Source organism: Pseudonaja textilis, chromosome Z (assembly GCF_049901715.1).
Source record: "Pseudonaja textilis isolate UNSWEBS1 chromosome Z, rPseTex1.2, whole genome shotgun sequence".
Lineage (NCBI taxonomy): Eukaryota > Metazoa > Chordata > Lepidosauria > Squamata > Elapidae > Pseudonaja > Pseudonaja textilis.
The window spans coordinates 36,335,624-36,597,453 of record NC_142008.1 but is presented as its reverse complement, the minus strand read 5'-3'; the positions used below and the strand labels follow the sequence as shown (position 1 = coordinate 36,597,453).

Sequence of the window (261,830 nt, the reverse complement as noted above, 5' to 3'; positions counted from 1 at the left end):
CCTGTGGCTTTCATGTGTTAGACTAGTGAGGAACTGTGTTCCAGCTTTTTTACTGCATTTTTGTGTTCATCCAGGCGAGTACTTATTCTTCTATTGTTCTGTCCAATGTATGTGGCAGGGCATGATGCACAGGGGACTTCATATATGCCTTGGTTTCCAGGTCAATTTTATCTTTGGGGTTTCTTAGGATGGCTGCTAATTTTCTGTCTGTTTTGAAGGCAGTCTTGATGTGATGCCTGTGTAGTATCTTACTGATTTTGTCTGTAGTACCTCTTATGTAGGGCAGGACAGCTGTTCCACAGGTCTGTTCATCTTCTAGGTCTCCATTATGTCTCAGTGTGTTTTTGTAGATCAAGCCAGTGATTTTCTTTTGTGGAAGCCGTTAGCTGTCAGTACTTTAGTCAGGGTGCATAGTTCAGTCTTTATGTGTGTCTTGTCTGTCAGGCGTTTGATTCTGGTGATTAGTGTTTTGGCCACGGAGTTTATCTGTGCTGGGTGGTGGTGGGATTGGGCATTGAGGTAGCAATTGGTGTGTGTTTTCTTCTGGCATATGGTGTGTCCCAGTGGGCCATCTGTTTTTTTGTAGATTAGTACATCTAGGAATGGTAGTTGTTTGTTTCCATTTCCATGGTGAACCTTGATTTTGGGGTGTGTGCTGTTTAGGTGTGTTAAGAAATTGTTTAATTAGGGCCAATAGAAATGAACTTCACACAAAAAGATTCCTCCTAGACCAAATCAACAAAGATCTCCTCACACTTCACCTCAGACTCAGCAACAAGATTCACCCCGCACTTTGTGACAAATCCAAACAACCCACTGTCTGGAGAGCCGAAACACAGACCACCCTCAAGACAGACACACACACCAACAAACTCAGAAAACTACAAAAACGCCAGAAACAAACTCCTCCCCCCTCACAGTCACACATAAAGCCGAAGCCGAAACCAATGTCTTTTCGAAAGGATTCAACTTTGTTGTCACTCCCAAACACATCCCCACAGAAACCATTATATGCGGAGTTGAAACCAGCCTGACCAAAATCAACCCTGATGATGCTAACAGAATCAGACTCAAAATCACCAACATCCTCTGCACCAGCAAACCACCCAAAACCAACTTATCCAAAGAAGAACAAACTGCACTACTTAACCTGAAAGAAGATACCAGCATAATAATCCTACCAGCAGACAAGGGCAATGCGACAGTGGTTATGAACACATCTGACTACCAAATCAAGTTAATCAACCTACTCCAAGACCCCGCAAACAAACCTCTAAATACAGACCCCACCACCTACCAAGAAAAAACCACCAGATTCAAAATAAAAGCCTCCCCCATCAGCGAAGAAATCTAGCAAAGAATCATACCCAGAGAGAAATCATCCAGATGCCCTAAGCTTTATGGTCTCCCCAAGATACACAAAGAAGGAACCCCACTTAGACCAATAGTCAGCTCCATAGGCTCACCTCTACAAAACCTAGCCAAATTTCTCACCAAACAACTACAGCCCTATGCAGAATCCATCAACTCACACATAAGAAACTCATTCCAGTTCATTGAGATCATAAAGAAGCAAAACTTACAGCCCAGCGACCCACTAGTGAGCTTCAATGTCATATCCCTCTTCACCCAAGTGCCTATAAAAGAAACCTTGACAGCCATCCGAAACAAATACAATCCCCCCAAGCACATCCTAGATCTGACCAACCATTGGCTATCCAATGCATACTTCACCTACAATGGACAAAAATACAAACAAATAGAAGGAGCACCCATGGGATCACCCCTCTCACCTGTCATCGCAAACCTCTATATGGAACACTTTGAAACACAAGCTCTAGAAAAATATGACCACAAACCCATACTCTGGCTCAGATACGTAGATGACACCTTCATAATCTGGCCACACAGGAAAGAAAAACTGAACAACTTCCTCACACACCTCAACAGCCTACACCCCAAAGTACAATTCACCATGGAAACAGAAGCTAACAATCAACTTCCCTTCCTAGATGTCTTAGTATACAAAAAATCCAATGGTTCCCTAGGACACACCATCTACCAGAAGAAAACACACACAAACCACTATCTACATGCATTCTCACACCACCACCCAGCAAAGATCAATTCCGTAGCCGAGACATTCATCTCCAGAACAAAATGCTTAGCCGACGAACAACACCTAAAAACCGAACTACACACTCTCACTAATGTACTAACTGCCAATGGATTCCAAAGAAAGAAGATTACCCACCTAATCCAAAAACAAACCCCAACCAAAATCCAAGACAGAGAACAAGAGAATGGCAAATCCCTCCTCTCATATATAAAAGGCACTACAGACAAAATCAGCATGATTCTTCAAAAACACAACTTTAAGACAGCATTCTGCACAAACAGAAAAATATCCACCATCCTAAGAAACCCTAAAGACAGAATCGAGTTAGAAAACCAGCTTAGAAAACCAAGGAGTATACAAAATCCCATGCACCTCCTGCCCACCACATACATTGGATGAGCTAACAGAAGAATAAGTGCATGCACTGAAGAACACAAGAACTCAATCAAAAAAGAAGAACAGACCTCTTTCCTGGTCCAACACCTCAAAGCCACAGAACATGAGATTGACTTTAAAAATACCAGAACTATCGCCCAAACTGAACACTTCAACAACAGAATAATCAGAGAAGCCATAGAGATAGAAAAACGCCCACACAGCATGAATAAATGAGATGATACCTCCCGCCTACCAGCCATTTGGAAACCCGCCCTCACTAACAAACGAGTACCTAACATGAAGAATGACACCAGACCCACACCCACAAGGGCCACACAAGATGCTACCACCACACCTCCACGTAGAAAGCAGACTCACACCCACACAGATGATGAGACACGACCACGGACCAGAAGCCGTACCACAGCTGCATCACTACCCACTTCAAACCCCTCCGACACATACATGAAGTGAATGGATGCCCACCATGAAGATGTGGCATGACCACAAATGTGAAGCCAAACAACAGGATCACAGCTCACCAGCTCAAATCCCCCGGCAACTAAAACTAACCTGAGCACAACCAAGCCCCCACCTGAACAGAACACACCCCCAGCCAATCAGAACACAGTCAACCCCCCAACCAATCAGAACACAGCCAAGCCCCCACCCAATCAAGTCACACACCCACTAGCAGTTAAAAGGAAGAAACAGCTGCAAGCTCACATTACTCTGAGAAGCACAAAGCTGAAGACACAAGCCTGAAAATGACAAGTGAGATTGAATTGAAATGTCACCAAGATACTTCCAATTTTACGCGGGAGAAAACCCGAATAACCAAAGATCCACATACAAATACCCGCGAAAACCTCGGAAAACACACAGACACACACACACACACGATTGGGACATCCTTGGCTCCCCAGATGTTGAAGAACATATAGAATTTATGAAGCCTCTGTGACCATGACACAAAAATGACATGCTGGGAATTATAATTTTATAATATTTGGTGCCAGAGGTTCCCACTCTGATAGAGCTGTTTGGGTCTTTAAATTAGTAATAGAATTCAAATCTTCCAACATTATTATGTGTAGTGAGATTTCATTTTCCATAACTAACCCATTGCTTAAGGGGAAAAATGTAGTTTAGGATTAAGACAGTTCCAATTCTCCTTTTGGAGCAACCATACATAAAACTGTTAATTCTTCTGTTGAAGGAAATGGCAACATTTCAATTCTTAGAATAGAATTAATTTTTTTTAAACATACATATATTTGGGCAAGTATAAAACAATAAATATTATAAATATGTATGTATTCTATAGTGTGAAAGGAGTCCTTGGACAAGGCTCTGCAGTCAAGTATAGTCGTTCTTCTTTTCCTTGACTGCCTTACCACAGTACAATACTTATTTAAACCCAACTCACACCATGACCTTGATTGACAGCCTTCATTGTCAGTCAGGTTTTCAGACTCATGTTTTAGAAATTCAGTCAAGAGATTCCTTTGCACCCTAAAATGTATTCCTTTAAGGCAATCTTTGTCAACTTGAAAACTTAACACAATTCTTGTATTTCAACTCCCAGCATTTTGCAACTAGGAATTGAAGTCCATAAGATATAAAAGTTGCTAAGATTGAGAAATGTTATATTAAGGCTTAAAAGCTATGGTTAAGGAGTAAAACTTTGATCAGTAAAAACAATAGAGAAAGAGAGAAACAATGAAGGAGGAAAAGAAAAAGTAGACAGGCTTGATAGATGGATTCTTATTCACTCTGAATGTATGGTTGTGGTTTTGCTAATGTTTTTTTTATTCTGGAGAAGAAATGCACCTTTTTATCATTCAAAGGGTTCCATATGGCTTTATTCTTTTCATTTCTGCAGAAAGCATCTTATTTGTAACTATCTGATACTTTTCTGTCTGGACTACAAAAAGGACACATGAAAACTCTCCATTATCAAGAAAACAAGTATTTTGATTTCATCAAAATTCAAGGAAAAAAAAATCAAAGTGCATTTATTTATTCAAAATGTTTATACACTGTGTGTGATGGACCACTTGTCTGAGATTATGCAACAGTAAACATTAAAAAAACATGTTAATATATGATATATAGTACATTATAAAACATTGCAATGCACCTTAAGCTGGAAGCAGAAAATAATATTGTACATTAAAATCAATTTTTAAATGCTAAAGCGACCCACAATTGTGTGTATATTTTAAATGCCACGAGATAGATCTCTTCTGATTTTTTTGATGAACTTCTTTTTGTCTGCATGGATCACGTGTATAATTATGTCTGACAAATGCAAGAATATCTCATTTCTTATACACCAACAAGGCAGGCAGGAGGCACTGGCTTATATATGGATTGCATGGCCTAAGTTAGAATATATACTGTTTGATTGAATCAGTGAAAGTTTGGAAAAATATTCCTATTTATTTGTAATTCTCATATTTTTCAGAATACAAAAGGGGAAGCTTTCATATATTCTACTGTTGGTTTTACCTGCCATGAGTACTTTACCCCTTTTTATAACAGAAACAGAAACATTAAACAAAGCCTTAGAATGGTTTTGCAATTTACTAAAAATGGTATTCAGAAAGATTTCAGTAACAGACCCCTTCATGCTAGTGGTCTTTTGTTCAAAGCCATTCAAAAGATTTAAAAACAAGAAGATACATTCTATGAAACCAAATATAATGGATAGGGTTTATTATGAGCACTTCAAGATATGTGTGGCAGCCGTGTGAAAAGTGGCAGGTTGACCATTTCATTAGAACTTACCATTTATGTCCACTTACAGAGCTTATCTGCATCCAGGTGCAGTCAAAACAAATGACTTCACTGGGAAGAAAATTAGGTTGGATTGCATAGACTGGACCATATCTGTCCATGTCAATTTTTTATGTAATAACACCCTGCATGTACATTGTTTTGGGAGGGAAATGGATGAAAACAAAAAACATAATTATTTACTTTAACCTCCCACTTCATGCTGATACTGGCTATCTAAAAGTGGCTAAAATACAGCTGTTTCACAAATGGGATCATAAAACACTCAACAATAAATGTTGCAAATACACTATACTGTGTATTTGGGAGTAGGGGAAGCAGAATCAGAGTTTTATAAAATATATTATCAGGAAGATGATATATTTCTTTATTTTGTTCTTCCAATTTTCAGTCTTTTTCAACCAATTTTAAATTGGGAAGGTTCTTGTGGAAGTTGATTTTATCTAAGTATCTATCTATCTATCATCTATCTACAGCATATCTATCTATCTCTATCTCTATCTGTCTACCTAACTACCTAACTACCCATCCATCATCATCTATCTATCTATCTATCTATCTATCTATCTATCTATCTATCTATCTATCATCTATTTCTATCATCTCTATTTATCTATTTACCTATCTATCTATTATTTATTATCTATATACTGATGTAATATTATATGTTATGTTATATGCTATGTTGTATGTAATAATAAAAATAAAAAATATTTTGTAAAGCAAAAAACGTGGTTATTAGTCACACATGCATAGTTACACCCTTTACATTCAGTATGGTTGCGGGGGCGGGAGGGTAGAGATTTTTAGCTCAGATTAAGTCAACAACTATGTTGTAACTTAATATTCTCCCATAATATAAATTGGAACAGAGATTAATAAAAAATTAAAAAGCTTAAGATCCAGGCAAGCAACCTAAGCAACCTATTCACTTATTGTTGTTGTAAGTCAGGAGTGTCAAACTTGATTTAATTGAGGGCCTCATCAGAGTTGTGTTTGACCTTGGGGAAACCTGCGGGGGGTGGCCAGGTAGGCAGGGCCAGCTCAACGTCACTCGTGTCGGGGGCATCTGTTATGACCCAAGCGCTCTGCCAGCGAAAATGGGCTTCTAAGCTTCATTTTCGGCTACAACAGCTTCTTGCAACCTGTGGTGACCCAAATGCTCTGCCAGGGAAAATAATCATCTGTGATGTATTCTTGCAACCCTCTGTCAATGAAAACAGAGTTTTCATTGGGTCATTCTAGGGTCATCCTGAAAACAGGATGGGGGTCACACATGGCTCTCCCGAATTCTGTTTTTGCTGGCAGAGGCACAGCAGGTCGGTCCTTTGCTGTTTTCAGGATGACCCTGCAGGCCAGATCTAAGCTCCTGCAAGCCAGATCTGGCTCCCAGGCCTTGAGTTTGTTGTTAAGTGCTTTGCAATTATATGCCAGTCTTCAAAGGAAAGCAGCATTTCTAATATTTGTGAATGAAAATAAATTGGGATGCAGTGAAACTATTTTAATGGCAAAATATCTTCCCATAATTCATGTCCTGTAAGGATCAAACAAGTATCTTAAATGTATTGTGTTTTCTGAGCAGTCTTCAAAGAAAATTCCCATCCCATGTGTTATCACAAAATGACAGGCTACCTAAATAAAGAAAAAGATGGATCCCCCCCCCCATGACTATTAACTGAATTAACTATTAACCTAACGGAATCATTGAGTGACAGAACCATTGTTCACACACTACATTTGTCTGTTAGCCTTAATGGTTGAATAAAACAGAATTGATTAGGTACCGTACACACATATACTGAGCCATAAACCATAGATTAGAATATGGTATAATTGTTGCGTGATTCCCATCAATGGAAATTTTTTAGATATTTGAACACCATGACATCACTTCAAATAGGAAGTCTGTCTTCCTAGATGCTGAGACTTTTGGATTGAGACTGGATTTGATCCAGAATGTCCTACTCCAAGAATTTAGGTGCATCAGAATTCTGTGGTGTCAGAACTTGCTAGAATTGGAAGCCTATACTGTTAGAAATGTCATTGAATATGTACTGAAAGGAGAAACTGAAATTGCAGCTGAGTACAACTACAATGGATGATTATAATACAGAGCCAACTATTTCTAGCAACAAAGGCCCTAAGCATATTAACTCATTCAGTGAGTTGCATTGTGTTTAATTCTTGCTTACACTTGCTGTCATGCACCGTAGTTAAAATTTACACTCTTTTATTGGACATGAGAAGATATTTTTATTTATATCCTCTTTTGTTAGCCATTTGGCTTCATAATAATTAATCAAGTCACCAAAGGAGTATCATAGTGGGGAGCGAAGAGGACTTATTTGCATTATTAAGATATTCTAACAGGGTATCTCAGTGTGTTAACAGCTCAGCTACAATATGGGACTCTTGTTTTATGACAAGTTACAATTTTCTTGTAATGTTAGCTGAAGTTCATCTCAATAATTATGCTAAATTAAGGAGTCTTGCATATATAGAAATAAACATTAAAATGCATTAAACTGAAGTAAAGAATGTAATTTAATCCCTCAGTGACTAAATGAAAGTCAGCCTTGCCAGTTAGTCCTCGTTTCACCCTGTAAGACTGGGATAAGCAACTGGAACCTGTTTGGACTATGACTCCCATAATTGTCCCTGTCCCAGGTTTTTGGACGCTAGAGGTCCAGAAATCCAGAAGGTACCTGGTTGACTCAAATTCAAACTTTGATTAGGACTGAGATTTTATTTCTGGGTTTTCTGATTTTGCTGAAGTACAGTTCTTAAGTATTTCAGCTGCATTATCAAATGTTAAGTAGTGCTGGGAGCACTACTATAGTTCCACACTCTGACCTTGATAAACAAGAAGTTTTCCTTACTGCATATGAATATATAAGCACCTACAAGAATGAGAAGTTCTTTCAATATTGTGAAAGTAGCACAACCTTATGGTTAGTGCTAACCAGGCCAGTCTTTCTTAAGAAATGAATGCACGGCAAGATGCAAAGTTATTATTTTCATAGGCAAAATCGCCTCTCCCATCAATGTCATGGCATTGTTTACTGCATATGGTTGCTTCTCTAGCATGGAATGCTATGTCTGTGCAGTTCAGCTAGCCATGTTTAGGCATTTTCAGGAATGGGAATGGGAGAAATAAGCAGATAATATTAACAAGAAATTAATTTAGAGACTTTATTCACAAAAACTAACCAACCTAATAGAATTGTTTTATTTTGCAAACTATGATAAATGTTATTTGCAATTAAATCCAGAGGCTAGTTGTGTTACATTCTGTATCAATTACATTAACATTTAGTTTACCATGCATGCATCTCAATCCCTAATGAGTTATAGTATTGCATTTTCCCCATTTTATTTTTATCTGATCCCATAGCTTCCAGCTCTTTTTCAATGGTGGTAAGAATATGTCTTATTGAAAATAACAGACTACATTTAGTCCATGAAAGCTTGCTCCATAATATGTGGCAATAAAGTAATGCAAGACTTTTATTTTTATATAGTAGTAAATTTCATTAAATAAAGCTAGAGTTATTTTGAGAAAATATACATAAGATTTCATATCAATATGCAAAATATTGTTTCTTGATTTCAATAAAACAAATCCATTCATTTCTTTTTGTTTAATTTTGTTGTGCAAAGCTATTCTCATTGCAATACTTTAGTTTGATAACACTTATTAGATAGACACAGATGATCTACTAAGAAGTTTCCAGAAGGTGGAATAGTTCCATATTCTCATGCCAAGGAGTAGTGTAAAGTAATCTAAAGTCATTACAAAGTGTGTGTTTGTGAAAGAAATACAGTTACAATTTGTGTGTGTATTTGCATGGATTTAAAAGTAGTCAGAATTTATGTTTTCGGAAACAACTTTGGGTGTTCATAAGGCTGCTTTGACTACATATGGGAAAGTAATACAGCTTTAGCTATACAGTATAGAATTAATGCGGATGTGGGGGGTGAGTATGGGTAGAGTACACTGTTGATTGTAACATTACTTTCCAAGTTCCTGCAGAGCAGGTTGCTATGGAATCATCTTCATCCAAGCATCCTTCCAAAATATAGGAGATGCCAGCCCATTTATTTGGCATTCTATTTAGCAGGCATCTGGTCTAAGTACTCAAATTCACAAAGCCAGACATGTTTCTCCCAACACTCATTTAAAACTGAACAGAAAGTGAGAAAAAGAAGATTTAATAGCAATAATATTACTGTTGTCTAAAATGGAAATCCTCTACTTTGACAATTTAATGTAGGAAAGGCAGATATGTGATTACACTTTCAAAATTAGCCAGATTGAATTTTCTACATCACTACCTTCTTCACATTTCTGTCTGCAAATCATCATTTATAATCATAATGTCAGGAACCTTAATTTAGAAGTAGCTTTCTCTAATTTGATCAGTGTTTTTAATACAGGAGTAGTCTTTCTTCCCTTGCCTAGTAATCTCTGAAAAATTTAGTATAGGAAGAAATTAGTTGTATTCATTTTTCTATTCACACTAAGTTCTGTTTAATTTTTATCATCTTTGTTTGGTTATGTTATCAACATTTCTATATTTTTTTTAAAAAAAATCAAGGTAGTAAATAGTATATTGGGAAATTAAAACATTGTAGATATTACAAAATTCATAAAATAAATCCAGTCAGTAAACTTTCCCTCAATCTCTACATTAACATGGGTAGAAGAACATAAGGAAAAGCATCTTGGAAAACGTTATCTAAGACTCCATGCATTGTTTGCAGAGCCATAATTTAAGATCAACCTGCATTAAGGCAGCCTGAAAATGTTGTGAAGGAATATAAACCTGGCCTTAGGAATGGAGAAGAGATAAGACACCTGTTAAGGGAAAACTTTCAGGAGACATTATATAAGGGTGAGAAAGAGGAAAATACAAGAAAGAAGATGAAAATAAAATCTGCCTTGATGGGGCAGAGAGAAACTTTAACAGGATTCAATAGTTTATTCTATCCTACAGCAATAAAGGAAATTCCTGGAATCCCTACTCTGGCCTTCTTGAATTTGCCTACCTAGAAAGACTAACAGATGCCTTATGATTCCTCCACTCCACAAATTCTTTGGTGCCTCATACCTGCCTCTTTCATCTGACAAGCTGTGAAGCATAGGTGAGAAGCCTGAGGTAACACAGTTGCAGATCTGCTGTGGAGGTCTGCTCTGGAGTTGACTTCTTCAATTGGTCCATGAGGTTGGCAGCTGGTGGCAATGGAGACATAATCTAACTCTAATTCATTTCCCTTAAATGGAAACCACCTTTCTTAAATGTCCAGCCTATCACATGCTTTTGAAAGTATAAGTGAAAGGAATAATGTATTGAATTTATAACATTCTTCTACCAGTGGCCACTGCTTCCACTTATAAGAAATGATTTTTAAAAAATACAATTTGTTAAGATTTCAACAGGAAAGAAAAGAAAGAAAGAAATGTTTGTGGCGTGTATGGAGTAATATGTATGGAGTAACTGCAGGATTCTGAAGGACAATTGGAGAATGTTTTTTACATGATGGATGAAATCAGACATGGCTGGAATTTTATCATCAATCACAGAATGTTGCATATGAAAGTTGTACTGAAAACAATGTAGTTGATATTTTCATCCTCAAGAAGTCCTTATTGTAGAGGCAAAAATATTTAGAGGGGTGATTTTGACTAGTTCCAGGATAGAATAGGAGCATGGTGAGATAGCTGTGTGGATGTGGCCTTACTTTAAAGCCATTATGTACAGATATATCAGTTAAAGAATTAATAATCCTCGATTTACAATAGTTCATTTATTGACCATTCAAAGTTACAACAGCACTGAAAAAATGATTCATGACCATTTTTCACACTTAAGTTCATTGCAGCATCTGTACAGTGACGTAATCAAAATTCAGGTGATTGGCAACTGATTCATATTTATGACAGTTGCAATAGTACAAGGTCATGTGACCTTTCTTTTGTGATCTTCTGACAAGCAAAGCCAATGGAGAAGTCAGATTCATTTAACAATCATATTACTAATTTAAAAACAACTATGGCAAGAAAGGTCATAAAAATCATTTAACAACATCTCACTTAGCAAAATAAATTTTGAGTTCAATTGTGATCATAAGCTGAGGATTACCTGTATCATATCATAGATATGCTTGAAGTTAATCTGACTAGAAAAGTAAAATTTTAAGTATGTAAAGCTACTAAATGATTTAGTAAACGCCCATTTTTCCCCAAATTATTCAGAGAGTGAATGAAATCATTACAGAATTGATTTCATTCACTCTCTGAATAATTTGGGGAAAAATGGGCGTAATGTTTTGATATCTTCCCCAGGAGTAAAACTTTTCAGTAATTTCAACATATTGGTTAACATTTGCAAATGTTTCCAATCAGTTGTGGTTATAAGTCAAGAATTACCTATAGATATGCTTGCTGGCTTTGCTTTCTGTGTTCTGTAGTAAGCACATTTTCTGACCAAGTATGGCTTCTATTTTGCCTCAGTGAAACAACTTATCAAACCATATTGAGTCTATGAAGCTTCTGCTATAAGTAAATTCCTGAATAGAGGGTGAATTTTTCAGGGAACTGGAATTTATTGCTGTGTCTGCCATAAACGTAAACCTGACAGAATACATGTTGTCCGTGTTACTTTTGTGATATTGCCAGGGTTTTACTGTAAGGATACTATGTACAGCATACACAAACTAGCATGTATTTAATGTGGTATTCAGCCTAGTAGTTACTGGATGTGTTATTGGACTTGTTGTTTTAATGTGTCTGCTGGTGAACCCTTTCAGACTCAACTGCAATCACCAGCATATAAATAATAAAATGTGTATAATAAAATCAACCAAACAATCATGCAACAAAAAAAAACCGCATTCAAAACCAAAATAAAAAACAATCTGACAATTACAATTATGTAATAAAAAATCATCAATGGTGAATAATCATTCCCCAAAGATCTTCTGGGAGTCTGTCAATGAGAGAGGCAGAAGGGGCCTTTGTCCCATCAACCTTACTTCATGCAATTGGTGCCCCACTAGTATCTTCTACAAATCTTTGGAAGATAATGTGAATTGGATGGTTTGGAGACAGGCCTTTTGAAGAAAAACACAGAGGAATACTAGAATTTTATGAATTGGTTCTTCCAGAAAGTGTAGAGAAAGCATGAACATCAAGGGTTTACTGAAACACAGTTCATCAAACACCATTGTGTGTGTGTCAATCAGGAATGGAATAGAATAGAACAGAACAGAACAGAACTTTATTGTCACTTTGAATGTACACTGCTCAGCATACATTACAATTAAGTTTCATTGCATATAGCTCCAAAGAGCCACCACCTCCAATATACACTTCATAACCATATGTTATAACATCTAGTATATATTTCATAACCATAACAGAGTAAATAAATATATAAAACAAAATTATGCATATACTCACATATATTATGTGCACTGAATAGAATCCAATCATATCTAGAGTTATAAATTCACACTCCGCCTGAGAACAAGTAAAAACTCAGCTTCCTCCCTTCCAGGAGGAATATGCAGCTTCAAGAATCTCTGGGACATCATTTTTGTCCCAGGACACCAAGCAGGTTCTTGGAAGTTGCATCTCTACTTTACAGGAAAGCAATGTTTTTAAATATGATGATCAGAAATCTTTTGTTCAGTAAGATTTATCATGCTACAGCTTTCTTTGTAAAGGAGCTATTGTTTCAATAAACACACATGTCATTCTCCTATTATTTATTTGTTTGATAATTAATTAGTTAAAAGTGTATGCTGCCCATCTTGTTGTCACACAACTCTGGGTGGCTCACAACATAACCTCTTATCCCTTAGGTAGTTTTATAATTCCCCTCATGCTCCAACTTGCCATTTGATTTTAATGTGACATAGTTATAAATATTCCTGAAAATAGTCTTGAGCAAAAGAAAAAAATTCAGACTTTATTTTTTTAATACAGCGCAGAACACTGGGTGTAAATCTAAAATGTTAATAGGCTTGGCATTGCAGTCCTATTACTGCTTTTATAGACTTATCAAAAACTAGCACTTGTTTTGTGCATTTAAAATCTGGCACATTTTCATTAGGTATATGCAGGTTAAGAATTTGTTCCAGTGAATAAAGTGCAGATTTCAATAGCACTTAGAAAATAATGTGCTAACAAATTTTAACCTGGCATGTATTTTTTGAATAATGATTCACTTTTGAAGGATTTAAATAATTAGCCACTTTTATAATTACAAAACCCAACAACTGTAGGATGAAAAATAATAACTGATTAGTACAGAATGAACTTCAGGAACAACTTATTATTATTACAGATAAAAAAACAAGACAATAGAGCAACTTTTGTCACTGGTATCTCCCAGTTAAAATCTTTCAGATGTCTATCTAGTTATCTACAGCCCATTAAGGACAATCTTTTCTTCTCAGAGGGCAGATGTTTAGAAACAGATGCCTAACATAAAATGCATATTTAGCAACAGCAACAGCAACTAAGGAGACAGGTATAATACATCCCATCACTTAATCCACAACATTATGGATTGAGAGATATGCTCACTTTCTATGATATGTGCTATCATTTGTCTGCAGCATCCTTGCACGAGAATAGACGATGTTTGACTTGCAGCCTAATTGCAGTTCTTTGCAAAGAAGCACAAAAATTATAAAAATGATGTATCACATTTAGAAAAACGAAACCAAAGTAATTGCTTTCTCCTAATAAATAACATAGTCTCACTGTGAAGCAACTGCACAAAATATCCTCAGAGAGCAGAAAAATGATTCTGTAATGTTTAATTTTTTTTATCCCATTTTAAAACAGCAATAAGTAATGAAAACAACTAGATTTAAATATGCTGAAAGTATAGGAACATTAAATAACTTCAGCTTTTTCATTAGTTAAGATAATATAAAAATTTACTTGTATTCCTTGTTTTTAAGATGGAACAAGACTTGATTTTCATCTTTAAATTATAGGCTATCTAGTAATTTCAAAAAATAAATTAAAGAAGGACAATAGCAGTTTTAAGTATATTAATTATTATATACTGGTATAGTATGCTGGAAGACCTAAATGAATACTTTAAGTACAGACTGTCATGGAGAAAATCTATTTATGTGGTTGTTAAGAGCTGACACTGATTTGATGGCAATACTCAATTGTCAGTCTTGGTATGTTGTGAGGGGGGGAAGCTGTGACAAACGTAATGTAATCTTTAGGATCTAAAATGTAACACAACTTGGGGACTGCCTGTAAATTCATTCTTACTTTTCAGTCTTTAGGAGCAATCCCATACCACTTAAACATGTGCCCTTTACAACTTAAGTTTACATTCTGATGTTAAAACAAGTCTAAAATTTTGTCTTGAAAGCAATCAGTTTTTTTTTCTTCATCAGTTAAAGGCCTTCATTCTAATAAGGTTAGTGAACAGTTAGTACCACCTACATTACATCAAGAGAAATTGTAATCAACAGGTAGTAATAGCAAAATAGGTTCTTCAGCCAAGACCATTAAAATGCAATGAAGGATTAGCTGTATTGAGAGAAATTTGACTGAAAGAAACAAAGAAAATGAAAGGAGAACTTAGTTAGATAAGGGAATTTCAGCAGGGCAGTTGGCTAAAATTTAGGATAATAATCCTCTCAAATAATAAGAAAAATTAACAAAGAAATCAAAAGAAAACCTTCCATAATACTGTGTAGGTGGATAAAATCTTGTATTACACAGGGACAGTCCGGCAGGGGTCAGAATACAATGAAATCTTTTAACTAAAGATTATTATTTTAAAAAGCAAACAAGTCTATGCAACCTGGACCTTAGAAATGTGACCATACATCCTTGAATTGGGATTTTATTAAGGAACAAGACAATAAAAGTTTATCAATGGGAAATGGCAATGAAGAAGAAAGTAGCAACCACAATACACAGTAAAAAATTAACATTCAATAGGAAAATATTCTTTAAAACAATTAATACTGTGTAGAAAATGGCAAATGAAAGTATAAAGAATATTCACAAGGCACTTAAAATGTAACAAACAATGAAAATGGCAATGAAGGAGAGAAAGCGCCTAAGCCACATTGAGGAATGAACATTTTGTGGTGTTAGTGATGGAATGACATCCAGTTCAGATTTGGGGAAAGAGAACAAGTCCAAAACATGGTCTATATGAGCAAGATTTTTTAGCCTTTGAGAAGAAGTGAAGGTCCTCTTATGTACCCTCTAGCTTTTGGAAGTTGGAATTCAACTGAAGAAGAGGGAATGAAAAGATAGATGGAGGATGGAGAATAAAGAGAAAGGACAAGGAAGGAAAGAAAATAAAGAAGTCCTAGTAATTCTGTGAAAAGACAGATAACATATCAATCAGGAACGGAAGAAAGAAGACACACCTGTTTATTCTTTTGTTGCCTTGTCCTGATTCTCAAAGATTGTTGGCATAGATTCCAAGATTTCACAGAAAGTGAGGAATGAAACTACAGCCATTATAACTGATTGCTAGTGTTTTTTACTGGGTCAGGCGAGCAGGGTCTGTAGTTTCCTGAATCCATGGCACTTCTGGAGCAGGATTATTTCAAATTGTTCTAGAAAGTGGGCATTGGGGTACTTAGTTGCTCAGATGAAGCTATCTGATCTTCCAGACTTGGAAACTTAAGTTGCTATTGGCCAAGTTATAATGTCCTTTGGAGGCTTACAAAAATAGATTCTTTGTAAGTGTTCTATTTCATGTCCCCTGTAGTAATTTTTGCATTAGCCTAAAATTGTAGGATTTGGTTTCAGGAGTAAGGCTCATCCTTTTTTTTTTCTTTTTTTAAAAATCAAGTTAGGGGTTTCATTACAAGTATTGAAGTATTACAAGTATTCCGAGTATTTCATTACAAGTACAGCAAGATATTTAAAGTACTTTTACACAAGGAATACTTACCGTTCTGCTAAATCATAAATATTAATAAGACCTAAGCTATAGGAAGAAAGAAAAGAGGAGCATTGTTGATAAATTATATTGATTTTAATTATAACTGGATAAAAGTCTGTAGTGATTCTTAGTCATTCAAGTCATGGTTGTTCCAAAGGTGCTTTTTTTTTGGAGGCAATTGGACTTTCTTGTTTTACCATTTGAAGACATTTCACTTCTCATCCATGAGAAGCAAAATGTCTTCAAAAGAAAAAAAACAAGAAAGTCCAGTTGCCTCAAAAAAGCACCTTTGGAAATATAACTGGATAGTTGGAATTTGCATAGATTAATCCAGTTTTTGTCACCATGAAAAAGATGTTGAGGCTCTAGAAAAAGTACAGAGAAGAGCAACCAAGATGATTAGGGGACTGGAGGCTAAAACATACAGTAGACAGTTGCAGGAACTGGGCTTGGCTAGTCTAGTAAAGAGAAGGACCAGGAGAGACATGATAGAGGTCTTCCAATATCTGAGGGGCTCAAGTGATTTTCCAAAGTACCTGAAGGCCAGACAAGGAATAATGGATGGAACCTGAACAAAGAGAGATATGTATGTAAGTATATATGTAATAAATGTATACATCTGTCCAACTCACACACAATGACTCCAAGTGGCATTAATATTAAAAAGTTAAAAGTCCACAGTTTTAAAAATACAGTGCTGCATGGTAGCAACAACACAAGCCATTTGATCTCCTCCGAATAGGGCTCCCAAGCTCACTGATAAAACATGTCTTCAAAGTGTCATGGAAAAGCAATTGGTAGTGGCATATTATTGCTGATACCTGCTGGACTATTGATAAAGCCAAAGACTACTAAAAATAAGTCACTATAGTGTTTGTGTCATTGATTATAGAAAGAGGGATACAATCAAGATCAAGGGAAGTACTAATACCACTCTATAAAGCCTTAGTAAGACCACATCTAGAGTACTGCATCCAGTTTTGGTCACCATGTTATAAAAAAGTTGTTGAAACTCTAGAAAAAGTACAAAGAAGAGCAACCAGGATGATTAGGGGACTGGAGGCTAAAACATACAATGAATGGTTGCAGGAACTAGGCTTGGCTAGTCTAATAAAGAGAAGGACCAGGGGAGACATGATAGCGGTCTTCCAATATTTGACGGGCTACCACAGAGAGAAAGGGGTCAAGCTATTTTCTAAAGCACCTGTAGGCCAGACAAGGAATAACGGATGGAAACTGAACAAGGAGAGATATAACCTGGAAATAAAGAGAAACTTTCTGACAATGAGAACAATTAACCAATGGAACAGCTTGCCCTCGGAAGTTGGGGGAGCGCCATCACTTGAGACTTTCAAGAAGAGATTGGACTGCCATTTGTCAGAAATGGTCTCCCACTAGGGTTGGACTAGATGGCCTACAAAGTCCCTTCCAACTCTAATTATTTGTTATCTGTTACCTTTAGCTGTGTCAGCCATATCAAGTTGTAGAATGTCCTTAAGAAAATAGGAATCCCAAGCATAACATTGCCTTCAAGTCGTGTGGGACAGGAAGCCGCAGATTGGATGCAACATGGTGACTGATTCCAGATTTGTAAAGATTGAGATGAAACAAATCTGTGTATGTTCTCTTTATTTATTCAACCTATATACTGAGAGAAGCTGGATTGAAAGATGATGACTAGTTTTAAAATTGGAAGAAGAAAAAGAAAAAAACATTGCTATGCTGATAATACTCTTCTGATATCATGCTAATGATACCGATGATGATAGCTGAAAATGCAACTAAATTGACAGCTCTAGTAATGAAAGTCAGTGAACAAATATGCTTAACGTTAAATATAAAGAAGTCCAAAAAATATCAAGAAGTACCGCAGCTAATTTTAGAACTGACAATGAAGTTGTATTGAAATTATATTTTCTTCTTTTTTAAAGCTGACTACCAGCAGTAAAGGAATCAGAAGTCAAGAAACACACACAGACTAGTGGTATGTAGAACAACAATGAAAGCCTTGGATAAATATATTCACATACTGTAATTTGTCTATATTTTTTAAAAAAATCAGAATTATCAAAGCAATTATTTTTTTCTGTAACACAATATGGAAATGAAAATTATTTTTTTTTAATAGCAGGACACAAAGAACATTGATATCTTTTTATCGTTGGTATTGGAGATTTTTGAGGATACCATGGACAGCAAAGAAAACAAATCGATTATTGAATGCATCAATCCAGAATTCTTATAATGGAACAAATAACTAAGCTGAAATATTGGGCATGTTATGGAATCAATCCATCAATTCATCAATTATCAGTCAATCAATCATCTGTAGAAAGTCGAGTTTGAGGACTTTAAAGGCTTTGTTGTAATACCAGGTACAAATGGAGCTCAAAAACTGAAAAACTATTTTATGAAAGCTTGCCTATTGTTCTTGTCAATTTAGTTACTCCATCACACAATACACAACATTCTTATTCTGACTCAGACCATTGACACATTTAGCTTCACCAGACCTAGGGTTGTGTTTTCCAAGCTTTCAGGAAATGACTTCCACTTTTGTCTGGAGAAACTTGTGACTGAACTTAGAATATTTTTCAAGCAAAACATAAATGCAACTTCATAGCTATAAGTGCCCCTGCCATTGCTATATATGCTCCCCTTAATGACTGCAAATAAAAGATTACTTTTATTTTTGTAACTGAAAGGTTCTCAATGTAACTCTGGCATGCTCCTCTGAAGACTATTCAGTATTTTCTGAAAGAATACAATTCTGTGTTCAGTTATAGAAAAATAAAATACAGGGAAGATGCTATGAAGGAAATCTCTAAACTGGGCTCCTTAATGCCTTTTTTCCTGCATAATTATCAATAAACAGTTGCTAAGGCAATGTTTCTGAAACTTGGCTGTTTGAAGATATGTGAACTTCAAGATCAGAATTCTGAACCGGGACAGTAAATTGTGGAATTTTGGGAGTCAAAGTTTATATTTATATTTATTTTTTATTTATTTATTTGTCAAGCGATTATATGATAACAGGTATAAGTATAAACATAGTTATGAATACATGAAATGGATACATATACGAGAAATAAAAAGAAACAATAAGACAGGGATGGTAGGACGTTGGTGCACTTATGCACGCCCCCTATATAGATAGATGGATAGATAGATTTAGAGATAGAGATAGAGATAGGGATAGGGATAGGGATAGGGATAGGGATAGGGATATGGATATGGATATGGATATGGATATGGATATGGATATGGATATAGATATAGATATAGATATAGATATATAGATATAGATATAGATATCTTCAAGCTGCCAAGCTTGAGAAAGATAGTGCTAAAGAAAATTTGGTCAATGGTTGCAGTGGTCCCTATAATTCAGGCAATAGTTCCATGCCAAAGCTTTCATAGTTGATTTTGAAAGCCTCAATAATTATAGTTCCATGCAAGAAAAAAATATATTTTGGGGAAGAGCAAAAAAGTCATGAAAACAAGCCATAAAACAGAAGAGTTCTACTAGCAATGCAAGATTAATACAACTTCTGTCATAGTGGTATCTGACATGACAGTTCATGATCATGGATATGGTCATCAAAATTGCTTTTATTCAGTATTTGTTAGGGTTTACTTATGCACACCTTCCATTCAGTAAAGTATGAATCATGGTTTTTTAAACAGGAGCTAGAAGAATGGACATGTCTGGATTAAATTAACTGTATATAGGACATTATACCATTGTGCAATCTTATACCTCAAACAAAACTGGTTACTATGATAAATAAATATTTATATGCCCAGAAATTAGAAGACGGCTAAGATACTATCTTATTTGACTATATGAAGAGATTTCAACCTGATTTCCCCATCTTTCTGAATAATAATGTAAGTATTCTGGACAGCAGATGGCACTGTTGTTTCATTATATATATATATAGACACAGAAACTAAGCATTGATAAACGTTCTCAAAAATTCCTTATTGAACAAATGCAGCATTAAACAAGGCAGGCTTATTTTTAATAATTCCTTTAATACTTGGAAAGTATTAAAATCTTGGCATGGCTTATAATTAGTATCACTGCAAATACTAAGAACTATAAGTTAGCATACATTGCCAATAATAACGCATAAAGGTAAAGGTAAAGGTTCCCCTCACACATATGTGCTGGTCGTTTCCGACTAAGAGCCAATGCTGTCCAAAGACATTTCTGTGGTCATGTGGCCGGTGTGACCAAACACCAAAGATTCATGGAATGCTGTCCCACCAAAGTGGTCCCTATTTTTCAATTTGTATTTTTACATGCTTTCAAACTGCTAAGTTGGCAAGAGGCTGGGACAAGTAAAGGGAGCTCATTCCATTAAGCGGTGCTAGGGATTCAAACTGCCAAACCTCTGACCTTTCTGATCAACAAGCTCAGCATCTTAGCCACTGAGCCACCGCGTCCCCTTACAAGAGTATAACGCATACAAGGACAAAATTGGGGAGACAGCAACAAAGAGCAAATAAAGCTGGATCCTGGATGTCAGATGTGCCTCCATACAAAACCCAAGAAAGAAATCCCACAACTCCATATTTGTAAAGAAAAGGTACTTTTACTGGGTTTGAGGTGATAGCAATGAAAGAAAAGCAAGATCTGAAATAATAGGCATGAAAAATATACATTGAAAGTTATCCCAAGTTCCCTCATCCAAGAGTCCAGACTGGACATCCAATCTGTAGTGCTTATAGTGTCATGTGGGGTGCATCTTCTGGTGGGTTTCCCCTCATCTGGTATGCTGAGATGGTTGACCTTGGCTGGGCAGAGATAAGTCCATGCAGTTGCATAGTAAGCAGGAAAACATCCCTCCTCCCTCTTGGTTCACACAGAAGACATCTCCACTCTCCAGCAAACTTCCCCTTCAATGGCACCCGACAGTAAGCAAGCAGCATGAGGCCTCATGAAAATGTCATGGAGGCTGACATTCAGTGAGGGGTGGTATTCTACTGCTTCTGTCTGGTTTTATAGAACCGCTTGTTAACTTTCTAAGCAGTTCGGAGAACAGGTAGTTAGAAGCAATCTCCTTTTGTTTTTTTCCACCCTTTTTACATTCTTTCCAGAACGCCTAGATTTCCTGTCTCTGGAGCTTCTGAGGCTTTCTTAAAGGGGAAGGGTTGTTTTAAGATTTTTACACTGCTTTTAGGAGGAAATACTTCCCTGGACAATCGGCACTTTGAAGAAATATTTGAATAATGAAGCAAAGCTTTTAGTGGCAGGAAACCAAGATGAGTGACATTCAGCAAGGCTTCTTGGCTAGCTAGAAAGATTGACATTCAAATGTGAGTTTACATACCCTTTCTGAGTTTTGGTCTAAAACTGGTTTTTGGTGGTTAATTCTGTGCTTGGTAACATTTAATCCTGTGTTTATTGGTGGGATAATTTTCCCTATTCAGCTTCAACAAGCAACAGCTACTGTTGTGATTTAATTATTTGTATTGTGTTTGAATTTTTTCCTGACTCATAGTTTCTTTATCTGGGGAGGGGTCTTCCTTACTGCTTTAGTGCTATCTGGCACTCTCCTTTTGGGATATATTTCCAAGAGGCAGGATTCAAGCTTGGCACTGATTTTTTTTACTGCCTTTCTGGGGGGCATGTGACCTTTCCTTAAATCTGGATGATTTCCTTAGGATATCTTGTGAGATGAGTGAGACCAAATGGTAATTTTAAATGGTGCAAATGGATCTAAGGATTGCTTTTCCTGGGTGTGCTTTTTCTGGAGAGCTTAAATGACCTCTTTGTTAAAGTGTTTCACTTTATGAGCAAGAGATGGCTGCTTGATAGTTATCACTGCATTTTAACTATTTTTGTTCCTCAAGGTGCTCTGGCACCCTGCCTGATTTGTAACTCTGGCATGCAGGTATTTTTAATCTAATGATTGGTATTTAGGGCAGCTTTTTGCAAGCAAAGAAGCTTTTTGTATTTTTGTACAGGTAATCCTTGACTTACAACAGTTCATTTAGTGACCATTAAAAGTTACAATGGCACTGAAAAAAGTGACCTATGAGCATTTTTCACACTTATGACTGTTGCAGCATCCCCGCTGTCATAAGAGGCCTGGCGAGGAGAAGCTCCCCTTGATATGAGTGATGTCAAGTTGGCCACACCCACCCAGTCACATGACCACCAAGCCACACCCACCCACTAAGTCATGGCCACAGAACTGGTTGTTAAAAAAACTGAATCTCACCCCTGCATTCGGCCCTCCTGCAGTAAAGAACAGGCAACATGGGAACAAAACAAAACATGTGATTATTCACAATAATACATTAAGGCTTACCAGGATATTTAGATCGAAACAGTTGTATATGTTTAGGGGCTCTGACATCATGCTCATTCACCCATTCAGACTGGGAGGGAGGAAAGTGTTTCCACTGAATTTTCCCCCTATGTTTCTTGGAATCTAAGGTCTCCTTGACCTCAAAAGGTGGCTCACCTTCAACAAAGAGAGGAACAGGAGGGGCAGGTTGTTCTGGTCGAAGAGAGGAGGTGTGTTCAGGTTTCAGCAAACCAACATGGAACACAGGATGGATCCTTCTAAGGTTTTTAGACAGTTCTAGCTGTACCGTGACAGGGTTCACAACCTGTACAATGGAGAAAAGATCTATACACTTAGGTCCCAATTTCTTTAACTTTTGTGTAGTCTGTAAGTATTTAGTGGACAAAAAAACTTTATCATCAACTTGGTAGTCTTTTGTCATAGCTCTTTTCTTGTCAGCCTGTTTCTTATGGCATCAATGAGCCTCGTCTAATGGTTTATGAGTGACAGGCCAGATAAGCTGAAACTTGTCAATCCATTCCACCAGTGAAGGGGTTTAGGGCTTCTCCTGAGGAAGCTCTGGAATGGGTAAAGACCTGATCAGAAACTACTTTGAATGGGGTAAACCCAGTACTACTATGGATGGAATTATTATAAGCGATTTCTACGAAAGGCAGTAATCAGCCCAGTTATCTTGCTGATAATTAACATAACACCTGGGATATTGTTCAAGTACTGAGTTAGTTAATTCACAAGCCACATTAATTTGAGGGCGATGGGTGGAGCTTAGGCTTTGGGAGGTGAATTGTAAACCACATCTGAAATTATGCGTTCAGGAACACCATGTAACCTATACAGATGTTGAATAAACAGTTTAGCCAACATTTTAGCAAAGGGAATTTTTGAACAGGGTACAAAATGCATCTGCTTGGAAAACAAGTCCGTAATCATCTAAATGACTGTATTCCCTCCACTATCAGGCAGTTCAACAATAAAATCCATGGATATTTGGCCTAGCAATGTTCTGGAGTAGTCCAGCCAGTTTGCCAGGAGGCCTCTATGCAGAAGCACATACAGGACAACCTGCAATGTAGCTTTCTATGTCCTTTTTCAAAGAAGGCCACCAAAACTGCTGTTTAACTAAGTATAATATTTTCAAAAACCCCAAATGTCCATCAGCTTTTGAATAATGGGCTTGTTGCAAAACAATACTTCTAAGACTGGCAGGGACATATAACTTTGCACCCATCCATACCAGGACCTCCCTCATAGTACACTTGTTTGATTGGGACAAAAACCAGTCATCTATTTTCAATGCCCCCTTTAGCTGTTCGGTAAAATCAATGGGAAGATTCATGTTCCCCCCACTTTTTTTGAGCTCAGGTGACTATTGGCGCCACCTGTTGCTTGGAGGGGAAAACTGGGTGGATCACTTCTGGTTGAGTGCTATTGTACTGGGATAATCTGGATAAAGTGTCAGCCATAAAGTTCTTTTCCCCAGGAAGGTATTACAATGAGAAATTAAAGCGATTAAAATGTTGCGCCCACTGAATTTGCTTGGGTGAGAATTTCCAGGGGGGAGTGGGTCTTTAAAGCCTCTAGGTTTTAGTGATCTGTCCACACCTCAAATGGGTGTTTCTCCCCTTCTAAGAAATGTCTCCAATTTAGTAAAGGCTATCGGACCACAAATCTTCCTTCTCTCACATTGCCCACCTCCATTCAGTTTCAGTTAGTTTCCGAGAGGTGTAAGCACAGGGTTGTAAAATTCCAGTAGGGTTGGCTGCAATGTCTGCGACATCACTGGCATCAGCCTGGACCACAAAAAGGGCATCCATGTCAGAATGTTTAAGAACTGGTTTGGCTGCAAACAACTGTTTCAATTTCTTGAAAGCTGCTTGGCATTCCATAGTCCACTCAATGGGTCAGCTAGGCTTTGGTTTAACTTCTCCTTTTGTCTTTAGGAAATTAGTGATGGGTAACACAATTTTTGTGAAGGGGGGGATAAATTGTTGGTAAAAATTAGCAAAACCTGGAAAACTTTGCAGCTGCTTTCTGATATGTGGGGGAGCCCATTACATGACTGCTCGAACCTTCTTCGGGTCCATCTCTATCCCCTCATACAATATGCAGTAACCCAAATAGTCCATTTGTTCCTAGTGAAATTCACACTTTGATCATTTGGCATATTTGGCATATTGAGCTTTTTCAGAATTGATCACAGCAACTTTATATGCTTCTCCATGGTTTCTTGGTATATAAGAATATTATTGAGGTAAACCAGGGCCCCTTTGTAAAGATGTTCATGCAGCACTTCATTTATCAATTGCATAAACACGGCAAGGGCCCCTTGTAATACAAACGGGAGCACTTTAAACTGGAAACAATCTAAAGGGCAATTGAATGTGATTTTCCATTCATCTCCTTTCTTAACTTGAACTCTCTAGTAAGCTTCTCTCAAATCCAGCTTACTAAAAATCTTTCCTTTGTCTAGATGAGCCAACGTATCCTTCATTAAGGGGAGTGGATAAACATTTTCTACACACACTGTGTTTAGGCCTTATAGTCAATGCAGAGACAAAAGGAGCCATCTTTTTTTTTTCATGAAACACCAGGGCTGCCACTTGCGGTCTAGCAGGTTCAATGAAACCCCGTTTTAGGTTTTTATCAATAAAAGTTCACAATTCCTCCAGTTCTCATGGGGTAATTGAGTACAGCTTCCGCTTAGGGACCCTACAAAGGATCTCTATGCTCCAGTCTGTGGGAATGATGGGGTGGGAGCACATCTGAAGCCCTCTCACTGAACGCCTCCCTGAAGTCCTAATATTCCCTTGAAATTTTCTCCTCCCCAGCTACATATTTGCTTGTCACTAATGCCATCTCCTTTGTGGTATTGGCTATTGCTGAGGGACTTCCTCCCCTCCTCTGCAGCTGGGTAGAACGGATGTGCAAAAATCCTTTCCTCCAATTCCAGGGCAATTCCATCCCGGGGGCCACAATAAAACAGAGTCTCTCAGTGGTCTCCATCCACATTTCTACAGGCACCATTACAAAGTGAGCCAATCCTCCCCCAGCTACCGATCTATCCAACTGACAAAATGCTATGGGCACTTTCAACATCCTTAATTTCAGCCATAGTTTGTCCACCACCATTGGGCTAATTACACACCTTGTATACCCATAGTCTAAAAGGGCTAACATCTTCCCTTGGGTGCCAGATGAAGGCACCCTTAATTCCACTGGGATAGTCATGGGGCCCACTTGTTGACAAACTATGTGGTCATTGTGGTAGTCAGTTTTGCTCTCCTGAGGTGTGTTGGAGTTCCCAACTCCCCCTGTTCTGGAGGAGTGAACTCAATTACTTCCACACCCTTCAGGGCCATTTCACTATGTTTGGCTGGAGACTTTTCGACCTTCTTCCCTCTGGTGGGTGCTGTTTTGAAACCAAGTTTGCACAGCAGTCAGTAGCTCGATGCCCCTCTTTCCCACATCAGAAACAAGCTGTGGACTTTGGGTTTCACAGCTTGCCCACTTTAAGTAGCTTTAGGGACCTCTCTCAGGGTAGAAGGTGGAGGCTAATTCCAATTGAGGCCACCAAGGTGTCAGTTTCTGGCCAGGTCAATCTCTACATCTGCTGCCAGCACATACCAGTACTGAAGATCTTGAGGAACCCCTCTAGAGATATAGATTTGGTAGACTTCCTCATTTAGCCCATCTTTGTAGGGCTCCATCAGAGCCTCTTGGGACCATCCATGCATGTGGCATGTCTGGGTTTATTCAGCTACTAACCTTTGCCCCTGATTATGGTTTTCATTCTGATCCTTGCCTTATGTTCAGCAAGGGGATCTTCAAAATGGTCTCAGAGGGCTGTAATAAACATGTTGTAATCCCTCAGCTAGGGGGCATCATCATTATGAAGGGAGACTATCCATTCAGCTGTAGTTCCTTCCAGGGCCCTGGTGACACACCTCTTGTCAACTAAAAAGTACTTCTTTGGTCTTTTTAGTTGTCACCTCACTTTGGCTGCTTCTGAGGCAAAGCCTTCCCCATATTCCTGCATCTATTCCAAATTTGGGCTAGGCAGAATCTCAAAGCGTTGGAATCTCCTCCATATTTTACTTCTGGGAGGGAACCTTTGGAATTTGATGCCTCTGGGGGGTTCCCCTCACACACACAGGGAGGCGTTGGACCACTGCAGCTGTTTGAATTCCTGCAACCAGCACTGTCCATGGCTGAGCTATTGTTATTGCTTTTGGATTCGCAGAGCTTTCTGTTTCCCCTGCTGCTTCTCCCGCCTCCCCCCCCCCCAGCTTCTCTTGCAGGCAAAGCATACCTTTTCCAAGCTCTCTGATTCTGCAGAGCCTCAGTAAAAAGATGCAAGGCTTGAATCAGCAGGGGTTTTTCTTTGCCTGCTTCCTGCTAAACTGCATCTCTATGCTGACATCTGGCAGCAGTTACTCTAGAAGGAACCTCCTCAGAATCTCCTATCATCCTATGTCTAATGACCACCTGGCTCAGACTGGCTTCTCCTCAATTTGCAACTCTGACAGCCATTCAGTTTCCTCCTGAGTCAATGCAGTGGCTCCCATGTCCTCTTGATTGTTGCCTTGGTGAGAAATTATTTGCGAAGCTCCCATGGTAGAAATTATACCTCCAGGTTAGCTGATAAAGCAGATCTTGCTTAATGTCAGATGTGCCTCTATTCAAAACCCCAAAAAGAAATCCCCCAACTCCATATTTATAATGAAAAGGTACTTTTACTGGGTTTGAAGTGATAGCAACGAAAGAAAAGCAAGATCTGAGGTAATAGGCGTGAAAAACACATCTTGAAAGTTATCTCAAGTTCCCTCCCACAAGAGTCCAGACTGCAGTGCTTATAGTGTCATGTGGGATACATCTTCGGGTGGGTTTCCTCTTATCTAGTGTGCCGAGATGGTTGACCTTGGCTGGGCAGAGATAAATCCGTGCAGTTGCGCAGTAAGCAGGAAAGCATTCTCCCCTCTTGGTTCATAGCACAGAAGACATAGCCACTCTCCAGCAAACTTTCCCTCCCAAATATCAAACTCCCCCGCCGTTTCTATGGCAGCTGACAGTAAGCAAGCAGCATGAGGCCTCATGAAAATGTCATGGAGGCTGACACTGGAAAGACAAAATGGGTCTGAGTTTGGGGTTCTTTGGCTCTGGGAGAATTACTGTATTGGGTCATGGATAGGGTTGCAAATGACCCAGGCTGACCCTGTGCATAATCTGGGGGTTCTCCTAGATTCATGACTCCTTCTCAAAGAGCAAGTGCAATTGTGGCCTGGAGAACCTTTGCACAACTTCAGATTGAATGACAGCTACACCCATTCCTGAACCGATGGGCTCATATCACAGTCATCTATGCCCTCAGCATCTCCTTCTTGGACAAAGGGCTGCCCTTAAAAAGCATTTGGAAGCATTGGTTAGTTGAGAATGCAGCAGCAAATGAAAATGATAAATTAATAAATGAAAAGAAATCAAGTTTTATAACATTTGATGGGTCTAACAGATATCAGAAGTAAAAAGAAGGTTTATTTGGTCAGGGTTAAAGTTTTTAACCTTGTAAAATGTTTTACTTATAGTGGACTTTTACTGACATCAGTGATGAAATTACAAATCTTTGTAGATTTGTTTAAGGTAAAAGAAGGGACACAAGGAGGAGAGATCTTTTGGTGTAAGAGAAAATGATGTTACTAAAATTTACACTTTTTGCCATGAAGGGGGAAGTAATTATATTTTGTTTCTTTTTTCTTACTGTATATTTCTTTTCTATTATTTTATTCTTTAATTTATATTAGCTTCTACTGTTGTATTTGTAATCTTTAATAAAATTACTATGAACAGAAAATAGTTATTTTCTAAAATGAGGTGTATCTTGAAAATACTAATTTAGTGTTCAGTTAAAAGAACTAGGTACAGTTTTAGGTTAAGTGCCATTTATACCCATTAAAAGAACTAGAATTTTAAAGGACTAATATAATCACAAAATAAGAGCAAAGGCCTGACAATCCATTATCCTATGAACTAGATTTTAGTGCTGTTTAAATTTCTTGGCACCATGTTTTGTCTTTCTTTAGTCATTGTTTTATTCCTGGGGCAGCCTGACAAATTTCTGGAGCCATTCTATTATCAACATTTTTTTCTGAGAAGATAAGCTCATTCCTGTCTGGAAAAACAATGATCAAATAAAAATGCTGTGCTTGAACTTTTAAAAAATATAAGCTCTCTTTCTCTCTGTGTATGAAAGAAAGAAAGAAAGAAAGAAAGAAAGAAAGAAAGAAAGAAAGAAAGAAAGAAAGAAAGAAAGAAAGAAAGAAAGAAAGAGATTTATTCCATCTTTATTTCTTTAACATCCAGTAACAAAGATAATCTGAACTGTACTGGCACCCAGTCCCCGAATGGGATTTTCTTAATACCATTCAAGGTCCTTTTTGTTAAAGTCCATCTAGCACTGATGCTCCTAAGTAACACAGTCTGTGTAGCCAACTATTGTTCTCTGAACCCATAAACATGCAATCAGAACACTCTGGAACTGCATCTTGGCTTAGACACTAAGCTGAATGAATCCAAAACCAAAGATGAGCCTGTAGAAAGTTTAAGCAATTCATGGTATTCCTGGAACATCTTTTGTGTGTCAGAACCAATGAAGCAGCAGATAGCATGTGCTGTCCAGACAGTATATAGTTAATTGTGAATTGGGATAGTTAATTGGGAATTGGGAGATGTCCCCTTAAGGGAATGCAGCATGGGAAATGTAGTTCATGTCATGTGGTCACATCTGTAATCCTGATTGGTCACTGAACTGACCCTTGGTTGAGTTGGGGAAGTTTCCTTTACTCTTGCTCGGACCCCAGCATCGTGCGGGTGTCTCACCCTTTGCTCCATCATTATGGGATGAAGATAACTGTATTTTTACACTATGAAGTCAACTATGCAAAGATTGGACATTAGATGGATCTCGACATAACCATGAATTATACTTCGAGGATGCCTTGTGACCCAATAAAGAAACTTTGAATGGAAGCCTTTATAGAGTTTGCCTGACTATCTTTATATTCAACCAGCAATTAAAAGACAGAACAGTAAAAATACAATTTTATCTGAATTCCTATGAAAAGTGAAAATACAGTTCCATCTGGTTTCCTGAGAGAGTAAAAATACAGTTAAATCAAAACTCCCACAGTGAAAGTATAGTGTATCTGAATACCCAAAGTGAAGATATGAGTTAATCAGATTGCATGTGAAAGAATGAAAAAGTCATTAATCTGATATCCTAGTAAAGTAAAGAGGAAGGATTTAAACCAGTGGTTCCCAAACTTTTTGGTGCTACAAACTCATCCTCGGTGCCCCCACCCAGGGGTGGGATTCAAATTTCTGTGGGCATGGCCTAATTTGAGGGCATGGCTTACTGGTCATGTGACTAGCTGGCATGGCTTGCTGGCTGGGCATGGCTTGCTGGTCACATGACCAGGTAGGTGTGATTTGGTGGTCATGTGACTGAGTGGGCGTGTCCAGATAACACAAACCAAATACAAGTGGTCCTCACTTAATGGCCAGTTGTTTAGCAAGTGTTTTAATTTATGACTGGCCTCCCCAGATCTACTTGATCTATTTTTGGAGTTTTCACAGCCATAAACACACATACACACACACACTCCTTTCTAACCCTGCTGGAGCAGGCCATTGGACTAGAATCAGCAAAACATCTCTGATTAGATTCTAGTAGTGAATAAAATCTAATCAGAGATGCTTTGCCGATTCTTGTTGATTTATTTTATTTCTTTATTTTATGTTGCTGAATTGCATTGACATGTATGTCCTTTCTTGTGCACAACACAGAAGCTTTTGTCATTCTTTGCAGCAAAAATTACTGACTTCTGGCTTTGCTCGACTTTTCACACGTGCAGCCACTGCTGCATTTTAGGTGCCAGCCCTGCAGGTCCACCCCATTGAGCCCGCTGCAGCAAAGGGATGCGCCCAAGCAAGTCCAAGCGAAGTGGTACACCAAGTCAATGGGGTGAGCCTGAGAGAGGGAAAGAGAGAGAGAGAGAGAGAGAAAGGGACAGACAAAGAAAGGGGGGGATGGAAGGAAGGGGCAGAAAGAAAAAGAAATAAGGAAGAAGGGAAGGAGGAGAAAGATAATCAGACATCTATTCTAGTCCAATCACCTGCTCCAGCAGGGTTAGAAGGGAGTGTGCATATGTGTGTTCTCCTTGTAATTTACCAGTACATTTTGGTTTTGCCTTCTTCAAAATTGGCATTGTAATACATTGGGAAAAGTAATTTTTTAGGGTGGAGATTTGGTCCTCCAGGTAGGTAGATAGGTAGGTAGGTAGATAGATATATTGGTAGATAGGTAGGTAGATAAATAGGTAGGTAGATAGGTAGATGTAAAGGAGCTAGGGATAGATAAAGATTTACAAAAATTGGACCAAATCTTGACAGGCAAGGACATAAAATTTATAACACGAACATATAATTATTTACTGGAGTTAGAACTAAAGGAGGAAATTATTAAGGGACCAGTGATTGCGTGGATGAGAAATGTGAGTCATAATATAAATTTGGATGAGTGGGAAAAGATTTGGACCAAGAACTGGAAGCTGACTTTGTCGACAGCATTCAAAGAAAATCAATATAAAATGTTTTGTAGATGGCACTTAGTGCCGGACAACTGGCAAAAATGTATCCAACCTTGAAACCAGAATGCTGGAATTGCAAACAAAGGAATGTTTTTCCATATGTGGTGGCAATGTATAGAGGTCAAAAAATACTGGAAGAAAATACAGAGATGGCTTTTTGAGATTACAAAATATAAATTGAATTTGGAACCCAAAACGTTTTTATTAGGTATGATCAAAGGAAATTTGAGTAAAGATAAAAGATACCTTATTGTACACATCTTAACTGCAGCAAGAATCACGTTAGCACAAAATTGGAAAAGTGATAAAATACCACCAGATGAAGTTTTGATTCAAAAAATAATGAACTGTGCTGGACTAGATAAATTCACTATGGAACTGAAAGACAAAGAAGATCGAGAATACTATGTGACATGGGAGAGGTGGTACGAATGGGTGAAGGATAAGGATAAAAATATTGTATAGTCACAAAATAAGAAACATGTATATACAATGACACAATAACTGTTAATGGAAATGAGATTTTTGTATTTTTTTTAAAGAATATTTTTTTTTAAAGAAGTAGGTAGGTAGGCAGGCAGGCAAGCAGGCAGGAAGACAGACAGACAAGACACACCTTTTGGATGGATGGATTGATGGATGGGTAAGTGGGTAGATAAATAGATATCCATGATAGATATTGATGAGATAGGTAGGTAGGTAGGTAGTAGGTTGGTAGGTAGGTAGGTAGATCTATATTTGTAGGTAGGTAGGCAGAAAGACAGGCAGACAGGCAAGTAGGTAGGTAGGCAGGAAGGCAGTCAGACAGACAGACAGATCTTTTGGATGGATGGATGGATGGATGGACGGACGGACGGACGGACAGACTGACTGACAGACAGACAGAATGTGACAGCAGCAGAACTTTGGGAAAGTAAAGCAAAGCCGCCACTATCGCATTCAAGGCACCGGCTCCAGAGTGGTGCAACAGTCAATCAGGTGAGCCTACAGTGCCGGCACCTCGAACACCCCCCCGCCACCTTTAGCGCCCCTCTGCTGGCCCCCTTGGGGGTGCTGCAGAGGCGGCAGGGGAGCACGTGAGGCGCCGGCACCACAAGCTCACCCCATTGACTTTTCACCAGAGCGGTGCAGGGGGCTCAATAGGATGAGCCTGCAGAGCTAGCGCATCGAATGCAGTGGCGGCACGTTGTGAAAGTAGGACAAAGCTGCCTGCCCTGGGCTTCCTCAACCCTGCCCTGCTACAGGAAGGAGGGAACAGCACCGCCCTCTACGATGTGAGTGCCCCGGGAGGAGGGCAGCTTGGGAGGCTGATCCCTGGTGAGAGGGACAGCCTGTGAACTTGCTGTCAGGCACGGCAACTACAAAGAGGGTCGGGCTTGGCTGAGTGGGATCCTGAATATTGGGCATGTGGTCAAAGCCCCTTCCTCTGCCTCCCCTAAGTGATCCACAGATGCCATTGACTGTTGCACCAGAGCGGTGCATCAGAGCTGCCACATTCAAGGTGCCGGCTCCGGAGCAGTGCAACAGTCAATGATGTGCCTTGATCGCCCCCCTGCCACCTCTTAGCACTCCCCTGATGGCCCCCTTGCCTCTTAGCACCACCCTAAAGCATCCCACCACCCCCAGGGGGCGGTACCACCCACTTTGGGAACCACTGATTTAAACCCTGCATTCACTCTCTATATCTCCCAGAGCCAGGAAGTTAAAAAGTCTGTTTGAATTTCTGGGAGGGGCCAGAATTCCCACCATTTGCAAGAGAGAAACAAGTAGCATCCTTGCTGGCTCTCTTTGTATTCTTTGGTTTCTCTCTGCTGCCTCAGTGACTGTTTTGCAAAAGAGACAGAATTGAGTGAAAGCTGTGCTATTTCTTGCCTTTGCATTCACCAGAATCAAAAGTTGATTTCCTTCTATTCAATGGGAGGAAAGAGAGTCATAAAGAGGCCCACTTCTACCAAAGTATATGACGGTGGTCACCAGGCGACAAAGTGGTAAATACTTTAGGATGAGCCATCTGCATAGAAATGGGCCATAAACCCACACTTTAAGAGGGAATCTACACACAGCCTGTCATTTTATCTTTGCTGACAAACTCCAGAGAAATGTTTCCCTTTTTACTGAAATTAGAGGCAACCTCAAGTCAAAGGAAACCAGCCTACATTTCTCAACAAAAAGAAATTGGTTACCCACTTGTAACGCAACCCAAGGGTCAAGTAATGAGTTTTATTGGCATCTTCTAAATCCAGCAACCATTTGCAGCGCACCCTAGTGGATAAAGGGGAATTGCATGGAAAAACTGCTAAATTCTCCAAAATTCACCCTTTGCCATTTAAAGCATGGCAGCGTCTTCAGCCATGACAGATGTTTCAGATGTACTAGAGGACTCAAACCCTCCACCTACCTTTGATGTAAATGTGGAGCTTGGTTCCCAAAACCCAGAATCAGATGCCCAAAATTCTGAAAAGGCAGCGGTATCTCAGAAAGCCTACGACCTCAGACAGCATAGGAAGCTTACAGAGACCATGGAGTCATACTTGAGGGAGGACTGGAACTGGTAGTATCGATGCTATACAGACTCATGGATGGAGCTGGTGAAGATCTGCAATACCTCCAACTTCATGTTGTCCCTCAAGAGCATCTGCTCATTGCAGAAGAAGGTAGATGAGCATCTCGCAAAGTGGAGAAACAGCGAAAGTAACCTCAAAACCATCCAGTCAAGGCTGGGTGACCCAAAGCTCGAAGACCACATATCAATGCTTGAGGAATTAAACAAGGAATGCGAGGATTATGTTCAAAGAGGCAAATACTCCCTCCAGGTGGCGCTCCATGATGCGCTACAGCTGGAAGAAGTGTCAAGGGAGAAGGCCACATCTGACATAACCCCTCGGTCATGTGTGGCCCCCTCCCACTATTCTAAGAAATCCTCCTCCCTCCATCCCAAGCCAGCTAGATCTCAAGAAGGTTCCAGCATCTCACAGCAATTCTCTGCTGCTAGCTCTTCTCATCCTTCCAGGGCATCCTCCCATCGCAGCGACACATCTAAGGCCTCTAAAGCAGCAAGCTGTGCTGAACAAGCTGTAGAAGCTCAAGTTGAAGCTGCAGTAGCAAAGGCAGATCTATGTGCCACGACAGAGGTGACGTGGCAGAAGGAGGCAGTAGCAGAAATGGCCAGACAACAGGCAGAAATGACCAAAGCTCAGGCCCAATTGGAGTTGCTCAAACAACAAAGGGAGATGGCAGCTAAGACAGCACGGGCTGCAGCATTGCAGAAGGCAGCCGATGACACCTCCCTCAACTTCAACCCTGGAGAGTTGGAAAGAGAAAGCCCTGATAAACGTGTCAAGGCCTATCCGGATGAGCAGTACTCGCTACGACATGAGCAGGTGGAACCAGCACAGTTCTCACCCACAGGCTTTAGATGACAGTCCAAAAATTGACATTGTAAGACCTAAAGCTCGAGATTCCATTCCCGAAAACAGAAAACCTACCCCAATGTCTCAAGACCTACAGGGCAAACAAATTAGCCACCAGTAACAGTGAAGATTTCTCAACAGGTAGGCATGCAAGCAGCCACATTTGGCACACTCAATCCACAAAAGGAAGAAGTGCACTTCACGATATCAATGTGCACCATACCACGAAGCACGGTGGGGAGGAGAGCGACTGGACTCTGTATAGTTCCCAGCTACCGCTACCGCTACCGCCTGTGTTAGAATGGGATGGGATACCAGGTGAACACAGCCAGATTGCAACACCAGAGGTAGCAAGCAACATACCTCACCTGAAGCACATGGCTCATCACTTTCCCACTCTAGATCCGGTAGCCGAGATTCTGCTCTTGTTGGGAGTAGACATACCTGACGCTTTTGTTCACAATGAAGCAGTCAAAGGCCTGAAAGCCTCCCCATTTGCCTTCAAGACAGCACTAGGACGGGGAATCACAGGGGTGGTCTGTGTCAAGCCCTTTTCCTGGCAAATGTCTTTGCAACATCCATTCCAACAGTTTTCCAACACCCTTTGGAACCATTGGAAGCAAGAGTACCTGTCCACCCTACAAGGCCTCCATAAGTGACCAGCAGACTTTCACCAAGAAGCTATACACCAGATTGATCACTGACCTAGTGTTGCTGCGGAGAAAGAATGAACTTGAAGACTGAACCTCAAGCTTTGCATGCTTTGCTTTGTTTGATGTTATATTACTGTTTACTGTTTATCTTAGTTGCTTACTTTAGTTGATAGTTAGTTGGTAGTGGAATTTATAATTCTAGGTGGGGAGTGTGCTGTCCAGACAGTATATAGTTAATTGTGAATTGGGATAGTTAATTGGGAATTGAGAGATATCCCCTTAAGGGAATGCATCATGGGAAATGTAGTTCATGTCATGTGGTCACATCAGTAATCCTGATTGGTCACTGAACTGATCTTTGGCTGGATTGAGGGCGTTTCCTTTACTCTTGTTCGGATCCCAGTATCGTGCGGGTGTCTCACCCTTTGCTCCATCATTATGGGATGAAGATAACTGTATTTTTACACTATGAAGTCAACTATGCAAAGATTGGACATTAGATGGATCTCGACATAACCATGAATTATACTTCGAGGATGCCTTGTGACCCAATAAAGAAATTTGGTATGGAAGCCTTTATAGAGTTTGCCTGACTGTCTTTATATTCAGCCAGCAATTAAAAGACAGAACCCAGCATTTTCTCACTTTAGGAAGTCTTCTGTCAACCATCTTATTTGTAGCCCTTTATCACCCATCTACCCACATAATATTTCTTATAACGACATGGGCAAACTTTGTTATTTTTGTTGGACTTGTTGTAAATAACACAGCCTTTTCTGTTTTGTGTAGATGTTTATAAGTTGCATACTGGTTTCAGGAAGCTTTGGCCTGAAATAGCTACTTCATAAAATAAGATTAAATTGCTTTTGATTTTGGGAGAGTTCAAGTAAATAGACATATGAGCTCTGATTCCAGAAATTGTTCCAGTCCTTTGGATTCATTTGGAATTTTTTCTGCAGAATTTCAGTGCCATCCAATGATTCTTTTCCTTTTTCTCTCTCCTTCAAGTATGTGCCAGTATGAATAGGATAATGAAAAGTCCCTACTGATAGATCCAGCCTTACATAGTAAGATTATGCAATTTCCAACTCAGAAGTAACATTGCATGAAATGGTTTTTATATCCTCAGTTGGTATACAGTTGATCTCCCTCTACCTCACTTTGATGATTGCTTGGTTCTTTTTGTTATCAGATTTGCAAAAGAAATTTTTAAAAAAGCTGTTGTTTGGGCTGCTTTTCAGATTTGTTTGTGAAAAATGTTCTGAACATAAAACCAAGCTTTATTTCTTGTAAAATTGAATAACATTCACATATAAAGAAAACAGAATGATCTGAAAGAAATGCTTAAATTAAGTAGGAGGATATAAAAGAGCAGAAGAGGACAGCTGCAAATTTAAATAATCAAAATAGAGAGAAAAACACACTATAAAAATATAAATATCTGCTTTTTAAAATGATTGAATTTTTATATTCATTTCCAGTTTACATAATTTGGCGGGATAATATTGACAATTCACTTAATAAGATAAGCACTACAAGGGATGAGAAGAGGGGCTAATTGTTTTCTAAATTAATTGAAAGTTAACACATTGCATCCATATATTTATTTATTACAAATCATTTCTTAAGGCATAGTTTACAAATAGATAAATAAATGATCAGTTTTAAATAAAGCATCCAAGAAAAACTTAATTCACTTGTTTATGCAGCATGAATTAAACAGTAATGACCACCCAACGAGGCATTTATCACTTTTATTTATAACATTCATGTCCAATTAGACAAAGTTTTTATAATCATTGCAAGCTTTTAAATTTACAAGATCTTTATTCAAATAAGATATTTAGAAAATAAAAGGAACAAAATGATAGGAGAGAATATATTCACGGAGAGACAGAAAGTTTCCAAGCAATACATTGTTATTAACAATAGATGGGCCTGGGTTGTTCAGGGGGCTTCTCAAATCTTGCTGGGAAGAAACAGCACTAAAGTGTTGGATCTCCATTTTTGGAAATAAAAAATATGGTTGTCAAGTTGTTTTACTACTTGTAGGATGCCCACATTTCTTGGCAAAGAGAAAAAGGAACCCAAGAATCTCCTAGTAATTATGTATTTTCTAAATGCTTTCCTAGGAAGATTTTGTTATACGGCCATCATCACCTTGATTTCATTCAATAACATTTCTGGGCTGTAGGATGCATTTAATCTAGTTTATTCTCAGAAAACATAAAGAATAAAACTTTAAGTCAATCCTCTAAGCTAACACTTTTATTTTTTATGTGACATTGCAAAAATTTCAATATATAGTCCTCGACTTACAACTTACAATAGTTCATTTAGTGAACATTCAAACTTACAATGGCACTATAAAAAATGACTTATAACCAGAGGTGGTATTCAGCCAGTTCTGACAGGTTCTGAAGAACCAGTAGTGGAAATTTTGAATAGTTTGGAGAACTGGTAAATACCACCTCTGGTTGGCCCCACCTTGGAGTCCCAGCTGATCGGCTGGGGCTTCTTTTGTTGCCATGCACAGGAGAACAGAGCTGGAAAGCAGGTTAGTGGAGCGGGAAAGGAATGGGGATTTTACAGTACCCTTCCCCTGCCACGCCCACCAAGCCACGCCCGCCAAGCCACACCAAGCCACGCCACGCCACACCTACCAAGCCACATCCACAGACCCAGTAGTAAATAAATTTGAATATAAGTGCTTTTCACACTGATCACCATTGCAGCAGCCCCATGGTCATGTGACCTACATTCAGATGCTTTGCAACTAAATCACATTTATCATGATTGCAGTGTCCCGGGATCATGTGATCACCTTTTGGGATCTTCTGACAAGCAAAGTCAATCCAGATTCACTTAACCATGTTACTAAACAAATGCAATGATTCACTTAACAATTGTGGCAAGAAAGGTCACAAAAAGGGGGAAAAAACTCACTTAGCAAATTTCTCACTTAGCAACATAAATTTTGGGTTCAATTGTAGTCATAAGTTGATGACTACCTGTACTTAATTCATCTGGAAGTCCACAAAAATTTATATTTGTAATATTCTGCAGCAACATCTGATTACATATATTGATTGCAATAGTTTGAATTCAATTTACGGAATACAAATTAAAGAACCCTTTTCCAATAGTGACATGATTGACTTTTGTCTCAACATACGTCCACACAAAAATCAACACAATGATGTGATCCCCAATTATACTTCAAAAAAGGCAACTATGATCTTATAGACAACGATCTCTCATCCCTTGATTGGCAATTTCTATTCACTGGATGCAATACTGTTGAAGACCATTATAACATATTTTTACTTGAAGTCAAAAGAGTCATCAAACTATATGTACCAATAAAAACTCCCCAAACCAGAAAAAACAGATTACCCATAACAATAAGGAAGCTTCAATCCAAAAAGAAATCACTTTGGTGGAAAAACAAATCTGGTCACGTTGCCAACTTCAAAAGCTGATACAAAAAATTATGCCACTAGATAAAGACAGAATGCACCAATTATCACATTAAACAAGAGGAAAACCTTCTACGCACCAATTCCATCTGCGCTTTCTACAATTTTGTAAACAACAAACTAAAAGACTCAAGGTCTATCCCATCCCTGAAAAGACCTAATGGTAAAGACTGCAACGATGACACCATTAAAGCCAACCTCTTTAATACATTCTTTGGCTCAGTATTTGTAAACAGTAATGGATCGTGCCCAGTATTTCCTAGCGAACCACAGACAACTACAATGATCTAATATATATCAATTTTACAGAAGACAATGTTGAAAAAGCACTACGCAATCTAAAACCATCTCTATCTATTGGACCGGATGGAATATGTGCCTACTTCTTAAAAAAGCTATCCACTGCCATAGCCAAACCGCTAAGCATAATCTTTGAAAAATCTTTCAGGACTAGCTCCTTGCCAAAACTATGGTCACAAGCCATGGTCATCCCCATCTTCAAAAAGGGAGACCCCAGCCTAGTTGAAAATGACAGACCAATCTCTTTATGCTGTGTCACCTGTAAAGTCACGGAATCAATTATTAACCAATCCATTATCCTCCACTTAGAGACCAACAACCTATTCTCTAATAAACCATTTGGTTTCCGAAAAAAACAATCCATGTCTTAATTTAAATAGGCTGACCATATAATTTTGTTAATCACCAATGCATTTATTTATTGATTACAGTCAAGGACTGTTTTATGATTAAATAAAATGTAAGATAGAAAGTGTTTTTCTATACAATCAAAGACATTTTCATTTTAATATTCCTGTGAATCTCTGGGAAATGAACTACCATGGTTTTAGGGAAAATAACATGAAAAGGCTGCTGTTTATAAACAACCAATAAAGAATAAGAAGAAACCTAAGAGCTACCATTAAAATAGTTTGTGATCCTACAAAGAAATAATAAAAAACAGAGAAAACAAGAGAAACATAGCGACTGTGTGGCTCCAGGACAATCTTAAGGATGCAACTATATCTTAGAGATTCAAGGATTACCTTGAACTGCAGAACAGGTCCCAGCCATTCTTTTCGGTTTACTAGCTGATTTTCAGGGCTAGGGGAAAGAAGGATTATAATGTGCAAAGCACCAAGTAATCCTTTTAAATTAGGTATGTCAGTATTCATTGAGAACTGTGGGAAAGTGGAGGCTTGACAAGTCTAGGAGAAATGTGGAAGGAAGTTGAGTTCTTAGCCATTACTAGAATGGGAACTCAGATTTAACAACTATTGAAAGCAAAAATGTAAAAACCTGAGTTTTAGTTTAATATTACTGATCTATTTTGAGAATGTAGCCAATAAAAACATTTGAATGTTGTATTTAGTCAATTAAGAGCACACTTATTCCATTTGTAAGGGCATGACGTGGAGATGATGCCCTTATTGTGTAATTATATTTCATGTCACTATAATAGTACAAGAAGGAGGAACCTGTAGAAATGATCAGAGTTTGATATGTTTTCAGAGGAGATAATAATATCTTCATGGAGACATTTATTCTGCTCAGAAAGCAGCAGTTCAAAAGTGCCTCAGCCCAATTATAGGGTGTATCATAAGCCTTAAGTAGAATTATGGTTATGAATTTCATAGCATGATTTAAATTCAAAGGGCTTATCTGAGTAATCATCAGAAATATTCTGATAGGGTGATGAGCAAAGTCAAAGGCTACTTCAAACTCAACAGTTATGAATGCACTGAATATGATGTATTTTGTGGCAGATGAAGAACAGAGTACCCAGATGCAAATTAAAATCTTTAGAAAACTGATAACACAAAGATGACTAGTCTTAAAGTGGACATTCTGAAGTAATCTAACTAAAGGGTATTTTTGTAAACAGGACAGGGAGAAGAAGAGAAAATCTATGGCTATAGAACAGTTGTGGATGGGAAACAGCTGGGAAGGTTAGAACCTAATTAATTCCAAAGGACCTTGTTCATGAAATTTTTTTAAAAAGAAGCATTTTAATCATGAAACATTATAAAAGGAAATACTGAGGGATGAGAGTCATATTATAAAAAACCATGAAACTGCATAAAATTATAAAGGTTAACTAAAAGAAAATAGAGGTGAAATGAGTAGACTGGGATAGCCTTGGGGATCATATGTAATTCTTAAAAGGATAGTAACAATTCTTGAGATAGATGCACTTTTGACCTTTAAGGAAGACCAGAAATTCACCCATGCCAAATTTACCGAGAGTGTAGAAATTTAATTTCTTAATTTCAGTAGCATTCATTTTCCTACATGACACAAATGGCAGAAGGCATTGCTTATATGTTAAAGATCTTCCTGTCAATATTCTGCTTCCTTCTGTAAGTAGGAACTATACAATTTGTGAATTATAGAATTTGTGAATTATGATCATTATGTGACAGATAGGTTTGTGTAGAGGTAATTTGTGGTTAAAATGGCAATTGGGACCAGAATTGATGTCACTAAGTGATGCAGGCATAAAATACACCATCACAGGTCCATATTGCTTATCAATGACAATCCCAAAATTCCTGATTGCTGTTATAACCCCAAGATGCACAATTCATTAAGTAGGAAGAGGGGGCTGTACCAGATAAGGCATGCAGGAGTGCCACTAGGGGTGAGGAGGTTGGAAAGTTCACATGTAGACCTGGTGAAGCCAAGAAGCTTCCTGGAAAGTCCAATTGCCTCTTGAAAAGGCACCTTTGGGATTTGGAAAGAATATTTTGTTTGAGCATTTAGATTCTTCTTAAGGCTCAAAAACTATGTCTTGCTTTTGTTTCCTTTAAGAATGGTTGTCCTTTACACACTTCACTGTTCCTAGGCCTTGAAAGCAGCTGACCCAGGCAATTCAGATAATATGTACCTTCCAAGGATTGTTTTTCATTAGATAAATGCATTCTGTAAAAACATGAGAGACCCTGTAATAGGAGGAGCAAAGTTCCTTTTATGGGACATGTGATGATGGGCTTGAGCGAATGGGTAAGAGGGTGGTGTTGAGAAGGTGGGACTGATTGCAATGTCTATGACGTGTGCTGGTAGAACGAAGTCTTTGCAGTTGCTCTTGGAGGAAGACTGAGAACTTGACTTCAGATAGCTGCCTGCCTTTTTTTCCTCTTAAAAAATTCATCCTGGTTGAGGACAAACTGGGTAAGTAAAAGAAACAGTATTAGTGAGCAAGCTAGCAACTTGAGGTCACCTGGAGGACTGACTTCCAGGATAGCCACACCCTGCCATTTACTCTAAAGAGTGTCTTTCTGGTAACTTGACCTAGAAGGTAGTAAAGGGAATTTATAGTCTTGAAGTAGTTTCCCAAATTAAGTCATTTCATCCTTGGTAAGTATTTGTGATTTCCCCCTCTTCTTCTTATGCCTAGTGACTCTCTCTCTCTCTGTGTGATATTCTTTATTGATAAAACCTGCCTATTGACCAAAGCTGTGTGTCTGCTGGTTTCAGCTGCCCTCAGGCCTCTGCTAGCCTTGTTAGTGATGACCAGAGAACCCTGAATAGCAAGGGGAACCAGTGAGATCCGCATGCAGGGCAGCAAAAGGTTGTAACGATTGAATCATAACTGGGCAGAATATAACTTTAAATTGTTAAGAGGACAGCCCAGAAAGAAGCTCATGGAGAACCAGTAATTAGAAAGTGTTCAGGTGAATCATAAGGCTGGTAAACTGGAGGCAGGTGTGTAATTAAGGTGCTTACAATTTTCCCTTTGAGGAAGGGTTTGCTGGCTGGGGTAAATTGTAAGGAATTTAATTTCATATAGCTGTTTTATGTCTTAATCAACTCAGCTCAGAACAACTGAATAAAAAAATATTCCAACACTTAACAACAATCCAGGTAAGTTCAATGAGGTTGAATATACAGAATTACTATACAGAAAGAATATATAGCCACTCGTCTGACTAAAAGCAATTCTGGGCAGTGCATAACGTCTTCTAATTATATGTTATAATAATTCTTAAATCTAGTTTGGTATTCGAGGTTGGTTCTCTTCACTGAATTTTAGAAATTTCTCTTTAATTATTAGCATCTCTTTCCAAGAAGTACCTGCATTTATATGGGTAATCCACAGCATCTCCTTGCCGCCCCGCCCCCAGCAAAGTAAAAACTTTGGTCCTTTCGGGGACTTGGTATAAGTTTAAACATTATTTTTAACGGCGTCCCTGTCAGATGCCCCGAAACAATCTGGTGTTGATCAAACTTTTAAAGGAAGACACATTATTTAAGACATAAGTCAATGATACCCTGGCTAGATCTAAACGGGACTTGTAGCCCTCGGGAGGTCTCGCTTTTGGGGGGAAGCGGACTTTTCACCAGCGCTCCTTCCCTTTCCACCGCCGTGGCTGAAGCCTCCTGGACGCTTCACGCGCCGGCAGTTTCCGCCTTGAGGACCATCACGTGTGCTCGCGCCCGGTGTAACGAGGCGCTCAACGCAGCCCCCTCGGCTGGATTCTAACACGGGCACCGCCCCCTTATCCACCGTCTTCATTTCAGGCTTGCCCGCTTGCCTTGCGCCCGGCGATAGGTAGGTCGATATTGAAGCTTTATTTGGGGGAAGGGATGCTGGAGGCGACGCGTCCAAGAATTGGTCTTTCTCCCGGTTCTTTTCCAAACTCCCTTAGCGAGAGTGGGAGGAGAACACCATAAGAGAGCGCGCTTTTCAATCGGCTGCAATTGGAGCGCCTAGCTCTCGCGAAGCTTCTATTAGCACCCACAGAAAAGTTTCAGTTTCTTCAAGAGCAGGTCACCCATCACCCCTTCTTGGGTCGTCTTCTGAAAAGAAATAGTATTTTAGAGAAAGTTTATTTAGGACCGCAAATTCGCGTCCATGGAATAAGCTATGTTTAATAACTCAGGAGGGAGACTTCTGTTAGGGAAGCAGTGGTTACATACTAGCTAGATCAATACAGCTGTAAAATTGGGGAAGGCAACCGGGTGCCTATCAAATACTTTCGTATTACAGATACTGTAACTGCAAGGCTGGCCAGATGAAGCTTTGGCTCCATTCTTTTAGCTTAAAGAAACAGTATCTTGATGATGCAAATCGTTACGCTCTTAGCCAGTCCTTAACCCAATCATTACTAATGGGAGGGGACAATTCTTTAGCTGTTTGAATTCTCCCAGGTATCCAACTAAATTCTCCCAGGTATCCAACTAAATCATTGAAACTTCTTCAAGCTAAAAATTAGCACATTGGTTGAGAAACTTTAGGGAACTATTCATGAAACATATCAAGAGGATATCAGGTTGCCTATTAGTGGCTTAATAATAAAGTTTATTGAATAGCTTCTGGCCTTATAAAGGAAATTCTGAGTATTTGAACAAAAAATATTAGTGAGATGTACCGCAAGTCTGGGCAATTCAGCTGTGCTTATTGAAGTCTTGTTTCTCTCTCTCCTCCTCCCCCACTTTTTTTTTGCCTGCTTAGGATCGAACTTTTCCTTCTTCTGAAAAGAAAACCGTGGGATTGCTTTTGGCTCTTGGCCCAACTGATGAAAAGGGTAATTTTATTCATTTCCCTAATTTACCTGGAAAGAAAATTGGGGTTCCTTTTGGGTTCTTGATAGCTGAATGCTTCTTAATCCAGTTTGCTAGGGAACAGTAGTATTGCCACCATCACCACTAAGATAGACCTTCATGGATCGATTGTATGCTACAAATGGGCATTTCACATGGCCTTGCAAGGATCTTCTACACAATGGAAGGCTAGACAGAGAAAGGTGGTGAATAGACCTTAGATCCCTGGTTGTGATGCAACCGGTCTCATGCCATGAATTATGACAGATGTCCAATCTAATAATTGAAAGACAGTGACTTGGAAAAGTGTGTCAAATGGATGAATTCTTATCTTAAACTGTAGTTTAGTCTAAAACACCCATGGGGAAAAGGGAAGGGGTTCAACTATTGGTTTAAAAGCGTGTAGTCAGTAAATTAGCCATTGCGCCCAAGCTGCTAAAACAGAATGGAAAAAAATAAAACTTTAGTAAGCAGATGGAAGAAAAGGTTGTTTGTAGCAAGAACTCTTTCTTTTATGGAGAACATAATGCACCATTATTATGTTCTCTATAAAAGTTAACTGTACACCTGATATATATTGAATAGTTTACATTTAAATAAAGACATTTGGCTGCACTGAAACACCTAAACATGATTCTTAAAATCAGAACAATTTAGGAAGGATGGACAGCAATATGTTTTGGAACTTCACTATTACCAGCACTATCCATTATATAGAAGTTGAAAATGTACTTCTCTGGAGAATGCACCTTCCTTTAATAATTACAATATGTAATGAGATGCAAGGACAAAACTAGTTCAGTATCACAACAGTTGCTAGCTCAACTATACAGTAAGGTAAGAATTAATAGGCTTGTTCTTGGAAGCCAATTACTCATTGCAGCTAGATTTCATAGCTCTTCATGTACATTTTCTGTTAAATTGTTAAAACCTATAAAGCTTCATGTTATCATGAATAGGGAAAAACTTCTAACTGTATTGGAAGAGGACTGAGAATAGTATAGAACAGAGGTGTCAAACTCAATATTGTCACAGTGGCATCACGTGATGTATCAGGATGTTTTTCCTCTTTGCTAAACCAGGCCTGGGCAGCGAGTGACACATCTGGCTGGGAGTTTGACAGCTCTGGTATAGAACAAACTTATATATTAGGGAAGAGCTCTTTTTCACTCATACAACACATGATTCAATTCCTGGTATTTTTAGTTAGGTAGAGAAAGTTGATCTGAAATTCCAGAGGGCTGTGGCCAATGTGAACAATATTAAGTTCAGAGGTCCATTACATTGATTCTGTTAAAGAGAATTTCTTCTATCTTCTTAATGGGATGCTTCTGTTCATGTATCCCACCAAACAGCATTTTTGCCACCGAGCATGCTGAATCCTGTGGGTTTATTTTCTTTAGGAATTATATATTTAATGCCATTTTTCTCTCTGAGATCTTCAAACTATCCTGATAATGTTCTTATGTTTTGGTAATTATGTCCATTGTTTTGGCTATGTACCAATTAGCCCTGGACAAAATGAAATTGCTGTGACAGCAGATATATAATGACCTGGATTGAAATGCCACTAAATTGTTCTTGAATCCAACCATGCTTGTAAAGTTGTCAGTTCTGTGCAACAAATACTATATTTCACTAAGATGTCTTACTTGTAGTGTTGTTCTTTAATTATCCTATAATAGGTACTATTTTGGAGGAAGAAATTATCCATTTTTTAGATTTGGGTTTATGTTAATAATGTATGTTGGTATTAAATGTAATAATATTTTATATGTTAGGTTACACTTGGCTCCCATTTGTCCTTTATATTTACTGCCCTATCTTTAGGTAATTAATAAACTATTTGTTGCTTATACCTGTACAAATCTGTTATTTTTTTTAATTTTGTTTACTATTAATCTACTGATTTGCAACCTGAATCAATCTGCCTAGCATCTTCTCTCCATTGGTTTATTAGTTTTTCTGGGTGTTACTTAAGGAATAGAACTGAGTAGAAAATTAAGATCATGGTAGTATTCATAACACAAAATGATTATTTTTCCAAGCTTGACTATTTTATATTTTTATGAATTGGACAGATGCTGGAATTTGTTGAAATATTTAATGTCCCAGATGATGATGATTTTCTTGGTTTGGAACTTGATATTCCCATGGAAACATTGTCATTGGATGACAGAAATGAGTATGATAATATGCCTGGAACATCAAGGATGGTAGGAGAACAATTTATACCAAATTATGCAGTTTTCATCCAGTGAATCTCATGGTCTAAATTGCAACTTGATTTTTTTATGATATAATTGTTTTCTAAAATACAGTAAAATCAAGTGAAAAATCTGAAGTAAAATTTTCTTCTTTTTATAGCTGCAGGTTCTATTTCTATTTCTCTATGGACTGTTCTTCCAATTAATATGCAGTTTATTGCTTGATCTAATACTTGTTACTAATAGTGTTTAATGTTGCTATATATGATTATGGACTTAAGGCTATTCTCTACATAACTGTGGTAATTTCTGCAGTGTAATTTTTGTTACAGTATTTCAGATAAATGAATGATTGAATTAATTGATTAGTTAGATATCATAGTAAGCTGGCTCTTGTTTGAATCTATATTTGAAAATATTTTACTATTATATTTTCTGCTGTCCAATGTAGATCTTGGCCATCTGTCTTTTGCTCTTTTTCTGTGTACCAAGTCAGCTTGAACAATACATCTGAAATTACTGATTACAAACTCGATAATTGTGAATCTGTTTAAGTAAAAATCAAGATATTTTTAAAAGATACCTTCTAATATGATTGGTGTAGCTAAGGTAAATAAAATATATATTTTCCATAATGGAAGTGCAACTGTATGTAACATAGGTTGTTTATTCATCCTTTTTTAGGCAATGGAATTGGAAGGAGACAATAACCCATCTTTAATTGAGGAAGAAGAAATGGAAACCGACTCATCTCATAAGAAAAGAAGGTTCAAAATTCAGGGGACATCACAGCTTCCTAAAAAGATAGCTACAAAAAATACAAATGGGAGAAACGCAGATCAAGATACTTCTTCTGAATCTGAGGCAGATGAGGCATCAGATGAAAACTCTAATGTACTTTTGAAAAGAGATCAGAATATAAAAGAAAATAAAGCTGTGGTAAGAACTAACTCAGCATTCTTAAATGGCATTAATAGTCAAGAAAACAAGAAGTGCAATTCTAATTGCCTCTTTTGCTTTATCAAACATTTTTGTATCAAACAAAGGCAAATTAATTGGATTTTAGTGAGGGATCCAAAGATGGATCACCTGTTATTGGATTAATAAGAACAAATTAACTTTTCAAGCCTTATGCATTATTGTAGTTCAAACTGTCACCATTTTGTTTGAGTTTGAATTCCATATTAACTATAGATTTGTTCTTGTGGTTGCACCGAAGAGGGAAAACTTGAGGTGCATTTTTTAAATACTACATCACATAGTAGCAATATAAATGCTGGAAGCTCAATATGACTAAAAAATATGCCCAAAGTTTTTCAGTGAAATTCTGTTTATACGTTACAAGTATTTTCCTTGAATTTCATATCTGCAGTAGATTTAGTGGGCACTCTGCCTTCATACTGCCTCTCCTCACTCATTGGGTGAACAAGGCCTGGAACCTTGTTTGTCCATGCTTATAATTGCATATAATCATATATTGCTACTTAATAAATTTTAAACCATTGTACTGTGTAAAAAACATAGTGTGCTTTGAATTTGCCACCTTACTCTTTGAAATGAAGGACAAAGCTTGCTAACATGGCATAAGTATATAAGAAATTGCTTCCATAACTTTTGAAATATGAATAAGTTTATTATTAACTTGAAACTTTTACTGTAATATTCTGAACAGTGAAACAAATATCAGTGTGATTTTAAACTATGTGATAACATTACTAAAACTATTCTAAAAATGTGAGGATTTATATTTTTAAAAATGCATCATGAAATAGTATATAGATAATATTGCCATTAAGAACAAATTTGATTTATGGAGAAAATAAATTCCATTTTCCCATTTCAGCTTGCACAGTTACTAGCTGACCTAGAGTCTTCCATACCTGAAATAAATATTCCTTCCTCAACTGTAAGTATAAATAATTTTCTTTTACAAAAATTTGTTTTGCATTGAGTATATATGACTATTTTTTGCAAGGGTACAATATTATTTGCTGTGGCTTTTAAAAAAAATATATTTTGTACTTGAACCGAGTATAAATACAAGAAAGTCATAAAATTATGGCTTTTTTTTCAGTCAGATGTGACTCAAAGGATTAGCTCCCTACTCTTGGCATTTGCAGAATTTTGCTTCTAGTATATTTATCAAAAGCTTTCAAAATTTACATTTAGGAATGTCATGCACAAATTTACATTTAGGAATGTCATGTTTAGGAAGTCATGCACAATATCAGACTAACTGAAGGAACCAAGATTAGTTTTCACAATTTTATGCACCTCTTTGACCAATTTAGTAACTATTTATCTAACACTATAGCCCTTAGCCAATGCTCTTTTGATGTAGATATACTGCAACCTGTGAACTGTAGACACAATATACATAAAGAAGTGTGTTGTAGAATGTAGTTGCCTAATAATAATACTTAACCTAAGTACAGAAAAACAAGGAAAATGGTAGGTCTATGTTTCATGTTCTTTCAGATACTTGCTCTCTTAGGACAAAGAATTCTGAAATTAATGTTGGCATGAATTTTTATTTCCAACCTTTCCACAAATTTTGTCCAAATATGTATCAGTTCTTATTACATACATTCCCAAATAGTGTAGGGATTAGCAGACCATAAAAGGCATTTTAAAAAAAAGAATTTGAAATGGATTAAACAAGGTGACCATGATGAGCTACTGCTTCAGACTACATGTTCATTAAGAAAATGTCTCTCTCCCATTCGTTTGTTTTAGAAACGAAAGAAAGCATCAAGGAAAAGAGCTTCAGGAGAACCAATACAGCATCGAACTAATCCAACTAGGATTGCTCGTCCCCCAGAAAACTTCGCTGTGGAAAAAAACCTACCTGTGCAATGGGATGATAATGAAACATATCACAGCTTAATAAAGAATGAGGTATGTGATATTTTGGATTTATTTTAACATAATTAGCATAAAAGTAACATAAAGTAACATTAACATAAAAGTATAATTAGCAAGTAGCAAGGATGGAACTTACCAAGCATGACCTAAACATTTAAGTAAATAGACTAGTGCAGGGGTTTCAAACTTGTGTTGTCACATGACCTATTGTGACTTTTCCCCCTATGCTAAGATGGGGGTGGGCGTGGCCAGCGCATGACGCAGTTGGCCCGTAGGCTGCGAGTTTGACATCCCTGGCCTAGAGTCTATCCTTGTCCTGGTAATAAATAGTAAGTCTTGTGGTTTATAATCGATCGATTGCTGGGCTTACACACTGTTCCAGTCACAATATTTTTATTTACTTTTTATTTATTTATTTTTGTCAATTGCTTACAAGATAATAGGTGTAAGTAAAAACAAAGTTATGAATACATGGATACATATAAGAAAAATAAAAAAAATAAAAGATACAATAGGACAGGGATGGTAGGCACATTGGTCCACTTATGCACGCCCCCTACAGACCTCTTAGGAAAGGGGTGAGGTCAATAGTAGACAGTCTAAAGTTAAAGTTTTTGGGGTTTGGGGAAGAAACCAGAGTCAGGTAGAGTATTCCAGACATTGACCACTCTGTTGCTGAAGTCGTATTTCCTGGATACATTCTTTGACTACAATAGAGTTTGGATTGAACTGCTAAGCTGGGTGGACCATTTGAAGGTTAAAGATAGTTCAAAATATATTGAGGAAGCCCTTTGTCTATTCTGACCCAGAAGCAATATCACTAAATTGACTCTGGAAATTTGAATATGCTATTTTCAATTTTTCAATTTTTAAAAAGTGCTAACCCTGTCAGGATTTAAATGGCTGAAGTAAACAGAATAAATTTTGGGATTTGGCAGGAGAACAATCTATAAAAACCATGTTGGCTCATGAGGGTTATTGTGAAAATAGGACGAGGAAAGAGTGTGAGATATGTTAGCTATCTTGAGGTACTTTTAAAAATAATAAAGGTGGGATATAAAATAAAAAATATTTTTTGCAATGTTTTCTCGTCCTTTGTGCTGCAATTATTGAGTGGTGGTATACAGTCAATTAGAGGGGGAGAATTACATTTTCAGAAAAATAAGTCAAGAAAACAGGGAGAAGTTACTCTTATAAAAATAATATATGTATAGTAAATTAATGAAATATAAACTTCATGATTCAAGAAACAATTTATAATTATATATTTTATTGTACTAGATAATTCTTTAAAATAGACTTACTGTCAAAGCAAGCATAAATATTACATATTAAAAATATAAATATTTTAGTGGATAATCTATTTAGATTGTAAGTCTACTTGAATACAGAGTTTAAAGTTGTATTTGATTTAGAGATGGTGAATTTGTCTTATAGCCCAAAAAAAGAAAAACATCACACACAGAACCTCCACCAGATGTAACAAATGAAGACTTAGAACATATTGCATTTACCCATAAAGGGAAGATCTACCATAGGATTTTGGTAAGTGGTTTTCTTTATAAATTTGCTCAGTTTGAATTGAATGCAATGTTTTATATCAAATCAGTTTTTTACCCTCTTTATGTACACAATATTCTTGAGGTATCTTTACACTTATATAATGATCCAGCTGCCACAGTGTTATTTATATTGGTGAAATCACTTTCACTTCCCATGAGCAGGATTAATCTTGCCTACTGTCATAGTGTACTGTGAAGTATTTAATATTTTAATTATAGTCTATAATTATACTGACAATTTCTAAAACACACACAGTAAAATAACTACCAATAAATTATTTATCTTCTCAAGGTATTAGAAGTGCCTGCCTCAAAAAAAAAAAGAAGCAAATACTTACCAGGAATTTAAGCAAAAAAAAATGGGGGGGATTACTTATAATGCTAATTTTTGCATGATAGCTAACCCTCCAAAATGAAATGAGCATCAGATTAAGTTTGGGCTGGTTTTAGTGTTGCTAACTTGTAAAATCTGAAATATTGCTACAGCTTTGTAGAACCAATACAGTAGCAGGCTTTTCAGCTTCCATTTTATAAATTGGTTTTCCACTCCAGTTGAATTTATTGGCTAATTCATCTTGCCTTATTTGAAACATGCATTTGTATTGGGAGTTGTGAAAAAAGCTTCTTAATATTCCAGCAACAAACATGTATAATTATCTGTGTTTTTGGATAATAGTAATTCGTCAAATTCTTTATCAGAATAATAGGAATACATTGATGAAAAGCACCATGTTTATCTTCATACTGTATGTATTTCTAAAAATAATAACATTTGTCCACTATCAGGGAACCACATGCCATCAATGTCGCCAAAAGACAATTGATAAAAAAACAATCTGCCATAATAAAGACTGTGTCGGAGTGCGGGGACAGTTCTGTGGACCATGTCTCCATAATCGCTATGGAGAAGATGTGAAAGTGGCACTTATGAATCCAGTAAGTCTCTAGTTGTTTGAATTGTGGGGTAATGAAATGGAAGATACAGTGAAGTAATTGGTGATCTGACTGTTTTATTTTTATTATGTACATGACTTCAGAAACATGCAACATTGTGTCTTTATGCAGGACTAACTATATCACTAACTTTGTGATTTCCACGTTTAGGTGATAGCATATTACTTATAAGGTGAACTAATAGTCTTCTCCCACTTTTAAGAATTGGTTCTGTCCACCTTGCCGTGGAGTGTGTAACTGCAGCTACTGTCACAAACGTGATGGTTTCTGTGCCACTGGAACACTGATCCACCTGGCAAAGCTTTATGGTTATACCAGTGTAAAGGAGTACCTTGAAAGGTAAACTTATGCCTAACCTTTTATAGGGTGGTTTGTACCAGAAGTATTTCAATATTGTCAGTTCTAAGAAATCACTGTATGTAACAGTCTAATTTGCTGTGTTTATTTTACTTTTATTTATTTAGATTTATATTCCATCCTTTCTTCAGGGTGGTATACCTACTGCTCCTCTCATTCCCCCCCATTGCAAACTATCTTTTGGGGTAGGTTGGACTCAGAGAGTGAGCTTGAGCTGATATAGATTTTTCATGAAGTCTGCAGTCATGCAGTTCTACAAGTAATAATTTTATCTATTTGATCTTATGATTACTTTATATGGTGGTTGGAATATTTATATTCCTTAGTCCATTCTGAGCTGAGATTAAAAACAACAACAACCCACCAGGCAGCCACATGAAATTACGTTCTTTATCTGGGAGCAATGATAGCAAGCTGTTAGGTGAGTGGTGGCAAAACCCAAGTTAATATATGTCACAGCTTCTCCTTTCCCATTCATCTAATTCCATCCTCACATCATCCCCTAAATGGAATTTCTTTTCTCCCATGCCAGAGTATCTTACGTTTTCTGAGAATACACTTGTCTAACAAGAATAATGTGCCTGGATAAGCTACTTTTAAAGTCCATGAACAGTGAAGAATAAGAAGTTCAATAAATGTTAAGAAAGTGAGAGTCTTAATAAAATGTTCCTTCTAAATATTCTAATCCTGCCTAATATTTTGTAAAAATTAAAAGACTTTTAATTTTGAAAAATAATTTTGTGAATGCATGTAATGTTTTTGCTTTTTTCTTATAAAGGTACTGTTTACATTGGAAGCTGGAACAATGCTATTGGTAGGATAATAGAGCTTATAATGCGATAGTTACATTCTCTTTCTTAAACTCTAAATGTTTTTTTCTTTTTTATTGCAGTATGCCAATGTAGCATGTTAACGGAAATGAGTGAAAATCCCCGAGACACCTGTGTGAATTCTGGTTTTGATGATTTATATATATACTATATTTACTTAAAAATTTCATTGATAATCATTATTTTTAAATAATTCAGAAATGTGGAATAACCACTTTTGATATATTAAATATTTCTAAGGAAAAACGCTGTTAATATTGGGAACAGCAATATTTTCCAACATATAATAAAATGATCTACTGTTTAAAAATATTTTTCTTTATAGACTTAGTTTAGAAATACAATTCTAAAATATATAGAAATATTAATACAATATTTAGTAATAGTAATAAAAATTAAGAAATAGTAAATTGACCTTGTAATTTAAGTGAGACTTTAAACTTCTGAAGACAAGCAGCCCAAATCACTGTTTATTCTATTTATATGCAGAAAAATGTTATAAAGGTCAAGATTGTTTAAAATTGGAAGGGCTTAATTCAGCCCAGTTTAATTTTTACCAACTGAAAACAAACTTTAGGCTCAGAAGTGGCCAGTATGGTCATAATATATATTTGTTGAAATTTATCATTCAATTCTGTTGGATTTAAAATTGGATGTATGGCGAAGACTTTCACAGGATAAATAGCAAGAAGAAAATTATATCGGTCTTTCCACATAAGGCCTGGTGTTGATTGTTTTCATATTCATTGTGCTCTCTTAGAAAATTAAGACGATAAGTGATGAATTTAGGCTAAAATTTAACTCGTTTATTTTCATTATTATTATTTTATTAATATTAAATGGAAGAAAACTGCACATTACTCAATAGGGTTATCTATTTTTTTAGGATAACCATAGGCTGCAAAAATACAGAAGGTCACTAGGTGGCAGCAGAGTTAAGAGTTCTATGTGTTTTTCCTACAAAATTATAGTTTTCTCTATTTTTGCAATCCAGTAAAAGTAGTTACCATAGTTAACATATTTTACTCTCTGGGTATAATTAAGATATTTTAAGTTTTGGCTTACGGATATATTATATATTTTATTTTTTGCTTTTGCTATGCAAAACAGAACATACAAGTGACCTTAAAATAACTTGCATTAGTCTTACAGCATACATACGAGTCCTGTCTGTGCCATTTATGGAAACTTGAAATGTTATTCCCTCAGGTGAAAGGGAATAACATTTCAACAGTTTTATCTACATATTACACATGTAACATGTATGATTCAGTGACTTGATCCTTTGCATGATCACTTGTACATATGCACTGTTTCTATGTGCATTAATGTAAATATAGCTGTTGCATTAAACAAATATTCAATAAAAGCATTATCTTCAAGATTGTCTATGGTCATTTCAAATAGAAATAGACATGATTTAATGTGTGAATACCTTGGTTGTAAGTAAGAAAAATGTGTGCCTGAAAGTATATTGCTAAACTTCTAAAAGCAAGGCTACACCTGCAAGCACCCACTTGGATGGCTTTTCTTTAGTTTTTAACTTAAAAGTCCATGTGTAGGTGGGCCCTCTAAGTTTAGTCTTATAAACCGGACATTGGTAAATGTGCTTGGTTTCTTGCCTCTCTATTGGAATTGCTCTGGCAAAGATGACTGGTAGCATTGGAGTCAGGTCCTTCAAACGCGCTTCAGCTACAACTCCTGCTTGGATGTCCCACCTTGCTCCTGCAACCAAGAAATACACCTTTTAACTTCTGCAGGGCAAACGTGTGCAGTGAACTAGGTAGAATATGAATCACAATTTGTGTGCTTCCTTGTATGCCTGAAATCCTATTGATATTAATTCTGTGTTCTTTTACGAATAATGGGGCTTGCTGTTGAAAAGATACATTTCAACATTTTAGCAGCACGCATAGAATACTCTGTTGTGGTTCATTTCATAGTATTATATAGTGAACATGTTTTTTTAAATGCAGGTAGTCTTTGACTAATAGCCATTTGTTTAACCATTCAAAATAAGGATGGGGCTGAAAAAAGTGACATTATGATCCTCACACTTATAACTTCCCTGCAAATCATATGATCAAAATTAAAGTGCTTGGCAAACCGACATGTAGTTACAGTTGTGGCCTTATCACGTTGTCACCATTTATAACCTTCCTGGGGGACTTCCAACAAGCAAAGTTAATGGGGGAAGCCAGATTTGCTTAACAGGTTTGTGATTCGCTTAATGACCACGATGAGTTGCTTAATATACAGCAAACAAGTTCATAAAGTACTGGGTTGGCTTAATTATTGCATCGCTTAAATTGGGAATTTCTCATACCTATTGTGATCATAAGTCCAGGACTGCTCGTAATCAGAAACTTACACTTTTCACTGATTCAATAAAATATATTCCTTTTTGATATGTCTGATATTGACCATTTTTTTACAGGTGGGTCCTCTAACTAGATCATAATACAGAATTTTAATAAACTTACCTTCCATGTAAAGTCCAAAAATATATGCACCTTCTCTTGGTGGATGACCATAATCTTCTCTACTCTTTTGGTAACATCAATAGTCAAACACATCTTATCCAGAGACCAATTATTTTTCCGTGCTGTAGTTTGCATAATGGCTTTCAAGAAGAAATGAATAGTACAAATTATTTTATGGATTGCATACTTATTAGAACGGATAATGTCCCCTCCCTTTGTGTCCAGTTCTTGGAGCTTACTGTACCTAGACAAATACCTTCTTTTGACAGGGTGGGGTTTTTTGTTTTGTTTTTGTTTGCTTCCTCCCTAGGATTGAGGGATAGTTACTGACTCAAGGTAGCTTTATGCCTAAGGTGGGACTGGAACTCATCTCCCAATTTCTGGCCTGTTGCCTTAAAACTGCACCAATAGCTATGTATAAAGTCATATAAATATGGGAAACGCAGAATATTATTCCTAAAAAAAAAAAATAGTTAATCCAACTTTGTAGAAATAAATCCAGATTTATTAACAAAAATTTCCTGTAATTTAGAGAATTTTTTTTTTTTAAAGTCATTTGCCTTGGCACTGAAGGTGAATTTCTAGAAACTATTGCAAACTAATATATTTTTAATACTGAAACAGTTTCTGATACTTTGCTATTTCCCTTTTCTTCTAAAAAATTCAATTCTATAGATGCAATTAGTATGACATAATAGGACTTAGCATCAAATGTTTATCTATGCCGTAAATGTACCTATGTGACTTTTTATACATTTATTAGAAATCACACTACTTTTCCATTCATAAGAAAAGTGAAGTGGGTACAAGCTGTTCAGCCTGTCTTATATTGTCGGTCAGTTGGATTTCTTGATACGTTTTTAAATAAGTTGTATTCATTGATACATTTAGTCACTTGCTTAGTCAATTGATCCAGATGGCTGCCTACTTACTACGTGACATAATTTGTGATGTTTGAATTTTGTGACATTTTAAGGAAACTAGCTGTTAAAAAACTTCTTTGAAATTATTTTAAAACATTAGCCCTATTATGCAGCATGTTTTGCTTGAATTTAAATATTATGAATCAATATTAACATACCAGTCAAAAAAGATTGAGGATTAAAGAAACCCGAAAGCCACACTACTGAAGGAAGTACAAGATCTTGTGTCCAGGTATCAAGTTCTCGGCAACGCAAAAGAAGGCCATTAAACCTGTATAAAAATATAGCAATGGTAAACATAGGTGCATAAGTAATTAATTTGGGGAATAATTTGCATTATATAATTTATATCGCTAACATATATTATTGGTAATAAATCATACTAGTTGTATGGAGTAGCCTGTTGCATATAAAATATATTACCTTCTAATAAACAAGAAAATATATGCTAAATTCAGGATGGATTAATACATGATCTAGGAGAATTTTTAGAAACTCTTCTTTTAAATTTTGAGTCCTAAAAATGTCATAGGACATGCAAAATCATACTAATATTGTTCTGTTCATTTTAAGGTTCCAAAAGTTTTTTGAAATTTAAATAATGCTTTTTTTCCTTTCATCGATGATTTATAATGTAATTAAAGAGGTCCATTTCTTAAAGATATGCATTTACCATTGCGCAAGACTGTACGTAGATGGGTAAGCCAGACTGGACCATGCATCTGGTACCTGGTCATAGAACAGTGATGATTGTAAAGTTTCCATACTAGATGAAAACGTTAGTTCACCCTAGAAATTTGAAGCAAAAAAAACATTTAAATTAACAATCCCAGTTTAAGATCTATTTTCCCCTCATAGCACATGTACATAGAGAGTACGCCATGGCAAGATAGGGGGCAAATAAATTTAATAATAATGCAATGTATTCCTTACTTTTAATCCAAGGTCTAATTGTTTTATTGATCGCCGTATCTCTCTAATAAGAATATTCATTCTCTCACATTCTTGAAAACACACAAGAATATATGGGCTTCGTACAGCAGACTTTTGCATTATCTCAGCTAAATTAAATTCTTCTGGAAGCTTTTCCAAAATTTCATCCAGTACATTTTTCACCTTATAAATGCAAAGTAAAATTAGTAGGTATGCATTTTGTTTACATTAGTCATGCTCTATAAAGCAAACACCAGTTGGAATATGTGTTGAACATGCAGAACACTGCATTAAAAAAAAAAAACAGGGTTATAGATATTGTTTGTCATTTGGGATAAGCCTGAAACAGAAAATGCATCTTGTTTCAAACTCAGATCAGAATATCACAATCCAGAGATTCTGCTAAACTAATGGAATTAACTGTAGTCCATCATAAAGAAAAAAACCCCAAAATATTTTGATTGTTCAAATAAAACAAAATTAGAGTGGGTTTTATGGGACCATAAAGGTTAATTGTGTGAACTGCCCTTTTCGCTCTTCCTCCCCTCAGCATTTCCTGATCTGGTCTACTGATCTCTCAAAGTCTTTCCTTTTTTATGTCCTTTGAACCATCATTAATGTCCATGACGTTTTCTTCCTGGCTCCATGCCACCCCTCCCTGCTGCTTCTGCTTCATCCCATATGGATGAAAAAAAATAAATGTTTCAGTTTAGGCATGGACTAAAACTAATTCTTCCCTATTTGGAACAGTTTATGCAATTCTCACATCCCTACTTATCAAACACTTGTGTTTAGGAGGAACGAAGTTTTAATTCTGATTGCATTAAAATTATGAATTATTCTGGTTCTGTGAAGGTATTATGGAATAAACATTAGCAGTCTCACCTTTTCTTCTAATGACTGTCCTATAATTTCTCCAGCAAGCAGATTTCTAGGTTGCATTTCCAGCAGAGTTTGGAATAGGTTATCAGACAGAACTGTTAAGAAATCTATCTCAGCATTAGGATGGAGACCATACAATGTAGGACTTTCAGTGGGCAACATTTCATCAATATACTTGTGGTAGCCAATATAATCCAGATTGGGAGGAGATGGAAAACCAGGAGCCAAAGTGAAATCTCCCTCAAGCTGTGATTAGAAAAAGAGCATTTTTCATCTTCAGGCAAAATCTATTCAGTGTTTTGAGATACTGTCAGTGAAAGTGTAAAATTCTTATTTCTTATTGTAGTAGTTTTAATAGATTATTTTTCAAGTAGGAAGCCATCTCTCTTATCCATAATGGTACAATACAAACATCTCAGGATGAAATCTGGTTAAAGAAGTTGCCTTTAAATAGTAAAAGCCATAATAACTTTATATTCTTCTAAATAACAAGAAGCAAGAATGAATCAGGAGCAAGTACTATTCTGTCACAGGGAAATTATTATGCGTTAACAAATTTTAATGAGATATTTTCCCACATTTGTCAGTCTTTAACGTAACATGATTATATCACCATATATTTTCCTATACAGCTACTCTAGAAAACATTTTATCTATATAGCTTATATGCCTTGTTTAAATTCAAATTAATTCTAATATTTTAAAATAACATTTAAATTTATGAGTTTATTTAGCTTTGGACTTACTATATCATAACAATATCCACTTTGTAAAAGTACAAGAAAAGTTATCTGATGGTTTTCTTCTATATCCTTAATCTATTACAGAATTATATATATATATATATATATATATATATATATATATATATATATATATATATATATATATATATATATATATATATATATATATATATATAATAATAAATATTATATATAAATTTTAATCCCAATCCTTTCACAAGCATAAGATTGCAAATTGTATTTTAAGGCAAGTATGCTCCATCTGCATATCAGCTTTCTTGAGTAAGCAGCAGTTTTTAAAATTCATCAAAATACATGTGGTTATCTATTTCTCCCTATTTATTATCTAGGTTATCCCTATACATATGGTTATCTATCTAATTTATGACCACATGACTTGGTTTATTCTTGTGGATTAATTAAATACGTAACAGTCTATACCAGTGGTTTTTAATCTATCCACAGACTCCAAAAGGGCCATGTTATCATCACAGGGGGTTCATGAAGGCTTGAAGAAATATTATGATTTAAAACTTAAGTCTTGGTGCTCCACGGCCATGGTCAGTAGCCACACAAGGTATTTCAAGGAGGGTCCGTGATGAAGAAAAGGTTGGTCTACACTGTCACATTTTTTCTTTAAATTTTCAAAATGCACTAAACAACATTAGAATTTTGAAGTATCAAAGATGAACAAAATGAAACTCTTTTATGCTTCTCTTCCAATGGATTGCCCATGACTCTAGCTGTTTATCTATGCACTACTGTGAATTGCAAGGATACAGATTAACAGATTCTGAAACCTATTTTCCTACTGTTTAACAGATAATCAGAGTTGGAAGAGACTTTGTAGGTCATCTAGTCCAACCCCCTGCCCAAGCAGGAGACCCTACACCATTTCTGACAAATGGCAGTCCAATCTCTTCTTGAAAGTCTCAAGTGATGGCGCTCCCACAATTTTCGAGGGCAAGCTGTTCCATTGGTTGATTGTTCTCACTGTCAGAAAGTTTCTCCTTATTTCAAGGTTAAATCTCTCCTTGTTCAGTTTCCATCCATTATTCCTTGTCTGGCCTATAGGCACCTTAGAAAATAGCTTGACCCCTTCCTCTCTATGGCAGCCCCTCAAATATTGGAAAGACCACTATCATGTCTCCCCTGGTCCTTCTCTTCACTAGACTAGCCATGCCCAGTGCCTGTAACTGTTCTTCATATGTTTTAGTCTCCAGTCCACTAATCATCCTGCTCTTCTCTGTATTTTTTCTAGAGTCTCAACATCTTTTTTATAAAGTGATGACCAGTACTGGATGCAGTACTCTCAGTGTGGTCTTACTTTACAGAATTGTATTAGTACTTCCCTTGATCTTGATTGTATGCCTCTGTTAATACAATTTAGGATTACATTAGCTTTTTGGGCAGCTGCTGCACACTGCTGGCTCATATTTAGCTGGTTGTTCACTAAGACTCCAAGATCCCTCTCTCAGTTACTGCTATTGAGCCTGGTTTATATGTGTACTTTAGGTTTTTTTTCCCCTAAGTGTAAGACTTTACTTTTCTCCATATTGAATTTCATTTTGTTAGATATGGCCCAGTCTAGTCTGTCAGGATCCATCTGGATCTTGAGCTTATCTTCTTGGGTGTTAGACATTCCTGCCAGCTTAGTATGATCTTGGTAAATTCCCCTTCTATTCCCTTATCTAAGTCGTTAATGAAGATATTGAAGAGTACTGGGCCTAAATGGAACCTTGTGGCACCCCACTGCTTACTTCCCTCCATGTAGACTTAGACCCATTAAGGACTACTCGTTGAGTACGGTTTACCAGCCAGTTGCGAATCCATCTAGTGGTGGTGCTATCTATTCCACTTTTTCTAGCTTACTAAGAAGTAGGTTGTGGTCTACTTTGTCAAATGCCTTGCTGAAATCTAAATATATTATGTCCATAGTATTTGGCTGGTCTACTAATTTAGTCATTTTGTTGAAGAATGAAATAAGATTGATTTGTCATAATCTGTTTTTAACAAACCTGTGCTGACTGCTAGTTATTACTTTACTTGTTTCTAGATGTTCTAGCAGATCTGTTTTTTTATTATCTTCCAGTATCTTCCCAGGTATTGATGTTAGGCTGATTGGTCTATAGTTTCCTGGGTCTGTTTTTTTCCCCTTTTTTAAAGATGGGAACCACATCAGCTCTTTTCCAGTCCTCTGGTAGTTCCCCGGTGCTCCAGGATTTTTGAAAGATATGGTGCAGTGGTTCTGAGATGACCTCTACAGCGGGATGTAATCCATCAAACCCCAGTGATTTGTTTTCATCAAGATCAGACCATGTACCAAATAGTTTATGAGATGAAAAACTACTTTATATCTTTCTAACTTCGTTCTCATGTTTATAAGATTTCTGGAGAAATTGAAATGTCATCCAGTGGTTGTAAGAAGGGGATAAGGCTATTCCCTTTTGGTGTAATACCACGTTTCTCTCTTTGGATCCAATCCTGGTATTCAGTAATTTGAATTCACCAATGAAGAATACCTTACAGTGCAAGCATAATAGCCTCATGTACAGGAAAGTTGTTTTGTTAGAGTATCCTTCCTTATTTCAATCTTCAACATTCATGGGGTGAGCAGAATCCATATTCTTTATCTTAAATGTTGCCATCTGATGGGACTTCAGAGTCACACCTTCTCAGCGGCCACTCAAGCCCTTTGAAACAGACTCCTATCTGAAATCTAAGCGATCCCACCCTTTTAGCCTTCCACGTGACTAGGATTACTTATCTTTTCCCCAAACATTGGGTTAGGATAGGGATTGAGATGCCAGATTGTTGGCCAGAACTGGAGGGAAAGGTATTTTTGTTTTTAACCATGTTTGTATGGTTTGTTGTGAGTTATCTAGAAACATTATATGAGATAGGCAGCCATGTAAGTCCTGCACATTAATTAAGTAATTAATGGAAAACTATTTTGGAAATCCAGGACCACAAAAAGGAACAACTTGAGTTGTTGAAAGGAGGAAAGCTTTAAACGCTGATTAAAATGTCAAGCCAATATTTCTGCTACTTTTCTTAGATTAGGAGTAGAGATGCCCAGCTCCTGGGGAACTTTAGGCTTATTAACTTATTCTCTTATCAGCCCTAATGTATATAATTATTATGATGAAAACTGGAAGCAAACAGCTATGTAGCTCCCAATTGAAAAGTAGAACATACATGTTAGATTAGTCCTTCCTCAGATCATTTCACAGTTTACCTAGTTGCTCAGCATTTATTTCAATCAGGATATTGTTTGTACGTAAATTTTCTATGGATAGAAATATGCCCAGGGATGGGATTCAATCGGTGTTACTACCGGCTCAGTGACTACATCAGACTACGCCTGATGCGCGCTGTGTGTGCGTGTAAAAAAACCTTAAGCTGAGCCACCTGGACAGCTGAAAAGTGCAGTGTGCAGGTGCGCAGCGTTTGAAAAGCCTCTTTTTTCCTGCTTTTTCAACTTCAGCTGTGCTGCGTAAAATAGCTGAGGTTGAAAAAGCAGGAAATAAAGGACAGGTAAGAGCCCGGTGGGTGGGTGGGCCAAACAGCAGCAAACACAGAATTGGTTCAGTGTCTGCTGCTCTTCAGAGCTACTGGTTCTTTAGAACTGGGCAGAACCGGAAGCATCCCATCACTGCATATGCTATAATTTACCAATAATCCTAAAGCAGAGAAGCTTTTGCTCCCAAAATATACCTAATATTCCAAGTAGAACATGGTAGTAATATACAACCATATCCCTCCCATTTTACCAATCATCTCATTTAGGTGAAACTTTAACATGAGAACAAAAAATGCATAGGAAATCCTGTAGTTCTAGATCTTTCTTTATGTTTGCCTGTCATTGAACAAATTTTTGTTTCATGATTTATGTGGGGAGAGACCATTGTTCAATTAAACCAAAAGATATTATTCTGTTTTGGAATATTTAAGTAGACCCACATTCAAGCTTGGTTAACCAAAGGCATCTAATTTCCATCATTTCTTTCAGGTTAATCCCTATATTTGACACCTATTTGAAAGAAAAAACAGGCTATGAAGGTTAATGGACTACCTCATCTAGAAATAGCAATTCCTACCCTTGGGCTAGATACAGACGAGGTACCGATGGAATGAGCTTCCCACGTTGCCCCCTTGACCTCAGCTGTCATGTAGAGAAATCAGCTTCAGTGGAGGTCAGAAGTACAGTAGTGTTTATCTTTCCCCATCTCCATGGTAACTCACTCCTAGGCTTTCCAATTGACTTCCAATTGTGTTAAACTGAATGTGGCTTTCTGACATATGAAAACCTACTCATTAAGGAGCGAATAAATGCAAGCAAACTCACTTTGCCTTCATCACGGGAGACACTTCCAACATGAGATGGTGAAGATGGAGTGGCCTTAAGGCTCTCTGTATTCCGTATCACAGATGAACTTTTGGTGCTAGATTTGCCCTCCCCTCCTCCCACCTCTAACTCTATGCCTAATACTTGGAAAAGACAGTGTGCTAAGGCTGCAGTATATGCCAATTTGGTATTTTTACCCCCTTAGCATCACTGGAGTTTCACTAGACATGATTCTGACTTAGGCTGTAGTTGTAAGAGCTCTTTTAGGATAGACCAAATGTGGTTTAATTCAGTATCATGTTTCTTTAAAAGCCAAGGGCTAAGGAACATAACAACTTTCTCCAAAAAGTGGTATTTAGACATATACTGACTTTCTGAATATTGCATATTGTTTTCATCACTAATAGATCCTGATATAATCTTATTCAACTTTAGTTTATTTATATACTTTAAAGCCTGTCCAGAGTTGGTGAAGAACCAGCATTTTGTGATAGCAAATTCTGCATTTTTTTCTGTGTGAAATTCTTTCTTTTTTGACCTAAATTTCCTATTATCTGACTTTACTGTAATTATATAAACTTTGATTTTGAAAGTAATTACAGGTAGTTCTCAACTTGCAACAGTTCATTTAGTGATCTCTCAAAGTTACAATGGCAGAGAAAAAAATGACGTATGACTATTTTTTTACACATTTAACTGCTGAAACATCCCCATGGTCACGTGATCAAAATTCAGACACTTGACAACTGATTTGCATTTATGACCATTGCAGTGTCCTGGGGTCATGCGGTCATCTTTTGTGAACTTCTGACAAGCAAAGTCAATGGGGAAGCCAGATTCACTTAAGAACTGTGTTACTAATTTAAGAACTGCAGTGATTCACTTAGCAAGGGTGGCAAGAAAGGTCATAAAGTTGGACAAAACTCACTTAATAAATGTCTCACTTAGCAATAAAAAAATTAGGCTCAATTGTGACCATAAGTTGAAGACTACGTTATATAAACTTAGGTTTTAAAAGTATAAAAGTAAAAGGAATTTATGTAACCACTTTTTAAAACTTCTAGTCTGTACTTAATCTTTTTGTTTTCATAAACTATGAAGTCCTCATATGTTGTAACCTTTCTTTGTAGAGGAGTGAGTCACTCTAGATCTCCTTTTCAAAATTTGACTAGCTGCCTTTTGTGCATCTTGTCCGCTGCATACTTTCTGAACTGCAGCAATCAGTGATGAGTGATACAAGTCTTCATCAAACAATTAAACAACTTAATACATTTGTGTTTCAATTTTAATTCATCTCACAATGACCCCCAATATAAGTAAGTACACTTCTTATTGCAACTTACTGTTACAACACCAAACACTCTATCAAAATCACTTATCAATATTTTAACAGAATAACAGAAATTAATGGGACCGTGGAGGTCTTCTAGTCCAACCCCCACTCAATCAGGAAACTCTGTACTATTTTAGACAAATGATTGTCTAATCTCTTCCTAAAAACCTCTAGTGTTGGAACAAAACTTCTGGAGGCAAGTTGTTCCACTGATTCTAACTGTCAGGAAATTTCTCCCTAGTTGTATGGCTGCTTCTCTTCTTGATTACAGTAGCTTCCATCCATTGCTTCTTCTCCTGCCTATAGATGCTTTGGAAAATAAGTTGACTCACTCTTCTTTGGGGCAACCCCTGAGATATTGGAACAATGCAATCATCCCTAGTCCTTTAAAAAAATTAAACTAGACATAGCCACTTCATATAATCATCCTTTGTATGTTTTAGGTCTAGTTCCATAATTGTATTTATTGCTCTTTTCTGCACTCTTTCTAGTGTCTCAATATCTTTTTTAGATCATAGCAACCAAAACTTGATGCAATTTCCAAGTATGGATGTTGCAGCAAGGCATTATAAAGTGGTATTAACACTTCATGTGATCTTCATTCTGTCCTCTGTTAATATAGCCTAAGACTGCATTGGCTTTTTTGGAAGTTGCAGCACATTTTAATGCAAGTCTAAAAATTATTTTTAAAATGGAGTGGCTCAGTTTCTCTCTTTCATTTAACAAGCAATAGTTCCATTTTGAAATCTCCAAATTAATAAAAGGCAGCCAAACTGCTGCCCATCATACATCTAATGTATCATCAGCATGCATTTCTGTCTATGTATTTCTTTCTTTCTCTCCATGTAAAATAATGTGTATACAAAGTCTTGCCAACAAAATGAAGCCAACAAAACCTCCCCCATTGCTATAAATTATTACCAGTGAAGGTTTCATAAATTCTTCCAAATATGTATGGCACAGTCTGCGATCCCAGTTATCAGTGATGTGTCCACCATACATAATCTCACCAAAGAGATAACACAAATCTTCCCATGGAACCTATGGACATAATCAAATCAGTAATAATAAACTTGTCTTCTAAAGGACAAAATAATGTTATTTGTGATCATGGTATTGAACAAAATTGGTGACTTCATCAGCACAACAAAATTCTTAAGCCTTTAAGATTTCAATAATTGTTATGCTATACTATACTTTTGGTTTTCACAAAATTAGATTTATAATTGGAGCATGAGAATAACCTGCTCTGGAAACATGTTATATAGTAATGGATTATCTTCTGCAGTTATTAGAGTGACTCAGCACATAAAACATAATAGTATAAAGAAAAAGCAATGATTACATGAACCAAATCGCTGTGAATTTTTAAAATGTCCTAATGTTTTTTTAATTATTTCCTTAATATGAATTGAAACATTTTCATTTCTGGAGAATAATGAGCATGTTATGTAATGTGTTGTTTCAGCAAAAAACAGACATGTTTGTATTCCAGTAATTTCATCAGAGTGATTAAGATGACGCTTCTTATATTTAAGAAAAAATATTTTTGAAAACGTAGTTAAAAGAAACCAGTTCACTTGTTTCAAATAGGATAAATTCCTGAACTTTGATATGAATCACTTATGTATTCTATCCTGTAGAATATAAATGTAAATTTCTAAATTCTACAAAATTTAGACTACAAAATGTTTTCAGCAAAGTAATGAAAATATATATATTAAAAAAATCAAACTATATTAATTTCCAAGTCTATAATTTTATGCTTAAAACATCAACACCAATTGGCTAAAAAAAAAGGACAAAAACGTTCATATGGTATGTAAGACAATTTAAAAACAGTAGTCTTACATCAATCTTCCATAGCTTCAATGTCCTATCAATATGTAAATTTCAACTCCCAGGGTTGAGGCCTCCATAGCAAGATTGGCATGATTACATTGAAGTTACATAAGCCCACCAAAGGTCTTGAATATAATTAAATACAGATTTAAATATAAAATCAATTTAGTCATTGCCTTTTTTGGGGAAAGGTAACATAAAAGGGTGTCAAAAAAAGCATAATTATAATTATTAATTATTATTAAATTATAATTATGATGAATAGATATAAACTATACATAACAGTCAATTCTGGAGTGGCAGGACAATAAAATAATTACATGAGAGACCCTGGTGCTCTCTGAACTTAGATGTTTTCTTGCAGATGTTCATGATGCTACTTGGTCTGGATAATGAAATGTCTGCAAGAAAACAACCATTCTCAGAGACTACCCTCTTAAACACATTCTTCTTCCTAAAGCACAAGAAAAGAACTTGCTCTTAACACCTTATTGTGACTGTTCCTTCAAGACAGATTTTACTCCTGGCAACCATGCGGATGATATAGTATGTTAAGCCATTTATACATTGAATTGAATTGAATTGAATTGAATTGAATTGAATTGAATTGAATTGGCATCCTTCAGTCTCAAGACTATGGTATTGTGCTATGAAACTGGTAACTGCCACTTTCCATATTGTTTCAATGCTGTATGCAAAGCTGGAATGTCCCCTCTAGAGCACGAGGCCTGGGTAATTTAATAGGGAGGAAAAACTGTTACCCAAGCAGCAGATTCCCCCCTCTCCATTTCACTGAAATAGTCTAATGGAACGAAAGAGCTGATACGATTAGTTCCAGCTGCATCACAGGAATTATCAGAACATGATTTTCCTATCCTCGCTAAGATGGCGGTGGCCGGGACTCTCTACAATTATTCCAAGAACTGGTGGGCATTCAAAGCCCTCATCGCTGCTCAATACAGCAGGGCCAAGATCAAAGTCCTCTCCATGCCACCCCAGTTCCACTTTGGGCAGACCAACAAGGCTCCTGAATTTCTGAAAAAATTCCCAGTTGGAAAGGTTCTGGCCTTCAAAGGAGAAGATGGATTTTGCATATTCGAGAGCAATGCCATCATGCACTACGTCAGCAACGAGGAACTACGAGGCACAACTCAAGAGGCAGCTTCCCAGGTCCTTCAGTGGGTGAGCTTTGTTGACAATGACATTGTGTCCTCAGCCAGTACCTGGGTCTTCCCCACACTTGGCATCATGCAATATAACAAGCAGGCTACAGAGTATGCCAAAGAGGAAGTGAAATGGATCTTGAGCCTGCTTGATTCTCACCTGAAGACCCGCACATTTTGGTTGGGAAGTGTATAACACTGGCAGATATCACAGTGGTCTGCACTCTGCTCTGGCTTTACAAGCAGGTGCTGGAGCCCCCCTTCCACCAGCCATATGAAAATGTGAACTGTTTGTGACCTGCATAAACCAGCCCCAGTTCAAGGCCATCCTGGGGGACTTGAAGCTGTGTGAGAAGATGGCATAGTTTGACACCAAGAAGTTTGCAGAGAACCAACCTAAGAAGGAATCCTCCAAGAAGGAGAAAACACTGAAGGAGGAGAAGGAAGTAGAGAAGAAAGAGGAGAAGAAGCCGGAGCCAGAAGAGGAGTTAGACGAGTGTGAGCAGGCCTTGGCAGCCGAGCCCAAGTCCAAAGATCCTTTTGCTGATCTCGCCAAAAGCCCTTTCATCATGGACGAATTTAAATGATTGTATAAAATCATGAACTGCTTCCAGCACTCCAGCTCTGGGTTTTTCCTTGAGGTTGACTCCTGAAGCCTTTTCCAATAATAGATACAACCATAAATCATTGGAGGTTTGAAATCAGTTTCGCATCTCCTAGAACAGGGGCCGCCAATCTTTTGGACCTCAGGGACCACCAAACTCATAATTTTAGATCCCAAGGACCACTAACTGGTTCTGCGGGTGTGGCCTAATTTGTGGGTGTGGCTTGGTGGTCATGTGACTGTCTGGGCCTGGCTTGTATGTAAATATTATAAGTATTTATATAAATATTGAATTTTTTATATAAAAAAGCAACTTTTACCCAAAATCAGGCAAAGCAGACAGGCAGATTGAGTTGCTCACAGAATCACAGATTCATTCAAAGATCTATCTATCTGCCATCGGCTGGCTCAGTCTGTCACATAAAATTTGCTTGCAAGCAAACTCATAAAATTTGCTAGCAAGCAAACTCACAAAATTAACTCACAACATACCATGTATGTAAATATTGGATTTTTTATAAAAAAAGAGCAACTTTTACCCAAAATCAGGCAGATTGAGTTGCTCACAGAATCATTCAGTGATCTCTCTATCTGCCATTGGTTAGCTCAGTCTCTCAAATTTGCTTGCAGTGAGTCTTCACTGAATTTGCTTGCAAGCAAACCTTCAGTCCTAAGGTTCAAGCAGAGCTGAAGATCTAAAGACTAGCTAGAAAGCAAGAAATCCAACCATTTCCTGCTTCCTAGCTAATATAAATCTCCCAGCACAGCACAACAGATGATGGTCAGAAAAAGGAAAAATAGCAATTTAGCAGCCAAGTTTACCGGGTAAGTAGTGAGTGGGCAGGGAGGGTTCCCATGGGCCGTGTGGGTGACGCAGCCTTGTGTTTCTGCGCAGCCTGGATTAATTGCTTTGGGGTGCTCTGGGGGTGAGATTTCTCTGCAGCCCACCACAATTTTCTCATGGCCCACCAGTGGGCCACGGCCCACCGGTTGACAACCGCTGTCCTAGAAGATGGTTCTACTGTTTTATCTGTCATTGGGGCATAAAGCCCTCTACTGCCTTCAAAACTGTTGACCATCTTCACCTGTAACCCTGGAAAGGAGCCTCTGCGAGGTCTTACCAGCTGGGCCAGCTGGACCAAGGTTTTTAAAGGAGGTATTACTTATATACATTTATATATGTGTGTAAGAATACTTGTAAAGGTACATGAATAAAGACAATGGTTTTATGGAATTTTGTGGAATTTGAAAATTGACTTCACTAACACAATGCTTTATAAATAGGTATCTATATTAGTTAGCAGGAGCCTTGAGTCAGTCACTTTCTTTCAGTTCTAGAAAGATTGGCAAAAACCTTATCATGGTTTTTCAAATGTGATTTGCCATTGCCTTCTTCTGAGGACTAAGAAAAAATGACTGGCGAAAAGTCACTTAGCTGTCTTCTTGCCTAAATCAGGACCAGAACTCAACACCTTCTAATTTCTAGCCTGATGCTTTAACCACTATATAAAACTGGCTGTCATTTGTCATTATTTTATTATAACTTACCAAATATAGATATTAATTTATAAAGAATTATGGTAGTGAAGTGTATGTTAAAAAAAATTATTTCACAAGTGCCACAAAATTTGTTGCAGTAAAGCTTTCATCTTTATACATGTATCTCTACAGATATTCTTACACATATGTATAAAAAGCTCAGAAGACTATATTACCGACATGAATGGTTTTTCCAACTGGCAACTAATCATAAAGTCATCTAATTTTAAACCCGAATTCAGTGGGAATGTGCCTAAGAAAGTCACAACAAGGTGGCCTTCTTAATACATAATAATGACACATGGAAGAAATGCACCATTATTTATATATGTAATGTGTTCTAAATTGTTTTTATGATCAGAATTAATTGTAGTGATTATTAATGCAGTGTTATGAACTGTCAGATCTGCTGTATGTAATTATAGTTGTACAAATGCTTCATTACCTGCCTAATGAATCTGGCACATATGCATGTATAAACCACTGTTTTTGCTAATATAATGAAGGACAATTTTATTTATTTATTTACTTGTTTGTTTATTTTAGCTAAGCCAGTATCACTGAACCACTTCAACCTATGTTAGTAAGTTTACATATCCTCTATGAGAATTGTTTGAACTGCCTGATCAACAATAGACAAATTTCCATCTACTTTTAAAGGAAAATGATTACATTCTTGTTTACTCATTTCTAAATACCCAAATTAAAAGATATGCTTTTGTCAAGAAATTACTTAAATCTTTTAGTTCTTACTTTAGTGTTTGCCTCTAAATAATTGTAGAGCACATTAACACAGATGGTGAGGTCTCCCATATTAAAAGGGTATCTTCGATTCCATCCTTGAGGTCCAAATTTTACTCTCCCAGCAACACAGGTATGAAAATAGCACAGAGAAAAGAAAATAGTTTTGAACTCCTGTTCTCGTGTACACAACTCAAGTGTATCCTGATAACAAAGAAATATGAAAACAGAATATTTGTATCAAATCACATATCAACAAGAGGTGTTAGAGTTTACAACTGTGTTTTCTATATATAAGCAGTAATTACATTTTTCACAAAGTGTAGTCTAGGAGCAAAAATATGCAAGTATATTCAGTTTAGCAAAAATGTTTTTTAAAAAACAATAGAATTGTTACCACAGCAACCGAAGCATCAGTAAAATGTAAGTGCTATTATATTCCTATTTTTAATATAGGCATGATCCACTGCACTATTATTTGGCAGATTAGACATTACTCAAAACTGCATGCAGTTTAGGATAACACTGCATTCCTCCATGTCATCTATCTAATATTTCAGTTATAGATCAGATATAATTTAATGGACAGGCTGTTTATTCCAATTGGCCCCAACAAACCTATTCTGTTTGCTGCCCATCTGACTGCAAAAACAGACTGACTAAAAGCATTTAGCAGAACGCTCTATATATATAGTAAGTAGCATCCTAAATCTCAAACATAATATACAAATTACATATAACAATGTATATATAAAACTATGCTAGATGCAGCTATTTGTCATTAACTGAGGTGAAAAAAGAGATCTACTGTACATGCTTCCTGTCGTAGTGATATTATTCTCAATACTGTAAAAGGCTATGTAATAAGATGCCTGTAATTGAAAGAGGGAAACGAAGTCCTTCAATTATGTAATTCCTTCAATTTCTTAATTCCAGAATAGATCATCCTTTGATACAGATAAAACTATTGGTTGACTTTTAAGAGAAATACATACGCACACAGACACACACACATGTAATATTATTACCTGGTCAAAATTGTAGAGAGCAGCATGAAGGTTAGCCAACATTCCTATAGGAGGTTCATTAATAATTTTAATAGAGTTTTCTAAAATCCCTTGAGGTATAACATGCTCTTCAGGAGTTGGAGCAGGCTCAGCACTGATAAAAAGACGATAGTCACAGTGACTTCCTTTGCTGTATTTATCCACAAGTATCTCCAAGGTGCCCAGCCATTTCACAACAAGATGTATATTCTGTTTAAGAAAAAGCAAAACATTCATTATAAATACATAGTTATCATTTAGAAATGGCCCCAGCTAATAATATTATCAAGTCCTGGCAAAGCTGGGTAGCAATTATAAAAACAAAACAAAATCCAGAACAAATTGCCTTTGGTAAGTTCACAACTGTAATTTAATTTTAAATTATAAATGTAATGAACAGAAGGAAGTTAGGGTTTTTTTTTTAACTACACTGTATTTTAATATCTTTCATATCAACAAGAATTTCATTATCTCCAAATATTTAGTAAGCCAAGATTTTGCAAAGAATAAAGGGAAAAGAGAGTGATGCCTCTCTACAAAGCTCTGAGAAGGCACTCAGAGGAATTTCAAGAGATCGTGGCTATTACAAATAACAGTATCTTCTCGTGTCAACTGTTATCTATCATTAATGTGAGGTCAAACAATATCTGAGACACAATCAGAGGTGGCATTCAGCAGGTTCTGACCAGTTCTGAAGAACTGGTAGTGGAAATTTTGAGTAGTTTGGAGAACCGGCAAATACCACCTCTGACTGGAGATTTTACAGTATCCTTCCCCTGCCAAGCCCACCAAGAAAACGCCTACAGAACCAGTAGTAAAAAATTTGAATCCCACCACTGGATACAATGCGTGAGAAACCAGAGATGGGGACTAAATAGATCTTAGAATCATGCCTTGCCACTGAACCTGAAATCCCGAGAATGAATTTTATAGTCTTTGCTTGTAAAGCAAGTCTGTTTGCCAAAAATGGTAATGCATTTGTGCTGTGGAAGGTTGGATCCATTCTGCATTTACCAGAATATCCTAAATACTTGGACATTTTTCCTTTTAACTCAACTGTAGAAATCATTTTGCCAAGGCTGGACACAAAATGGTATAAAGCATTCGCAGATTCTTTGACAACCGAGATTGCAGAATCACAATCATAAGTGCATTCCATTTGCAGTGACAACTAACATGATAATAATGTCATTGTAACTGGGATTTTGCCAGGCAAAATAAATAGCTTTGCCCTCTCGTGTGCTTATTGTAGAAACAAAACATATATTAAACTGGGGGTCAAGAGAGTAATTCTGTGATATTATCAATTCCTTTATTGGCATTTTATCTAATTTCTATTTAGTTAATTTTTACAAATGATTTAACATATCCAGTAATAAATATTTATTAAAAGGCATTTTATTTTACATATATTTGTTCCCCAATATATTTATGTATTTTGGAAGATGAAACACTGCATAGAAGATGGGTGGTCTTCAATCTCATTGATCTTTCATTGAATGACCATTCTAAGTTACAATAGCATTGAAAAAAGTCACTCAGAACTGGTCTTTAAACTAATGTCAATTGCACCATTCCCCATGAGCATCTAATCTAAATTCAGGTGCTTGGCAACTGGCATGTATTTACATTGGGTTGCAGTATCTTCAGATCACACAATCACTTGCAATCTTCTAAACAGCTTCTGATAAGTAAAATCAAAAGGAGAAACCACGTTTGCTTAACAACTTAACAATTAGATGATCCACTTAATGACTGTAGTGAGCTACAGTGAAAAAGGTCATAAAATTGGGCACAACACACTTAATGAAGGAACTGCCTGTCCCACTGTGGTCATAGGTCAAGGACTATCTGTAATTCTCTTACAATCTCTATTTTAAAATTCAGCCAGCATGGAATTATAGAATTAAAGGAAAATAGAATTAGAAATAGAAAATAGAATAGAAATAGAAAATGGTTTGCACAGTTGTTTTATATTTTACTAGAAAGCCCCTGGTCCATTGGGTTATTGTTTCAGAGATATTTCCTTATATAAATAAGGCAGGCAGCAAAGCAACGGGAGCATTGATTTTCCATGGAGAAGCTGGCAGGGAATATTGGAAACCTCATCCCCTCCTTCCTCTTCTTTCAGCAATTCAACAATCTCATCTTGAATCCTATCATTGGAGAGTATATTCATTCTCAATTCTACACTGTCTTAAGAACCATAAAGTAAATTTAAATACATTGGGTTATTCGTTGAGCATGCTTGATATAATCATGGATTTCCCCTTGAATAATCAGAAAAATTCCATCCATTATTTAATAGAACTACTTTGTCATCAATGGATGACATTTGCAGGAAACAGTTTTGTATTGTCTGATGTTCTTCTTGAACTCCTTTGAAATAAGTTCATCATTGCTATATAGATTGAGGAATTCATTAGGTAGTGGTTGCAAATTGCCTATCTTGACCTTTTCCAAGCTGTAATTTTTAAGTTATACAGTGCATTTGATTTGTATTTGGTTTATTAACTCTTATTTTTTGACCAAAACTTTTGAAAAGTATAGCCCAAGTCCAGGACTCAAGATTCCAAGGTTGTTTTTTTTTTTTGAGATGTATTTTTCCTAACATAACTTTAAGATTGTCTACTCAAATGATAGACGACAAGAGCAAAAATAAAAGAAGTAATACTAAGCCACTTTCTCCAGAACAATACCACCCCAAATTTTATGACATACAATAACTTTCCCTTATGCTTTCTGCCCCAATCAGCAGTTTGCTATGGCTAAGAGCTTATTTTAGTTATAAGGCAAAAAAAAAAAAAAGCCCAAGAAAGATTCAATTTTATTCTGCAATAATTAAGGCTGAACAAAAAAATCTGTTTAACACAGGGAGAAATTACTCTCTCTCAGAAAGCCATTCCCCTTTTTATCACTTCCATTATTACTATGAAATGAACTGTATGAAGGTACATCAATTGTATTGTTTTACATTTACCTGGAGAATAACCCAGTGTCCGTGTTTGGCAGCTTTTTCTATTGCCTTCTCTGCCACAATCTCTTGCCCTTGTCCTAAAGAGATATTATGAAGTTTCCCACAGTCAATTGTGAAGCCAAGTTTCTTTCCTGCAAGTGGGGCGACAGGGGTGGGAGTGGGGAAATAAATAAAAGTAGAAAAAGGGAGAGGGTTGCAGGAGAAAAGAGGATAATGCACCAGTAATTTCTCTATCACTGTAACAATGCACACATGGGCTTTTTTGTGAAGTACTTCAGTCAACCACATTTCAACAAGCAAAATTGTGAGCTCTCAAGAGCAGCCTTATGGCTAATATTAGAGAAGGAAAGCTACAGAAATCTGCTCCCTTGGTTTTAAGATAATGAACCTTTTGACATTTTGATAGATGCGAGGTATTGTTACCAAGCTTTATAAAGTCATACAGGGGGTGCAAGTCATTTCCCTTATAAAAAAAGGGAGCAACATGTGGTAGCTATCACATCAGTTTTTTAACTGATTGGTTCAGGAGGAAAATGTGTTAGTTTCTCACCTTGTGAGGCCAGGGTCTAAATTGAGCACAGTCAGGTCACAGCTGTATTAACCTGGTATTCTCAGCAGAGTCAGTGGAGAATAGTAATCCTAAGTACAATGCGACAGTTTCTTACACAATGAATATAGTTTGTATAATGACCATTATTTAGTCACAGGGGGCGCAAGATTACATGAGCATAGAGAAAATTGCCCTCTGGCCCTCATCTAGTCAAAAGGTAAGGAACAGCACAAAAGAGCCTGCATTATGCCAAGCAGAGGAATGTTCAATCTAAAAATTTCTTCATGCTGCAGCGTTAATAGCTGCACACTTTTTATCCACTCTTCCACGGTGAATGATGGTTTAAGGCAAAGAGGAGGAAGTCTTTAAAAACTTAACTCTTGTTGAAGAAAACAATTACAAATTTAAATCTGCTTTATATCAGGATAATGCTTGTTTGTGGATTTTTTTTGGGGTGGGGGGATGGTGGTGAGCTTAACATGTATTAATTAAAGACTAACTGCTGTTCGAAGTTAGAGTAAGAGCTGCCATTATTACCAATAATAAATTAAGGGAAATTTTGTGGAGTTTGCAATCCAACAACATTTGGAGAAATGTTTTGTTACTAGCCATAGCAAAATGCAGAATGCAAAATCATGATCTAAGACTGAGATACTGGGACAAAATGCTTCTTCATGTTTTGTTCCAAAAATCCCTATTGATTTTCACCTATTTAAGTCAATGGAGTTAAATAAATAGGATTACTTGAACACATAAATATAATAAATAAATATCAGGATTATTTTTTAATATATGGACTATGTCTTGAATTCAAAGTATTGATCTTTCTGGTATTTTAAATACTACATATATTTTAGACATATTTTTCTATAAATGATGCTGTGGAAAATTACTTCAACACATGTTGCATGCTTTCCATTAAAATTAATTTCTTTTTCTGACTCTTTTTAGCATAAATTTTCCTTATTCTCCCAATCTAAATCAAGTAGTTTTTAGCTGATAATATTTACATGTTCGTGGTAGTTGTCCAGTAATTATGGCAACAAAAATTTAATCTTCTATTCAGAGAAGGAAATGTAAAAAATGTATATATTTTACTAATGAATGAACTTCACGTATTGCATTCCATGTATTTCAACTTACATGTATTTGCATCTGTTAAGTTTTTGAAATTGAGTGAAAGGAACATTTGCATTGCTGAATTTCCAAATGCACAAATTTTAAACTAATATTCATACAATAACATAAGGCTCACCAAGTGTTTCCATGTCTTTCAGAGGGTCCACCCCAGGGGAAAGAATAAAAAACACAGGAGTAGCTGGACTGCTTTCTTCATAGGACTTGGCCAAGTCCATTCTTGTGCCTTCCACATACTTCGAACCTAGCTTTTCTTCTACAAAATCCCTACAGTAATACGTACATACATAAAAATCAGAGTTAGAAACTATTAGCCTAGGTCCTAGTTCACAACCATGAAGAGCTAGCTGAATTGAAATTTTAAATTCATAATTATGAAGGCTGCTCCTATGTAAAGTTTCCTTCATGTGAATCATTTGCCATATGAATTTACATAACACCCCATGTTCTATCATAATAAGCAAGCCTGAAAAAAAAGATGAGATGGGACACATAGATCAGCAAGATAAGCACTTAGATATGAATAGATCAACATTTTTCAAACATGGTTCTAAAGTAGTGCTATCTAGACATATATTTACCTTATATGACCCTTTCTAAATCAGATTCATTACTTTAGACTGGGGTCCCCAACGCCTGGTCTGCAGGCCACTACCAGTTCATGAGTCATTGGGAACCAGGCCATGCAAAGCAGCGAGCAAGTGCGTGAAGCTCCATTTGCACATGTGTGGGATTAGATTATGTGCACAAAATAATCCCCTCCTGCTGCCACCACCACCTGCTGCTGTCGGTCCGCGGAACCAGAAAGATTGGGGGCCACTACTGTAGATCACTTGGAATGCTAAATGGCATATGATGAGGATGACCAAACATATAGAGAACAAATACCCATAGAAACTTTGCTCTTCTTCCTCAAATCAGACATTATACCTTAGAGCATAAGTTATCCGATCTGGGCGCAATGCTCGTAGTATAATAAGTCTCTCAAAAGAAGTTTTATTTTTCCATTCCTGGGGTAGTTTTTCTTTTTCTGGACATTCTGATTCCACCCATTTTTTCCATCTCTTGGCAGAACCTTCAATGTCTTTATCTAATCCTCGGAATTCATCCACTAAAGCAATAGCCTGCAATGCATAAGGTAATGCATGAATTGTTGGCTTTCAAATTATTAGGACCAAGAAAGAAAAATTATCATATTTATCAACAATCTTACTGCAAAGTTACTATATGGAGTTTCAACTATAAGCTATTTTCAACTATACTGGGTAAAGATTCCCACATCTTAAGACCCCAATGAATGGAGAAAATATTAAGTCATGTTTCAATAGATCTCTTACTTAAGATTTTTAAAACAATAATTATTTAAAGCCAAAATAGAGATGTAACATATAAATGTAGTATATAAATTGAAAACTGTATTTACTTCAAAGCAAAGCAACTTTAGATCAGTATATATACTGCATTTAAATGTTGGTAAATTAGGAATCTGAAATAAAGATGCACATAATTAAGTTAAAACTCACTCAGACATAGGAAGTAGTGCATTTTTATAGTATCTGAAAATGAAAAATAATATCTCAGAAAAAATATTTCTATACTTACCTTAATAGCACTCCATGGTTGATTTGTTAAAAAGTCAACTGGAGTTTTATAGGTATGTTCAACTTTAAATCGTAGCAAGAAATTCAGCATGGTAGGTTCAATCTCTTTATTCCTCAACAAAATCTAGGAAGTAAAGAGTGAACAAAAATATAAAACTAAATTTTAGATTTGCTCTGTTGATACATACTATTTATCCATTTATTAGTTTTATGAAATTTATAGATCTGTTATAACTTCAGGTATCTAAGAAACATTTCTTTCTATTATAGGTAAAATAGGTATAGGTAAAAACTACCATTTTAAAATTTATTAAAGTTTAATAAAATTAAATTTTATTATAAGATCTTTAACCAGTGGTGGGATTCAAATAATTTAACAATTGGTTCTCCTAGGGTCAGGTTGGCTGTCATGGGAGGCATGGCCCAAACTGACCCTGGGCGAACTGGTTTTTAAATTACAACACACACGCCCCACTATCAAAGTTGATCCTGGGTGCTACGCTGCAATGAAGAAACGGGCAATGGAGCAGCCAGAGCAAGAGAAGGAGGAGGAGCAAGAAGAAGAAAGAAGGAAAGAGGCCTTCTCCTTCCCTTGCACTGGCTGCTCTGTTCTCCGAGCATTCGAAGTAAAATGTTCCTCCCTCCTTTGCCTGCCGTATTCTCTAGCTGCTTCTTCCCAAAAGGACTGCCTCAACCATTTGTCTGGAATGATCCAGGGTCTCTTACTTGAGCAAGGTAAGAGCTCCAAGGTCTTTTCCAACTCGGTTACTCTTGTGTTTGTTTTGTAGTGCCAATGCCATTTCTTATTTTGAACTTAGTGATATCTGTAAATAAATCTGTCCAAATTAGTTAGTCATTAAATTAACAGAATGCTATTTTGCCTCATGTATGTGGAGCTGGGCTTTGGAGAAATTAGTGAAATATTTTAACCACAAAATGACAATTTTGAATGTTCTAACTATAAAATAATTAGATAAAATTAAATTTTCTTCAAGATGGAACAAAGAATACTAGTGTTTCTTCAGAGATGAAAATAAATAAAATAAACAAACAAACAAACGGGTGGTCTATTTCTGAATATCCTGTTCTAGGTCCTACAATTTATTTTTGTTTAGCAGCTTGTAATTGGACAACTTTTCCCTCAAGATCTCTCAGCCTAACTAATTTAGCAGTGGGACAAAATGTGGAAAGAAAAGAACTAAGAGGAAAATAGAATTTACCACTATCTTAGAAATAATACGTAAGAGAGTAAGGCAGAGTAATTAAAAGGAAAATAAAACTTTTTGTTGCAGGAAAGTTATAACTGACATGGATTGGTAGACAGATTATACAGTCTGTGTTTTATTCTATGTTTTATTTTGTAGATAGATAAAGCAAAAAAAAAAAAGTACACATTATGGTACTTTGTACATGTTTCGAATTCTACTGATGCTGGGTTAATTGCCCAGTTTGCTTGTGCTTCAACAACTATTTATTCTAGTTTTGCAAAAGTTAAGTCTTTTTGGTCTAAATTCTTAAGATGCATTTATCAAGCTCCTTAGTGTGTATCCAGTGCCATTCTTATATGAAAGCAGGACTACTTAAAGCTGGATGAAGCACATGGATTAACATTTTTGAAGTTTGGTTTAGGCTTATTTTCCCCATTATGGCTTCTCTATATGCACTAATGTTGATGGGCTATCACTTAGCCAGGAAGAATCATAGACATAAAATATTTAATACAGTGCATTAAAATACCATAGCCCAATTCAGGTTTAATCCTAAATCCACATTATTTCCTATGACAAAAAGGATAGACACTTTTAATTTTTTTCCCACTGAAATCTGGAACATTCAAACCATTACAAATTTTATTCCATTAGAATACAAACAACTTGAAACACCCAATAACATATTCTGAGTGCAACTGTTTTGTTCCAAGTTCATAGTGCTCCATTTTGTATATTTAACCAAATAGCAATTGATTATTTGGTTGCCAAATCTATCCTGCAACTTTATATGTACTATTAATGTCAACTCAAATAGTAAAAATTTGCAAACTGCTGATTTACATCAATAAATGCAACTTTACTGGCAATTGTAAAATGGCAATGCTAATAATAAGAACGATTAAACTTTTCTAACCTGAAATATTGCCTGGCCAAGAAAAATAAGTTTGTCCTTCTCAAAAAGTCCCTGGCTGATATAAATGTAGGTGAAATACGTTATGGCTTCTGTCAAGTTGGAGATGCGTTCCTGGATATCATCTGACGCTTCAGCTCGCTCAATAGCTTTATGAAACACATTGTTGAAAGCCTAACATGCCAAAACAAGAAAACATTCTCTCAAAATTTCTTTTGGTAGAGTATCTGGCAACTTAATAATAAGTTCTGTAATGGGCATAAACATTAAGGATATTATAGCACAAATTAAGGATATTATAGTAATAATAGCAATTATAGCAATACACTTTGTGTGAATGAAATATAAAAACTTCTTAAAATATATTTTCCAAGTTCCAGAAAGGGAGTATATGAAAGGCAAGTGAAGATTTGGATGTGATGTGAGATGATTTTGTTATAAAGTGATAGGTTTTACAACACTCAATATTGTTCTGGGAAAATATATGTTTTTAACTTGAAGTATTTGATGAATCTAAATGGTTCAATTATTAGAAAGAAGGAAGTAGAGCTTCAGGCATGTAAAAGAAGTTGATTCTTTAATTTGCTATTATTGCATTTCTGTTGCCAGGAATGGAACAAAACTATTTGTGCAATTTGATTTTTTTTAGTGTCAGAAAAGTCTTGAATTGAGTAAGAGAAGCAAAAATGTGTGGCTTTTTCTCAGACCTGAGTTGTAAATGTGTTTCTCAGACCCTGGTTGTAAAACTACTAAGCTACAAAGTTTTAAGAAATGGATGCATTGTGAAGCAATATACTGGAATGAGTTTTGTGTTAGAGAAAAATGGAGTTGTGATATATATTCATAATTAGATAGATAGACAGAGATAGATCACACACATATACTATACACATACTATACACCCAGACTCACACAGAGTATACACACACATACATACACTGCAAGGCAGTGGGTTAGCTTAAACAAGAATGAAGAGTTAGAAAAAGAATAAATCAAAACAGATTTTCCTTTACCAGGGAGACAAAATCTGTTGATTCTTGAACTATGTATAAGGAAGAAAGAATCAGAGACAAATGCCTTAAAATACTAAAATACTCACTGTCTTTGAAGAACCAAGAGGAGCTATAGTATGATATGTTCATAAAGTACCAGACATTTTTAATTTACTTAAACCCCTTTTGCAAAACTCTAAGGGAGGGGAAAAAAATCTAGACCAGTGGTTCCCAAACTTTTTCGGTCCACTGCCCCCTTGGTGCTACAAACTCATCTTCGGTGCCCCCCACCCAGGGGTGGGATTCAAATTCCTGTGGGTGTGCCCTTATTTGAGAGTGTGGTTTGCTGGTCACATGACTGGGTGGGTGTGGCTTGCTGGTCATGTGACTGGATGGGTGTGGCCAGGTGACTGGCAAACCGAATACAAGTGGTCCTCACTTAATGACTGGTTGTTAGCACGTGTTCTAATTTATGACTGGCCTCCCCAGAGCTACTTGACCAGTTTTTGGAGTTTTGACAGCTTTAGATCAGGGGTCTAAATCCCACCCCTGCCTGTGTGTGTGAGAGAGAGGGAGAGAGAGAGGTTGGTTCAGATCTCTCTCTCTCCCACCAACGCCAGAAAACTACCATCAGTCAAAATTCATATTGGTGGTCTCCGGGATTTAAAATTATGAGTTTGATGATCCCTGAGGTCCAAAAGAATGGCGACCCCTGATCCAAAGGGAGGAGCCTGAGAGAGGGAAAGAGAGAGAAAAAAGAGAGAAAGAGAGGAAGAAAATAAAGAGAAAAGGGAAAGAAAGAAAAAGGGACAAAGAAAGAGTGGGGATGGAAGGAAGGGACAGTAAGAAAAAGAAATAAAGGAGGGAGGGAGAGAGGAGAAAGATAATGAGATATCTAATCTAGTCCAATCACCTGCTCCAGCAAGGTTAGAAGGGAGTGTGTGTGTTTGTGTGTGTGTGTGTGTGTGTTCTCCTTGTAATTTACCAGTACATTTTGGTTTTGCCTTCTTCAGAATTGACACTGTAATACATTGGACAAAAGTAATTTTTAGGGTGGAGATGTGGTCCAATGGATCCTGTTTAAAGCCTCAACAAAATGTGAGAGCTTCCTGATAGTCTTGACCATGTTTCGTCCACAAAACCTTTAATAGAAGCCAAAGAGGTTTCAATGTGGCAAAGATGTTTCAATGTGGGAAAAGGGCCTCAGTCTAAACTAGGCCTCATTTCTGATGCATCAGGTCTCTCTCTCTCTCTCTCTCTCTCTCCCTCCCTCCCTCCTTCCCTCCCTCCCTCCCTCCTTCTCTCCCTCCCTCTCAGACTGGCTTTGCTCTACTTTCCCGATGTGCCTGCGGGGCCGGCGCTTCGAACATGGATGGATGGATAGAGAGAAAGAGAGAGAGACAGGCAGGCAGGTAGGTAGGCAGGCAAACAGACAGATCTTTTGGATGGACAGATGGACAGACAGACAGAATGCGACAGTGGTGGCACTTTGGGAAAGCGGTGGCAGCAACTTTTCCCAACGTGCTGCCACATTCGAGGCACTGGTTCTGGAGCATTACTACAGTCAATGGGTGAACCTGCAGGGCCTCGAACGCCCCCCTACTGCCTCTTAGCGTCCCCAAGAGGGCCAGCAAAGTGGGGCTAAGAGGTGGCAGGGGGGCATTCGGTGTGCTGGCCGGCCCTGCAGTTTCACCCATTGACTAGTACTGCTCTGGAGCCGGTGCCTCCAAAGCGGAAGTGGTAGCACATTACATGCTGCCACGGCCGCGTTTGCCGCACTGTCCCCTGCCGCCTCTTAGCACTCTTCTGCTGGCCCCTTGGGGATGCTAAGAGGTGGGGGTGTTCGAGGTGCCAGCCGTGCAGGTTCACCCATTGACTGTAGGACCCCCCGGAGCCGGCACCTCAATGGGTGAACCTGCAGGGCCAGCTGGCACCTTGAACACCCCTCTGCCACCTTTTAGCACCCCTCTGCCAGCCCCCTTGGGGACACTAAGAGTTGACAGGGGGATGGTGCATTGAACGCTGCCGCGGTGGCACGTAACGTGCCACCGCTTCCTCATTGGAGGTGCCGGCTCTGGAGCAGTGCTAATCAATGGGTGAACCTGCAGGGCCAGCACCTCGAACGCCCCCTTGCCACCTCTTAGCGCCCCCTTGCCAGCCCCCTTGCCTCTTAGCACCCTCCTAAGGCATCCCACTGCCCCCCAGGGTGAAGTACCACCCACTTTGGGAACCATTGATTTCGACTCTAGAAAAAGTACAGAGAAGAGCAACCAGGATGATTAGGGGACTGGAGGCTAAAACATACAATGAACGGTTGCAGAAACTGGGCTTGGCTAGTCTAGTAAAGAGAAGGACCAGGGGAGACATGATAGCATCTTCCAATATTTGAGGAGCTGCCACAGGGAGGCAGAGGTCAAGCTATTTTCTAAAGCGCCTGTAGGCCAGACAAGGAATAATGGATGGAAACTGAACAAGGAGAGATTTAATCTGGAAATGAGGAGAAACTTTCTGACACTGAGAACAATCAACCAATGGAACAGCTTTCCCTGGGAAGTTATGGGAGCGCCATCACTTGAGACTTTCAAGAAGAGATTGGACAGCCATTTGTCAGAAATGGTGTAGGGTCTCCTGTTTGGGCAGGGGGTTGGACTGGATGACCTACAAGGTCCCTTCCAACTCTGATTATCTGTTTGAATCTGTCTGTTTAATCAAGCCTAATGTTAACTTATCTAGTCCTCAAATGTTGCATGTTTTCTCCTCAAACAAACAAACAGGAAATAAAAGAAATACGTGGGAAATAGGTGGCATGGATGAAGTACTGGATGATACCATAATGGATTGAAGCCTGGAGCAAGAAGGGCCTGGACAGTGTTGCTTGCAGCTGTTCTGAATAATTCTAACTGTCTCTTATGATTATCTGCTGTTCGAAGTTGCTACTATTCTGTTTAAAATTTCATTAACTGCTATTGACACTGGAAATCAGCAGTATATTCTAAGAAGATATCACATTTGTTGTGAGTGCTATACAATCATATTTTTCCATTTCACAATTCTCTAGCTAGAAATTTTCTGCAAATTTTCAATATAATATAAACTATTATGATTTGACCATAATAACAGGAGGGCATAATAAGTGATTTTGAGTTATTTAAAAATTATCATATCACTTTCCCACTTTCTGCAGATATGATTGCTGGTAATCAAGCTGTTTGCAGCTCTGCATTTATTTTTTACTTTCAGAAATAAAGCAAGAAAAAGTTTAAGTACCTTCAGTGAAAACTGATAGATGGGATTGATTTTGCTTAGATCCTGAATGACAAAATAAAGAAGAGAAGCTCTTGCAGCTGCTGGTCTATAATGCTCTCTGGCTTCATTAATATTAACTTCATTTTCTCTGGCTTCTGCAGCCTGTGAGATAACAACAAAGAAGGTATCATAATTATTGTAAGAGCAAATTCACAGTCATGTTTAAGCTGCAATCTTACACAAAATTACTTAGGCAAAATCCCCATTGAGTTAAGAACAAGAACTGTAGAGAAGTAGGAGTATATAATTTACAGTGGTTAACCGTTGAGCTGCTAAATCACTTTTCTAAAGGGTGCTTTAAAATGGGAACTAAAATACTAGCATCTATAATGAATCCTTATCAGTGTTCAGGATTGTTGATAGATTGTTTGGATAATATTCCTTATGAACAATACAGAGGTCAAAAGTCTATAAGAAGATATGCAGTTATTCCAAGGAAGATAAGGATGATTAGATGAAAACTGTAAATAAGCATTTGTAGGACTATGCAGGTCAGTATCTTTAATAATATTATTTACACAGAAATAGCAGTCTCAAAAGATAAAAGTTAAAGTCATACTTTTTATGTCATACTTCCTGTAAATATTGTAAATATTGATATCTGTATATCTGTAAATATTGATAGTGATAATAGTGTATATTATAATATTAAAATATATTGCATTAGCCAATAGATATTTTATATCTTATTATTTTTATCACACACACACACACATATATGTACACACAAACACACACACATATATTACACACACACAAACATATATATCTTCGTCGTCATTCAGTTGTGCCCAACGCTGGGCCGCTCTATGCATCAACTCTCTCATGCCCCTCTGCCTCATACTGTCTCCTTCAGATCTGACACGGTCATTCCGATGTCATATTTTACTGTGTCCATGGGTTCTGACTTGGACTTCCTTGTTTTTTATTTTTGCAATCCATGGGATGCATAATATATACCTCCAGCAGCAAAGTTTTATATATAATTTATAATATAATGATAATATAATTAATATAATACTATAATATGAGATAATATTATTCCAGAGCTCCGGTGGCCTAGAAGTGAAACTCTCATCTCACAATCAGGAGGCTGTGAGTTCAATCCTAGGTTGAGGCTAATATTTGGAAGAGACTCTCCTACTCGAGCAGAGGGTTGGACCAGAGGACCTCCAAGGTCCCTTCCAACTCTCTTATTCTATGATTCTATGAGATATGATAATGCAATGCAATGCGATGTGATGCGATGTGATGCAATGCAATGCAATGCAATGCAATATAATGTACTCTGGTGGTGCAGTGGTTCAAATGCAGCGTTACAAATAAACTGGAGTTCAATCTTGACTCAGCTTTCCATCCTTCCAAGCTTAGTAAAATGAGGACCCAGATTGTATAGGTCAGTAAGTTGACATTGTAAACAGGGGTCCCCAACCCCTGGCCATGACCCACTACCAGGTTGTGGCATGTTTGAAACTGGGCCGCGGGAGAAATGGGCAAATGAGTGCATGTGAAGCTCCATTTGCATGAGTGTAGGATGCCCGCACTCACACACAAAGCTCCATTCATGCGAGCGGAGCTTTACATGCAAGCACAATTTCCTCCCATTCATTCAAGGACCATAAATGCTTTATGATGTTCTGATTCCACCCTTCTCCATTAATCAACTTTTAAATGTCACTGGCCAAGTGGTTTTAATATCACAATAACAAGCACTGAGCATTTAAAAATAGGAAGATGATTTGTCATTAGCCACTATAGTGAGCACATTGTGTTCCAAACCAGTTATTATTTCCTATATTGGGGATATCAAACTGCTAACATTTATGTCACAAGAAAGAAGGAGATCCACAGAGCATACCTGGATTTGTCTTCAGATAAAAATATGTACTTGCAGTAAACAAAATCCAACCCTAAAGCTGAAGTACCTTGAATTCTATCTCTGCCGCCATTAATTTTGTGGTTTCAAGTTTCTCCACAAGTTCAGTATCTCCCAAGAAGCTGCCTTCAGCAGCAGAAAGGCGAAAAAGTAGATCATCTTCTAAGATCTTCAGTTGAATTTTGAAATCATTCTGTTGTTTGGTCAGAAGAGACTAGGAAACATAATGAAAAGGTTTGGAAACTAGGGATTACTCATTATCAGATCAATTTTACTGCTCAGTAATCCACACTTTACACTGTAAGATTGATTCCAACCTCTCTTAGATATTTTAGGTACATATATAAACACATTTTCCTTTTTTATTTTATTCTAATTAATTGTGATTTCTGTATTCTACACGTTGGTCTATGACCAAATAAAGATTTGTTGATGTTGATGATCATGACAATGATGACGATGTCTATATTTGCAAGAACAGACAGGAATTGCAGTTCAACAGTAGCAGAGTATCCCACCTTGTCTAGAACATGATAAATGGTAGCATTAGTGATGTTTGATGATGTACGATTAGTAGATTGTACATAAAGGCTGAATTCAAGAAGTACAAGTAATCCTCAATCTATAATCTTTTGCTTAACAAGGGTTCAGGGGTTGAAAAAAGTAAGTTATGACCAGTCCTTGCACCTATGACTATTGTAGCATTCTGCATTACATGATCAACATTTGAGTACTTGGCAATAGTATATATTAATGACAGTTGCAGTGTCTCAGAGTCATATGATCACTATTTGATCGCATGACCATCAACTAGCTTTTAACAGGCTAAGTCAAATATGAAATTTATTCACTGAGAATTTGCTTACACTCTTCTGCCAGCTGTTTAATTATTATATTATTTTAACATGTTTTTCATTAATTTGAGTTTGTATCTTTACCTTTTTATATGGTTATATGATTTACATGGTGATTATCATCTCACAGAAAAAATTAACAAGTAAATAACAGAAACTAATAAACTGTATTATACCATAGCATCATGTGGGCTTACCTTCACTGTCTCCAACTCTGGTCGTTCAGTACTAACAACCTCAGCCAACAACTGGTCTTCCAATCCATCCTTAGTGACTGTGAAATTAATTAAAGTGGTCTGAGCCTGCAACTCTGGTTTATAGTGGGGGTTGGCCAGCTTAGTGTGAAGAATGAGACGGAAATTCTTGTTGAATTCACATTCTCTGTCTTCAATTTTGATATACCTGAGATTGATTAAAATGAAAATCATTACAATATTGAGTTCTCAAAAAATGCAAAAAGCATGTCAAAGGAAGCTAAGCATGACCCACATTATTATAAATAAAGCTGATGCTGTGCTTTAGTTTTCAACATGCAACTTTCCATTAGATTTTTTAAAAAAACAGTTAAGAAAAATTAAATTCACATGGGGATTTATGCATTCCTTGTTTAAAAACTTGTGTCAGCCAGTTTTGAAAGCACACAGATCATTTAAAGTATGGAAGAAGGGAAAGCAAATATACAAATATAACTCACTGGGGGAAAATTCAAATAAAATTCTAGCTACCTGTCATTCACCAATCACCCTAGTTTTCAGCCAGTTTAAAAAACTAGGTTTTTAGATCTGTTTTGAAGGACAGCATCAAAAGACAGCATATTTGGGGCCAAGCAAGTTTGTCAAGGATGGTAATCTAGTAGGTCGGTGCAACTACAGAGAAGGCATAACTGCAGGATCACACTAGATGGCACTGTTTAATCTTTGGCACCTCAAGAGTATGCCCATTTGATCAGACAGAATCTAAGAAAAGTGGTTTCATAAATAGAAAGTAATATGCTAAAGCCAATCCTAAAATCTGGTACCAAACTATATTTTGAAATATTGTTCTCTTTGTGTGGGCAGTTTTTTTAAAATAATAATTTAAAAATTGTTGTACAGTTTGAATATGTCATAAAATGTCTATTTACAGAACATATGCTGAACTTCAATAAGCACTCTGCTGCAAGGGAAAATGGAAGAATGATTTCAGAAATTGGCAATAGAACAAAGAGGGCAATTTTGTAACTCACTGTTTTCCTTTATTTACAGAGAAACTTACCTGGGGAACAATTTCATGGTATTGCGATGCTAAAATGGCTCATTTTAAAATGAGATCTGGAGCCTTGCACTAAAATTGCACTTTATATGTGCTCAATCCTCAGAAGTGATAAATTATTACCAATTTTTGTGGTTATCAGCTATGAAAGGCAAGCACTGCACAATGATTCAGTGAGTTTTATCACTATAGCTATGTTGGGGATTTTATTTAATTGCAGATTTGGGGAAAATAAATGTTTGTGCTATTGCTCTCTTATGGTTCAGTTACGATAGCAGCCAAAGATGTAGAGGGGAAAAGGATGACAGAATTAATTCATCCAATTCAATAAAAGACATTTATGTAGAGGTTAACTCTGGAATGCAAGGTATAGTAATCATGGATTTTTTTTCCCAGTATCCAATATAACTGATATGAACGGAATCCGTAGAGAAGCTCTGGTAGAGCCAAACCTTCACCTTCACATAGTGAAATTTATATTGGCCGCTCTAGGATCTTTGTAACACAATGGACAAATATCTCTCTCCAACAATGCCTACTTACACATTATATATTTTCACTGTAACCTTGTGTCAAATATTTTAAACACATGAATATTCATGTGCAGGAAGAGAAATGCAAAGCTAAATTGTGTGATCAAACAGATTTCTTGGTCTTTGCTCTTATACAACTCTTTAATGCATACAATAATAGAAAGAGTAAACAATTAATGTAAACAATTATTACAGAAATCATTGTATCCTAATGAATTGAGCCTCTCCACTTAGAACAAGAGAATATTATTAAAAAATACTTATGAGAATCCAAAGGTTTGCTGAAATATGAAAAAGCAGAAAATGAAAGCATACTAAACTAATTCCTCTGATATGTCCTCTGATAATGCAGAGGATGAGTTGTAATGGATCAGGTGTAGAAAGAATTTGTTACTTTCAATCACAGCAGGCAGAAGCTATAAGTTTATCAAACCAGTGGAGAAAGATAAAAGCTAAACTGTTAAACTAAAAGATGAACACATTTGCACTAGGTTTGAAAGTAAATGGTAACACTTTACTGCATTATCTTGCATGAAATGACCTCCTCCCAAATTATATCAGCTAGATAAAAATGGTATTTAATGATAGTCAGAACAAAACAGTTTTCAATGTTGCTCATTTGGAGTATAAGGCAATCTGCACACCAATTTGATTTGAAGAGTCTCCTGATCACTATATGTAATGATTTCTTTCACCAAAGCATACATAGAAAGTTGAAACTTACTTTCAACACTCAAGCAAGTAATTTTGGTATATACTGCAAGTTATAATTGGCTTAAACTTCCTAAAAGTGGATTGGGCACTTTATAGTTTATAGGCATGTTGTAAAGATATGGGCAGGGCTGGCTCTATGTTTGATGTAATTCATAATATATTTCTGGTTGGGTCCATCATATGACAATATATCTGAGACCTGGAGGACTTACATGATGGTTAAAATACTCCTAATGTATTTATCAGTAAAGCTTCAGCAAGAACACAGATAAAGCAGTCTTGAGAGTGAGAATGCTTTTTTCTACCTGGCAATTTGTGGTTGCCACAGCATGACTGAAGCTCTTTTAGAGTTATACTAGTGTATTTAAGGATGACAATTGCTTCACAGAGACAGTAGAGCCTCCTTTGTTTATTTGATTACATATAAGCCGATTTAGAGGAAGAGTGGAAAACACCCCCCCCCCACACACTATTTATAGCATTGTCCAAACTTTCTTCGCCTAACTTCATCTAACTCCCAGGGCTATTTTCTGGCAATCACCAACTCTGTTGCTTAGCTACCAATTCACCCCTTTCTCTTCCTCCATCCCTCTCATGTTTCACTATGAAAGAGAGATAGGGAGGGAATTGACTGAGTTCCTTTGGGCTATGCTTAAAGCTTTCATCCTGCTTTTTCAGACTTTATATGTTGTCCTTCTGCATAGATTTTGTGTGACGCTTCTAGCTGGGTTTTCTGTCTAGTCCTTCCTGTCTGGAGTTTGCAGACATCTCAATACACAATACAGAATAGAGATGGAAGGGACTTTGAGGTCTTCTAGTGAAACCTCTTGCTCAAAAGGATTCACTCCTTGTCCAGCCTCTTCTTAAAAAGCCTCTAGTGATGAAGCGCCCACAAGATATGAAGGCAATCTGTTCCACAATTGTTCTCACTGTTAGGAAGTTTCTCCTTAATTCTAGGTTGCTTTTCTCCTTGATTGATTTTGTTCCTTTGATTAATCTGGATCATGTTTGATCAAAAACAATTGATTTGATTGATCAAACAATCGATTAAAAAAAATCAAGATTGATTTATCCTGTTCTCTCTGCCCCTGTCTGCCTTCATTTTGGGGTGATGTATATCTTTCTATCTGGATTTTTACTTCTCTTCTGGAGGTAGGGCTCCAGCTGGTATCTCTATGCTCTTCTCTGGAATGAGAAAGTGGAAACTACACATGCTCATGCTATCTCTCTCCAGCCACCAACTTCCTGAACAGTTTTTCCAAAGGCATTTCCAAAGGAATTTTCAAATTGTAAATCACCAAACCGGTGGTTACACTGGTCGGATCCCACCCCTGATCTTTTCTCTCTACCTCTTTCTCATTTCCTTTACAACTCAAACTGGAGCATGAGCCCCAACAACTGAGGTAGTGCTCACCTCCTCTGAGCTTTAAATTTCAAGATTTATACTGTACACTAGGCTTGGCCAATCAAAATGTTGTCCCATCCTCCCACAATAGTCCTGGCTGGCATTCAGGGCTGTTCATCTGCCCTCATAAGAGCACAGCTGCATTCCAGGGTCACATTTGAGGTTCTCCTCCCTCAAAACTTTTTATATTTTCTTCTGCTGAACCACAACAGCACAACAGCAGCAGCCTGGCCCCAAAACCCCTATGCTGAAGGATGCACATTATCTATATAAAAACATAATGGTTCTATACCTTTGAGTCAAGATGCTTGAAGATGCTTCCATGTTTTCAGGCTTTAATTAGTATTAATGGCAATCTGGATGCTGAAAACACTGTATTCTAGTATTTCAGGATCTTCCTTCATAATTTTTAATGTTACAACAACTTCCAAAAAGTAAAGGCAGGATATAATTTTAAGAAGTTGCTTCACAGATCATGAGGTTTGCTAATATGCAAAGCCAGTAAATTTGCTTTGCAAGGTGCATATGCTGATAAATCTTTCCAGTAATACTTTCTGTCGATTGATATCACAAGATATATTTTATTTAAAATTAGGATTGTCTGAGGCTCAGTAGATCTAATTATTTGTAATTACCTAGTTGTTGTCAGTATGTGGCCCTTTTATGACAGCAGTAGCTGTAGTAGGTCAGGTTCATCTGTATATCTTTTCAAACATAGGATTAATGTACTATTGATAAAACCATTACTAGAACCAAATTAAAGTCTGAGCTGATGTATTGGTCCATAGGGTGCTGTCAGACATGAAAGGAGTAATTAGTATTCATTACTTCATACTGTGCAACATTCCAATTATTAATGAACTTCAAACTGTTGATCTGCATAAAATCTATCATAAGCATCTTTCTTTATTACAAGAGGATTGGAGAGTGTGAGTGTGAGTAGAAGAGATACTAACAAAATTACCGAAATAAACAAAAAGTACAACTTGCTGAAAATGCTGTAAATATGGTTTGCATGTTTTTGCTCTCTGTAGCCTCAGAACTTAGGGTGAATTCAATAACTGATGAACTAGTCATGGACTAGATTGAAAAGAAGAGATGAAAGGAATTTCAGTATAGAACAATTGAAGACTGCTTGGTTCCACAGACAGAATGAGGGTAGTCTGTTGCAGCAAAACAGCACTTAAGAGATGTTGTGTTTATTGTGATATTTGCTTTAGATTAATGAAATAAAGGGGTTTTTTTTGCCAGGTTGCAAAAAAAAAAAAAAATCCACACACATACAGATACAATTTCTATTTGAAACATTAATCATTTATTGTCAACTAGTGCTGCAGTAAATAATTATCTTATCTACACTTAAGCTTTGCTTGAAATGATAATAAATTATATTTCTTGTACTTCATGGGCTTGGACTCCACTATAAATATAATTATATATAATTATGTATATGGTTGAGCTTTTCATACAAATTATCAGATGTATTTATAACAATTTAATATCTTTTCTGGTATGACAATTTATCACTTCCAATACCTGTATATAAATAGGTGTGTATCTGTCCATCACATCCAAACTGAGAGTATATCACTTCAACATTAAATATCGATCCTACCTCAGAAAAGCAAATATAATAAATCTGCTACTTTTAATGTCACCCAATCTTTGAATGTGCAACTTAATGGACATGCATATGTTTTGCATGCATATATATTATTTTGTTGGAAACTGCAACTTTTACTTCTATTTTCTTTGAATAGGGTTTATTTTCCCAATGGAACAGTCAGAGATGAATGAGTACAATAAAAAAATCCTGCTCAGTTATTAAATTTACTAAGTTTACATCACTACTCATGAGTCTTAATGATATCAGGGAGATATATTATATATTATTGAAGAAAGTTTGAGCTCCTTGGAATAAGTAATAAATTGTTCAATTAAATAGTATAATAATATACATATTTAAAAGTTATACCAACTACTGTCTGACAAAATATATAAAATAGTTTTCATTAAGCTATCAAGGTGCAGTCAATACATTTAGAAAACTCTAATTTAACATTGGCCATAAGCATTTCACTTAATAAACACAATGCAATATGGTAGTAGTGCACTATAATTTATTATTCGAAATAGATAACATCAATAGTACTATATGATGGTGTGGGTGATATCTCAATGACAATGAATATGCCTTATGAGTAAAGAACTCCATGTTTCAGCATATGAAGATGCTGGGAGAATTTTTAATCCTTGGCAAGATTAACTATTCTTAAACCCAGGCCTGATGCTTCTAAAAGCAGTATATTATATTGCTTTGATTAGCAGCTACTCATAAGAATGTACATTTGGAAGGCTATAAAAATGCAGTAAAAAAATAGTAAAAACACCAAACATTATTGGTGTTTTTATTGTTTACCAATTCTTTGTGTGTCCAATCAACTTGGCCAATAAAGAGTTCTATTCTGTTTTGTTCCGTTCTGTTTTATTCTATTCTGACTACTTCATTTTAATGTAATATAAATACTTTTAACTTTCAGAAAAACAATGCTGAAAATGTGTATGTTTTGCAATATGTTAAAGATCAACAATTAGTTAACTTTCTACAAAAAGCAATGTGTTTTTGTGCATGCATGCATGTTTTTAGTTCTGTTTTCTTGTTCAGTGAGAAAAATCCAGTCTGTTTTGGGCTTGAACAAGTGCAATGAAGTTTGGTTCAATGTCTGAGGTGAATATGTGAAGGATAGCTAATAGGTGATCATTAGAGGGAGACAAAGAGGATCTGAAGCTAGATGTGTTGAACTTTACCACTGAGAATGTTTGTTCACATATGTAAGAAGATCCAAACATCTTCTGATATGTAAGTAGATCCTAACATCTTCTGAGTAATCTTCATGTGTGGAAAGTTCTCCTCTTTAGAGGAGAGTAAAAATCCAGCAGTGATACTGACTTAAAATACTCTGCCAATAATGTATCAGACTGTAAATCAGTGAGTTCCAGCTGAACATCAATGGGTGAATTATCCACACTGCAGGTAAAGGGAGAAAGAAAATCAAGTGCATTTCATTCTCAAATGTTTTGAAGTCTTGAAATTGCCTTGAAAACTCACCAAGCAATGCTTCTAGCATGTGTAAGTACCTGCAGAAGTGGCTTCCTTTAGTGTTGGTGTCCTCCATTTGGTTTGAAAGAAACTACAGCCTTCTAGTGGAAGCCTTCATCAAGCTATACATTTCATGTACAAAAAGATCCTTGCATTTGCAGAATGGTATTTAGTTCATTCATTAGTACAGTCACATCAACAGCAAATTCAAAATCGGCCATCCAGTCTGCATCTAAGAGCTCTGGGATATCATCCCCTTTCTTCTCACATAACTTTTGAGTCTCTACTCTCACACCCCATAATATTTTAAGCATTTTTTGCCCAGGCTGAACCAGTCTCATGATCCTGCAGAAGTGCAACAAACTGTCTGTGACTCTATGTTCTTGCCCTGATAAAGTTAACTAGTTTAGGTACAACATCTCTTGATATACAATGTAATGTAAAAACACCAATTTCTGTTCAGGGTTCATTTCAGTCATTTTATTCTACATCTGGTTCAAAAGTTTGACATTTTTCCTCATCAGATTTGGACCAGCAACTATAGTAAATGCTGCCAGTTTATCCCATTTCAGTCCCAGCTTGTCCAAGTATGCATTTATGTCTATGAACAAATCACTTGCTGTCATCATCCCTTTCATTGAAGGCATTTAAGATTCCCCCATAATCTTAAAGTCCTTCATTATCCCACATACAAAGATGAGTAACTGCTTGCGTCACAAACATTGCTGCTCTTATCTAAAACCAAGGAGAAACAGTAAAAATTATCTGCTAGTTTTGCAGCTGAAGCTTCAGATTTCCTGTGATGTCCTCAATCTTTTTCATTATGTTTTGTCTCATATTCCACTTTTTCTCAAGGCATATTAGCACTTAGCACATATTAGACAGAGTCCACCAAACTGTCTTTGATAAACTCTCCATCAAAAAACGGCTTATTGTTTTTTGCAATTTTGCAAGATATCACATAACTGGTTTTGAATGCTCCATCCCTGGATGTGCAAAGCTTGGTAAAAAGTCCTTGTTGGTTTTGCAGCTTATCTAGCAAGCGTCAGATGCCCAAGCCCGTTGTACACCATTTCTATGTAAGTTTACTTACATAGTGGCAATCTAAACTGTAATCCTTACATGACAGTCTATACTGCACAAAGTAAGTACATGACTTTACCTCTGACTTCAGTAAATAAAAACTTATTAAGTCCATGTCTTGAAATACTCTGTACCAATTTTTAATGTGAGCTGAAATTTTTAAGGGCTAACAGCTAGATCAGCATCTCTTGTAAATATCTATTCTCCAATGCATTACTGTGAAGGTTCATAGGCACATGGACACATATATGAATTGAAAAAAATAGCAATCACCCTTAAAAAAAAGCATACACTTGTATTGTATGGTGTACTCTGATTTATATTTGATTTATAATTTCCAGTTAACCTCACAGGCCAGACAGAGAGCGTTAAATGGCCTGGAGCCATAAAATGTCCAGATCTGCCTTATATATAAAACCCTAATTTCTCACTTCTTTCATTGTACAATTGTCTCCTCTTCCTCAATTAGCCCTAGATATTTTTCATTTTTTTCATTTAACCATATACATTATTTAATATAAATATATTATAATGATACCTTAACCTAGAATGAAAAACAAATGTAATGGGAAAAAAATAAAAAAAATAACATTGTTTTAAAAACACTACTGACAGAAGAAAGGCAATCACAATTACCACTTCCATACTTTTCTGTTCTTCAAAAAGTACTTACTTTCCCTTTTTAATGGTATTTCTTCCAAGCAAAGGATCAAGCACAGGGTCTATTTTCTCATCCAAGTTTTCAATCAGGACAACATCTCCACAAGCCAAAGTTCTTTCAATAGTTTTCAAAAATCTTAAATAAAATAATGAAAAGGATTTGTCCGAGACAATCTATGAAAAGCAGAACTGAACACAATTATTTATTCTCTCCATAGGATTTCTAAAAACAGCACTAGCAAACTTTCAAGCATTACTAATCTCCTTCCTACCAGATATTTTGAGTGATTCAAGATGAAATAAATTGAGCAATTTGTTACCCAATAATAAATAATCTTTCTACTCTATATGTCCATTATCAATGTAAGTGATGCACAATGCTTTCATTTCCTATGGTCTCACTTGCCAAGTTTGTTAGGAAACCAAATTTATCTGGCTTAATTTTTCTATATTTTGCTCCTCAAGCAGAATATAAGATTGAAAACAATCAGATCATATAGCTTTATATGAAACATACCTTGGGCACTTTCAACAACTGCAAAGTTAAGTTAAAGAAAATCCCTAAAGCAAATTTAGAACATTCTTATTGAGTTGTTAAAACAGATGTGGGAACTCCCCACAGCCCAGAATAAAATATTCTACAGAATATTAAAAGAAGCAGAATATAATATTTCTCCTAAAGGAGAAGAGGAGAAAACTCCTTTACAAAGGCAGAAAGCAGCTCCAGTCTTTCTGCTATAAGAAAACCATCCCAAGTCGAAGCCAGAAGAGGCTAGGCTTTATGAATGGATATTTTGTATCTATTCATAAGATTAGTTCAGACAAACAAAACATCTAGGATTTGCATTTTCCCTTTTGCCTGTAGAACCACTTATGACCCATACAGGAGCCCATAGGAATCTGGCAACAGCTATTAAAATATTAATGGCCATATTCTTACACAAGAATCCTCCCCAAAGCCCTCCTCCCCAAATTGCATAAAAGCCCATCTATTCTCAACTGTAATTTGTTAGCAAAGTGTTATTTCTGGCTACCAAATAACAGAGATCTCCCTTCCAATTTTACCCCGCCTCCAATTAATTTTTCCTGCATCTTTCTCCCAATCTGGAACAAGAACTGGACTAGATTTTACTTCTAACAAAACAAAAAGACTCATGCTCAAGTTAGATATCCAATATAACAGTACCAATACATTGGAAAATAATTAAAATATTGGCATATTTGATAAATTCAGTTTAATCTCTTCTGAAACACCCACTCAACATGTACTCTACATGTGCTAAATGACTTTGGGTGGGCAGGAAATATATCATGCTGTTATACAATCTGTACTTACCCCTTCTCTCCTAGAGTCATGATTTTAAGATCACTTCCATATTTATTCTTTATCCATTTAATCGCTTGTAGCTGAGGATCTATGAGAAGTGGCCAGCGTTCACAGTTTGTTAGAATAGCAGCATTTTCTATTGACATATTATCGCTGGGTAATCCTTCATTATTCCATGTTGCTATCATTGCATCATCAGTCAACATGGCAACCAGATCTAACTCTGTACTTGTTGGAATAGGAATCTTGAATAAAAAAAAAAATTTTTTTTCTGCAATGTCAAGCATTGTACAATAAACCATAATCAAGGAAGCAAGAATCACAATTTTAATGTGAGAATTAGATACAAGACATAAACCTCTGTAATCTGCAATAGGAAATTTCAGTCCTAATTTATGAGTAGGGTTATTAACATGGAATCTATTTTAAGTTTTGAAACTTTTTTTCCTGAGCTTTCTGCACACAGATTGAACTGCTGTTCAATAACAAGCTCTTCCATCTGTTGTTTTTCTTTAAAGATCTTGCTGTTTCTTGCTCAAATTTTTCACAATCTGTTGCATAATGTTTACTAAAGCCACAAGAAAAAAATGAAATAAAACAGCTGGTAGTAATATATCCATGTATTATTTGTATTTATTTTCATTAAAAATATGCCAGCAAGATATGGAAGTACAAAAATTGGAAATACTTACTTTTTGCAATTTCAGAAATGGAAGCCACATATGTTCTACTAGCTCTTGACGATAAAGTTTGGTAAAGGGACCAACATAAGAAACAAAAGCAGCTGTTAACAAAACATCACCGCATGCAGTTATTTCTTGTTCTTCAAAGGCTTTAACTGAGTGGTTCCAACGAATATTTTCAGACTGAAAGACAAGTAATAGGAGGGGGTAACCTTCTATGTGGGAATATACAAATGAGGTGCATATCTCATCCTTCCTGCCCCCTTCCAAGAAAACATCCTGTAGCATCCCCAGCAGGGGGACTTTTGCCTCCAATAAGGTGAGAGTTGTCTCTTCTCCAGGGACAAGTTCCAGGTAAAGACTGCCAATCATTCTCTGTTCTATGAGTACTAAGTACTTATGGTACTTTGAGGATGAGAAAGTCTGATTTCTGAACAATAGTGGACAGTAAGCAGGATTTTTTTCATATCAAATGGTGATAAATGTTGACATTAGGGAGAAAAGATCTTGCTATGAATATATGAATATATACTATGAATATGTACTAGGAACATAGTATAACAACAAAAGATACAACAATAAAAGTTTATCTAAATTTTATCTATCAGTATCTGCTCAGATATTACTTCATTGCTTTGGTGACACTTGACATATTTGATAGAATAGTTAATCTGTTCTAAAGTTACCAATCTGAAATTGTGGTCCATGTGATGGATCAGAAAGAAACAGAATCATATTCCTAGTCAATTCTTCTCAGCCTACTTTATAGTGAATAATACAACACGAATACCTTAAACTTCTTTCAATAGGCAAGCCTTAAGCTTCTTGGAGAAAAAAAAATGTAATAAAAAAAGAAAAGTATGATCACAATTTCTTAATGTTGTTTTTGCACTGTGAGATAGATAGGCTAAAAGTGATATTTTCAAGACCATCAATGATTGGGAATTTGAATGCAGAAATTGATAATAGTGTTCAATTGAATGATACAGCAACTATTTATTCAATGTGTTTCTGAAGAAATGGCTAAAATTCAGTATCTAAGTAGAACTCTACTAGGTATAAGCAAAAGTTAAAAAAACAAACATTACTTTTTGAAATTGTGTATTATTTAATTTTGAAGCATTCTTATTTCCTGCAGAATACAACAGTTTCTTACTTAAATCATCAACTGAATCAAATCAAGCAACACTCATTAATTTGCAAGGAACTTTTCATTTATCCCCTGGTTGTTCTTGGCTTGTAATACATAAATAATAAAATGCCCCCCACCTCATTCTCAAACTAGCTTTGAAATCTTAAGATTTACTAAACATAGAATGATTGTCTATTAAAATCTTCAGTAATTTTACAGTTCTATTCCACTATCATAAATCACAAGTGACATTGGCTAACAAGAGTTTAAGAGTTGGAACATGCAGTGTAATAAATTTCCAGACAGTTAAAAATCACTATAATTTTATTATAATGCATTATAGATTGCCTGTAATATCATCCTGGCCGGGGTGACCCATTTCTAATTTTGAACAGCTGTTCAGCTCGGGAGTTAGTTAATGATTAAATATAAATTGCCTGATTTATTAGGCTGAATGGTTGAGCTTCCAGGTCAATTCTATATAGACAAAATCATCAGTCTTGATGCTTGTTAGAAGTTAACTATCTCCTGTTTAAGGGGAAAAATGCTCCAAGGAAGGGAGTTGGTGCTCTCAATTAATTTCCTCTTTTCTTTGCTTACTGAACAATACTCTACAGGAGAAAACAAATCCCATTATTGTGTAATAAATGTTTTCATCAGCTAAAATAAATAGCTGAGACTCAGAAAAAGTAGCTTGTAGGATGCCTTAAGACATTACAGGACCTAATGAAAGACATGAAACTAGCTTTTATTTGGCTAGAACCTTTCAAGCAGAGGCTACATGCTAATGATAAAATTTACTATTTTGTCATTTAAATACATTGGCTAGAGGATATGCTTTGTAATTAACAGGTCATCATAAACGTCGTGTTATTTTTAATTTAAGCCCACACTGGCTTTTCTAAGTTTATTTTAACTTGCTGTATAGTTTCCAATATTAACTAATTTTGTTCAAAAAAACCCATAGAGCTTTTGTAAAGATAACTTTCATATCATTGAAAATAAAAGCTATATCAATTACACACTCATCTTTCACCAGTATTGTATTATTGTATACAGCATTATTATTCATTCTCTCTGAATCAATATATAATAAATGATAACCACTGACTGGAGTCCAGTGAAATACATGGGCCAATTGTCATGCCCAACCACAAACCACTTTTCAGTTTTCTTGATATTGTGTATATATATTATTACAAAAAAGAAACTTCATTTTTTAAAATGGATTTATGTTTATTTAATATACACCGTGTGTTGCCTAGAAATTGGGTATTAAATCATCTATTTGATATAACATTGTTTTTCTACAACAGAAGTAATTAAAACACTAAATATCATATCAATATGTTTGTTAGACATGCATTCTGTTCTTGGTGGAAAATTAATAGCTTTTATGCCAATCCAAAGGTTAAATATATTGTATGTGAATAGTTGTGAACTGAGCCTCAGTGTTTATTTACCCATAGACTGACTATGCTGTCAGAAAGTGTTCAGGTCTATATACAGATCTGATAAATAAGAGTTTAAATTCAATCTACATTTTTTTTAAAAGTGATGCAAAGTCATCCACCTGACATATATACATTACATAAGATAGAACAGAGTGAATATATTTTGTTTCATCAGGATAGTGTCCATTACCAATTAATTCAGAGGTGCCTATTGAAAAATAAATATAATTTTCATTTCAAATCCTGGATGTTTTTTCTTATATTTTTAAAATAAGCAAGCAGAATGGAGATTGGAACTTCCAGGTATTACAACTAATTGAAAAACTGTTTTGGCTAGCAGCCAAACCGTAATTATAAATGAATTGAAAATCTGGAATAACACCTATATATGTTTTACTGTGATGAATATCTAACTCCAAACTTTTGCATAGCAAAAGTTATTGTGAATATGACTAAATATGACTAAATATCTTCTGACATATAAAAGGCTTCTGATCTTCTATAGAGAGATATGCATGTGAAATGGGAAATATTCTCCACATATAATTAAGGACATGGAATTGATTTGCTCTTCTGTATTTCAGGCTCTACTGATTGCTGTTATTGACTGTAAAGTAAAAGTGATCAAACATTGCATAAGGCTTGGTTCTAAAGAACATTGTTTAGTCTTGCACATTTTTAACTGCAGGTAGACAATAGAATTTCCCAGCATTAGTGGCAGATTACTTTGCAAATGGTAGAACCAATGGCCATTCCAACATAATTACAACTGATGATGGCTGGGTTTCCAAACCACTGGCATTAAAAGTAATGAACTGATTAGATTAATAGATTAGCACTGAATCAGGTTTTCTACTGCAGATGCACCCAAAGTTTGAAGATTGGTTTAGATATATGTTTATAGGTGACTGTGTGGAGAATAATGTTATCTCTTAGGCAAATAAAGCACATAAAATGACAACTGTGGATGCTATAACTATATTTAACCCATTTCAAAGTGCTTAGAAAGTATTAGAAAACTGTCAATAGGAAAACCACTATACCTTTAGAAACACAGATAAGCATGTTTAAGCAACATGGATCACAATGCACAGGCACATATATACCAGAGAATGAATGAAACATTGACTTGCCTGAAGTCCTTTAACAAGTCTGTTGGCTAGCTTTATAGTCTTATTGGTTTGGCTAACTTCTTCTTGGCATCTGACTTTTTCTGCTGTTGCTTTTTCAAATGATGATGTGAGCTTACATAGATTGTGGTCCAGTTCCTTTAAAATTGGAAATGGATTAATTGTGTTTTATTTCATATTTTCATATATGATAACTCATCAGTACTGCACATCATAACTGCCATCAAATGTCTGAATTTATTATTGGTTCCTTGTTTCTTCTCCTTGCTCATTTTCTGGCCTATCACCACGATCCCATTCTTTCATTCTTGAAATCCATAGAATTCAACCAATGAGAGAAAATATTTGTGGATAATTTTATACAAATGGTTGTTTACACAAAATATTGATTTTGCAAAAATTGTTCATGGAATTTGGAATGTAAGCTCATAATTTTTCCATTGCTTTAAAGAAATTAAGTGCCTTGGCTTAAAGTTCTTGAACAGAAATGGCTGAGACATCAGCATTAACTTGATGATTAGAAATACAGTAAAATAGCCTACTGTAGGCCCCAAGTAAAATGGAATATTTGACCAGTCTCTATTGGCTTTATGGCATATTCAGCAAAGAGAATATATGTGGAAAATTAAGATCATTTCCTAGAAGGGATTACTTTAAGAGACAAAGTTGTGTTATTAAAAAAAAATTGTATTACAATGAATTTTTTTCACTCACAAGAATTTTTTTTAATTGAGAATTTTCAAGACATTTATTTAATACTCTAAATCTTTTGTAAAGCGAGGGAAAAAAAACTGTGAATAAAATATACAGACTTTTTACTTGCCAAGAATGTAAAATTATTGAAAACTATATTTTTTTCAAACCATTCCATCTGAGCCAGGTATTAGTTGTATTTTGCTCTATTATAAGTAACATAGAGAGCTTAGCTAATGTCAGGATCTCAAAAAAATTCTGGAGAAAGACATTATTAAATAATAGTTCAGAAAACAATTAGAGGAAAATAAGACAGTATTATTTATTAGGGGAAAACTGAAACTGCTATAAGGCCTTGCCAGCCAGATGCACGAAATTCTTCTGGATAATAAAGTAAATTTGGTTCAAATTTGTTTATAGTATTGATTGTAATGATGTCCCACTCTACAGAGTAAAATTCCACCAACTCCTCTGACAGATTTTAATTGGAGAACAACAATGTGGAATATTAACTGTGATCCTATATTGTTTAATGAACGAACAAATCCTGAATGCAATGTATGGTAAGAAAACTAACATGGAGATACCTCTTCCCTTTCCTAATTGAAGTATAATTTTTTCTACTTTCTCTCTGTAATTTTTTTATATTCTTAGATTTTAATTCTTAATCTCTACACAACATTCTCTTCCAATTTTAAGTTCTATCTTAATTCTATTTATTGTGATCCCAGTCCAAGTCTAGACACACAAACTATCCTTTGGCTATCTTTATTGCTGAGTTGATCTCTATTGCCTACTATTTCAGTTAGATATGACTACTGTAGTGCTGGGATTAATAATTTGTTTGTTTGTTAAACATGTACAAGAAAACAAGTATAACATAAACATAAACATGAACAAAGGAAATAAACACAGATAAATGGGGGCAGTAAGACAGGGACGGTAGGCATGCTGGTGTGCTTTTGCACACTCCCTTTAAAGACCTCTTAAGAATGGGGTGAGGTCCACGATAGACACTTTGAGATTGAAGCTGTGAGGGGTTGAGGCTGTAACATCTGAGTCGGGTAGAGCATTCCAGGCATTGAACACTCTGTTGCCGAAGTCATATTTTCTGCAATTGAGTTTGAAGCAGTTTACCTTGAGTTTGTATTGATTGTTTGCCTGTGTATTATTGTGGTTGAAGCTGAACAAGTTGTTGATAGGCAAGACATTGTAGCAGAGTACTTTGTGTACTATGCTTAGATCAGACGGCAGGTGGCGCAGTTCCAGATTGCCCAAGCCCAAAGTTTCAAGCCTGGAGGCATAGGGATTCTATTATGAGTAGAGGAGTAGAGTACTCTTCTCGAGAAATGCCAGTGAACCTCTCAATCATGTTAATGTAATATACAGTGTGGGTACCAGGCGGATGAGCTGTATTCAAGAATTGGTAGGCAAAGATTTTGTATGCCTTAGTCAGCAATTCAATGTTACCAGAGAAGAAGCTTCGCAAAATAAGGTTAACAACTTTTAATGTTTTTTTGGCGATTCTGTTAACAGTGAGCTCTGGGGCTTAGATCATTTGAGATGAGTACTTCTAGGTCCTTGACAAAGTGAGGGTTGTCTACAAGATTGTTTCTGCTCAACTTGTATTTGGTGTTCTGATTTTTATTTCCAATGCGTAGGACAGAGTATTAGTTTATTAGTTGAAATTTGGAGTTGCCAATTACGTGACCATTCTGACACATACTGAAGGTCACTTTGTAGTGCAGCAGCCATTGTCAGTGGTGTTAAATAATTTTATGTCATCGCCGAAGAGGATGCAGCTGCTTTTAATATGATCACATAGGTCATTGATGTAAAGCAGAAAGAGCGTGGATTTTAAAACACTGTCTTGGGGACACCACTGTTAACTGGTGCTGGATTTGATAGGGCCCTCCCTATTTTGACTATTTATTGCCTGTTTGACAGGAATGTGGCTATTCACTTGTGCAGGGATCAGAGATGCCCAAAGAAGTAAGTTTCAGAAGTAGTTTGTCATGCATTACTGAATCAAAGCTTTGCAGAAGTCTATGTAAATTGTGTCTATTGCTTTACGGTCAAGATTGATTGGATTGATTGGGGCGTTGCTTGACATCATGCCCAATGCCATATCTTCTAATACATAGTCTTCACCTTACAACTACAATTGAGCCCAAAATTGATGTCATTAAATGACAAATTTGTTATGTGAGTTTTGTCCCATTTTACAACTTTTCTCGTAATATATGTTAAATGATTCACTGCAGTTCTTAAATTAGTAACACGATTCTTAAGTGAATCTGGTTTCCCATTGACTTCGCTTGTCAGAAGGTCACAAAAGGGATCACATGACTCCCAGACAATGTAACTTCATAAATGTGAGTCAGTTGTCAAGTTTCCAAATGTAAATCACATGACCATGCTGCAACAATCATGTGTGAAAAATGGTCATATGTCACTTTTTTCAGTGCCATTGTAACTTCAAATGGTAACTAAATGAACTATTATAAGTAAAGGACTATCTGTTCTAGCTCTTGTTACATAACATGAAGCTCTAGTTCTCCTGGCTTTGGCTTTGTGGTGATAGCCCTTTGGCATGGACTATTCTGGTTTTCCTTTCTTGATCACGTGTTGTATCTGATCTTGACCTGCTCAAACTTGATCCTTTCTTTAACCCACTCTCACTTGTCACGTTTGGTCACTCTGGCATGATCCTTTCTGATCAGTTCTGGTTAATTCTTGCTTGCATGTCTTGGTTTTTGCAACAGAACGTAACGGCTAGTACCATTAACATGCTTCCTATCTTCCTTTAAGTTGCCTTCATAAACTATTACCCATCTCCTACAGGTATTTCAAGACCTGTCTCACCACTGCTACTTCTTTCTACCAGTTTTTGAATTTGAATTTGAGTACCCTTTCTCTCAATCTTATGTTTTCTCCTGTTGTGTTTTTTTCTCTCTAGCTGGGATGGTTGCTGATATGGTTGGCTTCCATTAATATGTTACTGTCTGACTGTGGTAGCCTTAAAAAAATCTTTACTTCTTATGACAAAATGCTCTTAATACCTGGAGAGGACCCCCAAAATATTTTTATTCAAGAAGTTACAACTTTATTGTTAATTTATACTAGTGCATAAGTGTTTATTTTAATAAGACAATGGGCCAAGAAATGATGTAAAGGCTATTTATTCAATTATATGAAATGAAGTTATTAAAACTGTATCCATGAGCAAATCCAAAATTATCTTTTTTTGATAATTTTCACAGATTTAGTCTGTTTTACTCAGTATGGTTACAGGATTAGACATTAACTTCCCTTTATATTTGTTCATTTCTCCTTTTCTGTTTGGTCCCTATTAAAAAAAAGTTAATATGACTTTTAACCCATTTTATCATAGTGAAATAAAATTATAAAAGTAGAAGAATTATGAATTTTAAAGGGTATTATTTTAAGATTATTATAATAAATATATTTAAGGCTAGAAAGTAATTTATACTCTTGAATTATCAAATATATTTTTAATAGCAAAATCTTGTTCTTTATAAATCAGAACATAAATCATGACAGAAGGCAGTTGCAAAGGAAATTCTCCTCAGCTAGTATTCAGGAAACTTAGTTTATCTGCCTATTTTTAAGCAAATGAATATCTTTTGATTACATCAAGAGAAACCTTGTTTATATATTAAAATTGAAATATTTCTCATAGTTTTAACAATGCAAACTATTTTCATGGATAAACTTAGAAAATGTATTTTAAAATTGTTACTATAATGTTCATTTTGTACTGACAAGGATTAAATTAGTCATTTTGAAGTGTATTTTAGTGGGCATTAAAAATGATGGGTTGTTAGCACAATATCTTGAAACCGATGATGTATTATTGATTGCCAAGTAATAGCTGCAACATTTATTAATCATTACAGAAAATTACCAGCCAGAAAAATAACTTCTGCATGAAAAATTAGTACATTTTCCCTAAGGAAAGAACTAGGTTGCAGGAAAACATTCCATTGGAAATCCATGAGATGGGGTTGACTATCAATATTTTTAAAGAAATTCAAGATCTAGAATACGTGCATAATGTAGACACACTGACAACAAAAACCCAGTGAGCAAAAGGATCAAAGCATGGGATAAATGTGCTGTCCAAAAGCAAAGTAACTGCATAGGATGGTTGGTGTTTTAACATAGTTGTTTGTGGGGTTAAGAATATTAAGATTGCTGTTAAGAAAAAAATCAAGCTTTTTATAGTGTGTGCCATATACCATGAGCACTAATCAAATAGTGGGTAAGGAAGAAGAGGATCTTAGAAATCTAATCCAGGTATATTAATACCTCAGGTGTGATGACTCAGAGATTAAAGATGCTGAGTTTATCAATTTTCCAGCTGATAGCCTGGAATTGAGACCTGATGCTGGGGTGACTTCCCATTATTTGCCTGTGTTCCTGCTCATGTAGCCATTGAAAAGCATGCAAATGGATAAATAAGTACCACTTTGGTGGGAAGATAACCGCATTCCGTGAGATTTAGTGCATAGCCATGCTGGCGACATGACAGTAGAAATGTCTTCAGACAATTCTGGCTTCCAAAGCTAAGAAGTGGAAATCACCCCTTTGGAAATGACAGGACAGGGGAAACCTTAACCTTTATACTAATACACTTCAGAATAATTTAGAGTTTAATTATAGCTAGGAACTAATCAAAATAGCTTGTATTTATTTTACCAAAAGGATATTGGTGGGATTCAATTTTTTTTACTACTGGTTCTGTGGGCGTGGCTTGGTGGGCATGGCAGGGGAAGGAGACTGTAAAATCTCCAGTCAGAGGTGGTATTTGCCGGTTCTCCAAACTACTCAAAATTTCTGCTACTGGTTCTCTACAGGTCAGAACTTGCTGAATACCACTTCTGGATGGATCATATGTAGCTAGTCCATGGAAAAAGGCAAAACGTCAAATTCAGCCACCTCTTGTCTTTAACATCACAATAGCAATTGTTATCTAAAAATATAAGGCAGTAAGATATTTTCTATTTTACACAAATCACTTATCATTATTACAAGAAGAAATAAAAATATTATGCTTTCTTAGGAATGGAATGATGCTGGGACTGGAATTATACTTACAGCAAGTTTTTTTCTGATGGCTTCCAGCTTTTCAGTGGCTGCTGCAAGTTCAGCATTTGCTTGGGTCAATGCTTGGCGTTTGGGCTCCACATCGCAGTATACCTAGGAAAACAAGCAGTCCACAATACTTTTAGAAAATGATTTATAAAACAGAAATATATTACTGTTTTAAAGGGAAAAATAGTATTTACATAGCTCATTAGACAATATTTCACATGAAGTGGATTACTTCTTTTCAAGATTTTCAAGATTTATGAATGTCCTTCAGTCATAAGAAAGAACTCTTAGAAAAGATAAATCTTGGTTACAAATATATAACCAGATATTCAGAAAAATAGCATAAACTATACATTCAGAAAAATAAATTCAGAAAATAACATAAAATAACATGGTAGATACTCTCATACTTTCCAATTTTTTGATGCCACATTTGTGGAGAATTTATTTCTGGAGTTTTAAAACTGCTGTTTATAAAATTTTATAATTCACTGGAAGGCTAACAAGTTCAGTGAATTACAATAATGCTTTTTAATTTCTTGTATTTTCCAGTAATGTATTACAGCTGATTTCTAAATCATAGTTTAGTATAGATATATTTTTCTGGAGCATTAGTTAGTCAAACTTAGATACTGTTCTTATTTGTGTATTTAAGATTAAAAATGCATTCACATTTACTATTAGGTAGTATATTTCAGTGTAACTGGAAATAATTTAATCACACATTACAAGTATGAGCAATGAATGTAGACAACAACATCTACATATGTAAAATCAGTAATCATGTTTTGTTAATAGCAACAGTGAGAGGGAAGCATGGTATTATTCCAGATTTTAGCAGCTTGCTTAGCAAGTGCAAATATACCTTGCTTAATGACCATTAATTCAGTGACTGTTTAATATTACAGCAGCATGGAAGAAATGATATTTGTGTTTGGTCCTTTCAGCCACTGCAGCTCCCTCTCCACGGTTAAAATTCAGAGCAAATAATTTGTATGCAGGATGCTCAGATACCAACCCCAGAGTCTTCAAATGCCACTGGAGAATATCTAGAGAGCTTGAAACACTGCTTCTAGTTAAGGATGTCTAAGACTAACATAGATGACCCTATGGTCTGATACTGCATTCATGCATTCAAGAATCAAATTATATTTTTCTGTTTATAAATTCAGGTGCTTGGCAGCTTGCTTGCATTTATGGCAACAGCATGTATTTCAGCTTCCCGCATCTTCTCCATCTCAGTCCTTTTGGCCACGCTTCACTCTACCACCCATCTATTCTGCTCCCTCCCACAATAATAACCTGCAGATCTTCCTTCCATTGCTTAAAAGACAACTACAAATCTTCCTAGGAAACAGTGATCCAAAAGATATTGAACTTCTATGGTGATGCCATCCTAACCATCTTAACATCAGCTGAGGCTAGACCAGGGGTGTCAAACTTGCATCATCGTGGCAGCATAATGTGATGTATTGGGACTTTTTCCCCCTTAGCTAAATCGGGCATGGGCGTGGCCAGCATGTGACACATCCGGTCCGCAGGTTACAAGTTTGACAGACCTGGACTAGACCATATTTTTCTATCATAAAAATGAAAGGTCCTGTCTTTTGCAGACAATTAGGAAATAATTTAGATCCACTTTGGAGGAAGAACAGGATGTTGTATGGAAGGAAAGGACTAATCATGTTAGCTTTGCTGAAAAGAAGTGTCCATTAATGGAAGAAAACTACTGATTTACTCAGCTTTAAATAAAAAAATCTGGAGTTATACAGTTTAGGATGATTCTCTAAATTGTAATTTAAAATGGATACCATCTTTACCCGATAGTCAAACATACTCACTCTGTTTCTAAAAAAACCTAGGAATGGGAAGAAGACCTGAAATGTCAGGTCCTTTTGAACATGAATCTCTTAGTGGATTTGGTGAATGTGGTTTTGGTATGTATATCTGTTTGTACATATGTGTCTGTCTCTGTGTGTGAATACATCCAGATGTTCACATATACAAATATATATTACACAAAAATATATCTCACACAAATATATGCTTTATCTATTTTTTAAATTGTTTTCTCTCTACTTTTTAAATTTTTTCTATACATTACATTTTAATTTGGAAATATATTCTTTTCAGGCAAATAAGATATCTATGTTATAACAGTAGTGACTAATAATAACAATAAAATCAATATGCATCTTTAATAATGTGCATACAATATTTTATTTTATCTCTGCTGGCAATACTTCTATTATGAATTACAGCATATTTAAATATTATATTGTAAGCCCAGCTAAATCAAAAGGTATACCTCATAGAATTTTACTATGTTGATAACCCAGGCACAAAGACCAGCTGCTGCAAATGATTTGTTACGAACGAGATTTGGACTGAATTCTGAATCTTTCAAATAATGTTCCTTCAACACTTTCAAACAATTCTCTGGAATATGTTCTTTATCGTAGTTAATTAAGGCTTGCAAGAATTCATCAACCTGGAAGGTAGCAATTAAAGCACCTAACTAGTTATCATTAAACAACACTGCAAGTTCACAAGCTGATTCCACAATTTAAAAATCCAAACAAATAATGAAGAGAGCCTAGAAAATCACAAAATAAATATATACGAAACATTGGGTTATGTAGTATATTTGAAGCTTATCCATCTGCAATCTAGAAGTACTTCCTAATTATGGAAGAAATTAACTGAATTAAACCTTTTTACCAATACCAATATTTTTGCTTCATCTTTATTTTATGGAAAGATTTTTAGGTTTTTTTTTTAAAGAAAACAGAAATTGATATATATATATATATATATATATATATATATATATATATATATATATAGAGAGAGAGAGAGAGAGAGAGAGAGAGAGAGAGAGAGAGAGAGAGAGAGAGAGAGAGAGAGAGAGAGAATCTGCTTAAACTAGTACAAAAACACTTTTTAAAAATACTCCTGATCTGCTTGGCAAAATTGCCAATGATAATTGCTAACGATCTATATCCTACTATTGTTACTTGCCATTAAACCAAATATTGTCAGAAGATGCACATAGAACAAGTGTGCATAACCTGTCTGCAAGCTTTCTATATTTTTAAAATAGTAAATAAATTTGCTGCTCCAAAAGAAACATTTGTAAACACCTCCAAGCCTCACTGCTGCCATTAGCTCTTGTGGTGGTGCCAACAGCTGGGCAATGGACTTGCAAGTCTTCCTTAGCCTGTGACAATTTTTAATTGAACAAGGTGGCCCTTTGCCATTTTCAGGTTCTGCAGACCTGCTGTAAAAGACGACTTAGAATCACAAAATATTTAAGTATAGGATATCTTTTAAATTATTAAATATTTTATTTTAAAATGTCAAATAATTAGTTCAGGGTTTTTCAAGCAATCTTCTGTGATTGTTCTTCAAGCAATCTTCTGTGACTAAAGGGGAAAAAACCCTCACAATGGATTAAAGTGATCGGTGTGGGTTGGAAAATTCACAGGCACTTAGTCATCTATTCACACATCAGTACTGTTCTTCAGGATGTTGATAGCAATTTTTGCTAGAGTGGAAAGGACAAGGATTTTAAGCTGCCTTTCAAAAGCTTCATCCCTTTTCATCAGAGGCTCAGGGAATTTTTGTTTTTAATGAACAAGTTCCATGCCCTGAAAAAGTATGAAAAATATATTTTAGCAAATGCCAATGTTGCAAATACCTTTCCCATGAAAAGTTTAGCAGCCTTCCAAGTTCGATCTTTTGGTACTTTTCCTTTATTTGCCAAAAGGACCATGACTGCAGCTGTGACATTGGTCACCGCATCTGGTGGATTAGGGAAAGCTTTCAGTTCAGAAAGGTTCACCTGAAAATAAAAAAACAGACATAAGTATTTCAAAAGTCAATGCAACTTTTAACAAACATGGTGGACTAACTTCTTCCAATAGTAAGGTAAGTAAACAAGTGAAGCTATAAATAAGAGAGACTTGTTCACCATACCGGAACAGAAAACTGTTATTAAAATTAAGGTGTGATTGAGAGAACCAACTTCAAGTTCCTCTCTAACAACTTGTCATGCAGAAAAAATAATCATGCAATGCTTTATATTTACCTTATTAAGGGTATTTAAAGCTGCAGAAGCAGCTACCAGAGCAGGTTCAGCTTTCATTAAATCATCTTCACATTCCTTCTGCCTCCTAGATACTTCCACTTGAATTGCAACCACCTATAGCAACACAGATTCTTAGTTTTAACTGAATATTCTACATGAAATTTCAGAATATTTAATAAGATATTGTTCAAGTATCATATAAAACAGCATAAATTGTTTTTGGAATATGTAAATAAAACTTTTCCAAACTAATGCTCTCTAAATATGTAGGATTATATATGCAGGGTTTCTAGTTAGAATACTCAATTCCCATGCAAGTGTGAAGTTCTGGGAATTTATGAATTTGTACTTCCATTCATCTGGAAGGAATCAAGCTGGAATGGCTACTTTAAATGAATATACAGTACAAGTAGTCCTCAACTTACAACGGTTAATTTAGTGACCATTTAAAATTGCAATGGCACTGAAAAAAATGATTTATCACCATTTTTCACACTTAAGACCATTGCAACATCCCCCTGGTCATGTGATCCAAATTCAGACACTTGGCAAATGACTTATATTTATGATGGTTGCAGTGTTCCAGGGTTGTGACTTTTTGCAACATTTTGACAAGCAAAGTCAATTAGGAAGTCAGATTTATTTAACAACCATGTTACTAACTTAACAACTGCCAGGATTCATTCAACAACTGTGGCAAGAAAGGTTATAAAATGGACAATGTCTTGCTTAGCAATAGAAATGTTGGATACAGCTGTGGTCATAAGTCGAGGACTACCTGTACTTGGCGCTGCCAGTCTTCAAATATACTTTTCAAAACATCATGAATGCAGGAATAGCTCGATCTCCTGGATCCAGATTCCCACTCTTGTCTCCACTCACCTGTATAATTCCTGGAGTATCTCCTTGGGGTGCCTTAACTGGAAAAATAGTTATAGCAGCTGAAGAGCAATTGCATGATATGATTGACCTTTAATACTGAAGCAAAAAGGGAATTACTCAGTGGTTCAATCTTCAGATACTTCCGCCACCAGTTCAAAGAGGAGTGTGTGTGTGTATGTGTGTGTGTGTGTGAATGCGTCGGTGCGCGTGCGCGCGCACACACACACACACACACACATTGCAAATTATTACTATTGAGAGTTGAAAATATATCAGTTTTCATTTTCTCAGCACATTAGCAAGAATTTATTGAATTAACCAGGGAAGAAAGACTGTCTAAAAATGCATGGGCATATTTCATAAAATAAAAAGAAAGCATGCCTAGTGCTACTATATTATATAGTATAGATACTGTATTAATGGCTCTACAGTTAAAAATATATATGTCTGCTTTATAATATTTATTTTATTTTATTTATTTATTTTTGCCAATTGCTTACAAAATAATAGGTATAAGTAAAAACATAGTTATGAATACATGGATACATATAAGAAAAATAAAAAATAAAAATAAAAGAAACAATAGGACAGGGATGGTAGGCATGTTGGTGCGCTTATGCATGCCCCCTACAGGCCTCTTAGGAAAGGGGTGAGGTCAATAGTAGACTGTCTAAGGTTAAAGTTTTTGGGTTTGGGGAAGAAACCACAGAGTCAGATAGAGTATTCCAGACATTGACCACTCTGTTGCTGAAGTCATATTTCCTGCAATCAAGTTTGCTGCGATTAACCTTGAGTTTGTATCTATTGTGTGCTCTTGTGTTGTTATGGTCGAAGCTGAAGTATTCATTGACAGTAGGACATTGCAATATATGATTTTATATACTATACTTAGATCGGACCGAAGGCGGCGTAGTTGTAGGTTTTCTAGGTCTAGAATTTCGAGTCTGGTGCCATAAGATATTCTGCAACGAGTAGAGGAGTGGAGAACTCTTCTTGTGAAATATTTCTGGACTTTCTCAACTGTGTTAATACTTAATGTGGGTTCCAGACTGATGAGCTATATTCGAGTATTGGTCTAGCAAAAGTTTTGTATGCTCTAGTTATTAGTATAATATTACCAGAGAAAAAGCTAAATAAGATTAGGTTAACAACTCTTAACGCCTTTTTGGCTATGTAGTTACAGTGGGCTCTAGGACTTAGGTCATTAGAGATGAGTACTCCAAGATCCTTGACAGAGTTTGGATCATCAACCAGGTCTTGACTATTCAGCTTGTATTTTATTTTCTGATTTTTTTTGCCAATATGTAGGACAGAGCATTTATTTGTTGATATTTGAAGTTGCCATTTGATTGACCATTCTGATACATAGTCAAGATCTTTTTGAAGGGTAGCAGTATTGTCTGTGGTGTTGAATAGCTTTACAACATCAGTGAAGAGAATGCAGTTGCTCTTGATATAATTGCAGATGTTATTTATGTAGAGTGGGAAAAGAGTTAGTCCTAGAACACTGCCTTGGGGGACACCACTGTTGTCAGGTACAGAATTTGATAGGACACTCCCAATTTTGACCATTTGCTTCTATCCAGTTATGCAGGTGTCCAGAGATACCATAAGATTTTAGTTTTAGGAGTAGTTTGTTGTGTACCATTGAATCAAAGGCTCTACAGAAGTCTATGTAGATTGAGTCTATTGCTTTGCCCTGATTGAGTTGTGTAGTTTTTGCAGTGTAATGTAATGTAAAGTTATGTTTTTGCAGTGTAAGAGTTGCAGATTACATGAAAGTTTTTTTTTCCTGAAACCAAATTGTTTATTAGAGAATAGGTTGTTTGTCTCTAAGTGGAGGGTGATGGATTGGTTAATAATTGATTCCATGACTTTACAGGTGACGCAGCATAAAGAGATTGGTTTATAATTTTCAACTAGGCTGGGGTCTCCCTTTTTGAAGATGGGGATGACTGTGGCTTGTGACTATAGTTTTGGCAAGGAGCTGGTCCTAAAAGATTTTTCAAAGATTATGCTTAGAGGTTCGGCTATGGCAGTGGATAGCTTTTTTAAAAAGTAGGCACATATTCCATCTGGGCCGATAGATAGAGATGAATTTAGATTGCGCAGTGCTTTTTCAACGATGTCTTCTGTAAAATTGATATGTATTAGATCATTGTAGTTGTCTGTGGTTCGCTAGGAAATACTGGGCATGATCCATTGCTGTTTACAAATACTGAGCCAAAGTATGTGTTAAAGAGGTTGGCTTTAATAGTGTCGTCGTTGCAATTTTTACCATTAGGTCCTTTCAAGGGTGGGATGGACCTTGAGTCTTTTAGTTTGTTGTTTACAAAATTGTAGAAAGCATGGGCGGAATTGGTGCATAGAAGGTTTTCTTCTTGTTTAATATAATATAATTGGTGCATTCAGTTTTTATCTGGTGGCATAAATTTTTGTATTGGCTTTTGAAGTTGGCAACGTGACCAAATTTGTTTTTCTGCCAAAGTGATTTCTTTTTGGATTGAAGCTTCCTTATTGTTATGGGTAATTTGTTTTTTCTGGTTTTGGGAGTTGTTAATGGTACATATACTTTGATGACTCTTTGACTTCAAGTAAAAATATGTTGTAATGGTCTTCTACAGTATTGCATCCAGAGAATAGAAATTGCCAATCAAGGAATGAGAGATCATTGTTTATAAGATCATAGTTGCCTTTTTTGAAGTTATAATTGAGGATGCTATCATTGTGATGACTTTTGTGTGAATGTATGTTGAGACAAAAGTCAATCATGTTGTGGTCACTGTTGGAAAAGGGATATTTAATTTGTATTCTGTAAATTGAATTCAAACTATTGCAGAAGATAAGATTGAGGCAGTTGTTAAGTCTACTATTGTTGGTTACTAGTTGTTCCAGTCCCAGATTTGTTACAGCATTGTAGAAGGTTGCATGTGTGGGTTCAGTTGTACATTCGTTAAGGGTCCAGTTAATATGAGGTAGATTGAAGTCACCAAGAAAGATAAAAGTGTGTGGGCAGGATGCTGCCCATGTTAGTAGTGTATTTAGCTTGTTTGCATGTTCGATGTCATAATCAGGGGCTCTGTAACATAGTAAAAACCGAAATGTGATATTTAAGGACAGTTCACAGACGGTGGTCTCAGGAAGAGCAAGCTCCTGGGTAACTTGGATGTGTTTTAGATGTAGGGACTTTTTATAGAAGATAGCAACATCATCTCCTCTATGGATTTCATGATCTGATCGGTAAACAGGATAGTCTCTTACTGTGGTAATGGAGCCAGGGACAGATGCATTGAACCATGTTTCACAGACAAATATAAGTTGAATTTAGCCGCACTTAGTAAGATGAGAAAGTCAGGTATTTTATTTACAAGGCTTCTTGCATTGAGTAGCTTGCATTTAAGGCCAGTTGTGGTTGGAATAGAGGTAGTTAGGGGCATGTGTGCCTAGTTTTGAGGTATGTTGGATCGGATGGGATGGGGTTGGATGTGGAGTTGTGGGTTGTGTGACTTTCTTTTGATGCAATCAGCTCTGTAGTCAATGTATAGGTCCTTTTCTCCATTGTCTAGGTGTTTTTGAGTTCTGCACAGAGTTCACAGAAGTGGATTCTTTGCAGTATGGATAAGTCTGGTCTTGAGTGTTGTTGTTTTTTTGAAATTCTATACCAGTTTAAATCATTCAGATTAATCTGTGTAAACTAAGCACATTTTTAAAGTAGCTTCAAATTAAAGTTATATAGAAAGATATAATCAGTTCAAAGTCAATTTATAAACATATTTTAGAAAAACTAAAAGATGAAATAAAATATATGAGCTACTTCTTAGCTTCATGAAAAACAGTCTCATTCTTGCAAACTGTCCCAGCATGGTAATTAGCTCATGATAATCACATCATGAATTGAGTCTAATTACTTAATTAGGTATTTGGAAATATGCTAGTAGCATCCCTTAACATTCCTAAAATCATCAGAACAATCTGTAGTAGGGGACCTGATGTTATACAGTAACAGGGTTTTCCACAGTTTCAGGCCTACTGATTTTAATTTAGCCTATGTGGAATATTATTCAGTTTTAAATAATATGACATCTATCACACAGTTTCTTGTTCTCATTAAGAACAAGAGACTAACTAATCTGCTCCTGCCATGTAGTCTGGCCGCCTCAGATTTATAATCTGAATTGAATCACTGGCAAAGAGAAAAGAAGAATGGAGAAGAATTAATATGATAAAATACAAAAAGGACAGAAGTGGAACAGGAATGATATCTTAGATGTGAGAGTTGGTATTCAGACCGACAAAAATTCAAAACAGCCAACTATATATTTTCCTATTATAAGTACAGTAGGGAGCCTCTTTCAGTCTGATAGACCATAAAGGTGTTGGGAAAAAAAACTCAGAAAATCTCAGCTTAAATGTTGGATCTAAACTGAAAAATAACTCACTTGCTGAATGTTTTGTACCTTCACCTCTGTATATTTGGCTAAAAAAAATTCTACCAAATTCAGGGTTAGCAACTTGCTTTTGATTTAAGCACTTACCACAGGTCTGACATTAACCCAGTTCCCAATTTGCCCTTCTTTGCATGCTACTTAACCCTATCCACAAATCACCAAATCACAGTTCTTTTCAGAAAATGTTGGCAGTTGGAATACATCATGAAATGCAAAATTTGAAAGTGAAGATGCAAGTCAATGGAATGAACTTCAAGAACAATTGAACTGTTCAATTGAACTAAAATTTAAAAAAAAATCTGAAGTGCTCAGAGATGACTCTCCGACCTTTCATGTATTGCACACTAGTCTGATTCTCAAGATCCCCATCCATTATATGCTTGAATGAGCTTCATACTTATTGTTCTTTCATATCATTAAAAGAACTAAAAGGTTGGAAAAATGCATAATGTAAAGAAAGGTCAAGTGGTAATCATGGTGTGAAATGCTGAAACATGAGTAAGTATTATAATTCTTTAGATTTTACGCTCCCTGGAGAGGTAGGTGTTCAAAATTGTTCACCTACAAAGGTTTTTTCTGTGCTAAATATAGCTCAACATGACTAAATTGTGGAATTATACTGACCTTTTGCTCCTCTGCATCAGCAATGGCCTTTTCCTTGCTCACTTTCTCAGTCTGAAGCCCTATCTTAGTAATCAGAGCTTCAGTATCTTGATTTCTCAGTTGCAGCTCTGCTTCTTGAGAAGCAAGTTTGTATTTTAAGTCTTCTACCTAAGGCAGAACAGCAAAGGCACTTGTTTGAAGAAAACATTCAGTATAGGCAGCTTTTTAAAATGTGGTTACTATACATCAGGCTTCAGATACAAAACCAAATACACCAGACCATTCAGATAGGAGCTTCAGGAAGCAATCCAAGCATGCCTAAGAATTTACTATTCAAGGCTCAGACAGAATTGGATAAGAAGAAGCAGGCTAAGAACTGTTGATTGCTTCCTGAAAGACTGCACTTAGAGCAAGAATCTCCTCCTTAGCTGGTACAAAAGTGGCTATTATAGGACACATGTCCTTTCCCTGTTCATGTTATCTATACAAGTAGTCCTCAACTTACAATCACAACTGCCCCCAAAATTTATATTGCTAAGTGAGAAATTTGTTAAGTGAGTTTTGCCCCAGTTTATGATTTTTCTTACCCTGTTTCAGGGGTGGGATTCAAATTTCTTAACAATCAGTTCTGTGGGTGTGGCCTAATTTGTGGGAGTGGCTTGGTGGTCATGTGACTGGCTGAGCATGTGACTGGCTGGGCATGGCTTGTATCTAAATTATAAATATTTATGTAAATACTGAATTTTTTAATAAAAAAAGAACAACTTTTACCCAAAATCAGGTAGGCAGATTGAGTTGCTCACAGAATCACAGATTCATTCAGCGATCTATTTTTCTGCAATCGGCTATCTGAATCTGTCACATAAAATTTGCTTGCAAGCAAACTCATAAAATTGGCTTGTATGTAAATATTATAAATATTGATGTAAATATTGATTTGTTTTATTTAAAAAGAGCAACTTTTACCCAAAATCAGGCAAAGCAGGCAGGCAGATTGAGTTGTTCACAGAATCACAGATTCACTTAGAGATCTGTGTTTCTGCCATGTGCTACCTGAGTCTGCACTGAATAATAGAAGCTTCAGGTTCAGCTCTGCTTTTAGATTAGGTAGAAAGCAAGAAATCCGACAATTTCCTGCTCTCCAGCTAATCTAAATCTCCTGGCACAGCAGAACAGCTGTGGGGGAAAAAAGGAAAAATAGTAACTTTGTAGGCAGGTTTGATGGCGCGCATTCCAGGTAAGGAGTGAGTGGGTGGGGTGGGGCTGAGGAATTCTGGGAGTTGAAGTCCACAAGTCTTAAATTTGCCAAGGTTGGACACCCCTATCTTGGAAAACAAATATAACAAATGCTATTGATATCCTACATTCAGAGGTAGTAAAAGTCTGGAATATTGCAGGTTAAATTTGCATTTTTATTAAATTACTGATGATTAAAGTCTCTAATATTTTCTTTAATATTTTAATTTTGGAAGCAATTTTCTTTAATAGGTATTTCTGCATGCAATTTTTGTTAATGTGTATATTTTGATTATTTTTTATTTCAGTCGTTACTAATATATATTGTAACCCATACATTAACACATTTGCATATAGGCTAGAGATTAGGGTTTTCCTATTAAATTATGAGCAGAAGAAAGTCTTATTCATGTTCATTGAAAACTATCTAATCATTATATTATAAAAAAGGCTCTATGTCTGTCAAGATTTTCAGTCATCCAGGTCATAGTTGCTTCAAAGGTGCTTTTTTCTTAGATAAAAGGCAACTGGACTATTTTTTCCTTGAGGAAGAAGAAAGTGTTTTGTTTCCCCCCCACCATCCAGTCTCAACTGTCTGTACCTATCCTCCCATCCATTGCCCCCATCACAACTGATGAAGCTTCTTGGGTAAGAAGTGAAATGTTTTCTTGTTCTTCTTCAAGGAAAGAAACAGTCCAGTTTCCTTTTTGGAGAAAAAAAAATGCATCTTTCAGACAAGAAAAGCTCTTGTTTTTCATATAGCACCAGATCAAATATAAGAAATCTGAGATTCCCCAAACATCAATAATGATTGTATGTTAGCACATTGGTATTGATTGTTAGTGAGCACATACATTTTCTCCAGAATGATCTATCTCCAACCTGATCTTACAAGATTTTTTGACTGGGCACCTAACTGCTGCTACAATGCTATCCATCCACCTTGGTGTTGGTCATTTTCTTCTTCTGTTTCCTTCTACCTTTCCCAGCAATATACAACTTTCTCTAGAGAACCAGACATGCATGATGTACACAATATGTTCAAAGTGAGATAATTAGAGTTTGGTTATTTGTGCCTCTAATGAGTACTCTGTGTTGATTTGTTCAATGATCCATTAATTTGTTTTCTTGGCAATCTATGATGTCTTCAGGAGAGTTCTTCAGTATCAAAGTTGAAAAATATCAATATAGCTTCTTCAAAGTTCAACTTTCATTCTCATATAATGTCATAGCAAAAATGCATATAGTCTCATGACAACATCTGAATATCATTTCCAAGACCTTCATTTCTACTTTAGCAAGTATTGTATATGCTAGTCTGCAACATATTTCTTGACAGCTAGTTCCTTTATTATTGTCAATTCTAAAAGTTGTTGGTATTCTGCAAATATTATTGGACAAAACCTAATCAGCTTTAACAGTATATAGTTAACAGTCATGAAAAAATATTTGCAAAAGTTATAATTCATTATTATGTAAACTATCACGGTTTCCCATCCTTGCATTGATTAAATAGATTCCAAATAAATACAGATGCAAATGTTATAGATATAACTTCATTAGGTTTCTAGAAGCAATTCAAGATGATGGTTTCTACTTGTAAAACTTTCATAGCATAATATATGAGTTTTTTAGTAGCTATTTCACAAAGGGGATGCTTTGGTTCATTGCTTACTAAATTCCTTGTTGGGACACAAGAAACAGATCTTTTCTGTCCCAGTTTCTGCCTTCTGAAATTATGCCCTGCCCCTCCAATGTCCATCCCTTTGATCATATTTAAATCAGAGACTTCCAGTTGTGCTCTTGTCACATTGGAGCAGAATCTGCAATTGTGCATGGTGTCACTCTAATGCTCACTCGTTGGAAGGTCCCAATTGAGACCAGAACTGCCCTGTAGGGGTGGTGAAGAAAGGGAGATTGAGGGGAGTTGCATCTCCCCTTCCCGACAAGGTAAACCTCCTCTGAAAATGAGTTGCAGTGGTGGTCCAAAATGGCCACCATGAAGATCGGAGGCAGTCCAGGAAACTAAGACTGTGCTGGAGCGGTGAAGCTGTGAGCGGTGTGTGAACCAGATGAAATCTGTGGACATTAAAAGGTACCCCGGAATTAAGAAACAAATAATTTTTTATGAAAGATTGTAGAAGCAGTGACCAGAGAGAGAGAGAAGAAAATTGGAAACTTGTGAAATTGGCTTTGGATTTTGTAAAGAATTAATTTGGAGGTGGAAAATTCAGAGGAAAACATTTGATTATAAAAGACTTAGAAATTAAACTAGATAATTATCTGGATTTTGGCACTAAATTGGCATAATTAAATGCTGGAATTGAATATGTTAAAAAGAAATAATAGCTAATAATTGGAATTAGTGAAATTAATAAAAGCTTTAAAAAGGGGCAAAGCTAAAAGAAAGGGTAGAAAGGGTGGAAAGAGAATGGAGAGCGCCACCTAATGGTAAAGGAAAAAATTCACTTTTCTTTGAAAAGTGCTTGGTCTTTTTAAAATTGGAATTTGAAATGAAATAAGAAGAATTTCATTATAATAAAATAAAAACCCTGAAAAGTGAAATACTAGAATACTACAAGGAAAAAACAGATACATGAAGAAATTGCCCTGGGATTGTTTGGTGACTTTGGGAAAAAGTTGGAAAAGAAATCAACAGAAGGAATTTGGAAATAAAGATTTATGGACACTGACTGTTGAAATTAAATATAAAAGACACTGGTTGAAATAAACTACTGGATAATTGGATTGGATATAAATATTAAAGAAGGGGAAAAAGAAGTGTACAAAATGGGAGAATGATGTGTGGAAGTAAGATTGGAACTACAAAACATGAAGGAAATAAAGCTTTGAAATATAAACTATTATACTACAAAAATTAGAAATGATGATGCAGACTAAAGAAGAACAAAGAGAACCAGAAGGGGAGGAGTTAAAAAAAGAGGAAATCAGCTCTAAAGAACAAATGGAATAACTAACATTAAAACAGGAAAAAAAAGAATTAAAGCTAAAAATTTGAGATTTGATGTGATAAAGGGGGGATTGTTTGTAAAGTTAAACAAAGGAAAAGGAAACAATAGAAGATGGAATTACAGAGGAAAGATCAAGAGAGAGAAAGAGAGACAAAATAAATAATTGCCATAAGAAATGGAGGGAAATAATAAAGGAAAAAGGGGGAATTAAGGGAAAGGACCAGAAAATGATTGGAAACAATCATTTGAAAAGAAATTATTTATCAGGAGGTGAAAGACAATGGGTAGAAAAAGAACAGGAAGGGGGATTCTGCAAGGTAACGTGTTGTGAGATATAAGAATATAAATTTAAAAATAGGAAAGATTGGAACTGATATTTTTCTTTAAGGATTGTTAAACCAGATATAGATTTAGTTGAAATAGATATGGAAATGGGAATTTATTATAAGAATATTAATTGATATTTAATAAAACAATGAATAAAGTTAAAATGAGAATTGTAATAGGAAGACTATTATCCATTTTTAAAATTAATTGAATAGATTAATATTTTTGAAATAAATAGATGATTTAGAATGTAATTGAGAAAAAGAATACCTTGCGGAATCTGACTGAATATATATATATATATGCATATGTGATATGTAGTAGTTCGGAGATTATTGTTATTAATGTGGAATATGGTAATTTAAAAATTACTATGCTATGGTAATTTTTTATAATGAATTAAAGGGAATAAATTGGGGAGTGTATAAGGTAAAGGGGTGGTAAACTTGTATTGACAATTAAAGGGAACAGTTTTTGGATTATTAGAATTAGGATGAAAGCTATTGAACAATGAATGGAATATTAGTATGTGATAAACTTGCAAATGTGACAGATAAAAGTAAATATGTGTAATGAATACAGAAATGAAATAAGAATTTTAGATAATATTGTAAAACAAGACATGAGAATATTTAAAGAAAAATTAAATTAGCTACAATATGAACTGGAATTGGATAAAATAAGTGTAATGAATATAAGAATATTTGAGAATATTTAAAGGAGAATGGAATAAGTAATAATATGATATGAAAGATGAATATGTAAAATATGATCATATTTGTATTGAAATGTAAAAACCTGAAACCACATTGTTCACCAAAAGAGATGTTTTTTAAGATATAAAAATAAGAAACATATTTTTTAAAAAGAGATCATATTCAAATCACACCTTAAAAACTGAGTCTTTCTCCAGACTAGGTAGATCATCTGGGTTATTTGTTTGGTAGTATAGGCATTCTGTTTCTGGATGTTCATTTTGTACAATCTCTGTATCTATTGTTAATTATGTTATGTTCTGTATTGGCCAGGACTGGGATAGAGTCAGGTAGCCTACACATTACATTAAATGAACAAATATTTTAATTTCTCAAAGAGTTTCTTAACATAGGATCTAAAGAATATTATGCCTAAATATTTCTAAATAATTATAAAACTATAATTCCAAATAAATGGCAGAAAAATATTATTTATTATCCTAAGACTTACCTGGGAAGCAGTAGTTTTCAGTTTCTGAATGCCATTTATAAGGTGCTCCTTATGTTGAAAAATTTTCTGAATTTTCTTCTCTAGAAGATTCTTGAAGAGTATTATTTGCTCTAGGAAGCTCTTAGGAGTTGTGTAATTATATCTCTTCTCATTTAATTGAAATTTTGCACTTATCTCATTCACACTAGCATGGGCATATGCCATAAAATAGCAAATGGAGTCATATAACTGTGGCTGAAAAATATATAAAATACATTTTAAATTAGAAATAAAAATATTGAAATGACTAAGTAGAAAACTAGACACAATAAATATATCCTTTGTGTTCATATCCAAGGCCAAGATATTGTGCCAGATATTATCATTCAGGCCTTGATTCATAGTCACCATTTTGGAAATCAGGCAAGGTTCTCAATTTGATACTGCCATATATACATTAGACAATTAGACCACTATATATCTATATACTCATTAGCTATTCTTCTGAGAATTATAGAACTCAAATGCCACCTTATCTTATCTTATTTTTACTTTATCTTTCTATCCATCCATTATCTATCTATCTATCTATCTATCTATCTATCTATCTATCTATCTATCTATCTATCTATAATCTATCATCTGTAAGTCCTCTTCCCCCAAATATAAACTTTAAAATTAGTTGGGGAAAGCAATGAGGGCCATATTGACATTGACAAATAATATGTTTAATCAAAGGTCAACAGATGACATTGGCATCAACCTCAAATGATTGTTTGGTCATAAGACTTCACAGAAACTTTTTTTAAAAAGAATTTCTCATCAGTTCAGCTATAAAAGCTATGCTACATCTGGAATTCCCAAACAATGCATAATTGATTGGAGTTGTAACCCAATTAATTGGAGTGAGGTCAGAGCTAAGGCCAAAATACATGGATTAAACATATGCAGCTGCTTTAAAATGCAAATTGCAACACTCAATGGGGAGATGTTAATGGGATCTGAGCATGCATGGAGAGAGAAAATTTCATTATTTTATAGATGTTCTTCAAGCATTGACAGGGAAGAAAATGGTTAAGTTTCCACTCTATTTTCTTGCTCTAATTCCATTTAGCAACATCCTCCCTCCCCATTACTGATGTAATTTGAATAAAATAAATAAAATGCAGTATATCCAAATGTAATTTACATCTGAGAAAGCATGAAAGCCTATGCAATAAAGATCAGTAGAAGTCAGCAGAAAAAAACCAAAGGCTGCTACTTAATTCCATCACCAGAACAGAGATCTTTTGATTAGTCAATTGGTAAGGGACTGATGGGCTTAATTAGTCAGGTTGCTATTCTGCCTCATTCATTGCTTATTAATTCAAACAACTATGTAGCTTTATTTTACATATTAAAATAACCCATAGACTAATACAATAAAAAAAGTTACTATTCATTGTTGCCCCAAAATAAGACCCTGATTGATATTGATATTGATACACACACTCCCACACACCACCACCACCAAAAAAGGCACCAGGTCTTATTTTCTGGGGATGTCATCCACTGATTCACTTGTGTGTGTCGCCCCCAGCCTTCTCCTTTTCTCTGTCAGAGGCCTTCAGGAACTTCTTCTGCAGCTGGCAAGGCTTTTCTGAAGACTTCTGCAGCTGATAACAACTCCAGATGAATCTGGGGCTCTTTTATCAGCTACAGAGGCTTTTAGGAAAGCCTTGCTGGCTGCAGAAGGAATGGGCTGGAAAAGAAGGTGTCAGGGTGTGCAAGGTCTGGCTACACTGTCCAAAGGTAAGTAGTAGGGCAGCTCCATCCCACCCTCCCCACCTAGCTTAATTTTTACCTGTGCATTCTGGAGTCGGCGCAATCTTAATTAGGGTTTATTTGGGGGGGGTAGGGCTCAAGTGTAAAAATCAAGCTAGGACTTACTTTCAGGGTAGGTTGTATTTAAGGGGAAACCGGGCACTGATTCTTTAATCTAAAACTTCATTTTATGAAATATGCATCCATATGAAAGAAGTATACTACAATTCATTTAGAGGTTGTACATTTTTTAAAGAAATATTTGAAAATCTTGAAAATGTGATCTATTTCTTTTCAAAATGTTCATTTTATTATATAGTAATGCATGAAAACGCTAAGCAATTTCCATTTTGGTATACACGTAAGCAATTTCCATTTTGTCCTCTATGACTTCTACCGTAGTTAACTTTCTAATTTGTGGAACCACATCTCCCTCATTTTAATGATTATTTATTGCACTCAGTTCAAGATGTATGCAGTTCAATTAATCAAGGGAAACTTAAAAATCAATTAATATGAATTAAATGAGCTACAGCAACTCTTAGGAAAGTCACACATAATTTACCAAAGCATTGTCAATAATGCTTAGAGATCTTTTGGAAAATTATTCATGAGTGATTGTTGATATAGCTAAACGTTTCAAGCCAACATAATTAATATTACAAAGAAGCTCATTTAGAAACTTGTAATTTATCTTTGGAACAAAACTTATTTTTGAACATGGCTTCCTTAATAAGAACTGCCTTTAAACTAGAATAATGGCACTGAGACGGAAATAAGGATTACATGCCTTGGATGCAAAGTGACTAAATTCTCACTTTTGAATGGAAATGTTTCATGAACATTAGGGAAAAAAATGACAGCAAGCAAAATCTGCTAGACCTTAAGTAGTTAAATTATTCGTCCTATCACTTTCTATTTTGCACTCTCTCTCTCTCTATATATATATATAGACATGTATTAACAAGAAGAACTTTCTTCCAGGAATTACTGGCTTCTGCCCAGCCATGATCCTTATGAGAGACATTTACGTAGCAGTTTTGAAAAGCTTTTGGTAACACTCTTATTTGTAAATCAGCCAGGAAAGAAGTGGGTTCCGGTAGAGCTGGAAGTGGCCTGAGACAACTTGTTCCAATGGGGCAAAATAACTATTGTTATCAAGCTTAACAAAATGGCACAGCATGGGGTGGATGCTGAGCTGCTGAGCCCAAGAGCAGCTGGTTGTAATTCACACTGTTTTTCACAAAACTCTAATCGTTCTGAGCAGACCTCTTTGATGATTGGTCTTCCTTGCATTTTCAATTTGTCACTTTCTCTTATGATAAGGTCAGCAGTGACAACACTTCCTGACATTAACAGCTGTGTCTTCTAAAAGGGTCATTGTGGAACTACTAATTGCAGTAATTTCATTAGCATAAATTATTTATTCCACTATTCAGTTATGTCCAAGGTTTTGGTGGTGTTTTGTTCAATATTGCACCTTATTTTTTCAGGATCAGCTCTATCAAACCAAAAGGCAAATAATATTATGGCTAATTTGACCTTCTTTAGAAGTAAAATCTTGTACTCTCCCTTTTATTTAATTTAGAATTATTAAATAGCAGTGGATAAACTTATTATCAATAATACTTGTATTTCTATTATTCTTTTTAAAATAATCAGTAGAATGGGAAATATACATATTTAAATGGAACATTTTTTTTCAAGCAGCTCCATGTAGCATGAACAGATCCAGCAATGGCAAACAATATTTAGGAATAATTTTCTATCCATGTTATATTCAGATATTTAATCAAAACGAAGTATATAACAGTAAGAAAGAAATTGGTCAAGGTCAAAGTCACCTGATCAAATAATCTTGGGCAGACCCACCATACATCTTCATGTCTCACTCTGCCATATTCTATAGCAGTTAGAATCATTTGAGGGACAATTGATCACTTGTATTAAGCTGAACACAAGCAAAACCATCCTTTAAATTTAATGTAACATAGTTAGCAACTTAAGGGTGGAAACAGTTCTGCATGGCTCTATCTCTCTTGCATGAAATTTCAATAACAGAGTTATGGATGATCCTTCATATATGTCCTTCATATATGCATGTTAATTGTACAGTATATGTATACTTTTTAAAGAAAAAAATGGTCCAGTAACAACAGCTACGTATGGCATACAATTCTGCATCATGAGCACCACTGCTGAACAAATAGTTAATAAGGTCAGCAAATAACAAAAATTTGGAACAAAAATATGAAAGAGAGAGAGAGAGGGAGAGATGGAGGGAGGAAGGAAGGAAGAAAAAGAAAGAAAAAAAACTCATTGCATCCAATAATATGCATGAAAAATTGCTACTCTGGTAAAAAATTCTGAACTGAGGCCAAAAGCTTCCTTTTGGCTTTATCACTGAAATAATTTCCATCCATGTATCACTCATACATATGTGGAGCTTCTATCAGCAATGTCATAAAATGACAAGCCCAAACACTCAATATGAAAAGCCTATGGACACGTTGTTCCTCTTTGATTTTAGGATATGATACAAAGTTGGCAGCAACTTTTTAAATTTTTATGTACAATTTAATCCACTTAAATGTTCCATCATTGTTTGGCTTTTATAGCCTCTCAATACATGCAGTTACTATGGCTTTTAAATCATGGGGTTGGACCAATTAGAAGTTGAATGAAGGTTCTACTAATGAATGTAATTATAGATCTCGAATCTGTTGTCTCAAGTTTACTGGATAATATAGCTTATGCACTCTAATGACCATTATATGTGGTCAACTGTCCTTAACAAATGGAAATAAATGGTTTCCCCTAGATATTTAAAATCAGTGTACAATAGATAAATTGTATAAATTAAGAGAGAAAGCCAGATCACATCAATAAGCCCTGAGTTGAGAGAAAACTCTACACAGAGGACACATTATTTTTTCCTTTGCAGTAGTTAAATCCCATCTTTCAGATAGGCTAGTAAAAACCTCACGTTCAATACAAAATTCGCTAAACCACACTCTCTTGTGGATATTTACTTGAAATGAATTCCATTATTTTTCTAGGTTATCCAATGCAAACTTGCTTCTTCTCTCTCCCACCATTTGATCTACTTGAACCTGTTGCTAGTTTCTGTTCAGTTCCTACTTGTAAAATTCAAAGGGTGAAATTAATTTGAGATTAAAAACAATAGGAAAAAAGGCTTGTATATTTCAGGCACTGCGGCCTCATCGACTTCAGTGTTGAGCCAAGTATGGCTTCCTTCTTATATCATTGAAGAAATTAATGAAGAAATTCGGAAGAATTAATAATCTTCATTTTGGAAATTTAAAAAATATCAATAGTAATAATGAAAATGGGATAATGATAATTTAATAACTAACTGAATATAATTTTAATAGATAGTATCCAATTCAAGAAGCAACAAAATCTTATTACAATACTTGAAGCTTGGACTTTAGCAATTTTACATTGTCTCTTCCTTTTGTACAGATTAATCTCAATCTTAATTCTTAAAAATATTGATAAAAATTTGATAAAATAACATAATAGCAGTGTGTTTGTGTGTGTATAAAAAAGTCACAGCAGATTATCTATGAACAAAGATTGTACCTATATACAAAGTTAATGTACTTAGTAAAGCTTTTGTTGAAAAATTCTGTTTCTAAACTAAAACAATGTATATATTAATTGTTCATATAATACTATTGTTAAATTAAATTGTAATTTTACATAACGGATGGATCTCTGCATAATGATCTGTATTCTCCCCCCCCACCCCCCCACCAATTAAAACCATATAGAAAGGAGAAAACTTAAATAATGAGAATTCTTAAATTTAACATATTAGGATTGGGATAGCAAGGTTTTTAACTGTATTTTTTTATCCCCAAAAATGTTTAGAACAAGTCACATCACTGCTGATCAAATAAACTTCTTAATTCATATATACCATGATGTACAGAAACACACACAACACATAAGATCACATATATAGACAAACACATTATATATATATACAGGCACTATACATATACACATCACATATCCAGGTCTCTGTGTATATCCAGAAGCCACATTCTAAGAAATAATATATTATTTGAATTAATATATATTGATTAAAATTAGTTGTCTGTAAAGTTTCCATTTATAAAATTAATTGATCCCTCCATCTGTACTTATTAACCATTCTCTCCGTCATAGAAAAATTGCTTCCACAAAAGCACATGTACACATGCATACATATAGACACACCTTTTGCTCCTCCAGCAAAAAAGTAACACTAACAAGAAAAAGGTTTGAACATCAAAATATATATACTGTATTATGACTAATTATTAATATATTCTGAGAGCCATACATGTAGACGCTATACATAAAGTTTACTAGATTATACCGAAAATATAGCCCATAAGGTATACAACATTGTAACAGTATTTTCAACATGTTACCCAAGATCATGTGGCAGATAAGCGACACAAATCCAGGAAAAACAGCTTTAATCACTGGTAAACAAGTGTTACCTTAGCAATCCCACCTTCTCCAAAGCATCTTTTCCCAAAAAGATCTGAAGTAAAACTTCATTTTGATAGACTTTTCTTTTGTGAATTTGTATAATCCATTTTTTAGTTGTCACTATTACCATTTATAATATCCTGCAGCACATAATTTAACTATGTGCTATGTGAATAAGCTTTTAAAAAATGCATTCTCCCTTATTTATTGTAATCTTCTATTATCATTTTTCTTTGAATTTTCCCACATTTAGCATTGTACTATAAAGGATGGAGCCTGAAAAAAATGCCCTATTATTCATATGGTTCATGGTATGCATACATTTATATAGTTTTTATCATTTTTTGCCTGATTTTCATAACTAAGAAGGCTAATCTTTCACAAATAATAATAAAATCTGCAAAGAACTGCTTTAAGTTGCCAAATATTGTAGTTGCCATTATCTTCATTCTCATGGTTCTGCAATACCATCTAACAGAAATAAATATGAAATAAATATATTGGTTCTTCTGCAGATTTATGGATATTGTACAGTTTCTATGAAATTCAGCTTCTCGGCATTAGCTGCATTCTTGGCCAAAATTTTCTTGTATTATATTTCCTACAACTGAAATTTCTCCTTGGTTAACTGCCATAAGTAAAGGTGTATAGGGTGAAAAGGAATGCACTATTATGTATACTATTTTAAGACTAATGTTGACCTTTGTTTTATTAATTTAGTTTTAACAGCCCATACAATAGCTTTATTTTTCATGTTTAACTCAAGCAACTTTTAAAAACTAGAATCAAAAAGTGTGTTTTTAGAAATCCTGTTTATATTTCAGCCAAATTTGTTTTATATGTGTGATAATTTTAAATAATATTTTCTATCACTTTACATAGAACCAGTTAATTACCTTGATCCTCATTGTGTCCATTTTATGAAACAGATGTATCAATATATAACTCTAATCATATTTCTACAAAATTACACACACACACACACACACACAAATTGACTTTGGATGAATATAATTTGAACCAAATAGAACAGAACAAACTCGGAAGTGATAGGACTAAAATATAATCCTTGAATCTTTTAAAAGATATTTACATAGTATGGTATAGGAAGATAAAGACAAGTCTCTCTATGGCCAGTAGATGTCATTGGTCACTCTTTCTAATTTTACAGAATCTGTTTTGTTGCTAGCATTGGTAGAAGTATAGGACTGAAAGAAAAAGAAGAAAAAGATCTAACTACCAATCAAAACTTCTGTTTAAATAGTTTCTAATTCTTTCTATGTAAAAATGAAAATTTTGAGATCTATTGGTATTTTTCAAAAGAAGGAGTTATATTAGTTGTGACTGATATGTAGCAAAGGGAAAAAGTTACAGTACATTTACTGAGCAAGAAAGGGCGTTGGGATTTACCTGACAAGCCCGTTCTCTTTGAGCTGTGAAGAGCATCAGTAGTGGGAGGTGCTTCAGTCTAGGCTGGGCTTAATTTGTGAAATGCTCCTCCTCCTCCACGGGACTCCTCCCCAGTGTTCCCCAGTTTTGGCGAAGACGAGAGAAATAAACACCCTCGTCCTCAATGCCCTAACAAATTCGTTGGCCGAAACAGAACCCCACCAGATGGAAAAAGGGTGGGGCTGGATGCTCTTCACAGCTCAAAGAGAACGGGCATGTCAGGTAAGTATCAACTTTGCCTTCCACAGTATCTATGACTGCCCCCAGATGGGTTAACTGAGTCGATGGTGTTAAATGACTCTTTTTCCAATTTATTGAGAACCTGTGTTGTTGTAGGGATTGTAATGTGTTCTGAGTATCTCTGACTGCTTGATGATAGGAAGATGACAAAATCAAGATGTCATCAAGATAACACTGGAGTCATATGGGGATATCATGGAGATGAGCAGCTAGTGCTGTGCGAACCTTTGTGAAGGTCCTGGGGGCAGAAGCTAGTCCGAAAGGAAGGGCCACATATTCGAAATGGTGGTTATTATAACAGAATCTCAGAAATTTATAGTGGGAAGGCTGAATAGCAATATGTAGGTACGCCTCCGTCAGATCTATGGACGTAAGTACATCATCCTTTCTGATGCAAAGTAAGATAGATTGCAGGGTGTGCATTTTAAACTTGCGATAGACTAAGAAACGGTTGAGACGTTTCAGATCCAATATTGCACTCCACCCCACCGAACTTTTGGGAACAACAAAAAGATGTGAATAGAAACCTCGCCCTCATTGATTGGTAGCTACTGGTTGGATGGCTCGTATGTCCAGTAGATGATGGATAGCTGTTTCCATAAGATTATGTTTAACCGGGATCTCTGGAAACAGGGCATGACACGAAAAAGTCTGGGGGAGTGGACTGAAACTCCAGTGCAAGACCAAATCTGATCATGTTTCTGACCCAGGAATCAGACATTGAGGAGTCCCATTGGTCTGCGAATAATTTAAGGTGTCCGCCAATGGGAGCCGGGTCTGGGGAGTTATCTTGGACACCGGAAAGACCTATTTCCTGCTCCTCAAAAGGATCTCTTGGATTGGCCACCCCTTCTGTTCCTATCCCCGAAGTCGGAGCTCTCTGGCTGCTGCCCTAGTCTGAAAGATGGGGGTCTCTGGTATCTGGGTGAGAAGAATCCCTGATAAAAGGGGCAAAAGGATCCCCTCTGAAAGGATTGAGGGTTTCTAGAATCTGACTTCCGAAAAAGAGAAGGTAGAATTTTCTTTTTGTTTTGGGTTTCAATTAGCAGTGGGTCGAGGGCAGGGCCAAAGAGTCTGTCTCCCACAATAGGAGATGAAGCCAGCTTGCATTTGTACTTAATGTCCGCTTGCCAATGTTTTAACCATAGTAAGCGTTGCGCTGTGACATGTGAGGTAATGGCCCTGGCTGAAAACTTGACTGCATGATAAGTTGCGTCAGCTGAGAATTCAGCGGCTGCTATAAGTTTTGCAATATCTTGGTGCACTCTAATTTTGGAATTAGGGACATGCTCCCGTAAGAGACGGAGCCACCTGAGAGAAGCACGGGTAAAGAAGGAAGTGGCCGTGGCCGCTCTGATAGCCCACGTGTCAGACTGATGGGCCCTGTGTAGGGCAAGCTCGGCTCGTTTTTCCTCCAGCTTTAATGCCTCCAGAGCTTCACTGGGAATGGAGGATGAGGACACTAATCCCATTATAGGTTCGTCTACCTCGGGAATATTCAACAATTTTGAGAAATCAGGGGCCAAATTAAAATATTTCCTGTCATATCCCGTGGGGGCAGGGTACACCGCTGGAGATGCCCATTGTTTCTGTACCAGGTCTGAAAACATGTGAGGAACTGGAATCACATCTGCCTCGACTACTGGTTGGTTGAAAATTAGATCTTCTGGTCCCACTTTTGAAGGAGTTGGAGTGGTAGAAGGGGCCGACTTGCAATGTCTTTTGCCTTAAACAAAAGTGATCTGAATAGTTGTGGGCGGAATAAGCCTGAAAATACCGGTTGATCAGGAATAAGGCTCTCATCCTCAGACATCCCACTTTCTAGGGGGTCTGCTTCTGACAGGGCTGGGTCACTGTCATGTATTGATCCTGACCCAATCTGTTCCATTTGATCAATGTGATCCACTTCTTCTGCCTCCTCCTCCTCCTCCTCCTCCTCCTCCTCCTCCTCCTCCTCCTACTGCGGCCCCTGGAGGGGCATGTCCCCCTTAAACTGTACCTGGGTATAGTGTTGCTCCAATCTGGTCAATGACCTTAGAGATTGAGAATCATAGTTAGTGGCTACTGGGTATTCCCTGGTCAGAACTGCATGTTGAAGACCTACTGCAATTCCCTGGTGGATTGCCAGCTACATCCACACCTTCATTCTCTCTGGAACTTCCTCTGGAAGAATGTTGTCCTGTTGAAGACCAGCAGCCGTTGGAGTGAATGTAGCTTCAGGAGCCCTTTGCGTGGTCTGTGTTCCAGGTAACTGGGCCTGTTGACCCTGGGAAACCAAGCTGTGTCTGGATGAGAAGGAGAGATCTAGGGGAGGAGGAGGATGGGGACAGGTAGACGGTACTGGACTCGGGGGGCAGAAGGTCCTGGGAGGCCCTGTGTGCCTCCCTTGCACACCTATCTATTTGCTTTTCTAATGCTTTATGGTGCCTGTTGGCATCCTTTTCTGAAGCTTTAGAATGACCTTTTGTCTGCTTGGATTTGTGCTGAGATTTAGCTTTGACCCTTGATGTTGAGGGTTGAGGGTTGGGCTACTACCGCCTGCCATTTTGAATTGAAAGAGATGCAGTATGCTCATTATTCAAAGCGATAATCCTGTTGAGGCGGTTGGCAAGCCCAGGGGCCTGATCCAAGAAGGGACCAGTTGCCCTGATAATATCTTATCCTCTTGTTTTGTTTTGTTTTTTTCAATTAAGATATATGTATATATAATATGAGTCATATCACAGTAATAATATCTTTCCTTATTAAGATATTAATACTGAATATTATTATTATTATTATTATTATTATTATTATTGGAGGGAATGAAAGTCACACACACACACACACACACACACACACACACACATACACACATATATAAATTAATAGAGAAACAGCTTGATAGTGTGAATATCCAAACAGCCAAATTAAGAATGCCTGAAGGCCAAGATAATAAAGAGAGGCCTTCAACAACTTCCCTGCACAGGTGGACACAGGCCTGGGTGCTCGCTGTTGTGCCGCTGGGTAAGGCTGTGAGTGTTAAGCCAACAATAATACACGGATGGCCTCAAATCTAATAAGAAAACGAGGTGTAATAATTCCTTAGGTTATCAGAAGGAAAAACCTCTGATTGGGGAGGAAAACTACCTCACACAGCTCAAGTTACAAATAGCATGGCCACGCAGTTTTTTTTTTTTTAAAGGCAAAAACAATGGCCATTATTTTTGGCGCATGCGCGCTTCCTAGCAACAAACTCCCACCCTGTGAAATGCTTCCAACGGCTTCTCCTTGTGGCTAAAAGGAACGGCGGGGGAAGGGGTAGAACGAATTCTTACTGCTTTCCACACCAAGACGGCGTTCTGAGGGGAAAACTCAATGATACGACTCAGATGAGAGCGAAAATGCCCATGCTGCTATTGCCGATATAGAGAAGGGCAATGCAGAATCACAATGGCAGAGGGTAGAACAAGCAGATGGGGAGGCTCGGAGAAATGCCGAAGCCGCCCGCCACTTCAGGCGCGAAACAGCACTGCCCGAAAATGCAAATGATCTCTGACGACCAGATGGAGAGAGCTAACATCAGGAGATCGTAAAGTGATTTGGAGGCTAAAAGCCTGAAAAAATGAACTGGACTATATCCAAGCCTGCTGAGTAATACTCCTGTTTCGGCCAAGGAAGAATAAAAAGCACTGCCTATCCACAACAAGGCTGAGCAAAAACTGGGGAATGCTGGGGAGGAATCCCGTGGAGGAGGAGGAGCATTCCACAAATTAAGCCCAGCCTAGACATGCAGAGACTGAAGCACCTCCCACTACTGGATGCTCTGAACAGCTCATGGGAGAAAGAGCTTTTCATCTTTGAATTTGCTGTTGGGTTTGCTATGGGTTCTCTCCATTGGTTGTGTTTGTCACTTATTAAAAGATAGTAACACACAATTTAGCACTATTCCATCTAACCAATTCCCTCCTGTTTTGCTTCAGAATAGATCTTGTATGCAATCAAGTCTATCATTCCTCTGTCAAGTTAAAACATTAACTATGTTTCTAATCAGATTCTTATTTGTTTTGTTTATCATAAAGAAAGCATTACTTTATTTTTTTTATAATTGTTGGCTTTACAATAGAAAACTCTCTCTATAAAAACAATGAATCTTCTATTCTTATATTACTCTGCCATCATCATTGACATCAAGTCATCATTATTTTTTCTTTAGTGTTTAATCAACTTGTTGTTAATTAAAGTACTTTCTTATTCCATTTGGGCCAGAAAGAAATCAAATATTGAAACTAACTAAAAATCTTGCACAACAGGAGATAGAATTTAGGAACATTTTTCCTGGTGGATCATAACTACTTTTAACAAATTATACAGGAAATAATCATAAAAAAGAAGCTCAATTGCAGAGTTTCATCATCAAAGTTAAATTCTGACTTCCTATTTTTTTAAATATTTCAGATTAGCATGAATGCATTTTGATTGTTTTCTAATTAATTTTACTACCATGAGATAAAAAGTTAAAGACACTTCTACTACTATCTCACTTGATGGGAAAAGGGATTGAAAATGTTCTGATATAAAGTGCCTATTTTCAAAAAATGATAAAAAATTTCTGCTAGGTTAATTTTGACACAATTTTTTTACTCTTAAAATTTAGGAGTGGGTAATTGCAATTATGTGATGATGTTTTGTTTCTTCTATATTCATATATACAACCAAACTAATGTAATTTTAAGAGAAATGCTTCTATTGAAGCTCACAAGCTTTTTAATTTCAGATGATACTGTAAAAGTTCAAAAGGTCTATTAGGATCCTTGCATATTATATTTGCTTCCTTTTCAATTCCTTTTCTTCTTTTTTCACACTTTCAAAGCTATGTTGGAGAAATTGGCTGTATTGTAATACAGAAATATTGTAACCATAGTGAACACTGCAGTTTTAGATGAAGGAAAATATGTGAAGAAACAATAAGTTTTTTCCTCTCCTAGCTTGTCTTATTATTGATCTCCCAGAGAGCGGTGTTGCTTTTGCATATGATTGACGAGCTTGAAATTCTGTACCTTAATCCCAGGCATCTCCTCAATGAACCTCCTGCTGACGGATTCCAGGGCCTCCTGCGGCCACTCATGAAACCAGTCAATAGCTGTGCAGTTAACTATGGCTGGGAACTTCCGAGCTCTAACTCGCAATGTGGAACCGACAGGAGAGAAACACAAAATGATCTGTACAGATGAAGAGAAGCAAAAAAGAAAGGGGGGGGGGAGGAGAGAGAGACTGAAGCATAACATGGTAATCAAAGAGAATAATGCAGTCAACTGTGGTGGCAATGAGCCATTGCTATGAGACTCACAAACAAAAATGCAATTTACCTAGCAGCTAATGAATTTAGGCAAATTAGGATTTTAACTTCAGAAAATGGTGTTTTATTCACTTGCACTGAGTTTTGTACAAATCCTGGATTTGACGCATTTGTGGGTTGCTTCCTGGTTCAGAGCAGTATCAGTTAATAAGGCTCATTTGTGTTAATCAGTGATGCTAAAACTTAATTGTAGCATTCAGTCATCAGAGCAACTCATCTGACATAAATCACTTCTATATTTCTGATTCCATGATGGTTCCACTTGATTAAAGTTATTTAATGCAATATGTCCATTCTTCTTTGGCTACATTTTTGTTTTTAATGCAGATATTGCCATTCTTCAAAGCTTCCTAGTGATATTAGAAAATCTTGCACAGCCAAATAACTGCCTAGCCATTTAAAAATAACCAAAAATTGTATTTAGCTATCCACGTATTCCAATCCTAACAATTTTATTTTGAAAGAGAAATAGATTTGAAAGGGGGCTATTATCCAATTGTGCTTTGAATTTTTCCCCCCTATGCTACTATCCCCTTTTATTTTTCCCTTTTCTTTCTACAAAAACTTACAAAAGTTTTTGAATAAATTAACTGATACATCTTCTCCAGTCCATTGTCTTTACTTATGACCTGTTGGATGTCTGCACTGACACAGCTGCCTCTAATTTTGCACAGTAGGGCATCTGAGAAGTAACAACAAGGCAAGTATGTTTCAAAAGTTTTTTTTAAAAAAACTGTAAAAACAATGTTTTACCTTGGAATTATGAACTATTGGAACATTTGAAAACCAAATAAGGACTTATCTATTGTGGAATACAATGAAAACTTTTCAAATTCTTGCTGCCATATTACTATGTTGAGAAAGGTTCAAGATCATCTGCTGTAAACATTGCTGCCAAATTTACAAGTATGAGATTTCCTTATCTCATCTTGAGATCTCCTAAAATTTTATATGGGATTAATGACATATCACTGATTCTCCATGAAAGACTCAGCAACTAATAAACATTCTGATCATTTTTTAAAAAATAATTTAATGAGCCATCTCATTTGGGGAAGAAATATCCCAATATGCATGGAAACCATTTTGCTATTACATCAGAATGATTAGAGAATATCGTATCCTGATTAATGTACATATCAGATTACTGGTCAAACTTGCAGGCAGATGGAGGCAGATGGATGGTGAAAGGATCTCCTTCTGAGACCTTGATTCATAATTTTTTTAATGCAGATTTTTAAAAAGAAAACTAAGCTCTGTAGGCCTCATTGGGTGAAAGACTGAAATTGGCAAGTTGACTGAGAAATTATGCAGTAAACCAAAGGTCAGATTAGCTTATAGTTATCTCTAAATCAGAAAACAGCAATAAATTCTTATGGAATTATTGAAAGAGATGCAAGTAAACATGCTCTTGTAATATTGGAAGAATTAATTCTTACTTTGAGTTGCAGTCGTACTCTATCTAAAAAGAAGTTCCAACAGTTTTCTCTAGTGTCAGTAAGACCAAGTTCATGTATTTCACTCTTCATTCCTGCAATAATGCTATCTCTATCTTCATCAGTGAACAGATCTGGAATTTCTCCTTGATTAAAGCAGATAAGTGTTGCGGGAAACCGATATAATAAAAAGAATATACATGCATTTACTGTTGATATGTATCTTATAAAAATTTCTAATTTCCGCTATAATGTTGCTTACAGTTATAGGGCTATTAGTTTAGTTTTAAAAAGTTATGATTATATATACAAAATATTTATAGATTCAAAATAAACTATTAAATATAAATATGTACTTATGGCAAAGAATCTTTTACTTCAGCTAAACATGAATGAAATTTCTTTCTTTGACTTATTATATATATTTTCTGGTTAAAAAGCTAGTATTTAAACTGTCAGAGTTATTCCACTATTAATCTAAAGCATTCACATAAACTATGCTTTTTTCACTCCAATAGAGTTTCTATGTTGAACCTATCAATCCATTCAAAACAGTCAAAGTGAACCAGTAGGAATGTATACTTATGCTCTATATAACCTTATGATTGGTTCTCAAGAAACAACATGGCTAGTTTTCAAGCAAACAATGCACAATATTGAACTTACTAGGCTTAATAGATATTTTGTCAAAGCACACCCCACCCACACTGGAAAACATCTCACAGACAAATAACCCCTTTTTAAAGTTCATTGAAACACCTGATAATTTGTCATTGAGAGAATCTCTCAAGAAATGTGTAGGTATAATCACCTGATGCCAACAAGTCATTAATCAGCACAAGAAAGTGTTCATCTGGAACTTGAGCATCTGTCAGCAAAAACACAGTGGGAATGTTCTTGGCACCTGTCTTGATATACAAACTGGCAAGATCTACCTGTAAGGGAAGGAGGTAATTACTCACGTTAACTTAAAATACAGAAACTAGGAGGAAGGAAGCAACTATCAGTGGGAAAAATGCTAGTAATTGGAATGCATTGTTTTTGCATCTCCTCATAATTTATATCCCTTAATGTGACTCATCACTTTCCAGTGATCTTTTTGAAATCTATCATTGATTTGTTTTTTATATAGTGGAAACAGAGAATTCAGATCTGAGTGCTGGAATGGAACTGGAATGGAACTTCTCATTATACATCCTTCACTTATCTTAAAAGTGCTTGTTCATTGTGTTAAGACAACACTAATCATGTTTGTTATTTTAAGTACATAGTTGAAATATCTTGAAAAATCACTTAGATCCAGAAGAAAGGTGCCTGTCTCTCAACAGTTCTATAATTAAGTCTTTATGTGCTTCTCTTACGGTTTGTAAAAGGCTGTGTTACTGTGATAAAAGTTTTGTTGATTTCAGGTAATTTTACTATAAAATTTTCCTAAGAAATCTTCTCAGAGTAGATTCATATGATTAGTAAGTCTATAGTAGGCAACTTAGGTGTAGTTTCATAATATTTAATGTTCCTATAGATAATTGACAGTGAAATAATTTGTAAACAATTCTTCAGTTAAATGGGAAGGTAAATGAACACAAAGCTGACTGAGGAATTCTGAGACTTGAAGTCCACAAGTCTTAAAGTTGCCAAGTTTGGAGACCCCTGGTCTTGCAGAATTGGTTTTCTCTCTTTGTTTCTCTGGAAGACCAGAAATTTAACACATCCAGATAAACTACCGCCATATTTTTAGTGAGTCTGATAAAACAAGCACATGTAACCACCACTTGTCCAAATAGAGCTGCATGCGTGCCTCTCCCCTACTTTCACATCTTGATTCCGAATGGACCCCAGCCTGTTAGGGCTATGGCATGTGGGTTGGGGAACCCTGCTCTAGATGATTGAACATCTGGACATACCTTGAGATCCTCTATTGTGTAGTCTTTTCTCGGTGTAATTTGAAATACTTCAAGAGAGCCAAGGTAGGCAGCTAGTCTTGATAAACTTTGTTTTCCGCTGCCACCCACTCCAATCAAAAGTGCATAACCACAAGAGGACTCCAAGATTCTGTTAATATGACATCTGACAATGAAAAAAAAACCTAGTACATTAGTAGCTGCAGAATAATGTTGCAGTTCTCATATGGGGATATTGCATCTGGCTTGCGCAAAATAGAAACATTTGATTTACTTCAATATATTAACAATTTTTCCTGATAAACATCATGAAAGGTTTTGACATATGATTATTACTCTCTTACTAATATATCCTATTTTTCTATGTGAGCTCAAAGAAGCACATATAGATGATTTTATCCTTATAGCAGTAAGCCTGTAAAGGAGATTTACCTGGAAAATATCCTGTGTACTTTGTAATCAGGTTAACAACAGCAAACAACCCAATCTAACATAGAACAATCAGTAATTTATCATCAATATGTGATATCCATAAGGGTGTGTGAGTATGTGCTATAGTGCAGGGGTTGCCAACCATTTGGACCTCAGGGACCACCAAACTCATAATTTAAATCCCGGGGACTATTAATATGAATTTTGACTGATGGTGGCTTGCTGACATTGGTGGGAGAGAGAGAGAGTGATCTGATCTAACCTCTCTCTCTCCTTCTCTCTCATACACAGACATACAGAAACACACAGAATCAGGGGTAGGATTCAAATTTCTTAACAATCGGTTCTTGGGCATGCCCTAATCTGTGGGTGTGGCCAGGGATGGGATCTGACTGGTATAACTACCAGTTCTGTCTATTGGCGTCGCACGTGCATGCGCGAGTCTTGCAAGTGCAATTTACAACCTGCTGAGCTGCCCAGACAGCTGAGCAGTGCTGCGTGCAAATGCACAGCGGTTGGAAAAGCCCCCTTTTCCTGCTTTTTCAACTGCAGCTGTGTCACGCAAAGCAGCTGCAGTTGAAAAAGCAGGAAATAAAAGTTAGGTAAGAGCTTGGGCGGCGGGTGGGCCACAACAGCATCAGACATAGAACCGGTTCTATGCCTGTTGCTCTTCGGAGCAACTGGTTCTACAGAGGTGGACAGAACTGGTAGAAACCCACCCCTGAATGTGGCTTGGTGATCATGTGATTGGCTAGGCATGCTTGTATGTAAATATTATAAATATTTATGTAAATATTGATTTTGTTTTATAAAAGAAGAGCAACTTTTACCCCAAATCAGGTAAAGCAGGCAGGTAGATTGAGTTGCTCACAGAATCACAGATTCACTTAGAGATCTGTGTTTCTGCCATCAGCTATCTGAGTCTGCAACTGAATAATAGAACCTTCAGTCCTAAGGGAGGTTCTAAAGATCTAAAGATTAGAAGAAAGCAAGAAATCCAACAATTTCTTGCTTTCTAACTAATCTAAATCTCCCAGCACAGCAGAACAGCTGATGGTGGGGGAAAAAGAAAAAGGAAAAATAGCAACTTAACAGGCAAGTTTGCCAGGTAAGGAGTGAGTGGATGGGGAGGGTTTCCGCGGGCCATGTGGGCAGTGCAGCCTTGTGTTCCCACACAGCCTGGATCAATTGCTTTGGGGAATGCTATGGGGGTGACATTTCTCTGTGGACCACCACAATTTTCTTGCGGACCACCAGTGGACCACGGCCTACCAGTTGGCAACCACTGCTATAGTGTCAAAATTAACAAAATTGTTGATGAAAACTGTGAAGCAAATTCTGCTCCCTTTTAACAAATGCATTCTGTCCCATGTATAAAAGGAATCAACCATCTGGCAACCATCTTGTGCATTTTAACACTTCCTTGATAGTGAAATGATCAGCTGGATTTTGTTTTTGATTTTACTGGAAAATAGATAAGCAAATAGGTGTGGGTATGTATATGTTATATGAAAGATAATAAGCAAACAGTAAGAAATATTTCTAGTTTCAAATATCATTTTCATAAGGACATTATACATGAGGCTACAGGGAATACTGAGGGCCAGATTTCTGAAAGGCCCAATTGTAAGGCTTAATCAAATCAATTTGCTTTTTAAAATACCTTAAATGTAAAAAGGAACCCTCTATGGGGCTTGGAAAATCACAAAGTATATGTTCAAAGGTTGCCCCAGATCACACTTTTTGTATCATTATTATACCAATGAATGTGCAGGAGGTGTGGTGGTGCAGTGGTTAGAATGCAGTACTGCAGGCTAATTCTGATGATTGCAGTTTGTCAGTTAGATTCTCACTGGGTCAAGGTTGACTTGGCCTTCAATCCTTCCGAGGTCAGTAAAATGAGGAGCCAGATTGTTGGGGGCAATAAGCTGACTCTGTAAAGTGCTTAAAAAGATTGTAAAGCACTGTAAAACAGTATATAAGTTTAAGTGTTATTGCTAGTCCTACTCAGCAGCAGAAGATTTTTATGCCTTGTTCATGTTTCTCTCTCTATAAATAAATAAATCCAAATATAAAACACCCCATATAAACACTTACACATGCTGAATAGCATCCTCAAATAAAACTAAGTTCATTGATGCATTTATTTCATTGTAGTTTTCTAGAGCTTCAAGGAGTATCTTCCTCAGCATTTCCCAGTCTTTGACAGGCATATAGTTATGGTCTGCCACACCATTTGCAAAATGACAGTAAATAAGAGGTTTTTGAAGAAGAATATGATCTTCCACATCCTAGTAAGTTAGCAACATGACATCGAAAAAAGAAAGTTAATATTCTGAAATGAATTGCAAATTATTTTGCTAGTCAATCATTTATTGTTGATTAACCATAAGGCCACATCAAATATCTTCTAAAAAAAGTTTCAATGTCAAAACATTTTATAGTTGCCGCAACCAAAGATTTTATTCTTAATCTCATGTAACCTTCTTTAACAATATTTATTTGGATAAAATGAATAAGAATTTCTATAACTGAGCAATTTACCATTTAAAAATAATTTATTTCCCAATGTACACTATGATATAGATTTTCTTAATTTTTTTCTAGCAGCTTTCTTGTGAATTCAAATGAAGCAGTTCATTTCACTAATGGCAGAAGAATCTATAGGTGGCTGTTTACAAAAACTGTCACCTATATTCTCAGTCTATGAACTGATCATAATATATTTATCATTTATTAATTTTGGTACATGTTCTTTTTAATTTTTATTGTCAGTGATTAATGTTTGTCTGTTTTTCCCTTCATTTTTCTTTTTTCTCCTATTTTGGAGACAAAAATTTAAGAGATAATTTAAAAACATTAAAAAGATAATGACAGCTAAGAGTGCCAGCTTTAGCATTACAGCAGCAGTGATCCATATGGACAACTGAGTTAGCATTATAGGTTTCTGCCATTATAGCTTTAATTATGTATACCTTATAAAAGGAAATCAGAGTGTTCAAGATCCTGGTGTGGAAGGAGGCTCTAACTGCTTTGTTTCACAAGGGAGAAAGGAATAATAATTTAAGCTTTCTCTGAACATTCTTTTCTTCAAAACTATTTTTCCCTACTTCAATAAGCCTACTTATTGAAGTGGGAAACTAAAACTAAAAAAGCAGATTATTTAAAAATAAATAAAAGAATTTAAATAGTTAAACTCTTTTTTTTTTGCTTGACTGTATTCCAAATTTTCTCATTTACTAATGCCCATCAGTTAACTCTGCAAGAAATTAAAATATATGTAGTTAAACAATATATTTCCTATGCAGAACAACTATCTATAAAGAACATTTTATTTTCTTCTTACTATAAATATATGTGGAATAAGGGTGAATTAGTTTTATAATGATCTGGGAATATGCTGTTTCATGACACAATTTTAAAGGCAACCATACATCAAAAAAGTTAAAAAGACACGCTGTTTGGGATCTTCACAAATTATTAAAATTCCTTTTAGTTAGAATAAAATAATATTGCTATAAACAAAACAAAACAAAACCCTGCTTAGCAGTCAGAGATTTCACCGACAGGATGCCTTTTTCCTGAAAAGAGCATAAATATGGGGCTCCTAATGAACTCTTTCTTCTCAAACCAAACAGTAATCCTATGTCTTTATTTACTGTAGATGTATTTTAAATGCTTATGGTTATAAAAGAAAGTAGTATGTTATATTAAAGTTTTTGTTGCAAGTATTTGTATTTCATTTCTTTTTCTTGGAACTTAAAAGATTAAAAGAATTTCCAACTAATTAGTGGTAGATATTTAGTACTAGTTATTTACCTCAAAATATTTATGTGCAGTATCTATCAACTTTTTATAAAACAAATTGTAATCTTTTTCTTCTATCAATTTATCTCCATAAACACGTGAAGACTCATGAAGCCACAAACGAACAAGATCATGTGGATGCTTCAGACACTCCAGTTTAGCAAACCGTATCCCCTTAAATAAAAAAAGGAAGTATCATAATACACAATTAGCAAGATATGCAGAACATATAAACTGGTACCAGCAGCTCGCTTTTTAAACTGAGAACTGCATGTAAACTATACCTTCCAACAATTGCATGCCCAGCTATTTTGGGACTGCTTTTTCCTAATCTTATTTACATTCAAAATAATTTTTTTTCTTTGTGATTATGCCAAACTATCAAGGTGAGAGTGGGCACCAATACATACATTCTTAAGACAATCTTAAATGAATGAAGGCCCAAGTTAAGTTCTGACACTATGGTATTACAACCAATATTTCTCCTTGTCTTCAAATAGAATCACATTTATTTTAAATGCAATAAATTGATTTCCTCAATCTATCAGAATGGAGCTAGAAGAGACTTTGGAGGTCTTTTAGTCAAGGCCCCTGCTCAAGCAGAAGACCCCATACCATGTGATTGTTTAGTCTCTTCTAAAAATCTCAAGTGATGAAGCAGCTACAACTTTTGATGGCAAACTGTTCTACTGGTTTAGCTCTCCTCACTGTTAGGAATTTTGGGTTGCTTCTCTCCTTGATTAGTTTCCATCCATTGTTTCTTAGTTTAGTTTTACTTTATTGTCATTGCACCTCATACAACGAAATCAAACACCATCTTCAGTGCACATCATGACCATGACCATGAAAATAAACACAAACACACATGCTTCACCCTTCCCACATTGAACCGGAAATGCCCAACACCACACCAACACTGCACTATATAGCAGTCCTGTTCTCTGGTGTTTTGGAAAATAAATTGACCCCCTCCTCTTTGTGGCAGTCTTTCAAATACTGGAATATTACTACTGTCCTCCCTATTCCATTTTTCTCTAGTCTAGCCAATCCCAAATCCTGCAACCATTATTCATATGTTTTAGTTTCCAGGCCTTTAATCATTTTAGTTGTTTTTCTTTGCAATTTTTCAAAAGATCAGCATCTTTTTTGTAACATGGTGACCAAAACTGGATGCAGTATTTCAGGTGCAGCTTATTAAGAATTTATAAAGCATTATTAAATAAATTCAATTTTTGCATGCAAATAAGTAAGAGTATTACTCCTTACAGACCTGGAAGATGTTAGAGAGATCTCGGAGGTTGAAAATGTAGTGGAACTTAATAGCTGTGGGGAGAAAGCTCTGAACCATTGTCTGGTGAAGCCATATTGCAGCTTGAATCAAGGAAGGTCCATGATTTAATATAGATGAGTTAAAATTATATAGCTGAAAATGGAAATCAAGAATCTTGCCATAGATGGTGCTCAGAGCATCAGCAGAGGGAAAATTCATAGCAAACACAGCAAAATGCCTCTAAAATATGAAGATATTAGGTTTTAGTGATACTGTTATATGAATAGCTACTTAAGAACACAATTGTGAACAAAGGACAATAGTTAATAAGATATATTTGGCATAAGAATCCTCATGCAATTTTATTTTCAGGTCTACAAAAGAGCTATTTCTAAGTAAACGATTTCATATGGTGCTCACATAAACAATAAAAATGAAAAAAGAAATCTAGGTATTACTGCCCAAGTATGTAAATTCTTATATTACCACAAAGGTTCACTGTCCTATTGCAAGACTTTGATGTCCAATCCAAGGACACTGTGTTATTCTAGTCCATTATCTAAGGTCATAAGGTGGTCTGTTTAGTTCTATTTTCCAGAACTTTTCACTAAAAAAATCCATCCCTGTTTACATGATGTATATGGAATAACTACACCTGCTTAATAGCAACTAGATCTATTATGGTTCTATTGGAGGCTGTTATTTGAAGAAGAGAAATAAATGCTATGAAAACATGATGGGACAGAGAATTGAGCTCCTTTCATGGTCCAAATACCTAATCTGCACTCCAGGAAGTAGCGGAGCTTTAATTGCATGGTTTTAGCTGTCATCTTGACTTTTCTAACCCTCCCCCTAGTGGGTATCCCTGATTACTATGCTGAATTTCAGGTTTTAAAGTGGTAGAAAATAGAATAACAACCCTATTTGTTTAAGCTCTCTATTCAGACATGCTTTCACTCAGATAACCCTCATGTTTATAAACACCTCTGTCCTCATAGAAATGAACAAAAATTGTGAGGTGTTTTAATGAGTTGGAAGCTATGCATACTACTATACTGGCAGATCTTCTTTTGCTATCTGTCAGTCTCCTGTTTCCACCAGAGTAGAAACTGATATGCTCCACATTTATCTTTATTTTTATTTATTTATTTAGATTTGTCAATCGCTTACAAGATAATAGGTATAAGTATATACATAGTTATGGATATATGAAATGGGTACATATAAGAAAAATAAAAGAAACAATAGGACAGGGACGGTAGGCGCGTTGCTGCGTCTATGCACGCCCCCTACAGACCTCTAAGGAAAGGGGTGAGGTCAATAGTAGACTGTCTAAGGTTAAAGTTTTTGGGTTTGGGGAAGAAACCACAGAGTCAGGTAGAGTATTCCAGACATTGACCACTCTGTTGCTGAAGGGGTATTTCCTGCAGTCAAGTTTGGTGCGGTTAATGCCTTTCATAGTCATCTTGAAGAAAAAATAACGGTCTTTGCATTCTTCTGTTTAAAAATGCATTCATCTGCCTAGATTAAAAAATTCCAAAGGCAGTAACAATAACAATAAAACTAAAAACTTTGGGGATTATTCTGAAAAAAACATTTTTAGTGGCCTTCTACTGAAGGGCCTCATTTTGGTGTTCTCATGATTAACAACTGATAGCTATGTTCAGTCTCTTTGCGTTACTAGAATTGTTTTGTAAGCTAAAGAGTCATTTGACAAGTCTTTTGTAAACTGAAATAAATTTTAGGCAGCTGTTTATATTTTAAATATATATGCTATGTTGTTTTATGCTGTTCTGTTCTGTTGTGATAGTTATTTTATTATTACATTATATTATATATTATTATATGACAAAGGTTCAAACAGTCAACAGATGATTTTTCCCAGTAATAAAGTATGGCTGTGAGAGTTGAACCACAAGGAAGGCTAAGGGCTGAAGAATTGATGCTTTTGGATTGTGGTAATGGAGAAGACTCTTGAAAACCCTTGGACTGCAAGAAGATCAAATCAGTCAATTCTAAAGGGAGTCAACTATTCTTTGGAAGGATAGATACTGAAGCTGAAGCTCAAATATTTTGGCCACCAGATGAGTCATTAGAAAAGCCTTGCTGTTTGGAAAGATTACAGGCAAAAAGAGAAGGGGATGAAAATATAAGATGGCTTGGGTCCAAAGAGTTAGATAAAAGTTTGTGACTCAACAACAACAGGAAATATATTTCAAAAAATCCAATTCATAATCTTACTTGAAGTCGTGGGTTGATGGTAAAACTGCCAACAGTGGGGTTCATGCAGGCAACATACTGACAATGATTAATTTCTTTCACAGTTAATGTCTGCCTATCATACCTAGGGAGACAAAAGGTGTTTTTAATATTTATGATTGATTTAAAAGCAGAACATCCTCCTAGATAATAAACATGTTGGTCTCACACAATAGATATGGCCATCAGCATCCATCAGTAATTAAACAAACCTAAATCTCTAGAAAACAAATACTACTATATTTAAAATTTTATAGAAATTTGGAAAAGCGTAAATGAAATGTTATGTACAACATAGCATAACAAGCATTTTCATCATAAAGAATATATATTTGAGTTCAACATGTTAACAATTTCTTTTCTTTTTTACAATTTTTTATTTAACATTTATGCAATTAAAAACAAACAAACAGAGAGGGGAGGAGCTGGCATCCTGACGGTATGATCTGCAATCGAGCTCCAAGATTGCAGCCAATATCTCAGCCCCTGGTTGGTCCAAACGGACCTAAACCGTCCTGTAGAGACGGTGATAGTGAAGGGCACATCCTGTGGATCTCAGGGACATCACAAAGTCCCTGGTTGATCCAGGAGAAGCCCTTTTGCCAGTGGCTGAGAGGCAGCTTTAAAGCTGCTGAAGCTGGGACAGCTCCGGAACAGAAGAGACTGAAATAAAAAGTGTGTCGTCTTGGGTGAGAACTTTTTTTTTTTACTATTACTCTGAGACTTAAAGGACACCCTAAGAAAAAGGGAAATCTGTAAAAGTTTTGACATAACTGAGTAAGCGGCGGTCTTTAAATGGAAATGTCAAAGTGAGGCTTGGCTTTTTATTTTTTTACTTTTTTTTTCTACTGGACTTTTATCATGATTTAGCCCTGTTAACTGGACTGGTTTTTTTTCATATATACAGTTATTCTTTCTTCTCTCTTTTGATTTTTTAATTTTTTAGATTAGAGGCTCCCTTTAGCAATCCCTTTTTCTTTTCTTTTTTATATACATATATATTCTTTCCCCCTTTTAATTCCTATTATGTTCTATTTGGGAAGTGGGGGGAGTGAGAACAAAGAGACTTTGTAACACTGCCAACTAGAGGCTTGAAAATATTCTACTTGAAGTTGAGAGAACTGTGAAAGCTGTGAAAACTCCCAATTGGAATAAGGTGTAAAGAACCTGAAGAAAATTTCTCTCTCATTCTCTTTTTATTATTATTATTGGGCTTTTTTCCTTTTTTTATCTCCATTTTTTACCTTGGATTACAACTGACTATTTTATAATTGGATTAAGGTCTTGAAGAACCTGAAGAATGTTTTTTTCTTTTCTTTTGTTCTTTTTTTTATTATCATTGGGCTTTTTCCTTCTTTTTATTTTTTATTCTTTATTGTGGATTATTTCATAATTGGATTAGGGTCCAGAAGAACCTGAAGAATTTTCTTCTTCTCTTTTTCTTTTTTCCTTTTTACCATTGATCTTTTTACTATTGGGCTTTTCCATTTTGGATTATAATTGGCTACCTTACCAGCTGGATTAAAGTTTAAAAAGAATTTGAAGGTCTTGAATCGTTTAAAATGAGTAGGAAACTCATACCTTCTGGCGTCTCTACCTCTACTTCTGCCTCCCCACCATCTGGAGGACAACGTTTAATCCAGACAATGTTAAAGCAAGATAAAGAACAAGAAAAAGTGACTTTACAGATGATTATGCAAGGAATCCAAGATCTCAAGATAAAATCAGATACTATTGAACAAAGAATAGAGAAGACCGATGAAAAAGTGGAAAATATTCAACAAATGATGGCGAAGTATGATGAGAGATTCCAAAAAATTGAAGAAGAAGGTAAACAAAGAGAGGAGAAGATTGGAAATATTGACAGCAGATTAACAGTGGTTGAACAAGATAAAAGTGGGATGCTGAAGTGGGAGATGGAGAGGTCAGAATTCTATCTCAGATTTCAAAATATAGAGGAAGAAAAAGGACAAAATTTGGCTGCGATAATGATAGAAATTTTGGCTGATGCTTTGGAAATAACAGAGGAAAAGATGGTGGATGGAGTAGACAAGGTATACTGAGTTTTCACAAGATATGTGATGAGAAATAACTTACCAAGAGAAGTCCACATCAGATTTACCAAAAAATCCATCAAAACACAAATATTACAAGCGGTAAGAGAGAAGACGTTGAAATACAAAGGCAAAGAGATCATGGTTTTAAAACAAATACCCAGAAGAGTGAGAGAGAAGAGAATATTGATTCTTGACCAAAATGCTATTGAAAAAGGAGGTGAATTATAGATGGCTGATTCCAGAAGGACTAATGTTTACGTGGCAAGAACAGAGACATAGAATTGATTCAATTGAGAAAGCAGAACTTTTCTATGCAGAATTTTTCGGAAGGAGAGAGGAAGAGGCAGAGAAAGAGGTCTCATTAATTGAATTCCAAGAGGAACAAATGGGGACTCAAAAAGAAGAAGATGCAGTAGGTGGACAGGTGGAGATCAAAGAACAACGTGAACCAAGATCTACGAGAGCTGTCAAACCTAACTACAAAATATAATCATGGAAGAGAAAAAACTGATTACAATTAATATAAATGGACTTAATTCAGCTGTTAAAAGAAGGAAAAATTTTCATAAATTAGGGAAATTAAAGCTTGATATAATTTGTTTACAAGAAGTACACTTAAAAAACAACATGAACAATTGTTAGTACAGACAAAATTAGGGAAAATATTTACTTCTTTGACTCAATGTAAGAAAAGAGGAGTGGTTTTATATATTAAAGAGGCTACCCCAGCAAAATTGATTTATACTGATGAAGATGGAAGAGTATTAATGGTGGAAATAATGGACAACAATATAAAAATACTCTTGATTGCAATTTATGCTCCGAATGATAAACAAGAAGAATTCTATAAAAAACTACACATGAAAATAACTGGACTGGACTATGCCAATATAATTATGATGGGAGACTTTAATGGAATTGTAGACAATAAACTGGACTATATAGCAACAACAACAAAGCAAAATAGAAAGATTCTCCCTAAATCCTTTTTTTAAATGACAGACGAATTAACCTGCTAAAACTAAACAATACACTTTCTATTCAAATAGACATTTATCATGGTCCAGATTAGATATGATATGGATCTCAACAGAACTAATATCTAATATTCAAGAAACAAACATTGAAACAAGTACTTGGGCAGACCATAATCCAATGACAATTAAATGGAAAGGACGAAAAAAAAGATCGAGATGGACGTTAAATAATACTATTTTAAAGGAAAAAGATTTTACACAATGGATGGAGAAAAAATTGGCCTTTTTCTTTAGAGAAAATAAAATAAAAATAAAAATTCAGAATGTCTGGGACACAATGAAGGCATATGCTAGAGGCTTGATAATAGACTATATAAGAAAAAAGAACATCAGGAAAAGGCAAGCCACTAAAGTTTTAGAAGATGAGTATAAAAGACTTGAAAAAGAACTACAGAAAATGCAGCAGAAAAAAGACAAACTAAAACCGGACATAATCAAACATAAAATGGGCCAAATGGACCAGAAAGAAGAATTGGCACAGAAAATTAGAAGTGCTAAACAGAACTATTTTGAAGATGCAAATAAACCAGGTAGATGGCTAGCATATAAATTGAGAAAGTAAAAAGAATCAAGGAAAATATCGCAGTTAATAGATGACCAAGGCCAGGTTTGTCATGGTAATAAGGAGAAAAAGGAAATTATTCAAGACTTCTATGGGCAACTATATAAGCAAGAGAATATTGATGAGGAAAAAGTCAAACAGTATTTACAGAATGCTAACCTACCTAAGATATCTAAAGAGACTGAAGAAATGTTAGAAAGTAATATAACAATGATGGAATTAACTGAAGCACTTAAGAAACAAAATAATGGGAAAGCACCAGGTCCAGATGGGCTTCCGGCAGAATTCTATAAAACACTACAAGAATCATTGAGCATTCCATTGTTAGAAGTCATGAATGAAGCTATGTCAAAGAAGATGATACCTAAAACATGGTCAGAGGCTTATATTACACTTATTCCAAAAGAAGAGGCTGATCCACTGCAAATTAAGAACTATAGACCTATCTCTTTATTAAATGCAGACTATAAAATCTTTGCTTCAATTTTAGCAGAAAGACTTAAAAAATATTTAAATAATTTCATTCATCCAGATCAAAATGGATTTCTGCCAAAGAGACAAATTAGAGACAACATGAGAGTAATCCTGGATACTTTGGAATACTATGAGGCACATCCTGAAAAGCAAATGGCTTTGATATTCCTAGATGCTCAAAAGGCATTTGATAATGTGAACTGGAGATTTATGTTACTACTACTGGAACAGATGGGTTTTGCCAGAAAATTTATTCAAGCAATAGAAGCCATATATCATAAGCAAACGGCAAAGGTAATGATGGAGGGAGAACTTACAGACTTTATTAATATAAGAAAAGGCACAAGACAAGGATGTCCCCTATCTCCTTTGCTATTTGTATTGACCTTGGAAGTGTTGAATAGAAATATTAGAGATGATAAAAGCATAAAAGGAATGAAAATCAAAAAGGAAGAATTCAAATTGCAAGCCTTTGTGGATGACTTAGCCTTTATTTTGGAAGACCCCTTAGAAACAGCTCCAAAGCTATTGGAAAAGATAGAGACATATGGCGAGGTGGCTGGTCTGAAAACAAATAAAGATAAAACAAAGATCTTGACAAAGAACATGCTACTAAGACAAAGAGAAGAACTGGCAAACCTGTTGAAAATCCAAGTCACGAACAAGGTCAAGTATTTGGGGATATACTTGACATCAAGATGTAGTACATTAAAAGAGAATAATTATATTAAACTTAAACAACAGATAGCCTTAGATTTGAAGAAATGGGAAAACTTACAATTGTCATTAATAGGGAGAATTTCAACAAACAAGATGAATATTTTACCCAGAATCTTATATTTGTTTCAAACAATACCAATCAGGCTCGGAAAAGACTATTTTGAGGACTTAAATAAAATTGTGCTGAAGTATATATGGCAAGGTAAAAAAGCGAGAATAAAGCTAAAGCTTTTGCAAGATGCTAGAATTAGAGGAGGTTTTGGCCTTCCTAATTGGGAGTTGTATTACCAAGCTGCAAATTTGATGTGGGTCAAGGAATGGATAACATTAAGAAAGATTAGATTGTTGACATTAGAAGGTCATGATTTGCTGTTGGGTTGGCACGCTTTCTTATGGTTTAAGGGAACTAAAACACAGGGTTACTTTAGAAGACATTATATACGGGAGTCTTTGTGGTTAAACTGGGAGAAGATAAAAAGACAATGTTATTTGAAAATTCCAGTTTGGTTATCGACTATTGAAGCATTTTCCTATCCTATAATTTATAAGAAGGAACAAACAGTTAGATATGGAGAACTATTGGATGAAAAGGGTGAACTTAAATCAATGCAAAACTTAGAGGAACAAGGTATAAAGATGAATTGGTTTTCATATGCGCAAATACGCTCAAGGTATGATGAAGATTCTAAAACAGAGGGATTTTATGATAAACAGACTGATCTAGATAAGATTTTGACAGGTACTGATGAAAAGGTGATTAAAAAATTATATGGTTATTGGGGACTTCCAGCTTGTGGTGCTTCAGTGCAGGCAGGATTCCGTGACTGTGCATGGTTTCTGCCTGTGTTCACTGCCTGAGTGCCTCGAGCCTTTTGGCTTCGGGGCTAAGCCACCTTTGTAGAAGGTGGTGAAGACTGGGGGGTTCTGGCAGGGACGAGAGACATCGCATCTCTCTTCCCTAGCCGGCTAAATCTCCCTCTCCGATGGCAACTGAACGGCGGTCTTAATGGCCGCCACTTAGAAGAGCTCAGCCGGGAAAAGGAATGTGCTGGAGGGGTTTGTGAAGAAATGAAACTGATTTTGCTGACCGGGACAAAGGAACAGTGAAAGTATCCTGGTATTTAACACCTACTAAAGACACGTTGTTCCCAGACTGAGTAAGCAGCGAATGGATATCAAAGGGAAAACTTTTTTCCTTTTCACTCTCCTTCCAAACGGAACAGCTTTGAGAGAAATTGGAAACCCGCATTGAAGGTATGCTAAATGCTAAAGACTGTGCTAATGCCAAAGGGATATGGATTTCTAAATATTTAAAGAAAATTTTTTCTTCTGCTGTGAGTGGGAAGGGAGAGGAAGAAAATTGAAGTAGAAGTTGAAAATAAGGAGCAGACTGCCTAGAATTTTAAAGAGCCATTTGAACATTAATAAGACTTCAAAAGACATATTATAATTGGAATTTTGTGATTTAATAGCAACCCCAGAAAAAGAAATGGAAGAAGGGAAAAAGTGCTAAATGAAATAGTCTATCTGGATTGTTTGGTGACATTGCATCTTTTGGGAAACTTTTTTTTTCTTTGTTTAAAAACACTTGGGTGGTTGTTTTGGGAAAAATTTTCTCCTCTTTATAATGGCACCATTTTTGGATGAATTTAAAACTGAATATCTAAAATATAAAAAGGAAGAACAAGACTGGAAAGATACCTTGGACATTCTTTTTCAATCTCTAGAAATGGCGGTGCATTCCTATGGAGAATTGATTGCGCAGCAGGATAATTGGGACAAAGAAGGAACCATTTTTGATGAACATGTGACTCTATTGGGGGAGAAGAAGGAGGAAGAGGAAAAGGAAAAAGGGATTTTAAAACCTAAAAAAAACAACCAAAAAAGATAAAAATGAGTTGAAGGGTGGATATAAGATTAGAAAACAACAGGAAGGGGGAAAGCACAAGAAGAAAAGGGAGGTGGAAAGACAAAGGGGTAAGCAGGGTAAGGAAAAGAATAAGCAAGGGAGAAAGGAAGGGGTGAGAAGTCTTAATGATGGGAAGCAAGATTTGAAGAAACAAAACTTATTTAGAGACAATGGGTAAATTTAATTGAAAAAGGGATTCTGTAAGGTACATAAGATTGTGTTATTATAGGCATTTATAGAATAAAATGTTTAAGATATAAATATATAAATAAGTATCAATAGGTACGATTAAAATGGTTTTGACAGGGGTACTACCTATATTATATATCTATAAATTTGTTTGTTATTGTCGTTCTTTCTTTTTTCTTTTTCTCTTTATATAATATATTGTGTGATTTTAGGATGTGCTAAACAGAATCCCAATACAAGTTATGTGTGATATTAAGTATTATTAGGTTAGGGGAAAGAGTTAAAGGCACCATACTCTAATTAGTGTACAGGAGAGGTTTTGTTTAAAGAGAAAAAATGAATGGATAGTTGAGAACAGACAAAGAATGTTAAGTATTATGACTTGAACTGAGATAAGTAGAATAAAATTAAGAGAGTTAAAAAAAGGAAGAAGCTATATTGAAAATGGAAAACGGTAATAAGATATGGAATGATATATAAAAGGAACATGTTTTTTGAAGAGGTGTCTGTAGGATGAGTTTTAACCCGGGATCAAGCAACTTTCAGAAAAGATGTTTATGTTTTTATGTTTTATGTCTTGTTTGTTTTTTTATTGGAAGAGAATAATGAAAATGTATAAGACAGATGGATATAAAAAATGTATACAATCTAAAGTTAAAGAGATATAATTTGAATAAATAGAAGGAAAGGAAGTAATAAAGAGAAGTTTGGGATAAGATATGAAGATGAACAGATAAGGTAAATATATATATCAAATTGTGCTTGTTTGGAAATGTGATAACTTGGAATAATTCTGTCTTTAAATAAGATGTTGTATTGGCTTTTTAAGAAAAAAAAATTATATGGTTATTTACTGGGAATTAAGCTAGAGGAAGAACAAGTTAAAGAAACTATGATTGTTTGGGGGAAGAATTTTGGATATGGGATTGATTTAGAGAAATGGCAAAAACTATGGTCGCAAAATTATGAAATGACAATGTCAACAGCTTATAAAGAAAATCTGTATAAGATGTTTTACAGGTGGCACATTCCCCCGACAAGGATAGCAAGAATGTTCAAGAATAAATCTGAAAAATGCTGGAAATGTCATCAGATACCTGGCTCATATTACCATATGTGGTGGACTTGTGAGGATGCTAGAAAATATTGGACTAAAATCCGCATGTGGTTGGAAAAAATGACAAAGAAACACATAGATTTGAAACTGGAGTTTTTTTATTGGGAATCTTACCAGATACATATAGTAAAGACTTGAAATATCTGATTGTAAATGTATTAACAGCGGCTAGGATTGTATTTGCTAAAAATTGGAAAAATGAGAAAATACCATTGCAGGAAGAAATTATCAAGAAAATATTGGAATGTGCTAAGATGAGTAGATTGACATTTGAAATTAGAGAGCAAGAGGATAAACAATTCTATAAAATTTGGGACCTTTTCTATCAATGGTTGGATGATAAAATATAATAATAGAATATTTAGAATGTTAGATTACAAGGAATATCCTTGGTTTTTCTTTTTCTTTGTTACTTGACATCATATCTATAAAGTGTTTTTAGGATAGATTTGGTATGATTATATGATTTGTTATAGAATAAACTACCTAAATTATAGTTATCTCATAAAGTATGAATGAATAAAATTATAGTCAAATGATTTTCTAATAGTGATACTAGGATATATAAGTTTGGATTGATAATATGAGTTATTATGTAATGTAACTGTAATTGAGACTACGAAATTAATGCACAAAACTGATGAACCAACCGACACACTGTTTGTATATATGTATGGGAAGAGAGCTGATGGTTTTATGTTCTGTTTGTTTTGTTTGTTTTTAAAAAATCAATAAAGTTGTTTTCAAAAAAAAAAAAAACCCAAATACACACACACACACACACACACACACACACACACACACACACACGCACGCACGCATATATAACATTTTACAGTTAGCTTTAAGCACTGGTTACACTTGTATTTTCCCATCATTGACGTATTCTACCTTGTTACAATAACTTCCTCATCCTTTTAGAGTCTTTAGTTCTCTATAAACTTTACAATTATTTGCACATCTCCCTTATTTTCTTCAACCAATCATACCAGATATTCCATATTTTGTAATAGTCACTATCTTGATTATTTTTTAACAGTTTGGTTAAACTGTCCATCTCAGCACACTCATGCATTTTTTTTAATTATCATGTCTTCTGAGGGGATGGTGGCCAATTTCCAATTTTGACCAAAGCTTATTCTGGCCACAGTTATGATATGCAGAATCAGATATTGGTCTTTTCCCCCATTTTTGGATCTATCATGCCTAATAGAAATTTTCAGGTTCAAATTTTAGTTCTTGTTTCGTTATATCTAATATCCAAGTTCTAATTTTTTGCCAAAACTTCTGTGCACATGGGCAAGTCCAGCACATGTGGAAATATGTTCCTTGGATATAGTTACACTTCCAGCAGTTAGGTGGCAAATTGGGGAACATCTTAGCTCATCACGCTGGAGGTAAATGCCAGCGACGCACCATTTTATATAGATTGTCTTTATAGAAAACTGACATAGTTAATCTATAATTTTTCTGCCAGATATGTTCCCATTGGTCTAGGTTGATATTATGGCCCACAGTCTTAGCCCAAACTATCATACAGTCTTTATCTGTTTCCCCTTTTAATTTATAGTCTAATTGGTATTTATAAATTTTACTGATCATTTTCCTTTCTTCTCCATGCCATATCTTATCTAATTCCTGTTGAATCATATGAAAACCAAATGGTTCTCTATCTTTTTTATAATGTGTTTGTATTTGTACAAAGGGCCACCATCCAATCTCAATTCCCTGGAGCTGTAGTTGGTTCCTATTTTTTAATTCTCCTTTTTTGTTTAATAAATCTCTATATCTTACAATTTTATCACAGTCCAGAACATTTGGATGTATGACTGCTTCCACTGTTGATAACCACAGTGAAACCTTAGGGTAGTGATACTTTTTTATCTTTTCCCAAGTATTTAACAGAACATTCCTCATCCAGTGCCTTTGAAAGTACGAATGTTGTTTACTCTTTCTGTCCCACATAAACGCATGCCAGCCAAGTTGGACTTGCATGTTAATAATTTCATAAGACCTAGCAATGGCTAAAGCAGGAAAATTGAAGAAAGGACAGAGGGTCTAATTCAGACTAAGACCAAAGCTTAAAAACAAATTCATACAAAACCAAAATTGAGAAGACAGCAGCAGACAGCAAATGTTGTATCTGCAAAGAAGCTGAAGACCCAGTGGACTAGTTAGCTGTTGCAAGAAGAGTACATAAACTGACTACAAACAATGTTATAACAAAGTAACAACAATGGTGCATTGAAAAATCTGGAAGAAATACTTGCCAGCATGCAGAACTGGTGGGACGACAAAGTAGACAAAGTAATAAAAAAGCTAAAGTGGTCTGGGACTTAAGAATTCAAATGGACAATACTTACTGTGTTTTCCCAAAAATAAGACTCTGTCTTATTTTCTTTTAGACTCAAAAATAAACACCAGGTCCTATTTTCAGGATATGTCTTACCTGCTTACCTTATGACCACTGCAGCCAGCCTCCATGCCCCGATATCTATTGTGTCACCACCTGACTTCTTCTGTGGCCGCTCACAGCCACTCATGGCCAGATGCCATGTGGTGTATCACACTGGTGCCGCCACTTGTGACAGGATGCCGCATGGCTCATCGTGCTGTTGCTTATGGCAGAAAGCTGTAGCACATGGCATCCTGCCACAAGTCATGGCAGTGGTGCAACCTACCATGTGGTGACCGGCTACAGAAGTTGAGCAGCAGCACAACAGGTGTAAGGATGTCAGAGGCCTGGCTACAGTGCTTCTAAGGTAAGTGGGTGCAGGGCACATGGGGGAGCTCTACCCCCTGACCTCCACCCTACCTTGATTTTTACACCTCACTCCATTTCATACAACTAGACAGTGGGACAGAGTGGGTGGGATCTTAACAAGGGCTTATTTTGGGGGTAGAGGTTTATATTAGTTGCACACATAAAAATCAAGATAGGGCTTATTTTCCTAAAGGTCTTGTTTTGGGAGAAAAATGGTATCACATAACACTTAAATCTAGTTAGTGAATATTGCAGCAGAGTAGAAGAAAAAGAACTGGAGAAGATAATAGAAGGCAAAGATTGGCAAATAGAAATAGAATAGCTAAAGAAACCAAAGTACTAGGTACTTTGTGAGTTGTAGTATATAGGTACTAGGTGTTTCAGGTGCAAACTCAAAACAACCAGAGGACTATGTACTTGAACCCCATCAGTATTGATAAAATCTGATAAATCTCCATCATTCAATTTCAAAAATTGCAAAAGGCAACTTTACTTACTGGAAAGCTTACATTTTGCAAAGATGCCTTTAACACCATGAAACAACGTCTACCTATCCAAAATCCTTGAGGAATGATAGGTTAATTAAAATACTAAATCCTGTCTAAACATCTGGCTGATTGCGCAACCAACCATAATAATAAAGACTTACCAATGTCTATAATCTATGTGCTGCCGAATTAGTGTATGAGGCTGAACTGTCCCATAAATGTCCACTTCTGGCATGTTCAGGTCATCAATAAAATAAATTAATTTTTTGTTTCCCACAGGACCATAGTTACGGCCAGCTTTTTTCTCTAAGGGTTTTTCAAGAATTCCTAAAATGTGTTATGGTGCATGATTATTTAATAATATAAAATAGATCTATAATTAAAATGCAATTATTTAATACATTTATATCTTGCTTTTCTATTAAAAATATATAGAGTAGCTTTCCAACAGGGCATTCAAGAAACATCACAAATGTTCATGAAAAAAGTGCTTCAGCCACAAAATAACCAGATAACTTAATACAAAAACAGAAGAGAACATTGTACTCAAATTAAATTACTCTTGTTAGAACAGTGCTTTCTTCATCCATTCCAGATTGGAAGTGTTTTCTGTTCATTTTATAACAGTGTATGATGTTGACTTAAAGAGAATTTGCACTGAACATAAACTGTGCTACTCATTGATTGGAACCTGTTATTTTTTCTGACTTATGTAACACAGCAGTTGTTAACTATTTAAAAGTGCATTTTCTTTTAAAAGACACTTTATTACCAGCAAAAGTTAATAATTATTTGAATCTCTTGAAGAAACATTGTCTGACATTCATTTATTACCAGTAATAAATCATTTTAAAGCATAATCATAATTTGAAATATAATTATAAAGTAAACTGAATGAATTATAAATTGTTTGCTGATTATTGGACAGAAATATCATTAAGTATTTTTCTTAAGAACAGTTAAACCTTAACATATTTAATATCCTTATTCATAATTAGTTTTTTATCTCTTCCTCCCTCACTTGCACTGACATATATATCACATATTCACAACATGTACTAAAGAATAATACACAGAACATATATGTTACTTCAGTTACCCCAAAAAATGTCTTTCATGAGCTTTATTCAGGGTTATCACTATCCTACCATAATACTAAAATTGGGTACATGAGTTTATATATACATAACATGTGTTCAATGTACTATAATAATCTTATTAAAACAGTAGACGCATCAAATGAGTTCAGTGACCTTACTGCCATATTTTAAAGTAGTCAGTCTTGAATTATAGTTCTCCAAATGGTTTTGAATGGTTTGCAATTTTATACTCCTGAAACTTTTTTTAGCTGTGCTTTTCATGTGTAATCTAAGCAATTTAAAATATTCCAGAAACATGCTTACAAGTGCATGAGTATGAGGTGTGCTATATTTTAAATTAACAAAGTGCATTAATTCTCTTCCTAGGATCTTAAAACTTTTGCTATAATTCTAAATCAGGATACTTGAAAAAGAAAGATATGTGTTTTCAATATGTTTCCTATTCATATTTGCAAATGAGAACAATTTGAACAAAGTAAATATGGTTGCAATCCAGCACCAGCATTTTATGTGACAGAACGATCACGTCCATGTCCATTTTGAAAACAGCTCCCTGTAGCCAGTCCTTCTACTGATAAAAAATATGACTTATATAATAAGCAGATAACATATCATTATATCCTTGAGCTCTACATAGGACTATATTAAATTATAAATGTTTAGATGTTGCAACTAAGGCAAAGATGACATGTAGAAGAATGGAAGCCTGGTGATGACTGCCATTTGTTTATCATGCAGAATTTAAATTGATGACATTAAACTTCAAATTATTTAGGATGTCTGAAGATGTCTCCACTGTCTTTCTAACCTAGAGTTCTGTAGAGGGTTTCTCACCACTGGCTCCAGAACTGTGGAATGTAGTTTCTCAGCTTTTTGCCACCATTCTTCCTTTCTTAGAAGACCAGCCAAAATATAACCTCTAATTTTGATTTGCCCTTATGAATGGTTTTTAACAAATATTTTTATTAGTGATTATTAGTTGCCTTGAATCTTCACACTGAGTCGAAAGGTACAGTATCAGTCAGAACAAACATTCTGAAAGAGTATTACAAAGAAGGAAGGGATGAGATGAAGGATACAGTATAATATACTTGGTTGCTGAATAATTTTTACATGCAGGATTTTTTTTGTTGTTGTTAAGGGAAGTCAAACAGAAAGGGTGAAAAGGAAAGGGCACTCAGATCAAAAGAGGTAAGAAGTAAATGCAAGGTCAGTAATAAAGAGCTCGGATGATTATACACTAATGCTCAAAGGGAAAGCCTGAACAATAACAATAGAGCCGGCTTACTTTGTAATGTTGCTGAACTGGTGTAATAGTTGAATGGAACTTTTGAGACCAGAAAATCTTTTGAAAGGGTGGCCAGGCATTTCCCAATAAGCAATGTTTTGCCTACCCCAGCATTTCCAACCAGCATCACTGGCTTGCTTTTTTCCAATAGCAGCTCCACAAAATATTTAAGACATGTGGTTTCAGATGTGTGAACAAGCTCTGCCTAAAATACACACACAAATACACAAACCAGTGCAGGTAGTCAGCATATTGATGTTAATATGCTACTGAAATCTATTTACATTTTTAAATATCACTTACTACAGAGTGCAGAGTCAATGATTATGTATGTTTGTGCAATGTAAAAGTTTTAGCATTTCTGATTATTTGTAAAGATCTGAATAATTTTTGATTATTTGTAAAGATAGGGGCACGGTGGCTCAGTGGCTATGACACTGAGCTTGTTGATCGAAAGGTTGGCAGCGGTTCGAATCCCTAGTGCCACGTAATGGGGTGAGTTCCCATTACTCGTCCCAGCTCTTGCCAACCTAGCAGTTTGAAAACACATGAAAAATGTAAGTAAAAACTAGGGACCACCTTTGGTGGGAAGGTAACAGCGTTCTGTGTGCCTTTGGCATTTAGTCATGCCGGCCACATGACCATGGAGACGTCTGTATGTGTTTTTTCTCTTTTCTACTTTCACTCACATAAAGAAATTAGAAACTTTGCTTTAGGTCACTGAAATGTAGTTCCATGAGCTTCTTTCACGATATCCTTTGTAAAGAAATGGAACTATTAAATGTTCTCACCATATCAATTGAATTGGTTTCCATTAGTTTCTTTTCCCTGTTATTAGATGTAAAACATATAAAAGCAGCCCTAATGTGTACTGCACACAGATTTTAAAAGAAGCATGCTTTTAGGAAAAAAAAATGAAAACAACAAAGATAAAACCTCAAAGTCCCTACATTCATCTCTTATTATTTATTAACAAGAAAACAAATTAAAATACCTGAAAGGGTGTTTCTGGATCCATGACAAAACTGCTAATTTTATCATTCCAAGAGAAAAATTTCTTAGTTTTGGGATCAAGATAATAGTCAAATATTGTACCATGAGAAGGAAACTTCACAGATTTCATCTCCTTAAACCACCATTGGCTAAATTCAGCTCGGTAACTGTAAAGCTAAAAAATATTGATTTTGTTATCTAACTGTATATATGATACTGTACAATCATTTAGCTATTAAGTGTACATTGCCTGGGAACATACATCAATATTGTGAAATAATTTAAATTGCATTTTATCAAACATTTTCATTGCTTCAAAATAGGACAATATTTCTACTGGGGAGCGTTTCTTTAGATGATTTTATTCTTAAAATCTAAACTAGTTACCAAACAATCTAAACCTGTATGTGGGTTTTCTTAAATTCCATTTTCTCATTATTTTACTAATTATGAATATTTTTGAAGGGAATAAGAAAAAAAATCATTGAATAGATCTAACCTAACAATTTTTGGAAATTATTTTGATTTATGTGATGCACAGCATACATATTTGATTACATCTGTGTTTTTTCATTTTCAGTAAAAAAGTTCCTGCAGATGGTCCAGGTAGTCCTCAAGTTACAACAGTTCACTTAAGTAGTCATTCAAAGTTACAATAGCCCTTTAAAAAGTGACATGGCCATTTTTCTCACTTACAACTGTTGTATCATCTCCATGATCACGTGATCAAAATTCAGATGCTTGGCAACTGACTCATATTTATGATAGTTGCAGTGCCCCAGGGTCATGTGATCACCTTTGTGAACTTCTGACAAGCGAAGTTGATGGGAAAATCAGATTCACTTACAACTATGTAACTAATTTAATAACTGCAGTGGTTCACTTATCAATTGTGGCAACAACAACAAAAGATCCTAACATGGAGCAAAACTCATGTAACAACTGTCTTGCTTAGCAACAGAAATTGTGGGCTCAATTGTGATCATAAGTCAAGGACTATATACCGCAACTCACAACTTTCTACCTAAACACCTATGTTAGCTCTATGGGACACGCCAGATCCAAAGGAAACAAGGTGTTTTAGACCATATACAGCTGCAAAGGTGTCAGCTTGCATTTCCTTCAAATAGCTGTAGGTATTACACACACCCTCTTTTTTCCTTCAAAGCTAACATGATGTATAAGGACCTAATCTGTGTTATTTCTTATAGTATACTGATGTATCTCTGATGCCAGTTTATCTTTGTTCAGTTTATTTATAAACAACTTGTGCCACTTATGACCTTTATTGTGTAATTTATTTCTCTTCAACTTCCAGCCAAAATATATGAAAAATATAAGAGCCAATTCAATTCTTTTTAGTCTTTCTTGAAGGATCATGATCCACTCTGAAATTGGTAATATTATTTATGACATGGAGACTGCCTCTAACATCAATAAGACATTTAATCCATCCTCTTTTACTGACTCTGTTGGCTGTATTTTTATTGCACAGGTGAAAGACCATATACAACAGTTTGCTTACCTGAACAGCCCCCCCCCCCACCAAATTTGGAATTTAAACAAGTTGATTTTTGACATACCTGGTCTTGAAATAGAGCCCCACCAAATGCCCACACACAGGCGAAGGCAAAATATGTTTCATATAGGTCTCTAGGTCCATCAGGGGACATATTTTCAGAGGTCAATAAACAGTCAAGGAGAGTACAAAGAGTCTACACACACAAAAAAGGAAACAAGCCAGAGGAAAATTCAAAAGATGGAGACATATATTTTGTGTGGATTGAGCCACTCAGAACTGTTATAGCTGATAAGGCAAGCACAAGTAAATAGCATATAAACAAAGAAATTATACCATAAGAAAGTAGATTATTGAGCTTAATTACATGCAATATTCAAATTAATTTCATGCAAAACATATTAAACTTTTTCTTTTCCTCTCAGCGTGAAGGAATGAAAAGCAAAGAGATAATGAGAATAACAGCATAAAGATCCGGACACTATACTGTTATATGCAACCTGTGGCCTTGAACCTTTCTGGGATTACATCACTGGATTCAATAGTAATTTGCCAGTTTTCTGCAGTAGTCCTTTTTCCAAAACACAAATGTATGTGTTATACTTTAAGCAGGATAACTCGGTTTTGAGTTTAAAATGCCAAACCCCAAGATACTGGGAGTCACTGTGTAAATTGAGCAGCTACATTAATTTGTTTATGTAAATAAATAAACATTTTACATGCAAAATTCCAGTTTTCCACTTTCTAATAATTTATTCTTTCATAATGATAATGAAGCTGTCAGAGCCCTTTTTATAAAATGAAGTCTGTCTTTAAAAAAAAATCCTGTTTATGTTCAGAGAACATTAAACACCTCCAAAACGGGGAGGGGGGATTCTTTACACCTAATGAGCACCAACAGAAAAGAGGTTGCATGACTGAATGCAGGAGCTTTTTTAAAATAGTCAGGTAAATCATTCTCTGGCAATTGGTTCCATAACTGTATAATTATATTATTCTATTGTAATACTACATACACCATAATAAGAGTTTTTTTCCCCGTACAGTCTGAAATAAGTATACACGGTTGCTACTATACATCATAGATTGAAATGGATTATCTCAATCCCTATCAGTCAGGACAGAAACAGCATTGGTTGCACTTTTGGATGATATCTGGTGGGAGTGGGATTGGGATAGTTTATCCATCCTTGCTCTACTTGATCTCTTGGCCGATACCATCGACTATGATATTCTCCTGGAGTGGCTTCGGGGGATATGCTATCCTGGTTCACTTCCTTCCTCAGCAGCTGCTTGGAGTAAGTGTTGGTAGGAAGGGAGAGATCCAGCCCTTTCCCACTGCTTTGCGGGGTGCTACAGGGCTTGGTACTCTTTCTACTCCTGTTCAACATTTATATTAATCCTCTGAGTAAGATCATCCATCACCATGGACTGAGGTATCACCAATAACCCTCTTGCACTGTGTGGAGGCTGTTAGGGGTTGGATTGAAACTAAACCCTGGTAAGACCGAGTGGCTCTGGGTTTGGGGTTCGTTGGCTCAGGGAGAATTGCCATCTTTGGTCCTGGATGGGTAGCACTATCTCAAATAGACCCTGTGCATAATCTGGAGGTTCTCCTGGACTCACAGCTCATGCTCAAAGAGGAGGTGATGGTTGTGGCCAGGAGGTCCTTCGTGCAACTGTGGGTTGTGCACCAGTTACACCCTTTCCTGGACAAACAATCCCTACTCACAGTCACCCATGCCTTAGTCACTTCCCATCTTGACTATCACAATGTGCTCTACATGGGGCTGCCCTTGAAAAGCACACGGAGGCTCCAGTTAGTGCAAAATGCAGTGGCCCGCATGGTTTTGTGCAGACCCTGGTGTGCACATGTATCACCTCTCCTGCGGGAGCTGCATTGGCTGCCGATTTGCTTCCAGGTACAATTCAAGGTGTTAGTTGTCACCTTTAAATCCCTTCATGGCTTGGGACCAGATTATCTGAGGGACTGTCTCTTGCCTGCTACATCTACCTGACCCATCAGAACAGGGAGGCAGGGAATGTTGCGGGTCTCATCCCTGAGGGAGATACACCTGGTGGGACCCAGAAGAAGGGCCTTCTCTGTGATGGCTCCCTCTCTCTGGAACATCATCCGCTCCGAGATTAGAACAGCTCCCACTCTAATACTCTTCTGGAAAGTGCTGAAGATCTGGTTCTGCCAGAAGACCTGGGGAACCCAAAGAGGGGTGGAACCCATTAAATGGCTTATGTGATCTGCTGTCACTGGGCTGGGAGGTGGGGGATGATTTTATTATATTAATTTATTTAATTCTTCTTACTAGTTTTTCTATGTTAAATCTGGTTTTATACCTTGTAAGATGCCTTGAATCACCATGGACAAATAGGTAGCAATATAAATCCAATAAATACATACATACATACATACATACATACATACATACATACATACACAAATATATAAAATAGATAACATGATTTATGTCATTCTGCCTTTCAGAGAATTCCCAGAGCATTATACAAAAGGATAATAAAAATATTGCTTTATTAAACAACAAATCCCCATAACTAAATAAAATCAACTATCTTAAAAGAAATGCACTCTTTGTCCTGCAAACCAGAGGTGGTATTTGGCAGGTTCTGATCAGTTCTGGAGAACCGGTAGCAGAAATTTTGAGTAGGTCGGAGAACCGGAAAATCCCACCTCTGACTGGAGATTTTACAGTATCCTTCCCCTGCCATGCCCACCAAGCCACGCCCACAGAACCGGTATTTAAAAAAAATTGAATCCCACCACTGCTTCAAATTGCCTAATGAACAGACATATTTACTAAAAACAATGGGATCAAATGTATTACCCTTGACAGAATGGTAATTGGTGGCACTGCCACTGAGATGATTTACTCCTGACTCCCAGACTATAAACTGCATCTCAGCTAGGCCCTCACAGATCATGAGTGGAAATGAACTGGAGGAATATTTGCCAACTGAAGCTTGCCTTTAATACCATCTATACATCTTAGGACACATTAGAATAAAAGACAAACCCTATATTTCACCCTTTTTCTAGTGCTTCCTCAGCTTGAGAATTAATTATTCATGATATCCCACCTTATCTGGATTCAGTTTTAATTTTCTAGCCCTCGTACCATTCATTAATTCCTAAAGAGAGTTATTGATGATTTAAAGGATTTCCTTAGATTCAAGACACTATAGCTTAAATTTCTGGATTACCATTCCAAGGGCTTTATGTAAGATGTCATCAGAGGAGGAAGTCAAGAACCTGGCAGACCCACATAGCCTTGATATTTATATGAGTGTTGCCAAAGAGAAACCTCTTATAGTCATTTTGGAGAGGTAGTAATGATGTAGGATATAAATTTTATAACCAGAAGGCACTTGGACAGGTGGATATCATGATGGGCACATTTTTATTTAGAATGAAAAAAAAAATCCATTTTCAACCTGTTTGATTCTAAACTTTTATAATTTCCCATCAAAAGATATTTTACACATGCGTACAATATGGTTTTACTGCAAATTTTCTATAACCATTAGGATAGGATAGTTCTCAATAAAAAGTACTTCCCTACTTGTAAATAATTTTATTACTTAACTATGAATCACTTCATTAATTAAATCTGATACAGTGAAAAATCATACCTGCACAATGCTATTCTCAGATATTGGAATTATAGTTTTAAAGTTTGTTCTGAGTTGATCCAAACATGGAGGAACATATTTATCAAAGAGAATAGTCAAATTTGCTTTTTCAGATTGATCTGTCCTTGATTCTATCCAGCTTGCAACATATCTGGAAAAGAAAACCCAGTGATTTCTCCCAAGATACATGTGTTACTATACAGAGGCTATCAACCATTTTCCATATTAGGAAGGTAGAAGGACATTTCTTCATATGTATTATTGATAAATGCATATGACAGATATTAATATTATCTATACTAACCGAATACTACCTGGTTCTTAAAGCATTTCTGGTAATCCCTATCAGAATACTTTAAGTCTAAGCACTAAGTATTCACATGTGTCTTTTGGATGTTGTTCAATGTCTTTCTGACTTAATTCTTAAAACAATGATTTAAATTGAAAAAAAGTTTTTGGAAAATTGGCATGCTGCAAAACAAATTGCATACTCTAGAATTATACGTATGTAAAGGAATATTTACATGTAGGTCTTATTGGTTATTCCTGAGAAAAACAAAACAATGGCTCCAAAGGATACATTGTTCATTTGCCCAAAAACAGGGCAAAATTCATCCAAGAATTAGAATCTTGGAAGGTTAGAGAGAATAGTTGCAAGTTTCCTCACATTCAGCAAAGGAACAATTCTGTGAATATATAAACTCTTCTATGGCTGCAATTTTATTAAGTATCCCTGACATGGTCTGAACATTTCAGATATCTCAAGTCTGCCATTGAGTTTTTAGCAATCAGACAATATTGAATAAATTTCTGATTTTCAATAATACTGGAGTATGTTTTAAAGAGAATCATAGGCAGCACAATACATGTAAATGAATGCATATAATTTAGTCTGTTGAAATATTAATGACCTGGTTTTCAAATAAAAAGCTTTAAGCAGTAGCAGCTTATGTCAATAATTTTATAATTATAATTATTTTATAATATATAAAATATATTTTATATATTTTACAATATACAATAACAATTATAATATATAATAACAATAATGTTGATCAGAGAAGCAGAAATAGGTCATAAAGAAGAAACCCCCAAAAGCAATTTGGATAACGATTGCCTTGGTTTATTATCTGGTGACATTGCATATTTCACATTAAAATGAAAAGCTCTTATGCAAGAATTAGTTAGTAAAGATTACGTACGGATTCCAACCAAGATCCTGTGGATTCACATACAAAATTCCTGCTCTTGACACTGTAGCAGGGGTGGCTGTTTTCAAATGGTGTATCTCAAATAGCAGTCTCATTGATGGTGTCAAAGGAATCCGTTCATTGCTGGCAAGTGTCAGCACCTACGAGTGTGTAGAGTAGAGTAATGTTACCCTCACAATAGAACCCACTGCATTCATTTTTATAGTAATCTAAAAATCTGTTTCTGATTTATTTTATATTGCTCAGTTCATGTCTGAGGATCCATTAATAAATCCAATACATTGTGAGTTCATAAATCCCAATCAATTACAAGAATGCTATCAAATTCTTAGGGAAGAATATAACAGAAGTTCAAGTTTAAGGTTAAATATTTGAAAAAACAGAATTAGTTGTACATGATGTGTAATCATTTTATTTAAAAGATTGTCAATCTCTACATAGAAAAAAAAATAATTTACATAAAATATATTGTCTCTACACATATAGATATATACCAGCAATAGACAACTAGTGTTGTTCAGATGTTCTTCAGATCACTTAGAATTTCTTGTGTTTCGTTATACTGGTTAAAATCACTAGGAACTAAAGTAGTAAACCTCTGGTGTATTTCTGACAACAGATTCTTGATCTTTGCAAAAGGATTGATTTTCAAGAGAACTTCCAGAGGAGAAAAAAATGATAGATTGAAGATGGCTCTGCAAAAAAGCAGAACAATGTATTGTCTGAGCCAATGAGTAACCTCACCCCTTTCCTAAGAGGTCTGTAGGGGGCGTGCATAAGCGCACCAACGTGCCTACCGTCCCTGTCCTATTGTTTCTTTCATTTTTCTTATTATATGTACCCATTTCGTGTATTCATAACTATGTATATACTTATACCTATTATCTTGTAAGCGATTGACAAATAAAATAAATATCATAAAAATAAATATCATAAAACTCATCTCTTGGAATTTTTCCAGATAAATAGTGGGAAGATTACCCACAGGTGCTCTGGACAGTTGCGGAGTTACGGACAGTATGAGGACATTTCCCTAACCCTTTTCAGACTTTTGCTGATACTTTTGCTGAAATGATGTTTTATGGATTTATTTATTGGTAAGAGATGATATACAGGATAAAAAGATCATTAGCTGTTAGTTGAAAGAATTTTTTGCTTACATATCTTGAGTGAAGGTTGCAAGTCATTTCGTTATATATTTCTTTTCTTTTTCTTTACTACATCCATACTTTTTCTTTCTATTCTATATCTGTTTTTGTTTTCTTTTGCATTTTTCTTTCTATTCTTCTTTTAGTTTGTATTACTTTTTAGAATTGCAATTATAATCTTTAATACAATTATTTTTTAAAACAAGGATAGATTTCTAAGTCATAGAAAATCTTGCATTCCTACCAGTTCAACATATTAGAAGAGGATTTGGATATATATACATCTTCATTCCCTTTCCTTTTCTGACTAGTACCAGTATTGGGATATAATTTAATTGCAGAAATTAATGTTAATAAGCTTAATTAACAAGTTCAGTTTCCAGCACCGGGCTCATAAAGCTCGGGGTTGTTTTACCTCAGTTTAGTTTTTATTCAATGCAGAATAAGAAGCATAATATCTTAGTTTATTGGTTTTTTTTAAAAAATGCAATTACTCAAGTGTAATGAGAAACCATTATCAACAAATATTTCTAACTGGCTCTTCTGGTACATCACAGAAAAGAACTAGTATATTTTAATGAATCTCAATCACATATAGAAACCATTTAATGTGTGGGGGTAATAAAAGAAAATAAACGCTAAAGAAAAAAAAATGAAAATGCATTTTCTTATGCTCACCTTGTTATCATCCATAACAGTATTGAGCGATTCAATCCACATAGGATCTATGTCTCCATCTAAGACAATCCATTTTGGCCAATTATGGCTCATATTTGCTTGTTCTCTCAAGAGAGAGGAAAAGAGTCCTGAGAAATGCGTATAAATAGATTTTGATAATAATGTTTAAATGACAAAAAGCAAAAGTTTCTTTCTCAGATGCAAAAGAATCTGAAAATGTGTATAACTGTTTTCATGCATGCACATGAGTGTTACTAAAGTTTGTTTTAAATGTATACTTTATTTGGAGCAAGATCAACAATTGTAATCCTGGATGTCTAGGTTAAGTAATTCTACAGTGGCTAAGATAAAATTATATTGCCTGTCTAGTTGTGTATCACAATATAATTAGCATTGATTATATTAGCGCAAGATTAGATTAGCATGCAGATACATCCAGGTAAAACGGACACCAAGGAAAGAACATATGGGGTATGCAGAAGGTATCAGATAAGAAATCTAATGATCTACATACAAAGAAAAAACATTTCAGACATTTGAAAGACAATATTTTCCTATATGAAGTATTCAATAATATGCAATTTCAGATGCACCATCTAAAAGAGAATTTTTATCTGTAGCATCATTGATAGCATCATTTATAAATGGAATATAGTAACAGTTTTTTCTAGGCTGAAGTTTGTTTTACATAATATTTTCCTTAGTTTTTATTTCTATTCATTTATTGATAAAATTAAAAACTAGCAAATAAAAAAACAGAATGTCATGGAGTAAAGTTTTTTAGCATGCTACTTATATAAGTACACAAAAGTAATATGATTTTTCTTTACAGAGAAACAAAATATAAGCATAGTCTCTATTGATCTGTGGTAGGAAATAGAAATTTTAGAAATCTGTATTCTGATATTTATCCTGGGTAGTTTGAACATGTATGTCCTGACAGAATTTGGGGTGAATTTTTACCCAACACATCATACTGGCTAACAATTAAGAGGAGCTGGGATCCAACACAACTAGAGAACACCAAATTGGGGGAGCTGGTATAAAAATCACAATAATAACTATTGTAAAGTTTTTCACTTGCCATCTTTCCATTCTCTTGTAGCATGATGTATGAACCCAAAGAGCTCATCAGTAGTCACAGCCTTAGGGTTCAAATCATTCCAAACAGGCTTCTGCTTCATGATCATATAAGTCTTATTCAGGGTTTTCAGAATCTGTTAAATAAAAGAAAAAGAAAAGTGAACCTTAATTTTTGGGGGAAAGTGTTTTTTTAATATAAATATGAGCATTTCTATAAAATCTCTAGTATAGTGCTTTGATCTTTGCACGGTATTTCAGAGGCTGATTTTTTAAGGACTTCAAGAGATATTCTAGAAGTCTTCAAGAGAAAACTTTTCCCCACAAATCTAAAATTGTAGAATTATTAATTCTATACCTTCTAGTTTACTCATGATTGTTTTTTATTCACATCTGCCAAAATTATTTCTGTTCACATTTTAAAAGCGGTTCAATAATTTGCAAGGTTAGAAATAACAATGGGGTAAAAACAATTATGCATGTTAGTTTCACTTTGAGAATAAGCAAGAATAATGGGGAAATGACAAACATAAAGAGAATTGTTTTTCAGAAAAATCAAAGAGAACCCATAAATTAAAATTTAGTAAACTTTCACTTCCCCTAAAAAGTAACCCTAAATTGTTAATATCCTTGATCTTCCTTTCTATTTTTCATTAATTAATTAATTAATTAATTGGCTGCTCATTCACCTTGTAACTGTGAATAGCAGACTACCATCTAAAAATAAATACAGTTACAAATGGCAATTAAAACATGCAGTCTATGCTCAAATAATTATGAAAACAATTTAAAACAGGCTTATTGAACCTTCTAGTTCAATACATGAGGCAAGAGCTAGATCTTCAATGCCTTACAAAGAACAACTCGTAAGAGCTCTTGAATCAAAAGATGTTAGAAGGATCCACCCCCAAAGAAACACTTTTTTATTTGATTTTTCCCTAGATAGCCTGAATCCCAAAAGGAAAAAAAAGAATTATTTCCTTATCAGGGTTAGCTTCATCATAACTATATTTAACACTGGAATTTCATATTAATGCAAAAATATGGATGGACATAGCTGATGTGAAAGCAAGTGATGTTTTCCAATTTACCTGGAAAATAATATTTTCAATGAAATAATAGTTGAAATTAGGAAGGATATACTTGTACCTTGCTTTTTCCTGTTCCTGCATTTCCCACTACAAAGACAGAATGACGCACCGCCAGCAATTCCTCGAGCTGAACAACCTGCCATAATAATAATATTAATAATAGTAATAATAATAGCAGCAGCAGCAACAACAACAACAACAAAACATTGGCATGGCTTAAGAGAGGAACCCTCAAGAAAGAAATGGAAGGTTTAATACTTCCTGCTCCAGAACAAGCGCTATAAACTAATGCCATGAAAGCAAAGATACAAAAATCCACTGACAATTCAAACTGCCTACTTTGCAATGACAAAGTTGAAACGGTTTCATGCTTAATATGTGACTGCAGCAAAATCGCACAAACAGACTACAAAGCTAGACATGATCAAGTTGCTAAATTAATCCACTGGTCACTGTGTAAAAAATATGCTCTACCTGTATCTGAAAAGTCATGGGAACATAAAGTGGAAAAAATTGTCGAAAATGAAATGGTTAAGATCTTGTGGGACTTTCAAATACAGATGGATCACCATTTGGAACACAACATGCCAGATATTATGGTAGTTGAGGGCCAAAGCATATGATTTATTGATATCACTGTACCAGGAGACACCAGAGTCAAAGAAAAAGAACTGGAAAAATCATGAAATATCGCGACCTGGCTATCAAAACTACACAGTTATGGATGAAACATTTAACAGTGATACCCATTGTCATTGGGACACTTGGTACTACATCCAAGAATTTTACAAAACACATCAAGAAATTGCAGCTTTCTGCAATAACACCAGCAGAACTGCAAAAATCTGTGCTATTCAGAACATCGTACATTTTAAGAAAATACTTCGTTAACACCTAGGATGCTGGCAGTAACCCGTATCAACCATCAGCACCAGTCAATTATATTTGTGATGCATTTTTAAATGTTCAGTTGACTGAGTTTCATGTTTAATGGATAAAATAGATGATGATGATGATGATGATGATGATGATGATGATGATGATAATAATAATAATAATAATAATAATAATAATAATAATAATAATATGCCTAAGGAGTCTTTCTCCCGCATCAACCAAGAAGACATTAATTTTTCTTCCTTTAGTAAACCATGCCCTTAGTAAACCATTCTCCTTTGTACTCAGGAAATGAAAATGTTGCTTTGTACAAATAATGGTCCAAGATCCCTCAATAAAGTACAGTACCAATTAGCTTCAATGGCTAATGAAGTCATCAAAATGTTTTATGATTTTAATTGTTAATAAATTTGTACACTGGCCAGAATTACACTTCATGAGATAGGATAAATAAATAAATGAAATTAAAGGCAAAACAAATAAATTTGAATTTGAAGAGCTGCTATAAAAATGTGAGATTAAATGAGAGCCACGCCTAGCAATACCAGTCTCCTGGGATTCCTGTAGCTTTGTTTTTACTGACTTAATGGAAAGAAGATGAATCCTAGGTCAATTGTAGTAGTGGCCAAACTACTGCATTTTGGGTACTTTCTACAGTATAATGTGGTTGCTATCCCATTGGGCTTTCAAAAGCCAGATCTAAATTGGATGATAATTTTGCTGCTTCACTTTTATTGTTGATACTTACCTATTCATACTACAGCCAAAGTTGATTGTCTTTATATATATTGGGGAAAGAGTTTTAATGTGGATAAACATTCTCCTATATCAGAAATTCATTCTGCTTTTTTCTTTTTTTCTCCTCAAGCAAGAGAACAAAGCAGACAACTGACAATCCTTAATGAAGTAATATTTCCATGTTTGTACTGTATTAAAGTTAACACTGGTAGTTAAGTACCAGCAGTACTAAATTATTTAAAAACAAACAGAATAGGGGCAGGAATTGCATTTCTATGACAAATTGGTGCATGTGAGACATTTTATGATAATATGCTTATACTATAATTAACACTGAATTACTAATATACAGTACTGCTAGTGAAAGACTAACATTTTAAGGGTACTATGAGAATGCATTAAGGTCAATAAGGATAACTTCATACTCAGCATAACCTGTCTGCAATTATTGAGATTTAATTTTTTTACAGACTGTAATTAAAAGCAATGGTTTTTTTTTTTTTACTTTCAGAATGAAGGTCTCCTCAGGCTGTAAGTGAAGCTCCAGGGTAGATTGTTTAACCATCTGTTCAAATTGCAAGTCCCTCTTCCTTGGAACATCCAGAGCTGGAAAGAGGTCACTAATTAAGCCCATGAAAATGGGGATATCATCTGTCACTATCCTAGGCAAATTGAAGTCCCTCAAGGCTCGCATAAGTATCTGGAAAAGGCAGTAAACATTATTGTACTTAGAAAGCTTCTGATCAATTTCATGGTCAAATATACTTTGAAGAAAAAGGCTGTTTAAAATCCGATTAAAGGGAAATTGTGATTCAATCTGTTGTAAGAAGTAGTATGTGTATGCATGTGTAAGAATCTCAGCAGTTATACTGCAACTCCCTAAGGAGGAGGCAGCATATTCCAGTGAGGGGCTAAATACAGTATGGGGGAGGGAGAAAAATGCTCAGGGTAGCCACACCCTAGAGGTGCATCTATTAGGGTTATAGGTTATAACTTTAGTCTAGTGAGATTCTGCCTATTAGATGTAACAAATACAGAATTGGACTAGACTGGATTTCACCATGTTATCTTTTGGGCACCGTGGATGTTATTATCAAAGACAAACTGAAAGGCTAATCTGGTGTTGTCTCTTATGTGTAGGGAAAATAATTCCCTGTCAGGATAGCCATAGCAAAACGCCTGTGTGGGAATTTGCAAACTTCAGTGCCAACATGCTTGGATTTGGGGAAGTAGTTTTGCGAAGTATATCTTTGCATCATGTTGCATACCTGGTCTTCAGGTCTAGTCTTATCTCCTCGCTTCAGAGACCCAGCAACTACCAAGACAGATTTAATAGCCCGAAGACCCCAATCATAATGATCCTATGATGAGATATATTCAGGAAATGTTAAAAAATCATTTTCCAAATCTACTAACTTGTTCATAATATATGTTTAAAAACTAGAAAATAAGTTATATTAGTCTTTTTTGAAAGCATACATTTCTATACCAGTGGTCTATGATAGGATAAAATTTTGAAATAAAATATTTAGTTATTCAGATCTAAACTGATTCAGATTAATCAATAAAATAATCAGGTATAATAAAATATTTAAAAATAGTTATAATGATAAATATAGATAATCTGGTAGCAGGAAGGAAAATGCATATTTAGTGATTCATATATTAACTGCTGCTAGAATTGTATTTGCACAAAGTTGGCAGAGTGTAGAGATACCTACAGATGAGAATGTGATTAGGAAACTATTAGAATGTGCACAAATGAATAGATTAATGTTAGCAATTAAGGAGAAAGAGCAAACTGAATATTATCTGATATGGGATCTATTTTATCAATAGTTAAATAACAAAAATGGGAGTTAGAAACAGAGAAACAAAAATAAAGAAGATCTATTAAAAGAGCTAAGTAAATATTATGACTAGTATGTTGAATATTACTATTTTAATATTGTGGAATTAATATGTTGAATATTACTATTTTAATATTGCAGAATATCAGTGTAACGAATGATGTTGCAAATTTTGATTATTGTTCAACAAAGATATTTGTACCCAGACAACACACTGTTCAATTGAAGATGGAATTATTATATTCAAAATAAAAAAATGTTATTAAAACATATTTTAAAATAGTTATAGTGATAAATATAGATGCTCTGGTAGCATCTGACTTATAAGATAATACTTCCCTACTCTGTTCAGTTTAATTTTCAATAAGATATAATAAAATTTTTAGGAAGCTAATTATTTTCCATTCCAAAAAAATCGAATGAATGCACACCACATTTCTACAAGTAGAAAAGAGGGAAGGAGACAGGTACAATAAAAATGTGTATATACAATAAAAAGTACATGTACAAAAGAAATTGCATGAAAGAACATTAACGTTGGACTAAACACTCTACTTTTGATACTACACATTCACATTGTTTTCTAAATTCACATTTTATTGTTAGCTAACAAATAAAATATTAATTTAGAAAACAATGTGAATTGTAGGCATGAGGGTAGTTTGATTGAGGCATCAGGCTAAAAAACAGGAGATAGTGAGTTCTAGTCCTGCTTTGGGCTTAAAGCCAGCTGGATGACCTTGGGCTAGTCACACTCTCTTAGGAAGAAGGCAATGACAAACCACTGTTGAAAAACCTTTTCAAGAAAACTGCTGTGACATGTCTTCAAGAATCAGGAAAAAATAAATAAAAGAAAAAGGAAAAAGGAGGAGCCATACTGTGCCACACCAACAGCTTATTTAATATAATATCCCATTTGGACAACCAAATATAGAAGTTTAGAAGGACATGAATGCTCTAGGAAACTGATTGTCATAATTATATTTTGTGATAGTGAAGTTCAGAAGATACCAAGTAGAGTTGTGAATAAATATTTTCCCTTAATTAACCTACAATTAACATTGGTTAACCTTGGGTTCTAATATTGTATATGACAGTAAGAGGAAAAACCTCTCTGTGGTCACTTTCTTCATGCTATGCCATTGAAAAAAAATCAACATTTAAATAACAAATCCAAATAGTTTTAACCAGAAGTATTTTGATAGCTTTATAAGACTCTCTTGACTTATTAATGCAACAAGTTGGATATACAAAGATAAAACATTATTTGCTTTCAAAAATATTAATTAGGTTTGTTGAGGCACAAGGTCAAAGAGATCTTACTTACCTGCTTGGAGACAAGCTCTTTACAAAGAGTATACAGGGTAACAAACTTTCTGGCTAAGAACCGTGCATCAATAAACCCTTCAGCAACCAGCATTATTTCACAGATTAGTTCAATGTCAGGGACCACCATTGCACATGGTCTAAAAACAAAAAACAAAAAATACATTAAACTAAAATCAGAGACTATAATATGAACATAATGAGAACAAGAAAAGTAACTTCTTCATCTGCCTGTCTTACTAGATCCAGTAGAATCAGCATGTTATGGATGGGGGGTTGCATTGAACCACCATCCATAACATGCCTGCTCTCATCTCTGGGAAAAGGTCAGTGCAGCCTTTCACCTAGAAATGAGATTAGCCCCTCATCATTCCTGAACTTTCAAATATCTTTCAAGACCTGATTTTGTAGCAGAACTGTAGAACAAGGATGGTTGAACTTGTGATAAAGCTTCACTGTTTTTAATATCCCTCTGCCTATTATTATCCTTTCTTTTATATAAAAGCTCTGCTTTTATAGTTTTTTATACTTTAAACAATTATTATATACAGGTTTTAGGTAATGGTTGTTTTATATTTGTTGTTTTTTGGTACTGTTGTCTGCTGCCCAGAGTCACCTTCTCTGAGATGGGTAGCATTTAAATTAGACAGGCAGGCAGGCAGGCAGGCAGGTAGGCAGACAGACAGATGATAGATGGATGGATGGATGGATAGATAGATAGATAGATAATCCTAATTCAAGGCAGTGATTTTTACAAGTGTAGTTGACTGAGCTGAAATTAATAATTATATATTAACAAACATTTTCTTTCAATACATGGGCAATAATGGCTGCTTGTTGATTATTAGCATATTCTAGTATCACTATTTCAAACAAAGCTGAAAATGTTAGTTTTCTCAAGTTAGTTTTTACAATTCTTTGCATATAATCACTTCTGTTACCGAAAATAAATATAAGAAGCTGACACTTAATGGATAATCTCCAAGGTGGTCTTTTTTCTCCAAGGTTAAAAAAGATCTGCTTTACAAACTATCCCTTTGCTTTATAAAAAACTAAAATTTTGCTAAAGAGAATGATCCCCTTTCTCATATTGTTTAGTGGGAAGGGTGTTGTTATCATGTCACTGTGTTGTTCATTTCTACTTTTATATATTTAAAGTATTTATTTAATCAAACATTCTTTAAAAAACTGTTCATTAAAGTACATGATAGAGACTTTTTAAAATAGAAATGAATAAGGGATTATGGCTTAGTGCTACAACAAATGTAAGTGAAGCTATCTTTTAACTTTGTTATGATTTTATTTCCAATAGTAAAATTCCCTTTTGCATTTAGCAAAAATAAAAAACAATATTTCATCTCCCATATTTCTATTGGGTATCAAATCTGCAACTTTGAAGAGCTCTAACTAGAGCATACAAAACGTTTGCTAGACCTATACTTCAATACAGCTCATGAATCTGGAACCATATCATGCATCTGATATTAACACAAATGAGAAAGTCCAGAAATATTTCACAAGAAGAGTTCTCTGCTCCTCTACTCATTGCAGAATACCTTATGCCACCAGACTTGAAACTCTAGAACTAGAAAACCTAGGACTATGCCGCCTTCAGTCCGATCTAAATATAGTATATAAAATCATACATTGCAATGTCCTACCTGCAAATGAATACTTCAGCTTCAATCGTAACAATACAAGAGCACACAATAGATACAAACTCAAGGTTAACCGCACCAAACTTGATTGCAGAAAATACGACTTCAGCAACAGAGTGGTCAATGTTTGGAATATTCTACCTGACTCTGTGGTTTCTTTCCCAAATCCCCAAAACTTTAACCTTAGACTGTCTATTATTGACCTTACCCCCTTCCTAAGAGGTCTTTAGGGGGCGTGCATAAGTGCATCAATCGTGCCTACCATCCCTGTCCTATTGTTTCTTTCTATTTTTCTTATAAGTATCCATCTCATGTATTCAAAACTATGTTTATTCTTATACCTGTATCTTGTAAGCGATTGACAAATCAAATAAATAAAATAAATCAATATATTAAAAAGCTCTAATTGCTAACTATTGGAAATAAAATAACTGACATTAGAGGGCATAAATGACTTATCCTTCATACTTACCTGAATAGTGCTTTAAGATTTTCAGGTAATTCTGTTCGGCCAGCATAGCCTGGATTCATAGTAATAAATATTCCCACTGATGCTTTCAATGTGATGTTTTCTCCAAGGAAAATGAATCTGCATTATTAAAAAAATAAATCAACAAACTTTGTTACAAGTGAAGTAATTGCCTCTGATTTCAGTTTCCTTGCAAACTGAAATCAAAACACAGGGAAAATCTTTAGCTAGGATATGAAAATATACATGACTACTTCTAAATACCACTCAAGCTGTTCAATTATCTAGTTTTCAGTAGAAACCTCTTTGGGGATCTTTTTAAATATCTGTTAATATGTCATAAAAGGTCTAATTATTTTGAATTCAGGTAGACAATTGGTTAATAACTTCATAATATGTTTAATCCCTTAAAATGTTAAAGGAAGAAGCTCATACTCACTGTTTTTTGTTATGTCTGATGGCATCATGGATAGTTTTTACTTGCACTGCCACCACTGAAAGAACTTCTACTGAAATTCGGTTGAATTCATCAAAGCACCCCCAAGCGCCTGTTTGAACCAAACCTTTATAGATATTTCCTATAGACTACATGAGAAACAAATTTTTAAAAAGTTTCCTATAAATAGGAACAAACATTTGCATTATTGTACTCATTCATGAATTCATTAAATTAAGAGTTTCTTGGTCTACTAAGCTCAAGATACCATATAGCTACTAGATATAGGGACTGATGTATTTGCAAATATAAATTTGCTTAATAAATAAATAATAAATACTGGTATCAGAAAGTGCCACTGAGTTCAATGAAATAAACTACAGTACAAAGTTTGCAACTTGGACAAATTTTAAGAAAGCATTCTAAAGTCTAGTCTCATCCCAGTAATGATATTTTATATTCTTAAAAATGTATAATTGAATTGATTACTTTGAGGAATACTAAGCAATACTTCATTTATTCCATTTTAAAAATACATTATGTATAAGCATAAAAAATGTCAAATAAAATCTAGTTAAATATCACAGAAAGAGTAATGAAAGCTTGGAAACAACTTCCAGTAGTGGCTCAGTCATCAGTAACTGATTTTAAACGTGCTTGGAATAATAAACATATATCCATCATCTGACAAAAATTCAAAAAAAATTTTTTTTAAAAAAACCCTCAAAGGGCAGACCACTAAGTCGTTTTCTGCCATCAGTTTTCTGTGCTTCAATGTTTCTATCTACTATCACCCAAGTAGTAGTATCCATCCACTAATGAAAAGGTTCCTTTGAAATAATGTCTCTCTACTTTGGTACTGTATAATTCAATCTCCTTTAACAATGGATCGTCCTGACCAAAAAAAAAAAAGGGGGGGGAGAAAACCATCCTTGTCATATTTCTTTGAAGATAAATGGTTGAAAATAAGCACAAAAGCACCTTGTAATCCATCTGTTCAGAACAGTTGAAAACATACACCATCATTCCAAGTGCATGTCCAAGATCCTTAGTGGTTTCTGTTTTGCCTGTCCCAGCAGGGCCTGCAGGAGCCCCACTCATGGTTAGGTGTAGAGATTGAGTAAGAGTAATGTAACACCTTTAACAATAAGAGCACAATGACAATAACATAGACTTTCTTTAATGATGGACAGTGCAAAACCACAAATTACAACCACAAGCAAAGTGAACTTATGAATTTATTATTATGTTTTTTGAAAATAATACTTTTCATGATGTTGTTATTTTTCCTTTGACACTGCAAACAGATGCACAGTATGGCAAATCAGTGACTGAGGAATGTAAGAAGAATATGAGCATGCAGTAAAATGGGGATTTGGGGAAAGAAAAAAGTATGTTTTGGAAATTTGTTTGATCCATCCTCATTGCAAAGGATGCAATGAGGATCCATCCTCATTGCTATGCAAATTTTATATCAGACAATCCATCCGGTAACATTTATAGATCTAAATGTATGTAAATGTACGTATGAGCTTATTTTCAGATGCATATATAGTTGCTTAAATTATGAGTTTATTAAACACATTCTATTGAACATACATGTCTATTGAATATACTTTTCAGTTATCACATGCAGAATTGCAACATACATAATTCTTTGTAGATTAAAATGTAGAAATCCACTTTGCATTAATACTTACATGTTTCTTCATCTCGGCAGTTGTGGTATACAAAAAATGAAATACTATAAACCTGACATTCCCTTTCTTGGGTATGCAATTTGATCATTTCTTCTATTCCAAACTTTTATTTTAATTAATTTCTTGAAAATAAACTTAACAGAACTGTGCAAAGGTTTGCAGGTGGTGGAATGGCTGTGTATGCAAATGTGTGCAATCCAGAAAGCCCCTGGTGAATTTTCCAAAAACATTTCTACTTTAATCTTCCAAGCAGAGGTGCATCATTCATCCTAGAGGTATAAGTTCCTTAAAATGCAACGCAAGCTTTCCCATATAACTTAAGAGATTACTTAGGGATATTTTGTAACCTAATGAATTACAGCAACTTGTAATTGTAAATAATAATAATAATAATAATAATAATAATAATAATAATAATAATAATAACAACAACAACAACAACAACAACAACAACAACAACAATACTTTATAATATTAATATTTTTTCACTTGGGAAGGATAATAGATTTTTCTGTATAATAGGAAATTCTGCAAAACAAGTCAGGGAGGGCCATTATTAGACAAATATTACCTGTCAGTCAAAGGTGTAATAACTAGCCGAGGAGTATTTCCCAAATACTCATAATAATATTGAAACTGAGCATCACAAATGTTGACAAAGCAGTGTTTTAGGGTCCAATCCCATCTATGGCGTAGTTGCGAAAGCCAAGGGAAAGCTTGGGAACTAGCAACCTATAAAAACATCATATTGTAAAACAGTTATTTATGCAGATACTTTAAAAAATAAAGAGCACAGTCAATGCCAAAATATCTATGCTATCATCACCAGCCTTATTCACAATCATTTATATGTAACTCCAGTGTCTGCAATTATAAAAGTTTAGATTCATTCCCAGGCACCTCTGCACTATAGCAAATTAAATGCAATATAGGATTGCCTTTTTAATGGAGACTTTAGTTGCAACAGATAATAGAATTGCTGCTAAGGTAATTTTCTCTTCCATTCTCACATTAACAAGAAACAAACTGTGGGTATTTGACATGAGTCAATTTTATATGTGCCTTTCAGCATCATTCATATCATTTTATTCCTTATATCTGATTTTATTGACACTCTTTGAACTCCATCAAACAATTATATCTTCAACATCTCATCTGGTTCTTTTCTAACATTTGCAACATCATATGCTGCTGATTGTCTTTAAAATATCAATGATGTCAATGGAAATTAAGAAACTAAAGTTATAGAAACATGTTTCAATTGCCTTTAACATCGTCAAAGGAACATCAATGCAATCCTTTGGGAGTCTTATCAGAAGAAATGTTAAATATAATAGTATATATAGATAACATTCCTTATTTTATTTCCATTAATAATCCACTGCAGAAGGTTCAGGCAGAGGAAGGGGAAGACATAAAACATAATAAATTGGGTTTTTTTCCTGTTATTTTTCTAATCTCAGTTTGTAAAATTTATTTTTGTGGTTTTTAGCTCTGAATCCCTTGATCTACTGTAAACCACTTATTCTCAATCTGCATTCACCCATTTAGACAGTTATGGCATATAAACAGAGAAAGTGAATTTTCAAGAAATCCAGTTCCAAAAAACAAATGGGGATCTCAGCTAGAGACCAGAAATAACAGGAATTTCTAGTTTAAAATAAATGGATGCTAAATATTGTCTCTCCAGGCAGACCACAGTAGATATGGAAAAGCACATCAACTATAGTATTTAAGAATAGAATAGATAGAATAGAATAGGATTCTTTATTGGCTAAGTGTGATTGGACACACAAGGAATTTGTCTTGGTGCAAATGCTTTCAGTGTACATAAAAGAAAAGATACATTCGTCAAGAGTCAAGAATCACCAGGTACAACACTTAATAATAGTAATAGGGTACAATAAGCAATCAAATCATACTAGGAAACAGTCAATATAAATCGTAAGGATACAAGCAACAAAGTTACAATCATACAGTCACAAGTAGGAGGGGATGGGTGATAAGGAGTGATGAGAAGATTAATAGTAATAGTAGTGCAGACTTTGTAAATAGTTGAACAGTGTTGAGGGAATTATTTGTTTAGCAGAGTCATGGCGTTCAGGAAAAACCTGTTCTTATGTCTAGTTTTGTTCTGGTGTGCAGTGCTCTATAGCGTTGTTTTGAGGGTAGGAGTTGAAACAGTTTATGTCCAGGATGTGAGGGGTCTGTAAAAATTTCGCAGCCCTCTTTTTGACTTATGCAGTATACAGGTCCTTGAGTGAAGGCAAATTGGTAGCAACTGTTTTTTCTGCAGTCCTAATTACTCTCTGGAGTCTGTGTCTGTCTTGTTGGGTTGCAGCACCAAACCAGACAGTTATACAGGTGCCGATAACAGACTCAATGATTCCTCTGTAGAACTGTATCTATTAGCAGCTCCTTGGGCAGTTTGAGCTTTCTAAGTTGGCACAGAAAGAACATTCTTTGATGTGCTTTTTTGATGATGTTTTTGATGTTAGGTGTCCATTTTAGGTCTTGTGATATGATAAAACCTAGAAATTTGAAGGTCTCTACTGTGTTGTCAAGTACTGTAAGAGGTGGTAGTATGGGAAGGTTTTTCCTAAAGTCTACCACCATTTCTATGGTTTTGAATGTGTTTAGTTCCAGATTGTTCCACTCACACCACAAGGCAAGTTGTACAAGGAAGTACATTTATACTAGATTAAGAATAGATTCAGAATAGTGGCCTAAATGTAAAACAATAGCTAGTGGGTTTACCTTCTGAGATAGAAGCTTTGCCACCACATCCCTTGCATGTACATCTACTGTACAAATAGTCATAATCTTCTGTCTGTCACTTGGTGTCAGGTCACCCAGTAGTAGAGCAATGAGAGCATTTAGCTGAGTAACCTAAGAAAGACATACATAAATAATGTTATATTATATTTTATATATCAAATATTTGGTATTCATCTGTTATGTAGTTTATTTATTGATTGATCTGTATATTTATTACTTTGGTTTATATAGCCACCTATTTCACCAATTTGTTCTAGTGGTTAAGGCACCAGGCAAGAAACCAAGAGACCATGAGTTCAAGTCCCACATTAGCTATGGAAGCCAGTTAGATCTTGAGCCAGTTATTCTCAGCCCAATTTACCTCACGGGGTTGTTGTTGTGAGAAAATCAGAAAAGAAAGTTTGCTGCCTTGAGTTATTTGCAAAAATAAATAAAAGTGGGATATAAATAAGTAAAAATGAAATTGCTTTACAGTTTTGCTGCAGCTTTCCCCTCCCACCCCTCGTTTTATATACAATTGTAAACTCTATTTAAGATATGGTGTTGTAGCTTATATGTAAGAGTGACATCAATACCTGTTTCTTATGATAATCTTTCAAAGCAGTTTCAAATCCTTCTTCAAGCCTGCTGAATGCTATTCCCACATCTGTAGTCCACCAGATTTGAGAACCAGTAAGTGCTACTTGTGCAGGATAATCAATGATCCACTGTTCTCTTGGTTTTTCCTCATAAACAGAAATAGCTTCTGTGATGTGATAACGTACTGATTCGTGCATGGTATCTTCCAGGCGTTTTAACCAGGTTTCTACCTTTTCAGGTAACAATTAGGCATATTGGATTCAGTTCACAGAAAGTTATTTGCACTTATAATTAACTTGTCACTATGTGAATAGTTTCTTGTTCATACAAAATATTCCATATCCCATCCTATCTTTTTACTTCATTAAACCCACCTCTGAAGCAAAACATCAAACATTGCCTATAACGTTGTATTGTGACAGGTTGACTTTCGGATCGCACCAACTGGATTTTTGTGTCCAATTATCATTGTTCTGATAGATATAGTTTTTACTCATGAGTGTCTGTTTTTTTAATGGCTAAGGTATTCATAAAGAGTGTTGTCAAATCCAGGCACACTGATTACTTAAATGAAGATGATAAACAGACTAATCAGGAACCTGACAGCCATATCAGCAATATAAGATATAGGAAAGGGGCAAATCTTGTGCCACTTTCCTTGTTTATAACCCAAACTGCTGCAAATTTGTCTAATATTAAATGAACAATAATATTTGGTTCTGAAGAAAACTCTAGGACAATTGGAGAACCTTCCAAACTGTGAAACATTGTCCAAATTTAGCTAGTATTGAGATTCTTTGATACAGGATGAAGCAACAGCTTATGGAACCAATTTATATACTAGGTCTTGTAGCATCTGAGAAGACAACTGAAATTCAAGGCAAAGAGTGTTTACCATCCTATAATTTGTTGGCTCTAACCATAGAGATCTTCTAAGGAACCATGTGCTTTGTTCACTTGTAGATTGGGTGATCATAAAGAAATAGTTTTAGAAGTATAATCACCTGACTCAGAAAACAAGGTGAGTGTGGGGCCTTTGAATTATATTAATGAACAAAACCAGAGAATGGGTAGTTTTGACAGAAATAATTAGCATGGCAGAGCAAGTGTAATCTTTGCATCAGAAGTCATACTGCACTGGAATTCAAATGTGAGATCTATCTTAAATGATACCCAGAGCAAAAGTTATCTCAGGAATGGCACTGGAAACCATTAAGAAGAAAAGTAACAATTCCCAAGTGAGGCAGAATAAATAGTCCGAGGATGAAGGTGAAATTTCGTGATGATCAGCAAGGAGATGACAAATTCAACCCAACTAACTAATGTATTATAATCTTTCTATATATAATTAGCAAATTATAAGCTAAATATTTTTGTACATTTATTGATTAGATTATTCAACGAAGAATCTTAGCAATGGAACAAGCCAATTTTAGATCATATTTTTCAGTTGCTAATCAATACATTACTCTATATACAATCTCTGCACAATACACCAACGTTCTGTCATGGTGCTGTCATGAGAGACTGTGGCATCAAACAACAGGGTTTTTTTCTGTCAATCACCAGCTCTTGCAATCAATTATGATATTGCATGAAGGGACTACAGTTCAAGTCCAACATTCAAATAGTGCAAAATTACTGACCTTATTCCAACTTCTAAGGCCTTTCTATTTAATATTTACATCAACAATATTGTTTAAGCCGTAATAAAAACCCTTTACAGCCAAATTTCATTCTGCTATTTGCTGACAACACAATAATAGCCTCTTTCATGCATAGCATCTACTGATGGTGGTTGAGATGTACACTGTCACCTCAGTGTGACAATGATAACCCTTGCTAAGAATTTTTGTGCATCAGCTCAGACTTTAAAATTAAAATAGCAACGCATGTGCTTCTGAAATGTTCAATCTCCCTTTTGGATTGCAGAGTTAATGTTCCTCTAATTACAAACTATTCAGATTATTCTATATGACGATTGTGTACCACCTACTAAATGATTAGGTTTGGGAAGTTTCAAGAATTGTACCCAATTTTTGTACCAATTCTATGACAATTTTTAAATTCTGGACCTATTTCCCTAAGTGTATCTCACTATGCAGGAATGAATTGGGATTTTTTTTAATGGATGCAGTATAATGTATTTTTTTAACTTCTATGTTAAACTATATGTTTCAATAAACTAAACAGCGATAGTAAAAAACAAATTGAAGGGATTCTTTGCATGAATCGGATACTCAGCAAACGTTTTTGTAAATTCTAGAATGAAGAGCTACATAGGAACACAGCCCATGTGTACAAATTACGGAGAGATAAAGAACATAACATTTAAAAGAACAAGTGAGTAAGCAAACAATCAGATAAAAAGGTATTCAATCAAGACATGCTGCCATAGAATATTTTACATAACTGCATGAAAAAAATAAGAAAAATATTATATTACTGCATTTTACAGAGCATAGAGAATAATGATTCTAAGAATCTTTTGTATAGCCTAACAAAAATGTATTCAAGATGTCTTTTTGGGAATGAAGGACCTAATAAAATTATAATTTTATGATCATAATTTAATATGCTTGAGATTTGTTATGTCTTCCATCACACTTTGCTCCATTAACTTGACCCAAAACAACATCATTCCTAAGCAAGAATAATCATTTTCTTATTGTCTTTGGGATTTAAGCCTTGATTATTATAATAGTATTGGTTGCTCATAAAGACTTTCATAAATAAATGGCATATTTATTTTGACAGCTCATAGTATGAAATTTAATTTCAGCATTAGAAAATGCAGCCCAATTGCCTTATTATTGCCCAAAGTGTTTAAACATAGCTTGTCTTCCAATTCTCTCATAATTAAATGTGTTTGATAACACAAACATCCATTGATCATTCCCCAAATGAAGGACTACAGTAAAATAAGAGATGAATAAGAAAATTTTGATTTTTTTCAAAATTTATAAAGACGACTCAAAGTAGAAATTTGTCTACTATAAAATAGACATACTATCCAGATAAATCTAGAGAACAATTTTAAAAAGAGGAAGCTATCTGTGATTTTATTGAGAATTGTCATGAAAATTCATTGTAAAAGAACACAAGTATTTTGCTGCGCATGTTAACATCAAAAATGTAATTATTTTAACACATTTATTTTAAGGATCATTTTATTTGAACAGTTAGGTAAAACAGAAATTGTTCTTTGATATACACATTTCATTAAAAAAAGAAAATAGAACCTGAAATATTTTTGTTTTTGTTTATATATGCATAATTATAACTTTTCATTAATATACGTGTGTGCTTATGTGTATTTTATACCTAGTCAAAACAGTGTCTGTTAAGTGCTGCTTATTATTTCCTAACTTTAGAACACAAAGAAAAATACCACACTTCATTGCATCACATACCTGACCACTACATTCAAGTTGTTCATTGAATGGCACATATTCCTTTTCTTTGCTATACATCCCTAATACAATATTGCTGTGTTCATCTTCATTGTCTTGAAATTTAAGATCAGCAGTATTGTCAAAAAGTTTAATAAGATGGCAAGTCACCTGCATTTAAAAAACAATACACAATTTAAAAACTGTAGGTTTACCCAGATTTTAATCATTTCTTTTGCTCAGTTTATTGTATAGCATTTCTTTGCAGTTAATGCTTTAGATATGATGGCAAGAAAATTTACCTGTTTAGGCTGTGCTCCTTTTGAAAGAATATCTAGCAGATCAGCAGATGAAACAAAATAGAACCGGGGAAAAGCTAAACGTTTGGTCTCTAAGTATTCAGCAAGAGCGTTTTCACAAAGTGAGAGTCTGAAAATTGAGGAGGAAAACATTTTTATTTAAGAATGTTTGGGGTTTTTTTTTCAACAATAATTTGAATAGCTCATTATGGAAAGTTAATAGTTCAAGACTTTTCTCAATGTGAATAAAAGAGTTTAATTGTCCTTCATAAGAATGATTAATATATACATTTTCAGATTCTGAATCTGAATAAACTGCTTCAGCTGAACCTGTGTAATTACAGCCTTAGAAGACACCAAGCCAAAAGTCACATGAGGCTGATAAAAAAACAGGTATCACTTGGATAGCTAAAGCAATCAAATGGCTTTCCAAGCATTCACACCAGTTAAAGTAAGGAGCAGAGCAGTTCTTTGAGACTTCTTGCCTGCAAGGGAGTAAAACTCTTGATTAGTGACAATTGGCTGCAGACAGGTTTAAAAGGCAGGTCTCACCCATGTTTCTTTACTAAAAACAACTGTCTGACACAGAGGTGGTATTCAGCAGGTTCTCACCAGTTCTGAAGAACCGATAGGGGAAATTTTTAGTAGTTTGGGGAACTGGTAGTAGAAATTTTGAGTACCACCTCTGATTGCCCCCACCCACATCTATTCTCTGCCTCCCAAGTCCTAGCTAATCAGCCGTGTCTTCTTTTGTTGCCCTGCACAGGAGAACAAAGCTGGAAAGCAGCTTAGTGGGGTGGGGAGGGAATGGGATTTTGCAGTATCCTTCCCCTGGAGTGGGGTGGGAATGGAGATTTTACAGTATCCTTCCCCTGCCATGCCCACCAAGCCACGCCCACCAAGCCATGCCCAGAGAACCAGTAGTAAAAAATTTGAATTCTATTACTAGTCTGACATCTCGCATTATGTTTGTGTGAATCCTGTTTGTATAAACACCCCAACTAGCTGACAATCCCAACATGGCTCTTAGAACATTGGACTGATTTTGGACTATTCTTCTGGATGCTCTTATTTAAAATCAAATCAGTCAAGTGATTTGCATGTTTTGACTGTTATCTCCTGAATATGAGTAAACTGTGAATTACTAAAGCAACTGTGTGTAAATTGGTAGTTGAATCAGAAGGACAATAGCCTAAAGAAATATAAGTAATTGAAATCTACTGCATGTATAGTATTTTTGCATGAAATAGAGTTCTCTGTTCAGTGTCAAGGATGTGACAGTTATGAATAAAACTGTTTAATGAGCAAACTGAACAGTCCATATCTGTGAAGAAGCATTACATTCTATTTAAATGACTGCATTTATGGAATGTGAATGTGGGACTTTTTTCATGTAGTAGAAATATTTATTATTAAGCCCTGCAAATCTATGATTTAAAAAATCAATATTATTTTAAATAAAACTTTAAACAATTATCAAATCATGATACATAACTGCTGCTAACTATTATATATTTAATTATATAAAAACAACTGGTTCAACAATACCTATGCTGCAAATCTTGAAGTTTTTCATGCATATTAGGCTTGGTTGCTGCTTCCAATACATTTCTGGTATTTGTTGAATCATTCATTAATGCCTAGGTTCAGGAGCAAAAATATTTCTTTTAATTTGTGAAAAAAGATTTATGTAATTTCTCATTTTTTGAGGAAAAGAAAATATTTTCCTTATCTCCATTATGCTAAGCATAATGTTTCTACTAGTATAAAGTGTCCTCGAATATGTGTGAAAAAAAACACCCTGACCTGGTGGTACTGATTTTAAAAACAACTGTTGCTGGAAAACAGCACCTATTTACACATTATATAGTTATCTACATTTCAAAGGAATAGCAGTGTTACATAAATCAAGTCAAATAACTATCACAATTTCGTATCAGTAAATACCAATTTCAGACATATTTTGACTATTTTCCCTATATTTCTGAAAAAGTAGTATTAATAATTTATTGAAAATTGTGTTTTATCTTTTCTAGGGAACCATATATTTATTTTAAATTACTATACTTTGGGCAGCAAGGAATAAAATTCCATAGCCTTCAAAAATGTTAGCAAGGTAGACAGTCCTCAACTTACAACAGTTCATTTAGTGACCATTTGAAGTTAAATGGCTAAAAAAAAGTGGCTTATGACCGACTTATAACTTTTGCAACAGCCCAATGGTCATGTGATCAAAATTCAGACATTGGCAACTGATTCATATTTATGATGGTTGCCGTGTCCCAGGATGATGCGATCACTTTTTTGTGACCTTCTGACATACAAAGTTAGATGGGGAATGCCCGATTCACTTAACAACTATGTTATAATCTAACAGGTTATAATACCTAACCTGCAGTAATTCAGTTAATAACTGTGGCAAGAAAGATCATAAAATGGGGCAACATTCACTTAACAATTGTCTTGTTTAGAACAGAAATTTTGGACTAAGTTCTGCTTGTTGGTTGTGCACTACCTGTATTCATACTCACATTTCTGTTTTCAAAATGTCCAGTTAATATTGGAGTACTACATGTAGTAAAAGAGGTATAGACATTTTTAAAAAAAATGCTGTATATGGATATTTTCCTTATCTGCTTCTTCATTTCTCACAAAAGATACCTGAAGTTCTAGAGAAATATTTTCATACTTGCTAATTAGTTTTTCCTGTGTAGGTAGTCCTCGACTTATAACCACAGCTGAACCAAACATTTATGTTGCTAAGTGAGACAGTTGTTAAATGAGTTTTGCCCAGTTTTATTATCTTTCTGGCTACAGTTGTAAAATGAATCACTGAAGCTGCTAAAGTAGTAACACGATGGTTAAGTAAATCTGGCTTCCCCATTGACTTTCCCAGCCAGAAAGTTGCAAAAGGTGATCATATGATCTTGGGACATTGCAACTATCATAAAGATGAACCAGTTGCCAAATGTCCAAATTTTGATCATATGACCATGAGGATGCTGCCATGGTCTTAAGTGAGAAAAACAATAAGTCACTTTTTTCCAGTGCTGTTGTAACTTTGAATGGCCACTAAACAAATGGTTGTAAGTTGAGGATTATCCATGTAGTAAAAACATTTTTTGACTCTTTCATCTTAGGAGATATACATATCCATACAATTTCTATTGCCTTCTTTGTAGAACATTTTTGTCAATCTTCCATTTTATGTTTTGGGCTATCCTATCATAATTTGATTCTGCCTGCCTTCTTTCCAATATTAGCTAAAGTCGGGGATAAGTTTTCCTGCAGCAAATATACATTTCCTTTTTTCTGCAGGTAGTAGCAATAAATGGTAGTGCTCATATAGTTTTCTTTTCTTACTGCTTCTTTGTTTTTGTTTTTTAAAAAAACTTGCTTTTAAATCTGAAAATTCAATAATACTTCTTTACAATAGTTTGCCCTTTTCTACATTTCAAGTTGCAAGGGATGGATTTATTAACATTTGAATGGAATCCATATATGTATTGATTACATGTTTATCTCTTTGACAATGTCAGAATGCATTGAAACTTCATGGCAATATAGCAATGCTGAAAGGTTCTTACTTAAGACCAAGAAAAATCACCCAAACTTGATATTTTACAATAATTAAGAAATTGAAATAAGGCTTCAAATGCCATGTTCATTAAATATCTATTGATCTGAAGTTTTGCTTGTACATGAAATATGCCATAATCATTTTGAAGAAGTAGAAGGCAGAACAAATACATTTAAATGTTACTTACTATTTCTATACTATTGAGTTTAAAGAAAGTAATAAATAGTTCACAAAATATTTTTATGTGTGATTTGGGTATCATTTCCTTTTGTATTGTTTGGATTGATATTCTTGGGACAGATTATTATGATTAATTACTTAAAACAGTATACATTATTTCCTTATATATAATGCACATAAATAATTTCATGGGAGTGCTTTTTAAAATGTTGGTACAATCTGCATGTAAAAAATGAAAAAGAAAAGGAAATTTTGATTATGATTTATGTAGCTGACATTTTTCATTAACCTTAAAATCCATATCAATGCAATCAAATCTCTTTGAATCTTCAGGAAGCTGTTCTCTGATGTCATTTGAACCAATGAAAATGCTTTCGAGATGAGACCATGTATGCTGAACTTCCATCCATATATAAATGACAGAGTCTGCCATATTGAGCTTTTTTTGCCAAGTTAATACTTGTTCAATGAAATATTCAACATATTTACTTTGCAGAACTGTTTGCAACTGAATCTTAAGAAAAAGAGAAGGAAATGAAATTAAAGGATACAGAAAATTACTCAAAGAGACACAGGAATCATAGCTACAAAAGTTTTACAAAAAAAATCTCCTGCAAGCTATTATAACAGTAAATCACAGCAAAAGACATTTTCAAACCTTGCAAATGGACAGCATATTATTAAATGATTCCATATTATCTAGGGGAAAAGGAGACACACAAAGGACCTGTAATTTTGTAAACTCCTACAAAGACAGGAATTTTTGTTAAACCATATACAGTCAAGAACACATATAATTTTACAGACTAACATCTGGGACAGCTAAGATTCACTGTAAATAAAATTGTGAAAACAGAGATGTGAGTTAATCCATTTTTTTTAAAAAAAAAGCACAATAGGAATTCAGCAACAAGCACATTTTCTCATTAGTAAACCAGATCTTACTTGATTATTATCTAAAGTCTCAAAAAGCTGTTCATCTATTTTCAGCAAGGAAATATTGGTCCTGAAATGTTGTTCATAAGAAAACTCCATTGCAGCCCATGTTTGACTAATTTCTATCAGAATCTAATTAACATAATGAAAAAAGAAGAACATAATGAAATACTTTGACCAAAGTAATATTTAAATCAATATTTATACAATTCACCTGAGATGCAGTACCATAAATAATAAAATTTATATAGCATTGATATCATAGATTATGTGTACTATTCAAGTGATTTACATTTGAAAACATTGCAAATTTACAAAATATTTCAAAGGAAAACAATGGTTTGCACTTAAAACAAGCATTTTACATTGGGAATGGATGTTATGAAATTGAGGTGAGTGTTTCAAATTCAAAATAATTCAAATTCAAAATGTTTTTCAAAAATAAATTTATAAAAAACTATCAAGTGGCCAAAATATAGGAAAAATAAGTGTGAGAGGATTTTCCTAATAGGGCATATTTGTTTCACACTATCTTCTGTTCTGCTCTTCCTGAATTTCAATTTATATAGGAATACTTCTAAAACTAAATCTGGATTGTGAAGACATTCCACTTGCATCCATGTTCAGTTAATTTTACACAATTCCATCTTTCATGCCACTTATATTATTAGTATGTGGGTACATTAATAAAATTTCAAAAAGTAGTATCAATCTGATCATACATTTGATCACATCAGAGTTCATTTTAGGAATATAGCAACTCACCTATGTATATTCTTTCATAACATAAATCACCGTTCAGAAGTAAAATTTAATATAATTATATCTAACATTTCACCAAGTCCACTTAAGAATATATTCAATTGTGCATCACTAAAATTGCACAACTGAAAATGTAGAGGAGGCATAAATGGAAGTGGAAACAAAGTCATAATGAACAATATTGTCTATCAAAGTCTGAAAAAGAGCCTAAATTCTCTAGATAAAATTCTAATGCTTCAGTTCTATTTAAACTAAGAATTGAGTAATTCTAAAATCCAAGCTGACATTCAGAATAAAATTTTGGAAAGAATCCTGGAAAGAACAGGATTAACCTTCTCAATTCCAAGTTCTTTTCCTGCTTTGTCAACAATGTTTCGGACATCATCTTCCACATTATGCAGATTCAGTGCCAGCAGATTAGCTAAAGTTGTATCTTCAGTTATGGAAAATGGAACCTAAAAAGGCAATAAAATATTGTATATTTATGTATAAGCAAAGAACGAAATAACACTGGAAAATTAGTTGGTGATATAATTTTCATTCTGTTGAAGCAAAAGAGATCAAAAGTCTAAAATATTATTATTACCAATGAAGGAGAATAGTTGTAGCTCAAGATTGAAATGAGGTCCTTAGTGCCCCCAGAACTTGGTTGTTTTCTTTGTTGTTTTCATTACCCAAACTAGGTAACATTATCAGTGCATTGACGAGCACTGAAGTTGTTATCTAGTTTGGGTAACAAAGTATTGGCAAGAAAAACTAGCTCAGAAAACACCAAGGACCCCTCATAAATTTATTAGCATTGAAAAAAAATAAAACAAACAGAAAAGACAGTAAAGCCATTACAATAAATCAATCAGAAACATAACATTTTGTCCTAAGATTGTTTCTGTAGAATTTGCAAAGGAGCAATTACTAACAGCATTTCAGGTTGAATTACAAAGATTCTTTCCTAAGCTGTGGAATTTTATTTATTTTTTTCATTTAACTGTACACTGCCCAACTCCAAACAATTCTGGAATCTTTAAAAGAAAATAAGAGAACTATAAAACAATAATGGCAGCATAAAAGAAGATAATCCGGAAAGCAGAAATACCAAAAGTGGGCAACAATATAATATAGTATAATATGTTTGGAAGAAGCTACATATACCCTATATAAACAGCTAGGTCTTCAAAGCCCTCTGAAACACAAGTAGGATGGAAATCACCAAAATCAGGGGTGGGCAATTAATTATTCTAAGGAGTCACATGAGAAACTGTGATTGTTGTGGAGGGTTGAACCAATAGACCAGTAAAAGTGCATAGGCATGAACACACGCACATATGTAAATTGAAAAAAAAAACAGTACTAGACACCTTCAAAATAAAATACATAAAATGCAGTTTTATTATATGTATGGTGTAAACTAATTTTCATTTTATTTCTAATTTCTTATTGACCTCAGGCTGGACAGGACAGCCAAAGGGCCAGGTGTAACCCAAGGTCTATAAAATGCTCAGGCCTAACCAGATCTTGGGAGGAAACTCAATCTAGAGGGTATCTACTATGAGAGAGAAGGCACAAAAGTATTAACATAAATTATAACATTAAAGAACTTTTTTAAAAAAAATCAATAGTTTCAAGAAATAAAAAAAATGATTTTTTTCAATTTATTCATATAAAAGGCATGATCATAGATCTAGGAATTTTTACAAAGAAATTAGAAAAATACTTACACCTATGGTCTCCATAAGCTGATACCAGTGTCGATCTCGAATTGCTGGATTCTGCAATTCTGTTACAACTCTCAGTGATGTCAAAAGGTTCTTAATAATTAATTCTAGGCTTGTATATACATTCCAGGAACGAACCTCTTTATCCAGGGACCATATCTCCTAAGAGAAAGCATCATAAAATACTTTGTGTCATTTAGCACTCGTTAATCCAATTATATCGTGGTCTCACTCAATGATAATTGGATTAAAATTTCCATTAATATTGAGACTAAAATTTCCATCACTAAGTGAAGTAGTTGAAAAATGTGGCATCCATGTGGTCCTGCCACTTAGTGATGGAATTTCTGGCAATCCCCAATTACCATACTTAAGCGAATCAGCATAGTGAGAATCAGATATGAACATTGACTTTGCTTGGGGGGCAGCAGGGTAGGTCACAAATCCTAATCACACATGACCACAAGATACAGCAACAATCAGAAATCCAGACCAGTTGCCCATCACCCAGATTACCATCACATGATCAAAGGACCATAAGAGCCAGAACTTGGGCAACCAGTTATAGATATCACTCATTCAGTTGCCTTGTAAATTTAAATGATTGCTGAATGCGTGAATGATAACGACCTGTAAGAAAATGTTGCAGATGTTTGGCATCATAGTAAATGCTTGGTTAATATAAGTACTAACCAAGCTTTCCCATTTTTCAAAATAAAATCCTGCAAATGTTTATGAAGAATGCCAAATTTTTCACAGATTTGGTAATCTTGTATGAAAATTTGGCAAGAATGGAGAAAAATCCAAAATTTGTTTACAAGAAAAACAAAAGTTAATCACATATGAGAACAGTAGACAAAAGCAATAGAATAAATGGAGGAAGGATAATAATAGTTATAGTACTTGCTTTTGCAAATCTTCTGAGTTCAACTTCCATCTGTTCCATACTAATCTCTCTCCAATGCCTTTTGGTCCAGTTGTCAATGCTGCTCTGAAACAAGAGAAACATTGAAATGTCAGACACATTTGACAAAGATTAAAATACTTTCATATCCATGCAGTTGGCTATGCTGTTGGCTATTGAAGAATAGCGATGTTAAATTGTCTTATTTGCTTCCATGATGGCAAATTGCTAGTATATAGGACCTGTATACTGCACAAGCCAGAAAGAGAACTGTGAAAAGATCTAAAGACCCCTCACATCCTGGATATAAACAGTTTCAACTTCTTCTCTCAAAATGACACTATAGGGCACTGCACATCAGAACAACTAGGCACAGTTTTCCCCCCAATGCGATCACTTTGCTAAACAACTAATTCTCACAACACTGTCAAACTATCTAAAAAGGCAGTATTACCATCATTATTCTCATCTTCCCTCTTACCTATCTCCTTATCTTATGACTATAACTTTGTTGCTTATCACTATTGTTGTATGTACATTGAGAGCTTATGCACCAGAAACAAATTCCTTGTGTATCTAATCACACTTGGCCAATAAAGAATTCTATTCTATTCTGTTCTGTTCTGTTCCATAGCACCCCTCCAAAGCTAAGTAATATCAATACTGTGTATTCTGCAACAACATGCAAGGTCTTGAACAAGCTTAATATTCAATGATCCTTATAAGGGTCAAAAAGGAGGTACTGATAAGTGAGTTAAAGAACAAGAAAAGGAATACACTGACATTTTTTTAAAAAATGGAGTAATTCACTGATTTGTATTGGGAACAATGTTTTTAACTTGCTTATCCATGAAGTTAGGAATGAGCATTGAGATAGATTAATGCCAAATTATTTGGAGTGGTAAAAAGGAAAAGGAAGGAGGAAAAAGAGAAAGAGAAAAGTGGTGGTAGTAGTTGTGGTTTATTGGTCAGGTCTAAATTGGAAGTGATTAGCCCCAAAATGTTTTGGAGGTATCTTCTATAATTCAGTGAAAATGCTGACCGAATTGCTAGTTGTTCCTTTTTTAAATACTCGATTCAAAAATCCATTATATAGTTACATTTTGAAAAAATTATAACCACACATTAGACAATATTATCAAATTAGGGGTGAAATGCAAAAAAAAACCATTCAAAGTGGGGGGAGGGGCTAGAATTTTCCTAAATTTCAGAATTTGCAGCTTTTGAACTAGTAAAAGAAAATATGATAGAAGTATTAAACAGGGTAAGGAAAACAGAGTCAAAGGGAGGAAATTTTTTTCTTCTCCCAGAATTAAGATCATCCACTAAAACCAGAATGTGGGGAAATTTAGGACTAATAAAGCTTTTAATGGAATTCTTAAACTATAGATGTTGCTACATGCATTTGTTGGCTACCCATTTAGATAATTTACAGATAAAAGGACTGATTAAAAGATCAAGATTCATGTAATTTAATTGATTAATAAAATTAGTGATTTAGTGAATTTAATTGAACAATGCGATTAATGATTAGTGTAATTAATTGATTAGCAATTAGTGTAATTCATTGATTAGGCTGATTGTTGCTTAGCAAAATTATTTGACTAGAGAGATTATTGCAATTGATTGATTGGTGTGCTATTGGCTATACTGATTACCCAAAATTGTTTCATTAAGTAATTTAATCAATGAACCATCTTAACAAACCTATCATGCCAAGAAAAAAATCCAATGCCAAACCACAACCTAAAGAGAAAGTAATCCCACCAATGAACCACAAGACTCCTGCACATGCCTTAAATGCTATAAAACTCTAAAGGATAACGAAAATTCCATCAAATGTTCTCTATGTAACAAATACACTCATCATGACTGCTTGGGATTACCCGAGCAAATGATTCAATACCTAGAATCATCCAATGAGTTTCCATATCTCTGCAAATCATGCAGACCCAAACTGGATCTGTTTGAAAGAGTTGATACCATAGAAACACAAATAACATCCCTTGACACCATAGGAACATCCTGGACACTTTAAAAGAAAGATTATCCAACCTTGAAAAAAAAAAAAGACACAACGCAAAAATCTGAACATCCAATAGCTACAAACTGCATCTCTACCCAACAACCACAACCCAATCCACAACCCAATCCATAAAAAAACATAAATCAGACAAATAATATCCTAATCCTCATCAGAGAAGCTGTTGAGCGCAAATGGAAATGTCCAAAAGCCATCTTATTTGGTCTAGAGGACATCAATGACAATGATGACATCACAACTGTCCGCAATGTTAATCATCTGATGTTAATCATCAGTGATTATCAAGCATCAACCATCTCCCCTGATGAAATACTTGACATTTTCCACATCGGGGTTTCCCACATTGGCCCAGAGTTCAAAAACAGAGATAGCTCTGTGGCCCCATGCTACTGCAGAGTCATTTGCAAAAATGAATCAAGCAAACATAAATTAATTTATACTATAAATTCACTTGCCAAAAGCAACACCAACCATAAGAACCTCCGTTCTCGCCCTGACCTAACCATACAGCAATGTGCCCACTCCCATGTACTCTGCACAGAACTCAAAAAACGTCTAGACAATGGAGAAAAGGATCTGTACATTGAATACTGTGCTGACTGTATCAAAAGCAAGTCATACAATCCGCAACTCAGCTTTAACCTTCACAAGCCTACTTCAACCAATCCACTGATCAGATCGTGAAATTTGTAGAGCAGGAGGTGTTGCTATCTTCTATAAAAAGTCTTACATCTAAAAAACATCCAAATTACCCAGAAGTTTGCTCTTCCTGAGACCATCATCTGTGTACTATCCTTAAATATCACATTTCGATTCTTACTATGTTACAGAGCACCTGATTATGACATCGAACATGTAAACAAGCTAAATTCACTACTAACATGGGCAACATCTTGCCCACACGCTTTTATCTTTCTTGGTGACTTCAGTCTACCTCCTATTAACTGGAGCCTTAACGAATGTACAACTGAACCCATACATGCAACCTTCTACAATGATGTTACAAATCTGGGGCTGGAACAACTAGTAACTAACAATACTAGGCTTAACAACTGCCTCAATCTCATCTTCTGCAATAGTTTGAATTTAATTTACGGAATACAAATAAAAGAACCCTTTTCCAACAGTGACCACAACATGATTGACTTTTGTCTCAACATACATCCACACAAAAATCATCACAATGATGTAATCCCCAATTATAACTTCAAAAAAAGCAATTATGATCTTCTAATCAACGATCTCTCATCCCTTGATTGGCCATCTCTATTTACTGGATGCAGTACTGTTGAAGACCATTACAACATATTTTTACTTGAAGTCAAAAGAGTCATCAAACTATATGTACCAATAACAACTCCCCCCCCCAAAAAAACACAGATTACCCATAACAATAAGGAAACTTCAATCCAAAAAGAGATCACTCTGGCGGAAAAACAAAATCTGGTCATGTTGCCAACTTCAAAAGCCGATACAAAAATTTATGCCACCAGATAAAGACTGAATGCACCAATTATCACATTAAAAAAGAGGAAAACCTTCTACACATCAATTCCATCTGCGCTTTTTTACAATTTTGTAAACAACAAACTAAAAGCTCAAGGTCCATCCCACCCCTGAAAGGACCTAATGGTAAAGACTGCAACAACGATACCATTAAAGCCGACATCTTTAACATATTCTTTGGCTCAGTATTTGTAAACAGCAATGGGTCATACCCAGTATTTCCTAGCCGAACCACAAAAAACTACAATGACCTAATACATATCGATTTTATAGAAGACAATGTTGGAAAAGCACTACGCAATCTAAAATCACCTCTATCTATTGGACTGGACAGAATATGTGCCTACTTCTTTAAAAAGCTATCCACTGCCATAGCAGAACCTCTAAGCATAATCTTTGAAAAATCTTTCAGGACCAACTCCTTGCCTAACCTATGGTCACAAACCATGGTCATTCCCATCTTCAAAAAGGGAGACCCCAGCCTAGTTGAAAATTACAGACCAATCTTTTTATGCTGCGTCACCTGTAAAGTCATGGAATCAATTATTAACCAATCCATTATCCTCCACTTAGAGACAAACAATCTACTCTCTAATAAACAATTTGGTTTCAGAAAAAAAAATCCTGTAATCTGCAACTCTTACACTGCAAAAACATATGAACTACACAACTCGATCATGGCAAAAACAATAGGCGCAATCTACATAGATTTCTGTAAAGCCTTTGATTCAGTGGTACATGACAAACTACTACTAAAACTAAAATCTTATGCTATCTCTGGACACCTGCATAACTGGATAGAAGCATCCCTGTCAAACAGACAACAAATGGTCAAAATTGGGAGTGTCCTATCAAATTCTGTACCTGTCAATACTGGTGTCCCCCAAGGCAATGTTCTAGGACCAACTCTCTTCATACTCTGCATAAATGATCTCTGTGATCATATTAAGAGCAACTGTGTTCTCTTCGCTGATGATGTAAAGCTGTTCAATACCACAGACAATACTGCTACCCTTCAAAAAGATCTTGACTATGTATCAGAATGGTCAAACAAATGGCAACTTCAAATCTCAATAAATGCTCTGTCTTACATATTGGCAAAAAAAAATCAGACAATAAAATACAAGCTGAATAGTCAAGACCTTGTTGATGATCCAAGCTCTGTAAAGGACCTTGGAATACTCATCTCTAATGATCTAAGTGCTAGAGCCCACTGTAACTACAAAGCCCAAAAGGCATTAAGAGTTGTTAACCTAATCCTACATAGCTTTTCTCTGGTGATATCACACTACTAGAGCATACAAAACATTTGCTAGACCAATACTCAAATACAGCTCATCAGTCTGGACCCACATTACGTATCTGATATTAGCACAGTTGAGAAAGTCCAGAAATATTTCACAAGAAGAGTTCTCCACTCCTCTACTCATTGTAGAATACCTTATGCCACCAGACTTGAAATTCTAGACCTAGAAAACCTTGAATTACGCCATCTTCGGTCTGATCTAGGTAGGGTATACAAAATCATACATTGCAATGACTTACCTGTCAATGAATACTTCAGCTTCAACCATAACAACACAAGAGCACACAATAGATACAAACTCAAGGTTAACCACACCAAACTTGATTGCAGGAAATACGACTTCAGCAACAGAGTGGTCAATGTCTGGAATACTCTACCTGATTCTGTGGTTTCTTCCCCAAACCCCAAAAACTTTAACCTTAGACTGTCTACCCCTTTCCTAAGAGGTCTCACCCCTTTCCTAAGAGGTCTGTAGGGGGTGTGCATAAGTGCACCTATCATCCCTGTTTCTTTTATTTTTCTTATATGCACCCATTTCATGCATTCATAACTATGTATATACTTATACCTATTATCTTATAAGTAATTGAAAAATCAAATAAACTAAACTAAACTACCAATGGCTATTGATCTCGAGGACCACACTTTACTCTCAGGATCACAAATATTTAAACATCAGTTTCTAGGAATCCACACTGGAAGAAGATTGCCATCCCCATATTCTGCTTTCTTAATACATCTGATTAGAATAACACATAATGTTGGACTACATGCATTTCTGATATAGATTCCAAATTCACAGTACAGCAAGAACAAGAACAATTATTTACCACTCCCAGACACTGAATTGAACTGAAGATTAAATCAATAACAACAACAATAATCTGAACATCTGGTTGACTATGCGATGAATAACAACAACAATAATTCTTAGTTGATACCTAGGATACTGGCAGCAATCCGTATCAACCATCAGAGCAAGTCAATGATATTTGTGATACATTTTTAAATGTTCAGTTGATGGATTTTTAAGGTGAATAAATAAAAGTGTATTATACTAATACTAATAATACTAATCATAAATTGCACAGTCAGCCAGATGTTCAGACAGAGTTTGGCATTTTTGTCTCCCTTTAGAGACCTTACCAAGGATCTGGGATAGGCAGATCTGGATGTGTGATGGTGTTACAGATATCGTTGCAGGATGGAAGCTGTTCCTGGTAAAGCCACCTATTACAATTGACTGATGGGGAATTTGTCAATGCCAATGATGTTCTAGTGGTGATCTGATTGTTTTGGGATTGCAAAACAAGGTATCTATTGGTACTATCCTTGCTTGCCTTTGCACAGTTGTTCTATTTCTATTTGTACATATTTGTATTTTGTTATCTGTTCCAGTTCTTTCTCTTCTCTTCTGCTGCTTCCAGGCACTGCCACATTCATTATCCAGACATTTTGTCTTTTTTAACAACAATTGTTAAGTCCAGGGTGTTATGTGGCAGGTGCCTGCCTATTTGAATAGCAATTTAACTTCTTCATTTTCTATGACTTTTTCTATTTTATAGTCCCACCAGTTCTTGCTTGAAAGTATTACTATTTCTTTTTCATTATTAGTTCCTGGTCTTTCCCACTAATTTTTCATTTTTCCCCCAAATCTTTTTATTATATAAAAATTACATTCATGGTTTTCTTTTACTCTGAAATTAAATTACTTTTTTAAAGTGTATTTTTCAGTTTATGAACTCAGCCTAAGAACAAGTTCTTTAAAAAAAACACCTCTAAATTCTAAATTCTAAAATGACAGTTTGATATTTACACTTCACTATTCATATTGGCCTCGAAATTGTCAAAGTGTTTCAAAGCATTATAATAATAACATAATAATAAATAGCTAGTTTACACTGCTTTTGGAGAATTAAATAATTTTCTTAATGTATTCTTACTGTGACATATATATTAATATCCCACACTCCTTTCAACAACTTTATTTCTTTGCGACATTCTTTTATTTGTTTATACTCTGGAATAGTCACTTCAAAAAGATTGGCAGTTTCGTGTAGGTGCAACATTTCTTCTTCCATTCTTTCTAGTTCCTGATTTGCCTGTAAAGGGGAAAATATTAGAATATTCTATTTGTAATTCAAAGCAGTATATACTGAAGGCAAAGGAATTACATAGTGTAGATATTCTATGGGTATTACTTTTAAGTAGTCCATATTTCATTTTATTTTAGTTCCAAAAGACAAACAAGATTCATTTATGAGCAAAATCTTGCATGGATCAGCTGCACGGATCAAAATTCACCAAAACACCAAATTTCCTTCATTTAAATTTCTAACTCTTTAGAATTAAACAGATGTAGCCATATATCAATGCACCCTAGCATTTGTACATATAGTGTAGCTGAAGATATACATTTAAATTATAGTTAAAATCACTATTTTTATTAAGTTATTCACTTAACTAGAATGAACAAATTATTATTATTTTACATAAGACCATCTAAGCATCTTTTGCCTACTGATGCCATCCAGGTCTGTTGCAAAATAGCTTTAAGATTTCTGGGAGGTGTTTTTCAACATATCTGCATTAGATTAAGAGAAACTGCTTTGATTTATGATTAAAAATTGAAGATCCAATTGGTCAGTTAGAAAATTATGTTCAATTTAATATAACTTTCAGCTAATACTTTATAAACCATGTACAGAAATCACAAACATATTCTAAAACAGTTTTTCAGAAAAGGAAGCATTTTTTTAAAATTACAGTCATACTGTCCTCTTTTTAGAGTACCTTCAGGGAAACAATCACACACATTTTAAGCTGCCCAATTTATATAATATAGCACTTATCAAGCTCAACAGAAAAAAAACTAATGTTCTGTAGAAATTGCACAATATGTAAATCTAAATCTCCATTTTGTAATGAGAGATTATCAGCATCACATGCACCTTTAATATTTCTCCATTACCTTATCAAGAAGTGCATATGGGTTTTGGGCATCAAAATGAAAAGGAGCATCTGCTCTAAATCTTTCTCTGAATCCTATCTGCTTTCCCTGTTGAAAGAAAGCAATAAATTTACGTCAACAATCTCATCCTCATAAAAGTATGTCTGTGGGTGTTGCTTTAAAAATAATTTCAGCTTACATCAAAAGCAGCACATTTTTTCCTGAAAATAGTGACCTCAGAAGTCAAAAAAGGAGCCACTTCGTGCTTTACAGACACAGCAAGTTTTTTGGTGGCATTCCATTTTTCAGGCAGTTCCTAAAAGATCAAAGAACAAACCATATAAAGACAGCTTAGTTAGATTCCCTTTTCACATTCTGCCAACTGCATGGGGGATACTCACAGGCTGTTCCCACAAGCTGGGGTACTTTGCCATAAATATCAAGATGACAGGTACATAAAGCATATAAAACTGCCTGGCTCAAACTCAACTACAATTAATGTTAATTCTTCACTTGTTTTGAAAATTCATTTAAAAACAAGTCACAACACCTTCAATATAGGAAGAGTGGATAACTGACAAATAATGCTAATCTTCCCCTCACTTACACTGAAAGAAAAGGAGACTACACAATATCTTAGAAATTAAATGATGGAAAATGGGGATGTGATCACATATTGTGGCTTGCATATTTTCCTGAACCTCTTTTTTGAAGCTCCCAATTAATGCCACTAAATTTGAATGGAAAAAAACAACAAACAGAAATAAAAATTAATATGGTTTCCAGGAGAAGAAAATGAAAAATTGTGAAAAGGTAATACGCTACTTCTTAAAAAATAAAAACAATCCTTTAAAATGTCAAAAAATTACTCTCATCTATTGGTATGTGATATTTCTATATGACCATCTTGGCAATTAAATAATATTAAAAGTACAATTCAATAAGATCTTTTTTCTGCATCTCAATAATATTTTGGAAGACTGAACATTTGGTTCAAAGAAATATAAAGCTTCTAATCGGAATCAAAAATAGAAATTTCAGGATACCTCTACTTGAACGTAAATATGATCTGGCATCTTCTGCCCATAGTTTTCCAAGAGTACAATGGTATCCTTTAGAGGTTCAAAAAGGCCATCAGTAGCTGACTGTCTATCCCTGACAGCCAAGAGGTGAAACATAATGTCTATGAGTCCATTATAGTCTATTTCTGACAACTGTTTTTGGAGTCCAAGGTTTGTCATTTTAATGAACTCTTCTAGGTCAGCTAGGCTATAAGAAGAAGAAAAGAAAGAGATAAATTTGCAGTAGTTTTTTTTTTCCATATATGCATGTCTTTTCAACTATTTTGGTTAATTGCTTGTAAGCAAAAAAAAATGGGGGGTGCCTTTGAGTCACTTTTGCCTCAAAAGATCAAGTCTGCTTTCTTGGCAGCATGTTTGGAAATAATTTGACATTACCATTTCTTCCTAGGGTGGAGAGCAAGGAGCTAATCCAAACTCACCTTTGAATCTTCAAGAGTAAATTGCACTTGTACAGAATACTTTAAGTCAGGGATGTCAAACTGCAGCATATGGGCTGGATGCATCACATGCAGACCATGCCCATCCCAGCTCCATGAATGGGGGGAAAACATTGCAAAACCTCATGTAACTGCAATGTAAAGCAGAGAGTTTGACACCCGAGCTTAAGGTTATAAATATTATTACACCTTGGGATGTGTCCTATTATACCACAAGTTGGAGAATATATCTTCTTCTATATTTTTAAAATGGCTGGTGTGGGAAAAGAAATATATGGGACCCAGAAAATTTAATTCATTTTGAATAGTTAGCCAAATTATTCTCTTTTATTTAATTTTTAATTGATTTTAATTATTTTTTATTTAATATTTTCTCCTATTACATTAAAATTATCATATAATGGCAAGTCCTGAAAAGATTTAGAAAAAGGTGGTCTTCATTCGGTGACCACAATTGGAACTGGCAACTTAATTGCTAAGTGAAGTGATCACTAAGGGACTGAGTTTATAATCTTAGTTCAGCTTTTTTTTTGCTTTACAGAATGCAAAGTTAGTACATGTGATAATTGTTCTTAAAGTCAATTTTTCATCATGTGAACAGTTAGTAAATGTGGCAGTTACTAAACAAGGAGTACCTATGCAAGGCTTTGAGCGATGCTGTTAAACAGCCCAAGCTTAAAAGGTTCACAAGGATGAAACTAGAATTGGAACTTACATCTCTATTTTCCCTTGAATTTAACAAGTTAACTTTTCACTTACATGCTCCAACACATGCCACCACAGCCTCTAAATAGAATAACTTTACCCAAACATATTTTACCTATCAGTGACAAATTTCACAAGGTATTCTTTGAACATCCAGCTCCATTTCTTAATAACGTTTAGCAAACTATGTTTGAAAGGTTTCAAGTCCACTTTAAGCCAGCCTTCAAAAATTCTGAAATCTTCCAATTTGCTCATCTGAATGTAAAGATTCTCATATATGTCAATCTACAATACATAAATATTAGAAATAAGCAAGAGCTTAATTTCATATTGGAGAGTAGAGAGTAAAGGTTCCAAATATCAATTGAGGCAAACATGTCCGATTCTTGCCTGTTCTTTAAACAGCTCAGCTGTTGGGTGTTGATCAGATGTGTCAACATCTGTAATTATCTCTCTTTCTTCAGTCAATACATGTCCATAGAAGAGAAATTGTTTCATAAATTCTGATCTGTCATCTACCCAGAGATATGCGTAACAGTCGAGAGAGTTTTTGAAGTTCATAGCTTCAGTAGTAACATCTGCCACTCTGTTCATAAGTTTTTCCCTGGTACTGTATAGCTCTGATATCTCATCCATATCATTCTTAAACAAAAAAGGAGAGTAAAAATTATATTCCATACTTAATATGATTAGTCCTTTCTTGAACTACATGTGGAATATATACAATCTTGGACTTTATCTTAATTTTAATAAATATATATTACCTGGTAATGCTGTATTTCAAGGTGTGATGCTATTCTTTTCACCTGAGCAGATATTTTGAAAATATTGCTTAAAAGTTCATCTATTAAATCATAAAAGCCATCACCAGCTTCTTTGTCCAGTGAAGGTTTAAATTCAATTTCTACAGCACTTAGGATCATCTGAACTTGAAATAATGGTGCTGGCTTTAAAACTTTCTCTGTGTTTTCCAAAAAGAAGTTTAAATTATACATTATGGCATTAAAAAAGCCATCAGCAATGATGTCATCAACAAACTCCAGGTAAATCTTCCAAGAATCTGAATCCGGGTCAGCTTTAAAGAGCTTTAAGTTTTCCTAAAATACACACCCAAAAATAGGTAGTTTAAGTCTACCATTGTCACAATTTCCACTGAAAAAGTTAATTAACTACATAATTCTCAATCGTTACTAGTAAATCCCATTGATAACTGCTTATGTATTAAATGACATGAAAAATGAAGTAACTTTTTTCAATCTGAATTGATAGTCGTATTTGAATAGATTTATACATTAGCAAAAACGTGTGTATAAATGGTTTGCAGAAATCAAATCAATTATCTTCTCATTAAAATTTGTATTAGATATTACCTCTACAAGTTTATGCATCCTGCAACCATCTTCTTGAAATGATATGAATTTTTTAGCAACTTTGTCTTCTTTGTCTTCTAGATTTAACAAAGCTTCTTTCCTGTTATCTTTTCTAGAAAAGAAAGGCTGCTCCATCCAAAAATTCATAATTTGTTGAATAGTCTTAATATTGTCCTTTGACTTTTGAAGTCTCTGTTCCAAATCATGAACTTTGGCTTTTATACACTCAATATATTCCCAGCAGTTTTCTTTCTGCCAGGTAAGTTTTTCTTCTGCTTCTTTTAGCAGGTTATCAGCAGCTATCAGCTCTTTTTCAACCAGAGGGTATTCTACCTCTAAAACAGTCTGTTTAACTTTGTTGTACCATTGGACTACAAGTTCAAGATTTCCTGTATACTGTTTATAGAGAAAGAGAAAACGCAGAAATTTTAAGTGTCTCCCATAAAGGCTATACCAATTTCTGTCTGATAAAAATCCAAAAGATGCTTTTTTCAAGAGTCCAGTTGCCTTGAAAAAAGCAGTTTTGGGACAACCATGACCTGGATGACTGTGAATCTCCATAGACATGTCTGATAAAAGGCTTTTGAATGAGGTGTCACTTACACTGTTGAATTGCTACTTCATTTTTGCAGTATTTCCTCCCATTGCTGAAGACTAAGTTTGTTTCTAACCATTTAACTATTTCAGCTTTAATTATATATATAATTAAAATTAGTATCATTATATGCATAACAATAATTACCCAATATTTTTTCAAACAATTTCCTATTAAAGTTTACAGAAGACAAAAAGGAACACATATTGATGGAAAGAGGAAAACAGAGATAAGGGATTATAACATTTGCATATCCCTTTTATAGTAACAATGCATTTTAGAAAATTAAATATTCAAGACAGAGCTAGTTTCCATTTCAGAGCTGAAGGAATCCCTAGTTTCACCCAAAATTCAATTGATGTCGGAGAGAAATTTTATCTATCTAGCAATATTACATTAGTTGTTTTTTCTCATGACAAAAGAAATGAAAAAGTTTCACTTGGCACATGGCTCTTGCCATTAAGGTATATTCCAATTGACCAGAATAGTTTCAATAGTCAGCTTTTCCTCTCATCTTTCCTTTGAGGATAAAGGCATGATGTGGTTGGAACAGATTCAGTTCTATTCATGTTGTTTCAGAAATACTGCAGGAATAGCTTATGAGCATGACCTGACCTATGCCATAATTGTGAAGGAAAATTTTCTCAGCCCAAAGTAATTAATTTGAATAGCTATAGGGATAAACTTCCCTGAATTTGGACATAGACATGGACATAGTTTGATCCAGCCAGCCTTCAATTGAAGTGGATCCACATGCCAGACGTTCTCCATCCCTGACCTATGCCACAATAGTGAAGGAAAGTTTTCTCAGCCCAAAGTAATGCATTTGAATACCACATTAACCAGCATGTAAACCAATTTTCTCTATCCTTTAGATTCCATGTAAATTTAAGATTCCAGAATTTCCTAATCAGCTTTTTAGCACTGAAAATACTGGGACATTAAACCCTCCAATTTGGAGGACACCAAGATTGAGAAAGGCTAATATAAACATTTCCATTTCATTTGTATTAGTAAGAAAGGAAGGAAAAGAATTTAAGTAATGTAAGCTAAATATGAATAATTACAGATTTTAAAAAGTACATACCTTAGCAAATATCCCCTTTTTCTTGTATAACTCTAATGCTGAACTTGGAATATTGGGCTGATCCATAAGCAAGAGATATTTCACATCTCTTAAAATAGCTACGAGCTGAAATATATTTCATGTTAGTTCTAAATGCTATTTATTGTTAGGAATTAAATCTGTCTATATTTCCAGAGAAAGTTTATGATAATTTTAATTATGTTTATTAAAATACTAGCTTGATACCTGTGCTTCACTACAAAACTCTGTGGCTTGGGCTTAGGTTTTGGGGAGGAAAATAAGGGGAGAAAATTCTGCTTCTGCCTACCAGCATTCATCTGTATTTATCTGGCTAGCATCCTGTCAGTGTGTGAGAGAGTTGAGGGCTGTTTGGAAACCAAAACAGCAAGAAGGAGACAGCAAGGAGCCTGGGAATGGCTTAGTTCAACTGTTCTGTACTAAAACTGCTTGGTGCTGTGAAACTAAAACTGAAACTCCTCTCCTCTGCTCGTGTTTTGCATTTGGAACAGATTTCTTTCAGGTGGGGAGAGAGAGTAGAACTCCTTAGCTTCAGAGCATGTTAATAATACTATACGAAATACTAATGCTCTGATGGTCAGGTTCTAAAAATCCTTTCTTAGTGAGCACTTAGAAACCAAGCGGAACATACGTGCTAAATTTCAATTGAAGGCTTTACGTTTCTGGAGATTTTGTGATGATACGTGAGTGGTATTTCACTTTTATATATATAGATTTCAATTAAAATTAAATTTTATTTAGTTAATAAATGTACATCCTGTTTCTTTTTCAAAGGCCAATAGGCTTGGATGAGAGTCCCACAATTATCTTGAATCAATTAGATTTACTTCCTTTCGGTTATTATTGAAAGGCCTAATTTATCTAGAAAATAAAAGTGCCAATATTATTAAATGTATATAGTACTCTTTATGGATAAGCAGTCAGGATATCAATTGAATATTTTTTTTCTTCCTGTAGCAGTTCAATAAGTAATTTTAGTAAACAGATTTCCTTTATTTTTTAACATTAAGCATGCATATTTTTTTAAAAAAACCACAAGTTGCAATTCTATAACATTAGTCTCATTGAATTCAATAAAGTTTACTTTTTGTTTACAGTATTATTCATCAGGCGATCATATCTAGAAAATTAAAATATTCATACCATATCATATCATACTATACCTTAGGATCAAAATTCACACTAAGGAGACCATCTTTACCATTTCGCTTAATCAAAGGTTGATCTAAATTAAACAGACAAATGTCATCCACCTTGGATTTCCATTTAAAATAGATCTGCTCTTCATATTGGTCAAATAATTTCAGTATTTCTATATATTTCTGATAAATTACAGCAGCTTCAGAATTTTCCAGGATTCTGAAAAGGGAGACATAATGTCACACTAGCAAAATGATCACGTCAAATAAACTTGTTGAGTTATATCAGCAAAATGTATGCTATTTAGTGGAAATCTGAATGTAAATATAACTCCATGAGTAGTTTGCAGTATGTATTTAGCTATTCCACTTGAGTCTGGCTCAAGATATTTGAAAACATCTTGAAAAAGTAAGAATTGTATCATCTTCTCACCTTTGTTTCCATTTAGTCATCGAGTCTTACCTCAACACAATGTCCTCTATCACAGTGTTTCTCAACCTTGGCAACTTTAAGATGTATGAACTCCCATAATTCCCCAACCAGCCTGAATATTTCCTATTGCCGAAGAGATTTACTTACTGTTGGGGAACAAATGAGAAGTTTGACCAAAATGACAATATGCGGGCTTTAATTTCTTGAGACCATTTAAGGTTTCCTGAAGTAGATGACATGTTTTTGTTTATGATTTCATTCCCCTCTTCCTCCTGTAATTATTAAATGACAGGTGGGAAATCTGCAAAAAGATATCTTGTGAGAAATGTAAATGGAATAGCTTGCTCTTAAACTGCCCCATACCTGTTTAATGTGTTCATCATACAAGTATTTACAATTTCTCAACTCTTCATCAAACATCTGTAGCAAGATCTTATAATTTGCGCTAAACATTTCTATAATAATTGGTTTCTCCAGAAAAGATCCAAGAATGGTTATAAGCTGTATAAATAAAGGACATGATTATGTCAACCTTCCTTTTTTCCAGTTTGGAGAGAATGGTATCAAAATATCATACAAGGAAGTTGGAACACAAGAGGACACTGTTCACATTCCACATTTGTCTTCAGTTTAAGGAACTGTGCTTAATTAAACTAAGAATGGCACACTCATCTTTGAGTCAGTCTTGGTTCCTAGGAATTGTTAGGACTAGTCTTGCAGTTTTCCTAGCAAGATTTTGAAAATGTATTGCCTGCTTCCTAGAACTAGTTGAGAGTGACTGGCCCATGGTCACCCAGCTGGGCCAAGGTAGGACTAGAACTCACAGTGCCTGTTGCCTATGCTTTGAATTTAACTGCTAGATATCAAATATAAAATTATTATATTTTCCTCCTAAATTACATTTCTACCTAAAACACTAATAACTTAAAAGAAAAAAAAATGTTCAAAAATGGAAATTTTTAATTATTTTTTTCTATTTTTTTAAACTATTAGCAGCAGTAGCTCCCTGGAAATTTATTTATTTATCACACCTCACAGAATGTGACCCCATATAGAAAACAATAAAAACAGATAATAAAAACCAACAATTAAAGGCATTCTATAACTTGAATCATTTTAAAGACGAAGAGATAAAATACCAAGATTTTCTTTCATATGCTTTATGTCAATAGAAGTAATACATTCATATTCTGAATGCTTCATAGCATTGTTAAAGTGTATAGCCAGCATTAATGAACTTATTTACAAATGTCTTCTCATAAAAATAGGCTTAATAAGTTAAATATAGCAACCGCTTGCTTCAAAATATTCTCGTGTACAAAATCAATAGCAGAAAAGGTTATTTTTATGTTGAAAAATATGAAGTGGCTGTCAAGATATCAAACATCAGACTGGAACTGCTAAATTTAATTCTCTCTATACTCACAAGCTTGGAATGTATTATTATGTATAGATATTGAAATACAATATATTGAATAGCAATAGATTCTCAAGACATTTTGAGTAGCTAAAAAGTACACAGGTAGTCCTCGTTTTATGACTATAGTTGAGCCCAAAATTTCTGACACTAAGTTAAGACAGTTGTTAAATGAGTTTTATGACCTATTTTATGACCTTGCTTGCAACAGTTATAGTAATATGGTTATTAAATGGATCTGGCTTCCTCATTGACTTTATTGTCAGAAAGTGGCAAAAGGTGATCACAGTGATTTTGGGACACTTCAACCATCATAAATAGCAAGCATTTGAATTTTGTTCAAGTGACCATGGAGATGCTACAATGATCATAAGTGTAAAAACCAGTAAGTCATCTTTTCAGTGCTGTTGTAACTTTGAACAGTCACTAAACAAATGATTTTAAGTTGATGACTATCTGTATTCAAATAATTTGTTCTGGAGGAGGAGGAACCTGAGAGGTCAACCTAGCAATACACATTTACAGCAGATCCACTCAGTTTTATTATTTAATTATATAATTAGCTTTTTAGTACTTACTGGACTTATTCGATGAGACAATAGTAAAGACAAATACACAGATAGTGGATTTTGCTTGGAAATATTAGTTATGGGGAAAAGAAAGAAACATCATGGTGTTAGCTTGGGCTATCTCCCTCCTTTAAACTCTGCAAAACACCCAAGAATTGAGGAGCACTTCACAGGAAAGAGAACTGCAAGCAAAACAAATTCTCCCCCCACGCCTAACAAATTTGAAGCATTGGAATGGGATCTCCAAATAGAGCTGACAGACGAACAATTATTAAACCATTCCTTATTTCTTGGGGAAGAGCAAAATGATAGCCAGTCACCACCACAAGTAACCAACCCATAAGACTTGAAATGAAGCACAAAAATAAAAAGAATCAGAACATAGGGAGGCTACCATGGGAAAATTCAACTGAGTTTATGGAAAAATAATGCCTCCTCAGAGCACAAACTACTCTCAATATTTGAGTAGCTTACAGCCATAAAACCTGAATTGGAGACATTGAAAAAAGATGTAGCTGTTATTCTTCTAAAACAAGGACCCTCTTCTCCCACAAAAGCCTCTGTAACAAGACACAGTCAAATTTCCCACTTCGGGCAAGTTGCTAATAAGCAGCAAAGAGCAAAAGTAATTGTTAAAGAACTTGTCAAAAAGCTACAGGTCTCTTTAAGAATAACTCACTATCTTCTCATAAAGCAAAGAGAGGGGAACTTGTTAAAGATTTCTTGGAAGCCAGCAAAGTATCCTCCACCAAATTGTTCATTACAAACACAACAGATCGCTCTCAGAATTTGCATGAACAGACTTAACGTTGGATGTTGGAATACCAGGAGACCAATCCTAGCTTCCTTAGATCAGCTTCTTCACTGCCAAGGTGGGCAGATTGATTTGTGTGCTGTCGAATGGCTCCCAGACGTCCCAAATTGGAAGCAGATACTTGTGTCATTTAAGCAATCTGCCATCCCTTTGTTGCTATTCAAGAGCATATCTAGTTTCCTTTCAAATTTTTCATACCAGAGTCTTTTGTGATGAAAAGGTTAAACCTTTAATAGCTAATATGCTAGCTCCCAAGATCACTGCTTCTTCACTCCCAACCTTGAGAGAGTCAGTCAGCTGTTCTCAACAAAGAAGCTGGCCTTATAAATGCTTTTGGCTCCTTACTAAGAAAAGAACAGGACAATAAACTAGAAAATCTGAAGAATTGTTGGTTACAATTGCCACAGCTGATCCACTTATGGACTTTGTATCTCCAAACATAGAAGTTCTCATTTTCCCTTCGGCAAATAATGGGTTACCTAAAAATGGCCCTATAAAAAAATGAAATCTGAAACCTGTTGAGCCAGAAGAGGTTCCTGCAGATAAGGAGAAATCATTACTTTCATTGAGATATTCCATTGGCACTCCAGCAATTAATTGGGAGATGAGCAGCTCCTTGCCAACCTCAATCACACAGAGCCAGATGCATCTCTTTGCCCAACAGTTCTACAAAAGCTCTTCACAAGGCAAGCATTTTAAAATAGTGTCAATGTCATCCACTCTGAAGAAAACCCCCAAGAGCTGATGCAGGAAGTATATGAGTCAAGTTATCAGAGGAGGCCACAATTGCTTCTGATGACCTTCTAGCCCAATATAATAACCTCACAGCTGCTGCTTCTTGTCAAAAATCATATCTCCTGATGGGCCTCACATAACTATCCTCTTTCCCTTCTAACTTGAAATATTGCTGGCTGGTCAATCCAATCAAAAGGCCAACTTTTTTTTTTATTATATATCATAATTTGATGTCTTCTTCCTACATAAAATCTGACTCTCTTAGAGGTGGAGTTAGATAGCTAGTGAGTTAACACTATCCCACCTTCCCCAAGCAAGGCAGGTGCAAGGTCTAAAGACGGTATAGTGGCATTATTTGGTTTAAATATGTCTCACTGCCTTCTTTACAGCCATGGATTCATTTTGCATTTTATATTACCATTTGTACTACTCCATTACTTAGGTTTGGAACTTCTTATAATAGTATTTTATTTGGATTTATTTTAATATATTTGTCCTTAATTATTTTTAGATTCTGTAACACATTTTTTCTGTAGAATTATTTAATAATTCTTTTATTATATATATTTTTGCATTAGATCATAAGTATGTAATAATTTGATTTAAATTTGATTTGTTTATTTCATCAGTACTGCAGATTAGAAGCTGGCTGAACTGCTTCCAGACCTATTGAACTAATGTTTTTCCACACCATTTTGTTTATCCCAGCCACTGGTTTCAATAGGAAGGGAAATAACACAGTTGGCATAGATTATTTCTGTTCTGCAGGTGCATGCTGACATACATAACCAATATTAGCCACAGTGATGTGCAAAGTCCTGTTTTTGATAAAGATATTTATCAATCTTTAACTGGTAGCTTATCTTATCATAGTAATTGGTCATGGCATACAGTGTTAACCAATTAGCCAGGTTTAATACTGAGCCTACTCAAAGGCACTGGCAAGCTAAGCATGTATGGAGATACCTTAAACAAAAAATGCATTATGCATTATATTTAGACCCTAAGGATGAACTAAGTTTAACTGCATATGCCGATGCAAGTTTCGCTACAGATGTATCTACATGTAAATCAACGTCAGGTACTGTAATGTTATTAGGAAAGGTGTTAATTGGATGGTGGTCTATTCAACAAACATCTAAGTTTATCAACAATGGAGGCTGAATTCTCATGTTTGTCTCTATTATGTACAGATTTAGTTTGTTATAAACAACTATTGATAGATATGGAAATTAATGTAAATGAACCTATTGTTATATATGAAGACAACCAATCAGAAATTCAGATGGCTTCCAATCTTGCTGTAAAGACAAGATCAAAACACACCGTTCTAAGATATCTAAATGTGAGACAATGTGTTCAAAGTAAAATGATTAAACTGGAGTACTGCATGTCAGAAAATAACAGTCCTGATCATTTTACGAAAGCCCAAGGCACAGTAAAACATAAGGCTTGCTGTGAAGAATATGGACTTAAACTGTAAGGTTTTATATATTGTCCTACCCAAAGGGGAGAATGTTAGGAATGATAGTCACCTAACAGTTGGGTTGGAAATATATAAACCAGGATAGTAATTTAATACTGTATCTTTAAGAGAATGCTGTAAGTGTGATTGGCTGAGGTTCCTCCAACGGCCCTAAGATGGAGCCAGAAACCTGGTTTATTTCTTCTTGCATTTCCTATTTTGCTGTTTTGCCTGATCATCATTCTGTTTGGATTGCTGTGAGTCTTGCAACTGTTAGAAAACTCCGTTTACTGAACTTTGTTTATGATACTTGACTTCATTTTTGGCTTATCCCTGGACTGATACTAACCACTTTAACCATGTATGATTTGGACTGTTTGTTGGACTTCGTTTACCCAGTTACTGGAAGTAAAACCTACATTTTACTGTTCAGTGTATCTGTATGCTGGTCATGTGTTATTCAACATCACTCTCACTACATTTCCCTGAATGCAATCATTCTCCTAACGGGGAATACCTCAACAACCCCTTTTAAGTCAGAAAGTAAACAATACAGCAAATGATTGACAACTTTTTTCCATACGTGTCAATACAACAAATGGGAAATGTTCACTTAAATATATGTAGAGGATAGCTTTCATGCCCAGCTGTATCATGAAGCAGAGTGCAATGATTTTAGGGAACATGTATTGAAGGATATATGGAAGACTCCTCCGTCATTAAATTAGTTTTTGCCTCCTAGTACAGAGTATATCTTACTTTCACTGCTGAAAATTCAATTAAGTCTACAAGAAGAAGTACTTTATCATTTACCTGAGTTAATTCTTTCTTGGATTATTCTTGACATTTCTTTTGTTTAAATGTTGCTGCCATGCTAATTAATTATTGCAAAAATATACCCAATACATTTCCATGTTTACATTTTTTCAAAGTATATTATCTGTATTGGTGTGTGTGTGTGTGTGTGTGTGTGTATTTGTGTGTAAAATAATATAATACAATATAAATATAATATAAATCTGACAGTCAAAAGTATGACATTCACTTATTATGCTGCATATAACTACCTTAAATGCTGACTCCAAACCTGAACAATCCAGAAATGCCACACAAAAAATTGCTCCAAGACGCCTTTCAAATTCCAAATTTTTGTGTTTAAAATCAGAGTAGTCTTCTTCAAATTCCTGTAGAAGGCAAAATCCATGACAAATAGGTTTAAGGTTTTTTTTAAAGAATTGTATTATGTAATGTAAAGGATGTAAAGAAATACTATTAAATCAAAAGGTTAGTGCTCACTTGCTAAGGATTCTGTTTCCTTTAGCTTTCTACCAAAGAAGAATAGAGAAGAATTGGCAGACAAAGGGAGAATAAAGTTGTTTGTAATGCTCTTATCATTTTCACGAGACAGTAAGAACAGTATACAAAAAGCCAGGCTTGCCAAAGGCCTTAAAATATTTGTGCTACCCTGATCTTTTCACACAAAGGAAAAAGCTGTGCTTGGCAATCATTTACCTAACTATAGTGTAGTATTTTGGAACGCCATGTATTGAGTTTCTCTTAAAAGAAACAGGAGGATCAACAGGCTTTTCAACAGGCCAGGCTTGTTAAATGTTAAATAAAGCAAAGTACATCAATATCTGAAAATGGGTTTCCTAATGTCAAATCTACAAGCAAAAATAACTTAGCAGTATTCTTGATATACTGTATACCTGAATTACATCTGAGCAGTTTTTCTTGGAGAAATAACTAGCCAAGCAGTGATAAACTTTGCTTATCTTTCTGTATAAAGTTATTTTCCAGCAAGTTTTATCAAGCTTTATTGTCTGATCTTCTAATTTTAAGTTGTAGCAGCCATCCTTATGTTCATTATATTTTAATCAAACAAGTAGCCTAGGAGTAATTTCAATAAATTCTACTAAACATCACTTCCTTAAAAAAATCTTTCTGAATGTATTGTAAAATTGCTGTGATTTGCTGATAAAAGAACAGCAGCATCAAAAGCTTTGGATCACTGGTTGGCAGTCCAGTGCAGCTTGTTTGTGACTGAAATCCATCCTACTCCTATCTCTGGATTCAAGGTATGACATTTGGATAGTATAAGTCATAACATCAAGATTGTGATAGGCAGAATACTATATGTGAGTTTTATGTATAATAGGAATTGGAGTTGTGGTACATGGGCTATGAAATACTTGGTCAGGGAAAATACCTCTGTTATTAAGAGAAAATGCCAGTGCAATTAAATGTTTAAGTAACCTTCCATTGTCTGAAAAATACTGGACTACAAAACAGGCATCAAACAGAGAAAGGCTGCTCTTAAATAGGTAGCAGAAATACTGATATTTAAGAAATTCAAGCTCAGCTTGGTAGGAATTTCCAAGTTCAAACATTCACACTTTTTCTCATGTTTGGATCAGTTTTTAAATATAATCAACTTTATTTTTACAATATACTTCACAACTTGCCTTTCTTAAATTTAAAAAAATGGTACGAACAATATGCTACATGAAAGATTACCATATTGTTGTAGTCTAAAGGATCATATGTTTTCTCTTTAAAAGTGTTACAAAACTCAATAAATTCTTCATTCAATTTGCTTATGTGAGCATTTAAACATTTTCCTTTGATTCCACCAAATTCCAGTTTCTCCAACTTTTCAAACTCAAGCATAGTAACAAAAATATTCTGAAAAGATAAAAATAATCATTACAAATATGTCTAATGAGTGTATCTCCTGATACAGAAGTAGGCAATATTTTTGACCCATGTTGATTGGGTCATAAATTGGCATAAATGTGTCATGTAGAAGGCAACTTCTAAATTGCTATTTTCTTATCTAAACTTGATTATCACAGTTTATCTTTGCATATAGGAGAGGGAAATTACAGAATAAATCAGAAAAAAAGAGCATTCTTTTGAACAAAATCAAAGAACTGAATCTGTCTTGAGAAACCAGGTTCTAATTCTCAGGCCTTAGAAAAATAAATTTTCTCCAATCCCAGTTTTATAAACTTAGATCCTGACAAATTAATATTCAGACTTTAAAATCTTCAAGGTGTTTTAAAAATATGCAGAATGTCAAATGGCAGAGTGCCAGTTTAATTGGGAACGGATTTCTGAGTAACCAATATGACATAGTCATATTCTGAAATAATGTCTTTGACACCTGCCTAGAATGCTTTGAGCCTTTTCTTTGAATCTTGAATGAGATCATGTGATTATATACCTGCGAGACTTCTTGGCATAAAATAGGGCCATCCTGGCATCTATGATTAGATCTTTATGTGCGGGATTTGGCAGAATATAATTGCCATTACTTTGGCTTTAAGAGATTATTCTATAATGCTGGCTTTATGGGATCAAGTCTGTCACTGACATGACTTCTCCTACAAACAGGATACAGCATGTAAGGTGTATGTATGCGTGATGGACTTTCTGTCGTATTGTCATAATAAGGTCGATGCCTTAACATGTCGATAATATGTGAAATAAAACCCAGGCAGAGGACAATCCTTGGGAAGAACTCTTTAAAATGTAAGCCAACAGACCTTTATGAACCTGTTTGGATCTTCTGCATTTTGTGTCCAGCTAAGACCTCCTTTTATTATCTTTCCTTTTGCGTGTATGTGTATGTGTGTGTACAATATGTCAGGAACCAATTATTTGCTCTCTGGTTCTTTTTCCCTACAAAGATGGTACATATCATTAACTCTGGATTATTTATGTATTAATTTTATTTATTCATTTGTTTGTTTGTTTGGATCCAGCCTTTAATTATTTTTACAAATAATTCAGGTTGGTAAAGATATCATGAAAGTAACATTTAATTAAAGAAAGGTGCACCCTATGCAATACTAATATTTTTGCTACTGAGTTAATGGACTTTTTCAAAAAAGCCCTGACTCTAGCATTAAAAGAAAATATATACATATGATTTAGTTATGCACATACAAACAGATAATTAACTATAAATTTAGGAATTGTAATTGTAAATAATTTTCTTCTTTTTGTCTGTTCCTTCCTTGCTGTTATGTAAAAGAAGCTAAATTATCATTACAGAAAATTCCACATAATTTTTCCAGAAATATACTCCAACTGTAATTTTAGTATAGAGTGATAAATAAATACCTCTATTTTCTCCAGGCGATTTAAAAACATATCAAATCTGGAAAATACCATCTGTGGTTGAAAATCCCAAAATCTAACTTCTTGACTGCTAGTGAAATAAGTTGCCATTTGTTTTCTTTCATTAAAAAAGGCATCCTTAAAACTTCTTAAAGTATTAAGAGCACTTTGTACTTGTTCCAAAGTTTCTTCTGCTTCCCTTTTCATAATATCTTCTGGAGAAAGATACAATGTAGCCTGGGGGGAAAAATAATACAATCAGATGTTTTAAAATATAAATGGCCAATGCAACAATGCACTATTATTCATATATTTCTTAAAATACCTGGTTATAAAGGAAGGTTCTAAATTCTTCCTAAAATTGATGTTTAGATATCTATCACAAAAAAGTGACAAAAATATATTTCACTTTTCGTCTTGCCAGTCTGAGTCTTTCATGCTTGCCACCCTTATGTTTCTCATCATTGGAGCAAGTTCCTAAATCACAGGGTTTGTACTGTAATGCACATTTCTTAACTTTCCCAAACTTGCTTGGGTTTATGAAGTGGAGACTGGATACAACTCTTAAACAAGTAGATTTTATATATTGGCAATAATATAGGGAAAAGCCCTTTTCTAGGTGCTGTACAGATGGGTCCCTAAAAGCAAGGATATATTTAACTAACTTTAATCCTCAGGTACTTTCATATAAAAAATAGGGTGCATTGCATTCAATTTATTCTGGTATTTAAAATGTTACTACCTGATGAATGAACAGATTGCAGAATTCCTGCAGTAGAGATATGATTCGTGCTGGCATGTTGTAAAATTTGGAATTACTCCAGATTAGGCAGATGGTATGAAACAGAGGAGGAATCAAAATATGTATCCCTGGAAATTCGGTCTCTTGAAAAAATTGAATATGCCTTTCTAAAGTTTTAAGATATAATTCAATATCTTGGGCTTCAATAAGTGCTGTAGAAAAAAAGGAGGATTAAAACATCCTTATAATGTATGTGCCTAATACAATCTACAGTATATTGTGTATTTAGGCATGCTCACTTTTAAAAGAACATGATGATCTTCTAAGGATAGTAATCAACTGGGTCATAGATGCTACTCATAGACCATTACAGACCCTGTTCTACCTGTCTCCAGTAACATAAGGAGACAGGAAAATAAAATTGTCTGCATCCTGCTAAGCTAGCATCATAAAGACTATCCTATGGAGCAACCACAGAATAACTACAGTATGCTGCCTTCTGATATATGCAAGTTTGGTAGTTGGCCCACTTGCTTGGCAAACATTGTATGACAATGTATTCAACATTCTAAATGCAGTTTTCCTGACAAAAGGTTAACTTGCAACTATCAATTAGTACAGGGTTGTCAAACTCAATTTCATTGAGGGCCGCATCAGGGTTGTGTTTGATCTTGGGGGCAGAGTGGCCAGGGGGAGCGCGTGGCCAGGGGGCATAACCAGCTTGACATCACTCTTTGAGGCTCCATTTTTGACCACGATGGTTTCCTGCAGCCCTCTGCCTCTGAAAAAGGAGCACACGACCTCCCCAAGCCTCCATTTTCACTGGCAGGGGGTTGCAGGAGGCAATTGAAGCCAAAAACAGAGCCTGGGTGGGCCTTATGCAGCCTCCCTGAGCTCTGTTTTCACTGGCAGAGGCACCAAGGGATGGTCCCTTGCTGTTTCCAGGGCAGTCCCATGGGCCAGATCTAAGCACTTTGTGGGCTGGATCCAGCCCCCGAGCTTTGAGTTTGACACCCCTGAATTAGTGTACATCTTTTTTCAAATTGTTAAAAAAAACAGTGATGTAATGTTCTGCCTAATAAATGCAATAGTTCTTTTGGAGCACAGTACCTTACAAAAATAACATGTATTTTAATGATTTTCCATTGACATTTCATTTAATCAATATGTAAAAAGGAGAAAAACATTTTAAAACCATTTTTATGTTAGACATAGATTATCTGCAAGGAACAGCTTCAAAATAATGTTTACAAGAAACACCATATGTTAATTTAATTTAATTGTATATGAGAAAATATCTAAATGTAACATAGTGAAGTATGGCATATTGTGTAAGACTCACTTAATGAGAGTATCTCCCAAAACAATATTTTAATGCAAAATTATTGTGAAACAGTAAAAAATATATTTGATACATTTTATTCATTTATATAAAATATAAATTTATTTCAAAGAAACCTTACCATTTTCTACATCCTTATAAATATCCTGAAAAGCTGGATAATAACTGCTCTTCTCGGTTTTTAAGATTCCAATCAATTTTTGGATAATAGGGCTCTTAAGCTGGAATTTAAAAAGACCTTTAATAAATATATTCATATTTGCCACATGACATTGTGAATTTTAAAAAAAAGACTCTGAAAAGGTCATACAATCAAGTTTCATAAACAGCCCTACACAAACGACTATTCTTAAGTGAAATAGTTGGAAAGATAAATGGCTACAAAGTCTTTTTTAATTGTTATTCTTGCTCCAGCAATTCTTATTTATCAATTAATTTAAGCATGCAATTTCATCAGTTATGGCCCCTATGGACATAATTTATTCTATCAAAATTATTCAAGCCCTAGCATGAACCAAACAGCGGGACTTCAATCAACTAGTGGTAACTGATTTGAGCATCCATGGGATATATGAGGAAATCTACATCCTCACTTTCATAGAGGACAATCAATTGTTTATAAGGCTATCAGAATAAAGACTAATATTCAAAGACATTTCAATAAAAATATTATCTATTTGTGCCATATTGTATGTCTGAAAGCCACTAGATGAACTGAAGCCAGCTAAACCAAGCTACATGTTCAGGAATGTCTGGCAAGATAATGTTTCTAGCCAATTTCTAGAATGCAACCTAGAATAGTAGTTAATTGGCAATATGCCATCAAGTTGGTTTTGACTCCTAGCAACCACATAGAGATCTTCTCCATGATGATCTATCCACAACCTGTTATTTCAAATCTATCATTACAAATGCTGAAAACTCTAGTCTCCATCCACTTATTCAACATCATAAGAAAATGGGAAAGTTATATTGTCCTTTAATAGATGTTGAGAGTCATGGTGATGCAGTGGTTAGAATGCAGGATTGCAGGCTAATTCACTGCTCACTGCCCGTTTGATTCTGACTAGCTTTAAGGTGGACTCAGCCTTCCATCCTTCCGAGGTCGGTAAAATGAGGACCCAGATTGCTGAGGACAATATGCTGACTTTGTAAACCATTTAGAGAAGTCTGTAAAACACTATAAAGTGGTATATAAGCCTAGGTACTAATGCTAGTGCTATGGTTTTGTTTTATTTTGTATAGAACAGATAAAATGTTTGTGAATGTTGCTGTTAGTGGAACCACTTTTGAAACTACCAGGAAATCTCATTCTTTTCCTTTACTTCAAGTGAATGGATCTTATTTTTGTGGCCTACTAGAAAGTCATCAAAACTGTGCTGCTACTGGTGCTGTAGAACTCCTGGTGCCAATAATATAATGTTTTAATCATAATTATTTATAATGTTTATTATATATTACTGTCATTTATTATGGTTACTATTTATTAGTTGCACCTCTTGCTTTTGCACATTGCTCAGAATCACCCTGACGGAAGCAGTTTTTAAATGTATATATAATTTATTTATAAACACATTGTAAGGCTATGTTCAAATCTAAATAAGCTGCAATAAAAACAGAAAATTAATTTATAGAATGCTCTCAGCCATTATTAGACTAATTTGTATCTGATGCTTCATCTATTGGTTAGAAATTAACATATTCACTTTTATTATTGAAAAACAGCAGCAAACTGTCATTGCAATAGGAGCTACCTACCTACCTGATCATATATACACAAGAGATTGTCTTTTCTTTCTTTCCAAAACTTAAGTTCACTCTGAGGATCTGGGTGAACCTGGTTAAAAGACGGTTGAGCTGTATTCCTTTCCAAAATGTCTTTTATCTGACGTGACCACTTGATAACCATTGATTCTATTTCATGAAGTGCTGACCTTGTCTGAGAATTCTGCCTGAAAAGTAGGGAGAATAAAGGATGAAATTCCATGCTTAGAGATGCTTAAAATTATACTGAAACTCATTGCACTATATTCCGGCTGTGCTTTTATTATTTGGTTCTGATCAGATAACAGATGGTACTGCGTAACAGGATTTGACAAATTACATGTTTAACTGACAAATTAAGCAATTTCCAATGTTTTCTTTTAAAAAGTTCACTGAATAAAGAGAAATTTTCTTTGCAGTGATAAATAAAGTATATGTTCTGAGATGATATTAGCATTAGGAGGGCACTTTGAAAGTCAAGCTTAAAGTCAAGTTCTTCTATTGATTAGATCTGTGATGTGGATATAAAAACTCTTCAGTCAAGCCATCCTTTCATATAACAAATACTTCTCTTTTGTTTAATCTTAATATAGTCCTATTTTCTTTATTCTTATAAGAGTATATGAAGAAACACACTGATTTTGATCAAAGAATAATCCAGATAGGAATTCTGCCACAGTGGCTAAGCAAAGGGCACATTGCTACTTGTGTACCCAAAAACTGGCAATGAGAAGAAGCAAATCACACACACACACACACACATCCTGTTCAATAGCCACTGGTTATCTCATAGTCTATAAAGTTTTCTATTTTTTTAAATAATCTAACTTTTAAAATGAAGCATTATTAATAAATTGCATTCATTGGGGGATTAGTTTAGATATATTTGCTTATTTACTTGTGATATTTCAAGGCATTAAGGCTGACTGACACTCCAAACAACTAGGACTCTGTGTGGTAAACAATCCAATTGTTATACCCAGTTAAAATTATAGTAATGCTAGTTTAAGCATAGCCTTAAAAAAGTCAATCCATTCAGAATTCAATTATGAGGAAAGTGATTAAAGGCTGTAAAAATATCACTCAGCTAGTGGAGAGGGAGGTCTATGTACAGGATATCTCATAGGCTGCCAGATGCTGTCTGGATATTCCCAGAAATCTGTCCATGAAGACAAAACATCCTGAAACACCTGGAGGCAGTATGTAATCTCCAGAATAGAAATTAATCTTGTTTCTTTATACCACAGAATTGATCCAAAACTGAATGGAAAAAGAAGATATTTTATTATCCCATCCTGGTGTCTATGTACTGGGAAGTCCATGGAAGCAGTGGTTGACAGAACGTCTCTTGCCCAGGGAATCATGTAAATATTGTTTTGTCTGATACTACACTAATAATACTGACTGGCAGCTTAACCCAATATAGATAGATATGTAGGTAGGCAGGTAAAGAGGGAGAGACAGATAGAGACAGAGAGCTATGTATGTCTATGCCTTTCAAAGAGAAAGATTAGTCAGGACACAATAAATGTCTTGTAGTACTTGAGAGGCTGCCACACAAAAGAGAAGATTGACTTATTCTCTAAGGCACCAGAGGCCAGGACAAGAAGTAATGGGTGGAAACTCATTAAAAACAGATCCAAACCAGAAATAAGGAGAAGTTTTCTGACAGTCAGAACAATTAGTCAATGGAATAGCTTGCCTCCTGGAGTAGTGGATGCACTGAGGTTTTCAAAAGTAGTGACAAGTCTCACAAAGACTCAATTCTGGCAGAGTTTGGGAGAAAGAAAGACTTCTGCTGCTTCTACTGCTTTCCTTGCATAAAGCCAAAAGTCTCTCTGTCTCTCTCTCCCTCTCTCCCACACCCTCTCCCTCCCTGAGAACAGAGCTGGAGATAGTATCCTGTGATCCCAAATAAAGAATGATAGATCAGTAGGAAAACATGGTGGGGAATTTTCCTGCAGACTTTTTGGGGGATTTTCCCAAGGTCTCTGCTGCTTTCTGCAGAGACCTTGGGAAAATGTCAGCAAGCCACCATCAGTCAAAATTCATATTAGTGATCCACAGGATTTAAAATTATGAGTTTGGTGGTCCCTGAGGTCCAGAAGGTTGGCGACCCCTGGACTAGAGAACCTTCCCTTCCAGCCCTATAATTCTGTTTTAGATGAATTATTTCTACTTTCTTGTAATGCTACATTAACAGAATCTTGAAAATCTGAATGAACAAATTTCCTGCTTACACTTTTAACTGCTTAGACCAGGTCCTTCCCAAGTCTCCTTTTCTATTAAGCCACTGGGGCGGGGGGGGGGGCTCCTGCTTCTTTTGTCTGATTGTTTCCTCAGAAGCATCTTTTCCCCTCATTCCCAAAGACATTCATACATTCCTTTACATATATGTGTACACTCCTTACTTATTTTCAGTGCACATATCCTGTAAATCAGTCTTTGTTGCAATTGTTGGAAGAGGAAGAAGAATTTTCCCAGACACAATTCCATTCATAACATAGGTCTTATTTTTAATTATCTCTATATGCCGCTCCATATCCTGGGAAATAACATGTGGCCAAGATCCATTATTTTTCTTACTGGAAAAAACAGGACCTACAACCTGGTAGCAGAAAGAATAAGATGTCAGTGATATAAAGAATCTTTAAAACTTACCTTCTTTTTGAAGTCCTGTTTAGTTTTTGTTGTTATATTCCACATAAACTAGATTTTCTTTCATAAACACCTCAAACAATGATGTCAACTTTTAAAATGCATTGATAACTCACAGGAAGACCATTTAACAAAACAGGATATCATAGCATTATGCATTTTATAACTTTACACCAAAAAGGCTTACATTTGTTCATTTGTATTCTGGTTTTATTCTTCTATACAGATACACACTGATAATCATGTGGCTTCCAAGTATTTCAAGATGGAAACTCAATACAGGTTTGCAAATACTAAACTGCTACCTACTATGCTTACTATCATCTAAAAACTATCAACATTCTTGCGGCCAACAAAAAATCATATTCATATACTTAATGTTAGCCCTTACATGTTATCCCTTACATGTCTTTAGAATACATATAAAAAGAGACACATTATATTCCACTTCCATTTGGTCTCACTAATAAGTATGGATTCAGACAAAATACAAGCTTCCATCACCTCTACTATCTCCGTAAAATAATTACCGTATCACCCCAACAATTGCCATCTACTATTACTCTCAACAATGATTGGGAAAACAGAGTAGAAAGATAACTGTTCTGTACATATAAATACATATAGTTGTGTTAAACCATGCTATAGTGAAACTAACTTTTACATGACCCTAACTGTTAACTCCACTGTTTTGGAGGGAAGCTTAGAACATTCATATTTGGGTGGGTTTTTTTTTAAATGTTTTGATTGGTTAAGGTCCTGTGGGCCCAGGGTATAAATTACAGGCATTTGCTTGCTGTTCCTCAGTTCCAGTTTTGAGTCAATAAATGTTGTTGTACTTATGCTGGTCTGCTTCTTGCCTCCTGAAGCCCACTACCCAATAGTGGTGATGAAGGTGGGATGCTGCGAAGGAGAGAGCTGCTACTAAGAGACTAAAATCTCTGGGTCAGTCCTCACCCTTGCCTATCAGTAAGCCACACTGGAGGCCTGCTGAAATCACTTGGTGTCACACCGGATAAAGAGCCCTGGTGAGACCATGCTCCCTGCCCTGCCTGCCAGTAAGACACACTGGAGGCACAGACATACCTGAGAGATCCATCCCCAGGACTCCTAAGTGCAGCTCAGTTTCAACCACAACAGTACAGGCATTAACCAGTACTACAGGGCCTTCCCAAAATGGCTAAACTGGGAAAACTCAACGAGTTTGATATTACTCACCTAGAACAGTGGAGCTCATAAGTCACCCAAACAGACAACTATCTCTGTGCTAGTCAGGTCATTGATGATGGCCTGAAGGCAGCAACCCTACTACGTGTCTGTGGACAAGCCATGTTTTATATCGCTGAAAACTTAATAGCACCAGTAAGCATAGAGACAGTGGCCTATGCAGACTTCAATAAAAAATTAAGGGAACATTTTGAGCCTAAACTCTGGGCATTGCCCAGTGCCAGGCATTCGAGCAACATGAACAGAGACCTGGAGAATCTGTAGCAGAGTTTGTGGCAGCCCTTCACCAAGCTTTGTACCAATGCAAGTTCCCTGATCTGAAAGACCATCTCAGAAGCAGGCTCGTTTGTGGCCTGCATAATAGTGAATTACAGCAGTGCCTATTTGCCATGGAGAAACTGACTTTCCAAGATGCATTGAAGGAAGTCATAGTGGATGAGGCAGCTGGAAGGGCCATGAAGAGACTCTGGCCACTAAAAACACACACCAGCCTCCCCAGTGATCCACCAAGAGATCGCAGAAGGCTTGGGGAGGTCAGTGAGAGCAAAGAAATAAATTGCTTGCAGAGCAAACCACCCAGGTGGCCACATTCCACAGTGCAAGCAATTTCCCCATAGAACTGTGCAAGCTTTGGGGGACAGCATGAAAGAGCAGAGTGCAGATTCCTCACAGCAGTATGCCGTGCCTGTGGAAAGCAAGGGAATATTGCCAGAGTCTGCAGAGGTCATCTGCAGGAAACAAAACCTGCGACACAGCAGCACAAAGGTAAAAGGTCCCCAGGACAGAACAGAGTTGAATACTACTTGGAAAGGTGTAGCATCCAACACACAGGGGCCCAATGCCACATCAAAGAAAAGATAAGACACCAACTAAAACTTCAAGGGGTCCCATGCTCCATGGAGCTAGCTACTGGATCGGCCCTGTCCATTATCTCCTCCATGACTTTTGACCACATTTGCAAATGTAGCCAATGGCAGGTCCCACTCATATTATCAAGCGTAATGCTAACAGACTTCCAGAGTTCCATATTCCCATAAGAGGCAAAGCTACCATTAGAGTATAATTCATTGAGGGTCCCCTCAGCATAGTGGTCATAGAGGGGCCATGCAACAGCTTCATAGGACTAGACTGGTGTGAGGCCCTGGGCATCCGGGTAACAGGCATCCATCGAACCCAAATAGCCAATCTAGAAGTGGTATGCCAACAATACGCTGACGTATTCAGCACTGACCTGGGACTATACAAAGGGGCACCCATTTCACTCAACTTCAATCCAACAGTAACTCCAATCCAATTAAAACTGTGCAAGACTCCCTTTGCATGAAGCCTGAAATTGATGTGGAATTAGACATGCTGATACAGCAGGGAGTGCTCCAACCTGTGGATTGTCGCCAATGGGAGACTCCCATAGTGACCCCGGTTAAGCCTAACAGGGATGTTCGCATCTGAGCAGACTACAAGTGCACCATATGCAAGGCACTACAGCAACATGCTTACTCTGTACCAGTGGTAAGCCACATCCTCATCTTGCTCCAGGGCGGCTGAATCTTCACTAAGCTAAACCTCACCCAGGCGTACCAGAAGCTACCGGTAGACGATGCTACCGCAGAAGCAAAATAACAGTCACACACAGAGGTGCATTCCAAGTGCGCTGTTTACAGTTTGGGGTAACGTAGCACCAGGGTTGTTCCAAAGTATTATGGAATGAACACTGAAGAACACTCCCAGTGTCTGCCCATACATGTCTTGATCGTGGGAGAATCGGCGGCAGTCCTGGCAGAATGTCTCTGCAGAGTACTCCAACATTTGCACAAGGCAGGCCTAAAAAGGGGAAAGTGCCAGATCGGTGTGGAATCCACAGAATACCTGAGTTTCTGCATCAATGCTGCTGGAACCACCCATCTGAAGCAAAACTAAAGGCAATTCAGCAAGCCCCCACACCAAAATCCAAGAAGGAGCTTCAAGCATTCCTGGGCTTGCTCAATTTTTACCACTCCTTCTTACTGCATAAGGCTGCCCTGGCAGAACTGCTACATCGCCTACTGGACAAAGAAGCACCCTGGGTCTGGTCGAGCACTCACGAAAAAGCATTCAAGGCAGTAAAAAAGTTGCTATCCTTGGAGTACATCCTAGCTCATTTCAATGAAACCATACCAGTAATACTAGCCTGTGATGCTTTGCCATATGGCATTGGGGCAGTACTAAGTCACAGGATGCCAGATGGTAGAGAGGCCCCCATGACATATTATTCTAGAATGTTATCATCGGCTGAAAGGAACAATGCCCAGATAGGCAAAAAAGTCCTTGCTATAGTGGCTGGCATTAAGAAGTTCCATGACTTCTTATGTGAATGAATCTTCACCATCTTTATAGACCACAAACCTCTGCTTGGTCTCTTCGCAGCTGACAAACAGACACCACAGATCCTGTCACCGCTAATGTTATGATGGTCCATTTTTATGGCTGCATACTAGTACCAGTTAGCCCACAAGTCAGGCAAGGAAATGGGCCATGCCATGCTTTCAGCTGACTGCCTCTACTGCAGACTGAGCCAGATCCAACCCCAGCTTGTTCTATCCTGGCAATCCAGGACCTGCCTGAAACACCCCCTGCATGCAGGGAACATTGCAGCAGAAACCACCATGTTCAGAACTTAGCCGCATTCTCAAACTAGGTGTTAAGGTGATGGCCAGAGGCCTGACAAGGCCCTGAGTTCCAGCACTTAGCTTCTCAAAAAAATGAACTGTTGGTCCAAAAAGGGATGTATGCTATGGGGCAGCAGGGTCACCATTCCACCCAGTCTTCACTCCAAGGTGCTGGATTCCCTACATGGGCACCCAGGAATTTTTTGGATGAAGGCTCCAGCTACTTGAGGTGGCCTGGCCTAGACAAAGACATTGAGAATCAAGTAAAGAGTTGCCAGGTCTGCCAAGAAACCCAGACCAGAGATGCCACAAGCACCAGTGCATTGCTGGGAGCCCACGCACAACCCATGGTCTCAGGTACACATTTGATTTTGTGGGCTCCTTTGACTTTGTGGGCCACTTTCAGAGGCAGGTGTTCCTGATAGTAGTGGACAGTTATTCCAAGTGGTTGGAAGTGGCACCAGTCTCATCAAGGACAATGACTAGGGTCATTCGAAAGTTGCATCAGCTGTTCACCACATATGGTTTGCCAGATATAATCGTGTCTGACAACAGGGCACAATTCACAGCAGAAGAGTTTCAGTCATTCCTCAATGCCAACATGATCCAGCATGTAACATCTGCTCCATTTCACCCCATGACCAATGATCAGGCTGAATGAATGGTCAAGACCACAAAGGAGGCGCTCAAGTGGATGATGACTGGCAACTGGAATCACCACCTGGCGAACTTCCTCCTGTGTCAATACACAACTCCCAGTACAGCAACAGGTCACAGTCCAGCAGAGCCGAGGTGGGCTGCTGGCTCACCACAAAGCTCGATCAACTTCACCCAGAGTTGCGGCAGAGATGGTTCAGCCAACCTGCCCCAGGAACTTACAGCAGGTTAATTGATCTGGACCAGGAACTATGGGAGTGGGGCACATTGGGTGGCAGCTAGGATAACTAAGGTAACGGGTCCCTTGTCATATGAGGTTATTCTGGGGAATGATCGTAGAGTCAGATGCCACTGTCGGGATCACGCTGAAGCCATATTTTGGAGCCCAACATTTCAGCATGTCGCCTGACGCTTCCTGTCACTCCAATGATTGTCAGCTGTCTAGATCCTCAATTCAGTGTTGGAGCAACTGTTCCAAGTGTGGATGTGGGGAGAGCATGTTTGTTTTGCTCCGGTGCTTCTATCTACCTACTCTACCTACTCTTGTGTCAGCGCAACTGCTTTCAATAAAAGTCGGCTTACAGAGAACATGCTGGTCTTGTACTACACTGTGGCTGTGTGGAACTGCTAGAGAAGCCTCTCAGCTGCTTGGTGGTTCCATTTTGACAGCCATCAGCTGTGAAAAGCACAGAAGAGATCGGCGATATGCAATGGGGATCTGTAGTATCGGACTTGTCTGCCATCTACAATGTTAGATCATTCATAATTGTGTTTTGGGGGATATTGGGAGGTGTAGGGGATGGATTTTTTTAGGTTAGGCATAAGGAGGTATGGTGTGGAGGCATGGGTAAAAACGGGCAGATGTTGGTTAGAAGGGTGGAGTTGACAGACAACTATAAGTGCTGAGAGACAGTAGCTCTCAGCGCTAGCTTTGTTTGGAATTGTTGCAGTGTTGCCTTGTGGGATTGTTGTGTTTTTGACTGAGAAATAAACCCTTGTTACTTCAAGCTACAAATGTGAGTAGCATGGTTTTTCAGTACAAAGCATCAAAGACCAGAGTAGACTGACAGAAAGCTAGCACTCACATTTCAATGTTACTCGGGTGGAAAGTCATTCCAGGAAAAAAGGGGGTCATACATTAAATGACTCATATGAATGGGCCCCAGGACACTCTGTGGAGAAGGGACAGACTTCTCCTTGGTTAGCCATGCCAGACCGCAATATTAGAAGTCCTATGGCTCATTGGGGGTTGCTGCCTTGGAGGGAGGGTTGGGGACCTCCTCCCTTAACCACATCTTTTGATCGTAGTGCGGATAGGGTGGCTGTTTTCTTGGAACAAGTAATAAATCATCTAGATTTGTATGGACACTATTATCCATCTCATTGGACCATGGTGGTGGAAATAATAAGTGTGTTAGTAAATGAATGGGAAGCTGATTTACACCAATGATGATCTGCCATGCTAGGTGATATTGGTCTCTTTCTTGCTGCTTTATGAGTTAGATTTGAAGTTAGAACAAGTGGACAACAAGCAGAGGAAGAAATATTAAATATTAAGCAAAAAGGAAGACCAGTACGTGATTATGTACAAGATTTTGGAAGAGTTGCTGGTAAATTATCTGCTTGGCCTGAGAGACTACTGATACATTTGTTTAAAGAGGAATTGGACCAGGACTTGGAAAAGGCATCTCTATTGGGGTTTAGTCAAAACATTGATGGATTGGTATCAAACAGCTATCGAGCTTGATACAGCATTAAGAAGATTAAACCCATTAAGAAGATTAAACCTTAAGAGAGGTAGCTATACAGGAATGAGGAAGACTACAAATCTCATACATCAACCTGGAACAAGGAGCTCTTTTTCTTTGCCAAGCCAAAGGGGAGGACAAGGGTTTTTAGATGTTTTTGTTTTGACATGCCTAGCCATAGAACATTGAATTGTCATATACCACCATTGTCTGTGCCACGAGCACCACAAGCACAAACACCTATCAGTCAGGTTAGTAATGGACCTCAGGTTTGGACACACCATGATGGTTCGAAAGGATTGGCCCAGTTACAAAACAGTTTTGAGACAGATAAATCAAGAGACTCTTTATTCCCAATGGATGAATGTGGACCAGAACCTATGGTAGAAGATCCTATGGTGAGTAATCCTATATGCCCATTTAAAATTCTAATTATGGAGTGGAATACACATACAAATCAAGAGATGAAATTATGTGTTATAATTGATTCGGGCTGTACACATTGTCTAATAACACAAGAGGTGGTAATTAAATTAGGGTTACGGATTATTCCTTTGAAAACCCCCATTAAATTAGAACAAATAGATGGCTCCATATTAGGAGGAGTTCTGGCTACTCATAGAATAGAATATGTTAAATTGGTGATGGGAGAACATTGGGAGTGGAATCTTTTGTGGTGGTGCCCCACATGATGGAGGTTTTAATTTTAGGGTTATCTTGGCTTGATAAATGGGAACCAACTATAACATGGGAAGGAGGGTATTGTAAATTACATTTAGCGATTGGACCAAATCCATTAAATTGGATGGATAAACAATCTACTCCAATCCATAACATCTCAGAAGATAAAGACCTAATTTCAGGAAGACCAGTCTATCCCTCTGAATATGAAGATTTGGCAGACATCCTTAATGAAAAAGGAACTGACTCATTACTGCCACACCGAGCCACAGACTGTGCTATTGAATTGGTTCCTGGTGCAAAGTTGCCTAAACCGAGAATGTACTCAACGACTCCCTCAGAAATGGGGGAAATATATAGACAAAAATTTAAAAAGGGATTTTATTACATCTGGAAGATCACATGTTGCTGCTCCAGTTCTCTTCCGTAATAAAAAGGATGGTGGATTACGTCTTTCTGTTGATTTCCGTGGTCTGAATGTTATATGTATGGAACCCCTGCATCCTCTGCCTCTAATAAAGAATTTGTTGGCCAGTTTAGCGAATGGTAGGATTTTCACCAAACTCGATTTACATGAGGCATATTACCATGTAAGAATTTGCCCTGGAGATGAGTGGAGGACCACATTTAATTGTCCTTTAGGAAGTTACCACTTTAACATGATGCCTTTTGGATTGCAAGAGCCCCAGCTGTTTTTATGCAGTTAATAAATAGCATATTGCATGAGTACTTGTATAAAGGAGTATTGGTTTACCTTGACTATATTTTAATATAGTCAGAAACTAAAGAGAAGCATTATCCAATTAGTACATCAAGTGTTGAAAAAACTACTAGAGGCACAATTGTATGTGAAGTTGTCCAAATTTGATTTCCATACCATCCAGTTGGATTATTTGTTTTTATTTATTTATGGATCATAAAATGGATACATATAAGAAAAATAAAAAAGAAACAGGATAGGGATGGTAGGCACATTGGTGCACTTATGCACGCCCCCTACAGACCTCTTAGGAAAGGGGTGAGGTCAATAGTAGACAGTCTAAGGTTAAAGTTTTTGGGGTTTGGGGAAGAAACCACAGAGTCAGGTTATCATATCTCCACAAATGATACAGAAATGGATCCAAATAAAATAAAAACAGTACTGGAATGAAATCCTTCAACCACTAGAAAACAACTACAAAGTTTTTTAGGATTTGCCCATTTTTATTGGCAGTATATTACATGATTTGCAGACATAGCATTACCTTTAACCAATCTCCTTTGGACTAAACATTTAGGGATTGACAAACCAAAACCTAGTAAAAGACTGTCGTGATCATCTGATTGCCAGGAAGCATTTGATAGATTAAAAACTTTATTTTCAAAAGAATCAGTATTAAGGCATCCAAATCCCAACAATCTGTTTATTATCCAAGCGGATCCAAGTGACATGGCTGTGGAGCTGTATTATTACAGAAGAACAATACAGGAGAGTTACAACCATGTGCTTATATCTCATGAAAATTCAATCAAACAGAACAAAATTGGACCATCTGGGAGAAGGAAGCATATGCTCTTTGTTGGGCTTTACTTACCTGGAGGCATTTGTTGGAGGGAGGTCCACATCCATTTGAGGTGTGGACAGATCATAAGAATTTGAAAGCCCTCCAAACCCCATGTAAATTATCTCCAAAGCAAGTTTGTTAGGCATTATATTTTAGATGTTTTAATTTCATTTTGAAATATGTGCCAGCTGGGAAAATTTTCATGGTGGATGCTTTATCATGATTGCCTCAATTTGATAGCATTAGAGACACCGTTGTGCAACCTCTCATTCCATATCATGAGAGTATTGATTCTTTAAGGACAAAATAATGACAAAACATCTTCCAGAGGCAATGGCAGATGATAAATGGTTAGCAGATAATGTGGAAATGCGGGATAGAATAGCCTGGTGTGGAAACAAATTGTATGTGGCCAAAAAAATTGAGAACATTGGTGTTAAAATGCTGCCATGATGTTAAACAGGCCAGGCATTATGAATTCCTAAAAACATTGCATTTAGTTAAGAGACAATTTTGGTGGTCTTCTATGAGAAATGATATTGAGAAGTATGTTAAATGATGTCCTATCTGTGCCACCACAAAAATATGTGTGGGGAAATCCCTGGGTCTACTTCAACCAGTAGCTAAGCCCACACAATCTTGGGAGGAGACTAGTATGGACTTTATTGTAGATTTACCAAATAATAATGGATATAATGTTATTTGGACAGTAATTGATCTATTCTCTAAACAGGCACATTTCACACCTTTCCTCAGCCCAACAGTTAGCTGATTTGTTCCTTAGAAATTTTTATCATCTACATGGGGTTCCTAAACATTTTATTTCTGATAGAGGAGTTCAATTCACTGCACGTTTTTGGAAAGAATTCATACAAATAATCGGCTCGTTTCAAGGTTTGAGTACAGAGTACCATCCATGTACCAATGAGGCAGTTGAAAGAGCAAATGCTGCAGTAGAACAATATTTGTGGTGTTATATTACTTACCAACAACAATTGGGTGGACTACTACCTATAGTGGAAGTGACCTACAATAACACAGTACACAGTAGTACTAGATATACCCCTTTCTATGGTTTTTCAATGCAAAGCATTAAAGACCAGAGTGGGCTGACAGCCACATTGATCAGTTACGGCATCAGCAGGCTGGGCCTGTCCTGGATAAGGATCCCGAGGCATTACTAGACAACCGTTTTTCTTCCAAATTTGCCTACACCATCTGTGGCTGCCTCGGGTGGTGTAGACAAACATGGAGATACCAAGGGCAGTAGAGCCACTGCCACTCATGGGCAGCCAAAACAGCCATCAAGACTCTGTCCAATTGGAGATTGACAATACTCCACTTAAACAAGACTCTCCAATAACATTGCAGCAGTCCACCAGGATCTGTGTGCCCCCAGCCTATCTCAAAGACTATGAATATTGAACAGACTGAGGGTAAGAACTACTCTAGGGGGAGGGGTGTTATGTATTAAATACATGTAGTCGTGTTAAGCCCTGCTAAAGTGAAACTAACCTTTAGATAACCCTAACTGTTAACTCCAACTGTTTTGAAGGGAAACTTAGAACATTCATATTTGGGTGGGCTTCTTCAAGTAATATGATTGGTTAAGGTCCTGTGGGCCAGGGTATAAATTACAGGCATTTACCTGCTGTTCCTCAGTTCCAGTTTTGAGTCAATAAATGTTGTTGTAGCTATGCTGGTCTGCTTCTTGCCTACTGAAGCCCACTACCCAATAATAACTCTTGTGAATTTTCCATCTGATTTAAAAATGATTTAGAGACTGGGTTAGCTCAGAAAAGGATTAAGTTTGATCTATTCTTACTAACATTATTTTCCAATTCTCATTTCATTCTGTAAATGCATGCCATGGAAATTATCTCTAGAGTAACAAGAGAAGGGATTCCCAGGAGAAAATAGAGAAGCATTAATTTGTTTCCTTGTTTTAGGAAATAATCTGTTGAATTGAATTTCATGCTGTACATTTAGGATTCAAACTAGAGGAATAAACTGTTTTCTTGCAATGCAAATTTTATGACACTGGATTCCCTTTCAATCCATGGAAGGCAACCCAAGTTGCAAATTAATTATATGAACAGCTAGTAAACTTAATTTACTATATAGTGAAATCTAAATTTTAAATGAAATTTGAATGAATATATTAAGCAGTAGATTCTAGTTAATGCAATAACTTCCTTATATTGGTTTTGATATCTGATTCAGATACCCTCCTCTGTCAAAAAAAAAAAATTCAATTACTTTGAATACCAAATATATTCTAAGAGCTGTAAATATTAAGCCCAATATTAGTACAAACTGAATTATGTTTTTAGTGATAAACATTTTATACTTATTATGAAATGAAGATTGTCTCCTATTCATTCTGCAAGACTTTCAAAATGTTTTTTAAATAATTATTTGGTCTCTAACACAAGATTGTTCTTCAATGATAATCAGAAATATTAAATATTTGATCAAGCACTTTTGACATTGTGAAATATTTGATCTCTGTGTCATATACCAATCAAACAGTTCCAGTAAGACTACATTCCAAAAGTTTGTTTGTTGCAATACATATTCCATAGTGATAAATGCAAACTTACGTCAACTTAAGAACAAATTGTACTCTAAATAAACATGCAATTTAGAAATCAGGTAGGACCAAATGAGCACTCAATAGTAAGATCAGAAATCTCAAGCATTATGAGATGGGTATCACACAAAAAACACACAAAACAAGCCTCTAGATTACAAAATGCTGTAAAAACTGTATAAAAGTCCACATAAAACTAAACCAAATGTTTCGCTGACCCACAACCACACCCTGTCTTTATGGGTGGTCCTGTTCATCAAAAAATTTTCTTACCAGTCAGCCTCCATGTTGTTTCCAGCATCTTTCTCCCAGCTTGATACTGAACCAACTGGGTTTTTCTTCCAACGGTTGTATTAGGTAGCTAGGTAGGTAAACTTTTATTATGGTCTTGTAATATGTATTTTATCCTTTATTCTGAGAGCAATTAATACTTTCAAATCATATTGTCTAGTCACAGCATTATACTATCATCCTACACTTCTTTCATTTGCTACTTATATTTTCTATTGACCTGTGAACCTGTAGGACAAAAGCATTTATTTATTTCCCGCAGAAGTTCAAAGCCATGTACATAGCATTATTCCGTTTTTCCTCCATTATCCTTGTAAGTATGGTAGGCTGCACTGGGAGACCATGACTATCATCAAGCTGTCTAACTTTTCATGACTAAGTATTGATTTACTCCCAATCTTACTTTTTTCAGAATGTATATACTGCACTTTTTATTGCACATTGTCTGTGCAATGAGAACAATAAATGAAGCAATGTTGTCATTCCATATGTTGCAAGAATATCGGAAAAGTTCAGGAGGATCTTCAGCCAACACTACATACGTGCAAACTTCAAATCCAAAAATTCACTAAGGCAGAAGCTTGTCTACCCCAAGGATAAAACACTCAGATACAAACTGAGCAATGTGGTATATGCAGTAGAGTGCAGTGAGCCATGTGCAGATTGGTTCATTGGGGAAACCAAACAACCACTTCATAAATGCATGACATAACAAAGGAGAACAAACCATCAGGACTAGATTCAATATTCCACATGCATTTAAAAGCCACTCTTTTGAAGACAACAAAGTCTACATTTTGGACAGAGAGGACCATTGGTTTGAAAGAGGGGTCAAAGAGGCCATCTATCTCAAAATTGAGCAGCTTTCTCTCAACAGAGAGGGACGGATACGAAATCATCTATCTTCAGCCTACAACACAATCCTTTCAACAATTCCAAGAAGGCTCAACACTCATTTGCTCTACTCAGGTGACTCAGGTGACTCTGATGACACAGATAAACCTCCAGGTGGCCTTAACAACTTGCTAAAAGAATGCTGTCTGCAACGAGTGTAAATCCTTCCATTCCCCACCATCCAGTCAGAGCTGAAAAAGCTTCTTGGAGGAGAAACAAAATGTGTTTAAAAAAAATACCAGAAAGTCCAGTTGCCTCTTGAAAAAGCCTTTGGGACAAGATGGCATTTGAAATTTCAAACATTCTTTATAACACTGTCTGAAAAATATTACAAGGTTATTCTTGCTGATTTTACCATCATGTCCCTAATTCAAAATATATTTCCACCATAATTCTCTTCGCTATATATGCTGTCTTTATAATGTTGCTAAACAAGAGTTTCTTTCTGTAGTCTATATTTTTTTAAAATGGAAATATTCAGAAGATAGAAATCTAGTATTCTCCAAAAAGAAGAAGCTTTTTGGCAACTTTTCTACTAAAACAGATGTAAGAATAACATATTGCAAAATAATTATATTTTTTAAAGTTCCTTTAGACCAACTTTATAAAGTTATTATATACAGAGTACAAGAGCACTCTATAGTACTCTTGCACTCTATATAAGAAATAAAGAGTTTTTAAAAACAGAACTTCTTTAAAAGAATAGAAAATAAGGAATCTAGATTCGAGTCCTTGCTAAACACTGAAATTCACTGCTTGATGATGTGCCAATCACCAACTCCCAACAATCTTTTTCACAGAATAAAATGAAGGGAGATCTTTATGTGTACTGTCTTGAGCTTCCACAGAAAACATGATCTGTAAATATTATATGTAAACAAAACAAATAAACAAACAGTACCTTCTCTAAGAACACAATTACATGCTCCAAGGGTATCCCGGATAGTTCTAACAATTTGAGGTCTTCTTTGTAGTTTTCTGTTCCAATGCAATTTGCAGTCTTCATAACACATACAAGTTTATGTTTTATTACACTTGGTATCTAAATCAGAAAGAGATATACTAATAATAATGAAAATAAATCCATGATTTATCCCACCATATAGCTGTTCTTTTACTCTGGCCAAAATCTTGCAAGTATTTAGGATTAACTCTAGAAAGAAAAGGATTCATGCTACATGAGACACTGTAGAATTTTATATTTTCATAAGTTGGAGGTGGGAAACTTTTTGCAAGCAATGGCTGATTTATTGCTATATTCATAGTAAGCTCAAATGCTATAGATCTCGTTCACTGAAATCAAGGTGTGTAATAAAATGTCTGAATGACCTTGAAGAATGAGGGGAAGAGATGCTGCTTAGGAAACGATCAGATAAGAGAGGGAGAACCCACAGTGGCTTAACCGTCAGAGAAAGAAACTTACCAAACACCCAGGTACTTTCAGACTTGAAATATTGATATCAGCCCTCTCAAGTAACCCAGATAGGAAACACAACTAGATGAATTAATTATACTTTATTATAAAATTAGCAGAATTATTTAACAGAATCTTGGGGTATAAACTTTCCACTTCCACTTTAACCTACTTGACCCATTGGGACGTGCTTTCCTAAGGTATTTTTCTCTAATTGTTAAGCCACTGTAGGCTCCTGCCATTCTTGTTGGTTTTCTAGGTGGCATTTCGTTCCCTTGTTCCTGAAGATCATCTAAATATTTCATTACAAGTGGAATCTTGCAGGGGTGAGTGGTGGTGGGTAGCTGCCTTAAACCCCTCTAGCCCTTAAAAAAATCCAAAGATTTTGGACTTTGGGGGACTGGTGTAGGGCTTACAAAATGGGTGCTGTCAGGTACAAGTGCATAAATAGAGCTGCATGCTTCCACAGCCTGGTTCTGAATGGGCTGCAGCCTGAGGATTGGGGACCCTTGAGTCATGCCATATGTCACATATATTATCCACAGAAATTTAAAAATGTGCGGGATTATATTTCCTGCTGTACCGTAATATATAAATGGCTGCTCGATGCTTAACAGATCTTATTCATGATCACTGTTGCCTCTAAAAAAGTATACACATAGAGGGTGTTCCACCTACTCCCTGGAAGCCCTGTGTTGTGTCAAATCTTCCTAGTGACTGCACTTGGTGGCACTGCGATGTCACCAAAGTGTGTGATATCACAGTGAGGAGGCTAACGTTTTTGAAACTGGTTCAGGTTTTTTTTAAGTATGTGACAGTTAAAGGACTTTTAATCTTGCAAAATTAAACATCCTTCCTATCCAACCCAAGAAAACATGAGCCTAATTTGGGTAAGCAGTTATTATTTATTTTATCCCTTAAAACTCTGCCAACTTTCCTAAATGGAAAAAAATGAATTAAAAATTTAAATCCAATCATTCAGGGGAAAAAGGAACATATGTATATTATTCTTCTATCTACCTATTGATCTATTAAATGTACACCCATCACACCAGTAAGGTTGTTCTTATAAACAATAAGAAATGTCAAATATAAAAACAATTAAAAAATTTAAAGTTACATATGAACTAAGACCAAGGAGACTGCACACTCAGGGATGAGCTAGTCTTATTCCATCTCCAGCAAGGAGCATCCCTATAGGCACTTCAAGCCAATCAGATAAACTAAGTTTTTGGCCTCTCCAAAAGTCAGGATATGGGAACAGATCTCTGATGGCAGAATGTTCCACAAGGCAGGTGCCTCAATGGAAAAGGCTCTTCTCCTCAATCCGGCAACCTTGAATTACACCTGGAAGCAAACTTCAACCAATGCAGTTCACGCAACTATATTATGTGCACCACCCTCTAAAGGTATCCACACCACTACAATTGCACCAGCTGAACTTATGCATATTTTTCTAAGGTACCTGCATGCGGAGCATATTGCTTTTCAATCAGGAGTCCAGGAGAACCCGCAGATTGCACACTAGGTACATCTGGGGTAGTGCAACCCATCCAGAACTAAAGGTGATAAACAACTGGATTCTACACTCACAGTTGCTCTGCTTACCAGGGTTCAGCTGTAGCCTATTGACTCCCATCCAGATCCCTGCAGCCTCTCAGCTAGGTGTGAAAGGGTAGCCACAATGTCACTTGGATCACCAGGGATGGAGATATAAGCCTAAGTGTCATCCACATAGTGATGATACTGTATCCCATAGTGTTGGATGATTTCACCCAGCAATTTCATGTAATGTTAAAAAAGAGAAAACTGAGGCCTGTGGCATCCCACTAGGGCAGGGGTGTCAAACTGGTGGCCCATGGGCCGGATATGTCACGCACAGGCCATGCCCACCTAGTTCCGCAAAAAAAAATGTAGTGAAACATCACGTGATGGCAATGATGTGGTGATGTGGTGAGTTTGACACCTGTGCACGAGGGAGTGGTTCATGCAATACTGTGTGACCAGTACAGTACTCTGACATCCAAAAGGATACCATGATCGATGGCCCCAAAAGCTGCCAAGAAGTTATGGAAAGCAAGGATGGATTCATTATCCCCATCCTGCTTTTGCCAGAGATCATTCCACAAGTATGACCGATGTTGTATCTGTCCCATAATCATGCTTAAAACCTGACTGAAAGGGGCCCAAATAATTTATTTCATTCAGGGCACTCTGAAGTTTTTCTACCACCTTCCCTACAAGAAGGAAATCAATAGAAATTGTCTGTTCTAAGGAAGCATAAGATTTAATAAGAGATAGATTTATAAAATAAACAATCAAGGAATTTTAAACTCTAAAGTTGAACTAAACAAGGGTAATTAAAATGGTTGTGGGATAGCCAGAAATTTTCTTGGCTTTGTTTTATCATGACATTTAATCATAACATAGAGAACATCTGACCATCAACTTTTTGTCTGCAATACAACTGCAAGGAACTAGCAATATCTTTTATCTCTTTACAGACCAAATTAGGTTATTTCTCATGTTAATTATTTAAGTAATTTTACTCGTAAACCAGGGGTGTCAAACTCACAGCATCACATTGTCATCACGTGACATATCGCAACTTTTTTCCCTTCGCTAAAACAAAGGTGGGTGTGGCCAATGCATGATGCATCTGGCCCATAGGCTGCAAGTTTGAAACGCCCTGCTGTAAACTAACTAAACTAACACTGTAAAGTAATAACTTGATAAGTTATTTTAACTTTTAGTGTAAAGAATGTTTATAGAATATGTGGAAGTAATAGTAGAATAAAAAAAAATGGGACTGACTTTTGGAATAAACAACATAATGTAAAACACAAACTGGATTAGCATTTTTATTGTACACTGATTGGATTTCATCATTCATGGAGCAAAAATCAAAGTGATCTCATTCCACATTTCTTTGAATTTCATGCAACTCTGATTTTATATATAATCAATGTAATCTAATGCCAATTCAAACCTAAACAAATTGTTTAAAATCTTGCCCTGAATTATGTGTTATATTAAAGCCATATCAAGCAGTCCTATATAAATTTCACAAAAATTAGATGTAAATCTTTTGTTTAACTGTGGAAAACTTTGAGAAAGTTGATGGGACTAAAGGCTTGAGTGTACTATAATAGGAAAAGTTGGGTTTGTTTTACTATCACAAAATTATAACGTTCAAATAACCAAATAAAAATACTGTATATGATTGATTTGCAGTACAGTTCAAGAGATTATGATTAAATATATCAAACAAGAGATAATCTTTTTAGGGTGATTCTCACCAAAGAACCTGCTACTTGTTATCTATTGGTACTGTGAAAGAAAGACTACAAGTAGACAAGTCCACATCAACAGATCTAGCAGTCCATAGTTCCATCATTGATATTTTGTGTTTCATATGGAGAAGTAATTTCCATTCTAATTGTAGGCAAATTATATTCCATTATTCAGTAGATAGTCTCAGCAGGTGGATTTATACATTGGTGGGATATAAGAAGGAAAGAAAGAGAATCAGTATGTGTCTGTAATGTCCAGATTGGTATTTTCTATACAATGCACATCTTTGTACAACAGATGGGAGAAATATAGCAGGAAAAATGAACGCAGAATGTGCTTGGAAGTTCCCAGAGATAGAAAAAGGCTTTGATGTCTTCTCCGAACATGCCAGGTCATAGCGAAAATGAGTCTCCATTTGCTTATTTATTAAGTTTCCCATTCCCTCTGAGCTTTTGAATCCATGTGACTGGATACCCAAACATCCCCCAAACAAAAAACGAGAAAACTAGTTTAGGAACAGTAACTATGTACGAAACCATATTCCCTCCTTTTACCTTTGTCTCCATAGCCAATTCTCCGGCCACAGAGAAGTAGAAGGTCAAGAAAGCCGGGTGGTTACTCTCTAAAAAGTCCGCCACGAGCTTTTGATTCTGTTCTTCCTCCAGAAACTTGCTCCATCTGTCTTCTTTGAGCCTTAACAAATGCGCCAGGCGAAGGCCAACGAACTGCACCCGCTCGTCTTCAGCGAAACTTTTTTCCTGCACTGTCTCGTCTTCCTCGTCCTCCATAGCCAGCCTCCTTCCAACAAAGCTTATCGTCGGGCACTTCTGTGTCTCGTATGTTGTTCTTGAGATTCCTTCCCGACGTTTTGATGGCTTAATTATGCCTTAGGTTTTTTTTCTCCTATCCTCCGAACTCTAAGCACGGACACTTCACCTATCTCTGCTGCGCGCGCCCACCCGCCCACGCGAGTCTTCTTTTTCCCAAGACCAGCTGCAGGAGCTTCTCTCAGCTCCACTCCATTACCGCGACGAAAGCAGCGTCCCGTTGCCCTGGGGACCAACTAAGTCACACACAAGCCACCCGCAGTTGCGGCTGAAGGGAAACAAATCACAGCTTTAGCCAATTAGGGCCACTCTTTTTTGAGGAAGGAACCACCAGCTGTAAAAACAAACAAAAAAAGTCGGAGGAGGATGCAGCTAAGCTTTCGATGAAGAGTGGCGAAATGCACAATGCAATCCTGAGCTGCTAAAGTCTAATGCCAGCCCCCTTTGATTCCAATAGGCTTTATTCTTGGGGGGTGGGGGTGCTTCTGCCTTTCACACTCAGAACGGGTTAACTATAACATATCGGAGCCTCTGCCAATACTATCGTCTGAACCTCTGAAAGAATGGATGTTGTTTTGGTTATAAGCTGTTGTTTGGTACAACATGAACAGCTACAGAAGTTCCGAAGAAAGAGCAACAGAGTTTTGTTAACACACTTGTGGATGATGTTAATGATGAATGATAATGTATCTTGTTTGCACTCTGAGTTCTTTACATTTAAGAGTAAGAGTACTTTCTAAGACTTGAATTCTGGGGGATGAAATGGGAAAATAATCAACCAATAATTTAAAAATGGGTTGTGAGGTTTGGGATGGAAGGAGAGAGCTATCAACTTCTGTAAGCATTTGCCCTTCGATTGAAAACTGATTGTTTTAAGTCACTTCCATAGATGAGAGGATACCATGAAATTTATGGCTGTCTTCAGCTGACTCAAATGCCATGTGACTTCGCACACCTTGGCAACTCAAGCCAATTCATTATATAAATTAACTGGCTTGGGTTTTCCTTTCTAGGTTATACTGTAAGAGCAGATATACAGAATTTCTACTGGAATTACACGGCAGAGCAGTTTATCATTGGCAACATGGGTTACCCTATTCTGATTACAGATTATAGATTAACAAAGTTGGACCTTGTAGGTCATCCAGTCCAACCCCCCCCCCCCCCAAAAGCAGGAAACCCTACACCATTTCTGACAAATGGCAAACCAATGTCTTCTTCAAAGCCTTCAGTGATGAAGTTCCCACAACTTTAGAGGGCAAGCTGTTCCATTAGTTGATTGTTCTCACTGACAGAAAATTTCTCCTTATTTCTAAGTTGAATCTTTCCTTGATCATCCATTATTCCTTTTCTGGCCTTCAGGTAACTTGGAAAATAGCTTGACCCATTCCTCTCTGTGGCAGCCCCTCAAATATTGGAACACTGTTGTTATGTCTCATCTGGTCCTTCTCTTCATGCCCAGTTCCTGTAACCATTCTTCATGTTTTAGTCTCCAATCCCCTAATCATCCTGGTTGCTCTTCTCTGCACTTTTTCTAGAGTCTCAACATCTTTTATATAGTGTGGTGACCAAAACTGGATGCAGGTGTGGTCTTACTAAGGCTTTATAGAGTGATATTAGTACCTCACTTGATCTTGATTGTATCCCTCTGTTAATGCAGTTTATGATTGCATTGGCTTTTTTGGCTGCTGTTGCACATTGCAGGGTCATATTTAGCTGCTTGTCCACTAAGACTCCAAGATCTGTCACACAGTTACTGCTATTAAGCCTGGTTTTACCCAGTCTGTATATGTACTTTTGTACTATATGTACTGTATATGTACGTTTTTCTTTCCTAAGTGTAAGACTTTACTTTTCTCTATCTTGAATTTCATTTTGTTAGATAGTGCCCAATGTTCAAGTCTGTCAAGATCCATCTGGATCTTGAGGTTATCTTCTAGAGTGTTAGCTATTCCTACCAGCTTAGTATGATCCTGCAAATTTGGTAAGTTCCACTTCTATTCCCTCATCTAAGTCATTTATGAAGATATTGAAGAGTACTGGGCCTAAGACAGAACCTTGTGGTACCCTACTGCTTACTTCCCTCCATGTAGATCAAGGCTCCCCAACTTGGCAACTTTAAGATTTGTGGACTTCAACCCCCAGAATTCTCCAGCCAGCTGGTTAGAGAATTCTGGGAGTTGAAGTCCACAAGTCTTAAAGTTGCCAAGTGTGGAGACTTCTGATGTAGATGTGAACCCATTAAGGACTACTTGTTAAGTATGGTTTGTCAGCCAGTTCTGAATCCATCTGGTGGTGATGCTATCTATCCCAATTTTTCTAGCTTACCAATAAGTAGGTTGTAGTCTACTTTGTCAAATGCCTTGCTGAAGTCTAAGTATATTATGTCCATAGTATTTCACTGGTCTACACTATTTAGCTGGTTTAGTCACTATGTTGAAGAATGAAATAAGATTGGTTTGGCATGATCTTTTTTAACAAACCCATGCTGACTGCTAGTTATTACTTTACTCATTGCAGATGTTTGCAGATCCATTTTTTTAATTATATTTTTCGATATCTTCCTGGGTTTTGATGTTAGGCTGATTGGTCAGCAATTTCCTGGGTCTGTTTTTTTTAAAACCTTTTTTGAAGATGGGACCCACAGCTCTGTCTCCAGAAACCAAGAGAGTTGCCCTGATGCCTTGCCTTCCTTCCCTCCTCTGTCTGCCTAGATCTGTATCTGTCTGTCTATGTGTCTCTACACACACACACACACACACACACACACACACACACTTACTTTATATAATTTACAATGCATTTTGTTGCATAAATATGGGTTTTGCAACAAAATGCATTGTAAAACTGCAGCAAGGAGAAAAATATATTGTATTAATATTATACTGTAGAGAGAAACATTTGCAAATTAGCTAAAAAGAAAAAAACATTTAAGATTAAAAGAAGTAGAAAAATGCTGACTGTGATAGATATTTTTTAAAATGTTGTAGAAGTGATTGAAAAGAAGTGAAAGAAGAGGTCCAAAGGTCAATGGAATTAGAAACAAAAACAACATAATGATTTGAGATAAAAACGGAATTGGAGAAATGCTGAAATATTTTAAAGATTTGTATGAGAATGATAGTGATCTGTTGTAGAACATAGTGGGATTTAAAAATGTGTGAATCCTTTTTAATTTTCAATATTTATGCATAAATACATATGATTTAAAATGTGATCTGTTTCCACCTATCTATAATAGTATATCAGTATACCGTGTTAATTAGTTCTAGCAAGTGCAATGAATACAAAAATGATGAGTACTAAACAAATTTTTCCCATAAGGAATAACATAGTAAGTCACAAAGAAGCCAACACCAACAAGTACTAGCTTGTGTATGGAGTACCAAACAAACAGGAAAACATTTTCACATCAAAATTCATTGAATACAAAATTCTATGAGTTTTAAAGCAGTTGAGTACCAAGGCACCAATGTAGTTCTAAAACTAGCTCAATTAAACAAATGATTCAGAAGTATTATATTTGCTCATTTATTTATTGAGTTATATTTTTGAGTTATATTTGAGTTATATTTTTGTATATAGTAAAAAATATGTGAACTTTGGCTTTCAATAACTAGTGTGCATATTAGGGGACGTGATGGCTCAGTGGCTAAGACATTGACTTGTCGGTCAGAAAGGTCAGCAGTTTGGTGGTTTGAATCACTAGCACCATGTAACAGAGTGAGCTCCCGTTACTTCTCCCAGCTTCTGCCAACCTAGCAGGTTGAAAGCGTGTAAAAATGCAAGTAGAAAAATAGGTACTTTATTAAAAATTGAGAATGTCTACAGAAATTCTCACTTATCCAGATCATAGTTGTCCCAAAGATGCTTTTCCAAAAGGCAACTGGAATTTCCTGTGGTTTTTTTTTCTTTGAAAAAGAGTGTTGTCTTACCTGGATGCTTCTTCTCATCACAACAATGGAGAATCCATAGCTGGGTTGACACATGCCATTCTGCCTGGAGACTGAGTCCATAATTTTAGCCACACCCCTTGTCAACTGTCACTTTCTCCAGTTCACGATGAAGGCTTAGCATCTGAAGGACTCATTGGTGGTGCTGGCTTCTCCAGTGTTACTGTGCTGGATGAAGAACTTAACTGCCTCCTAGGGAGGGAATGGATTTTCCATCGTTGTAATGAGAAGAAGCGTTCAGGTAAGACAACACTCTTTCTTCAGCATGACAATTGGAGAATCCATAGCTGGGACATACCAAAGCTTGGTGTTCCTATGGGCAGGGATTGTGGTCATGAGTCCCCCTAGCTACATGCACTCACTGAAGTACCCTCCTCCCAAAAGCAGCCTCAGCAAAGGCAAAGGAGTCCAACTTATAGTGGTACACAAAAGGAATGGTGAGGACCATGTCGCCCCCCTACAGATTTCCTCGATTGAAGCCTGTGTCAACCATGCGGCTGTGGTGGCAGCGCTTTGAGTTGAGTGAGCAGTCAATCATCTGGGGGGCAGAATCAACTATGTCTCATAGCAATACACACCCTTGTCCAATGGCCTATGGTCGAAGGAGTGACCTCTGAACTCAGAGAGGAAGGTTGAAATGAGACAAACAGCGATTCAGATTTTCGGTGAGGCAAACCACCTGGGGGACCTGAGAGTCTCTAATGTGAACCTGACCTTGACTCTGGAATTGCTGGTCCCTTTCCTCTGGAATGGTAGGAGGAACCATTGCAGAATCCTTAGGTGCGATCGGGCCCATGGAACAATGGCTATGCAAGAGCCAAGAGTTGAGAGAGAACTAACAATGGAACCAAGCATTCCGTCCTGATTTGAGTGATCAAGGACTTGATACTGTCCTGTCGTTCCTGGGAAAGGTAGACCTCGCACAGCCTGGTGTCTATCACTGCTCCTAAATGGAGCAGTCAAGTGGTTGGAACCAGGTGACTTTTCTGAAACTTTATGGAGAATCCATGTTCCTGAAGAACACAGATTGTAGTCTCCAGATTCTGCTGGGCAAGATGGGATGAGGATGGTTGAATGAGAATATTGTCCAGGTAGCACTGGAGATGCAATGGGATGGACCTGAGGTGCACCGCCAGTTGCCACCAGGATCTTTGTGAATGACCTGGGAGCTGAGGCTAAACCGAACGATAGAGCTCTGTACTGAAAGTGAAGATCTGAGTAACAGAACCTGAGGTACTGTCGGTGCTGGGGACAGATGTGGATGTGAAGAAAAGCTTCTGTCAAATCGATCAATGACAGGAGGTCGCCCTCTCTGATGCCATCCAAGATTGACTGCAGAGATACATTTTGAACCTCTTGTATGTCAAATGGGTGTTTAACCAGGTCCAGAATTGACCTCCATCCCCCCGAGGCCATCGGAACAAGGAAGACAGTCAAGTAGAATCAGCGCTCCTGTTGATCTTCCGGGACTGTCTGGATGGCCTGGATCTCCAGGAGGTGTTGGATCACCTTGTCCATAAGATCTCTCTTGGTGGTATTTCTGGAAGTGGGGCAATGGACAAAGTGCCTCAAAGGAATGGAGAAAAATTCCAAAGTTAGGCCGAATCTTAGAGTGTTCAAAACTCACAAGTCCGAAGTCATCCTTTCCCACTGGTGGCAAATAGACCTAGGCACCCGCCAATGGTGGAGAGCTCTGGCAGTCAATTGCAGCAGCAAAAGGGCCGCTTGACCAGAAGATGCTGTTGCTGTCTAAACTATCCTGGAAAGGAGGTCTGTCCTATCAGTCAGACCTGGGGGGAAAGGAACGCTGAAAGGAGGAGGAATCAGCAACATTGTCCGATTGATGAAAGGAAGGCTGACACCAATAAGGCAAAGCCCGCCTATCAGGTCTCCTACTAACAGAGGACAAGACTTTACAAGACTTTGTCCTTGTTTTCTGTTAGAAATGGGTTCCAGGCCTCTCTGAAGAGAGTCGAACCCATGTAGGGAGCAGAAGCCAACCTCCATTTGGTCTTTGCATCCGCCTGCCATTGGTGAAGCCATAAGAGCTTACAGGAGGTATTGTTAGAGGCGAGAGCCCTAGAGGAGAAATGGGCAGCATGCAATGAGGAATCAAGTGAAAACTCAGCTGCTGCCGCCAGTTTGTTTAATTTGTTAATGTCCTGGTGCATGTGTGTCTCCTCTGGGGGAACTCTTGCCTGTAACTCCTTAAGCCAGAGTAAGGAGGTCCTTACAAAAAAGGAGGTGGCTGTGGCTGCCTTAAGCGCCCAAGCATTAGCTAAGTGTGTACAGTGGAAATTCAATTCCGCCTTTCTATCCTCGGCCTTTAAGGCCTCAGCAATGTCCCCAGAGACCACTGAGGGGGAAACAAGAAAGGCCAGAGGATCATCCACTGAAGGTAACTGCAAAATATCTGACAAGGAAGGAGCCATATTGAAGTGCCTCCTATCATTACTGTCTAGTTTGGGAAAACTCCCAGGCTGGCTCCACTGTCTTTGAACAACCTCAAGAAAAAACCTGGGACAAGGGATGTTCTGCATAATGACTGGTTCGGAGAACTTAGCCTTGTCTAACACCTGAGGACCCAAAGATTCCACAGGTGTGGATGAAGGGTTCTCAATTTGGGCAGTGGTCTTGGCTTTATGAAGGAGGGACCTGAATAGCACTGGACAGAAGAGTCCAGTAAAAGGAGTGGCATCAAGAACCATCTCAAGAGAAATAGTATTCTTGGCAAGATGTTCATCTCAATGGTCGCAATTCTCCCTAGCATTGATAGTTGTAGCTTCCCCCATTTTTCTAAATCCTTTTTTATTTCTAGTACTAGTTTTACATAATTATACTTTTATATCTTGCCATAAGCCAAATTCCTGGATATTTAATTTTTTTAACAATTTGTATGTCCGTTACCTCTTCTAATTTCTTTCTTTTTTGTTTCTTTGTTAAATTTTTTGTTATCATGTTGGTTTTATCCTTATTGATTGTTAAACCTGCCACTTTTCCATATCTCTCTATCTCTTTGATTAACTTTGGTCCTGACTTTATTGGTTCTTTTATGAATGAATGAATATAATTTTATTACGGTCTTAGACCAGCAATAGATATCACTATTTACAATATACATAAAAATACTGACACATTATAATACATTAATAGTGGATAAAAAACATCTGTTAAGAAAATACATGTTCTCAAACAGCTAGGGGCACTCCCTGGTTTATATGAGTGGAGAGTCAATAGGTATGCGTGTATTGTTCTATCTCCAAAAATTGTCACAAATTGACAGCTATAATTCTGTAGCCAGTTTTTTTCTAGTAGACATTGAAGCAACACAGAATTTTGCCACTGCACGCGTAATAGCTGGGTTTGAATCCTGGAGGAGAAAGTCTACATAAAAATTGTCTGCCCTCCCTGGCAATCTCTCTAGTAAGCTTATACAATGACCTATATACTCTGTATAATTCACAGTATAATAAAACATGTGAGATATCTTCAACTTCTCCTTTACCACATACCCATACCAATTCTGCTATTGGTGTTTTTTTATACCTGACCTGAAGGAATGCTGATGGGAAAATATTAAATCTGGCTCTGAAGAATGCTATTCTTTGTTTTGGGAAGATGAAATTAGATATCTTTCTGACTCCCACACTCCCTGTTTAATTCTGTCCCTGTTGTGGTGAGCCAACCTATTTAGTTCTTCTTGGAACTCCATGTCCTTCATTCTATTCATTACTACTTGCTTTGCTTGTTCAAAGCTTAGGGACATTAAGAATACTGGTGAGAGCTCATAAGCTTGTGGTCTATTGCCTGTTTCCAGGGGGAAGGGTAGTTATCAGTCAGTACTAGAGGGGTCAGTCCCTCTGGGAAGAAATACATTTTTAGCCAATGAATGATCATAATCTTCCAGGCTCTTACCTGAATTTGAGGCATGCCTGTCTCAATTCTTACCTGGGCATTTGGAGTTCCTTTGGGTGCAGCTAAGATGGCTTGCAGGAATTTGGTTTGTATAGGTTCTAGCAAGTCTTTTTTTTGCAAGGATTCCTGTTTGTGCCCCATACAGAATTTGTGCCAATGTTTTCACCTCAGAAAGTTTTAAGGCTGCAGGTACTAATTGCTCTCCACTGGTGTAAAAGAAGTGTTTAATTGCATTTGAGGACCTATGGGCTGCTTGCACTGTGTGATCCAGGTGTGCCTTCCATGTCCCTTGTGAGTGGAAAACTACCCCAAGATATCTGAATGTCCTGAGCTGCTCCAAACTATATCCATCTATTTTCCAGTATTGTCTAGGTCTTTTAGCAAAAACTAAAACTTTGGATTTATCAAATGTTAAGGACCAGATTATTCTGTTTACAAAATTCAAGTGTTGCTGTAATTGCTCTTCAGTCCTATTGGAGTTTGTGAAATTATAGCAGCATCGTTGGCATATAGGAGAATTGGGATTTTATGTTGTGCTACGTTTGTAAATCAGGGTTCTGTAAGAGGTTGATCAGAGGGTTAATGTAAGCTAAAAAGGGAGGGGGATAGGATGCAACCCTGCCATACTCCCTTTTTGTACTCTTACTGGGCCAGTTAAAGTCCCTTGAGGATTACGCCTCACTTTCAAGGTGGAATTATCATACAATTTTTGTATGAGGAAAAGGAGGTATTTATTGATGGTAGTGCATTTTAATTTCTCTCAGAGAGTGTTCCTGGATATTGAATTGAAGGCCTGCTTAAAATCAAGGAAGGCCACGAAGAGAGGATTTATTTTATCCGTGTATTTTTGAACCAGATGGTGAAGTACCAAGATATGATCCACCATAGATCTTCCTTCTCTAAAATTAGCTTGCTCATCTTTAATTATCCCCCTGGAAATTAGCCAATCCTGAAGTTTATAGTTTAGGTGTTTGGCATACAATTTACTAATAACACTCAGAAGGCTAATAGCTCTATAATTACCTGGGTCATTTCTATTACCTTTTTTATAGATTGGTATGATAATTGCTAATCCCCAATCTCTTGGCATACGGCCCGTTTAACCTATAAATGTAAACAGAGATGCTAAAAGTGGAGCCCACCAACTGGCATTCTTTTTGATTATTTCTGGCAGGACACTATCAGCACCTGGTGCCTTATTAGCCTTGAGGATTCCAATCAACCGGGATATCTCTCCTGGTATAACTGGGGGGCAGTATGCAGTTTGGTCCAAACTAATTTGACTCTCCCTAGTTACATAGTCAGGGTCTGTATATAGCTCTCTAAAATATTCTTCCAGGCATGAATCCGTACCTGATTAGTTGAGAGTAGGGGGGATTTCCCCAATCCTCTAGTGATGTGCCAGAAAAGGGATGTATTTTTTGTCTTAACTGCTGCAATTAATCTATGCCAAGATCAGAGCTTCACCTTTCTCTTCTTTTAGCAAGGTTTTATATTGTGCCTTCAACTGCTTTAAGTAGTGAGTGTGATCCTCAGAAGGGGCGTTTTTACTTTTCCTATACTCTTTGTTATATGTTTCAGTTGCACGCAATCTCTATCAAACCAATTTTTATTCTTTAAAATCGGCTTTTGAGCTAGTTTTCTATTAGTGAGAACAGATTTCAAATTTGAAATTAAAGTTTCAGACCCCTCTAAGCATGATCCTTCAAACTTATTTTTTAGTAGAGATGTACAAAGTTCTATTGTTTTTGGCACTAAGATCCATTTAGTAACTTCCTTTGCATTTTTCTTGGTCCAGTTAATTTTTACCTGGGTATTTTGGCTCTCTAGCCTGGGTAGGTAGATTGAACCAGTCCTTAGAGATTTCTGGTGTAATATGAGAGTAAGTATTACTGAATTGTAATAGCTTTCCAGTCGTGAGTCTACCTCCATCTTTTGCAAGAACTTCTGGAGGTCATATGATATTATTCAATAATCAACTATGGATTTTTGTCTTCATTTTGGTTTTATCCTTATTGATTGTTAAACCTGCTACTTCTCCATATCTCTCTATCTCTTTAATTAACTTTGGTCTTGACTTTATTGGTTCCTTTACGAAGAATACAAGTTCATCTGTGAATGCTTGGGCCTTGTATTCTTCTTTTTTGATTCTTAATCCTTAATTCTGTCTAACTCTTCTCAACAAAATTTCTAGTGTTGTAATAAAGAGCAGAGGTGAAAGTGGGCATCCCTGCCCGACTCCCTTTCCTATTTCAAATGAATTTGTCATTTCTCCATTAACTATTATCCGAGCTTTTTGGCTTGAATATATCAACTCGAACATTTTTTCAAATTTTTCCCTAATTTCATGTTATTTACTTGTTGCCTTATAAATTCCAAATTTACTTTATCAAAGGTTTTTTGAGCATCCAGAAAAACTGGATGTGCCTCATAGTATTCCATGATATCGAGTACTGTCCTTATATTGTTTTTAAGTTGTCTTGTTGGAAGAAAACCATTTTGATCTGTATGTATGTGTCTACTCAGTGTTTTTTTAATCTCTCAGCCATTATATTCATAAATATTTTGTAGTTGGCATTCAATAAAGAAATTGGTCTATAATTTTTATGTGGGTGATATCTGCACTCTCCTTCGGTATTAATGTAATATATGCTTCTCTCCACGACATTGGTAGCTCTGCCCCTGTAAGTATTTCATTATAAATTTCTAAAAGAATTGGATCAAATATTTCCCCTAAATTTTTATATAATTCTGCTGGTAATCCATCTGTTCTGGGGGTTTTATTGTTTTTTTTTGTTTACTAATTGCCTCTTTTAGTTCCTCCTTAGTGATATCTTTGTTTAATCTTTCCCTTTCTTCTTCTGTTAGTATTGGAATATTTTCTTCCTCTAGATACTGTTTAATTATCTCTTTACTCATATCTTCTTGTTTATAAAGTTCACTAAAATATTCCAATGCTATTTCTTTTTTCTTTTCCATATTGTTTTATATCTGTCCTTCCTTATCTTGTAATTGCTGAATTCATCTCTTTTCTTTTTCCTTCCTTAACCTATATACAAGCCACCTTCCTGATTTATTTGCATTTTTGAAATAATTTTGCTTTACTAATTTCAATGCTCTTAAATTTCTTTCCTGTTCTAATATGTTCAGTTTATGTTTCGCTAAACTACAATTACCTATAATTTGCTCATTCTTTGGTGCTAATTGAGCTTGTCTTTCCAATTTTCTTATATCATTCTGTAACTCATTGCTTACTTTTTCTCTTTCTTTTTTCTTTCTGGCATTATATGTAATTGTTATTCCTCTTAGGTAGGTTTTCGTTGTGTCCCACAGATTCTGTAAAGAAGTGTGTTCTTTTTTATTTACTTCAAAAACATTTCTATTTCCTTTTTTAATTTTGCTAAATATTCTTTGTCTCTCAGAGTCTGTGGGTTCAACATCCAACTTCCTCTTTGTTTTGTTTGGCCTTTCTATATTACTATTATAGGGTTGTGATCTGCCCACACATTTGGTGCTATTTCTACTTGTACTATATCTTTCATTAGGGTTTTGCTTATCCATGCCATATTGATTCTCGACCATGATTTATGGGGAATAGAATAAAAGGTGAACTGTTTTTCTTTTAGGTTATATGTTCTCCATATATCAATTAAATTTTGTTCTTCTGCCATGTTAAAAAAGGTTTTTGGGAGGGTGTTTTTTTTCTTTTTTTTATTGGTACTTTGCTAATCCTTTTTTGTGTCCGAGACTGCATTGAAATCTCCTATTATGCAAATGTCTTCTTTGCCTAATTCTAAAAAAAAAATTCATGTATTTTTTAAGAATAAATTTCTTGTTGTTTGTTAGGAGCATATATTACAACAAATAAAATTTTCCTCTGTTCCCATACAACTTCTAATATTAATGTTCTCCCCACTGAATCTGTATATAATACTTCTGGCTATATTTCTTCTCTAACATGTATTACTACTCCTCTCTTTTTTTTCCTCCGCTAATGCTGCATACAGTTTTCCTAATTTTTTAATATTGTAAATATCTCTTATCTTGGTAGCCCTAATGTGTACTTCCTGGAGGCATACCATATCCATTTTTTGTTTAACCAATTTCTATTATCTTTTTTGTTTTTCATTTGGGTTTGATTCTGTTTCAATGGAGAATTAAGTCTATTTATACAGTATTTATGGACAATATCTTCAAATTATTTTCCATTTTCTCTCTTTGCCTTTACAGATTAGTTCCTGTTATTCCTTGCTTCTGTTTGTGCTGTTGTTCTTACTCTGTTTTCTTCTTGTGGTCCTTCTTCCCTTCCTCCTCTTCCTGCTTTTTCCATTCTTTTCCAATTGTTGGTCATCTTGACTAGCCAATTACAATTCTTCTCTGCTGCTACCAGTTTCTTCTGTGCCTTCTATGCATGGAATTCTTGCATTTTGTCCAATGTGTCTATCTTAACCTTCTTCCCTTGCTACAACACCAACTTTCCCTCTGGTGTTATTCACCTGAACAGTATATTATTTTTATTGAGTCGGGCAGCCAGAAAGCAATATTCTTTCCTTTGGTCATAAACTCTTTTCAGGATTTGTTTTAACGTTATAATCTCTTTTCCTTTATATATCATAGGTTCATCTCTAGTAATTTTGTAGATTATATCCTCACTTTTTCTGTGCGAAACGGACATGAACTTCTTTTGGCAATCTAAATCTTCTGGCATAATTTGTGTAGACTCGGTTGACTTCATCTAATTCATTGATTATCTCACTCTTCTCTCTTTGGAGTGCCTCTGCAATAGTCTCTGCCATTATTGCTGTTAAATCTTCCTCCTTCGTCTCTTCCACATTCTGAAAACGTAGGTAGAATGAGACCCTCTCCATCTCCAACTGGATCAGTGAGTTTTCTATTTCCTTGTCCTTTTCTTGCATTCTTTGATCTACCGACTCCAATTTCTGTTCTGTTTTTTCTGTTCTTTTCTCAATCATTCGTAGTCTTTGTTCATTCTTTTGTAAGACTTCTTGAATCAGGCCAACTTTTTCATCCGACTTCTGAATATCCTTTCTCACTTCTCTTTTCACCTCTTCCATCTGTATTTTCATTTCTCCATGGTTCCTAGTCATGCTTTCCTGTAACTTCATCATCGTCTCTTGTATTATTAACAGGGTGGCCTGCATAGTCTGTTTGTTCACTGTGGCTGTTGTTTTATCTGTTGTAAGCATTCCTTCTATGGATATTTGTGTAGATAGGGATGGCATCGCTGTGGCTGTTGCTGGAGTGGGTTTCTTCCCAATCTTCACTACCATTGTTGTGATGCTTGTCATTTCTTGTAGTATTCTGTTTTGTTGTCCTAGTATTCTTTCTATCTTATCCCACAACACCATTCAATGCTCACTGTTTCTCTAGTTTCTGTCACTATCCTTATTCTACCCTGTATTCTACCCCTCTATGTCTTGTATGAAATCCTAATTGGTTCAGAAATTTTCAAAAATTAATTAATCTATATAGTTTTACAAATCAATCCCAATCTCCAAAGCTATTTATACTAATTCTTTGCCAATGTATTACTTCTAAGTATTCTTATATGCTTCTATTTGTTTATACCTTAATATTTTACATTACTTTAATACATTTAATAAAATGTTTAAACAATTGATTATTTAGCAATTAACTTATAGAATTAGGTTCTTGTCACTAAAAGTTCTTGTCACTAAAAGTCAATTTAAATTTATAAAGTTACTATACTATTTTCCAATACATTTGATAACAATGAAAGTTTACTAATAAGGGAGAACAAAACAATTCCTAGAATGAGTCAGTCAATATAATTCTTAGAAAATATCTATATTAAGTTCTTTTAACTTATGTTGTAATATATATTACTTAAACAGTCACTTCTCTATATAAATATTCTTCTTTACACTCTATTCATATAAATCAATCAATATGTATTCAAGTATTTAAGTATTGTATCATATAATATAATCACTAAGGAGAAAGAGAAAAAAGAAAGAGAAAAAAAGTAAATCGGAATAAAACTTAATCACAGTATTTTTAAGTATATAGGCAAGAAATATTATAATCACTATTGTCCATTAATTTCAGCAAAGGTTATTCTAAAGGTTCCAACCGGATTGCTTAAAACTTACTATAATATTAAAAACTGTGCATTTAAAGGGTTAACTTTTGCTCTCTTCTTCAAAATGTCCGGCTTTCAATTTTTTTGCAGTCAGTCACTTTCCTTTTCAGTCTTCTTTGTTTCTTCTTCTGCTGCAATGTTATTCTTTTAGGAACTCAAAAGTTTCAATTTCCCTGTTTCAAACAGTCTACTTTCACTTCCCCTCTTCTCTTAATTTGTATATAGTCTATCACTTACCCTTCTTCTTTGTTCTTTCCTTCACTATTACTGGAACCCCTTTCGTCCTCTCCCTTATCCTCTCTCCTCACCATATTCACTATCCAGGTGCTGCTTTGAGCTTTCCCTTTCACCATCTCTATCTGGGCTTGTTTTGGCAGTTCCAAACTCTTCTGCTCTCACCCTTCTTCACACCATACTCTCTCTTCGCTTCTCTTTCCTATCTTGTGGGTCATCTGGTCTCTGGATTGGCCATTAAGACCCGACTCTTAATGCACCAGTTTTGAGGGCTCGCACCGAAATCAGTGCCCCCAGGACTGATTTCACCTCAGATGGCCACCGGAATGCTGAAACTCAGCAATGAGGAGCAGATCGCTGTTTCCCCATGCCACCCAACCACATGCCACCATTGGAAGTCCCCCTCAGCAGCGTTTTAAAGTGCTGCAAAAGCTAACCTGACAGCACAGAACAAACTATTGAAGAATCCACACTTCTGTCTGGAGATTGAGGAGCCTTACAACCTCCTCAGGCAAGACTGAGTCATGAACTGGGGAAAATGACAGTTGACAAGGGGTGTGGCTAAAATTATGGACTCAGTCTCCAGGTAGAATGGCATGTGTCAACTCAGCTATGGATTCTCCAATTGTCATCCTGGAGAACATTTCACTTTTGATCCATGAAGCCTCTTCAGTTCTGACTGGTGGGAAATGGAAGAATTTATATTATTTGCAGTCATCTGGACATTAGCAATCTGAGGATTGGCTGTTAGCTGGGAGTAGTTAGGGATTTATCTGTATCCTCAAAATAACCTAAATCAGACTGAAAACAGGTGTGGAACCTTCTTGGGACTGTCGAAAGGACTCATATAATAGCTGGTATCATATCCCTCCCCTTCTGTTGAGAGGGCTATTTAATTTCAACCTAGATGGCCTCTTTGACCCCTTTCAAACTTGTGGTCCTGTCAAGAATGTGAACTTTGCTGCCATCGAGTGACCATTTGCTTTTAGATGCAGATACTGAATCTTGTCCTAATGCAGGGCTGTTAAATTCCTGGCCCATGGGCCAGACACATCCCACGCTTGCACAACCACTCAGTTTAGCAAAGGGGGAAAAGGTCCTGATACACCACGTAATGCCTCTGTGACGGTGAGTTTGATACCCCTGTCCTAATGGGTTTATTATCCTATGTTGTGCTATGCATTTGTGAAGTTGAGAAATTATGTTGCAATGATGGGCATTTAGAGTGTCCACTCAAGGGATATAGAAACAAGGACCGCAACAAAAGACAAAGCCCACATAATGAAGTCTTATCCTGGGGAGAGAATTGCCTGATACTGCACAGCAGCTCTTTTCAGGGGAGGATTACCAATCCTATGAAGGCAGATTCAGGCTCAGAATATTTTGCTGTAGCCTCTCTTGCATCTGTCATAAAAGGTTAGAAACAAAAACAGCAGAAAACCTGCTAAGAAACCACCAGCCTATGAAGAACTGACAAAAAATAGTTGTATCTTTTGAGATCTATTGTAGTCAACAGATTCGAGAAACAAATATGGAGAAAGACAGGCTGTCATTATTTGAAAATTCATTGATTTTGTATGTATGTGTAGTTTATAGAGTCTATGATGGTTTTAATGTAGCTGTAGTTTTAATTTTTTTAAACTGATGCAAAATGGCAGATGGGCTTTTCTTACATGCTGAAAGTACATTTTTTTAAGATTTCATTATCTGTGGTTGGTTGGCTAGAATGGAGGATTAGCCTTCTGTGAATAGATAGTTTACATATATTTTCACTCATATTATGTTGTATTAATAATTTCTGTTAAGAAATACACACATATACACATGCTAGTTCCTGCAGTTTTCTTATCAAGATTTTTCAAGTGGTTTTACAACTGCCTTCTTTTTGAGAGTTGAGAGAAAGTGACTGGCCAAAGGCTACCCATTTCCTTTGTGTCTAAAGCAGGACTAAAACTCATGTTTGACTTGTTTCTAGTCTGGTAACTTAATCACATGCAGGATAAACACTGAAAACAGCAACAAATTTTCTACTGGTTCTGCTCTGCTGCTGTTACTTTATAGTTTTTGTATGTGCATCTAAAAATAAATTTACCATTGTCTAATGACATTGTCTGGTGTTTTTGGTGATCCAGGTAGATTGTATCCTTTTATTTATTTCCATGTTGATGCCTTTTCTTTCATTATATATACTAGTTAATCCCAAAGTTGTCTCAAAATAATGAATTTGACTGAATGTGTAAAATATAAATATTAAAAATGCATGTTTTAAAATAAAATACATGTAAATCCAAGATAATTTAATAAGTTACTTGCAGTGTTATTGCAGTCAACAACATCTACACAGTTTTAGTTCCAAATCCACAAAAACACACAAAATTTATACAAATCAGCATAGTAAAAATTAATGCCTTAAAGACTCTGCTGGCAGAATTAATTTGTAAATTCTAGAATGTATTTTTCTTCTATTTTTCTTCTTTTCTTACAAAAGATTTACAAGTGAAATATTACTACAAAATTTTTATAAGGTTTTTTTGCAAAACATTTACAATTTGACCATCAACTATTTCTGTTTCAAGATATTTTAACACCTTATGCTGCACATCAATTTTTGTGGGATGACAATTGTGACATGCATTAACAAAAATCACAAGGCATCAGAAATGG

At 35.8% G+C, this 261,830-nt stretch overlaps 2 protein-coding genes and 1 pseudogene across 2 annotated transcripts; 2 read left to right on the top strand and 1 right to left on the bottom strand.

The window, feature by feature from the left end:
• Positions 1-46,377: 46,377 nt before the first annotated feature.
• Positions 46,378-53,146, top strand: CDCA7L (cell division cycle associated 7 like). The gene is made up of 8 exons (XM_026706215.1): positions 46,378-46,512; positions 47,188-47,442; positions 48,347-48,409; positions 49,240-49,401; positions 50,806-50,913; positions 51,717-51,866; positions 52,087-52,223; positions 53,134-53,146. Exons 1-8 carry the CDS (start codon positions 46,378-46,380, stop codon positions 53,144-53,146), a joined length of 1,023 nt encoding a protein of 340 aa, XP_026562000.1.
• Positions 53,147-53,494: 348 nt separating this feature from the next.
• DNAH11 (dynein axonemal heavy chain 11) lies at positions 53,495-245,117 on the bottom strand. Its single transcript, XM_087918377.1, is given in 83 exon segments — positions 53,495-54,796; positions 55,555-55,623; positions 55,626-55,694; positions 56,636-56,748; positions 57,151-57,266; positions 57,411-57,593; positions 58,296-58,538; positions 65,641-65,760; positions 70,621-70,812; positions 71,637-71,864; positions 74,635-74,762; positions 76,437-76,585; positions 77,249-77,442; positions 77,921-78,043; positions 80,044-80,214; positions 84,300-84,440; positions 86,264-86,428; positions 87,266-87,470; positions 95,828-95,950; positions 97,151-97,386; positions 97,834-98,007; positions 101,544-101,678; positions 107,355-107,456; positions 109,660-109,842; positions 111,052-111,195; positions 111,442-111,555; positions 117,396-117,542; positions 123,116-123,349; positions 136,135-136,296; positions 137,873-138,015; positions 138,681-138,804; positions 139,774-139,936; positions 142,300-142,493; positions 144,022-144,183; positions 145,280-145,519; positions 147,521-147,623; positions 159,017-159,182; positions 161,244-161,448; positions 162,238-162,411; positions 163,820-163,951; positions 167,419-167,569; positions 168,621-168,769; positions 170,456-170,583; positions 171,540-171,672; positions 172,685-172,762; positions 174,767-174,961; positions 175,530-175,622; positions 177,439-177,577; positions 179,568-179,684; positions 180,004-180,149; positions 180,982-181,138; positions 182,272-182,432; positions 184,458-184,589; positions 185,054-185,287; positions 188,471-188,620; positions 188,752-188,878; positions 190,297-190,388; positions 192,798-193,022; positions 193,454-193,576; positions 194,539-194,661; positions 195,922-196,080; positions 196,826-196,909; positions 203,622-203,780; positions 204,650-204,736; positions 204,828-204,944; positions 205,675-205,897; positions 206,968-207,137; positions 207,243-207,494; positions 207,617-207,949; positions 208,223-208,618; positions 209,905-210,009; positions 211,086-211,281; positions 211,642-211,766; positions 211,858-211,995; positions 217,562-217,678; positions 219,012-219,179; positions 220,623-220,856; positions 221,362-221,573; positions 222,825-222,924; positions 224,466-224,655; positions 226,879-227,075; positions 240,307-240,447; positions 244,668-245,117. Coding segments are annotated over 83 exon segments (13,407 nt in total). The 5' UTR covers positions 244,902-245,117; the 3' UTR covers positions 53,495-54,548.
• On the top strand, positions 67,433-68,311 carry LOC113440158 (elongation factor 1-gamma pseudogene; annotated as a pseudogene).
• Positions 245,118-261,830: the final 16,713 nt, after the last annotated feature.

Excerpts from the sequence above, each read along its gene's own strand:
- CDCA7L (XM_026706215.1), top strand. The coding sequence starts at position 46,378 with ATGCTGGAATTTGTTGAAATATTTAATGTCCCAGATGATGATGATTTT. Across the intron at positions 46,513-47,187 it reads TGCCTGGAACATCAAGGATG|GCAATGGAATTGGAAGGAGA; the intron begins GTAGGAGAACAA and ends ATCCTTTTTTAG. Across the intron at positions 49,402-50,805 it reads ACAGCTTAATAAAGAATGAG|CCCAAAAAAAGAAAAACATC; the intron begins GTATGTGATATT and ends TTTGTCTTATAG.